Below are 236,434 nucleotides of genomic sequence, written 5' to 3' on the forward strand. Positions count from 1 at the left end.
ACATGAAATAATCCCTCTTCTATGTACATTTTTTTTGCATTACCATTAATAAAGTAGTTTGATTAGATGAGCTACAAAATGCAATGAGCTTGTAATCTTTCCCGTGGAAGGACAACGACCACATATTTAGTGTCGACTGAAATCATACAAGTTTGTGAGGGAGTGTGCTATGCTATCTCTCAAATTGAAGTGAAGTCTTGCACCGTAATATATAAAAGTCTAGATATTTCTTTATTTTCGAATTAATTAAAATTTTATCTTATGATTCAATAACGACAAACAGCGTGTAAAGAATAAATGAAATGATTCATAAAGCGACACACCAGAAAAGGATGAAACTATTTAAAGTTTGGTTTGGATAAGTCTAAACCTAAAGTATGAAAGTAACCTTTGAAACTTTGACACCTATTACAACTCTAGATCTTGTCAAATCCAGAAAAAATTAACAAGATGGGTTCTTGTTTAAGTATATAATCCAAATTCATTGCATGTAAGATTTCTTACCATATACTCTTTTTCATCATCCATCCCCACCTATTCTCTTTCCATACACTCCATTTTTGACTTTTTTACCACCCCACCTACTCTGACTCCGTATTTTCTCCACATTTCCTTTTTCACCATACCTACAGTAGGAAGTGTCATTTCCATGAGGATCACGTGACCTAAGCTTGCTGCTGCCACAACGGAAGCAGGCGCGTGAGACAGGTCTGCACATAAAGGAGCATGGAGCATATAAAGCCATGGATGAGGAGGTTATGGAGGTGAGGTGGGTGGTGGTTACCGAGGGTAAAATCCTAAATTACCTTTTCCAATGAATATTAAATAAATATCCAATTTCATTAAACCTCTGATCACGTAAAGAAGCAGTAGATCTCTAGTCTTTTGGTTGCAGAGGTCTTTTTGGTGCTATCAATGGAAAAGAAGAGAAAAAACAAATAAAAAGGCAAAAGAGTGAGAGAGAGAGAGGGAGAGGGGTCTGTTCTGAGTCTGATCTGTGTAGACTCTATACTTTCTCTTCCTCTGTATTCTTTCTTTCTTATTAAATCCTTCCCACCCCACTAGTTTGTCTCATTGCTTTTTTTTTTCTTTTCATTTGATCCCATGCTCTAAATTCCATCCTCCCCTTTTGTCTTCTCCACTTTTCTCTTTTATCTTCTTCTTCCTTCTTCTTCCTTCTTCTTCCACAACAAAGGTAGAGGCCATAGATTTTGATAATATCAGAAAGAGAAAACAGAGCCTACCCATCTAGTGTGCTTCTTTCTTTTTCTTTTCTTTTTATGTTCTTTTTTGGGTTGAATTGAAAAATGGGTACTGGTTGGAGACGAGCCTTCTGCACTACAATCCCTCGAGATCCAGCAGATCAAACCAGAGTATCAGAGAAGCAGCAGAGAAGCCCAAGCCCAAGTCCCAGAAGCTGTACGAGGCTTGGTTTCTTCTCCAGTGGCAGCAGCAACCCTTCAACTCCGAGATTGCAATCTCACCCGGTGATCTCAACCCAGAGCTCCATTGATGACCATGAAAGCCCCAGGATGCTTGAATGCAAAACCAGTAGTAGCACTCCCAAGAGTACAAGAACTTCCTTTCTCTCCAGCTCAAACCCAACTTCTCCCCGATCCCCTCTCAAGCTCTCCCTCTTCAGAAACAGCTTCAAATTTCGAGTATGCAACTCTCTTAATCTACCCATTTATTTTTATTTGCTACCCAATCGTTTTTTTATATATATTTGTTTGGCTTATTGGGTTATTGAATTTTCGTTTTCTGTGGGGACTTTTGCAGAGCAACTGTGGGATTTGCTTGAACAGCGTGAAGACAGGGCAGGGCACAGCCATATACACAGCAGAGTGTGGTCACGCCTTCCATTTCCCTTGCATAGCTGCTCATGTGCGCGGCCATGACAGCCTCGTCTGCCCAGTCTGCAACTGCACCTGGAAAGACGTCCCTCTCCTCGCCATCCACAAAAACATCAACCAATCCCGAAACGAAGTCGTGGAGCCCACCAAACCCAAACCCAGGGAAGTGGAGAAGAAGATAATAGTGGAGGCCTCTTCACCCAGAGCCTCATCGAAGCCATTGTACGACGACGACGAGTCTCTTTTCTCTCCCACATCTCGGATCATCCCTATACCAGAAGCCGACGATGAAGACGAAGACGAAGACGCCACAGACCCATTCCCCGAAAACGACGACGTCGAGGAGTTCCAGGGCTTTTTCGTCAATCCGAACCCTTCATCTTCCGACGCGCCAACCAACGGCCGAGATATCAGAACCAATAATGTCCAGGTCAGGATTTTACCCGAGTCCGCTTTACTCTCTTCAGGTCGGGGCTTCGACACCTACGTCGTGGCGTTGCGGGTCAAGGCTCCTCCGCCTCCAGTTTTTAACGCTTCGCGTCGTGTTTCGATCGATTTGGTGACGGTGCTCGACGTCAGCGGAAGCATGACCGGCGCGAAGCTCCAGATGCTGAAACGCGCCATGCGTTTGGTCATTTCGTCGCTCGGCTCCAACGACCGGCTTTCGATTGTCGCATTCTCGGCTACGACGAAGCGGCTGCTGTCGTTAAAGAGAATGACGGCTCAAGGTCAACGTTCGGCCAGGAGAATCGTTGACCGGCTTGTGTGCGGTCAGGGGACCAGTGTTGGCGATGCGTTGAGAAAGGCGACTAAAGTGCTTGAAGATCGGAGGGACAGAAATCCGGTTGCCAGTATCATGCTCTTATCGGACGGTCAGGATGAGAGGGTGAAAAATTCAGCCCATCAACGTCAGGGCGCTGGCCACGTGTCGGCTACCCGATTCGCTCATATTGAGATCCCGGTTCATGCTTTCGGGTTCGGTGAAGCCGGCGGCTACAGCCAGGAGCCGGCTGAGGACGCGTTTGCCAAATGCGTTGGGGGAATTTTGAGTGTGGTGGTGCAAGACTTGAGAATTCAGCTCGGCTTCGATTCCGGCTCTGCTCCTGCTGAGATTGCAGCCATCTATTCGTGCAATGGAGGGCCTGTTGTGCACGGTTCAGCTTCCGTGCGGCTCGGCGACTTGTATGCCGAGGAAGAGAGGGAGTTGCTCGTTGAGCTGCGTGTTCCCCGAGCCTTTGCTCGCGGGAGCCACCATGTTATGTCAGTCCGGTGCCTTTATAAAGACCCGGCTAGTCAGGAGATTGTGTATGGGAGAGAGCAGGCGCTTTTAGTACCTCTCGCTGATGCCGTTCGATCAGCTTCCGGTCCAAAGATCGAACGATTAAGAGGTCTTTTTATAACCACACGTGCCGTAGCCGAGTCACGGAGATTGGTTGAGCATAACGACTACTCTAGCGCGCATCATTTGCTTGCATCGGCTCGGGCTTTGCTCCTCAAGTCTAAATCTGCATCGGCTGACGAGCACGTACGCAGCTTGGAAGCTGAGCTGGCGGAGCTGCATTGGAGGAGACAGCATAAGATCATGGAGGAGCAGCAGCAGATGATGATGATGATCCAACGGCGGAAAGGTGGCGGCAGCAGCGAGAGGGAGATAGCCGTGGACGAAAACGGGGAGCCGCTTACGCCGACATCAGCGTGGAGAGCGGCAGAGAAGCTGGCTAAAATGGCTATGATGAAGAAGTCGTTGAATAGAGTCAGCGACTTGCACGGCTTTGAAAATGCTAGGTTTTAATATTTATTTCTAGAGGGAAAATAAAACAGCATTTTTCCTCTTTATTTTTATTTTTTGTAATTTTAAAAATTGGATAATATGGTAGTAGACGGCGCGACCCTCATTGATTGGGTGGATGCTTAAAGCTTTGTGTTTTTGGTTTTGTTGCTTTTCTTTTTCAGTCCTACAAACTCCTTTTTTTTTAATAGACATTTTCATTAGCATGATGAACAAGTAAACACCGACCAATTGTGTAGTAATTTTTATTTTTCTTAATTTTTTCTTCTTTAGGGACAGAAAGGGGCAGAATGATGATAGGGTTGGTTAGCAAAGGGCTGTGAATTAGTGAATAATAAAGTAGGGCAGAATGATGGATTGAAAATGATGAACAAATCATTAACTTTAAATAAAAATCATAGCTTTTCAATATTTCAAGGACAAAATACTTTAGATCCTTCTAGCTTTCTAGGAGACATGATGGTCTTGCACCCTAATTTTCCCTTTTTGTATTTCATCATCAGGGCTCTCTTCTGTCCTCATCAACTCAAACTGAGAAATCGAACGACGCCTCATTCAATAAAAACTTTCCGTTTGAAAAAAGTAGTCTAAAAGTTAGCCCTAGTCATATTTGAAACGACTATCTCTCCGTTTCTCTCTTTGCCTCGTATTCTCTCACCATCCTATGTATGGATGGTGGAAACATGATTTTAATTCTAAACTATTAAAATCATTATTCCCCAAATAATACCCCCTCTCCCTCCCTAGCGATTGACAAAAAAATAAAAAAATAAAAATCACAAATGAATTAATTGCACTAATTGTAAACTAATATATAGATTCAAATCAAAGTGATTAACTTGAATCACTTGTTTGTGCATAATCAACTTCAACAATATCACAAAATCTAATCCCCAACTCTACCCAAAGAGTTCCGACAAAACAAAATACTAATCATAACTCTACCGAATAGAAAACAAGAAAAATTTCAATTTGCCAATTCCAAAACCAATCAACCAAACCAACACTATCAAAAGAAAAACAAAACAAAAAAACCCAAAAAACGAAAGAAAATGCCTGCTAGTTCATGGAGTGGTTGCATATGCTTGCATGCATGCATGTATGCTTTTAAAATTCAAGCCATAATTGAATTTTAGGTCCAACCTAACTTGAGTCTTCTGAGTCATTAGCCCAAGGACGTTTGGTCATTGTCTACTAATATAGCCGAAATAATATCTGACCATGACATTTTGACATCCCAATTGTTTTTTTTTTTTTTTCATTTTAAGGCCACGCATAGAAATACAAGTTGAAAAAGGATTTGCAGTTTAAGGAAGCACTGCATGTGAAACACTCCATGAACTGGAAAGCATTTCACCACCAATGATGATCTTTGATTTCTTTTGATGGAAAACTGAGCAATATTGTTTGGTTTTTTTTTGCATTGCAACCTTGTTTACCATTTGCTTATGCATTGGAAATCCAAGTGTTCAAGCACGATCTTGAAGATCCTTCAAATCGGCTTTCGTCCTGGACTGGTGAAGGAGATTGTTGCAATTGGTTTGGAGTTGTCTGCGACAATTCAACCAGTCAATTCAAAGCAATTTGTTTGAAGACGGTTGGTTCTATCTGAGCTTGGGGACTAGGATTTCTCTTCGGGTTTTGGAGTGTTCTTTCTTGGCACTTTACTATTGAACTTGAGCAGTTATTTCTTATTAATGTGAAGCCATGGATGCTCAGAAAAGTTCAACCTACTTGTATTGTACATATATCATCGCGTAAAACTTCTTTGTTGTTCTATATACTACATATATTATTGCTGTCACAAATGCGAGACAACAAGTTATGAAAAACTTTGATGTGTTTATTAGCAGGTTACAAAAATGATCAATTACAATTTATTCATCTCAAATATGCAAATATCCTTTAATTACAAGAATTAACAGTATTACAGATACAGACGACACACCATAAACAATACGACAATCGTACCAACATGAATAATTTCACCTCATTATTTTGATACAAAGCCGAACAGCCACTTAGGAACATGTGGTAGACATATTTCAGAACTCCCAGATAAGAATCAGGTTAAAGTGTTTTACACCAAAGAATGAATTGGAAGATCCCCAAGCCGGGACCAATACTGTTTATCTATGGAGTTGAAGATTACACCAGAGCGAACACTAAAATGACTGTGAGGATGTTTTCCCCTTATTCAAATTTGAGGAAGTAGATGTGTCATGGAAGAAATTTGACATCGAGCTTACTTCTGGGTTTGTTCCACCTTAGCTCGAATCTTCTGTTCCAAGACCGAAATTTCTGTCTCAAGACTGAACATTCTATTAAGAGCATGCATATTCTCAAGGGTTTCACTCAGAGTTCGGCTATCACTCCCATCGCATCTTAAGTGCTGCATTGGACCATGAAGGAGCTTGTTCACAATACCTCGGCTAAGATCATCGACAGCTCTTCTAGTTTTCTTTGAGATGTCATCACCCATTTTTGATAAACATTTCTCAAGCTCTGCAGCTCTGATTCTTTCAGCATAAGCTCTTAATTTCTTGATGGTAGGGACTGTCTCCAATGAATCCCTCCATGCTTCAAATTGTTTTGATTCTTCAGTAATAATTTCCTGAGCTTCCATTGCTTTCCGGAGGCGATCCTCTTTGTTAGCAGCCACAACCTCCTTAAGGTCATCAACATTGTAAACTCGCACACCATCAACATCAGCGACACATGAGCCCACATTCCTAGGGACAGAAATATCAACAAAAAACCTCGAACCACCAGTCTCTGGACCCACAACAGGAAGGTCCTTTACATCCTCTTTGAAAAATAATGGGGTTTCTGATGCCGTGCTTGTAAAAATCACATCTGCCTCAGCTGCACAGGTAAGCATTTCTTTGAGAGGCTTGTAGATTATCTCAACACCATTCAACTCCTCACGGACTGCAGTCACTCTCTCCTCGGTTCTATTCACAACAACCATCTTTGTGCAACCTTTTGCTACCAAGTGTTTGATCACAAGCTTCCCCATCTTCCCAGCACCAATCACCAACATTCTCGCACTAGCATGTGAGCATGCAGGAAGCTTCATCAAGGCAAGTTCAACAGCAGCAGAGCTTACAGAAACTGCCCCAGCAGCAATGTTAGTCTCAGTTCTAACCCGCTTTCCTACGGTGATTGCATGCTTGAACAGCCCACTAATGTTCCTGCCGAAGCCAACAACTCCTTGCCCAACTTTAACAACTTGTTTCACCTGAGCAAGAATTTGACCTTCTCCCAGGACAAGAGAGTCAAGACCTGCTGATACTTCAAAGAGATGCTGTGTGGCATCTTTATTATAGAGCAAAAACCGGTGCTGGCATAGCTCAGAAACAGGGACCCCACTTGTCTGCAAATAAAAGCAAATAGAATGTTTTAGATCAAGAAATGATCATAATCAATTCAGGATACTTTTTTAATAAGCAGGTGAAAGTAAAGAGCATACAAGGTCAAATGTAAACTACACATGAAAAGAGTGTAATTCTTCTTTCAAAGGAAAAGAAATTAATTGCTCAAATGTAAAATACAATGATTGATCCATGTCACAAAACACATGCAAAAGATTCCCTCATAAGATCCATTACACTATTGTCATTTATACCAGAAACACATTATAAAGAGAAGACGAGTACCTTTGACATCCACTCGGTCACTTCTTTGACACCACGATGCTGAGATAGAGCAACAACATATATCTCCATTCGGTTGCAGGTGCTGAGAACAGCAGCTTCTTCTATATGATTTAAGCCACACAGCTCCCCTATGGCTCGAGGCCATTCTGCTTCTGGGATGGCTAGTTTTTCGCGCATTTCAACAGGTGTTGTGTGAATACTAAGCCCAATGACCACAATGCTGCTTTTTTCCTTTGTATATCCTGAGAAGATTAGTTTTAGAAATTTCAGTCAGACAATAGCATACAAATAATTTCAATATCCAAAAAAACATATGCATTGTTAAACAACCTTGAACTATGAATTCACAAACTGGTGGGTTGCACAAATGTAATTAAACCTAATTTTATGTTCTAGTGAATGCTGGCAACAAATTTGACATGGGGTTTAAAAAGTAAAGATTATCCTCTAAATGCAATCAAACAAGTGTCATAAAAAGCTTCCGAACAGAACCAGGGGTGGGGTAAAAGACAATATATCTCTAACTTATGAATCAGTGGAAGTCATGACACTTGAACCATATCATCAAGTTTACCGTTCAGTTTTTTCCCTACAGGTAATAGACTCATCAATATACACATATGAGATACAAGACCAACTCTGGATGGGAAAGATAGTATCGGCTGTGTTTTCTGTTATACTCTAAATTTCATACCATACAGATACTTGGGCCAAATAGAAAAATCCCAAACTGCACTTTCTTATCCAGCAATTCTAAAACCCAGAAACTCTACGAAAATTCAAACAGATATATTGTGGTTTATATTTATTCACTCATTCAAAAAGTGAAAGTAACTTAAAAATCAAAATGCAATATACAAAATCAATCAGAAAATCCAAACCAACAATTGCAATATGCAATATGCATTGACCAAACCAACAATTGCAAGCAGAAAATCCAATTCCAGCACAAACCCATCAAAGAATCCACCAAAAAGTTCATACATTTAAAAGAAAAACAAATAAAGTAGAAGGTATTAATGGGAAAATAGAAACGTACTATCAGCAGCAGAGGTCTTGAGCTGCTCAAGAGCCGAAATATTGGAAACACTCTGACCGGTCTGGACAGCAGCATCAGAAGCAGCCACTTCGCACCTCACTCCCCTCTGAATCGCAGCCCTTCTGCTCCTGACGGGTCTCAAAGACCCGGACAACGAGCAAGAACCATTGGAGGCCCTCGACGACGTTGTCGCTGCCGACGAAGAAGATTTCAACAACAGAGCCTCCAATTTTGCTCCGGCGAAACTGGTCGACACCGCCATTAACCCAAACGACAGGGCGTTTCCAAAAAAAACCCTCAGAATTGAAGAAGAGAAGAGAATAGAGGAATGGGCTGTGCGCTAATGGGGCTGCTCAATGAAACTGGCCGTTGGGTTTGGTTTTATTTTTATTTTTATTTTTGGGTTTTTGGAAAAAGTGGGAAAAGTTGGAGGGTGTTTTGGTGGGTACGAAAGAATTGACCCCCTCTCGTTCTCTACGAGTCTTTTTGAGACTCTGAGGAGTTGATGACAATTGGGATACGAGTTGGGGATTTGGGGAGGGTGGGGTGTTTGGGATTTCTTTGGGTTCTGATTGGCGGATGGAACACACGTTTTATCCACACTCTCTTCATCTTCCATGGGCCCTACATTGGGATTTGAAAATCATTAGATTTTGATGGCAACAAAAATATATATGTGGTTTTTTTTATATATAATATATATTTTTTGTTGGAAATGGAATGGTTAATTGTGTGGGACAATCCAATGTTATGTTATTAAATGGTTAAAATTGTTCAGTTTTTATTTTTGTAGTCAAATAAGAATTTCACTAGCAACTAAACTTAAAATGCAAAGAAGACACTTCTCTAAATGTAAAGTATTAAGTTGTGATCGTCCCACTGTTTTCTTCAAAATGACATTTTATGAACGGGAAGAGCTTGCATACTATTTTGTTATTCCCAACTAATTACATTTTGTCATGTGAAACAATTATCACGCCTGTAACGTGATTGATTGGGTATAACAAAACAGAACTATATCCGTGTTATCACACATGTTTTGCAGATATATGGTCTAATTCAAAAAAGTTTGATTTTTCCTTTTGCCTCTTTGGTATAACCAAAAGTTAGGCTTATATTGTTCTTAATCGATAAGCACTCTCCCAATGCTACATGGAGACAAGTTCAGTATACTGACAAACTAACTTCTGTGCTAAAACCAAAAATGGGTATCAAACTAAATACGTTCCACTGATTCTTTCACACTGATTTGCATGATGCCCAATTTCAAAAACAATATGAAGAATTTAGCACAGCTAGCCATCCGTTGGATCATATAGTGCTGTGACCAGCACAAGAGAATCCAACGGCCAGGAAGAGGCTAGGGCCACAGCAGGCTGCAGCAAGCATGGAAATAAAACCCTAAAAAAGATGAAAGATATCCAACATACAAGAAAGGGATAAGGTAGGAAGAGGTGGGGTGTGAAGATATGTGAAAGAGATTGGTTTGTGAGATTTCAGGCCTCTGTTTGCCACAACTTTGATTACAAAGTCGTACGTGGAGAACAAATATGCTCACACTTTTGGATATGAAACTTTGTGGTTTTCATAATTTAATCACTACGTGTGACTTTTTCTACCATTCTATCATTTATATGCTCTTTTGTAATATCATGCGATTGCAATTTGGACATGTTTAGCTCTAGCAGCAAAAGAATTTTGATTCTCTTTTTTGGCCTGATATTATATGGATTCTTTGACGAATTTGTACTGCATGGTTATATCTGTAGGGTTTTTAACCCCGATCTTGTCCAGATTTTTACTAAACTCACCATCCTCTTAAGTTTTTTTTAAAAAAAAAAAAAAAAAAGCATTATGGGCTATATCTTTGAGAGAAAAAAATGGAAATTAAAAGACAATAGAAGTTGCAATCACTTATTTTCTTTGTCATAATAACTAGAAAATAGTATGTGCCTGAGAAAGGGGAAAAAAATCGCAAGGGACTTGTAGCTCAATGGTTAAGAGTATTTGCCCGTGTATATGAGGACTTAGGGGTTTGATTCCCCCTCTTCCAATATCACTTGTATCAAAAACAAAAAACAAAATGTGAATAGGTTTTTTGATGTGCACTAGTATATTCAAAAGTCTTTATTCCATCCAAAATTGAGAAAGGAATTTTTTTTATAAAAGTACGATAATCGTGTATTTTGCGTGGACAATAATTCAAAATGAATGCTTTAAATGCGTGTAAAACCCTCTAGCTCTCCCTTTGTTTTTTATTTCAAGTTACTTAACATCGTTGGTCGCGAGTGATTGAACATTGCATTCCGTTGTAGAATATTGATCAACATGACAGAAAAATATTGAGGATTAATAATAAACTAAACAGAACAAAACTAATAAAGTACCAAACCTATGAGCAATATTGCATAGAAGTACTTTAGGAGCAGTATAATGTGAACTGTATTCTTCCAAAGCATGACTTAAAAGATCTAATCCGACAATCTTGCCGTAATGTTTTTGTCAACATAATGAAGAATTAATAGCGTTTTTCCAAATGGGGATAGCCTCTCTGGCTAGCTTGAATTTCTTTTCCGCCATTTGCCTATCTGCATTGTGTTTTACGAAACAAAAAATGCAAGCTAAAACACATGTCCATCAGCTAATCCGACTCGTGCTCCACAGTTCTCATGTTTTTGTCACCAAAATGAAGAAGAGGAAAATCCCTAGCTTGAATTCATCTTCATTCTAGTTTAGAACATGATCTTGGGTGCTTTCCAAGATAACAGTACAACTTGATACAAACTTGGTATCTGTATCTGTATTTTTTAACAACACATTTCAAGAAAAGGAGTTGATTTTAGTGCAAAAGGCTACTTTCCCACCAATAAGGACATTGATTTTGGTGTTAAAAACTCTGCATATCTTCAAAGTGAATACAAAGGCACGCACGATTTTAGAAGTTCTATGCACAATTGGCCAATCTCTCTCCTCCTTAAGAATAGAGAATGAATGTGATTAAGATGGACCACAATATTTTTGGGGTTAAACAATGAAGGGTTCGAGTGTAGAATCTGATCATAACAAGCTTGACCAAAACAGTAGTCATCATCTACCTTTGTCTAGTGCTGCTGAGAGTATATTATTCCACGCTGGAGGAATGGAAACTTTTCATTAGGGTTTAAAACATTTTGCCAATTGGTTTTGAGTTAGATCTTCCAATTTTAACATGAAATCAAAGCCACGTGTTATTCAAGTCTTCTACCTATATGCGTCTAGGTGTGTGATGAACAATTAATCATTTCGTTGTCTACGAATAAAATCATACTAGCATTGCAAGCTATGTTAAGAAGTTTGGCGGTAAAGGACTTGTAGTTCAAGTGGTTATCTATGCACCCAGGATACATTGTTTGGTTTGAACATTAAGTTGGGTTGCCTCAGACCATAAAAAAAGTTGGGTTGCCAAACTCTTGATGAGGCCCCTCGACTATTTGGAGATATCTATATGTTCGCTAAGCCCTTTTTTTTTTTTTTTTTTTTTGGGTAGCCTCTCAATTAGGGATTGGTCCTCCGTAGTAACAAAATAAGAATAGCCCTGTCCCATCCAAACTCTCTGTTGGACTGATGCAAGAACCTAGCCCATTGATAATCTCTGTTTGGATTTGGACCCTGATTTTCAAGAGCCCTTCTCACTTCTGAAAATTAAGACTCAAAAAGAAGAAAAAAAGAAAAGAAAAAGAGATGAGGATGAGCCCAAAACTAGAGCAGCCCTGTGATTATTTGGAAAAACAAGAAAAGAAAAAGGAAACTATAGAGAGTGATCTTGTGATACATCACGGGTAATTCTTTGTCACTTGAAACTTGTGATTAAATCATTAGATGTTAGCATGTGACAGTACAAACAATAAACTCTTATGACTTTTTCCTCTTTATTTTCTTGGAGATAATTGTTTTCTTCTTTTTAATTTGAAAAATTATATATTATTTTTAAAAAACACAAATATATTTGAACATACAAAAGGGTTTCTTTTTCTTATCCAGAATGGATACTTTTTGAAAATCAACATGTCATTTGTGATGCTCTTGGCTTCAATTTTATCTGAGCATGCTTTGTGAAGTTTGTGATGGATGGTGTAAGAATTGTGAACATGTAATTATGTGCTCAACGAAAGTAGTATCTTTTACTACTCAAAACACTATTCATAGATACATTCGTAGTTTTCATTACGACTTTGGTATCAGAGAGGGATAGGCTGGTACCACACCGATACTTACAGACCCTGTAGAAGCCACTTTGACCATATGTGTTGACCATCTGAAACCACCCCACCCAACTCAAGTAAAGGAGCCTTTAGGCTTTAGTGCAATAACTTTGGTCACATTCTATGGTGCTCAATTGGCATATAAATCAAGTATTGAGCAAAGCCCAATTTAGCTGCACAAGATAGAGATGCATCATAATCACGCATGAACAGATACAGGTGTAACAGCGGTTACGTTCTTATCCTTGCTTCAACTGCAACAATAGAAAGCGTGCCACGTTTGTCACAACTTGACCTGCTCGCCCATATCGAAAAGCGTCTCACATTTAATTTCCGTTTTGGAAATTTCTTCCTCTCCCGATTACGATTCTTGCTGACATGTCTTTTTCTTTTAGTTTTATGGGAATCTAAACCATGGTTAAGCAAAACTAACTAAAGTTAATCCATAAAGCTTGAATCCCGGGACTACTCAAAGCCTTTTTATATGGATCATTTTAAAGTCTCTCATATTCTCAAGCTCTCTTTCATCCTCACTTTGACACTTAGAAGCTTTTTCTTGTTGGCTTCTCTCACAATTTCTAGTCCAAGGTCTCTTTCTTTGTTACCATATCCTTCACATATAAAAAGACAAAAAGGGTAAATATTATCTGGTGACGGGTATCAATCTACAGTGTCATTCGCAAATAATTTGATCAATGTTTGGTCAATAAAATTAGGGTTACGATTGATATCCGGTATCAGCCGATCATTGTGTTCGACATAACAACTTGTTTATGATTTGCATTGGTTCATGTGCTAATTAATATGCATGTTTAATATGTGTTATTTGCAGGGACTTGATCAAACATGGCTCAGAACAAGGGAGCAGAAAATGGAAGGTTTAGCTTCACGAGGACAGGAAGCATGGGACGCCAGGGGTTACCGAAGATCCAAACCCACCATGAGGCCACGTCGGAGGTTTGCCACGACGACAGCGGGACGCCGATGAAGGCGAAGACCATCGACGAGCTTCATTCGCTTCAGAAGAAGAAGTCGTCGCAGCCCACCACGCCCATCAACGGGACGCAGGGAGCTTTTGCCGCCATTTCTGAAGAGGACCGCCAGAAGCAGCAGCTGCAGTCGATCAGGTGCGTAGGCGTGCGTGCGTAGTAAGCTAGTATGCTGAGATCGAAACGGTGCGTTTTATTGTTAACGTGGGTGTGGTTGTTTGTGATGTTATAGTGCGTCTTTGGCGTCGCTGACGAGGGAGACGGGGCCCAAGGTGGTGAAGGGGGACCCAGCGACAAAATCGGAGGGCCAGAAGGCGACTCATGTGGAGCATCATCTATACGACGCTTCCCTCTTTGGCGTTAGTGATAGTGCCCTCAAGTTTACCCACATCCTCTACAATCTCTCTCCTGCTGGTAATTTTTTAATTACATGCCATTCATCACAGTAATTTACTATTTTCTTCTAATATTTATAGAGTATTCTAGATTGGTAAGAATAAAAGGAAAAAAAACTGATCCATCAATTTGAAATTTAAAACAATTAGTCAATTTTGCAATAAATTCCACCAATACCAAGTATATCCCAAAACACAAGTCATCACATTTTGATAAAAGAAGGAGAAAAAAGTGACCCAAATTTGTTAAAAAAGGAAAACAATTGACTCAATATCTATGCAAAATTGATGACAAACAATATGTGAAACAAATTCAGCACAATAAATAAGACAATCAAAATATAATACAACCTATAAAGCATATCAAGTTAGGGGTATTTTAAGAATTTGAAAAAATAAAATAACATTTACGCATAAGCATGTTTACTTACGGAGTCATGAATCGGGTAACTTAAGAATTTGGGAATAAGGAACTGAAATTGGATCAACTACTCTCCCTAGTTGATTTGATTTCTAGTTTGAAGGGTATTTAATTACGTATTTTACCATGGAACTCCCCATAATTTTTTATTTCGCATGTGTAAGTAAACCCATGGGAAGTAAGGAATTGGAATTATTCTAATACCCATTACTGATAAGTAAACATACCATAAACTTGCTTAGATATTTTCTTAGTTGGATCCAAGTCATCGAAATTTGCCAAGAAAAAAAATAATACTATGGACTACAGAGTATTGGATGAAAGATAATTTGACAAAACCTCTGTTATTTTACAGAATTGTACGAGCAAGCTATCAAGTACGAGAAAGGTTCGTTTATAACAGCAACTGGTGCCTTGGCCACATTGTCCGGAGCAAAGACTGGTCGTTCACCGAGAGACAAACGAGTGGTGAAAGATGAAGAAACCGAAAATGAGCTCTGGTGGGGAAAGTAAGTGCTTTTCTACTGCTACTGTTACCTTTTTTTGGTGGCCATTATATCCGTGACTTTTGGTCCTTTTTCAGGTAGTGATTTGATTTGATGCCCAGTTGAAAATATGTTCCCTTAAGTTGATTAAGCTATGCATTTTCGTTAATCTTAATTAGGGGCGCACCCAACATTGAAATGGACGAGCACACTTTCTTAGTGAACAGAGAAAGAGCTGTAGATTACTTGAATTCCTTGGACAAGGTACGTACCACATGTTGATATATCTCTCTTCCGTGTGTTGCCGAATTTACTTAGCTTTAAATTTTCACACGTGATTTAGGTCAGTAGGTCAAGACAGTGTGTCCACCCAATACAGCTGAGTTTGGTCATCTTTTCCGCAAATTAGATAATTAACTGGTACACATATTTTAATTAGTTTGCTTAAACAAGGGCCTAAAATCATGAAGCAAACGTGTTAATCAGCTGGCAATGACTGTTTGCAAAGTTTTGCTTGGTGGATGCTTATCCTGTTATCCATTCCTGAATCTAAGGGATATGCACAGGTGTACATGATGATTGATGATTGCTAGAAGAAGAATATGATATCCTCCCACCAACTTTGTTTGCTTTTTCCATGAACTTGACGTGGGCTACATGATATTATAAAGGAAAAGTTGACCAAAGTATTTTTTAAGCCGTAGTGGTTGGTCTGACTATTTTAGTGAACTTTGTGGACATTTTCTTCTCCTTTGTGATAGCGTTCCACTACTGTCATAATAAACTATACATCCTGGTGTGGTACTGGTAAAGTATTTAGATTAATTATTCAGTAAGAGACAACAAGCTATAATCTTGTAAGACCTCCATCGCATTTTAGTAATGTGTGTATAAGAAACTCTTTTTTCCCCCTTATAGTTTAGATTATCGTTTGTATTATTAAAAAAAAAATAAAAATCAACTTGATGGATGAGTGTGAAACTTGGAAATTTTGAATTTTGAATAACTGCAATTCATTTATGCTTTGAGGTACCATATATGTAATGGAAAATATAAACCTGAGAATTAATGAAGGAAATGAAATTGTAGAGAATGATCTTATATATAATGAATCACTTGTGTTTGGATATCAAATTGGAAGACTATTAAATGTAATAGCACAATACCTCATGATAGTTGCAACAGTTAGCCTAACAGTTCAAGTAATGAGCTTTTGTTTCTATTACCCATATAAGAACAATCCTGCCTTTTCTTGCAAGCTAGGAAGCAAAATAAATATTGGATCAAGAATTTTAATAATCTTTTAATAAAAATAAAAAAGAAATTTTGATACTTATCTCTATTTCTTCCAATTTAATCTGTAATGAGTGGTGACCGCTGCTCTGATAATTCTGCAACTCAGGTATATGTGAATGATCAGTTTCTCAACTGGGATCCAGAACACCGAATCAAAGTTCGGATTGTATCTGCAAGAGCTTACCACTCCCTCTTTATGCATAACATGTAAGTAATGAAGCTGATATTCCTGCTTGTATGAGCTTAAACATATTAGGCTCTTAGCTTAGTGTCCAAGCAATAACCGGCTATCACGTGACAGGTGCATCCGCCCTACTCCTGAAGAGCTGTTGGAATTTGGTACTCCGGACTTCACAATCTACAATGCCGGGCAGTTCCCGTGTAACCGTTACACCCACTACATGACTTCCTCCACTAGCGTAGACCTCAATCTTTCTAGGAGGGAAATGGTCATACTTGGCACCCAGTATGCTGGGGAAATGAAGAAAGGCCTGTTCAGTGTCATGCACTATCTCATGCCTAAGCGTCAAATCTTGTCCCTACACTCCGGCTGCAACATGGGGAAAGATGGGGATGTTGCCCTTTTCTTTGGCTTATCAGGTAGAGTTTTATTGCATTTTCAAGGCTGTATGCACCGTGATCAATCGCCAGCCAACCTATTTTGCTTTATTATTTGTTCCAGTTTCTTTTGTATCTTTGCAACTGATGATTCATATGTTTGCCATAGGCACTGGGAAGACGACTCTGTCTACAGATCATAATAGGTATTTAATTGGAGATGATGAGCACTGCTGGAGCAACAATGGTGTGTCAAACATTGAAGGTGGTTGCTATGCCAAGTGCATTGATTTGTCAAAGGACAAGGAGCCAGATATTTGGAATGCTATCAAATTTGGGACTGGTAACACCACTACATAACTGAACTTTCTACTTTGAAAATGAGTGTTAGTTTTTCTGGTTTGTGTCATGATTGAATTGCTATTCGTATTCTTATCAACTACGATTGCATATGTTTGGCAGTTGTGGAGAATGTTGTGTTCGATGAGTATACTCGAGAGGTGGATTACTCCGAAAAATCTGTTACTGGTAAGGTTCCTGCATATTTTTTAATAAACTGATTACTTTTTGTGTTTAAGCAAACTATCATTTAGTAAACTTCGAAAATGTTGTGGTGTTTGTTCGTGGATATTTATTGTAGCAATCCGTAGCACAAGCAACAATAAGTAGATCAGATTTTACAGAAAGAATGACATGAAGCATAATTCACACACAACATTTTTTTCTGTACAACTAATATACATAATCATGTTTTGTTTCTTGCTGATTTTTGTTTTGACCTTGACAAAAATTGTTGCAGAGAACACTCGGGCAGCATATCCTATAGAATACATACCAAATGCGAAAATACCATGTGTTGGCCCCCATCCGAAAAATGTCATCCTTCTGGCATGTGATGCATTTGGTGTGCTCCCACCTGTGAGCAAGTTGAGCTTGGCACAAACTATGTACCATTTCATCAGCGGCTACACTGCTTTGGTACTTATCCAATCTTCTTTCCATTTGAAACATTTACTAGTTGCATGCATTGCGTATTATTGATGGAACTCCCAAATGTAAAAACAGGTGGCTGGAACAGAGGATGGTATTAAGGAGCCGCAAGCTACATTCTCAGCGTGCTTCGGTGCAGCGTTTATAATGATGCATCCCACAAGGTATGCAGCAATGTTGTCTGAAAAGATGCAGAAGCACGGCGCCACTGGATGGCTTGTTAATACAGGCTGGTCTGCAGGAAGGTATGAAATTAATAGAAACAGAAATATACTGATGCTCCTCGATTTTATTTTTATCAATAGGGGAGGTGAGGATTCAAACTTGGGACATCTTCCAATGTTGGAATGAGAAATACCACTAGACTAAGAGCTAGTCGGATGGACTTTGATTATCTAACATTTAGTTTTTCTGCAGGTATGGAACAGGTAACCGTATCAAATTAGCCTATACCAGGAAGATTATTGATGCTATTCACTCGGGGACGCTTTTGAATGCAAGCTACACCAAGACTGAAGTATTTGGTCTGGAGATCCCTACTGAGATTGAGGGTGTGCCTTCAGAAATTCTGGATCCAACAAACACTGTCAGTTCACTCAATTTTATTTGGTTCCTTCTTATTTGATTGCTACTACACATTTTTGGCTGGCATTTAATTTGTATTAACTAGGTTTGAGTGAATTTTTCCAATGGCAGTGGTCAGACAAAAAAGCCTACAAAGACACACTGCTTCAGCTGGGTGGTCTGTTCAAGAAGAACTTTGAGGTATTCTTGAATCACAAGATTGGAAAGGACAACAAGCTCACGGAGGAAATTCTTGCAGCGGGTCCAAATTTTTAATGAAATGAAATATTGGTGAAGGTGAAACAAAATGAAATGAAAGATGAACCTACATATGTGATGTGTAATGATTAAATCTTTCCCGAAGTTTTTATGTATAAATTGCTACAATAATCAGCCAATAACTTCATCACTTTGTGTAAAGAAAGAAAAGTGTCATTAAGTTTTCTCTGTTCTCTTTTGGTCGTGTGTTGAGTACCAAACTGAATGCTACTGAGCACCCTAAACCTCCTTCCCACTTCAACCAGTTTTATTCCAACAAAATTGTTTTTACTTTGAGACTATAAATTTCATGTTGGTATTTGGATATAAGTTGCTGAATAACTAAGAACTTATGTTTATTTTGGGAATTTTGGTATTGAGGGCTAGACTTTTTTGGTTTTAGTACAAGCGATTGGAGAAAAAAGTTTACACAAATATTGGGGTGCCTAGGGTTTCGAACCTCTGTTCACATTGATGGAGGTGAAAAAGCCATCCCCCACCCCACTAACATCAAGGACTATAATAATCTTATGAGTGGCTTGAAGATGGAGGAAAATTGATGTGGACATTTAAACAACTCTCATTTCGAAGAAACCCAAGGTCGTTGGAATTGGAAAGCTCCTAGTTCTTGCAGGGCAATTGTCCCGTGGTCCACAAGAACGCGGGGAGAAGAACAACTGTTGACTTGATTGGACGCCTTAAGAAAATAGCCTATTTTCTCAACCGCAAATAATAGAGCTAATAATATTGAACTGAAAAGGAGGCGAATGAGAAAGAATTATCCTTCAAAAACAAAAACAAAAACAAAAGAATATATGAAAGAGCTAGCATTATTGAAACCCTACCCAAAAACAAAAGAAGATATGAAGCCACTGAGATAGTGATCATTTTGTTGTGGTATCATCTCTGTTGGTTAAACTGTGACTGACTGTTTATCCACACCTGTTGATCTCAAGAGCTGTGTCCATTCACGACTTGCCATGGAAGCTGTGATTGTAGCTCCGCTTCTAGAGGTGCTGTTTGGAAGGCTAACTTCCTCTGTTGCTGGTGAAGTGCAAACTCGCCGAGATTTCAAGAAGGAGATGGAGAAGCTGCGGAACATGTTACCAGTGATTCAAGGCGTGATAGAAGATGCAGAGGAGCAGCAGATGAAAGATAAGAAGGTCAGAGGTTGGCTGGTGAAGCTCAAAGAAGTGGCCTGCGATGCAGACGACCTGTTGGATGAGATTTCCACCCTCCTTCTGCGAAGACTGTTAATGGAAGTGACCAACGGCAACTACAACGACCTGTCTTACAGACTTCGTAATCGACCTTCAAACACCGAGGAGGGGTTTGGTCTCAGACTGAGACAGATTCGACAACGGACAACATATAAGGTAAGGAAGACTACCTTAAAGCTTGCAACAATTCCAGTTCACTTTAAAATGTCGCGTAAGCTGAAGGAGATTCGGGAAAATCTGGAAGATCTCACCAAGCAAATGTCTTGCTTCCAATTCAAACAGTGTTCGCCATATAAGCGGTCAGATACCATGGAGAGACGCGAAACCGGACCCTATGTTGATGAATCTAAGGTTTTTGGCAGAGATGAGGATGTGAAGAAGATTGTTGAGAAGTTGCTGTCAGGAAGTGGTCCTCAAGTTCCAGTAATTCCGATTGTTGGAATTGGAGGCATGGAGAAGACAACACTTGCTCAGTTAGTATACAATGATCCGAGGGTCAGGAGGCATTTTGAACTTGAGATGTGGGTATCCGTCAATGATAATTTCAACTCGAAGAGGATCATCAATCAAATGTTGGATTATGTCACAAAGAGTAGCCATGACAGCTTGCAGATTGGTGTGCTGCAGTCTCAGTTGAGGCAATCATTGGGGGGAAAAAGATACTTACTTGTGCTAGATGATGTGTGGAACCATGATCAAGATGAATGGGATAAACTAATTAATCCATTGAAGGGCACTGCGGATGGAAGTAAAATTATACTTACTACACGGAGCGAGGCAGTCGCAGCAATAACTAGTGCATCTCCCCCTTACCGTTTGGAAGCGCTAAGCAAAGATGATTGTTGGAAATTGTTCAAGCAACTAGCCTTTTCAGAGGGAAAAGAAGATGAATTTCCAAGCTTACTGCCCATTGGTGAACAAATAGTTGACAAGTGCAAAGGTGTACCTTTGGTGGCTAAAACTCTTGGAAGCCTACTGCGCTTAAAAAGACAAGAAACCGAGTGGTCAAATGTGCAAAAGAGTGAGCTGTGGAGTAACAATGGAGGTGAGAACAGAATTTTAACAATCTTACGACTGAGTTACAATCACTTGCCATCGCATCTAAAACCTTGTTTTGCATATTGCTCAGTGTTCCCTAAAAATTACGAGATAAATAAGGAAAAGTTGATCCATCAATGGGTTGCACAAGGCTTAATTGATGATCAAGAGTCTTTCCTGAATATGGAGGACATTGGGAACGAGTATTTTAACAACTTATTGATGATGTCTTTCTTTCAAGGCATAAGAAAATCTGATGACGACGAAGTTATGACAGAGTTTACAATGCATGACCTTATTCATGATCTTGCAAAGTCTGTCTCTGGAGAAGAATTTATGACTCTTGAGCATGACAACGTGCGTTCTAATCTCATAGAAATTCCGTACCTGACAGATGGTTTCTCAAAGATACGCCATGCTTCAGTTGTTTCCAATCCTAGCTCTTGTTTGATCCCCAAAGCCTTGTGTAAAGCAAAGAAACTGCGTACCCTCAATTTGCTGTCACCAAGAGAGGATTCTGAGCAAGTCCTTCCTGCTTTAGTCTCAACTTTTAAGCACCTCAGAGTGCTCAATCTGAGTGGATATGACACTAAAAGACTGCACAGATCGATTGGGGGGTTGATATATTTGAGATATCTTGATCTCTCTTATACTCTCATTGAGACCATGCCAGCAACAATCTGTGATCTCTGCAATTTGCAGACACTGAATCTTTCAAATTGCAGTGAGCTCAGGGAGTTACCAAGGGGTACAGCAAGGTTGATAAGACTGAGACATCTGCATATAGATAATTGTGCAAAACTTGATTACATGCCCCCATCAATCGGAAACTTATGCCAACTTCGGACTTTGCCAGTATTTATTGTTGGTTGCAAAATCGAAGATGACATTATTCAGCTTCTGACACTGAGAAATCTTGAAGGCAACTTAAAAATCACACACCTGGAGAGAGTTCCTATATGTCATGAGATCTCAGGTATTCCGAGGTGGATGTCATCAAGAAACTTCTACTCATTAGAACTGTCATGGGGGTATGTTGATGAGGGTAAGTCAGCTAGTAACACATCCAGCAGACAAAGTCCCAGGCGCAATCCACTTGAAGATGAGAATTTATGCTATTGTTTTGAACCAAACCACTGTATAAGAAATTTGTCCATAAAAGGTTATTCAGGAGAAACCTTTCCCGATTGGATGAAAGGCCTTGAAAATCTCACTCAGGTGAACTTCATTAACTGCAAGAACTGTGAGAGTCTTCCTACGCTTGGGCAACTTCCAGTCCTCAAGATCCTTAACATCCAAGGAATGGAATCCATCGTAAACATTGGTGTTGAGTTCTCAGGTGAAGGTGATAGACCATTCCCGTCACTGAAAGAACTAACACTCAGAGACTTTCCTGCATTGCAAACTTGGAGAAGTAAGGATTCTGTGGATGCATTTACTTGTCTGGACAGATTAATCATCTCAAAATGTCCATTGTTGATAACCATGCCATGGTTTCCTTCTCTTCAAAACTTGGAGCTGCAGAACTGCAACGATAAGGTAGTATGGCCAGCATCAGATCTAAACTCGCTTTCCACTCTCATTATTGACTTCTGTCAAGAGTTATGCTTTCTACCAAAAAGATTGCTGCAGAGCAATTCACGTCTGAAGTCCTTAACACTTACCTCATGTCCCAAGCTTAGCTCTATACCTGAAAATCTAGCAAACCTGACTGCTCTGGAATCGCTGAAAATTGCGTGGTGTGACCAGCTAGATACTTTGCCACATGGATTAAGAAACCTCACGTCACTGAAGAATTTGGAGATCATTGAGTGTCCTAATTTATCCTGTTTGCCAGAAGAAAGCATGGAAGGCTTGTGCTCACTTCGATCATTCTCGATTGAGAATTGTCCAAGCTTAACATCTTTGCCAATGGGGATGAAACACCTCACAGCCCTTGAGAACCTCACAATCATGTATTGTCCTAATATGGTTCATCTGCCAGATAATTTTCAATGCCTCTCAGCACTTAGAAGCATGGCCATTTTAAGCTGTTCGGAGATCGCATCTTTGCCAGAGGGACTGCAACACATCCAGAAATTACAAATCCTGGAAATTCGTGGCTGTCCAAAACTCACGGAATTGCCAGAGCGGGTTGAGCATCTTGTTTCACTTCGGTCTTTGACAATCTCAGAGTGTCCAAATATAAAGTTGTTGCCAAATGGTCTACAACGTCTCACTGCGCTCCAACACCTGTCCATCAGAGACTGCCCTGAGCTTGAGCAGCGTTGCAAGAGAGGAGATGGTGAGGACTGGCAGAAGATATTTCATATCCCATTTATCTATGTTGGATCATCAGCATTGCAGCAGAGGCAAGACATTGCATCGACCTCACAAAATCTTTAGGTAAATAATTTCAAATCCTAATTTAAATGAACCATATCACTAAATAATTGTACTTGAGAATGTTGTTATTAAGAACCTAACAATGTTGTCTTATGTTTTTATATTTTCTTGTGGGTTTTGCATAACTGATGGCTACACAGGAAGACAACTGGCTTGCATCCCCTAACAAGAGAATCAGGAAGAGTGAACATCAAGAAAGAGTTTTCTTCCCAGTAAAGTCTTTTTTTTCTGAAAGACCATGGCATGTGTAATGAAAGAATTTACTTTGATGTAACTGGCTTTGGCTTTCTATGTTAATAAAACTTGATTTGTACAAAAGAAAAATGCTCTTACCTCAGAAGATCTAATTCAGATAAAGACTTGCTGGGTTGTGGTTCATTCTGAAATTGTCACGGTCATCTCAATCTTGTAAATGTGCAAATGAGGGAGGGGTGTAAGAATTATGATGGACAGGCGGTTGCGGTCATCTATGTTCAGTAATGACCAATGGGGTGTTAGTTGGATAGGCCCAAACTTTTGGTGTACTCCCAAGTGGTCTTAGGTTCAAGAGTCCCATAGCATCCATGTGTGTGAGTTTCCCTCCCTCCCCTTCCTAACTAAATATGTGAAGAGAAAGCATCTACTTTTTTAAAAATTTAGTTTTATTTCAATTAATTTTGTAATTTATTCAAAGATTAAAAACTGCGTGTCTTTTAAATGTGAACGAAACCAAAACTTTTCAGACTTTTAAATGTGATCATGTATATTTTTTTAGGCTTAATATCACAAAACGTTCCTAAAGTTTTCGAAACTATCAGATTGCATTCTTATTATTTTTTTGTGTCATTCGTGGTCCTCAAGGTTTGTATGTGTGTTCACAAATGGTCCATGCCGTCAGGTTCCGTAAAAAACTCCATTAGTTTGCTGACACGGCATATATATATCACAAAACATCCATGAGGTTCACACACCTATCACAAATGGTCCTTGCAATTTTTTTTTATTGTTTGGTTTAAAATTCATAAAATTTTAGTTTTCTTTTTTAAATTTTATGAATTTTAAATACACGTGACACTATATTATTGGAGATGTGGGCTCCACATATATGTCACATCAACAAACTAATGGTGTTTAAAAAAAAAAATTTAAATGAAAAAAAGCAACATTTTATGAATTTTAAATTATTTAAAAAAATACATATTGTATTTTAAATACACGTGGCCCTATATTATTGGAGTTGTGGGCTCCACATATATGCCACATGAGCAAAAACTAAGGGAGTTTTTTAAATTTAGAAATGAAAAAGCAAAATCTTAAATGAAAAAACCAAAATTTTATGCACCAAGGTTTTTCATTTTAAAATTTTATGAAGGCTTTATATCAGTAAACCCTAAACCCTTGGTTTTTTTCATTTAAAATGCATACAATTTTGGTTTTTTTCATTTTTAAATTTTGTGAATTTAAATGAAAAACCCAAAATTTTAACGGGGTCTATTTGTGAGCACATATTAACCTTGAGGATCTTGAATGACCAAAAAAAAAAGAAAAAAAAAAAAAAAGAAGGACGCAATTTGATAGTTTCGTGAACCTTAGAGAAATTTTGTGATATAAAGTCTTTTATGAATTTTAAGTTTTAAATTATTTAAATATATATATATATATATATATATATACCACGTCAACAAACTAATAGAGTTTTTTATGGAACCTGATGGTAAGAACCATTTGTGAGCACACATACAAACCTTGAGGAACACAAATGACAAAAAAACCAAAAACAATAATGATGCAATATGATAGTTTAGTAAACCTTAGGTCGTTGTCGTCTAGAACAAGTCCAAATCTTAAAAAAAAAAAAATGAAAGAGAGTTGTTGAGTACCCTAAACCCTACTCAACGAATTTTGACTTGAAAGTCAACCCTTCCCACTTCAACAGCTCTTGCCCTGTACTCAGCAGCTACTAAGAGATTTCCTGTTCAAAGCTGTGACTGATTGTTCAATCACATCTGTGTTTGTTAAACTGTGGAAGGTATCATATGTGTTTGTTAAACATCACATCTGTTGGGAAGGACCCGCCATGGAATCTGTGCTTGTAGCACCACTTCTGGAGCTGCTCTTTGGAAGGCTGACTTCCTCTGTTATTGGTGAACTGCAAATTTGCAGGGATGTTAAGAAGGAGATAGAGAAGCTGCAGCACACCTTACCGGTGATTCAAGCAGTGATGGAGGACGCAGAGGAGCAGCAAATGAAAGATCAGAAGGTGAGGACTTGGCTGGTCAAGCTCAAAGATGTGGCCTATGATGCTAACGACCTGTTGGATGAGATGTTCACTCTCGTGCAAAGAAGACTGATGATGAAACATGGTTTTTACAAACCAGTTGCTGTACCACGCCGAATTAGGAACACGACAGGGTGGTTTGATCTGAAACTGAGAGAGATTCGAGAGCAGACAACATATAAGTTAAGGAAGACTAATTTTAAGCTTGCAACAATTTCAATTCATTTCAAAATGTCGCATAAGCTGAAGGAGATTCGAGAAAGTCTGGATGATCTCACCAAGCAAATGTCTTGTTTCCAATTCAAACAATATTCGCCCTATAAGCGGTCAGATACCATGGAGAGACGTGAAACCGGACCTTATGTTGATGAATCTAAGGTTTTTGGCAGAGAATATGATGTGGAGAAGATTGTTGAGATGTTACTGTCATCCAGTGGTCCTCAAGTCCCAGTAATTCCGATTGTTGGAATTGGAGGCATGGGGAAGACAACGCTTGCTCAGTTAGTCTATAATGATCTCAGGGTCAAGAGGCATTTTGAACTTGAGATGTGGGTATCCGTCAATGACAATTTCAACCCAAAAAGGATCATCAATGAAATGTTGGGTTATGTCACAAAGGATAGTCGTGATTCCTTGCAGATTGGGGTCCTCCAATCTCAAGTGAGGGAATCATTATGGGGGAAAAGACACTTGCTTGCTTGTGCTAGATGATGTGTGGAATGAGGATCAAGATGAATGGGAAAAACTGATGAATCCGTTGAAGGGCACTGCAGATGGAAGTAAAATTATACTGACCACAAGGAGTGAAGCAGTTGCAGCAATTACTAGTGCATTTCCCCCTTATCGTTTGGAAGCGCTAAGCAGAGATGATTGCTGGAATTTGTTTAAGCAACGAGCCTTTGCAGACCGAGGAGAAGAAGAATTTCGGAGCCTATTGACCATTGGTGAACAAATAGTTGACAAGTGCAAAGGTGTACCTTTGGTTGCTAAAATTCTTGGCAGCCTACTGCGCTTTAAAAGAGAAGAAAGTGAGTGGTCAAATGTGCAAAAGAGTGAGATATGGAGTAACAATGGAGGTGAGAACAGAATTTTAACAATCTTACGACTTAGTTACAATCACTTGCCATCGCGTATAAAACCTTGTTTTGCGTATTGCTCAGTGTTCCCTAAAAATTATGAGATTAATAAGGAAAAGTTGATCCATCAATGGATTGCACAAGACTTGATTCGTAAAGAGTCTTTAATGGAACTGGAGGACATTGGGAATGAGTGTTTTAACAACTTATTGATGATGTCTTTCTTTCAAGGCATAAGAAAATCTGATGACGACGAAGTTATGACAGAGTTTAAAATGCATGACCTTATCCATGATCTTGCAAAGTCTGTCTCTGGAGAAGAATTTATGACTATTGGGCATGACAACGTGCATTCTAATCTCATTGAAAGTCTCTACACAACAGATGGTTTCTCAAAGCTACGTCATGCATCGGTTGTTTGCAATCCCAGCTCTTGTTTGATCCCGAGAGCCTTGTGTAAAGCAAAGAAACTGCGTACGCTCAATTTGCTGTCACCAAGAGAGGATTCTGCACAAGTCCCTCCTGCCTTACTCTCAACTTTTAAGCACCTCAGAGTGCTAAATCTGAGTGGATGTGGCACTAAAAGACTGCACAGATCGATTGGTGGGTTGATATATTTGAGATATCTTGATCTCTCTTATACTCTCATTGAGAGCATGCCGGAAACAATCTGTGATCTCTGCAATTTGCAGACACTGAATCTTTCAAGTTGCAGTGAGCTCAGGGAGCTACCAAGTGGTACAGCAAGGTTGATAGGACTGAGACATCTGAATATAGATAATTGTGCAAGACTTGCTTACATGCCCCCATCAATCGGAAAGTTATGCCAACTTCGAACTTTACCAGTGTTTATTGCTGGTTGTGAAATTGAAGATGGCATTTGGCAGCTTCTGAGACTGAATAATCTTCGAGGCAACTTAAAAATCACACACCTGGAGTATGCTCATTTGTATCTGGAGAATCCTATGCGTGCCGTATTCATAGATGATGTTAAGAAGTGGATGGCATCAACAAACTTCTACTCATTGGAACTGTTATGGGGAAATGGTGATGAGGGTAAGTCAGCTAGTTACACATCCAGCAGACAGAGTCCCAGGTGCAATCAAAGAGGTGATGAGGAGCTATTGGATTCTTTTAAACCAAAACCCTCTATAAGAAAGTTGTCCATAAAAGGTTATTCAGGAGCAGCGTTTCCAATTTGGATGAATATGTCTGGCCTTGAAAGTCTCACCCAGGTGAACTTAATTAACTGCAAAAACTGTGAGAGTCTTCCTACACTTGGGCAACTTCCAATCCTCAAGATCCTTAACATCCAAGGAATGGATTCCATCATAAACATCGGTGTTGAGTTCTCAGGTGAAGGTGACCGACCATTCTCGTCACTGAAAGAACTAACCCTCCGAGACTTTCCTGAATTGAAAACTTGGAGCAGTGTGGATTCTGCAGAGGCATTTATTTGCCTGGATAAACTAATCATCACAAAATGTCCATTGTTGATTACCATGCCATGGTTCCCACGTCTCAAATACTTGGAGCTGCAAAAGTGCAACCAATTGATAGTAAGGTCCACGTCCGAGCTAAACACACTCTCCACCCTCGTTATTGACTTCTTTCAGGACTTAATGTTTCTACCAAAAAAATTGTTGCAAAACAATTCTCGTTTGATGTCATTAACAGTTACCTCTTGCCCCAAGCTTGGCTCAGTGCCTGAAAATCTGGCAAACCTCGCTGATCTGAAATCACTGAAAATTGGATGGTGTGACGAACTGAAAACTTTGCCACATGGATTAAAAAGCCTCACTTCACTGGAGAACTTGGATATTATTGAGTGTCCTAGTTTAATCTGTTTGCCAGAGGAAGGCATGGAAGGCCTGTGCTCACTTCGATCATTCTCAATTGAGAATTGTCCCCGCTTAACATCTTTGCCAATGGGGATGAAACACCTCACAGCTCTTGAGAACCTCACAATCATGTATTGTTCAAACCTAGTTCATCTGCCAGATAATTTCCATTGCCTTGTGGAACTTAGAAGCATGACAATTTTAAGCTGTCCAGAGCTCGCATCTCTGCCAGAGGGACTCCAACACCTGAAGAAATTGCAAATCCTGGAACTTCGTAGCTGCCCGAAACTCATGGAGCTGCCCAACTGGGTGGAGCATCTTGTTTCACTTCGATCCTTGGCAATCTCCAACTGTCCAAATATAAAATCGTTACCAGAAGGTTTAGGACGTCTAAGTGCACTGCAACATCTGTCCATCAGAGACTGTCCTGATCTTGAGCACCATTGTGAGAGAGGAAAAGGCGAGGGCTGGGAGAAGATATCTCATGTCCCTTATATCTATGTTGAATCATCGGCATTGCAGCAGAGGCAACACATTGCATCCACGTCACAAAATGCGTCCACGTCACAAAATCCTTAGGTAAGTAATTTCGTAATGCTAATGTAGTTGAATATCATGACTAATAATTATGCTTCAGATGCTGTTATTCAGAATCTAAAAGTGCTTCTTTCTTTTCTTTTATTTTCTTGCAGTTTTGAAGAACTGATGGCTGGTTGTACGTAGCATAAGAAGCCATTTGGGATCATGATCCGACGGAATTGTGAATCGTGATCGAGTCAAAATGGGTCACAGTTAATGTCCATCTTGTAAATTTGCACCTGAGGGTTTTAAGAATCTTGAAGGCCATGCAGTTGAAATATTCTCTGTTCAAATAGTAATGTTTCATTTTTGGGTTGCTATGACTTCTGCAACTCTGCTTGCGACCTGAACCATTGGCCCTGTGTTCTCATGTTTGTTGTTTCGTCTCAAGTCCAGTGCATATTCTACAATATCAGGTACCATTAACCAAAATCTGGCTGGCTGTGTTAGATTAACAAGTTCAATATGTTTCGTTTTTCTGTTTCTTTTATTTTCTATGCCCTTTTAGGGTGGATTATGTTTTTCCTCCTGAATTTCAAGGAAATGGCCATCCATTAATTTCAATTTGTATTTGTTTTCTTAGGAATTATATTTGTTACCATCCATTTTAATCAAGGCTAGCAATCCCCTGATTTCATTTACTTACTGTTCATTGCAGTTTTCCAGCAGGCAATGAATTTGGGTAAACAAGCGTAAAGCATGGTAAAGATGACAGAACAATTGGGTTTGTGGAGAGTTTGTGTTTGTATCTCTTGTAAATTAGGACTGGGCTCTTATTTATGTGTGCTTTGTAATTTGTATCTATTGTGTGTGCTTGCACATTTAATACTTGTAAGAATCAACGTATTCTTATTCTGCTGGCTGCTACTGAATAATTTTTCCCCAAGATTTTAAATCTCTTGTTACAATAGCTGCCAAGTTTTTTGGACTTTGAGAAGAGAAAATAGTACAAATACAAAAGGTTTCGACCCACAAAAAATAAAAAGTACCAAAAGGAATTTAGTTGGTGTTTAGACTAAATTATATACATTCCTTATTTTGAAATAGGAAACATAATGCAATATGGTAGAATTGGGATGTAATTAGGTATGAAATAATTCTTGAAAAGAAAAGGCTTCATTTGAATAATGGGTCTTGCTTCACTATTATTTTCAATATTTCTTTGTGCTTTCTCATCCTTCAGTTACCATTTTTTTTTAGTGTTATGCTTTCTCATTCTTCAGTTACCATTTTGTTAGTGTTTTAACTACTGAATCTACCATCTCACTGAAGCAATAATTTTTCCTACTTTAACAAATGAAAACTGTAGATCAGTGTTGGAATACCCTCAAAATAAGGAATTGGATCAACTAGGATGAGGTAGTTGATCCAATTCCAATTTCCTACTTTCCCTATTTCTAAGTTTCCAGATTCCTACTTACATGTCATAAGCCTTAAAGACTTGCATGAATTAACAACTTCAATGCCTGGAAAGTTTATGCTAACATACTATCGATCCTCCAAATTGAAAATGGTGCGCATTGTTGTGAGTGAACTAAATAAGCCTTTGTCAGAGAAATATTTACAACACAAAAAACTCAAGCTGAACCAGAGCATTTATACCCAAGAAACCAGATCTGGTCACATACACTTCTCAGCTCAATTCATTTGAGCCCACATACAAAATTTGGAGTATAAGAGACATGGAATTCGTCTCTGGATGCAACAAGGTGCAAGCGCGTAATTGATGCCTAACCCGAGCATTATGAGTCACTACTTCAACCATAGAACACAAACAATTTTGAAAGAAAACAAGAAGCACAAGAACATATCAACTGAAAAAAAAAAATGAAAAAAAGAAAGAAAAAAGGTGTGAATTCATATCTTGCAATGTACATGTAAGTATTTCAAAGCTAAAAATGAAAATGGCTTCAAGAGTACGTATGTATTTGATCTCAAAAATGTATTTCTCTGCAGATAAATTATATGCCTCGGTTCCGGTAAATTGCTACTTACTCACCATGACCTGTTGCAATGAATTTAAGTCATGTTGTGCCTAGATAATTACAAATTTCTGAAAAAATGAAGAAAAAAAATCAAAGTGAAGGGCCCTTATTATGCGAAGGAGACTGGATTGATTGACCATATATGAATCTTGATTGACGGAATATCATGAATCATGATTGACGTAAAGAAGACGCGTAAACAGACAAATGGATTTAACACCGAAAAGATACAAATGGAATATCATGAATCGTTGTTGCAAGTCTAAGTCATTGTTGCAAGTTTAGGTCGTTGTTGCAATGAATGGAGCAGCGAAAACAGACAAATGGATTTAACACCGAAAACCCACATTCCCTATGAAAGCTCTTGAAAGCCCCTTCAGATATACCATCTGAAATTGTCCATTCTTCCAAGTAAGTTGCTTTCGTTAAATCCATTTGCCCATTCTTCCTTTCTTACAAGTCTAAGTCGCTGCATTTGGCTACTCGCGAATTTCCTCCCCCGGGGTGCAATCCCAGTCTTTGGCAACTTGTTCTGGCTTCATATATTGGCACTGCAACAAATTATTCAATCATTTCAAGTTTTCAAACTCGGGGGAAAAAAGAAAACGAAAAACACTTGGTAGTTGGAAGGAACTTGTCTGTTTTCTGTGCTCATGGAGAGAAGTCGTTTCCTCTTGTCGATAACGTTGTTGCTGGTACACTACAGTTCTATAGGTATAGTAGGTGCAACACAAACCGACATCACCACAGACCAGTTTGCTCTTCTTGCTCTCAAATCCCATATCACTAGTGACCCTCACAACATCTTGGTCAACTGGTCAACCACCACCTCCGTCTGCAACTGGGTTGGCGTCACTTGTGGTTCTCGCCACCTCAGAGTAGCATCATTGAATCTCTCGTACATGGGTTTCACTGGCACCATTCCACCACACTTAGGCAACCTCTCATTCCTTGTTGCACTAAGCTTCAACAATAACAGCTTCGATGGTGCTTTGCCCTATCAATTGTCTTATTTGCGTCGCTTGAAGTTGATTAGCTTCGGATACAACAATTTTATGGGATCCATTCCATCGTGGTTTGGGTCCTTCCCCAAACTTCAAAGCTTCAATTTGTATGGCAATCAGTTTTCAGGTTCCATACCTATGACTATCTTCAACTTGTCTACACTGCAAGTACTTAATCTAAGGGCTAATCAACTATCAGGTACGTATGTGTCAAGAAGTTATATATACTCTATTGTTGATCTATCATTATATGTTTTAACATATTGTTATTAATCTATAAGCCCGATGTGTTCTTTAGAAAATTAGGCTAATTTTTTCTTCCTTGCAGGTCATCCAATACTAAAAAACTCTCACTTGAATAGATTAGATATTTGGTTTTAAATTTTAAGGGTGGTTGAGTCTATTCATGTTGGTTTTTTGCTATACTCGAAATTTTTTACAAAACTTACATTTCTAAAACTAGGGACTACCTATTGTAGGCTACAAATGATAAAAACTTGTTGGGCGTTGAGGGATAATGACATAGATTGTAAATAATGAATGATATATATATATATATATATATGGGGAATATTTATGAGGTTTTAACATATAGGCCCATTATAACATAACATAGCATTTTATTTTATTTTATTTTATAAAAACGCCCTTCAAATCCAATACTACAGAAAAACTCCACATTGTATCTTCAACTAGTGAAAAAATTGTAACATACTAAGAACCAATTAGAAAGTGACAAGTGACTAGTTGAGGTTTTTTTTTCTTCTCCAAATAGGCACTCTAAGAGTTTTTCTATAAATTATGTAGTTGTCATGGTATTTTTTTCTTCTTATAATTTCATTTATTTAAGGCTTATTATCACAAAACATCCCTGACGTTTGTGAAATTATCACATTGCATCCCTAACGTTTTTTTGTATCATTAATGGTCCCTAACGTTAATATAGGTACTCTTAAATAGTCCTTCTGTCAAAAAAACCGTTAAATCTAGGGTATAATCGTCAAATCAATCCAAAATTATAATTTTTTTTTTCTTCCCTTCTCTCTCTCTCTCTGTTTCTCTTTTTTTTTTTTTTTTTCTCCTCTCTTTCCTCCTCTTTTCTTCTTCTTTTCCTTCGCTGTTTCTTCTTTCTCTCCCTTTTTTTTTTCTTCTTTCCTTCTTTGTTCCTCATTTTTCTTCTTTCCTTCTTTCTCTTTTTTTCTTTTTTCTTTTTTCTCTTTTTTCTTCCTCTTTCCTTCTCTCGGGGTGGTGATTTGGGTGGCTAGAGTGCTGGGTTGGTGGGCTGTGGAATGGGGCAGGGAGAGAGTTGCAGAGAAAGTATATAGAGGGGCAGGGGTATAAGATCCCACGGTGGTGGTTATGGAGGTCGAGGTGGTGGTTTGGGTGGCTAGAGTGGATGGGTTGGTGGGCTGTGGGAGGGGGCAGGGAGAGAGTTGCAGACAGAGTAGAGAGAGGGGCAGGGATATAAGATCCCACGGTGGTGGCTTTGGTGGTTTGGGTGGCTAGAGGAGACAAAGAGAGAGAGAGAGAGAGAGAGAGAGAGAGAGAGAGAGAGAGAGAGAGAAGGGAAGGAAAAAAGAAAGAAAGAAGAACAGTGAGCGGGGCCAGGCGGAGAGAAAGAAGAAAGAAGAAAGAAAAAAAGAGAGAAGGGAAGGAAAAAAATATTATAGTTTTGGATTGATTTGACGATTATACCCTTGGATTTAACGGTTTTTTTGACAGAGGGACTATTTAAGAGTACCTGTATTAACGTTAGGGACCATTAATGATACAAAAAAACATTAGGGATGCAATGTGATAATTTCGCAAACGTCAGGGATGTTTTGTGATAATAAGCCTTTATTTAAATGTATTATGAGTCTTTGTTTGGAATACATAACAGGTGGGATACCAAGAGAAATAGGGAACTTAACAATGCTGAAGGAGATCAACCTTAATTCTAACAATTTCAACGGTATATTTGTAATTTGTTGCATTGCCTTGCCTTGATGTGATCCAGTTATATTGACTCGGATTTTGTTAACATATAAATGTGCATATATCTTAATGATTTTTCAGAAATTCCAAAAGAGATTGGCTTTTTAGATCATGTGGAAGAGTTGTATGTGCAATACAATGCCCTAAAAGGCCCTGTTCCTGTGGTTGTTTTCAACATGTCTTCTTTGACTACGTTGACTCTATATGGAAATAGCTTGAGTGGTGGTCTTCCAGACAATATATGCCAACATCTTCCTAGTCTTCAAAACTTGGATTTGGGTCTCAACCAGTTTGATGGTCCACTTCCATCCAAATTATGGCAATGCAAAAAGCTTCTTATACTATATTTGGAGGAAAACAATTTCAGTGGAAGCATACCAAAAAATATTGGGAACTTAACAATGATGAAGGAGATATACCTTGACAACAACAATTTGACGGGTAATTGATATTTCATTATTTTGATCCAATTATGATTTATCTTTTTTATTTTGGTTGCATAATTTATCATTATTTAACTATTTCATATTTTAGTAAATGAGGGAGATAGTTAATCATGAATATAACAATTTTTTTTTGTCAAAAAGAAGAAGAGGTATAAAGACATGCAAACAAAAACGTGTTTTGATCAAGGGAATATGAAATTTTGTAAATTATGGCCCGATTTCTAAATTTGTTTCAAACACAAATCTTTTTAGTACTTTTACTTTCTTTTTAGAGATTTCCGTGTAAATATTGTCGTATTAATTAATATTATGAATGTGACATTTTATATTAAAGGTCATGAACGAGTAGATAGGGTTAGATTAGATTACATAAATCCATACATAGTGAAATTGTTGTAGACTAATACTAGTGCTAAGGCCACAAAGTTTAAACATGCAACGGTTGTGACATTGTGGCAGGAACTATACCAGATGAGATAAGCGATCTTCAAAATTTAGAGTCTTTTGCAGTTGGTGATAATAATCTGAATGGCCTCATCCCATCCTCAATCTTCAATATCTCCACGATAAGAGTAATGTTGCTTAGTCGGAATCAGCTATCGGGTAGCCTCCCAGCAAACATAGGCCTTGGGCTTCCAAACCTACAACAGCTTTATATAGCAGCAAATGACCTCAGCGGAGAAATCCCCAACCTCTCCAATGCTTCTACGCTCAGCAAGATAGATTTGAACAACAACTCATTTACAGGGTTTATTCCAAGGACGCTTTGTGCCTTAAAAAACCTTCAGAGTCTTCACTTAGGCCGGAATAATTTGACGATTCAAATCACTTCGACTCCAGAAGCAAGCATTCTCTCTTGTTTGGCTAATCTTAGAAATTTGACAAAACTATCCTTGCGAGATAATCCGTTAAATGCCAGACTTGACGATTCCTTTCGGAATTGCTCTACATCGTCGCTTCAATATATTAATTTATTAAATTGCAGCATGAGGGGTAACATTCCCATTGGTATTGGCAACTTTAGCAACTTGTTAACCTTATCCCTGAGGTACAATCAATTGAGTGGCTCAATTCCAACTGCAGTGGGAAGACTTGGGAATCTCCAAGGTCTGTTTTTTTCTGGTAACAAGTTGCGAGGGTACATCCCATATCAACTTTGTCAATTAGAAAACCTAGCTTACTTATATTTGGGTAGTAATCAACTCTCGGGTTCTATACCTTCTTGCTTGGGAAATCTATCCACATCTCTAAGAACTCTATCACTGGAGTCCAATTCGTTGAGTTCCACAATACCATCTACTCTTTGGAGACTTGCCTATATCTTGCATGTAAACATATCATCCAATTCTCTAATTGGACCTCTCTCGCAAGATATTGCAGAGTTGAAAGTTGTGGTAGATGTAGATTTATCAAATAACCATTTATCTGGTGTTATACCAAGCACCATTGGGGGTCTTTGGGATTTGGTTATTCTATCCTTGGCAAATAATAATTTGGAAGGCCTTATTCCAAGTTCATTTCACGACTTGGTAAGCCTCGAACACTTGGATTTATCCAGAAACAATCTGGCTGGAGTGATTCCAAGGTCTTTAGAAGCTCTCTTACATCTCAAGTATCTGGATTTGTCTTTCAACAGGCTCCAAGGAGAAATTCCAACAGGTGGACCATTCCAAAACTTTTCCGCTCAATCATTTGTCTCAAACAGGGCACTCTGTGGTGCAGCCAGACTCCATGTTCCACCATGCAAAAATAGTACAATTGAACCAAATTGGAGGAAAGCTAAATATATCATCCCAGTGATCGTATCAGTAATTTTCTTTGTGGCCTCCATATCTATCTTTGTAATACGCAGGAAAAGGAATGTGGAAGTTGCTGGAGAGGCTACCTCGTTGCCTCAACTTCTTTGGAGAAGAATTTCATACCTAGAACTTCTAAGGGCCACAAATGGATTTAACGAAAATAACTTACTTGGAAGTGGGGGTTTTGGGTCAGTATATAAAGGGACACTTTCAGATGGAATAGATGTTGCAGGAAAGGTTTTCAATTTACAGCTAGAAGGGGCTTTTAGGAGTTTTGACAGGGAATGTGAAATGCTAAGTAATATTCGTCATCGAAACCTTATCAAAATCATCAGTTGTTGCAGTGAAATTGATTTCAAAGCCTTGGTATTGAACTACATGCCTAATGGGAGCCTGGACAATTGGTTGTATTCTCAAAACTACTCTTGTTTGAATATCTTACAGAGGTTGAATATAATGATAGACGTTGCATCTGCACTGGAATACCTACACCATGGTTATTCAATACCTATTGTGCACTGTGATATGAAGCCAAGCAATATACTACTAGATGATGATATGGTTGCTCATGTTGCTGATTTTGGAATTGCAAAACTTTTGGGTGGAGGAGATTCTGTTACCCAAACCATGACCCTGGCCACAGTTGGGTATATAGCTCCAGGTATGTACTTGCTAGTTTAATATCTTTCAGTTTTATACATTTTGTCCTTAATTATGAAGAACTTAACTCATAATTTTCATTTCATCATACACATGAACATAAGTATAATTCATGTTGCAGAGTATGGAATGGAAGGAATAGTTTCAACAAGAGGGGATGTGTACAGTTTCGGAATTGTAGTGATGGAAACATTCACAAGAAGAAAGCCAACAGATGAGATGTTTGGTGATGAAATGAATATAAAGCAATGGATTGCAAACTCACTATTGTTAACAGATGCAATGATAGATGAAGTTATGGATGGCAATTTGCTTGGGAGTGGGACAGAGCAGGAAGATGATGATCATGTGAGGAAGAGGGATTGCTTATCATCCATTATGAGATTAGCTCTTGCTTGTTGTGCAAACTCACCAGAAGAGAGGATAAGTATGAAGGAAGCTGTAGCCACACTAAACAAAATCAAGATGAAGTTTCTGAAGGATGCTGCTGCAGGAGGAGGTGTGATGTTAAACCATCCTCTTGCTCAGCGCTTCAATTAATGGATCTTATGACTTAAATATAAGCTAAGACATAGTGGGATTATTGGTGTTTGTCGTGGTGGCTGTGGCCACACTTTTTTCCACCTACTTTAACTATGTATCTCATCTAACTTAATTGAATTAAGTCAATCATGAATAATAGTTAATCGTGAATATAACAGATTGACTTGCCTAATAAACGTTATATCTTAGTCAATATGTTCTCTCAAAAAAGTTAACAAAAGTAAGAAGAAGAAAAGAAAAAAAAGTATAAAGACATCCAAACTCAAACGTGTTTTGCTCAAGGGAATATGACATTTTTATTTTCTGTTTAGATATTTCCGTGTAAATATTGTTGTATGAATTAATATTATGAGTGTTACATTTTATACTAAAAGTCATGAACGAGTACATAAGGCTGGCTAGATTAGATTACATAAATCCATATATATTGAAATTGTTGTACACTAATAATGCTTAGGCCACAAAGTCAAACATGCAAGGATTGTGAAATTGTGACAGACACTATATTAGATGAGATATTTGATTTTCAAAATTTAGAGTTTTTTTTGTAGTCTGATAATAATCTGAATGGCATCATCCCATCCTCAATCTTTAATATCTCCACAATAAGGGCTCGTTTGAGAGTGATTCTGCAAAAGTCAATAATCACTTTCATGGAAAATCACTTCTCCAAATAATCACTTTAAGGCTCCCTTTGGGATTTCTTTTTTTCACCAAAACCTGCTTCACTTTAAAGTTAAGCAGTTTAAGATGTTTGATAAAAATAAAATATCTCGATTATTTTAAATTCCCAAAATACCATCATTAATTTTTAAAAATGACACCACCTCCACCTCCACATTCAACTCTACCACCTCTACCACCACCTTCACCACCACAGCCACCGCCACTACCACCACCACCACCGCCACCGCCACTACCACATCCTCAACTTCCACCACTGCCACCTCCACTTCCACAACCGCCACCCCCACCACCACCACTACTACAACCACTACCTCCACCACCATGCTGCCACCACCTCCACCTCCACACCCGCCATCCCCACCACCACAACTACTACCACCACCACCACCACCTCCTTCACCACCACATTCACTTCCATCTCTTTCGCCACCACCATTACCGCCACATACTTAGGGCATAACACTTTCAACATCATGGCTATTTGAGTCATTATTCATAGTTACAATAGTTCTATATTAAAATTTACAAAACGATTTTGACACTACTTTTTGTACTAACAATACTTTAAAAGAATTGTTTACCAAACATGGATCAACTTTACTTTACAACTAATTATTTTTAAAGCACAATAGAAGCAACTTTTTATTTATTTATTAATAAGTGACAACAATCTCAAACTAGCCCTAAGTGATTTGAAGTGATTTTATGGAGAAGCACATAGGAGATGCTTCTTTTCCAATGTCAATAATATAAATACATTCTGGGCAGGTTTGTAAAAAAATAAAAAAAATTAAATTTTGGGCTCATGCCCAAATCGGAACCGAACAGGTTCGGATTGGTTCGGATTTATGTATGAATTTTTAGCAAAGCCGGTCCAACCCGAACTGGTCCTCATTTTCGGTCCACGTTCCAATCTTTTAAGAAAACCGGTCCAAACTGGACCGTGCCCACCGCTACTTATGGCTCAACACTTATTTTCCGTCATCGAGGTTTACTCTTACAGTGTCAATATTACATTGAACTAAGATTCAGCTGATGATGCAGCATCATCTTTGTGCTTAACCATACCAGAATCCACAAGAATGGGAATCTCTGCTGCAAGCCATGGTGCAAGACCCAAACATAGTGCATGTGCTATACCAAACCTCGGACTGCATAACATAAGAACGATCATAAGAACTACTAGCCGATAACCCCAAAAAAAGCTATTAAGAAAGATGTAAAAATGTCATGGTGTTTGCTTGCTTTAATACTTTCCAGAAGTGAATAGAGTAAGTAACTTGTATGACATTAAAGGAAGACTGAAATTTCTAGGTAAGCAACTACCATGTGAATGCCATGAAATGTAAAAGTTCTATAGATCAATGTTTTTCATTTTACTTCAAATTGAAAAACAACAAGAAACTATGTTGTGATAGTTGTGCACCAATGTATCTTAACCAATTACTTTCCTTCCACAGAACAAAATACAAATACCATTCTTCCACGACGCGAAGCTAGGCAAATAGAGTTGTTACGAAATCGAAACACCTACATTACTTTCACAAAAAGAGACTAATGTATTGAATTATTCAAATTTTGCATTTTGTTTGTTCAGTTACGTCATATCTGCTCAAACCAATTAAGCGCCGAGTTCACAAAGCCAGAAAATTATCAGACTTTCGCTCACACCGGATTTTGAAATCTCTTCTAAACCCAAATACTACAAAAAGTATACAATCTCCAAAACCACTTTCCTTTCTTTTCCTACTATTTCTCGGCGACCAAACAGATCAAAAGATCACAATTATTTAACATACAAAATTTAAAAACAACTAAATAATAGCAAAATTACCAGTTCTTGGCCCAAAGCGGCTTGAAATGCACTGTCAAGCAGATCTTCCCCCCTCTATACATCTGAACCAACCCACCATCAATTGACCAAAAAATCATAATTCAGAACCAGAGAAAAAAAAATAAAAGAAAGGAGGAAAGGGCAAAATGGGAAAATCAGAAAAAGGGCCGACCTTTTGGGTCTTGCCGTCGAGCTCAGGGAGCTCAAGCTCAGGTGCGGTGGCTGGGTAGGTGACGGGGATATCGAACTGGAGATCGAACTCGTACTTGAGGAGGTTGTGGACGTACCAGCACTTTCCGGTCCAACGTGTCCCCTCCGGATTGGCCGCGGAGATTCGGAACCAATCGTTGTCGTTGGACTTGTTCATCTGGGTGTAGGCGATCAAAGCCTTGTACTCCTCCTTCAGCCTCTGCGTCCATGCCGCCCCATCTCTCGGCCCGGCCTTCGTCGTCAACAGTGGGATCTGGGTTAGCGTCGACTTCGTGTTCGGGTCCCAACCCTCCATTTTTATTCCTTTTTTTCTCACAAACAAAACCCTAACCCCAAATTTAATCTCCTTTCTCTTTGTGCCCGTTAAAAAGCTGGCTTCTTTATGTTTTTCAGGAAAAGGGTTCAGTGATTTGTCAATGAACTGAAACTGAGGGTATAATCGACATTTTACTCTAAAATTAATTCAAAATTTCTTTTCTTTGTTGTCAATTAAAATTCTTCCAAAAGAAAAATGTAATAAAAAGTCCTAAAAAAGGTAGGGGTGGGCATGGTCCGTTTCAGTCTGATTTATCTCTTAAAATAAAAAATTACACATTGTATGATTCGGTTTGGTTTTCATGTATAAGGGAACTGAACCAATCCGAACTGGTACAGATTTAGTTCAATTGGCTCAATTTTCAATTTGGGTAGATGAGATGCTATGAAGAGATGATGACTACAAGCCATCGATTTGTCGAATCAGGCGAGATGTGAAGAAGAGAGAAAGAGGTGAAAAAGAGATGTAGCCTTAATTTTTATCTAGTGTGTCTTGTGGGAGTGGAAAAAGAAAGATAGAGAAAAGGAGGTGTTTCTGGCGAGCATGGGAGGGTTGCCGCCAACGGGGTTGGGGTGGCTGACTAGGTTGGGTGGGTGAGGGAGCTTTAGTTGAATTAATTTAATACTAATTTCATAAAGATGAGAATATGTTGGAATTAATAATTAAATTAGTATTTTAGGAATAATGGTGGGTGGAAAGATAGGATTGTGTTTTTTAAAATTTACATAGTGGGTGGAAAGATAAGGCGGATGGAAAAATATAACAAGTGAGTGGAAATAACAGCATTCTTTACAACTTTGTATGTTTACGAGTATTTTTACCCTCCGTTTGGATGAGGGAATTAAAATAACTCAAAATTTAGCTAAAAGTTGGGAATTTAAGAGAAGAAATTGACAATTCCTTTATTTGGCAACTTAAGCGCTGAATTTCTTAAATGACGCGAGGAAAAAATTGTGGAAATTGGGGCTTCAAATTCCCAAGTTTAATTTCGACCAAAATATGCAACATATTTCTATAGTGCCATTTACAAAATTCGACGTACATAAATCCAAACACTGAAATCTGCAATTGCCAAAAATTGAAATGATGGAAATCTAAATTCCGTCATTTTAGAATTCTATGTAATTTTCAATTCCTTCATCCAAACGGAGGGTTAAATGAACATAATAGAAGTAAAAATAATACATTATATATTACAAGTGACAAATAATATCAACAATACAAAAAAATAATACGCATTCCTAATTCCAATAAAATGCAACTAATAGAGTTATATCTATCTATATATATAAAGGTAGACGCCTCAAATGGTAAAATATTCAAAAATTCAAAAAATGTAAGAGTTTTTCTATTTAAACTCCGCACTTCTCTTTGTTCACCCTATATTATAAGTTCGCTTCAACTTCTAATTCAAATTTTCACAATTTCTAAGAAAACCCCATTATCTTCCCAAACTATCCCTAAATACACACCCAACAAAATTAAAAAATTAAAAAACTCATCAACTCACACCCCGCTATCTTGCCCTTCATCACTCTAAGTTCATCTCAATCACACATTACTTAAAGAGATAAAAACACTATTGTCAAACTCAATTGACGACCTACAAGCCACTATTTACATACCTTATTTAGGGTTTATGAAGGGAGTGTAATAGGTTCCTTAGATTTTTAAATAAAAAAAAAAGTAATTTGGAAATAGAGTGTAGAGGAGTTTATGTTTTTGTGTAATATGAAGAGTGGTTGGGTGTGTGTATAGATGTATTAGGATTAAGTATTAAGTTGGATGATTTTTTTGTCTTTTTACATAATAATAAAACTTAAAGCTTAATGATTTAAGTATTGGGGTGAACAAAGAAAAGTGTGGGGTTTAAATAGAAAAACTCGAAATGTAATTGATTAACTAAAGTGTTAATGACTTATTATGAGGGTAAAATAGTAAAATGTTTATTATTTAAATAATTTTTAAAAAACAAAACAAAACACAGAACCCACTAAGGATTCCAAGAAAAAAAAGAGTTTTTCCATTTAAACTCCACACTTTTCTTTGTTCACCCCAATACTTAAATTATTATGCTCTTAAGTTTTATTATTGTGTAAAAAAACAAAAAAAGTTATCCAACTTAATACTTAACCCTAATGCATCTATACACACACCCCACACCCCCCCCCCCCCCCCACCACTCTTCATATTAAGTTTTAGAAAAACAGAAACTCCTCTACACTCTATTGCCAGATTACTCCTATTTCAATCCAAGAAACCTACTACATTCTCATCTTCTCTTCACAAACCCTAAAATACGGCAAATCATAATAAATAAATAAAACATAAATAATAATAATAATAATAATCATAGTCATAATCAAAGAAACAAAACTGGAGGGGAAAAAAAAAACCAGACCTTGACTGCAAAGCAAAGAAACAATGCTTGCCTAAGCCTTTGATTGATATATAATATGGAAATTGCCATATGGGTTTGCTTTGCTGAACAAGTAAATATTTTTTTTTTATAAAAATTATAATAATAGAATAATACTACTACACATTTGACAACAACGTTTTTATCTTTTTAAGTAATGTGAGGTTGAGGTGAACTTAGAGTGGTGAGGGGCAAGATAGCGAGGTGTGAGGTTGATGAGTTTTTTGTTGTTTGTTTGTTTTTTCTTTTCTGGGTTTGTATTTAGGGGTTGTTTGGAAAGATAGTGGAGTTTTCTTAGAATGTGTGAAAATTTAAATTAGAAGCTAGAGTAAACTTAGAATATAGGGTGAACAAAGAGGAGTGTAGGGTTTTAATAGAAAAACTAAAAAAAAAAACCACTAAGGATGTGGTAGTTACCTCCAGTTCTCCACCTTTTTTTTAATGGATTGAGAGCATGTCCACCCATAAGGGCTAAGTCTAGGGCAAGGGCAAGCAAGGGCTGCCACTATTCACGTGAATAGTGTCAGCCTTGCCATTTGTGGTTCCACCCATGAGGGCTAAGTCTAGGGCAAGTCTAAGGCAAGAAAGGAAAAAAATATTATGCAACAAAATATAAACAATTTAGAAAGTGAATAAAATTGTTATGTATTTATAGGGAAAGCATCTATAATTTTTTGGTATTTTAAAAAAAAAATTGAAATTTTTTTGGATTTTTTAAATATTTCGTGACGTCAGCGCTGACATCACAGCCCTCGGGCTGAAGCCCAGGCGAAACTTGCCCTTGGGCTTGCCCGGGCTGGTGGGACCCACGCCAAACCAGGCTGCAGCGCTGGAGCTGCCTTGGGCTTGCGAGGGGGGCCTTTTGCCCGGTTCTGTTGCTGCGCTGGAGATGCTCTGAAAGGTTGTATGTATTATTTCAAGGGAAATGCTAAAGACACCAAATTTGGATCCCAAATAATGTGACATATGCACATCATCACTTTTAAATTAACATAATTTCAAACATATATTTAGGAGTCATTAATTTATTTTTGGAAAAGGAAATAAATCATTTTATTTAATTAACCAAAGGTCCCAATTTCCCAAAGAATCAGTACCCCAGTTTCCCACCACCACCTAACCTCCATTGTGCCGCCACGCTGCACCACCATAGAGCTCCAACTCCTACACAATCACAAGTCATATTTCTTCATATTTTAGCCGCATCCCTATATTTTTCCCAAACACAACACAACTATATGATCTTTAAGCCTCATATCCTTTCCAATTAAGAGGAGATGAAGATCCGGAAGAGCTTTGGCATCATTATTGTAATTGAAGGAAATCAAATGCGTTTAGGCCAACACATTTGTTGCAAACACATGGGCTATAGGAAACAATGGTGGGATATTATGGGTTTGATCCAGACTTTGTTAATTGAATCAAACATTTTTTTTTTTATAAAATAAAAGAAATTAACTACTCTTAAATACTCCAAAATTGAATATGCCCTATAAAAGTTTCAATAGACAAATTGTATCCATTTCTCCACCTTTATTTATATATTTTTCATTTGTTTTATTAATTAAAACTGAAAACATAAAACACATTTCTGGAAAGAAAAAAAATATATAAAACACATAAAGATTAAAAGATATATAATGAAAAAGTATATTGACAACTAAAGAAAAGGCCAGTTTGACGCGCACGCCAAGAGACCAATAGCATTAATTGGAGATTAGAAAGTACATCAATGAAACTTATAGCCGCATCTCGAGAAACAAGTAATTTCTGTTGGGTCTTGATTTTCTTTTTTAAAATCATTAGGATTGTATTGGTTGAAACTTCTATTTATTTTAGTAGGAGTTTTATATCTTTATTTCCTTCAGAGCAAATACTTTTTCCTCCACAAGGGATCCTTATGTCTTCCCTATGGGATCACCTTTTTTTCTTTATCAGAGCGTCCCTTATGTGGCCCTTTGAACCACCTATTTAAAATTGGACCACTAAAAAAAAAAAAAAAAGAGTCTAGATTTGTTTTTATACAAAAATATGAGTTTGAGTTATTTTCTATTCTTTATAGGCTTTATACATATATGTGTCCTTGTTGATTCATTTGATAGGCAAAACCGTGATTACATGCATTGGACAGGTGAAAGTCTTCACCCTTTCAATAATTTTTTATATTTACTTTGTTACTATTTTTAACTTTTGGTTTAGGCATAAGAAATTGCCAATAAGAAATATATTTTTTAGTTTTACTACTTTTTTTTCCCTTTTGGTATACCATTATAGGCAGTGCACATGAAGTCATTGCACAAGAAATTGTAGAGATAATTAATTATCAGCCATTTTATTATCTTAGTAGTTTAAATTACAGACTAAGGTGAGAATGTCCATGCTAGTGGGGAATAACTCAGTTGGTTGAGCTCTTCCACCTCCACCCACTCGAAACCCCAAAACATGATTATTTGTGTAAATCCCCAACCCAATTGCGAGTACTAAAACAAAAAGGGTGAGGACGTCCATCTAGAAGAATCATTACATATAGGAAAATGTTCTTTTGCGTGTATATTTAGGTATAATGATATAATATTATTTAAAGAACTACGCAGATTTCAAAGCTAACACCACCTTCTAAATGTATATAATATGTATACTATTATAACTGATGTAAGTTTTAGTGGGTATACTATAAGCATGCCCATAACTTCAATATCATTTTGACGTTCATATAAAAATTACATTAAATCCCATATCATTTCCATCGAAATGTTTTGCTCAAGACGATAATGTTTTTCTTCATGCAGCCTTTGGAGCTTCTCTTGTGGGGTATGACTGTTTTAATCAGAAAAAATTTCCGGCAAATGGAACTTACGACGTTAACTTGATTCAGTTACTAATACGGTTGTCTAAATTGCCTCCCATCACAGCATATCAAACTAGCTTTGTTATCAATTCATATACGGGTTAACACAGTGTTGGGCTACAATTTGGCATGAGAGCTATATGCAAAAGGCCGACATCCTTGTACAAGTTGTATCATAGGAGCAGGCCTACAGCTTCGCAAATACTGCCCTACCAATAAAGGAGCTATAATTTGGTACGAAAATGGTCTTGTAAAAGTTTCAAATAAACATTTCTTTGGTAAAATTGATATGTATAACGGGGTTTATGTGTTGAATCCCAAATTTGTTGATACTCCATTGTTGTTTATAATCAAAAAGTTCATGACTTGATAAAGCAATTATGTTCTCTAACTTGTGGTTTTCCATTGTTGTATGCTTAATTGGTGGTGCGACTCAATGTACTCGAGATCTCTCCGAAAAAAACTTGCAAGAAGTGACTTGGTATGGCAATGACGGAACTTCTAAATCAAAGTTGTGGAAGAATAGGTGGGGGTGCTTATTTTGGAACTTGTTATGTCAGATTCGAACTGTATGCGTTTATTTATAGCAAGAGTTAAACCATATTTAGCTACATTTATCAAACCAAGAAGAGTAGGAGTTCTCAAATATTGTAATGCTCTTTAATTGCATAATTACTTCATTTATCCACCACCCTCATTAATTACAAATTGATGGTGCAGAATTATTGGTTGGCCAGAAATCTTGGTTTATGCATGAGGCTCTCTATTCTTGCTTATTTTTCATGTGGAAAAGAATAAACTCCAACAACCAATAATTTCTTCACAATCACAACCCTAGTTAGTAAAATACCGAACGAAAAAAGTACGAATAAAATACTTGCGTGTTTCAGTCGCAAAATTTTGGCAAGATACAACTGGAAAGTTTGGCCGCTATATAATATAGATATATATATATATATATATATATCAATAATATGTAAAAAATACATAGATAGTACATGAATTTTATCTGTATTATTCAAAATTTTGTAAAAAATACATGTATTAAACATGAAAAATACATACGTAAGTATATAATACATGTACTGTATGTTTGCTTTTAAAAAATGTGTATTTTACCTAGTCTTTAAGACGTATATGAAAAATGAAAGTACTATTAAAAGTACATACATACGTATATAATACAAGTATTAAACGGAAAAATGCTAACTAGGATCACAACTACATAAAGCACAATTACCTGCTAATCATCTGTCCCATACTTTTGCATAGGTGAAATATGTGTATTAATTTTTCCTATATCAATTTTTGTTTCCATTTTGTATTGTAACAGCCCGTGAAGTTCGAGTGGCTGATTAGAAAGAAAATTTAGTTCGGGTGCTAATTGCACAAAAGTGGAAAAGTGTGCCACTTGTGCAATTTTTCCCAAAAAATAACAGTAACAGCTAAAAACGCTACACATCCAGAAGGTGGTTAGCTTTGCAAAATAAATAAATGAACAAGCAAACCAAGCATCATGCATGTTCCTCTCTTACAAGCATGCTTTGCTCGTTCACATATATTTACTTGAATAAATGAGTAAAAAAACAAGTGCATTCTGTCATCCAATTTATTGGGTAACCAAACAAAAATCTAAACTACAAAATTTGGTGCAGCCAGAGAGTAATTAGTGAAATCACATGAGAACTCCTTCAACATTAGTCAGGGCTTTCTTTGCAAGCTTAAACTTATCCTTGAGGGCTTTATTGGTTTCCACAATATACTTGACGAAAAACTCAATCCCATGTCGAAGACTTTCGAGCTCCGGGGAAACAGCTACACGAGTGAATATATTCCAAATTAGGCTATCAGGATACTCAAAGATGGCCTCAAAAAGCATCCGGAAATGCATTATCCTTTTTGCTGTTAGCTGCTTGATGTCGGCTAGATCTACTGTCTTCAGCACTGCAAGGGAGAGAGTGAAAGAGGATACCATCTCTGCTACAAACTTTGCTAGGTGCATTGACCTAGTAAGCTGCATTGACTCCAGATCTTTGAAATGGTCCCAAAGGCAAAACTGTGGAGGAATAACAGATACAGGAAATATTAGAAGATGAAAGTTAAAAAACACAAGAAATTTTCAGAATTTTATAAATAATAGAAGGCTAATATTTAATCTGGATTCTGCATTTTACATTAAAATCAATCTAAGGTCTAAATAAAAAGTTTTCACTAAGCATTTACTGTAAGGACATATCCGCAATTTTGGTTCCTAATGAAAAAGAGTGAGACACGAGGCTTGAACTCTCCTTTCCCTTAGTGGACCACTCTAGAACTTTAGCGCCCACATGTGCGTTTTTGCTATTTGCAAAACATAAAATCTTAAGTAATGCAGCTCTACATATCAACAACTTCAATGCTTCAATCATCGATACGTTTCTAAACTCAAATAAAAACTCATAAATGGTGACAAGAAACAGAAATAAAATGGCAATGCAACTTGAACTAACCATCAAATAATTTACGCACGACAATTACATATTAGCCACAAAAGGGCTCACAAATCATGCAGAGAGTGACTCCTGTTAGACAAGTAAAGAGGAGAACTCAGAAAGCAAAAGCATTAAACTAATCTTATTTACAATTCTCATTGACAAATATTCTTTCCATGATTACGCTTTTATTTTGTTATAATTTTTAATTGGATAGAAGTAATAGCAATACAACCCTTCTACAGAAAGTATAGAGATGATGCTTGTCAACAGTGCCATTTAATTTAATTGGATTTAGAGGTTACAATTTTTATAGCCTCTACAAAAATGCACCGATAATGAACCAAATGCATTCCAGTCAATACTGAGAACCTGCCTAAGAAGCTACTTCTGATTTGCAAGCCAATACAGAAAAATAGAAGATAACAATATCCCAATTTTTCATGACATACAAAAGACTGAAAGTAGCCTTGTAAGTAATGTGAACTACCACAGACATGAGCTTCCCTAGCATTGATTAAATATCCAAAAAAGGTATGGTCCATTCAAGTGCGCCGTATGAGCTAAACCAATTGGAATTTTGAAGTACAAATTTATGGGAACAATTATTGTGCACTTTTACCAAATCCAAAGTACAATTTTTTTTGCATTATCACTTTTACGTTCACATTTTCATTGGTTACCACAATGTCCTAGGAAATAAACTATACACTATGAGCTAAACCCATTGGAATCTTGAATTTAGACACACTACAACCAAACTACAAAAAGTTTGAAAACTACATCTTGAACTCATTTATTCGGATGTTATTCTCTTGTAACAGGCAGCAGAAAAAATAATCCAGTTTCTTATCTTTCATATTTTACTTATGAAAGTTAGATGTGGAGCCCACATGCAAGGCTGGATTGCCCATGTTAACAGTTGTGAAAGTTTGTCTCACACAGTTTAGAGTTAAATCAGTTCTTACACAAATTCCGTATTTTGATCAGCTCTTTAAACTTCAGTTCTCTTCCCTTGGCTCCCCAAATAAAACCTTCATCGTCACATAGTTTCCACAACCTTTCCCCTCAAAGGTTGCTTTCCACTGCTACCAGAAGGTCCCAACAACAACATGTTTTTTTATTTATAAAACAAGTCCCTTTTGCTCCTTAGATAAAGTTTTCTTCTACGACCCAGACCCCTCAACAATACGTTATAAGGTTCTCAATCCGCACTACATCAGTTTCTTGACAAGCAATATTCAAAACTCACCCTTGCAAGGTCAATACCACAAGCAGGCTAAGTGACATACAGACTACAGATGATAGAACCTAAGTAATTGGTCACATAAAGACCACATATAATAGAACACAAATTACGAATACTTGGCATGGCAATCAAATTGTGATAGGCTTACGAATAAGTCAGAATTACTAAACAGGAGCGCTATCAATTTCCTTCTACCTCTTCCTTATTCCCAATTATATGCCATCTTAACTGTGAAATGGACAGAAAAAACACCTGTAAAGTGAACTTGTGATTTTTGTCATGCTCACAGAATTTGGAAGCCAGGGTGGTGTAATACTTGTTAAACACTTTCTCCTGCAAACAGCACTCCACAATAACTCGCATGATCTCTCTGTCCTGTACATAGAACATAGAAAAATTAATTTTTCAAAACAATAGAAGATGACAGAAAAAAAGAGAGTATATAAATAACCAAATCAGATGGCACCCACCTGCTTCCCTTGCAAATCTAATCTTAGAAGCTTCTCAAATGCATCAATATAATCCTCCCCACTCATAATTATACAAAAGATTGCCTTTCTGGCATCAGTGTTCATTCTCTGTTCAGCAGCAAGCTGCAGCATTTTCTGGGCTTCAAGAACCTCTTTGTCTATTGTGTTGGCAACCTCTTCAACGTTGTCTGTTGATGAGGCCATATCCCCAGATAACCACCATTGGCCCTTCTTATCAGAATCAAGAAGTTTGCTCCATTTGAGCCCTCGTATTAAAATGTCTTCTACCCTCAACTGAAAACAAAATTATCGAATGTAAAGACAATGAAACCTTGTGAAAGCCACAAAAATGTCTAACACAAATGTTTGTTCAGTGTCTAACAAACAAAATTATGGCACTTATATCTCTCTCACTAGGACATGGCTACCATAGTTTTTTCTTATCATGAGAGCATTAGCTCTGCACTACTTCAGGTCATCTAGGCATGCTTATCAAAGTTTTGGCGTTTTGATTGGGCCAAGAAAAGTCATCAACCGTAGCCCGGAATGTTTTTTATCAAGTTCATGGTCTTTGCTCTAACCTTTTCCTAATGAAATTATAGTAAGCTTTGCATATATGATAAAAGGATGCATAATTGGTTTTACATTTTCAACATTCCTCACGAATATCCAGGGCTGAGAGAGAGAAAGAGAGAGAGGCAACAACCAAAGCAGATAAGGGAAACCTCATAATAGCTTTCCTCATCCTAATATCTCAGCAATTAGTAATTAATACTGTCTCATATTTCTCTAAATTACCGGAATCACATGAAAGACAAAGGTGCCAGCTAAAAGTTTCTTTGTTTTGAACCATGGGCATAAGAATAAATTTAACCTTTACCAGGATGGAAAGGGGTGGGAGACTCAGTTGGGCTTGGCAATAACCCTTACATCACTTAATATAACTACTCTGCTTTTGCATTTTTTGCACATTTTCTCTCCATTGGCTATTCATATAATTAAACTACCTTTTTTATACAACTAAACATACATTCTCTAATTTGAGTGTTAGAACAACTTAAAAGATATAGATGGGCTAAGTGTGGTGCAGATTGAATCACAGGAATACACAGGTAGAACAATTACCAATCGTCAAGTAGATATTACCAACCTAACTCACATAGTTCATTAGCTTGTAGGGTGTAAAGAAGGGCAGGTAAGTCCAACGTTTATTGGTAAAAGAAAGGAAAGGTTACATCAAAACTAAATTAGGTAAAATATTGGTTGGCATCAGGAGAACATTTGCTGCCAGAATGATCACATAGCACAAGACATAGACAAACTAGTATAATGTATCAAAAGACTAGGTTAAGGTTAGTTGAAAAAGGGGATTAGGTTTTAAGTTTACAATAACCTGGTTTAGAGTGAAATTGTCATAACCAGCAACTAACTAGACCATAAGAATCCTAATGACCCTAACACCGAATTTGGATTATACCTCTAAATTGTTTAATTAGTGCTTGTTTGGCACAGCTTATCAAAGGGTGCTTTTTGTGGAAATATAATTTCTTTTGTTTGTTTTTTGTGTGTGTTTCTTTAAGCTGTTTGTTTGCACTGGAAAATCTGCCTTTTCCATCCCCATGGAAGCTGGAAAATGGGTTTTTGGAGAAGAACCAATTTGCAGCTTTTCCAGGAACAGCTTATGTTGAATCATTTTAACGAATCAATATTAGCCTTCTAATTTTAACTAAACTTCTTATACCCTTTTGTATAGCCAATAACAGAGTTCTTTGGTTTTGGTGATACGGGCAGCTTCTGGGTATCACTTCTTAAAAACGCTCAACTGACACAAACACTTTTCCTGAAAAAGCTCTACTACCATAGCTATGCCAGAATACTTTGTTTCTAAACTAGCTTAAACTTGCAGTTTGTAAACTTTGTATCAACAAAGGTGGAGCATTTGACCCTCTCTCCACACGGCACTTAATTTTGATAGAAGCCTCTTCAGCCTATGTGTACAATATAATTTGATCAGTTTAAAAAATCACCAGATCACATTTTGCACAACAATCCCAAGCTAAAATAAAGAAGCAACAGTAAAGAAAACGTAAATGAAATTAAAACCTTTTGTAGCCATTTCTTTATTCTGGTATGCTGTGCAGTATCTTCTTTAGACCTTTTTTTGTTGTTCTTGATGTCACATATAGTTTCAAGCATGAATTCCATCTGCGAGTATCATATTAGAATTGTCAGATTTTGATGCAAAGAGTTAGAACAGTTCTCACAGTAAAGATGTATAGCTTACTCTTTTGCTGTTAGTATTATCCTGGTTATCTCCACAGGAGGCTTTTAGCTCATTCACTCTATTCTGAACACTTTGAATAAAATTTTTCATTGCAAGAGGATCATCAGCCCTTATTTTCATTCCACAGCCTGTTTGATTAATGACAATTCCTGTTAGAAATTATTTGTAATTTCACGAGCCTTAATGACGTTTCAAATTAATTTGAGAGTACAGTAGATAATGCTTCTGCAAAAGAATACTAAAAACATGAACAGAGACAGACAAAATGCAGAAACACAGCATGATAGAAATATGAAGTTATATTTTCATATATGAATGCAGCCTTAACATGCAACTCTTTGCCAAGAAGTTAATAACACTATGCCACATCCGCGGCTTGTTGTTGTCAGCAATGAAAGTTAACATGTCCAAGTCAAAATGTAAAAAAAATTATGGACGCCAAGGCCTCATACATAGATGACGGTAGAAATTCAAAAAGGCTTACATTGTAAAACTGTCAAGATTGTAGAGACATCAACCTCCGTTAACTGCTTGCTCAAAACAATCAGAAAGTCATATATCAATTCACTGAAAAGCATCACCACAAGAACAGCAATTAGAAAAGGGGTTTCCATCCCAGGAAACATTGTAACATATACTCATTGAAACAGAACTCTGGAGAAAAATGTAATTTACTAATCAAAGAACAAGTCTTTAATAGGGTAGCTCCAGTAAGAGATTTAGCTTCTAGAATTATTGCAAATATTTCTCCCCTTTTTTACTATCAATACCCAAGCATATAACTGTGTCATGCTATATTGACAGTTAATCCCTTAGATTCATGTAAATAGAAGCCACTTTTTAGTTGTACTGTGATGTAATGCACAGCCAAGTTTGAAACCTAGCTGGAAATGATGAGTGATTGTAAAGGAACTTAAGAACTAGACTACAATTATCGATGCTAATGTCAAGATCGACTCCTTTTCAATCAAAGCAAACATATTATTAGGCATTAGAAAGGTTTAGTGAGTGAAACTAACCTGCCAAAATTTATAAACTCAAATAAAGATCACTGTAATAAATGTTTGAGATAAATGTGGCCTACCTTGAGCAAACTCCAAATATGCATAAATGAGAAAGTAAAAGAGTAACATTTCTCAAGGAAATATTGTCTTCTTTGTGGTATTCATCCTAAAACAGAAAACCAGATGTATAACTTTAAATCAAAAGCTTTTGAAAAAATTGATCATTAGACTTGAAGAAGTTATTGACCCACATCAAAAGTTTTCGCAAGTGAAGCCATAAGCTTTGCACTGAAGTCAATTCCTACTGAACAGGCCATGCCTGCAACAAGAGCTGCAAAAACAGCAGCATATCTTCACAACAAAAACGCGTAAACAAGTCAATACAAGGACGAATTGAAACACTAATATATATATATTTTAATAGAAAAAAGGATTAGCTTTATAGCCAATTATGATGGGAAAAATTTAGTGATCTGATCAAAACATAAACAATCATCTTCAAATTTACAAGGAACAGTATATCATGTACAATAGCAATGGACAGCTATAATCTGTTTGACTTTTGATATGTGAAAATCTAAAAGCTCTGATCAATAAACTAAAATGAAATATGCTGTCTCCATAAAGATAACTTGCTGTGCTCCATGTTAGGCGAAATGGGAAGGGAAAACTAACTGATTCTCCTATAGTTAGAATTTATCTACTAAAATTCTTCCGACAGTAAAAGAAAAGCTTTCAACAAAAAGGAGAAATACTAATAACTTACATAAATGGATACAACAGTACCTCTTGAGAAAGAAGGATTCAAAAAAATTATTTGAGGGATACCATAAAATGGGAAAGTTTATTTATTGATCTATCTTTCATATCTGACTGCCTTCGCAGGAAAGCCAATAGCCAAAGTTCTTCAATGATTCATTGGGGATGATATATTTCCTCCTAGGAATTTCTATAATCTCTATTAACCATTACAGCCCCAAAGTAAATTTTAGATCCTGTTGTGAACACAGGAAGAGACAAACATGCAGATCAACTTAAGTCCTCGTTCCCAAAACTTATGCAAGACATACACGAAATCTATTTCAATGACAACAAAATTTTCATTTAAAGACCGACATATATTACACCGGAAAACACATTGGCAAGAGGAGATTGTATAATGCTGTTCAACAAATCCAATTCCAAGCCACACAATGAAACTACGAATCTCCATGCAGCAGGCTGCACTTGAAGATACTAGTATGATAGTATCAAGCTTTAGTAAGTTCATGTGACCCAACCATGAGGGAAAAAAGATAAGCATGAAATAGAACAATTAAAACTTAACTGTTCATTTCCACGAGGACCGCCAGCACAAGATGCTAAAAGCTCCTCACTGAACATCTGAGATGCGATGCCGCGAGGAAGGGAACGGAATATAGCAGACAGGTCTCCTGTAATAGATTCCACGTTAGATTCAGACAGCCTATTCAGAAGACCTCGCACTCGTCTACGGATCTGACTATGCTCTTCTGGCTCATTGCCTGCACGAGACCTTAAGTGAGGAGCAACATATTTTTCAGGTGCCTTCACAGGAGCCCTTTCTAATGCCATCTCTGTAGCACATGACTTCATTTTCTTAGATACATCAAAAGTCATGTCACTGGCTTCTTCTGTCTCCTCCAGCAACTTTCTCTTCTTATGTTTCTTCCTCAATGATATCTTGGAAGAAACATCTTCAGATTCCACCTCCACACCATCAGTTACTGCCACCTCAGGAACTTCAACCGTTAAGTCACTAGGTAGCTCATTTTCTAGCCTGTCCTTCAATGACTTATCCTTTTTACATTTCTTGCCTGAAGAGCTACTCTTAGATTGTTTGGCAGGTAATGCCTCAACATATGTCGCTTCTTTTTCCCCTAAGGAATCAACAGCTGAGATCCCTTCAAACAACACATTAAGACCAAAATCCTCACCCTTCAATTTTCCATCCTTCACTTTGAGTTTCTTAGCAAGTTTCCTTTCTAATTCCAAATCCTCCTCCCCCCTATTCCTATCTATGTCAAGATACTTTTCAAAATTCGTTTTTGGGGTTCTCTTTGACCCCTTTTCTTCTTTAACCGCCTTCGATACTTTATGATCCTTCTGTTCCGGAGACTCTGATCTAGCTTTAACTTCTGTTTCCTCAGCTGTATGCCCATCTTTTGTTTTCTCTACAGTTTTTGACTTGACAAAAATAGCTTTATCCTTTTGAATTTTCTGCACACATTAAATTCACATTAAATTTATATAAAAAAGTCCCAAAACTTAAGGTTTCAACGGGAAAAAGTTTTGACAACATAGCATCAAAACAACAATCTTTACAACTAAAAAAACACATCCATAAGAAAAATTTGCTGCCAAAGAAAATAGAAGAAAAAAAGAGCATATTTTTGCTGCTACACTGTACCTTATGTTGGAGCCACGACTCATGGTTTCTTGCATTCTTCGACAAGCGAGCTTCTTTTCGCTTTTCTCGTCTCGACTTCTCTGTTAAATATGCATCAATTATTTTTTTTTTTCTCCATCTTCCTCAAACACTCAAACCATAGGCAAAGAACACAAACGAAAACGCACGAGGAATGTATTAAAACAATAACGACAAAGATGAAACTTACCCATACTTCCTCACTGAATTTCCTCAACAAACTGACTGCCAGTTAAGATTTCAGCCTCCAAGCACGCGTCGATGCGAGGCGGCAGCAAATCTCCGGAGGCCTTCGCGCTGTTTGCACGCTTAACGTTCGCGCAGTGAGGCGCCGCTTTCTATCTCTGTGAGGCCCAGCTGCGCGAGAAGAAGAAGAAGAAGAAGATGAGAGCCCGCGTGTTTTATCTATTTATTTATATTTTTAATTTTCTTTTTTATTATAGGTTCTCAATGAAACGACGTCGTATGATTTGCTAGGCTTCTCTATTTCATTTAAGTTGAAACGCACCGTCTTGAGGAGCAAACCCCTTTTTCTATCCCTTCCCTTCCCCTCTCTCGCCCTCTCGTTCAAAATCGGTATCAGAGTTCTGCCATTGTTGATGAGGTAGGAGTTGCAGAGTGGCTTAGCCATTAGCCATAGTCGATTAGGTCACAAATTTGGGTTTGTTTGTAGAGTGGAGGCTGTAAGTTTTCTCTGTCTATCTCTCTCTCTCTACCCCAACCCCGCCAAAACCCCCTCTCCCCCTTTTCAAAACCCTAAGACGCCATATTGATTTACCACCGGCTTCAAGTCTAACCAGTCGTCACCTAAGAATGGCCGGAGCAGCTCCCAGCGATCAAGCTCTCTCTCTCCTCGCCACGGTCAACAATCATGGCGATTTGGCCGTCAAGCTCTCGTCTTTAAAGCAGGCCAAAGATATCTTATTATCCATCCATCCATCTGTGGCTGCCGAGCTCTTCCCCTACCTGATCGAGCTCCAGTCCTCCCCCGAAACCCTTGTCCGGTTATCTCTCATCGAGTGAGTTCTTGAAACCCTATATTCTACAACGTGCAAGTGCAATTCGATTGATTGCGAAAGCATGTTATAGTTGCTTTTGATTTTGTAGGCCTTTTTTTGCTTGAATCGTATGGAATTTAAAGTTTTATCCTGTTGAACTTGGTTTCGTAGGTGACCTTCTGCAGATACAATTATATGTATAGGAGTTTTTGGTGTGCGAGTTCAGTGAAATTAAAGTTTGGATCTTTATTTTGTTAATGCGCTCAATTATACCAAAATTTGATAGACCTCTTTCTTTTTAAGGAGGAATCTTAGTTTGTCTTTTGTTACTCTTGATGAATATAGACTTATGCAAAGTATATTTATTCTGATGCTAACTAGTCGTCTTTCCAACAGAAGCGTTGGTCATATAACTCAGAAGAAATAGACTAGAACTGTTACCTCCATTGCACCATGATTATTTTTGTGGGTTTATGCCTCTGATTATGCTATTAAAGCTTGTTGCATGCGTACTTGATTGTCATATATGTAAGGGCTAGAATTTATTTTTTGAGGTCAAGCTTAATTATAATCTATTATTCTTTGTGGCTGGCAGGGTCGTTGAGGAGATTGGATTGAAAGCAATGGAGGAATCTTCTGTACTAATGTCTGTCTTATTGGAATTTTTGAAGGACAGTGACTCTATTGTTGCACGGCAATCTATAGTTAGTGGAACAAATTTCTTTGTTAGTGTCTTGGAGGAGATGACATTGCAGGTCTCCTCTCTCTCTCTGTCTGTTTGTCCATCTCCGTACACACGCATCTCATACATGTGCGCACAAATTTGAAGGCGTATACAAACATAGAACATGCAATGACATATGCACTTTTTTTTTTGGAGGTCAACAGACTCAACAGCTCATATGCAGATATTAGCCAAAAAAAAAAGAAAAGAAAAGAAAGGATAAACACGTATGTACTTAACATGTTTTATTGAAGATGGTTGTAATACTGAACAAGTGCGTTTTGATTAATCTTTTTATAAGTTTTTTTTTATTTTGCAATTTCCCTCCTAATTTCTCTTGATAATTAGAAGAAAAGTATTCCACTTTCCATAAACATAATGAGAGCAAAGGGCTTCCTCCTTCTAGATAATGATGCTCAGCACTCATAAAGGTTCGAGTTAATACCAGACAAGAGATAGACCTTCCACAGAGCAAGCCTCTTTTGAAATAACGCAATTCATTTTTACCAGAATAAATATAACGAAATATTTTTCCCCAGATTTTGTGCATTCTTTTAGAAGAAAAAGAAATGTTCATGTTTGCTAGTACCTTCTAGCTAAATGCTAGAGGTCAAAAGTAATCTGTAACGTACTAAGCGTATTTTTATATGTTCAAATACTTATCTGATGGAAGCTTTGTATATTTCTTAGTCTAGTTTAATTTGCAGTTCGCTCTTCTTTTTTGAACCATATTCTAAATTTTTTGAATGCTTATGGGTCTTAATTAGTTTCACCGGCGAGGTAAAATCGAGATATGGCTTGAAGAACTTTGGTCATGGATGGCCAAGTTTAAGGATGCGGTTTTCACTATTGCATTAGAGGTAGGTGGTAACTTCCTTATGTTTGTCTGCATATTCTGAAATGTAATGTACAAAATCTCCTCTGTATCCTTCACATATCCATGCTTGAATAATAAAAGAAACCATTGTTCAGTATGCTCATATCATCATATGTGTCTCTAAATAGAATTAACCTATATGATACTTCTATTTGACTCCTACTGTAGAAGAAACCTTCAAAAGGAGAACACTGCTATAGATTCTTTAAGTACTGGAAATTTTATTTACGTGTTTGGAATTAATATTCATATGGAACAAGAAAATTTAGATTATTTGTTAAAGTTTCTTATTCTTATTCTCTTTTAATTATATGGTGGTAGTGTGGATCATGAGAAGGAATGGGCGTGCTGTTTTAAGAGATGTTTTAGTGGTTTTTTATGGAAAGGACATCATGCATAAAATTTAGTCCTCATGAATTGGTGCATCAAGATGTTAGATTAGTTCTGAATTCTAGTCTGCACTGCTGGAGAGGACATGTGACTGTGCTGGGGTCCAAGATGGAGGATGCCTTAGAATTGGTGGATTTAAATTTCTACTTCTTCCCCTTTGTTAAAGCATGCCTATTTGCTTACCCAGTTTATCATTTAGGGGGATAATATTCGTTGATCTCACGAAAGATCTGGCTTTTACTACAATAGACATCTATGATTTCGTTTCTGTTTGAATTTTTGTGGTCTTTGCTCTGTGAATTTAGTAGTAGGAATTATGTGTTTGAAATTTAAATTCAATTGTGCCTCGACTTGCATTTCCATTTCATTCCTTTATCGGTGGCGGCTAAAGAAAGTATAACATTTGTATTTTGAATCCAGTAAACTTTTTGCTATATATTTTTCTAACCTGAAATTTGCTTTAATTTGATTTTGTAGCCTGGTTCTGTAGGGACGAAGTTGCTTGCATTGAAATTCTTGGAAACATATGTTTTGCTATTCACTTCTGACGCCAATGGCTCTGAAAAACCTGTTGTAGAAGGTACTGCATTCCAACTTTGATGGCCTTTTTCTTTTCTTTTCTCAAATAAATTGAACATGAAACAGTCTTACTGTCTCACCAGAAGAACGGTCTTACTGAGATGGTGTAGTGTAGGTTTTAGGAAGTTGCATTGTCTTTTACCTAATGCCTTTTTCAGTCTAATGGAATTTGAGCTTTCATGTATTTTGAAGTTTGGTTTGGGTGTTAATTTGGTTGTGTAGATACAACAGCAAGTAACAGGGCTTTTAATATTTCGTGGCTGGTTGGTGGACACCCTATTCTTGACCCATATATACTCATGTCAGAAGCAAATAGGACTCTTGGCATTCTATTAAATTTGTTGCGGTCGGCTGGTAGCCTCCCTGGTTGCGTGACAATTGCCATTGTAAATTGGTGAGTGCTCACTTGCTGGTAGTAAGTTCTTTGTTGATTTTGTTTATTGCTCTGTATTTTGTGTGATTACATAATATTCTCATAATTGGGAAATTTGTTTCTCTCTTCTATGATTTCTTATCATGGACGTGGATCTTTAAAGGGAAAAATACATGGGAAATAAGTAGAATGAAACATGTCCTATAAAAAATAGGATAAAATTTATGGCATCTAAAGATTGTGGACATTGAGTGCAGTGTTTGGACTGATTTTGCATTTGACCTGTTATATTCTTTTGGTAGCCAAATCTCATATTCTTAATCAGCAAGGTAGGAATAAATTAACATTCGGATATCGAAACCTTCATCCTAAGCGGTAATTACCACAGTAACACAAGAGAGCTGTGGGTTTGCGTTAGTTTTCATTTTCTGTAGATTTCCCTTGCAAATCGAGAATGAAAAGCTTGTACTATCTTTCGTTCTGGATACATGTTTATGGAGTACATATTATCTGAATACAACTTAAATTTACAATGTTTTTGTATACCTATTGGTGGCGGGTCACTGAATGTATGGATCAGGCATATATTGTTTTAACACAATAAGATTTGGATGATGAAAAGGAAGACGAATGCATACACGCATGCATATAAGTTTTTCAAATATAGTTACCATTATGACTGTATGCATCTATTTTCAAGCATGCTTGCAGTTCTTATATCCGAAACAAAACTAAAACAGAATCATATAAAACACATGTGCTTGTTCCGTCAAATGGCACACTTTGGTTATCATTGTAGCCTTCATTCCCCCACCCCCCATCTCTTTTGTGTCCAAAATTCATCCTTCCATGCAAAGAGGTGACTAGTCACTAGAAGTTGCAACATGAATGTATTTGGTTGTAATTCAAAGTGATGCTATCATGTTTCTTCACCATTACTGATTCCGTTAAATATCTTCAGATGAACGAAGACCTTAAATATTTAACACATAGACGGTATACTCTTTGTCATCAATTTAACCATCTTTAAATTTATGGAGGGATCACTGAATCTTGGGAACAGCTTTAGTACAAGTTCAACTGCTTGTTTGTGATATTATTGCAGCATGCTGACCAGCTCTCTTATGAGGAGGTAATGGCATTGGACACTGCTGCATTGGTGGTTCAGATAATGGGAGTTACAGGGCTAGACATGTTTAACTGCAATTTTTTTGGGTACTTTGGAGCAACATTGGTCAGTGATAAGATTGGATAACTGATGGATAAAATGATCATCTCTTGTGCTGAGGGAAACATGGTGGTCAAGCAACGCAGTTTATGTTTGTAAACTGTTAGAGAGACCATTTACTTTACCATTGTTTTAAGTTTCTAGGCTGTATGCACATACAGCTAATAATGTGTGAGCTATTTGAAAAATGTATTGATTATTTTATAACAGCTGGTACACATTTAACACATTTAATAATCCAAATTTCTTTTTAACCTTATTCAATATGTTTTTTGTTTGTTCTCCATCTCACATATTGAGTTCTTTGTAACACTGGTTTATATACATGGAGTTATATGCATGCACATTATGTTACTTAGAGTATTGCAAATAAAAATTGTTGTAATATCCCATGTTTCTGTAAATATAGGTGATGTGGACCTGGTTCCTTAAGATTGAAACGTCGGCCTAGACCATCAAATTAGACTTGAAACTTGAAATGATTTTATTAACAGTTCTAATACCAATATATTTCATATGTGAAGACTGAAAGGGGCAAACAGCAGAGATTATTCACTTATTGCTTGTTAATTTCATTGTGCTGAGGGTTATGGATTCGAGCAATTTAGAGATGCAGTTCAGAGAAGTTGAGTGAGTTGTTGACTCACAGTAATGCCTATTAGTTACAATCAATAAAATGCCTCTGAAGTTGAGTGGAGACATTGGATGTTGGCATTTCATATGAGTTTCAGTTATATTGAAAAGGAAAAATAATCCAATGTAGGAAAGATTTTCATCATCATTATCCTGGTAACCATAATTTTCTATATCATGTCTTTGTCAACCAAGCTTTAGCCTCAACAGTTGATTGTTTTCATTCATTTTCATGAAGTCTATTCTAATCATCTTAGTACCTTGGACATGAATCACAAAGATGAGAATTATGTTATGTTTCTGTTTCCATGCTATATAGTGGAATTCCTTGAACCATCAAAAGATAAAAACTTTGGAAAAATCCAAGAATGTATTTGATGACAGGATTTGCTCTTGGAAGCATGTATGACGAAAAATTTGTTAGACTTAGGTGTGATATCGTGTTGTCATCTTGTCTGGGAAGTGAGGTGCTAATAATGTTGGTGTTTTGGATATATGACAGCTTGAAACGTGTTCTTATCACACGTAAAAGAGATCTGATTCAGGACAATGAGAAAGTTTAAACAAACTTGTATATCTCATACAAGGGAGTATTAAGAAAATATGCAAACAAACTGGTGTTTGTGGATGGTCTAAAAGTCTTTTAACATAGAAATGTGAGAATTTATGTCAGGTTGATGTGGAATAACAGCCTTTCGCTGCAGAATTTTTGCTTCATGAAAATTTCTCTTCTTGGATGCTGTGTAAATGTAGGAAGCAACACCTTTGTTGGTACATATAGTGATCTGGAGATACTGTTTTTCTTCACCTTCTTACAAGTTACAACACAGCATTAAAGAGAGATTGCATTTGTGCTACTTGTTTTATCTAATGATGTGTAGTATTATTGTGTGGTACTTGGTTTCAGTGTATGGTTTTATGGACATCACACCATGTTAATAACGTCGATTGCAACGTCATCAAAATATATAGAGATATTATCATCAGATATTTATATGATGAATTGTTCTATGTGGATGTATATTTCCGTTTTGGTTAGAATCAGAATACGTTTGTTTGCTAATCTACCAGTAGTGTAGCTGTTAATTTGGAAACTGGATGGTGGTACTGCTGTATTGTAGCCTTTATGTCTGTGCCAGACTTTGTTCCTGAAGACTCAGTTGTGAATATGAGTCTTCATTTATCTGCTAATTGTTTACTTAGATTTAGGTGGATGAGTTAAGCTGAGGCTGTTGTCAGCTCGAGACCACGATTCCTTACAACTTGTGGCCAAGGTGGTTGCGACTGAAGTTGTGATGGTAGTGGTGGTTGGTATTGGTGATGCATTATGATGCATAGTAATCAATCTTTCCTTTCATATGTGACTTGCTCTAATTTCTTTTTGGGCCACTCCAAGTCTCCTTTTAGGTTAGCCAACACTAGGTGTGCAGCTAAGGGGTTCCACTTAGTGAGAGTTGTGTCTGCTTGCCCTTGTTTGTCGTGCTGCTTGTCCTAGTTAAGCTATCGTTTCTTCAATTAGGATTGTTGTATAAATTTTCCAATGCTTGTCATTACTTCAATGGGTGTGCTTGATGTATAAACTTAATTAATTACATTGACCTCTGATGCCGTAACGATGATTTCTAAATGAAGTGAAAAGAGTAGAGATTTAGGGTTTTTTTTTTGGGTCATGGAGTAGAGATTTAGTTAATCTCAGTTATTTATACTTGTTTTTGCTTGTTCCAGAAAAGGTTCATGAAGTATTATGCTGCAGTCGATCAATGTTAAAGGCCAAAATTTATATGGTCTAAGAATCTTAATCATGATACATTTTGTTCTATTTTACCCTCTCATCCGTAATCATGGAGGTGTGTATCTACGCTAGTATATGTACCCATTTCATGTCCACGACTTTTCTTATTTGCTTAGTTAGTAGGGCTATATATCCCTGAGTTTCCAAGGAGATGCTTTCTTGGTTTCATAAAGTGGCCCGGAGCTTTTGGTATTATGTATGCTTTTCACCCATAAGTTACCTGAACCTGTCTTTTGGAGTCCTTTGCCAAACTAACAAGAGGAAATGATATCAAAAGTATGGTAAGAAGGATATAACTGGGATACCTGCATAGAAAGCAAAATGAATAATGAGTGGAATGCCCAATTGCATAGTTAGCATTTAAACTAAGTTTATGAACATCCATATGTTAGATTGTTGAAGACAAAAGTAGAATCTAAACTTTCGTTCTCGGTATCTGTGCTTTAGAGGTATCATCCTTTTGGTTAATCCTGGATGGAAAAATCTTGTGTATTATTTTTATCTAGAACCTAACTTAATTACATGGCTTAATGGTGGGTACTCAAATGTGTGGTTGATAAGTTATTCGGTTGCATGTTCCTCATTGTTCCGTTGCAGTTTTTTTCCTAGCATTTCCTTCATTTCCTTCTCCGTAGTTCTTAATTTACTCTGGCAAGCATTTACAAAGTCTTCTTGTCTGCTGTGATTCCCTCACATTTAGCTTTCAGATTGTTAGATGATGCATTTTGCTTCTGGTAGATGTATGCATGACCCTCATGCTATGAGAGATGAAATTTTTGTCTTCAATTGTTTGCATTAATCTAATTGCCGCAGGGAACTGAGGTTTTATTTATATGTATAAAGACAAAAAATAGACAACGTATTTAACCTGCTTAAGACATTTTAGAAGCAATGCCTTGGTTGAACAAAGTCATCTATGTAGGTTGTAAGCAAACAAGTAGAATCAAGACATATGGTTCAATAGAGTCAGCAAGGACGTGATGGAACACTGGAAGTTACTAGATATACAGGAAAAAATGTCTATTGACATCTTAAGTGTGTAGAGGATTCTATGATATCTGGTTTGTTATCAAGTTGTGAAGAATAGGTGCACTACTTTCTCTCAACCTTGTGGACCTCACTCTGGTGACATCAGAGTATCTTGCTCTTGATGATTGTCCACCACACTATAGATGCATTCAGAAAGCAAGAAAATGCATCTTTTGCCTCTTATTTCCTTCACAATCTGGTTTTGCCTTGTTTTCTTTCCCCCACTACTGCAGCTTTTCATTCCTTGTTCAATCATCTCCTCTCTCTCTCTCTCTCTCTGTTTCCGTATGCACATGGTTGAGATAATTCGTAGTGCTTTTGTAAAGACTCCTTCTGGGTTAGCTTTGCTAATCTTCATGTTCATTTCCTGGAAGTGGTTAGTTTTTCTGGTGATAGCATTCATTTGTTACTCAAAAAAATTTTGTTTTCTAATTTGTTAGCATGTCTAGCTATTTGTGCAAGCTCAAACCTTCTTTTCTTCTGCTTGTGGTGACCTATGTATAATGCGTGTATATTACATATATATTTAATATATATATATATAAAACATAATATACAAACATGTATATATTTTTCTGAAACCTGACCTTTAGTTGCGTTTTGCTATTTAGCTTTCATGTCTAGATATGCTTAAAGTGTCACTTTTCTTCTTACTTCTTATTAGTAAGTGCTTTTCCTCTAAAATGTTTCTTCTGCATGACAGTCTTGCAGCCATAGCAAGGAAGAGGCCGGTTCACTACAATACCATTCTTTCTGCACTATTAGATTTTGATCCAAAGTTTGAGATAGTGAAAGGACACCATGCTGCCAGCATCCAGTATTCTTTAAGAACTGCATTCTTGGGATTCCTTAGGTGCACTAACCCAGTCATTGTAGAGGTAAAAGTTTTTATAATTTCTTAATGTTTTGTATGTTTTTGTGGTTATTACCAGTCATCAGTGTAATTGCGTCCCTTCAGATCCTTCTTTCTCCATGGAATTTTTATTCCTGGATTGTGTGATTTAACCAGACGAATTACTGCAGGCTTACAATTTATGGAGTATTTGATTCTTTTAGCTCTGCATTTGTGTATCATGTAGCCTATAGATCATGCAGCAAAGAATTAGTTTCAGTTGATTGATATGGCTTCTTTGTTTTTCTTTTTGTAAGAAACCATAATTTTATCAAGAAAACCAGAAAGCCCTAAACCCTAAACCAGAAAGCCCGACTCGGTATTCTTAAAAACAAAGTAGTGAAATTAGAACCAAGTCACAAATCGGTGAACAAGAGATCCACCAAATGTACAACAACCATAGCCATACAACTAAGACACTTCCCTACCACGTTTCACATGAAAAACTATATCTCTAGGATACTACTGCTTTCCAATCCAAATGTGTTAAATAAAAGATAAACTCCCTAAACTCTGAAGACGTAGATGCCCAAAACCAATTACGATCTCATAACTGATCATCTCATGACCCCATCACCCAAAACTTATAAAAAAAACCATTGAAAAGTTTGTTTTGGTTGGGTAAGAAGAGATAACACGACCAAGCATAGGGAGGATAACATAATTTTTTAGCCTAGTATTTTATCCTGGCCCACTTTCATTCTCTCCAACCCCAAAAGGGGAGAGATTTGGAGAGAAATGAGAATTAGGAGTTTGTTTTTTGATACTCTAAAAATATCTCTAATTTACGTTTCCTCCATTTTGTTATATCCATCTAAGCTAAAGTGAGATAAATTATTGATCTCCTCTCTTATTTTCTTACACATAGTTTCTCTTCTTTTTATATCATAGATTATCTCTTCTAACTAGAGTTTCAAAACAAATTGTAAAGGTGAATTTCGTTTTTCTTTCATTTGGGGCCTATTTAACAGGTGATATTGATATTGTCTTAAATTTTTTAGTCATCATGTCACAATAAAGCCAAAATCATATCTTGATATCAGATCAAAACTTCCCTTAATTTCATGTTTTCTTTTTCCTTGGAAGTGGATCTTTTGCAATCTTGAAAGGTAATTTTTGCACAGGACGAGAATGGCATGGATATGGTCACATTCTGTTAAAAAAAGATAAAGTGCAAAAGTATTAAAGTATTTGTATTTTCCATCTGGTCTGATGCATGACAAGTTCATCCCTGTTACATTTTCAGTCAAGAGATAGACTGCTTAGAGCTCTACGAGCTATGAATGCTGGTGATGCGGCTGATCAAGTGATCCGTCAAGTTGAAAAAATGTTAAGAAATGCTGAGCGTGTTTCACGTGATGCTCGGTTGGGCAAGGTAAAATAATTTCATCTTGCAAAGCTTATTATTTATTCTTCACATATAGAATCCAATCACTGATATTAATTTTATTTTTTCATTGCCTCATTGAAATTCCTATAATCAGGATGATCAACAATCAAGCCAGTTGCCTGTTTCAGGGGACCTGTTAAAGCGAAGACTTACTCCTCTGGATACTGAGGAGGCATCTAATAATCATGAGATGCCTTCCAAGCGAATTCGTTATGGTCCTGACTCCTCTTCGACTTTGCCAGTTCAGATGAATGCTTCTGGGCGGGACACCACTTCTGTCAATGGAGTATCCTCTGACCTTCCTGTATTAGATGGTGAGTTGACCCCTGTGGAGCAAATGATTGCTGTAATCGGTGCTTTGCTTGGTGAGGGAGAAAGAGGTGGTGAATCACTTGAAATTCTTATTTCAAATATCCATCCCGATCTGTTGGCTGATATTGTTATAACTAATATGAGGCACTTGCCTAAGATACCCCCACCCTTGACAAGGCTCGGGAATTTTCCAGTTCCACGGCAGATAGGTTCTTTAAGTAGTTCGGCACAAGTTGTTGCAGGCTCCCCAACATCTTCTGTGCAGTCTCCAGTTCTCACTGAACAAGTTCCTTTCTCTTCAGCAACTGTAACCAGTTTAACAGTTTCTGATGCGTCCAATGTGAATAGTCTTCCCACTGATTCCAAGCGAGATCCGCGAAGGGTAAACTTCAATAAATCTCAAGTGTTCATTTGCTTGTATCTGCTACTACGAATTATTCAGTTTACAAGAATTTTAGGATTTTAAATACTTTAAATTAATCTCAGTTGCATTTTCAGGATCCTCGTCGCTTGGATCCACGAAGTGCAGCAGCTTCTGCTGGACTGGCATCCACACCCATGGAGGATACTACTGCTATGCAGTCTGACTTTGATGGCTCAATGTCTTTAAATAAGCTTAATCCGCTCCCCAATGTGACCTCTGTCGAAACTCCTTTTGCAACTCCCATGCCCCAAACGGAAAGTGATGAAAAGACTTTTGATAGCCAATTGGTTTCTGGAAGTGGCCAACTAACTCCTAAGGAGGAGGTTCTGGATGGACCTGTTGAAATTGACCCTGTTTCGAAGGTCGGTTTATCCTCTGATCTCATAGATTCTCCCGTGCAAACAGTTGATGAGGACCTGATTGCAACGAAGCTTTCAGATATTGAAGGGAAAGATGAGGATGAGGACCTTGATACCTCATCCTTTTTAGAATCTGATCAGCATTCTCCAGTTCTTTCAAACACATCTGCATCTGAAGATACTTATCAAGATTTGCCTCAGCTTCCCATTTATGTTGAGCTGACCCAAGAACAGGAACGAAGCGTGGGAAAATTAGCAATTGAACGAATTATTGAGTCATACAAGTATTTGCATGGTGCAGATTACAGTCAGATGCGCTTGGCATTACTTGCTCGATTGGTTGCTCAGGTAGGGATCACTCTTATGATTGTTTGAACTCAAATGAAAATTGGTAATTGTTTTCTTCTCAGAGTAGATTAAATTAATATAAGTGTTGAGTGATGAGTTCTTAGCATTACTGCCTTACATTTTTTGTCTCAATATGAGTGGCTTCGATATTAAAATAAGCACCCACATAAATTTCTTTTCAAGTATTGTCCTAAAACTATTCAACTTCCTGTAACTCTTAAGCCAGTAGACAATGCACTGGAAGATCATCCAAAATTTTCTTTGAACTCTTGCAGCATCAGTTCACCAAGATCTACTCCCTAATTATTGGTTTTTGTTTTTGAATTATTGAATTATCATGTGCAGAATTCTGTTTTTTTTTTGTTTGTCACCTTTAGCATATTCAGAATTATCTGTAAATGTTTTAATCTCACAGATTGATGCGGATGATGAAATTGTTGTACTGCTGCATAAGCATATCCTTGTGGATTACCAACAGCAAAAGGTATCTATTGCTTGAAATTGCAGGTTCTCTTGTTTGTTTTCCCAGATACTTTCTTGAAGTTTTTTCTCTGGGTAAGACCTGGATGATAGCTGTCATTGTGGGCTAGATATATGGTATTTGAGATAGTGTGGTAAATTATTTTTAGTAAGTCTAAGTAGTTAGTGATATAATGATGAAAGCGAGCTTTATGTTGGTTCGTTGATTTGAAAAAAGAAGAGTTGGTTTTTCAAATTATTCCTGTTGTTAGTCCATCTCATATTGTCTTGGGTGCACAAGAATTTTTTCAAGGATTATGCTTTTGAACTAGGTATGTCTGTATCACTATTTTCAACAGCAGACCATTTTCAACCGATTGTAGATACTGATCTTCAGTCACTTTGGTAAAAACAGATTAACTCTTGCTGTTGTGTTGTGGTGGATTTGGTGTCCACTGATTGTACTGGTTTATTACTATCAAAATTCTCGGTTCTGTTAAACAAAACAGATTAACACTAAACAGCTTAGTTTATTATTTAATGTTATTCAGTCTGATTTGTAAGAATTGATTTCAGGGCCATGAGCTAGTATTGCATGTCTTGTACCATCTGCATGCTTTGACGATGTCTGATTCAGTTGAAAACTGTTCATTTGCTACTGCTGTATATGAAAAGTTCCTCTTGGAAGTGGTAGGCACCTGCTTTTCTGTTTGCACCTTGTTTTTATTTTTGTTTCTGTAAGAAGTGGATATATTACGTCTCTCAATGCAGGCTAAGTCTTTGCTGGAGTCCTTTCCAGCCTCAGACAAGTCGTTTAGTAGACTTCTTGGTGAAGTTCCAATTCTGCCCGACTCAACTTTGAAACTATTAGATGATCTATGCAATTCTGATGTTATTGATAAACATGGAAAAGATATTCGTGACGTTGAGCGTGTCACTCAGGGCCTTGGTGCTGTTTGGAGTTTAATTTTGGGGAGGCCACATTATCGACAAAGCTGCTTAGACATCACTTTGAAGGTAACTTGGGCTGAACTTTTAACAATCAAATTTATTAAATACTTTGATCTATCTGTAGGTAATGGTGATCTGTTGTTGTATATGGTTCTCTCTAACATACAAGGCAATATAGAAATGCTAAGAATCTCCAAAAAGAACTTCATTTTTGTTGATCCAGGCGTTGAGGAGGAGATGAATTATCATTAACTGACTAAGGCATTGTTCTGCATGTTTGCATGAATGGATGTTTAATGGCTATCAAATAAATTTTATGAATCAGATCAAGCATTTCTTGCATTCACAGGGTTATAATATCATTGTGAGGACTTTAATAAAAGTGAACAGGCTAGATTGTCTGTAGAGCTGACAGTGTTGGATGTTTAACAATTTAGCATTCTGCCTAGGAACGTTTAAAGAGGACACATTGTGCACTACAAAGTTGGGTGTAACTGTGTAAGAGTGATTTATATTTCACATTGAATAACATAGGTAAAAGTGATATTTGCTAGCCTGCTGCTTTGTAAAACCAGCAATGGTAATATTTCAAGGTTCTAGCTAGCCTGCTTGCAGTGTTGAGGGTTATACCAGAGATTAGGGAGTTACGATTGATTCCTGCATTAATCATAAGCAGGGAGCTGGTATGGGTACACGACCAATTTTCATTGTGGATCCTTGTCCACTAAAAGATATGCAAAAACAGTGAGATACTTGGATCCAAAAAATATTTTTTTCTCCGTAGGGTCCTGTAGAAGAACCAAGAAACGTTTTACAATAAGGTTCTTTGGAGTGTTGTAATTTTGAGATTAATTCTTACATGGATGTACTACACAAGCTTAATGCATAAATGAGTAAAATTTTCACAGTAATAGGAAATTAGGCAGTCTTGCTTTTAGTCTTATGTAGATGTACCTGTCTGTTGTGTGGAAACTATTTCTAGTTATAGTCTGCTTCTTGTGCTATTTAATACATAACTCAAATCTGTGTTTCTTTCATTTTTAAAAATGCATAACCCAAACAAATATTTCCTGATGGCAGTGTGCTGTTCATTCACAAGATGAGATCAGAGCCAAAGCTATCCGGCTGGTATGGGATATTACTGTCCAATAGAATCCCCAAGTCTTGCTAATATACTGATTTCAAGATGTTGGCAGGGCTCCCTTTTTCAATTAAATTGTAGTCCGTCTTGCAAAGCAAGAATTGTAGTCAGTTCTTTTTCTGATACATGGTCTTTTGTTTGTGTTCTATAGGTGGCAAACAAACTTTACCAGTTGAGTTACATATCAGAAATAATTGAGAAATTTGCTACAAATATGTTGCTGTCTGCTGTTGAACAATCTCCATCTGGTACAGAGCATTCACAATCGGGGCCCACTGGGCAAAGAGCAGAACGGATGGTATGCATCTTTCAGTTGCTGTTACTATTTCCTTTCTTGTCCATGCAATTGCAACCAACCATGAGAATCTTGCATGGTGAAAGTTTTGCATTTGAAAGTCCTTTGATGTTCTAAGCTTAAATCTTTTATGATTTTGACAGCTGATATGCCGAAATTTCTGAGTTGTCTTCTCTCAAATTCTATGGCTTTGTTTTCTAATACTAATGGCATCTTTATAACTCATTTGTATGGCATTCTTGACATAATAACTTCTGCAGGGTCTTCTCCTGATTATACTTGTTAGTTGATGGCTGGCTGCTTTTATTATCTCTTTAGTTTATGGGGATTCCCTTACTAAATGTCTACCTTTTAAGTTACCATTTTGAATTAGTTGAGATTAGCATCTAAGGTATTTTATGGGGGATAGCTTCTGCATTTAACATCTACTTTAATCTCATCTCTTCCTCCTTCACAATCATTTTCAGCTCGAAAGCCAAGAAACATCTATTAGTGATTTTGAAGTTTCAGAGTCCGGAAATTCTGAAAATGATTCCTCAAGAAAGGACCAAGGACTATCAACCATGTCATTTCCTGAAGTTCAACGACTCATTTCTTTGTTTTTTGCTTTATGTACAAAGGTTTGCCTTTGATTTCTCATGACTGGTAATTAATTAGCAACTTGTCATAATTGGTTTTTTTTTTTTTTCAGGCGACACTAACTTAGGTTCTTTTTATTTTATTTTTTATACTTGCAGAAACCTATTCTTATTCAACTTGTATTTAATACTTATGGACATGCCCCGAAAGCTGTAAAGCAGGTGAAACTTTCGTTGATTCTGTTGGCATATATATTTGTAGTAATTGATAGCATGTTAGATGAGTTGATATGTTTTGTCTATTATGGTATCTTTCCATGTAAGCGGACTACTTAATGCATGAACTCTGTGATGGCGCTGCAAACTGTGAGCCACATTTTCTTCCTGTGAGGTTATCATGTAGAAAGAGTGTCTACCATACTGAAATAAGTGTGACAGTCATTCAAACTAAGAACCTGTTATATCAGTGTTTGGACTAGGTTTGTTCTTGTGTTGATCCTCTAAGGTTGTCAATCAATTTTAGGCGAACATCCCATGCCACTAGGGTTAGATAATCAATGTTCAGGTTATACAATCATTGTTCCTGCGCCTGCCCTTCCAATTATTGGGAGCTATACACAATACAGTACTGTCTTGTACTAAATGCAAACCAATATATACTGGGGTGTATTCCTGTGATTTTGGGTTTTCCTTTGCTAAATTTCCTTTTTAGATTTCCAAGTGCTTGCATATTGTACATGAAATTATATCCCATGACAATGTGCCTCATGTGAGAAATGATTTTACATGCTACTGTTTCCTAATCATATGTAATTGCTAATGGCATGCATTTAAATCCTTTGTTTACCTTTGAAATGATGCAGGCTTTTCATCGCCATATTCCCATTCTTATAAGGGCCTTAGGGTCATCTTATTCTGAATTGTTAAATATTATATCTGATCCACCACAAGGAAGTGAGAATCTTTTGATGCTGGTGAGTGCTGTATTTCCTGTTTTATTTCGAGTGTTTTTAATTTTGAAGCTTTTATTTGTTTGTTTTTTCTTGTTAATATGGTTTTGTTTTTATGCATAGATTTGATGCCCACATGTAATGCTTATGGTTTTTTATGTTTCGTTTTGTTTTTTTCTTAATATGGCAAGGTTCTGCAAATATTGACCCAGGAGACATCGCCTTCGTCTGATCTGATAGCCACCGTTAAGCATTTGTATGAAACTAAATTAAAGGTTTTCCAAATAACTAAAGCTTCTTCTTTTGATCAGTAGTTACATCTCTTTTTTATTATCATTTTTATGATTAAACCTCAGTTGGATATTATTGGCTGTAGGATGTCACAATTCTCATTCCAATGCTGTCTGCACTTTCTAAAAATGAGGTTTGTTTTTCCTCCTCTAGTACTCCTCAAATGATATGTAGTGTTCTTGTTTTAACACTGTTCCCAAAAATTAAGCTGTTTCAACTGGGGAACATTTTGTGTTTTAGTATGTTTGTATGGTATGAAACTATCCTAAACCCGAACACAATGGACAACCCTTTAACTTATTGTGTCCAAATATATGCCCAGACTCATTCATTGATTAATGTTTTAACTTTTCTTTTTAACAAAGTATGAAGAAATTACAAAGTAACCAACCAGCACGTGAAGAAAACATTTTAACACCATAGAAACTTATGCATAACACATCACACTACAGAACATGTTACAATAAAGATTAAGCTTTCTCCATCATGTTGTATGCATGCTTAAAAACATAATTCCATTGCGTAATATTAAAAGTTAGTTAAGAAACATGAATTAGATAAAGTAAAAGAAAAACTTTATTAATATGAAAAGTGCTGCATATCATCTTCATTATGATTTCAACCTTAGTATTGCGCTCGTGGCACAAGTGAGAGGAAAATGCATGTTACTAAGATCTGAAGTATAAAAAAAACAGAAACGAATTCCAATTTTGTTTTGATTCATGAGAAGCTAGTTTTATTATTGTGTTATAATGTTCCTTTCTTTAGCATGGTTTATTAGTTCATGAAACGGTATCACACATTTTGTGTTAAATAAAAAAGAGTAACATCAGTACTGATATTGTTTATGCTGTTATGTTAGTTTCATATAGATGTATCCTTATGGCTGTGTAATCATTTAATGGGACCAGGTTTTACCTATATTCCCTCGGCTTGTCGCTCTTCCATTAGAAAAGTTCCAGACAGCACTTGCTCACATACTACAGGTACATGCAGTTTTCAGTGTCTGATTTCACACAAATGCTAATTGCGCAGTGTGTGTGTGTGTTGTGTATTTATATACGCATGTATAACACCTTTTGTTTTTATTAATGTATAACACTGTTTTATGTGTCCTTGATAATGGCATATGGACACATGCAACTATAAAAAAAAATTGATTTCCTTTCACATTTCAGATTTTTTGTTTTTTTTTGTTTTTTTTTTTTTGGGATACATCACATTCAGTTGTTATAAAGGAAAATCAGACTTAAGTTTTTTATCTTATGAATTTGAGATTTGCAAAGGATACAAGGTGTATATAGATATGTAGGATGTTGAGAAATTCTGAAGTAAGGCTATTCAAACAATGGGTAGTTACTAAGGGTTTGACTTTGTGAACTGCTGAAGTACTTGTATGTGTAGTTACTAAGTTTATATCCTATCAATTGCAGGGCTCAGCTCATACAGGTCCAGCTTTAACACCCGCGGAAGTTTTGGTTTCCATCCATGGAATTGTTCCCGAGAAAGATGGTCTCGCACTTAAGAAGGCATGTACTTATTGATTATTTTCCGTTCAATAAACTGTTATAGACAGTTGGATGATCTATGAACTACCACTTATTTGCTTACAATGCGCCATCTGGTCCTATCTTCTATCCAATGTTTCACAAGTAGTTGTGTACCCAAAATTCACATAATATAATGGTTATATTCATTCGGTAGTACGTTTTGATCAATTTGGACGAAAATACAGGCCTTGATCAATTTGAAGTTTCCCACATTCCAACCTTAGGAAAATAGCTCTGCCCAAATATAGGTTTGTGTTGTACTTTATATATTAATCTTCTTTGCAATGTATATCGGGGATGTACTTTTTGTAATAAGTACAACTCGGATGGAATAAAAGCTCAAACAAATTGGAATGGATCGGATTGAGGTTGAACTAATCTTGCGTTTTGCAATTAACTCTGACAAAGGCACATCCCTTCAATTTGTCTTGCCAAGGTGCATCCCACTGGCAGGGTTTAATTTTCTGCCTTGTCAACTCAATAATAAAAATATTATTATTGTGGCACGTATCTCATTGTACTTCTGCACAACTCAATGAAGCCCCCCTTTTTAATTTTTTTATGTACTTTACCTGAGAATACTTTATATCGCCTTTTTTGGTGTCTATGCCATGATTTGGTTGTGATGGTATGGTTGCTCCTTTTGTATCATGCGCCTTGTATCATTATTAACGGTTTTGTATGCTTGTCTTTCTTTGCAGATAACAGATGCTTGCTCAGCTTGTTTCGAGCAACGCACAGTTTTCACACAGCAGGTCTTGGCAAAGGCCCTGAATCAGATGGTATGCATATATCATCTGTCAATATTTGTCCTTCATGTAGTGTTTAGTTAACTGATTTGTTTTTCAGGTTGATCAAACTCCTCTTCCTCTTCTCTTTATGCGGACAGTTATTCAGGCAATTGATGCTTTTCCTTCACTGGTAACTTTCTTTTCTTCATTTTCCTTTTCGTTTTATTCTTTTTCTTTTTCCGTTATTGTCCTGATTTCCATATTTATGTAAATACACGGTTTCATGCCTTTGTTCTATTCAGGTTGATTTTGTAATGGAAATACTTTCCAAACTTGTGAGTAAACAGGTATGTGTACTGGGGGTTAGAATTACCATTATGCATCTGTGTTATTGTGGCTTGTGTGTGATCTTTCAGGTTGATGTGTCAGTACTCGTAATTAGCATGGCTAGGGGACAACTGATATTTTATATGCAATCTTGACTGCAGGTGTGGAGAATGCCAAAACTGTGGGTTGGCTTCTTGAAATGTGCGTCTCAGACACAGCCACATTCTTTCCGTGTATTGTTACAGGTATCACATTGTCTATTTATATGGAGAACTTTCCCTTGCTGTCTATTGGTGATTTTAGTCACAGCTTTCTTTGCCTATTTTTTCCTTGCAGTTACCGCCCCCACAACTTGAAAGTGCTTTGAACAAATATGTGAACCTCAGAGGTCCCCTTGCTGCTTATGCTAGCCAGCCTAGTGTTAAAGCTTCACTCCCTAGGTATTGTGCAATCTGATTGACCACCCACTTTATTCCGCGGAGATTGTTTTGCAATTTTTTTTAGGCTACTATAGATAAAACTTGAAAGAGCATGGTCTATGGTTTTTCATTGAAACCAACCCCTTTGTCTGACATGTCCGGTCTATAAAACTTGTCGGAAGTGAAGTTTGACTATGAAACTGTGAAACATCTGTCTGACTTTAATATTTGCAATTGCTTCAGTGATTCATAATGCATTCGTAGGCTTCTGAGTTATTATTTTGATTGAACAGGTTTATAGTATTTTTCTTCTTGTGAAGAACTTTCTAGACTCTAGAATTTGCTCCCTTTTTTTTCCCGTTTGACTTTAACTGCAGTATTATTCAGGTGTTTACCATAATTGTTGTTCAGTCCGTTCTCTATTTTGCTTTTCCATATACACTGGGGATAGCAGTTTCTTTCTTCTGTTTAAAGCTCATTGCATGTGTTTTGGCAGACCGACACTTGCAATTCTTGGTCTTGCAAATGAAACACATTTACAGCAACCGCATTTGCCATCATCGTTTCACCCTACAGACACGAATTCATCAGTTCATGGAGCAACTCCGACGTGATAAAGAGATTGCATTCGGACTCTGGGAATTGACCAGCTATGTATAGTACAAATTGGGACATCCGATAATTAGAGAGCCATAATTGTCGGAAAGGCCACACACATCGCGGCTTATCACTTGGGGCTGTTGATTGGTAACCTAAGATAAGTTCAGTCCGACTGCAGATGGAAATATCAATTCTTCAGAAATTGCGAGTGATGCAAAAAGGAAAAAAGAACAAAAAAAGAAAGAAAGGAATTGCCATTTCTACTGCTCACCACTCATCTACTGCTCTGTGAAATGTACCATAATTGATTTTTCAAAATTATATGTATTTGTATTTTGTCCTTGTAAATTTTGGTTCCTCCAAGTTCCAATCTAATCTGAGGGCAGGTGTAGTTAACAGTTTTGTTTTGGGTGGTTAGCTGCTGAAAGCAAGGTCTAGCTCATTAACAGGTCCCTGTAAATTATAGTTGAATTTTCCTCGAGCTTTTTAGTTCATATTTCTTTTTATTTCTTTTGTCGTTTCTTTTCCCAATCATAATTATTTCCATAAGACGCGCACTGAAAATGGATTAAGCAATGTAAGGAATGATTTAGCCTCCTCACTAAAAAATTTCACCTTCCTAGCACCACTAATAAGATTAATGTTTTTTGTTTCGAAGAGCGGATAGCTTGCTTAGCCTCTAATCCAAAGCTGATATGGGCTAGCTTGAGTATCCCCTTCCCTTTGTCTCTCTATTTCTCTTTTTTCTCCCTCTTCCCTTCCTCATTGGACCCTCTTGTTGGCTGGCGACCTTGTCATACACACTGGATGTCGGTGATGAGGGAGAGGGATAAAAAAGGGGAGGAGAGAAATGGAGAGGCACCTAATTGCAACCAGGTGGTCTAGGAGAGGCACCTAATTAGAATAAAATAGGTAAGTCAGCCATTGCTCAGTTGGTTGAGTTCTTCTGCCTCCTCCTATGTGCTAGTTTGTACTTTCAAAAAAAAAAAAAAAAACTCAAGTCACAAAAAGTATTCTTTTTACTAATAATACCATTAGAAAGTGGCTATTTAACAGTCGAATTAAAATGAATTAAACCTTGATTTGTTTAATTAATTATTTATTGATTTGCTTCATTATCGCTAATGTATTTATTAAAAAAATTTAATTCAAGAAAAAATTGTGTATTAATCATTTTATCATTAATGCATGCTTAACCATCAATCAAATTTGATCGTTGAAAGAGAACTTTTCCTTTTTCTTAAAGAAAAATAATGCATAGTGCCTGTGTCCGTGTCTATCACACTCAGGACACGACCTGTTTCATGTTTGTCGTAATCGTGTTTGGTTTGCGCTGTATTTATCTTGAATATTTGGCAAATTAAACTCTCATTCAATAACTGTTGTTTCCCTGAATTTTTGAAGTCAAGAACCAACAAAGTAGAGATTTGGCACCATTATTTCACATGGGGTCATTAGCTTCGTTTGACAAACTTAATTTCATTCAAAGAGACCATGTGATTATTATTTTTTTTCAATTGTGAGTGGAATGTATTCGAGATGTTGACTACGTAAGACCCGGACTTGTTCTCGTTCGTAATTTTATTTTTTAAATGACCGGAAGCAAGAAGGTTAGGTTGATTTATTCAACCCATCAACTTCCAAATGATAATTGTGTTCCCATACGAAGTAACAAACAAAATGCTAGAGTTGAATTTAGATCCCAACAGGAAGGAGAATACCAAAAGCAGAAAGGTTTTTACTTGAATATGTGAATCTATTTTAGGACAAGCCCTTTTGCTTGATTGGGTACAATACAAGTATGGGATCCATAATAAACCCAACCCCTACCCTATTTTGGTGGGGTGTACGAACTGAGCTGAATATTAAGCAATTTGAAAAGAACAAAGAAACGATATCAAACACCAAGAAATCTACAACAAAAACGAAATTTCGTTTCTGTAAAAGAATATCATGCAGGAAAAAAAAATCTACAAACAAAAACCGTAAATCTTCTATTTGTTTGTCGTTGCCAGTCGGGTTCTACTAGGCTGCTTAAATGCTTTGATTGTACCAAAATCAAGCAATGATCCATTCAGGGGCAGAGAACCACCAACATGTAATTCGAGAACTGTCACAAAAATGTAATTATATTATATCATTTATTCTACAAGGTTAAATGGTGTTTATGTCAGTAAAGATAAAACTACCATATGAACCTTTTAATTGATTGTGTTTACTGATAATTACTTGCATACATATGGTATAAGGGAGGCTGAGCATGAGGTACATTATTTTCAAATTTCAATTTTGAATTCTAGAGAATCAAAATTTCATACCTTTCTCCCGCTATAGGAATCAAACTTGCACGGTTAGTGAGTTCTATCATTTAATGGGGAGAACAATATCTAGGTTCTTCTGAAGTTGCCAGCCTTTGGGATAAACAAGACTATGAGCTTGCAAATGCAGATGCCAGTTCATTACTTTTGAACAACCAGCTCGCATACCTTCCATTTGTCTTTCATCTTCCACAATTTGTTCTATAAAAGTGGTTTCCTGAAGATAAAAAGGGAGAGCAATGTCAGTGCATGAAAAATACAATACAACATTGCAAATTGAGAAGCAAGAAAAATTAAGATGATATCGCAAATTACTCAAACAAATGGGATGATATGACCCGTACTTGGAAACCCTCCTTCACTGTGTCTAATTGTCGAATTGGAACATAAGTGGGGCGGTGCCATCTCTTTGGATCCCACAATATTGTGCTATTAAATGCAAATCCGGACATATCAACATGAAACCTACGGAGTCTCTTGCTTTTCTCATTGGTGTGCCATCCAATTACTTGGCTCCCATTGCATACTGGACCTTCTAATATAGCCTTGTTTTTGCTTTGTGCTAACATAGCAACTGGCCAAGTTCCGAAACGGCTTCAAAACAGATCAAAGCATGAATTAGCTGTAGAGTTTTTTCTTTATTTTTTCAAAAGGCAGGCAGGACAGCATAAATTCATCAAGATTGAAGTTGGCATTTGTAACATTCTGCAAACACGTTCAGACACTAATGGTGCTCATGAAAACCAATATGTGACGGTTTCTCAAAGAGACAGAAGTAACTCAGTAATTGTTGTTGTATTTACTCTCTTTTGAACAGAATGGTTCAAAGAGGCAACTCTCTTTACTTTTCCCATCTTTCAACCAAGGCGGGCTTAGAGAAAATTTGTGGGCTTTCTTTACTCGCCTATTAAAATCATGTGATATACAAAACTACATTCACATCTCTCAAGCTAAACAATTTTTTTTATGAACCAGGGGGAAGAACCCCAAACAAACAACAACCTACTCAAGCTAAACAATTTAATTTAGTGAAAGAGATCAAAATATGGTACAAGAAGGATAAGAAGGAAAAAAAAGGCAGGGGCTTGGATAAAAATCATAAAATTGACCAAAGCAAGAAGACACAATCATAAAAATCCACTACCTAAACGATCATAGTACTGGTAAATTGTACATGTTCGTTTGTAGATATGAAGAAATGTGGGAAGCAATATGAAATCTACCAACTAAAGCAAATTCTAACAAAATGAAGTTTAGTGAAGGGCTTTAGCACCAGCTACGCATTCTTCAGTACAAAAATATTCGAACCAGAGCTGCAAGAAAGCCACGAAATAGAAAGAAAAAAAAGACCCAAGTAGCTCCAATTGCTAAAATTGCAATAACAGACCAATTTAACGGAAAAACCAAGAAAACCACCAATTCCAAAACAAGCAAGTGAAGCAAACACAAACACCAACAGAAGCAAAAGTGATTAAAATGAGTGAAATGAGCTCAATTTAGAAGATATCTACCTAATGTCTCTCAAGCGATCAAACAAGTCGAGCGAGTATATATTGTCATCATCAGCAAAGTACACAATGCCATCAAGTGTATGCCTTTCAATGTGCTCCAACGCCGTGTTCCTCTGATACACGCCTCGGTCCTTCGCGCTCGTCGAGTTGTTGCCACACACCAAATGCCTATACATCACGCTGCTCTTCCTCAAAATCTCGGCGGTCTCAAACGACGCCGCTTTGTTCTCTACCACAATCCAAAGCAGCGGCGGAGGTACAAGCCTCAGCAGCTGCCCCAACCTGTTCAAGAAATAGGCCTGCAGCGCGCGGTTGTACGTCGGTGTCACAATAATCAGCTGCTTCCTCGGCACCAACTCCCCTCTACTCTCCACCACGCCGAGGCTCACGTCGACGACGAGATCCTCCCTCCGTTTTACGACGCGATCCGTGTTGTCGTTGTCGAACTGCACATTAACGTGCGAAGGCTTGATGTCGAAATTGAAGCTCCGGCCTCGAATCTCGTCATCGTCGTCCACGTGGCCGAACGGCAACAGACCGAGCAAAATCCCTAGGAAGAAGAAGAGCAAGCACCTGTAGAACACTCGACGCCATTGCTGGCCTTTGCGATTAGGTCGGTGGAAAAGAGCTCCGGCGACGAAGCGCCGGATGGTGACGGTGAAGGCGAGAATCGCCGACGGAAAAGGCGGTGAATATCTGGAGCTGGACAGAAGCTTCGGCGACGGCGATTGCACCGAAAATGGAGACCCGACGCCGTTCACATACGGCCGGTCTCTGAACGCCGGCGATAGAGTTCGCCGGATCGACGCCATTGATCGATCTCCGACAAAAAACCCTCAGAGGCGTAACATGGTCGAAATCCAAATCCCTCTCCCAAATCCACTAAATCAGATTCAAAACTCCAAAATATTAAAAAATAATAAAGAGAAAATTAGAGAGAAAAAAAGAGTTTGGGGAAAATGAAGTCGGGTCGGGCTTGGAAATGGAAATGGTAATCGGGTCTGGTGCGGTGGACTGAGAAGATTGTAGCGACAGTGGAATTTGTAGGCTTTTTTAAAAAAAATGCAGAAACAGAGGGGTGTGTGGGTTTGGTGAAGCACTTTGAGGAGCAGCGGCGGAGGTTGGGTTTGGGTGGGTCTTTTTTACCGAAGACGGGTTTGTGTGTTGGCGCGTTTTGATTGGCGGAGGAGGGAGGAGTTCCGTTTCTTTATTTTAAGCTACGTGTGGTGCCGCCATTGAGGAGTCAACACGTGCCCAGCTGTGGTCAAAGGTGTACGCACTTGTGTAAAATACCTTTTATCTGAAATGTTGTCGGGGAGAGGGTGTAATGATGTGGTAATTATTGCGTATGTTTGGGTTCCAATTTTACCATGGGAATTTTCTTTCCTTGGAAGGTGATTTGAGAGCTTCCTTAGAGAAAACTACACGTTCGATTTCTTAATTTGAGAGCTTCATTAGAAGCCAAAGCCAGACAGAGCAAAGCATAATCATCAATACCAGTATCAAATGGTATACCACTCAATTCCTTCCCATACCCAAGTATCCGGTGCAATCTCCTTTCCACCAGGAGTCCAACACCCAAACTCTGTGAAAATCAAATCTTGGCTTCTCCTCCAACAATGTAACCCCTAATCCTCAGGAAAATAGAAAGCCAAAGCTATGAGATAGATCTAACCAAATCAGAGAAGATCCAACACACAACCAAGGTAGAATTCTGAGTCGTGGGCAATGGCGGACCCAGGAATATTTACAAGGTTTGGCTTTTTTTTTTTTTTTTTTTTTTTCTGGCTGGGATCAATTATATACCATATTTTTAAACAAATATATATATATATATCAAAAGCAAAGACGGATCGAACTTTATAACGAGCATTCATATCTGGCATATCACTGTCATGATTTTTGCAAAATGATTCCATATTCTCTAAAAAAATAGATGAAATGTGCAATAGTGAAGTGAAAGGAGAGCATATAATTCCCTTTTGCCTCCTTATCAAGTTCAATGAGATGAAAATAAAGAGTTTTGGTAGCAGAGAGAAAAGAGAACGGAGAAGCCAAGCTGACTTTAATTCCTTCCTAATTGAAATTTCCAACATTTCTTTTGTATTAAATATCTCATGTTGTGCAAAGGACCCATTAGTGTAGTGGTTTGAAGTATTTACTTCCTCAGGCAAGGTCCTGGGTTCGAGTCCTAGTATCCATGTAGTGTGTATAAGTTTAGTATATTATTGCCCCTCTCAATAGGAAAGGTCCTCCAAAAAAAAAAATCACATGTTGTGTTTTATTATTTTATTAGGTTAGAGAGAGATACAAAATGAATGTGCTAATATTAAAACAAGAAAAGACATATACGCGTGGGCTAATAGCCTAATATTTATTGTAGTAGAAATATCCTTACAAAATTTACACCAATTTAGAAATTTTGGCCTAGGCTAAAGCGCACATTAGCCTACACATAGGTCCGTCCTTGGGTATGGGGAAAGAGGATATTCACATAAACCCAAAAAACCCTAGAAAACTGGGGTTAGATTAACCATGCCAACAACATGGAAGAACAAAAAATTGGAAGGAAAAAGCTCTCCACAACATAACCAGCGAGGGGGGAGGGGAGGAGAGGAGCCCGGGAATCAACCAATTCCTTATTTGTTTGAAGAGATATGGGGGAAGACCCCCAAATCCAGAAAGAAAACCATTGGGTTGAAGGGTTTTCTGGGTTTTGGAGGGATAAGAGGGTTCGAGAGAAATACGGAAGCTTATCATTTCATTGGCTCTCTCTTATTCTCACTTCTCGCTTTCTCTTTGTACTTGGTGAGGGTGTCATATATGGATTATAGATGTGGACCTTCATATTAGCCACATGATTTATCTGAATAGTAACTTCACTTAAGTTTAATGAAATAATGATGTGACTAATATAATAGTCCACATAAGGGGTCTATATATGGCACCTCTCACTATAGAATTTTGCTTTGAGGGAATATGACTATCAAAATCTAATTTTATTGTCCATCAAGCTCCCAACTGAAAAATGGGTTTGGCCGAAGTTCACACAAGCCCATTCCAGCTTTAGCATCTAAAATTCTTGACCCATAAGCATAACCCATACTTTCAAGTTACGGGTGTGCTAAACGGCCACTGGGCTTGTGAGTATCCTTATTTCACATACAAATTTCATAAACTTCTATCCCACTATTCTTCAACACAATGAATTCTCTTCCTGCAAAGTTATTTCGTTCATGCCTGTGTGAGTAGGTATGAGTGCAACCATGCTACCAAATCAAGAATTTTAAGAGATGGGAACTTATAACTTCGATCCTAAAACAATTATCTGACACCTAGGGTAAGAGTTCAATTATCACCCACTCTCTTGTCCCAAAGAAAAAGGCTGACAGAGGGAGAGGAGGAAGAAGGAGGCACACCCAAAGAAAAAGGCTAACAGAGGGAGAGGAGGAAGAAGAATAAAAGTCCCTTGTGAACCATTCCCAGATATGAGTTCCCACACATAAACTATTTTTGGCTAATTCCCTCATTCCAATTATTAATTGGCATGAAGCATTTGTTGTTGTCATTTAGCAAGTGTTTGCAACTTTATTTGCTCCTATACCCCTTGAAAAGTCAGAATGAGCATCTTTTTGTACTGTTTTTGGCTAATTTCCCTCATTCCAATTCTATAATTGGCAGTACAAATGCCCAACCATATGCCCTTGTTCCTCACATAAACAAACAAAACTGTGATTTTCAAAATGCATGAGATGATCGTATACATATTCCTCTTGTTATTCAACCGTGACCAACTGATCGTACAGATATTTATGTTCTTGGCTTCTACCATTCAAACTCTCTCAATTTTGCTTACACCACTTCCAATGGGGTATGCTTCCGTGTGAAAATAGCCAAGACTAATTCACGTTCCAGGCTCAACTCCATGTCATTTTCTAACTTGTGCATGCCCAACATTGTTAGCGTTTTTGAACAAATAATATATATGACTAAGGTTTGTGCTTTGACTCATGCACTAATAAAAGCTAGGGTTTGAACACAGCAAACCCTCTCCCAAAAGAATTACAAAGAACATTTTTTAAACTACTCTTTGCCTCCACTCCATAGAGTTCATAGCTTCTTGGACTTCTTTCCCACCTCCCCCCTCTCACTTCCCGATTAGTCGTTGTTCAATCAAGAATAACGTACCAATTTTAATTGGAGGAGAGACCCAACTAACCCTAATAGTCAAACCGCAAAAACATTAACATAAATGGGTCAAAAACAAATGTCAACCCCACTATTAAGTTGGGGAGAGAGAGTGGCATCTATTATTTGCTTCCCTTTCATTTCAGATATCAAAGATACTTTCCAATCTTGAAGCATTATGGGGCATTTGGTTCAGCTGCTTTTTGTAGCCCCCTATCATCCACGTGTTGTGCATCAAAGACACAGTGATGTTGTGTGTCCTCCCATTCATGCGTTTTTATATTTATATATATATATTTAGAAAGGAAAAATAAATGGGAAAAGAAAAAAGAGGTTTGTAGTATTTGATTACTTGTTCACATTTTGATCAATATTTTTATTTATTTTTGGTAATATTCCATCGAGTTTGGTGGTTGGAATTGTACTAGATTGTAGTTAAGTTCAAACGAATTTTTAGAGTCTTATTATTCAAGAAGGGACTTATAAGATATAATATGTTAAACTGTTTTCTTCAATTCCCTCGTGTAAATTGAAATAATCAAAACTCAAACCAATACGATCCACCAAACTTGACTTTATTACGGCCTAATCGGGAAAAGTGGGAAAGAGAAGTGCGTGGCTCATCATCTTCTATCACAACTAAACTTCTTATCACCGTTTTATAAATTGACTTGATATTATAAAATGGTGTGCTATAGTGAGAAACACAAAGTGGGCCAACAAAGACCAACTACTTTTGGGAGTTTATTGAAACATTCCAAGATGATGGGTCGGTTCTTATCTGGAGAAACTGAAAACATAATCATCTATAAGTGACAAAGGAGAAAGAGCCTCCACACCCACCCCTTATTTTATTTTCAAACTTCCATAGTCCTGTAGCTCACGTTGCCCTACAAATGACTGTTTGTTCCCTTTGAGTGCACCATGCCCCACTATAAAATAAAAAACCCTACAACGTGTAGGCCCCTTAGTGGATGTTTTAGTGAAAATAATAATAGATAATGTATAAATAAAAAAAGAGGTAAAAGAGAGAGAGAGAGAGAGAGAGAGAGAGAGAGTTAAAATGGTCCATGCAGAGCAGAGCACCATGCAGGGGACCCCTATGGAAAATCCATTACGGCACTGCAGTCTGTTCTTGAAAGAAACACGATTGGCATCTTTGAATGTTGCACGATCGAAGTTTTTTGGATTTTTATATATTGAGTAGGGTGCTTCTGGTCAGCACGGCAATGCTATATATTATGGTATAGTCTGTCGAAAGCTATATAGGGTTTTTGCTTGTGGGTACAGCAAGAGAGTGGGGAGTGCACGGGTGGAGCTCCCATGGCTTTTCCCTTTATGCATTATATAATTTTTCACTTTCAAATATATATATATGTAGATTTTCTCCTATGGGACGCTATTACCATACTGAATGTCATGTATTTTCTACTACTTCTCTTTGTTTTCTTTCTTATTTACAATAATGTCCGCATGATAATAACGTTCGGACGTCTACATGGTTATATATATATATCCATTTCATGAACATGAAAATCTATACAGATATCACCTCCTACTAATGTACAATTAGGGGTTAAGTAATGAAATACTTAAGCTATACATATATACATTTGAATGCATTTATGCTTGTGTATGTGGTTTTTTTCTTTCCTTCTTCTTTCGTATATGTGTCCATTAAGAAATGAGGATTCGAACATCAGATATAAGTATAAATGCTTTTAACTACTAAAGTTATAAGCCCCCGCTATAAGATTGCACATATGGAGAGATATTATAAAGAGACGATGAAATACACAAGAGACTAGGAAGAATTGTAAAGTACTAAAACTAAAGACCAAAAGAGGCCATTATGTAAGTGATAGAGTATAGGATGATCCATGAGAGTATTTCCACCCATTTGTCATGGCAAAAGGGAAGGGGAGGCAAGGGTTGTTACTATTCACATGAATAGTGCCTGCCTTAGCAATTTTTTTGTTAGTTTTCCACCCATTGTCATGGCAACCCAAGAACAACCACTATTCACATGAGATATAAGGAGAGAAATTTGTATAGAGTTTTGGTGTGGGAAGTGACGAATATGGCTAGATATTTATAATATAAAAAAAAATTCTAAATTTTTTTGTTTTATGATTTTTTTTTTAAAGTTTTTATTATTTAAATTGGTTGCTGATATCACAATGACATCAACATTAAGTCATCTTGTCCAGGCAGTAGCCCAGGCAAGTCTTGCCTTGGGTCTTGTTCGGGCTGGTGGAACTCAACGCTCAACGCTTGCCTTGGCAAGCCTTGGTCGCTGGAAACGGGATTTGGGGCCTAGGGGGCTTCTTGCTCGGGCTAGGCCCTCCCGCTGGAACTGCTCTAAGGCATTATGTGTCTTTGACAAACAAATACTTTTTTTTTTGGTCAATGACAAACTAGTACTTAATTAGTTCTTTTTTTTTGTGTTGTATATCTTTGACAAGTGGTAGTTCTTTGTTGGATGTTTGGATATTGGGCTCCACTCAGTTGTGTCTACATCGAGCATGCTTCGAAGGGTACAAGTTTTGTGTCAGCCCAATTATATGTCATGTAATGGTTTCAGTCGTAAAGGTATTAGAGTATATGGATACCATGAATATAATGTTTAGAGTCGTCTAATTATACTCCAGCAAATAGATGACTACAAAATTGTATTTTATAAACGCTGATAAAGGTTCTTATAAAATTTATATTATTTCTATATTGTTGGTTCATTCTCTAATGGTCATCAATGGCGGACCTGCACCTCCTCTCGCCGGAAAAGTTATTGAAGAAGCTGGAAATTGCCCCTCAGCTGGTGTGCCAAGCCTGGGCAAGAGGCTCTCCGTATTTTTATTTTTCTGATTTGGCTATTTGTATTTGTATGATCAGTAGCAAATTTAAGCAAGAAGACGTTGTGCGACGTACGACTCGAGGTATGATTAATTATGATTAATTTGTTTAATTGATAATTTGATATGTATTTTGATTAGATTAATTGGTATTGGTTTTGGTTAGATTATGAGCATTTGAAATATAATTTTTTAGAGCTTTTAATCTTTTAAATATTGCACTTCCGCTGAAAAATTTCTAAATCAACTATTAATGATCACTATTAAAAACACGAGAATAAACCACTATATTGCCCCATGTTCATTAACAACAAAGGGCACATATTTAAAGTGGCCACAATGAAATGAATATGAATGAGTCACGAATCACGTTATTGTGTCAATTAGTAGGAAATAGAGGTTTTTTAGTCAATATTAATCCCCATTTTATCACTCCTTATATGTTTGTCTTCCTCAATCCATCTATTTATCACAAAGATGTAAATTGCGAACTCATTTACAAACAAATTAAACACTTGAGCATAGTGGTTTTCTAACCAGAATTAAGGGTAAAACCCATGTAATAAAGTACAAGCCAGTAATTTTACTCTAACAAAAAAAGATGGAGCGAAAATTAAAAAACGAAGACAATGACATTGACAACGAATGCAAGTACAGGGTAAAAGTTGCTGCGGCTACAAAGCCAATGGATAAGAATTAGGCCATAGCTTGGTCAGAATTCTACTGTAAATCACGACTTTCGGGATGTTTTTTTTTTGTTTTTCCAGATGGAGGCATAAACAGAGGGGTCGGTGGGTCACCCTCATCGATGGAGATGTACAAAATGTACACCCTTTTGATATAATTTGTCTGTTTAGGGCATTTTGGCCTACAAGGAAAAAAGAAAAGAAAAAAAGGGGAATAAATCTTTATGAGTTGGTGTTTGACACAAATTAAAGCCATTCTTTTGCATGCCTTTCTTTCTTTGCCTAGAGCAGAAAAGGTCCTCATTCTCTCAATACCTGTTATGATAAAAGCGTTCATCCCATTTCATCTAGTGGCCACTGCCCCAGTAAAGCCTTTAATTTCCCTTCACTTATGCCACCAACGCCCCTCTCTCTCTCTCTCTCTCTCTCTCTCTCTCTCTCTCTCTGGGAGGGTGGTTTTTGATAAGACACTTATGTTCTTAATTTGCCACATTAATCCTTGTTTACCAACTTTTTTTTGTTGCTTCTTGTTGAATTAATTCCTTTGGTGCAATGCAATGAAAACCCTACCACTAATTCATTGGGGCGGTTTGTTTTTGCCATGTTTCTTATTAGTCATTTTCTTAATCCATGGAAAATTGTTCTTTTGGCACATAATGTGATGCCATTGGCAACTTAACTTAACAAAAGTAGTCTGAGATGCCCGACACGTGTCGAATTGTCAACGGTCTCCATAAAATAAATACATATTATATATTTAGGATATGTACGTGGCCTGAATTTGTTCGATTCCAATTTCCTTTTCCACCATGATGGGTTGGACAATGATGGTTTTGATTGATATATCCCAGCAATATATTTGTAAGGAGATTCCCTTGCAAAAAGAATTCCATTTCTAAAAGGCTTAAAAGATGAGGAACACCATGCATGCTTTGATTGAAGATAATATATGTTTAAGGAAAGCACAACTATATAAAATAAATACAAAACAAATGCCAAAAACCCACTTATGTTTTTCTACAATGATATTGTACTTAATGTGGGTGAAAACTTTGTTGAGCTACATTTACAAAATGAGGCTTTATTTTTATTTAATTTTTTACATAAGCGGTCTGAGATTCTTCTTAATCACTTAAATTACAAGCATTTTCCATTTTATAAACGAGGCTTAGAAAACTCTAAGGTCAAGCAGTGAGGTGTCTGCTAAGTGTGTAAAGAAAACCCTAATAATATAGGCCCTTTGACAAGTGACACTAAAGCGAGGTGGAATGCCTCTGCTTTTTTAGGTCAATGACATACTATCCAATAGCTAGCCATTAATTGAAGGAAAATACTTTCTTCCTTACCAGATAAATAGGAACTCTTACATTCCTGTCAATAACAGTGCGATATGTGTGTATAAATTTTTCTTTTTATATTTTTGTATATGTGTCAAACTGTGATTATGTTACCTACTCATAATTTTTTTGAATCATGTTTAATGTGAATTCAAAACTAGTCTATAGATAATGGACCTAGGCTTACCTGAGCTGCTCTTAGGATGATCTAAATTCTTTTATTCATGATATTACTCGGACATCCAGGTGACTAACTATGATTTTGACAAATGTGTGATTTTAATTAGGCATATTATTTTTTATGATAAATTATTATGTGCGACGGTGATATTTAGTCAACACAAATAATAACATTTGTGCTGAGTCAGGAATTCATCATTTACAATTTGAGGTTTATATACAGATAAATTTTACAAGTCTTACTGTCATCAAATGCTGTCTCGACTTAGAAAGAATTCAGACTTACTTTCAAGTTCTTATTCATTGTAAATGCGAGTCAAATTGAACACGACTCAATTATTTTATTAGGTGTGTTAAGGTTGATTAGTTTTGACATAAATACAAAATAAAATAACAAAAACAAGCATGATCATCGGTCAACGAGGCTCAAACACAGACCAATTGAGAAAATAGGAATAAATTAAAGGATTTTTATCACAAAGTGGTCCTTGAAACTTTTAAAAGTCATCATTTTAGTTTGTAAACTTATAAATCAATTAATGTGATCTTTTATCTTTTGGTCTACACATTAATTTGGTTTCTATTATCGCATTCTGACAAAACTTTTGATAAAATTGGTCACATGTGTTATTATGTGATCCCAACTTTAAAGAGATATTGTCTCCATTTAAGGCTTCACATTTGGGGTCCCATCAACGAGAGCATATAGCCTTGTTGAGTAAAATATGTGAGCTTTATTTTGTGTCTTGTCTTGGGTACTCCCCCCCCTCTTTTTAAAGTTGATTAAGGACTATATTGATTAATTTGAAAGTTAAAGAACTCAAATCTGGACTTGTAAAAAATTTAAAGACCATTCGTGATAAAAATCCTAAATTAAATATTATTGCATTATTGTTTGTATATTCTAAAATTTTATGATTGATTTAATGCCCTTGGATTGGAACCCATCTAATCTTTCCTCCTTTTCTTTCTAAATATATATATGTATTAAAAAAACATAAAAATATACAATTGAAATGTCAGAAGTGGGATTTGAACCCACGCCCTCGTTAGAGGACCAGAACTTGAGTCTGGCGCCTTAGACCACTCGGCCATCCTGACTAGGTCATGTTTGTGATAATCTGCGCATCCTTTGGTACAAGTACCAAGTGGTTGGGAACAGAGAAACATAAATTCTACTTTGGTTTTTTATGGGAGCATTTTTGCTCACTACTTTAACCCAAAGTGTATCCTCACTACCATTCTCAATATTCGACACATGTCTATTGACATAACCATGGTTACATAAATACAAAGTAAAGAGTTAATTATTGTTATGTCAAGGGACATGTGTCAAGTGTTGAGAAGGATGATGATGGTATATTGATCGGTTCATAATTGTATATCATTTTGTACCCTTCTAGCTTATGATTTGGTTATGTTTTTGAGTTAAACTTGTGCTTTTAATCCTTTTTGTGTTTATCTTTCAGTTCATTGAGCTTTAGGTAATAATGATGGCTTTAGAGAGCATAATTCATGCAATTCAAGCATGTTAAGGCCTAATTTGGATGAATGGATGAAGAGCTTAAAGACAAACTCATTTTGGCTACAGCCCCCTGCCAGTCCAGTTTCGTAGGTCATATTGCAAGCTTTGTTTCAGCAACCTACATAGCTCGGATGAGGCCACATTCTTCATGAAAGTTGTTCCAATGGGTGTGTAATATAACATATCCAAAATTCAGCCCCATTGGATAAATATGGAGTCTGTTACCTAGCAAATACAGAGCCATGCTCAGGATGGATTTTATCAGCGCGCAAAATGAGTTAGCAATTTGTTTTGGCCTTAACTTCCTCCTCCGACCTTGGATTGGCCCAAATGATATATGGCTGGAAAGAAGACATTCTGAACTTCAAGTTTGAGTGCTTAAAGTCTTAATTTGCTTAAGGGAAGCCCAATTCGTAAGCCCTTGAAGTTGCTGGTCATGCTGACCTCAGGATGAGCTATTATTTCTGGTTGGAAGCTTGGTCATGGTGACATGAAGATGAGCTAGGGCTGCTGGTGGGATTTATTAGTGAAGTGCATCAACCATTTCAGATTTTATAATGGAAGTGTTGTATGCATTAGTGAAGTGCATCAACCATTTCAGATTTTATAAAACAAGTGTTGTATGCATTAGCCATACTTAATTCAGATTTTCAGCTTCCTTAGGCCTATATATAGTGAGGTTTCCCAAGCTTGTAAACACACCCCAAGGGGGGGAGCTCTCAAACACTTCTCTAGAGCTCCCTTCCCTTCTCTCCCTCAAATTCTCTTAGTTTCCTTTGTAGTTCTCAATTGTTGTAATAAGATCATTCTACTAAATTTTCTTCTCCAAATCTCTCAAACACTTCTCCCATCTCTAAAGTTCTCCAAACACTTCTCCTCCCTTCTCCAAATTTCCCAAACACATTTCCCTTCTCTTCCAAAAGTCTCCATGTCTCAAACACTTCACAAACACCTTTCTCTCCACTCCCTAAGTTCCCAAAGTCTCCAAGTTCACAAACATTCTCCATGTTCTCCAAACACTTTCTCAAACAACTCTCTACTTCTACTTTCTTCTCCAAAAAGCCTCCATGTCCTCAAACACTTTTCCCAAACACTTCTCCTTTCTTCCTCAAAGTTCTCTTAGTCTCTCTTTAATGTTTTCTTAGTTGTAATTTATTTTTCTTGTATTGTACATTCTTTCTTAAGTATTCAAGTTTGATAAGTTTCCAAGTTTCAATTATGGTTTTTGTTCTTATTCATTATGCTTATAAGTTAATATGCTAGTTTGAATGATTGATCACCATTTAGGCTTGCATGTTAGCTATCTTGGTTTGAATTAAGAGTAGACACCATGCTTTAATTCGAATTGAACTATGAATAGGAAGAGTATGTATGGACATTCGACAACAGGGATTAGATACATGCTTGGTTGTTTAAATTGTTCTTCTATGCTTAATGGGTTCCTAATGCTTAATTTTAGGTTAGACAACAAATGATCAAATTAGGGAATTAGGAACACAAGGTTATGACCACACACCATGGCTTAATCATACTTTAGCTAGAATCAATCCATTAATCTAATTGAACTTGGGAACTTATCTACTTGAGTTAGTTATTTTCTTTCTTCCTTGTTTTATTTATTTCCTTTCTTTTTCATTTCTGTTTTGTGTAGGGAAAATGAATTGGATCATTCAATCACCAATCCTCGTGGGATCGACCTCGCACTTACATATGCTATACTACCAAACGGCTCGTGCACTTGCGAGTATCACAAGTTGAGGATGCAACTGAATCCATTTTGGTGCAGCTGAAATCCACACAACAAGTTTTTGGCGCCGTTGCCGGGGATTGGCAACATAGTTTGGTTCTATTTCTTTTCCCTACTTGTTTTATTTTTATTTTTCATTTTCATGTTTTTCTAGACAATTTCAAGTTTTAAAGTTAATGACGTTAATGGACAAGTTGTGTTTGTAGTCCAACAGAAAAGGACAATTGCCCAACAAGCAAGAGAACTGGGTTTAAGTCCCAGCTTACACAACCCATTGGTGCTTGTTGCTTTGAAGCATGGAATTGGATGTGTGTTGATTTTCCTTTTCATTTTAGTTTTTATTTCCTAATCCTTTTAATTCCATTTCAAGTTTGTGTGTTTGTTTTAGCAATTTATGATAGCTTAATAAAAATGGAGAGAGATGGCAACCTCAATCATAAGAATGGGTAGTGTGGAGCAATGGGAGAAGTCGCGACCTCCAAGTGCATCACATTCGACCTAATCGCTTCAAGGGGGAGCATTTCAATCCTTTCTCTTCTTTGAATTATGTTTATTTCCGTCATTGTTTTTACCTTTTGGTTCGCGTTGAGTTCTTTGTTTTTCTGTGCTGAATCCAACCATATAAAGAACGTAAAATTTGGACTTACGGTTGGAAAGTTATAGCCTAAAAACTGAACACAGGTCGAAGCTGAAAAACAGAGAAACGAATCTGTCCAAATGGTGATAAACGGGTGATAGAAAGTGCTGTTTGTGTTTTTCTTTGGTTTATTGGTTTGTTTCTTTTAGTACAACAATTTATGTTGTTTGTTTGAATTTGTTTAGGGTACTTAGTTCATTTTCGTTTATGGTTTGTTGTTCCATTTTATCTTAATTTGTTTTTATTTCTTATCTTAAAAATTTTAAAATAAAAAAAAAAAAGATTTTTCATATGAGCCGACTTATGGTAACCTCAGTGAGCACTTCCGTTAATACAGTGTCTAGGAGTTCTTTAGGCGACACCTTCGGTGTCTAAGAAGTTTGGGTTTTAAGCGGGACCATTGTGACCCCTCCAACCTTCCCGGATCCCCTGGCTGTGTTTTCTGAGGCCCTTAACTGGTCATCCGTGAGTTGCTTGTATATTGTGTGTTTTTTTAAATTAAGTTTTCTTTATTTTCTTTGTTTTCTTTTCTGTTGAGTCTTTGTTTTTGTTTTGTTTCTGTTTTTGTTTTTGTTTTGTTATGTTAGTTTATTTATTTATTTACGTGGTATGGTTAGTTAGTTTATTTCTGAGTGTTAAAACAATTTTTTTTTTTTATTTCAAACATTGCATAAAAACAAAAAACAAAAAAAAAAAAACAAAAAGAAAACAAAAGAAAACAAAAATAAAAACAATTAAAAATAAAAACAACTTCTTCATCTTCATCTTCATCTTCATGGCATGCCTCTGTTTTCTCTTACTTGCAGAATCTGCAGCAGCTCAACATGGTCCTCATTTTTTCTCTGCAGTGCTTCCACGTGCTGATTGGCACAATAGAGCCGCTTCTGCAAGTCTGCCACCATAGCCTTCAAGGAAGCTATTTCCTCGCTCATTGCGGCACACTCCCGTGTTCTCGCCAGCAATCGCATGCCCAAATTGGTAGCCGAGACCGCATGGAGTACAGTTAAATTATGGGACTCCTCCACCGCTGCCTTGTCAGACCTCTGTGCCACATGCAGATGATCTGTCGGTGTGAGCTTGTTACCAATCATGCCTCCCAGCAGCGCTGCTCTGTTCGGCATTGCCTCAGAAAAGTTCGGTATTATCTCAGCAAAGTTTGAGGCCGTACCGTGATGATATGTAGAGTTTGGAAAGACAGTGTTTGGAGGAGCCCTTGTCTGGGCATTCGGTGGTGCAAGTGAGAGCTCAAGGTTGAGATCATCAAGGTGAGTGCATGAGGATGCCATTTGTTTTGCTTCTGAATTTTTTGATGTTTTTCCTTGAGTTTGCAGGAAGAAATGCTGGGTATCATCCGCTTGCAGAGGTGTGGTTTAAATAGACATACGCTGATGAGAGAAAGCCAACACCATTTCGGATTTCCCGGGCATGCTCGACCTAATCGCTTCAAGGGGGAGCACCTTTACTTTCACTTTACTTTTCTTTTTTCCGTGTTTTCTGGTGTTTTATGTTTTTGCCTGTTACTTTCATTTTCTAGAGCTTTGTGTTTTTGCTTTTTCCTTTCGGCTGTCATCTTTATTTTATTTTAGTTAGGGAACTGTGCTTTCTTTTCCGTTTGTCGTCTTTATTTGATTTAAGTTTGGGAAGTGTGCTTTCATTTCCGTTTTCTTTTTTTTTCTTTTTTTTTTCTTCTGCAACTTTACTATTTTATTTTCAAAACAAAATAACGAAAATACAAAAACAACAAAATAAAATAAAAACAACAATAATGCAGTAGGAAATCATTTCTTCTCGGTGCTTGGTGTCTCGACCATTGGAGCTTTGAGTTTGGCCTTCTGGCTGTCCTCTTCCGGGGCTTCACGCACAGCTTCTTGGGGCTCATCACTTGAGCTCCCAAAGATCGCAATCTTAGCTTGAGCGTAACTACTCTCGCGATCTGCTTGTTTGCGTTTACCCGGTCTGTCTAGGTCTTCCAGCTGTTTTCGCATGTCGCGAGAGTACAACTCTACCATCTTTGATAGGTTTCTATTTTCGTCCCGCAATACTTCTAGCTGGTGTCGATTCACCTCCACTATCCTTGACCTCTCCCTTTTCAAGCTTTTTATAGCAGTCTGACACTCCTCAACCATACTTCGCTCCGCCGCCAACTGACCTTTCAGCACCTCTACCTCATGGGACTTCGCAAGTAGGCGATGACCCAAACTTGCGACTGTTGCCGTACTCTGCACGCTCAGTGCCAGGGCATCGCTCACGACCCGGTTGTCATCCCTTGTCCCCAGAACACGTATATCTTTAGGAGTCACCAGATTTCTGCCCACTCCAATGGCAACATCGTTGTCCAGGAGTATTGAGTCAGTTACTGTCACAGGCCCCCGTGCGGAAGCAAAGTAGGGCATCCATACTGGTGCCGCTGCTTGGCCTCGTGTCTGAGTCGGTGGAGCTAGGTTGAGATCCAACGAAAATGGGTAGTTAGAGGCCATTTGATTTCTCACTCTCTTTTCTTCTTTCTTTCTTTTCTCTTTTGTGTGTTTCTGAGTTTGCGTTTTTTTTTTTCACCCTTTCTTATAGACTTAGTCTTTGACAAACCCTAGCCATTACAGCATCTGAGCATTTTCTGAATCTCCAGCATTCCTTGAGTCCCACAACCTTCTCGCCTTCCAACCATACCCAACTCATTTATCACGACGTGTCTTTTCTGAACGAACGCGTTCAGTAAAGTCTTCGCGCCTTTCCATGAGCCCGTAATTTTTGCTTGTGGAATCTGCGGCGCCTCTATGCGTCGACACGTGTCTCGCCCTGTCTGTTGGTCCCTTACACTGAACCGAGACATCATGACCCATGTTAAAATCCCGCTCTTTGTGTTGCTAATCACGGTTCGATAGTTTGTTTTTACAAAACTAAATAATAATAAAAAGCCGGAAATGAAAACAAATTGTGGGTCGGGTTTCACTTTAGTTTGGGTTTCAAAGTGGGTTAAATTCACCGTGGTTTGTGTTTCAAAATTGTGGGCTTTGGGCTTCAAAATTTTTTTGGGTTTCGGAATTGTGTGATTAGGGTTTACTGTTTCATTTTTTTTGTTTGTTTGTTTGGTTGTGTTGTAATTTTTATTTTATAATTATTTTGTTTTTGTTTTCTTTTGTGATTTTGTGATTTTTTTTTAATTTGCTTTAATACCTTTCATTTGTTGTTATGACATTGTTTGTGGCTAATTTTTAAACATTGAGGACAATGCTCATTTCTAGGTTTGGGGGTATTGGAGTTTAGCAAGTAAACTTGGTTTTTCTTTAAAAAAAAATTTTAAAAAAAATTTAAATTTCTTTCTTGTTTTGAATCTTGTTTTGTTTAGTCACTTTCCGAACACATTTGATGAGATTGTGATAAATGTTGCATGACTTAAATAAAAAATTGAATTTTATTTATTATTTATTTTTTTCCTTGTAAATTTTTATTGTAAAAAATAATAATTAATTAATTAATTAATTTGGCATCGTTCTAGCATGACATGTTCGAAACCTTCTTTGCACTTGCCATTTGTTTCATAATTTTCCAATTAAAGGATTTGCATGACCCAAAGAATTGTATCAAGCATAAATTAGACTTATATAACCATATAAAGTGAGCTTTTGAGCCTTGTACTTCAATTCATGAGTGTTATACACATACTCTTATTTTCTTGTCATCAAAGTTGTTGTTTGATCTCATTATTCATTGATTTGGTTGATCACTTAAAAGTCATTCATTCTTATGCAATTTGACTTCATGACATTTTAAGAAGTGATATTAAGGCCTTCTTTGGATCGTTTGTGCCTTTCAAGCTAACCTTATGCATGCTTAAGCATGATTTTCCATTGTTTACCATTTTGAGCCTACATGTAAACCTTTTCTTTCATTTTACCAATTATATTTCCTCGCCTTAGCCCGAAAAACAAATATTTACCTTTCTAAGGAATTCATGAGCTCTAATTTGGATGTGTTTTTCAAGCTAAGTTTGGGAAGGGATATTACATCAAAAAAAAAATAATAATAATAAAAAAAAAATTCACACAATTGGTGAAAGAAAAGAGAAAGTTGTGATTAAGTGGTGGTTGAATGAAATTTCATTTTTGGGTTTCATTTTTGGGCCTTCTAAATAAATTGGTGTTTGTTCAATTCAAGGAAAGGAGTATGAATAATTGTAAATGAAGGTATAAGGAGTTTTGATCGTGTAAAAGAAAAAATCTAATCGTGATGATTCGAAGTCTTGTAAACAATTGTTTTATGCTCTTATATTTTGAGTTTCTTGGACTTTGTTTTATCCATACCCTTCATTTCTTACTCACCTTACACCCTTGGCCCCATTACAACCTATGCTAAAGACCTAAATTGATCTTAAATGTCATGTGGTTGAATTGCATTTATTTTTCTACTTTTAAGTGTTTGGCATCCTTCTTGAGATCATATTAATGCAAGTTCTTCATCTTTCTATTGCGAGTTAAGTCCCTTATGGTTTAACTCTAATCTCATGTTTATAACTGAGTGTTGCATTGTAGCCCTCTTCCGAGTGATTCATTTGTGAGAGGACAATTTTGGTGAGATTTGAAGTTGAATTTGTGCTTTGTATGATTTTTGAAATTATGTGAAAACTAAGATTGGGGAATTTGTTGCATTTGGCTATCACACTACCACACTTTGAGCATATTATGTTTTGAACTTTGCCGCTTTGTGAATAATGTCCAAAATTGAGCTTTTATTGTTAAAAACTTTTGAGTCATGTGCATGAGTCATTTCTCTTCAGAAAATGTTCGGAAAGATTGTTTTGAGTTCTTTTTATTTTTTTAATTGTTTTTTTTTTTTGTTTTATTTTTTTTGTTTTTGTTAATGTATTTATGTTTGTTTTTGTTTTTGGTTTTGCTTAAGGACTAACAAATCTAATAAGTTTTCTAACCATTTTGTTTTGTAGAGTTAGAAAAACGTTTGTGGGTATCGTATCTGTTAAACCCTCAGGAGACACAACTCCTCCTACTAGGGATGCCTAGAGGTTTAAAGGCTTGTTGCATTCGCTCAATGCAATCGAGTTACCTACGAAAGTGGTCTAGTTAACTTCTTGTTTTGTTTTTAACTTTGTTTTGTGTTGTTTTGCTCGAGGACTAGCAAAATCTAGGTTTGGGGGTATTTGATCGGTTCATAATTGTATATCATTTTGTACCCTTCTAGCTTATGATTTGGTTATGTTTTTGAGTTAAACTTGTGCTTTTAATCCTTTTTGTGTTTATCTTTCAGTTCATTGAGCTTTAGGTAATAATGATGGCTTTAGAGAGCATAATTCATGCAATTCAAGCATGTTAAGGCCTAATTTGGATGAATGGATGAAGAGCTTAAAGACAAACTCATTTTGGCTACAGCCCCCTGCCAGTCCAGTTTCGTAGGTCATATTGCAAGCTTTGTTTCAGCAACCTACATAGCTCGGATGAGGCCACATTCTTCATGAAAGTTGTTCCAATGGGTGTGTAATATAACATATCCAAAATTCAGCCCCATTGGATAAATATGGAGTCTGTTACCTAGCAAATACAGAGCCATGCTCAGGATGGATTTTATCAGCGCGCAAAATGAGTTAGCAATTTGTTTTGGCCTTAACTTCCTCCTCCGACCTTGGATTGGCCCAAATGATATATGGCTGGAAAGAAGACATTCTGAACTTCAAGTTTGAGTGCTTAAAGTCTTAATTTGCTTAAGGGAAGCCCAATTCGTAAGCCCTTGAAGTTGCTGGTCATGCTGACCTCAGGATGAGCTATTATTTCTGGTTGGAAGCTTGGTCATGGTGACATGAAGATGAGCTAGGGCTGCTGGTGGGATTTATTAGTGAAGTGCATCAACCATTTCAGATTTTATAATGGAAGTGTTGTATGCATTAGTGAAGTGCATCAACCATTTCAGATTTTATAAAACAAGTGTTGTATGCATTAGCCATACTTAATTCAGATTTTCAGCTTCCTTAGGCCTATATATAGTGAGGTTTCCCAAGCTTGTAAACACACCCCAAGGGGGGGAGCTCTCAAACACTTCTCTAGAGCTCCCTTCCCTTCTCTCCCTCAAATTCTCTTAGTTTCCTTTGTAGTTCTCAATTGTTGTAATAAGATCATTCTACTAAATTTTCTTCTCCAAATCTCTCAAACACTTCTCCCATCTCTAAAGTTCTCCAAACACTTCTCCTCCCTTCTCCAAATTTCCCAAACACATTTCCCTTCTCTTCCAAAAGTCTCCATGTCTCAAACACTTCACAAACACCTTTCTCTCCACTCCCTAAGTTCCCAAAGTCTCCAAGTTCACAAACATTCTCCATGTTCTCCAAACACTTTCTCAAACAACTCTCTACTTCTACTTTCTTCTCCAAAAAGCCTCCATGTCCTCAAACACTTTTCCCAAACACTTCTCCTTTCTTCCTCAAAGTTCTCTTAGTCTCTCTTTAATGTTTTCTTAGTTGTAATTTATTTTTCTTGTATTGTACATTCTTTCTTAAGTATTCAAGTTTGATAAGTTTCCAAGTTTCAATTATGGTTTTTGTTCTTATTCATTATGCTTATAAGTTAATATGCTAGTTTGAATGATTGATCACCATTTAGGCTTGCATGTTAGCTATCTTGGTTTGAATTAAGAGTAGACACCATGCTTTAATTCGAATTGAACTATGAATAGGAAGAGTATGTATGGACATTCGACAACAGGGATTAGATACATGCTTGGTTGTTTAAATTGTTCTTCTATGCTTAATGGGTTCCTAATGCTTAATTTTAGGTTAGACAACAAATGATCAAATTAGGGAATTAGGAACACAAGGTTATGACCACACACCATGGCTTAATCATACTTTAGCTAGAATCAATCCATTAATCTAATTGAACTTGGGAACTTATCTACTTGAGTTAGTTATTTTCTTTCTTCCTTGTTTTATTTATTTCCTTTCTTTTTCATTTCTGTTTTGTGTAGGGAAAATGAATTGGATCATTCAATCACCAATCCTCGTGGGATCGACCTCGCACTTACATATGCTATACTACCAAACGGCTCGTGCACTTGCGAGTATCACAAGTTGAGGATGCAACTGAATCCATTTTGGTGCAGCTGAAATCCACACAACATATATCTTGGATTAAAGTGACGAGCAAAAATATACCCCGTTTTGTATTGCTATCAGTTTTTATTTTTTCTTTGAATTTACTTGAACAAATGAAAATGACACAATCAGCATATTTTTAAGGAGTATCAAGTTCCACCAAATCAAACGTCATGGATGATCAATACTTATTTTGTCCAAATTTGATCTGTTTTTGGTCATTACTTTCCATTATTTTGATGCATGTTGCTCCAACTATTTCATCATGTTAGGTTTAAATAAACCATGCATTGTGGTTGCCAAATATAAATATAAAAGTAGACTTTACCAAGTTAAATCATGTCGGTATCTTCCCCAAAAAGAGGAAAATAATAAGTTTAATTTTGTGGGTATCTGAGCAAAGATGCACGTACTGAAAATGAAGTTTCAGAATGACCTAAAAGATTATATTTTTTTTAATAAAGAAAAAGACAGAATATGATTTTCCAGCTTGCAACACAACCTGTAATTGCAACCCAATTTGGGGGTTATTAATTCCCACTACGAAATCTAAGAAATATATATAATATATATACGTACTGCTATTATAATTTATATATATATATATATACCACCCATTATAAAGACAATTGCTTGCCACAAAATGCATGATGTTCGTGGAGTAATACTAGGATGGCTAGATAGATAGAGAAGTTTATTCTATAGATACAAGATAAGAGGAAAGCTGATGATGAGAGATGGCTTCATGCACTAGCTGCTGGAAATTGCCATACCAAAAACCTAAAAGAGCACAGACAAAAAGAAAACAAATACTTTTTATGGCCTTATGTGCGCCACTTAAAATCATTAGCAAATTGGGATGTTGTTGGAAGGGATCGTTGCTGGAAGCTTTGTTCATGGTTCATAGTTTAGTGTTTAGGACAAAAAAGAATAAAAGTGCTCATAGATCGTAAAAGCGCTTTCTAGTATGTACTTTCTTCAGGAAGTACTTTCAAGTGTTTTATAGTAAAAAAAGTTCTCAACATTTTATAGTAAAAAAAAACGCTTATGAACAAAAGTGCTTCTTATAAAAGTAATCTCAAATGAGTTCTACAATCGATTTTGATTTGAAGAAGCTCATTTCTTGGATTCTAATCCCAATTAATCATTAGCAAATGGGGTTTTCCCTTCCCTACATTGTCCTCACATGATCTCTCCCTTGTCTTTGTGTGCATGTTTCTATGTAGAAGACATGAATTACATTATGGAAATCAATAACTGGAATTGTTCTTAATCCATAATGTTTGTTTCCAAGCTTGTTTGATTTTTGTTTTTATTTTTTGAAAAGCAGATGGAAGGAAGGTAGCTAGGCAGGATTATGATGGGTTGTGGGGGAAGGGGAGTGGGAAACTGGTAATGCAGAGCCACTGTATCAAATTTTTGTCATCTGAGAAGTAGACAGAGGCAATAATAGCTGGATTTTGTTTCTTCAATTAGAATCTGGGCCCCCCCCACACCCCAATCCAATGCACCTCATACTTCTCTACTACCAATTATTGTCATCATTTTACATCTCTCTCTCTCTCTCTCTCTCTCTCTCTCTCTCTCTCTCTTCTTATGCTAAGGTTTTTGTTTCCTTGTCCACTTGGTGTATTTGCTTCATGATGATTGAGTTTTTGGCATAAACAATGATGTTATAAGCAAAGTGTGCGGAGTTACAATCACTTATGATAGAGAGTGTTTTAAATTGAAAATAGAAAAAAACAAACAAACAAACAAACCAACAAACAAAGAAGCAAAAAATATATAAAAGATTTAGATGCATGCATGAAAAAGGTTTTTGCATGTTCTAAAAATGATCTGAAGCAGACTGTAACAAGAGAAAATGAATTATGAGATCAGATTACTGTAAATTTAATTTAATCCTTTTTGAAAGATTCTAATATTTTAAGAGCCTGCTTATGTTTTGTTTAAAAGAAAAAGTATACCAATAAATCTCCTTTTTTTTAAAAAAAATAAAATGGTAAAGTGAATATATAATTCAAATACAATTTTTCAAAAGCCTTTAGGAGTTTGTGACTTTGGAAATGAAAATTAATTTCAAGTTATTTCTTCTTCTTAGAAAATGAATATTCTATACTTCCATGTTTTCTTAAAGGTAATATTATTAGATGTGAACTTCAACCCATGAAGATGCCCAAGATCTTTTCAACTATTATGTAACAGTTTCATTTTCCAATGTGGGATAAACTCTCAATGCATAAAATAAACAAGACATGTTTAGATATTCTGCTATTATATTTTCTGTGTTCATTTATATATGTAGTATGTTTATATTTAATTAGAACTCTCTAAACAACTATATTTTGGTAAATGAAGTATAGAATCTGCATAGGAAAAATATAAGTAATAATGAGTGTGAAAGATGCTAATTTCCCTTTTTAGGCAGCAAAGTTTTTGCCTTATTGGGAATACACCAAGAAGAAAGGTGCAAAGATCCTCTTTGCTGCGGCTCAGGAACAACCGACAACCAAACCATTTTCTCTCTCTCTCTCTCTCTCTCTCTCTCTCTCTCTCATCACTCTCAAAACATGCATGACCAACAAAAGGAAAACTAATTTAAATATTTTTACTCTACATAGTACAATGTTTAATACAACTCAGAAAAAAGAAAACTAGAACAAGAAAAAAGAAAAGGGAATAAAAAGGGCTAGAATATATAATAAGAGAGAAAATAAAAGAAGATTCAGTGGTGTGGGATTAATGGAACTCTGATAAATTAATTTTCACATCAAGTTCCTCAAGAGGGGAATACAAAAATGGTGAAACTAGTGTGACTTAAATTAGCTCTGATGATGAATGCACAGTAATATACTGTTAATTTTTAGCAGATGATCTCATATGATCAGAGGGTCAGTTTCAAGTGGCTCTGATGACTTCACAACCTCATCATCATCATCTTCAACCTGCAGCTTCTTGCTGGGTTCCTTAGAATTTTTAGACCCTGGTGGTGAAGAAGATATTGGTAATATTGGAGGAGTTGTAGAACTAGAAGCAGAAGCTTGGGTGAGCTCTCTTGCTCTTTTCACTTGAGCATTCCAATCTGTTGTGCAAAGAACATAAAACATGAGCAAGGCACAAGAGCCTTGAGCTGCAAGCAATCCAAGCCAGAGCCCTGCAAACCCCATTTTGACCACAAACCCCATGAGCATGGCCACAGGCATGCCAACCAAGTAGAAAGACCCCAAATTGATGTTGGCTCCAATGGTAGGCCTAGCACTTCCCCTCAAAACACCACAGCCTGTGGTTTGTGGGCAGTTCCCGAGCTCACAAAGCCCTGCTATTGGCAATGCAATGGCGGTGAGCTCGAGGATTTCAGGGTCGCTGGTGAAGAACCTCCCCCATTGGTGCCTCATGAGTGTTGTGAACAACATGGCTAACAGGCCTAAGGCCAACGCGCAAGCGAGAGAGACAATCGTGGAAATGCGGGCTTTTGCAGGTCGATTCGCCCCCAATTCATTCCCAACTCTTGTGGAGACGCCAAGGCTTAGAGATGATGGAAACACATAGACAAGAGCAGTGGTTTGGATTAGTATCCCCATTGAAGCAATGGTGGCTTTCGGGTTGGCTAGTAGCCCACACAGCATTATCATGAACTCGTACCACCACCATTCCAGGCAAACAGAGATGCAAGTTGGAATTGCCAGAGCTAGCAAAGAAGACCAGCCTCGGATGCAATCGGTGCTTGGGCAAACCCAGGAGTCCTTATAAACATTGGAGAAATATGTGAAGGAAGAGAGCAAGATGAAGAGGTTGAGATTAGTCCAAACCATGGCTATGGCAACCCCTGAAATCCCCATGTTGAATTTGACCACAAGGAGGAAATTTAGAGGGACATGAAGGACAACAGAGATGGCTGAACAGTAAGTCAATGGTAATGTGATGTTTTGGGTGCGCAGATAAATTCTTAGGGGGTGAAGAAGTGAGAGAAAGAAGAGGTCAGGAATGGAGAAGAGAATGAAAGTATGAGCCACGGATGAAATCTCTTCATCTTGGCCACACCAAAGGAGGACTCTTTTCATGTTAAGCCACATGAAGGAGATGGGAATGGAGGTCGAGAGTAAGAGAAGGACAGTTCTTTGAAGGGTTAGGCCAAGAAGCTTCATTTGCTTGGCTCCATAAGCTTGTCCACAGATGGGTTCCATTCCCATGGCAAGGCCTGAGATGACAGAGTAACCAGTGATGTTGGCAAACCCAATTGAGAGAGAGCCACCAGCAAGCTCAAGCTCACCAAGATAGCCAAGGAAAAGCATGGAGATCATGGCTCTTGAGTACAAAAGCAGACCTGTGATGGTGGTTGGACCAGAGATCTTCCCTATGGCCTTGATTTCTTGTAAAGCCTAAAAATGAAGCAAAAAAGAAAGCAAAGATGATGTTAAATTTAAAACATGAGCTCTATTATTAAATTATTGTTACTGTTTTAAAAATGATTTGTTCTGTATCATGAAAATGATTGTTGGATTTTTGTTTTTATGTACCTCAGAAAGAGTAGGCCATCTATGAAGCTCTTGATCATCATCATCAGCTGCAGGGTGGAGGTCCATGGTTTTGTTGGAGTTCATGATGAACTGGGTTTTGTTGGAAGAGAGAAATGAGGAGGGAGAAGAGGGCTTTGGGTTGCACATGATATCTTGCAAAGCGGATTAAGTTTGGATAGAGAATGTAATGAGGAAGTGAGAAAAATTAGGACCTCTGTTTTGTCTTCTTTTTTTTGGCTTTGGCTTTGTGCCTGCTGCAGTGTGTGTGTGGGGTTTTTGTTTTTGTTGGGACGATTTGAATGTGGGAAGGGTAGGGTGAGGAGGGTTTTATACATGGAGGGAACTGGGCAGCACTCTTTCTTGTAGGAACGTGTCAAGATATCCAAGAGAGAGAACACTCAAGGGAAAAGTGTCATCCCCAAAAATGCTTTCATTTGAAGGATTCAAGCCAAAAAGATAAAAAGGAAAAAGGAAATGCTCATGGGGAGGTTTTGGGGGGGGGCCGACTTTCCATTCATTTCACCCTCCCTCTCTCTCTCTCTCTCTCTCTCTCTCTCTCTCTCTCTCTCTCTCCAGTATTAGGTTTAGTCACTTCATTTTATGTTCTTATAATTGTACGAAAGTTTAGATTTGAGTGGAGGAACTTAAAAAAATGAGGCAAGTGAAAACCCATAAAGGTGATTGGAGATATTGGTATTTATTTTTAACCGCCATACAAAAATATAATGATTTTGGTTTGATGATAATAGTGGCCCATTTTGGCACTTTCTCAATAGTGGGTTTAACTTCATACATAGTTTAACTTTCTTGCTTAAGTGGATAATCTTGTTTAAACCCCCCATCTTAATTTGGGGTCTGGTTTTCTACACCAAGAAAGTACAAACAAGTTTATCTTTTTAGAATGCCGAGTGGAAGAAACTGGTCAAGAAATTTGCTGAAGGCCCTTTGTTTGCTTGAGAAATGACAAGAGCCTATAAGTTGGTTTTGTGTATTGTTTTTCTTCGCAAATGGGTAACAACCGTTAGCTAACTTGTGGGCAGGAAACATGTTTGCATGTTTGAGCTTTTTGGCCATGCATTTTCCAACTTGGTGCAAAGTGCAAAACCCATGTAACCAAAACCCACTCTGAGCACTACTCTTTGCTGTCTTCTTCAACCCACTTCATGAACAACACCAAAGACATCACTAGCTAGTGACTAGTTAACTCCATTTGAGAGGTACCAAAACTCATGCAAATCCTCTTTTTAGTGTTTCTTTCTAGGCCTCTCCTACTTGTAGTAGCTATAAAGGAGGAATGAAAGTGAGGCATGGTTTTTTAGGTAAATCTAAATTGCTATTGCTATTATAATATAACTAGTGGTGGAGTTTTGTATCTCTTGAAAGTGGCTTTGAAACTATGATCCGTTTAGAGATTTGTTAAGATCCTAAACGCATATAAAAATACTTTAGTAATAAAATTAAAAAGAAAAAAAAAATGACATGGGCATTGCCAAGTTGGCTAGAGCGGTTGTGCTCTCCACTCTGCGAGTTCGAATCCCCCTTTTTGTTGTTAAATTAGTTTAAAGTAGATTATTGCTTGTATAAAAAAAATTTGGAAGAAAACAGAAACCAGTCATTTTTTGATGTGTGGTTCTTTTTTAGGTCATAAATTTGAAAGAAAACAGAAACCAGTCATTTGATATGTGATATCTGGATGCAGAGATGTTGATCAAACTTTTTTCGTGCACTCAAAACCCAAGCCATCTAGAAAGATGAGGTTGCTGGTTTAGGACGTAACAAGAAGAAATAGAGAGATTTCTAAAGGGCCAAAGGTATCTCCCACCAATAAGATTGAGAGCACCAAATAAAATTTTTGCCTAGATAGCTGGTACATGGGGGCTTTAACCTAATTAACTAAACAAGTGGTTTGTGGGTATTGGTTAATGGGTAGGGTTCTGTCCAAGTGAGGAAAATGTGGCAAATCTAATGCACCTTTTTAGCATTTTGATTATTTAAAAAAAGGAAAAGGGTTTCATTGAATTGTTTATGTGTTTGATGGGTAGGTGTTTTGTCATGGAATGGGACCACTGAGAAGGGATTTGAATGGGATGATGACACAAACAGTAGGAGATGGCTGTGTGGAGAAGAGGCAGATGGGAGAAAGGGAACACTTAGAGACAATTACGTGCTCCACTTACAACCATTTAATTTGTATCCTTTTCCCACAACAGAGAGAGAGCGCTTTGGCTCTTTCTTTTCTGCTCTGTGTTTCTGTTTCTGCTTCTGTTTGCTGCTCTCTGCCCTCTGCCCTCTGCCTGCTACCACCAGCCCAAACAAGCAGTGAATCAGAGAGCAAGTTCAACCTTTTCCCTCCCTCTCCCTCCATTTGAGAGAGAGAGAAAGAGAGAGAGAGGCATCAGATTTCATTTGTTTCCATGCATTTTTAGATTTTATTACTTCCCTGAAACCCATAACCCGCCCATGTCAGATTCCATGTGTACCCAAGCAACAAAACCAATGGACCAAAATGAGTGCCAAAAAAAAGACAAAAACTCAAATCAAAATCCAAAATCCAAAAATCCATAGAGCTTCATTTACAGAACCAATCATACATAAAAACTAATATTATTTTTTTTACATTATGGTTTTTGTCATATTCTTCTGTCACACATTTAAAATGACTCACGGGTCATTTTCTTTTTTGGGTTGCATTATTTATGCACGAATGGTTGTTTATAGACAAATGGCCATTGCAACCATCTTTATCCAAATGCTAAAAAATCCCATTTCGAATTTTAGCATCTTAAATGGGAAAGTGGGTCTCCTAAAAATGCAAATTCCACCAGTTTTGCAGCAATAAGAATTGGTAGTGACAAGTTTGTACCGTCATCAATCAAACACAGTTTGCACCAACTTGTGCTTATAGTGGGGCTACAGCAAGCAAGACCCAGAATTTTTATATACAAATACCAATGCAAGTTTGGGATGAGGATTTTTGTAATGACAGGACCTGTTAGGATTTGACATTAATAAAGATTATATTCCTCTAAAAATCGAACAAATTCACTGATTCTATCCCTCTCATCAAAAGCTTCTCTCTTTCCGTTCCTGGAAAAGTCTGATATGCTTAAATCTCATCTATAGCAGAAATGCAAGTAACATCATCTATAGTGAAAGTTGTGCCATATGTTTATGTGTGTGCTTAGTTTTTTATGAGCAAAAACCCACTATGCTTTCCAATTAGATTCTGCAGACATTCCTCAACCTAGTCCAATGATCTTACTAATATGCTAGTATGGGAACAGAATTCTCTCCCTTTTTCCACCCATGCCTCCATTTGCTGTAATATAGCTAAAACAGAGACAATACGTCGTTGAAGATTTAGAAATATAGCCACTCAACTCACATCGAGCCGCAATGCTTATGCTCCCTTGAGGCACCACTCGAACCTCCTTCGAATGGTTGTAATTCTAAAAGACACAGAAAAAAAAAGGGGCTAAATTTAACATGTCCAAAAGTTGGCTAGATTTCAAAAAAATTCCTGTGTACCCAAGAGACGGATATTTTTATTCTTTTTTTCAAACACTTCTCAGAGGCCCGATTAGAAAACATTGCATGGGAACACTCAAAGCAAACAAGTTCCATAGATACTGATAAAAGCAATGAAGGCAAGAATTTATTCCAAGGTTCGGATACAAAGTAGAAAAGAAACTTAAATTATAATAATAAATAATAATAAAAAATAATAAAAAAACAGAACAGAATAAACATAAACCCATCAAAGGAATGACCCAATCTTTCCAACAAAAAATTAAAAAATCAGAGAATAAAAAGACATATCTCTATCAAGGTTTCAATCAGTACAATTCACATATTCACTGTTGGCCACCAAGAACATTTCTCCATATTCATACAACAAATTCATGCATAAAAACGCATGAGATTCCAATACCTCATAATCAAACCACCATCGCACAATCAACTTTGCCTAGAAAGAGAATTATGATATTTTCATGAGGAATAATTCTCAAACAGCGGAAACATATCTTTGGTTGGTAGGGAACTAGTCTAGGAGCAATTTCGGAATCTACAGCTGAGGCTTCACCTACTTTTCCATGGCAATTTGCCACAATCCAGCAGATGGGACTGATTTTCATTGAAGAAATTCTCCACTAATTGTTGATAACGTGTCTCATCAGGCACTAGTGACAGAACTATTACACCAATGTACTTGCCAGCGTCTGCGAAAGATTATCGCTTTATGACTAACTTGTTTCTCATCACACTTCTAAAAACGAGAGGTCTAACATCACCCATTGTAAATGGACTCCCAATGTCTAAACAAAATTATGATTCTGACATAGGGATTTCATCAAGTGCTCAGCAGGAGACGGTCCTCAATTTCAAATAGGAATTATATATATTGTAGAAGCTCTGATGTACAATTTGCTGAATGGAAGCACTTCAAGTGGAAGTTGAGCTCAACATCCATATTATCTCTGCCAGGACTTTCAATTATTTGAATATCTAAACGGAAAAACGGAAAGCAACAAATTTCCAGGACAAAACAAAACTCAACTAAGTGACTATATTAATCAATAGCATCAAAACATCTATTTAGAATTTTTTATTACTTATTGAGATTTTACCATCTTTTGGACAGAAAAGTTTAGCAGATAGAAGATACAACAAAATACCTCATGTGAAAGCTCTGGACTTCTGAGGAGCAGACCGCGGAATAGCCAAGATGGCCAGCAGCCCTGCGGCTAAGGCTGCAACTGCTGCCACGACAAAGGCTGGAGAGTTTCCACCACCAAATAGCTGATCCCATGGTCCACTTCCCAGGGATACCACCACCTGTTCACAAAAACCAAATATCCATGACCAAAATTGGTTTTACAAAAGATAATAGATGTAATTTTATATGAACCATATTGCCAAATGACTTGTTATTCACAAAGAACTGCAAGGGAGTTCAATCCAGTGGTATTGACTTAATAAAAAAACAACTAAACAATTGAGTAATTGATCAAATAAGGGAAAGTCTTGAAAAAAAAAAAGGAATGAACAAATCAGATTCTTTTCAACGCATGCTCTTCAGCTCAGGCTTCAATGCTTGCATAAGGCACTAACCCATACCAGAACCATCACATCCTTGTAGCAGTATGAGGGGTTTCGGGCAGAGGGGTTTCGTTTCGTGGGTGGTGCAGTTCAGAAAGATTTGCTCCCAAAATGTCTTAGTGATGCAGGACGCGTAGGACCTAAATTTATTAGTTTCCTAATGTATTTGTTAGTTTCCTAGATTCTCTAGTTTTCCAATTTCTAGTAGGATTTCTGCTTTTCCAGATTTCCATATTTCTAGTTTTAAGTTTCCTATTTTATTTGGGTTGGGATTTATGTTTACGCAATGGATTTTTATCCTATTGTTTCTAGGTTTTAGTTTGCTATAAATACCCCCATGAAGTTCTTTAAAATTCAGATTTGAATGTTGAGTAAACATTTTCTAGAACTCTCTGATTTCTGCACTTTCTTTTGTCCCTTCGATCTATATTTTCTTCTCCTCGATCTCTGATATTCTTCTTGTTCTACTGTTCTGCCCTTTCTTTTGTCTTTTCGATCTATATTTTCTTCTCCTCGATCTCTTATATTCTTCTCTGTTCTATTGTTTAAGTGCTTAATCTAATACCTACGGGCTGTACTACATCACATAGTAGACAACAATTCCAACAATGTTTCACACAATAGTACAATGTAAGGGTGCAGAGTTTCAAAGTGATATTCCATGGATATGTTCATGAAATATTGTTGCTTTTTTTTCAGAGTTAAAGAGGCTTGAGTTTGAATATTCAATTCTTAAACAGAAAAGATCCAACAGAACTTCAATGTAATGGTGATACAAAATTTCACCAATACCTAGGCTCAAACCAACGCACACATTTGGAATGTTTTGTTGCCGGACAGTATGGAAAATTATGCAGATTTTCAATCTGAACTATTTGTCAGGAAACATAGAATGCTAACATCTGGCAAGAGAACAGTACCCTATATGCATTTACGCACATATATAAGTGTATATATACACACACACACATAGAAGGTAGTGCTACGGGGAGAGGAAGAGCAACTATAACATAGGTACCAATGCTTAGGAAAGATATCATAACATATGACTTAAATGAAAGTGCAGCCAATGACAGGAAAGGACGGGGATTAGGATTCATATAGCTGACCCCAAATAGTTGGGACAATACTCAGTTGTCAACATATGTGCATGTATCTCTTAATTTTGGGTTGATGACTGTAGAAGTGTAAAATAACCTCATAACATTACGTATTTCATGTTCATATAGTACCCGCACAGAAGCATGTGCATGTATTGCTGAAAGGAAAAAGGAGTGTCCCTACCTGTGGGATTACTATTGCCAGATTCAGTACACCCATTGATAACCCTGCAAGAACCAAGCATCAATTTAAGAAGTCCAACTAAAAATACAATGAAAATTTTGTAACCACACCAACTTCTGTTACAGAAATGCCCACCTTGGCCAAGTCCCAAAGACTCGATACGAGAAGAAATCAAGGCGTACGGAACACTGTATGTGATCTGCAAAAAATATTCAGGCAATGTAAATTGGATTCATAAACTGAGTCCACACACAAAGCATAGTCAGTCCCATAATCATTGTGCAGTGAAAAGGACATTCTCTAAGCATTATATACTTCCAATGCTCCCAAAAAGTTCAACCAAAACAAAAAAACAAAAAACAAAAAAAAAACCAAAGGGGACCTTTTCTTAAACAAAAATTTCTTGCTCGATAGGTCAAATGAATGAAGATCAAGCCTTATTTGTCTGATTTAAATCCTTGATATTTTTTTACTCTTAACTAACAATAATAAAATAAACATTATTCTTTTTCTCACCATTAGTCTGCTCACTAAAGTTCGTAAACATGGATTAAATATACTTCCAACTGTTTTTCCCACAAGTTATTTTATAGTAGCAAAGAAAAAGGATGCTCCCCTCTTAAAGGGTCTACTTCCCATGTTCCTCACATATCATTCTCATTCCTCCCCTGTAAAACTTTAACCGTGTATGCCTTCTAATAGCTAATCAAACATTGCCAAACAGGCATGCATTGCATTCAACGAGCTAAGTAAGCTTACCGCCAATGGAACACCAAGAATTGCAAAAACAACCAGTGCAGCTATCACAATGCCATCTGGAGGTGAATCACGGCCCACAATGCCAATACCCTTGTTCACATATGTAATAACAAGCATTGCAAGAAAGCAAAGAGTCATGAGGAAGTTTGAAATCCCCCACACGAAACCAGCCCCCCATTTCCTGCAAAGCTTCTCCATAAGCACCGAAGTTATACCAAGAACAACCGAGTTCAACATCAGACCAAGAGCACCCATTCTAACACCTGTACTATAATTTACCCCTTCATTTGGCTTGCCACCATAAATCTCTCGACCCATCCAATCAGTATCAAAGAGAAGAAATGGAAACCACCCGATCCAGTTTAGAGCAATAACAAGTAGGATTATCCATATAGACCCTGAGAAATATCTAAAAGTCCCAAAAAGCTCCCAGAGAAAAGCTTCTTCAGCATGGCTCGACTGTCCTGGCCCTTCCTCAGAAAAGGGTGTAGTACTGTTGCTTGAACTCGGAGGTAATTCCTGAGCTGCTGATATGCTTACACACGTAGTAATTGCAATGAAGGCAATGTCGATCAAGAAAGCAGACTTGAGATTTGCACAGTTAATATTGCATGCAGGAGTAATTGAAAATGGAAAAACCTTGTACAAGTAACTGAATGATCCAGTTGCATAGCCAAGAACATTACCAACCGCCATAAACAGAGAGAAATAAGCGTTTGCCACTCGAGTTCTTCGATAATCCTTTGCTAACAAAAGAGAAAATATGAAAAAGATAAGTGTTATTGGTTGTTAATTTTGAAAGTCCGATCTTTCTGCACATTAAGTTTGCAGGTTGCTAATTAATGTTCCTCAAAAGAATCAAGCATGATCCATGCATCAATAATCTCTAGTTGTTCCTTTCATTGTGATTATCACATAGAGAATGTTAGATAGCAATTTATCAATAAATCTCTATTCGCGTAGGCATTATCCATTCTGTGAAATCAAATAATGGTGGTCTACTTTCTGGGGTACAAACAAAGGTAATCAGGACATGGTTTCTTTGCAGCAATTTGGAATTCATTAATTACAGACTCCTGCCTTCATAGTCTTTTGGGAATTATGACCTTGGCTAGTAATCAAAATTCTAGCCTTTGCAGACATAGTCTCTACTTAATAGTTGTCGTGGGGTCTGTTCATCTAGTGCATAGGCGAATAGAAATACAATTGTGACCATTATTATTATGTATTCTATTAAAATATGCATACTAAATTAGTCTCTACTTAATAGTTGTTGTGGGGGTCTGTTCATCTAGCGCATAGGCGAATAGAAATACAATTGTGACCATTATTATTATGTATTCTATTAAAATATGCATACTAAATACTACACCCTAAGGCTTATAGCTACCCTATGGACATAATACAACCTAAAAAATCCATAAGCATTAGTGGATCTTGAGTTCTAATTTGCACAGCCAGATCAAAATCTCAGGCTTGCTATAGCACACAGAGCTTAATGTATTCACATTAACTTTTAAGAACAGGTCCAATAAAAAACAAAATTACTCAAATGAATAAGATGATTTATGCATAATGAAGAACCATTTAATATTACTACTGGATCTCAATGAGATACATGATTGCTTCTCATTTTTCACCACAAGATATAATTTATGAGTTTTCAACGGCATTTTTCACAAAATATTAATTTGTAGTTAACAATCATGCAAAATATAACAGCCACAAATTTCTTTAAAATTCTTTCTCAAATTTACTATAAGTTGACTAAACAAGAACGATAAATATAAAAATTGAAGTTCCTAAAATTACAAGAACGAGAAAGAAAAAGAGAAAAATACTCAAATTGAAGGATCGTACCAGTGAGATCAGCGAGGAGAGCTCTGCAAGGACCCTGAGTCACATTATTGGCCACGTCCAGAATCCAAAACCCGAACACGAAGACGCCGATGGCTCTGGGCCTGACTCCGCCGCCTCGGTCGCCGAGCAAGTACCCGATATCGGCGGAGTATCCGATGGTGAGAACGGCGACGGCGATGCAGGCAGCTCCGACGACGATGAAGGGCCGCCGGCGACCGAAGCGGCTGTTGCACCGGTCGCTCATGTGGCCCACCAGGGGCTGGACCACGAGGCCCGATAAGGGCCCACACAACCATATGATGCTGGCCCAAGCGTGAGGGATTCCGAGCTCTTGAACGTAGGGGGTCAGGAGCGAGAGCTGTAGAGCCCACCCGAATTGAATTCCGCATGCAACCGACGCGACCCGGAGGAGCTGCCGGAGCGGGACTCGGGTTCGGACCGCGGGTCGGGTCCTGGCTCGGTGCCGGTCTGCTTCTGGTGCTGGCATGCTGGCCCCTCTCTCTATTTCTCTATGTAGAGCTCTGGAACTTTCTCTATCTAGAACAGTAATCGGAGTTTCTCTCTCTAGAAATGATTGTGGTGAAGAGGAGAGAGAAGGTGGCGGTTTTCTTTGGCCGCGGGAACGTCAGGTGTAAAGTCAGTTGGGAAGGTGGAGTGTGGGGTGAGAGGGAAGAGAAGTGGAGAGACGGAAATGCCCTTGCTTTTTTGTTGAATTTATGAAAATGCCATGGATGTGGATATAAGCCGGGAACCTGATGGCAAATTATGCTTGGATGGAAGTGAGGACAAATTGTCGGTTTGGACAATTGCAATTTGAAGATATCATGCGAGTATTTCTGTGAAATAAACCACAAAACGACACGAGGTTTCAAATTGGAAACCTTTTTAAAAAAATATTAATATAAAAACGTTACAGATGCATATTATTGAGATTAATTCGTCGTTATTGATGTTTCGCTTTGTTGCGTAAATAATAGTATAGACATAGATAATACTAAATGCATCAAGAATTATTCAAAATCTTAATTACGAAATTGGGGACAAATAAAATGACATATCTTAACAAGGCATTTGTAGTTTAAGTGGTTAATAAGAGCATTTATTTGTGCATGTGAGGTCCTATGTTCAATTTTCCTCTCATTCAATATCGCTTGTATTAAAAAAATGACATATCTTAATAAAGAATAAATAAGTTCCATAATTGAAACAAATAAGAACAAATGAAAGAGTCATATAGATATAATTGAGACAAAATTATAAAACTTTTATATGACGCATTTAGTATTAGTATTGCTCTTTGAAAATTGGGTAGGCAACAAACAACTCAAAACTCACAACCGCATATGGTTAAGATATGTGTTTATGAAGAAACTGGATAAACACGGTGCTAATATACCTGTCTTTGAATAGAGGGTTTGGGGGTGGGGTGTTAAAGGATATTTAAAAAATTTTAAAAAAAATTCTTTTTTTAAAAAAGGTGCATTTATACTTATTGGACAAGTGCTTTGTCGGATACTTTGTCTGATATAAAAATCATAGGAGTTCTATTATTACACAGAGAGAGAGAGAGAGAGTAGGCACAAAAATCCTAGGACCAGGCCACCTATTTTAATTCGGAGACAGAGAGAGAGAGAATGTGTGTGTGTGTGGGGTTAACTGGGTAGGCACAAAAATCCTAGGACCAGGCCACCTATTTTAATTCAATGATATGCTATTTAAATACACATCTGAATAGACCTTGTGACTACCAGATGTTGACAGCATCGACAATTTGCTCATAATACTGGAAAGTGAGAGGTAGGAATTTTGAACTCTTCTTCTTCATGCAAGGCCACACAACAAATTTTCACATGTGTTTGATCTCAAAGTTATATTGGATGGGATGGGAAAGATTTACACAAGGGTAAAAGTTTGTTTGACTATAATTTTACCGCTATAGTTCGGTTCTATTTTGACTTAGATCCTTATAACTTAAAAACTAACGAAGAAGGTGATTCAAACTCAGGTGCTAAGCATAAATGAGATTTGTTTGTGACTGTCAAGATTGGGATCAAAAGCATAAATGTGAATTATCTAATCATGATGTTTTCTGTGTACCCATGTTCACAAACAGTTCAGACATTCCCAGTATCCAGAAAAAAGATGCTGGTATAATATTCTTCAGCACAAGAAAACACAGTACAAGTGCTGTATTTTTGCTACATAATTGAGTTGGGTGGATAAAATACCTACTTCCAAGTTCCAAATTGTAATCAAGCATTTCTTCCTTCTGGCAATGTAATCTAACAAAAGATTAACACAGAATACCCTGCTTGATCGAGATTTTCCCCTACATTTCAGTTTGCAAGTCACTACAATTCAACATTTACAAGAACACAGTGATACTGATACATCATTTCTAATTGTTAAAATGATTACAAGCACAACACAATTAACATAAAGAAAAATCCCTCTAAGCAGATGCATTGCACAATTTGTTTCCTCACAAATTTTTACTGCAAAGATTGCTGAATTTTTTTTTTTAAAAAAATGTGTTTCTTTGAAGATGCTAGAAATGAAACCACAGATAAACATAATGACCAACTTCTATAAAACCTCCCAGGAAAAATTCCATTGAAAACTGCATAGCCTGAACGTGTGTGCTAAAACACCAAGCATTCATCCCATTCATATTGGTATGCACTGAAACCTAGGACATGACTTAAATGATGTATAATGTTAGGTAAATGGGATTTTATATAATTAGCAAGAAAGTATAAAGGACTTTTAATGAAATTTTGGTAAAGTTGCACTTGTAAAAACAATTCTTATATCCATTTTCACATTCCCCTCCAAATGCATCTGCCACCACAGATACTTTGATAATATATATATATCTAAAGTTCAAACAACTAAAATAATAACCAAATAACTGGACTAAATGCATGTAAAACACTTAAACAGTTTCGTACAAAGCTTTTCCATGAACAGAAAAATTTAGAATAATTCCCAGACCACTAGGGTCTGATTTTTTCTCTTGCAAACCAGCTTCAAGAAACTAGGCTCTATATTTTCACTCTGTTCTCTAGCTTGTTGGGCCATAATTTCATCACTGCAACTTAAGGGCATGATGTTGAAAAAGAATGCATTCATGCAATCCCTGAAAGACAGTTCTTTGTTCTTCTTTTTCAATCAACTTCTCCCTTAAACCATCAGGAAGGCAAGCCAATACGCTTGGGCCATAATTTCATCACTACACAACCTAAGGGCATGATGTTGAAAAAGAATGCATTCATGCAATCCCTGAAAGACAGTTCTTTGTTCTTCTTTTTCAATCAACTTCTCCCTTAAACCATCAGGAAGGCAAGCCAATACGCTTGGGCCATAATTTCATCACTATACAACCTAAGGGCATGATGTTGAAACAGAATGCATTCACACATTCCCCGAAACCCAGTTCTTTGTTATTCTTTTTCAATCTTCTCCCTTAAACCATCAGGAAGCCAAGTCAATGCACTTCATGTGGATGAGATACACCAGACTAGGGAAAAAGGAAAATCAAATAATTAACATAAATATATAGCAATTTCAAATAATATCAAGATTTCAGTAAGTGAGAGAGATCAGTATAATCAAAACTTTTCATCTTTATTTGGTATTTTAACTAAATCAAAATCATTGGCCGAAAAATGAAGGTTCACTTCAAAACAAAATCATCAGACAGACAGGAAAATTCAAATGCCTGTTTCACAGAGCATAGTCTACAAGTAACACAATACATACGGTTTCCGAATACAACAGAGCTGAACTCTCATGAAGAACACTGAACCACTAGCCATTTTCGTGAGAGAAAGGACACTGAAAAATTATCAAGAACACCACTCCCTGGCATTCTGGAACATCCGCAACCATGGACTAGGGCCTTTCTTGTCCACATTCCACTGCTTGGGATACCAAGGAAATTGCCACATTAAGAAGCAACGCTCTGGATGAGGCATCATGGCAAGATGCCTTCCATCAGGAGAACAAATAGCTGCAACTCCCAAAGGAGAGCCATTGAGGTTAAAAGGGTAAAGTTCTGTCTCATTACCATCATCGTCACAATATCTTACTGGTGCCAACTTTGAATGAAGCATACGATCAAGAACACCATCATCAGGGAAATATGCTCTTCCCTCACCATGGGCAGCCCACACACCCAATGTACTGCCCTCCATTCCTCTGAACATTATAGCCGGTGAGTCCTTTATTGTCACACTGGTGAATCGGCATTCAAATCGTCCCGACTCATTGTGAATGAACCTCGGTTGTGAAGGGTCCCCGCCACCACCAAGCACACCTCCAATCTGAGGACCCGGAACCCACCCCAAAAGAGCCATAAGCTGGCATCCATTGCAAACACCAAGACTGAAAGTGTCTGGGCGCTTGTAGAACTCCTGAAATTGATTTAGAAGGGGCTGATTAAATCGAATTGATGCAGACCAACCTTTTGCAGAATCAAGCACATCAGCATAGCTAAAACCTCCAACAAACACAATTCCGCGGAATTCATCAAGTGATATGACTCCATTAAGAAGGTCTGACATTGTGATATCCCACGGTTCAAAACCAGATGCATAAAATGCCGCGGCCATTTCTCTGTCGCCATTGCTGCCTTCTTCTCGAATTACAGCCACTTTTGGTTTGCAAACTATGGTCATATACTTTTCATCTGTGAAAGAAGGAGTGAAAGACAATCCCCATGAAGGCTCATGCCTATCTTTCAACCCTTCTTTCTCTGAATCCACACAAGAAGCCAATCTTTGAAACTTTTCCAGCTGAAAACTAGTTTCCTCCCACAGGTCCCTTAGGAAAGAAGTACTCTCATTCAAACGAGTTACTCCATCAACTTTTAACTCTATTGAGGGTGTGGCAGTTACTTTTCCAATGATCTCAGCAGAAATACTATCACTCTTTAACTTTTCCATGACGAGATCCAAGTTTCTCTTGCTGACCTCAATAATCAGACCAAGTTCTTCAGCAAAAAGTGTTTGGAAGAGGCCCTTCCCATGTGAATTTAAGTCAAAGATAATGCCACGGTTCCCAGAAAATGCCATTTCAAGGGCACAGACCAGTAGCCCACCATCACTGATATCATGGCCAGCAGAGATCAGTTCATCATCTAGAAGGACCTGAACTCCCTCAAAAACCCTCTTAAGATAAGGAACATCCTCAAGGTCAGGACAGTCATTTCCAATTTGGTCAAAAGCTTGAGCAAGAGCAGACCCACCTAATCGCCGCTTTCCCTTTGCCAAATCAATGTGAAGCAACACACCATCATCTCCAAGCTTCAAATCAGGGGTTACTGTTTTTGTTATGTCAGGACAAGTGCAATAAACACTGATTACAAGATTTCCAGGAGCCTTAACAACCTCACCTGCAACATGGGCTGCCATCGAAAGACTATCCTTTCCCCCATCAATAGCAATACCAAGTTTGATCATAGCATCTGAAAGAGCTGTAGCAGCATCATACATAGCTGCACCTTCTCCATCAAGCTTGGCTGCATACATCCAATTCCCACTTGCTTTAACATCGGATAGAGAAGTGACCTTTGCCCAAACAAGATTTGTGAGTGCTTCTCCAACAGACAATCTCGCCATTGCTTTTGGATCCAGCAAACCTTTGATTGGCTGCTCTCCAATAGCACATGCACCTCCAGTCAAGTCAGTAAAAGTCTGAGAGATTACTGCAACATCAGAGAGAGGAATTTGCAGGGGCCCAACAGTTTGCTGCTGCGCTACAAGACCTGTAACACACCTGTCTACTTTTGATGTCAAGAAGCGCTTTGAACAGACAGATGGAAGTCTCAATACCCTACTAAGCGAATCCATCACAGTGATTCCTGGAGCAATATCAAGTGACTCTCTTGAATCAGTCATCCGGTGGAATTCAAAGGTTTTTTGTGGCATATCACCAAGTACTTTCTCAAGCTCCAAATCGACGGCAAGAGGAGGGGGAGGGAGTCCACTTGAATGGCATCTTTGAATAGCGAAGCTATCAATTAAAACAATACGCCCCTCGCCATTTATACTTCCAATAACAGCCATCGAAACCCTCTCTCTTTCACATATTGATTGCAAAAGATCGCGGCTTTCAGGCTTCACCAAGATTGCATCTTGCTCCTGATATTCTGCACCCCATATCTCCAAAACAGACATTGTGTGATCACCAACTACAATTGCCCGGATATCAATCTGACCACCCTTCGGATAAATGATTTCCTTAACAACATTGCAGTTTCCACCAGCTCCCTGATCATGAATGCTAATGATTGGATTATTCTCCCCCATCTCTATGCAGGAACGAACCACACGATACAATTTTTGAGCCATCTCCGCATCTCCACGCTGTACAGCATTAAAATCAAGCTCAGCATCATTTTGACCACTAACCATGCTTGATGCAGCCCCACCACCCATTCCAATACGATAAGCAGGGCCTCCAATCTTTACTACCAACATGCCAATGTCTGGCTCTCCTTTTGATATATGGGTGTGATCAATCTGCCCAATGCCTCCACTAAACATGATTGGCTTCAACCATTCTCGTCTGTCCCCACTTGGGAGTCTCATTCCAAAAGTTCTAGTGTAGCCCTGAATCAAGGGCTCACCAAATTTGTTACCATAGTCTGATGCACCATTGCTAGCATCTATTAGGATCTGTAGAGGTGAAGCCAAATTCGATGGATATGCAAAAGATGAATCTTCCCAAGGTGCATAAGATCCCTCCATATTGAGATTCCCAACACAATAACCAGCTGTAGCTGCTACAACATAAGAACCCCTTCCAGTTGCATGGGTGTCCCTGATTCGACCTCCAGCACCCGTCTCTGCACCAGGGTAAGGTGCTACAGCACATGGGAAATTATGGGTCTCGGCAGTAAATAAAATATCAAGCTCACGATTAGCTATGTTCAACGGACTTGTTGAACCGGGCTGAACTGGTCTCATTTGCTTCACAAGAAAGCCCTTTATTGCACTTGAGTTATCCTTGAACCCAATCACAGAATTGTTTGGATTTGCTTGCAGAGTGCTCTTCACAATTTGCATTAGAGTTCTATCCATTGGTTGTCCATCTATAATAATTTTACCAGTAAAAAACCAATGCCTGCTATGCTCACTATTGGATTGTGCAATATCAAACAGTTCAACTGTTGTCGGATTCCGCTTGATATCCTCCCTGAACAGCCTAGTGTAGTATTGGAGATCTTGCTCATCAAATGCCAAACCCATTTCCTGATTAATCTCCTCCAATGCCTTTCTACCTCTCTCCATGACAGGTATACAACGAACTTCTTCCGGAACCACACTCGTTTCAAAGGAAGTGAGCTTCTGGGTATAAACACACTCAGTCATCCGATCATGCACCATTGCAGCAAACTCATTAACTTGATGATCAGGCAATGTACCTTTGCTAAACAACAAGTACCGCCTCGACCGTTCCAAACGAGTCACCTCTGACAACCCACATGCTTTACAAATTGACACAGCATTAGAAGACCAAGCTGTCGTAAATGACAACCGAGGCCCAACCTCAACGATCACTGAAGTTAACCCTTCCTGCTTTTTCTTTTCAAGAAAGCTCTCGGCCCCCAAATTCTCAGGCTCATAAGTCTCCTGAAGAAGCCACTTAAGAACCGAAAGCTTTTCACTAGAAAGCTGCAAATCAAGCCCAATGTTGAAACACTGCTCAGTTTTCAAACCAACTATCTGATTCGAAATTTTTGTCTGAACTGTCTTGAGAAGCTCGGATTTTGCACTCTCCTGAATCAGTGGGACACGATAAAAATGAATAACTTCCGAAGCAGGCCTCTCAATCAAGCTTGATTGCTCATCTTTCGACACGCTTACACCACCAGAAATAACAGCTCTGGGCTTTTGTCTACCACGACAACTCAATAACACACTCTTTTTACCAAAACCCAGTGCTGAACTGCGACCCTGAAGCTTGCCCCAAAGGACATGGCTTCTTTGTTTCACAGAATTTCTATGCAAAAACAGGCTTTGCCTATTGGTACCCTGAAATGAATATTTTTCAACAAAAAAAAAGAAATTTTTCAAAAAAGTTACTTTCAATGAAGAGTTTTCATATGATGTTACAATTTTATAGGAACCAAACAAGGATAATGAAGATTACGAACCTGTAAGAACTCAGCAGCCGTTATTTCCCGAACACCAGCCATCTCCTCGACCTTTAAGGAACTGAAAAGAAATAAGAAACTATCAAACGCATTGATTAACAATATTGAGACGCCAGGAAGTGAAAGAATTAAGTTCAAATTGGAAGAAGACAATAAACACGAAAAAAAAATTGCAAAAAATTTCTTACCTTGGAGATGAAGTTGCAGGAAATCGAAGAATAAGGAAGATCAGGGTTAGCGAGAGAGAGAAAGATTTCGGAAGATTTGGGAGAAGGTGGCGTGAAGGAGAATAGGGCTGAGAGACCCCAGAGTAGAGTCCACGGATATTTTGGTAGAAGAGGCGAGGCTGCTTTCAGCCTTGAGCTTGAGAGTTCAGTTCAGTCAAAAGAAAATTAAAAGGGTTTGATTAATTAAACGGCGCCACTGGGATGAGAAGTACAGTGGGAACCCGCAGACTTTGCATTAGGTCAGTTTGGTTAGCGGATGAACTTCTTATCAATGAAATTGAAAATGGAAAATGTTTATTTCCGTGTTTGGAATGAACTTTTTTAGGAACGAGATTGGATATGGAAGATGTTCATTATCGTGTTTAGACTGAAAAATGAGGGCTAGGAAATGCCAATTCCTCTCAATAATTTTTTTTTTTTTCAAAGGCCACTTCCTCTCATTTCTGTGTTTGGTTTGTAAACCATTAGATTAGCCATTAGGAATGAAAAATTATTGAGCTTTTCAATAATACCCTTTATTTTTCTATTTAAAATCAATAATGAAAAGTGATATTTGAAAATTAGAATATGTGGAATTTAGTCCCCAAAAAAGTGCATTAAATGAATTATGGCTTCGTTCTAAATTAAGGATTTAATTTTTCCAACATAGTTTCGTAGGTTTCCCGGCATAATTTAGGGTTCCTTAATTTAGAGATTTGTTTTTAGTGAGTAAAAATCAAAGATTCTTAGCCTAATTTAGGGTTTGTTCAAGGTTCACTTTAAAATTGGGGCATTGTTTCAAATTAAGGTTTTGTTTTTTCCCAAATTGAACTGGAGCATTGATTTAAATTAAGGACTTGGTTTTTCTAAGTTAAATTCATAGGTTCATGACCTAATTTAGGGCAGGTAGTTAATTTATTTCGTGCATCATTGCACCATATGGTTGGTGGGATAACATGTCTTGACGGGCTCAATAGGCACACAACATGCGGCCAACAACGGCAAGAAACCAAAAACTCTTCTCTAATTTCTTATCAATGTAAGTGCATCAAAGGTTCTTTGACTCACTCACACCACACCAATTTGCTCAAAGGCTCACTTGTCTTTTGTTCTTATATCTTCAGCGTCACTTCAACAAAATTCCGGATTTGTCTATATTTTTCAAGTCATCCTTCAAAGGTTATTCGTGGAAAAAAATAATTCAAAGTCGAAAGTTGTTTCAGTAATCTAAAAGGAATATTCCATTTTAGACAGTGAATGTCGTATATATTCCGTCATTGAGAACGTGCTTGATTCCTTACCCAAAAAGGAAACAAAGAAGATAGCAGCAACAGCCGAAATAAGTTGGTTACGGACCATCCTCTTTGATTCCTTCAACGCCACCAAAAACCATATCTACAACGACAATGTCGGTTGTGGGCCCCACACGAATACAAAACCAGAAAAATCATCGAAACAAAACCGAGCAAATTTGGAGCAACTTGAATGTCTCCCACGTTGCCAAATACGTGTCTCTGTGACTGCCTGACCCCTCTTCCCCTCCCCCTCTGTTTTCCACAGTGCCACACTACCACACTTTCATGTCGTCTTCCAATCCAAGGCATCCTTCACCACGAAGCAACTGCATTGCCTAAGCCTTCAAAGGCACAATATCTATATACACACACTGAGAAGAGGGATCTCTCATAAGAACACACCTTTCTCAATTATCTCAACAAAAAAATATCACTTGAATATCCGTTTTATACCTTTTCAACACAGTAAGTCCAAAACCCATAAGCCCAAAATGAATTTTATATAATTATTCATTTCCTCTTCCCAAGAAAATCACCTAAATAAACAGATGCCATCCCATTCCCTTCTTCTTTTCAAGTCACTCTGGTTGGCTCTGCTTCGCTTATTGTCTATCCCCTCAAGGACATGGCTGCTGCTGCTGCTAATCCAGCAAGAGAGCGGTTCATCGCGTTTCTTGGGGGCTGGTTGGAGCGTCAGCAAACCTTCCTAGATCAGCTCCTTCGTTTGGTGGATTTACCTAGCTCAGAGAACAAGGCCCACCAACAGAGGCAATTGATCGAACAAGTTCTGTGCCACTACCAACAATACTTCGCAGAGAAGGCCCTGACCGCGGAGGAGGACGTTTTCGTGCTGTTCTCTCCGCCGTGGCTGAGCTCGTTCGAGCGGACCATGCTCTGGCTTGCTGGGTTCAAGCCCTCATTGGTGCTGCGCATGGTGGACAGCTCGGTGGAGGACTTGACGGCGGAGCAGACGCGGGAGATGGAGGCGGTGAAGGGCAAGACGAGGCGGGCGGAGAGGGAGCTGTCGGAGACAATGGCGAGGATACAGGAGAGCGTGGCGGCGCCGCCGATTCTAGCGCTGGCGAGAAGGGTGGGTAGGCTGATGGATGGCGAGATTTCGTCGCTGGATTTGGCAATGGAGACGCTGAAGACGGCGATGCTGGGGGTTTTCGAGAGCGCCGACGGGCTTCGCGGGTCGACGGTGAGGAAGGTGGTGGAGGTCTTGAGCCCCGAGCAGACCGTGAAGGTTTTGGCGGCAGTTGCTCAGTTTCAACTCGGAATTAGAAGGTGGGGGTTGAAGAGAGATTCTCAGCAGCAGCAGAGCTAACGTGGGCATTTTGGCATTTGGATGGATCATATCATCAAAGCTTTAAATAATTTCTTTGTATTTGGGGCCTTGATTGAGTTTGAGAAATGGTAAATTGTGTTTTAGGCCCAAGTGGCCTTTTTCTCTTTTCCTTTCGTTTTTTATTTGCTTTTTTCTTCTTTTGTTTTCTACTTCCCTGAATAAGTAGATTTAGTTCCTCTAGGGGTGTTTTGCAAAACATCATCTGTTGGGATTTTAAGTGACATGTTATGTTGTTACACGTTATTTTCAAGGCCGAAATGTTACGTTGTTAGACGTTAACTTTAAGTTAATTTTAAGTTAACTTCAAGTCAGAAATATTATTTTATAGAAGCTAACTTCAAATTTGGTATTTAGCTTGAGCCGAGCGTGAGCTTGAGTAATATTATTAGAGTTGAGTTTGAGAACTTTGGTATTTGGCTTAACTCGACTCATTTACCTTTAAATTTGACATGTTATGTTATCAAATGTTAAATTTATAGTTGAATAAATGAAATCATGGCTAGTATCGAACTCCAATGGGGTTTTCTTTCCTCCAATATAACCAAAATGAAATTGTAGTAATTTCTTTAAAAGATAAACAAAACAGGCCACTCTCTTGAAAAATGAACGTGTTTCAAAATGACAATTTGCCGAAATCTCCTTGTTGCAGGAATTATATAATAGTATGGTCCTAGATATGTCAACAACACAAAAAGTATGATCTTAGAAATACAATGTTGGGTTTATATTTCATTTAATACCAGTGCGATGAGAGTATATTGAGGGGTTCAATTTAACCGTCAAATGTTGAGGAATTTATTGATCGAACAGAAATTCAAAATCCCCTCATTATAATCCCTCAACATAATCTCTCATTATATAATCTCAATGCTCTGCCTGAGCACGATGAGAATTTCGAAGTCAGGAACCCAAGTAGTTTTGGACACTAGCTTAGCCCATCATGTATAGCAGAGATTTAAGTTAGGCGAGGTCTGTGAAAATATCTCCCTTCATACAAAAATAGTCAATGCATCCATTTTTGTGTGGTCTCCAGATGAGCTATTCAATATGATCTGCGGATGCTGAAATGTGGCTTGTAACTTGTAAGTGGAACCCAAATGGTGATAGCCCAATGTCGTCCGGGCTACCTTAGCTTATAGCTTATGCCAACTTTCAGGCTGAGTGGGCGTTGCACTAAAGTCCAAACATATGTATGAAATTCTATTATCACTATCGACCAAATGCAAATGCAAATGTGAGTTAGGTATAATGAGTCAATTCGCTTGCATCCTAATAAAGGGTTGTATTCTAATAAAAATAAAAAACTATGATAAAGGGTTGTCCATTGTAATTATATAATTTTAATAAACTATGATAAAGTTAACCATTATGTTGAGCTCAAGCATGGCTTATTGTCAAGTGGGAAGGGAGATATTGGGGTACACTTGAGTGGTTTCAACGAGGATATGGCTTTCATACTTTGCCTATAGATATGCTCCACCCAGAAGCAATAATCTGTTGTAATGATACAAGCTGCAGACATCGAGTTTTCTTGATAGTTACTTCGCTTTGGAAGTAGGTTAAATTGGACACTGTTTTCTCATTATTTTGAGGGAGCACATTCAAATTTATGTCATTATAGTATCAAATGCTTCATCCATTTTTTGTGTGTAGGGTTAGGCATGGCCATACTGAAGCCTACAAGTGAAAAAGGTCCAAACTCTCTAATTTTATCATTTGCTCTCTAACTCTTTGAAAACGCTCTCAAAGCCTCCATGTGATTGTAACACTATGTTCGTATAGTGAAAAAACTTTAAAACGAGCAACTGACGTAGCCCGATTTAGTAAAGGAAATATTTTTGCTTACCACTTTAACTCAAGGTGTACTCTCATCACACTTAACATGTGTTCATGAGCATAATCATAGTTAACTTTTTGCTTTGTATTTGTGGAACCATGGTTATACCCATGTACACATGTTAAGTGTTAAGAAGGATGGGTGAGGGTACACCTTGAGTTAAAGTTGTGAGCAAAAATATCTCGTGTTCTTGTGTCATTTCCCAATTTTTAACCTCCTTGGAGAAATTTTATACATAACCGTTGATATTTCCATCCTTTTAGGCCATCTCTAGCCATGAGCTATATCCCAAATATAGCCCTAAAATAATGCAAAACCCATCTTCAGTCATGGGCTAAACAAAATTTTGGCTAAATTTGGAGGGTCACATTTGGCCATTTAGCCCTCCAATTGGGCCACATGTAGCCCAGCTTTGGCCTATGTCAAATTTTTGTGGGACCCATGCATTTGCTTTTCAACAGCCAAAAATAAAGTGACGTCAGTTGGACATATATGTATTTTTAAAAGCCTTTTTAAATGCTTCAATTCATGTTGTTTAAGACAAAAGTATAAAATATTATTGGTCATGACCGTTGAGGTCAGACCATTGCAACCCTTCTTCCTTTATTATTTATTATTTTTTTATTTTTTTTAAAGCTTATGTGGTCATTTTTTTAAACTGTTTTCAAGTGTTATTAAAAAAAAATTATAAAAAATTATTGGTTATGACTGTTGGAGGTCAGACCATTGAAACCCATCTAATTTTTATTTATTTTTAGTTTCCCTTCTTCTTTTAGTTTCCTTTTTGTTTTTTAGTTTCGTTTGTTCTTATCAACGTATACGTGTCATATATGGAATATTGTCTCTAAATAGTAGTTTAATTAAATTAAACAATATATAGTTGTGGAATGTATGAGTATTGTATCATAATTTTTCTCAAAATAATAAAATATGAAGGACCCTAAAATATAGCCATGCATGGCTGGAGATGGAAAAATTTAGCCATGTACTATTTTTTTTTAAATTAATATTTTGGAGGGCTAAATTTATATCCTCCTAAACCCTAAATTGAAGAAAAAGAAAGAAAGAAAAAACTGTTCCATTCCCCAGATAAAAAGAACTTGAGGTAGAGCTTGAAAAGGCCATATCAAACTGTGTAAGGTTTAGTATCAAACATGTAGTGAAAAGAGGAAAAAGCCAAACAAATTTTTGGGAAAAGTTGGTCAAAAAGCTTGGATTGAGTGGGTTAGTATGTGGAAATGTGACTGGTGGTGTAGTGGGGAAAGCAAAGTGATGTTTGCTTTAGGATCATCATGTCTGTATATATGAGCAATGACACAGCATGCACTAGTGTGACACTTTCTAGTTCACATACTTTGTGCCTGCAAAAGAAGTCATGATACCCGACAAAAAGCCAAAGTCAATTACTTGGACCAGCTCCACTAGGAGACACATCTTCTGCAGATCGTATTAATTGGGGGAGAGGAAGCAGACTGTAGGTGTTCGACGGGATGATCATTCAAGTAATGAACAGTTGGCGTTGAATGTACTCGTTGATTAAAAAAAAAAAAAAAAAAAGGCTAATGGAGTCTAACCTAAGTGTGAAAAACGATTTTCATTTGCAAATCAATGGTCTCGGGATTAGGATCGAACATCAATAAGACATCAACAGTGTGTGTGAGAAAAGCCCCACCGTCTCCTAACTTTGACAAAAAGAGAAAACTGTCGGAAGGGATGGAAAAGATATTTGCATGATGGAAGGAGAGTGGAAAATGTGGCATGGGCAATGGTCTTCTGAGTAGACTAGAGTCCATTCATGTCTCTATGAAAAGACAAAGCTCATAATTATTGGTTGGATCTCCCAGCAGGGCAATCTACTTGGTTGTTTCTGTTTCATTTTCCCTTTTTTATTTCCTGTAATATTAAGGGCTTCAGCAGGAAATGTAAGGGTGATTACATCAAATGATCTATTCTAATGAATGATAAACTTTCTTCAACTTTCGTTATAATGTAATTATATTTTCTTTCAAATGAGTAGTTGGTTAGGTACGAAAATGAGTATGGAGCGAGGGAAGAGCAAATGGTTTAGGCTTTTAAGCATGGACGAGGGAAGAGCAAATGGTTTAGGCTGACAGCGAAAAGTGTTCCAAAAGTATCAACATATACTTTTCTTCCATAGAAAATTTGGTTTTTCTTTTTGGGTCAATGAAATTTGGATTAGGTTCGAAAATGAGTCTTCTTTTCTCTCTCTCTCTCTTGGTGTATTGCAATGGCACAAAAACAATATTTTAGTAGTAAAAAAAAAACCCCATAGAAACAAATATGTTTGATAACTTGACAATTAAATATGTGGAAACTAAATATAATGTGTAGAACTAACAATTTTTCTTGAGATTCATATTTAGATTAAATTACTCTTGTCCAGAGCATAATGTAATGGTAATGCTCAACACTAATTACGGGTGGTGCAAACAACATGCCAAGGATCATGTAGTACCATTTGGATTTGAAATGACTATATGTTCAATGAGTCATTTGAAATCCGCTCTGTTTTCTTAATTTCAAATCCAAATATACTATATCTAGTTATTTCAAATACATTCAATATTTTTCTTTAGTAAATTTAGCTTTGTTGCCAAATTCAAATCCTCTTTTTGAAATACCTCCATCTAAACAGAAGTTTTGAGTCTGATTATGCTAACAAAATATAGTGAAATTAATCGTAGTTTATTAGAAAACCTAATTTGGTATGTAGAGCCATCTGTTTTACCCAATAATATAGATCACCAAACATCATCCGTGGGTTTGTTAAATAGCTTAGATTTTTATCATTTGGTTTTTCGTGTTTCTATGATTGATCATCTTCTTTACGACCAACTGAACTACAAACTCTTTACGACTTCTTTTAATTAAGAAAGAAAAAGGAAGAAAACATAGTGGAATGCACGAGAGGTGAGTGAACCATATCATATGCAACCCATTGTTTTGTCTTCAATTATTAACCAAGGACTTGACAGAAATTGGTTGCAAGATCCATTGGCATTTTCTTATCAGCATAGCCCACAAGATTAGGTTATTATAAATATATAAATTATAATGCCACCTTATAAAATCGTCATCAATGTGCAAGGATTTTGTCTTTGTGTCCAGTCAAGTCATCCCCATGGCCCTTTTTAAATTGGTCATCACTTTTAGCCTTTAGCTTTTGTTCTTTTTCTCTTTTTATGTATTATAAGTTATAATTTACATGTTAATTATTTGTCTCTCTTATATACTGATCAAAGGGGCATAATAAATTACATATATAAAACGTTGATTACCTGGACTTGATTCGATTCCTGTGAGAATATTATCCAGAGCGGCATAAATAATACTAAAGTGGATTGAAGTTTGGTGATGAGGTAATTTTCATGAAGTCATCGTTTCTCTTCTAGATGGAATTATTTCTTTTTTTTAGGTGAGACCCAAGGGTATCCACCGCCGACAGCAGTGACTAATCCCTTTCGCCGCGGGAAGATGGAATTATTTCTTTAATCCATAAATAAGCCATATAAAAAAAAAATATCGTGAATTAATTTCACAAGCTCTCAAAAACTCTTTTTCAGAAGTCAGTGTTTGTAGATTTAAACCATATATATACTATGATTATAACGTTTGTAAGAAGAGAACGGTGTCCAATAACTGATAAATTATCTTAAGAAAAGTTAGATTAGCTCCAAAAGGAGATGGGAGGACTAAATCTAAAAGGTCACTCTTCTTTCTATTATGTGTGTAATATGAAAATAATATGTTTGTATGTGTATAATATACGAATAACACGTTAGTAGACGTATAATCTATTTTCATGAAAATATAAAATCTATTTTCAAACTTCTATAAAACTTTGGTCATAAAAACAAAATTACACACATTGGATTCTCTTTTCATTATCTTTACTTCAAATGCTAACCGTAAAGACTAAACGTGGTCCTTTACATAAAGAAGCAAGCACAATATCATAAAGGGAGTGCCGAGATTTTCCAAGAATATCAGTTGACTAATTTTCTTTAATCTTTTGAAATTTGTTTGTCTGCTTATTTTCAGCCTAGAATCTCAATTATGCATAATGCATGGTAATATATTGTACGCAATTGACACCTTGTCTTATTTCATAAATGAATTTACGATTTCAACTCATTTGAATTCCATGAGTTTTTCTCTCTCTCTTTTTTTTCTTTTTTCTGAAGGGTCATCATCAATCATGTTCCACAAGTTGGGTGGTAATTGGGGAGATGATCAGCTAGTTTACTCAGTGTTGAGAGTATTTGAACTACATTAAAAAGTTAAAGAACCTAGCATGCAGTGGCGGATCTAGCCATGTATTGGGTAGGTAGCTGTCTACTCGAAAAATTTCAAAAAAATAAAGTATGTATGCAGCTCCCTAAGCCCAAGACCCTAGAGGCATATGAGAGAGAGAGAGAGAGAGAGAGAGAGAGAGAGAGAGAGAGAGAGAGAGAGAGAGAGAGAGAGAGAGAGAGAGAGAGAGAGAGAGAGAGAGAGAGAGAGAGAGAGAGAGAGAGAGAGAGAGAGAGAGAGAGAGAGAGAGAGAGAGTTTAGTTAGTAAATTTTACCTACTCAACTTTCGAATCCTGAAACCACCACTGCTAGCATGACATGAGTCTAATTAGTTTTGATTTTAGGTAAAATATCAACTTCCTTCACTTGGTACTGATTTGATTGTACGTGAAAGAAAGCAACATGCGTTAACAAAAAGAAAAAAAACAAGAAGAAGCAAAAACTGGAAATTTTTTGTCGCTCTCCACTCCTTATTAACATGCATATGTTGGTTCGCATTAATTCATGCATCTGGCTTTCTTTATTTCTTTTCATTTTTTTGTTTTTATCGGACTCTCAAATTATAGAAATAGGATTATTGTTGCGTCATGTGTGATCGGTTGTATACACCCACCCAGGGCCGGCCCTGGGGGTAGGCAAGAAGGGCCTTGGCCATGGGCCTCCAATTAAGGGGGCCCCAAAAATTTTTATATTATATATATATTTTATTGTCCAACTAAAAATTAAATTTTAAAAAAAAAAAAACAGAAAGTCAGCGTTGTAATTGAACGAGGAAGGCTCTTCCTCTTCCCATTCAGAAACTCTTTGTTTCCTACGCCACACAGCCAGCCAAGAGCAACAGCCCCTTTCCTAATTATTTCTCCATGGAGCTCTATTTAATCCATCGATCTCTTAATAATCCACCATTATATTTTTCTCTGTTATTCCCATCTCCCTTCAATCCATTATCCATATCCTTTATTTTCAGTTTCTATCATCTTTCTCATATCAGATTCATATTATAACCCTAAGTTTCAATCTCACCCAAAAAGCTCACAAATTGTCTTTGAGATTGATGGTGACCAAGAGGGGAGGAGCATGAGAAACTGAAAAGGTAATCAGATTTATAATTTTTTCTTTATATTTGTTCCTACCCAGCAAACTATTGTTTCAATTCAATTTCCAATAGGAACAAAACACAGAGAGATATAGAGTGGTAATCAGATTATTGTTCATATTTTATTCTTGTCTAACTTATTTTTTGTCTCTACGAAACTCCGCAAAGGATAATTATAGATTCATATTGGCACTCTAATTTGACTTTTCTAGATATCAAGCCGCTAACTTACAGCATACAGCTAGCTCACTTAATTTGGATTTGTTTTTAAGGCAAAACATCATCTGCCTGGTGGAGATAATCTCCCAAGTCTCCTTATATAAGTCGCTATAAAACTGCACAATGACATCTACTAAACTTTTCTTAACAAAAGCTTGCATATATCTTATCATTGCAGATGTACATGAATCAGGTGGAGGTACGGAGTGGAGTTTCTCAAAGTGCTAGAAGATCAAGGATTTTTCAGTGTTTTATTGTACTTTTAATGTTACAGTTTTTACTTTTTTGATTGTAAATGGTGCAGAGGAAATCAAGCAGCCATTTGATAAAGGGAAAGCTTCAGATATTTGCACATTGTAATGGGATGGATCTCTTATTGGCTGCCTGTTTGGGAGGAAGAAGGCTACAGGAAGATTTTGTACCCATTCAAATTTGCTGCAACCATTTCATGTGTTGTTTTTAAAGCTGATTTTGCTAAACTCATGTGATGAAGCTTGAAGCCAGAAGCTAATCTTAAGGGAAAGGGTTTAGTATTTTGAACAAACACTTAGTTTTAATGTATCTTGACATGTTCCCATTATTGGTTGTTGGAATGTTGGTTTGTAAATTTTTAATTTCCTTCATGATATTAAATACGCAATCAGAGTTTTTTTTTTTATATGGAGATATGGCTACACTCTACATAAAATCATTTTATTTGTTGTTTTTTTTTACAATTTCATATATACTAAGGGAAGGGGCCTCATTTAGTTTATTGCCTAGGGCCACCGAAAAGTCAGGGCCGGCCCTGCACCCACCTCTTTAGCGAGTTTTTATCATAAATAGCCAAAATTTACCCCTTACATGTATAAATGTCCGTTTTTATGAAAACTTTCAAATATAACAAAAAATGCAATTAAAAATACTTAAATGCCCTTAAATTTAAAACCGAGATAAAACCTGAAAAACAAAACCAGTTCTTCATTTTCAGTGTTCTCCTTCTTCGTTTGGTTGCTACTTTTTTTTAAAGTGTTTCTTCGTTTCTTTAACATGATTGGAACTAGGAATTGAAATATACATCAGTTTAGACGTTTTTGATGGCTTGATGGGGTGGTATAGTGCCAGATACTTGATAATATTGCTAACAGCTGCAGCCTCTTCTCTGCTAAACTTTCTCATATAACCAACCTGTTAGAGTTAAGCTGAGATTAGTTAGTAATTAGTTAAGGCTGTTTGTAAGGCCATGTGCTATCATGTGAAGTGGTTAGAAAGTCATAAAAGCTAGTGCTTAATCAGTAAGCAAAAGCTAAGAATATATAAGCTGTTCAGATTTATTGAGAAATATACAGAAGCTTTGATTTCTTTCTTCTATTGATCTCTCTGTTCTCTCTCTTCCCTTCCTTTATTCCGTTCTTGGATAATCAAACCTTCATCTTAACACCAACTCCCCAACCACTCATCAATCTAAGCTTCTTCCTTGCCCAACTTATTTAATCTTATTTGTAGAGAGAAATCCAACCAACAAAAAAATTGTAAAGATAATCAATTTTTACTGGTGAGAAGAAAAAAATTTGAACAAATGTGCAGAAGAAAGAGTTTATATATTTTTTTGGTAACAGAAGAAAGAGTTTTGACTTTTTTAGGTGTACGAGGATTTTAATTTTGAGGGCATTTTAGTCTATTTAAATGAGATTTTTGCTATATTTGAAAGTTTTTATAAAAAATTGACATTTATGAATTCATAGGATAAATTTTGGCTATTTATAATAAAAACTCCTCTTTAGCCACGTAATAAAAATAATAGGCTCATAAATGTATACAACTGGTAATAGGGCATATTTTGTCGAATATAAGGCACATAGTAAAAATTCTTCTTAATTAAATCTAAAACCTCTTGTTGTTAGTTAAGTTAATTTGCTCTAACAAACTAACTCTTCCCCTTCTAGTTTGGGGAGAAAATTGCATCCATAAATCTCATTCTAATTTAATTTTGAATTTTCTCACTTGCGAATCGGACCGCTTGCCGACACTAATTGTTTGGGGTCTAATAAAACACCTCTTGAAACGTCTATATCCCATCACGAATTATGAAACAAAATGTTTAGAAAGTATCATAGATATTAGAAGCTGCATAAGTTCTGATTCAATATATAATATAACAAAAAGGCTTTTAACTTCTTTTAAATTACAAAACTGTCATTGATTTCTTAAAACAAACTCAACCCCAAACCTCATAAAAAAGCCCAAAACACTCAATAGGCCATCAAAGTAACTTAATAATCAAAATTAAATTCAATAGGGTCAGCTGTCATTTTTTGAAATTTTTTTTTTGGTTTGTTTATAGGAATTAAATTGTGTAAAGGTTATTTATAATTTTAGTGCTAAGAATGGGTATATGACTAAATATCTCTTTTCTTTCTTTAATCTTTTGAAATTTGTTTGTCTGCTTATTTTCAGCCTAGAATCTCAATTATGCATGATGCATAATGCATGGTAAATGAATTTACACCTTGTCTTATTTCATAAATGAATTTACGATTTCAACTCATTTGAATTCCATGAGTTTTTCTCTCTCTTTTTTTTTCTTTTCTTTGAAGGGTCATCAATCATGTTCCACAAGGTGTGTGGTAATTGGGGAGATGATCAGCTAGTTTATTCAGTGTTGAGAGTATTTGTACGACATTAAAAAGTTAAAGAACCTAGCATGTAGTGGCAGATCTAGCCATGTATTGGGTAGGCAGCTGTCTACTCGAAAAATTTCAGGAAATAAAGTATGTATGCAGCTCCCTAAGCCCAAGACCCTAGAGGCATATGAGAGAGAGAGAGAGAGTTTAGTATGTAAATTTTGCCTACTCAACTTTTGAATTCTGGAACCACCACTACTAGCATGAGTCTATAATTAGTTTTCATTTGAGGTAAAACCTCAACTTCCTTCATTCGGTATTGATTTGATTGTACGTGAAAGAAAGCAACACGTGTTAACAAAAAGGAAAAAAAAAGAAAGAAGCAAAAATTGGAAATTCTTGCTGTCTATGGAAATTTTTTGTCGCTCGAAAATACATATGTTGGTTCGCATTAATTCATGCATCTGACTTTCTTGATTTCTTTTCATTTTTTTGGTTTTTATCGGACTGTCAGATTATAGAAATAGGATTGTTACGTCATGTGTGATCGGTTGTATATACCCACCTCTTTAGCCACGTAATAAAAATAATAAGCTCATAAATAAATGTATGCAAGTGGTAATAGGGCATATTTTGTCGACTATAAAACACATCTTGAAACGTCTATATCCCATCCCAATTATGAAACAAAATGTTGAAAATTATATCACAAGGGTGTGGATCAAAATTAACAAACAAATGTTTCCCTGTTTCATTGGGATGTTTGAATTGTCGAGGACAAAAAGAGAAAGTTCCAATCACTTGGACTCCATGCAAAAGTCCACCTCTCTGCAAACACTTCTTCGACTACTAACCACTACAAAACCAAACATTATTTTCTTGGGATTGATGACCCAAAATTCCACAAAAAATTCCAAAATTCTCTGGCAAAACAAGGAAAAATTATCCCACTATAATTATTAGTTATCGCAATCATTACAGAATCATAGTAAATTAATTTTGTCAAATTCTTCCAGAAGGTGGGTCCCGCGTGTCCCCTTTAGAAACAGGGACTCAGTGCATTGAATCTTCCTTGATGTCTGATCAAATATATAATATAAAAACATCCTCCTCAGTGTCCTCACCATTCATTTTTGTCTGGCTCTTAAAGGTCATGGAACGTGCTTCGTGGCGCGCATGCGATTGGGATTGGCACACGTGTGACTTTAACGTTATCCACGTTTTTATTAGTGAACGGCTTTGTGGTGTGAGCGATTGCTATAAGTCAACAAGGGCGGCTTCACGCTGCCGTGCTGAACCCATATTCCTACTCTTTTTGATAAGATAGTCGCCGTCTTAAAGAAAAAGAATATTTTTTAGTAAGTCAAGTCAAGTGACTAATTAATATTATTCTGGCCAAAACAAAAGTGACTAATTATTATTAACTCTAATTAAGAACAAGGAAAATATAACTCTAAATTATGTGTCGGTCAGTTCCTCTTCAGCTTTGCATGTTTTTATTGCAAAAACTATATTATAGAAAAGCATTGGGTCCAGCTGTGTGGTGGGTCTTCAGTTAGTTGGTGGTTATCTAATATATAAACGATGATGACGATATTGTGATGAGATCGATATCTAGTTGTGGCAAATGAGATCGATATCTAGTTGTGACTAACCTCATTTCGGTTGTGCATTTTTATTGTGAATGTATTGAATTGTCGTAAAAATATTTTGAAAACATTCTACTATTTGTCAAAAGAAAAAAGTCCACAATTGAACTTATTAAACTTTTGTTTGAAATATATGAAGGATTATTAAAATGTTAAGTTAAATTGTATTTCTCTTTTTAATATTGAAAATTTTATGAAGTTCGAATTATTCATCTCCTACTAATAGAAAAAGAGGTTTTATATCCTGAATTTTTTTAAAGTTCTCATTTTAGTCCTCAGAATTTCTAATCAATAAATGTGGTCCTTAACCCTTTTGTCCGCATATCAATTTGGTCATGTCATCACATTACATCAAAACCTTCAGTGGAATTGGTCATGTGTCCAACTTTAAACGGATAATCTTAAGATAAAATTTCTAAACAAAAAATATAAAGAAGCTTTGATAGCAATTTGTCTCGTATGAATAAAGAGTTAAAAATTATTGAGAGATTTCATATCCATATTTGATATGCAAAACTTATTGAAATTTGTTACATTTCATATGAAAATGGAGAGATCGTCCTCCACTGAAATCACATTAACCTCTGCACGTCATGTGTGTCGCAGCCGTTTGATTCTGTAAAAAATTATGTTAATTTGCTAATGTGGCATGCATGTGAGGCTCACAAGCACTCAAATCACGCCACTGAACATTGAGGATTTACCTTTTTTTAAAAAAAATTTATAACAAAACACAAAAAGAAACTCCACGATGACTCGATGGTTTCGACTCGACAACCAGAGGAGCAGGTAGCGTTGCCATCAATTACTACGATTTGGATAAGTTTAAGTTCAAGGAGTTATAACAAAACACAAGAAGAAACTTCACGATGACTCGATGGTTCCGATTCGACGACAATTTGGTCTGGTAGGCGAAGAAGTAGGTAGCATTGCCGTCAATTACTACGATTTTGGATAAGTTCAAGGTCTGAGTCCCTCCAAGATAACAAAAAAGCTGATTGCAAGTACAACCCCATTAGAACTGATTGAGTCACAACTCATCTCATCGATTAATTTTCATGTGGTTGCAACATCAAGTAACATGTCACGTAATATTACCAATATACTCAATTATGTGTATATATATAATATATTAATAATGCATATATAGTAAATTAGTCATCCATTACGTGATTATAATTTAAAGTGAATTAGTATACCACATCAGCAAGCCATATAATGAATATAGCCATGTATTGGGTAGGCAGCCGCCTACCTGAACAGAAAAATAAAATATGTATGCAGCTCCCTAAATCCAAGACCTTAGAGGCATATGCATGATGAGGAGAGAGAGAGAGAGTTTAGTATGTAAATTTTGCTTATCCGAATTTGAATTCTGAAACCGCCACTATAACATTAAAGTATGCAATATGTCTTCTCACTTATTCATGTTGCTAATAGTCACAGGTGTATACATTGAATATGTGCAAACTAAGTCACAACATGGAGAGAGAGAGAGAAGAGAGAGAGAGAGAGAGAGAGAGAGAGAGAGAGAGAGAGAGAGAGAGAGAGAGAGAGAGAGTTTAGTAGTTGTAAATTTTGTCTACCTGACTTTCGAATTCTAAAACCGCCATTGCACTTTCTCACTAATCTCATGTTGCTAATGATCATAGTGTATACATTGAATAGATGCAAACTAAGTCACAACATGCACACAGGGGAGAGAGAGAGAGAGAGAGAGAGAGAGAGAGAGAGAGTTTAGTATGTAAAATTTTGTCTACCTGACTTTCGAAATTCTAAAACCGGCCATTGCACTTCTCACTGATCTCATGTTGCTAATGGTCATAGGTGTATACATTGAATAGATGCAAACTAAGTCACAACATGCAGAGAGAGAGAGAGAGAGAGAGAGAGAGAGAGAGAGAGAGAGAGAGAGAGAGAGAGAGAGAGAGAGAGAGAGAGAGAGAGAGAGAGAGAGAGAGAGAGAGAGAGAGAGAGAGAGAGAGAGAGAGAGAGAGAGAGAGAGAGAGAGAGTTTAGTATGTAAATTTTGCGTACCTGACTTTCAAATTCTACAACCGCCACTGCATATGACATTAAAGTATGCAATATCTCTTCTCACTGATCTCATGTTGCTAATGATCATAGGTGTATACATTGAATAGGTGCAAACTAAGTCACAACATGCACACAGAGAGAGAGAGAGAGAGAGAGAGTTTAGTATGTAAATTTTGTCTACCTGACTTTCGAATTCTGAAACCGCCACTGCATATAACATTAAAGTATGCAATATCTCCTCACGGATCTCATGTTGCTAACAGTCATAGGTGTATACATTGAATATGTGCAAACTAAGTCACAACATGCCAAGACTCATCAAAATGCCTCCTTTTCTTATTACTTGCAATGATGCTTTCAATCCTCATTCCCTTGCCAACACAAATTTTCCTCTTCCTATTTTCTTCTTTTTCTTCTTTTGCTCTGTTTTGCAAGTCTAGATGATTTTCTGCGGTCTTGTTTTAAGTCAAATGTACATGACCTACATACCTTGGTGGCTGCTAGTTCTCAGTTTCTTCCGATCTTCAACAACTGCAAGTGGGCCACAACCTCCACACAACTCATACGGCTCGTGAAGAAGTGGGAGAACAAAGGCAAATAGTGGTGAAGATACACAAGATCTTCCTTTCCAACCATTTTCATATAAACTAAAAAAAGCTTAAGCTTGAGACAAAAATTAAAAAGTACAAATATTGTTAATAATTAAGAAGTGGAAAACAAAAAAGAAAAAGAAAAAAAGAAGCTGAAAACAAAGATACAGCTACTAGAATGACAAGGGTACCTTAAAACGGTGCGGTTTGTCAATGGATTTTTGTGTTTATGGCCACGCCATATATTCAATACTGCAGTTGAAACTAACACCAACAAAACCATAAATACATATTATATACTAATGAAAAAGAATTTCGGTTGTTAAATCGAAGCTCATTCGGATTTTTCAAAGCGTTTTTCGTTTTCCATCGCATTCTTTAGTTTCGAACTCGAAATTAATTCGAAATTTCTTTGAACCTACAGATTGAAAGAGCTTCGATTTTATAATCTAATCCTCTGTTCATAAATTTTAGAATTTCCAATTTAGAAGGTTCCTAGAAATAATAAGTAAAATGTAAAATCGACAAGTGGGCAATAATTATGAGCACCCAATATCTTATAGTTTAAAATGGTACATTCTTAGAGTCTCCCTTCAAAAGTTCCCTCTTCGAAGCTCCATTCCCAAAAGTCTATCCTCCCGTCAACCCCCAGACATGTCGTCATTAACAAACCGGGAAAACCATCTCTGCCTCTACCTCCTCTTTCTCTTCTGCCTTCTCTCCGACACGAAGGCTGCCGCTGTGGACGAGCTTCAAATTCTCTTGAAACTCAAATCCACATTCCAAAACTCAAACACCAACAGCAGCATATTCAGCACATGGAACTCCTCCAATCCCCTGTGCAGTTTCAGCGGAATTGTCTGCAATGAAAACAATTCAGTTCGAGAAATCGAGCTTTCGAATCAGAACCTTTCTGGGTTTCTTGCGCTGGACGAAATATGCCAGCTCGAATCCTTGGAAAAACTAGCTTTGGGATTCAACTCTTTGAATGGCACAATCAAGGAGGACTTGAACAACTGCTCAAAATTGAAGTACTTGGATTTGGGAAACAATTTGTTCACAGGATCGTTCCCTGAGATATCATCCTTGTCCGAATTACAACATCTTTATCTGAACCAAAGCGGAATTTCGGGTACTTTTCCATGGAAATCATTGAACAACATGACGGGTCTGATTCGGTTGAGCTTGGGAGACAACCCTTTTGATCAAAGCCTCTTCCCAAGCGAAATCTTCAACCTCAAGAATCTCACCTGGCTTTACTTGACAAATTGTAGCCTCCAAGGACCAATTCCGAAGAGTATCGGGAACCTCACAGAGCTTATCAACTTGGAGTTATCTGATAACAGAATGGTGGGAGAAATTCCGTCCGAGATTGGCAATCTCACCAAGCTCTGGCAGCTGGAGCTATACCGCAACCAATTGAACGGAACGCTTCCTTTCGGGCTAAGAAACCTCATAAACCTCGAGAATTTTGATGCCTCGGAGAACTTACTCGAAGGCGATTTGTCAGAGCTGGGATTCTTGAAGAACATAGTTTCTTTGCAACTGTATAGTAACAGTTTATCTGGAGAAGTGCCAGCTGAGTTCGGCGAGTTCAAGAAGCTTGTGAACCTCTCTTTGTACACAAACAAGCTGACAGGTACTTTGCCTCAGAAACTAGGCTCCTGGTCTAATGTTGACTTCATTGATGTTTCTGAGAATTTCTTGACGGGAACTATTCCACCTGATATGTGCAAGATGGGGACGATGAGGGGCCTTTTATTCCTGCAGAACAAGTTCACAGGCGAAATTCCTCAAAATTACGCCAAGTGTTCTACGTTGAAGAGGTTCAGAGTCAACAACAACTCGCTCTCTGGTGTTGTTCCTGCTGGGATTTGGGGCTTGCCGAATGCGGAAATAATTGACCTTACTTCGAATCAGTTTGAAGGTATGATTACTTCTGATATCAAAAGCGCTAAGATGCTTGCCCAGTTGTTCGTCAGTTACAATCGATTATCTGGAGAATTGCCAGATGAGATTTCCGAAGCAACATCTTTGGTGTCCATTGTTTTGAATAACAATCGATTTTCGGGTAAAATTCCGGGGACTATTGGAGATATGAAGCATCTGGGTACTCTGTACTTGCAGAGCAACATGTTCTCCGCTTCAATACCCAAGTCTTTAGGAAGCTGTCTTTTCCTGAGTGACTTGAACATAGCCAACAACTTGCTTTCTGGCAACATCCCATCATCTTTAGGCTCTCTTCCAACCTTGAACTCTCTGAATTTATCACAAAACCAACTTTCTGGTCAAATCCCTGAAAGCTTAGCATCTTTAAGGTTGAGCATTCTTGATCTATCCCAGAACAGACTCACCGGTGCCATACCAGACACTCTGTCGATTGCAGCCTACAACGGTAGCTTTTCTGGTAACCCCGGTCTCTGCAGCATGAACATCAACTCCTTCCCTAGGTGTTCATCTAGTTCGGGCATGTCCAAGGATGTCCGCACATTGATTATTTGCTTCTCAGTAGGCTCAGCAATCTTGCTTGTGTCCCTCACATGTTTCTTGTTCTTAAAGAAGAGCGAAAAGGATGACGACCGTTCATTAAAGGAAGAATCTTGGGACCTAAAGTCATTCCATGTGTTGAGCTTCACTGAGGGTGAGATTCTTGATTCCATTACGCAAGAGAATCTAATTGGAAAAGGGGGTTCCGGAAATGTTTACAGAGTTGTACTTGCTAATGGTAAGGAACTCGCTGTAAAACACATATGGAACACCGATCCAAGTGGCAAGAAAAAGTTCAAGAGCACAACTCCAATGCTCGCTAAACGTGGTGGAAAGTCGAAAGAATTTGATGCTGAGGTGGAGACCTTGAGCTCAATTAGGCATGTGAACGTGGTGAAGCTGTATTGCAGCATTACAAGTGAGGACTCAAGCTTGTTGGTGTATGAGTACATGCCGAATGGAAGCTTGTGGGATCGGCTTCATATGTGCCAAAAGATGAAGCTTGATTGGGAGACAAGGTATGAGATCGCAGTGGGAGCAGCCAAAGGGTTGGAGTATCTGCATCATGGCTTGGAGAGGCTGGTGATTCACAGAGATGTCAAGTCTAGTAACATTTTATTAGATGAGTTTTTGAAGCCTAGGATTGCTGATTTTGGGCTTGCCAAGATTGTTCAGGCTAGTGCAGGCAAGGACTCTACCCATGTGGTTGCTGGAACGCATGGCTACATTGCTCCTGGTAATTAATGAAATTCTCTCATTTTATTTTAATTCTGTAATTTTGAGTTATTTTATTTTATTTTATTGTGCTAATGTAATTGTTAATTACGCAGAATATGGATACACCTACAAAGTGAATGAGAAGAGTGATGTGTATAGCTTCGGAGTGGTGTTAATGGAGCTAGTGACCGGGAAAAGGCCGATTGAGCCAGAGTTTGGGGAGAACAAGGACATAGTGAGCTGGGTATGCAGCATGCTCAAGAGTAGAGAGAGCATATTAAGTATGGTGGACTCATATCTTCCAGAGGTCTACAAGGAAGAGGCTATCAAGGTGTTGAGAATTGCAATTCTATGCACAGCTAGGCTTCCTGAGCTAAGACCTTCCATGAGAAGTGTGGTTCAAATGCTAGAGGAGGCTCATGAGACATTTAAATTGATGGGAATTGTTATCAGCAAAGATGGCACTGCTTATAATAAGAAAATGGAAGTACTGAAGGGTACAGAGAAGTGAAATTAATCAAGAATCAGGCTTCGAAAATCGGTCGAAGCACCTCGATTATCTCCACGTAACCTAAAGCTTAACGTGGAATTATTGTGTAATATATGAGAGCTGAGATTGCTTGTAACATATAAGCTAGAGCCTGCAGATCATTATATTTACATATTTATGTTTGTAAGTTTCTGGATGTAAAATAGTTGCAGGCAGGGCTCCATTTTGTAACATATGTAGAATATATCTACTAGTTAGTCCTTAGCTCCCTTCAGGGGTTGAGTTTCATTGAAAGGAGATCTACTGTTTATTTTAGTCTCTTATTATTGTTAATTTTTGGGTACGCAAAATAACCAAACAATAGAAAGAGACACGGAAAGGGAAAATTCAATTGGAATATTTGCTTTTTGAGGTTGGTTAGAGTGTGTATAAGTGGCTTCTCAGATGGTTTATGGGTCTCTCATTTTAGAAATGGATGCTCAAGAAGTGATTAGATATTTGAATGCTTCAGAGGAATGCATGGATTCCGATGGTACACTGATAGCAGAAGCGCAAACATATCTAAGGCTTTTTCCTTCTGTGATTTGTCAATATGCCTCTCGCAATTGTAATAACGTAGCACATTGCCAGGCTAAGAGAGCGTTGTTATTTTCAGGTTTAGATTGAAGAGGGGGCCTCCGTGGCTGTCCAACGTGTTACTCTCTGATGATGGTTGTCCCTTCTGTTTTCCAAAACCTGCTGCAGGTTGGACTAGTTTTCAAATCACCTGTTCCCCAACCTACATTAGATTCACAGGTTCTAATTGTTTCTAGGTGTTGTTGCTTGATCCTTCATATGTATATGCTTCTTTGTTTCTTTTGCTTCCTACCCTTTTGATGCACTTAACAGTAGTGTTTTCGTTTGGTTGATTCTGGTGTGGTCTTTTGTTTTGTTTGTCCTCGCTTGATGCCTGCGTTTTTCCTGGTTTTGTAGTTCCAGTCTCTATTTTGTCTTGTTTCCTATGCTTTTTGAGGTTTTACTATGTTCCTTTATCTTATTTGATCTGCTTGCTTTTCTTTCTTCAGATTTTTCTAGGTTAGTTAGATTCTGACTTATTCGTGGTTTTGGTGTCTGTTTTAGTTCAGGTTTGTCTTTCCTCTGTTCTCAGTCAGTTTTTATTGTTCTTTTAAGTTTTGTTTTTTATTGTGCTTTAATTCAGGCTTTGTTCTCTTTATTTCTCTTGTCAGTCTCTTTGTTTTTCATCATCGAGGTTTCCTTTTGGCCTGCTGTTTGTTCGTTTTCCTTCTGCTGTTTTTGAGGTGTTAGTTTAGTTTCCTTTTCTGTTCTTGTGTATTTTCTTTTCTTTCGTTTTTTTTACCTCTGTCATGGTTTTACTGTTAGTTTTTGGTTATCTTCTTTTTTGGTACTTTTTAGGTTTCTGTTTGCTCTTACTTAATTTAATTTCCCTTTACTTGTTTTGTCAGGGTTTAGTTTTAGTTTTTGTCCTGTTGTGTTGTGTTCTTCTGGATTGCTTTAGGTATGTTCCTCTGTTTTTGGAGACCCTTGCAGGTTGCCAGGTTTGTATATGATGCTCTGATGCAGGAGCATAGGGGTGGATCAAGATAGATATTTACCATTTAATTAGTTATTTCATGATATATTGTTATTTTCTTATTTAGATAGTTTTAGGATATCTTTTATTATTTATGTGTGATTTTATAATTAATTAGTTTACTTTTGGACCAAGTAGCCTTGGTGCCCAAGTCTTGTAAAGCCTATAAATAAGGCTAAGGTAATAGTTGTAGGGAAGTTTATGTTGATGATTAATGAAATAGTTGTAGGGTGTTCAAAGCAATTGATGGGGATCGAGAGATCTTGATCCACCCCTATGCTCCTGCATCATGCTCTCTTCTACTTCTCTTTAGTTTTTGTTCCAATTTATTTGGTTCCTTGTCTTCATTCAGTTTGGTTTCTTGGTTGGGGTTCAACTCTTTTTGTATTGTGCTGGGTTGGTTCTTGCCAATTTTCCTTTTCTTCTCTTCCCTTACTGTCTCTATGTGTTCCCTTTATTATTAGTTTTGTTTCTTTCTTTATTCATTATTTTACTTTCTTCTTGTTTAAGAAGTTTATAAAGTTCTAGCAGACTGCATCAAGGAGAAGAGTAAAGAAACTACAAGCAATTCCTCAAAACTTCAATCAGATCATACCAAACAACAAGAAAGCCGTAGATGACTCGAACAAAAGATCGAGGTAAAAAACTGAATAGTACACTCTTCCACAGCCAAAATTACAAATCTGAATCACTTTTAGTCTGGGACTTCTTCAGCAAAGTTCATGGTAACCAGTAACAGAAACTGTCAGCAAAATATAAAGAAAAGAAACACGCTAAAAAACTTAGTTGAAGTCCCTTGTTCTTTGTGTTCCCCTTTTGAGGTTGAGGAATCAGCCAGTCTTATGATTATGCAGACTATTGATCCAAGTAGTTTCGAAGCTGTGACATGTGAAGCAAAAGTTCATCCCTGCTCCTTTACCCCCCTTCATTTTGTCACACTTGGTGAAGAAGACAAAAGTTATCAGTAGCTAAAAGCAGAAGGAGCAGAAAATCATGGGCATATTATGAAGAGCAGTGTACATTGTTACGACCAAGCCAATTAGCGCAGTCTAGGTCGATCTTCTGAGGTAGAACACTAGCATCAACTAGAAGTAGCAAAAAGAAACCTTTAGTGAATGCAGACCAATCCATTCGAGCAGCTTCTGGAGCTTTAGCAAACCTACAAACAAAGAAAATCAACAGACATAGAAAAGTTGAACAAAAAAAAGGAAAAAGAAAAAGAGAATAGAAGGCTAACAATAACCAATATTGAAATAACATGATTTATTCCTCATTGACACTGCAGCACATACTGAAGCTTCAAAAGAACGACAACCAGAATATGGCGCGTGCCACCTCACTGTGCTCTTGACAGATCATTCAAAGATCTTATCTAAAGCACAATATAAGGTCTCCAAGTCAATGTTAACATGAATTATGCCTAAATTTGTTAGGGTAGATAAGGATCAGCAGAGGCTCAAGCACCATGGTCAAACACTAATGGCAGAAATAGGTGCTTCTTTTATGGGTAAAAAATCTCCATTCTATAGAAAGATCATCACAAGTATGCAGATTAGCCATCCATATTAGATAAATAAGTAGCGACAACACTTAAAATATGATGTCATAAGACATGGATATTCAACATTTGTTATAAGTCAATCACCAAAGCCTCAATCACGACGAATACTTGGGATCCTAGAGAGAGTTGGTTGGTCATACAGAGAGCTGCAGTCTAAAGGAAGTAGCAGGCCTTGAAATGCATGTCACATGAGATGCTAGACAACAGTATATGAGTGAAAAATTAGCTTTATGTGCTACTGTGTCATCCCATACTAATACTTACAGTCTTGATTAATTCACTGACAGGGAAAATTGGCTTGAATCCGCTCTTTCGAAACAAAACAAGAGAAAAATTATTGCATTCCATGAAAGAGCTCAAACCGGACTGATTTAGAGAATCTACTTCCAACAAAGTTGGAGACTTTCTGCAGCGATATTGATAATTTCCCTATGTGCAACTAGTTCCAAACATTCACAAATGGAGATGAGGGCCTTACCCATAACCACGCAAATCCACAAAGTACCAACTTTTATTCACCAACAAATGATTGATAAGCTGTCTTCCCTACACAAAATTACATAAAACTAAGCAAACCCCAGAAACTAAAACACATAAAATTAGCCTTTGTGAGAATCAAGCCCATTCATCCCCCAGCCCAGAATCCACTCTTTGGATTTTTTTTTCAAGTGCACACTTTCATGAGAACCGTAACAAAATATTCAACGCAATCTCTCGCAATTTGGCATGTGTCAAATTGTGATTTACAATAACTAGAAATGCACTGTCCTATCTATCAATATCGCTTCATATTCCATCCTATAGAAAACGATTGAATTGCAACAAAAAAGAGAGAGAGAGATTTTTGACTATATCAAAAGCAGACTTTATATTCTATCTTAAAAGATAAGGATTTTGAGGAATATTTTACTTAATCTAGTGGGACGCGGCCTGCCGCAGCATGAAATGCGTGTGGCCATTTGCAGGCCCTCGATCACAGCTTTGATTATCAATTGCTTGCTTCTATTAATCTAGCCAATCAAACACGAGCACCTGGCATCGTTCCTCTGAAGTGCTTGTCAATTTGTCACCAAAAAAGACAAAGCATGTGTCTCCAATGTTTTTTCAGCAATGGCCTTGCTATTTTGCGCTCATGATTCAGGCGCATGTTAGCCTCCACCAAAAGGAAAAGTGCGTGGGTCTCTAAAAGCAAAAGCAGCTTGTAAGGCATTTCCAACTAAGATTTGTTGAAATTCCAAACTGCTATGGCTTTTCAAGAGTGGGGGTATCTAAGTATCTTTGCTTTGCGCTTCATCATTGAGCACTCTTATGATCCTCCTATCCAACAAGAGATTCCCTTCAATGATTCACAAGGGTTGTTGGAGAAGCCTATTGGGCTTTTTTCTTAGTGACCCATTGAGTTGATTATGCTACAATCTACATGTTTATCCAAATAATTAAGTGAAGTGGTGAGATTTTAGTTGGTAAGATCATATTTTGAAGAAAGAAATATGAGAATGAGTTCAGGTCTACATATGGCTCCGTTCCTATTACTGCACATAACCCTACTTTCGTCTTCATATATTTAAACTCTTCGAAATTCTTTCATCTGACTTGACTGTTGCGAAGTTCTTGATAGATACAGCATTGGTGTCTCATTGACAACTAGCTAGACGCTTTTTGTGTTCTTGGTAAGGATTAGATGGATAATCCGCAATTATGGTGATTTTCTGTGACCACCAAAACAACATCTCTAGTATCTGAAGGGAACCTCATTTAAGATTTCATAAAATGAGTGCTGAATTGTGTCACAAATCAAATGGTTTGTATTGCTTTTGGATGTTTACCATTTTGTAAGTGGATACAAAAATAAGCCAACAATCGACATTACCATTTCATCATTTGTTTTCCTGTATTTTAAGTTTATTAAAAGATTCATCGTGATAATGGTCATCTAGTCATGGTAAAGGGGCCATGGCAGCACCCAACTTAGGCAACATGTGCCTTAGAAGGGAGGTGAATTTTTTTAAAAAATTTTGGTTTGTTTTGTGCGAGTAGAATCATGTTATGTTTACAAAATGAATAGGGCAACTAATGAGGTCATGTTCATATTAGAGTCGTTGGGAAGAGATTTGTTTTCTCTAATATCTAGTCAAAAGACTTTCAAAATGGATCACGTCAAATTTTTGGACGAAAAAATAAACAGAGTTAAACTATAAGTGACACATTGTAATAAAATTTTAATTGAAGTGAAAAAATTGACTAATTTATTTCAAATTGCAAGTAAGCTATAACCCAGGTGATATTAGTGTAAATTTTTCCTCTTTATAGATCAAAGAAGTAAAATAAATGAATAAAAAGTTGTTGTAAAGGGTTCTTGAATTCCAAAGAAAAGGAGGACTTGCGATGTAAACCCATCAGATTTAAAGTAGTAATAGAAGTCTCCGCAATGAATGATCCTATGTGGATCTTGTAAAACAAACTACAATGCTGCCTTTACCTACTTTTTGGTGTGAATTCCATGTTAAAAAATATAAAATTCCATATCGGAAACTTGACTAAATAAATTACAACTTATAATAAGTGGTTCCACTCCTAATAACACCAAGGTCTTTTCTGATAAAACTTCACACATACTGGGCTTTGTAGGTGGTTAAGTTGGAAACAATTTCAGTGTTGCTAGTAGCGGGACTCCGACCTAGACCCAGACCGGCCACACCTTGACTCAAACTATACTATGAATAAACAGACCCAGATGATTAACTCCGATGTAAACATGGCTCCATATGTGACCCGTCTCTCTGAAATCTAACATTCCCCATAACACAATTTTATAATGGATGTAATTCCCAACCTATACACCTCCATCCAATTAGGAATTTTAGGGATTATTGTACTATCTTTGCCACTAAACCAAAAGCTCCAAAACTAGGATACTGATCATAAACAAATTCACAAGTAAAATTCTTCACCCCTTGAAAACATATAGAATATGCCACCATTTAGATATTGATTGGCCTAAATGTTCACCGAAAAAAGGTTTGTTTGCCATTATATGCTGCTTTTGTTCTTCTTCTTATCTTCCAACAACTGTTTCATTGCCTTAATTACTAAGCCACATGTTGAGAAAAGACTGTTGGATAAAAATTATGTCTCTCAACCAATTGGGGAGTAAATCAAGTTTACAAAACAACAGCACTAGTTTACAAGGGGACAAAAAAAAACTACCACCCAATAGGCTTATAAATTCTAAAATCTTCTGCAAACTGTAGGAAATCACAATACAGCAGAAAAGCACCCAAAATACCAAAGATGCTGAAAACCAACTAGCAGAGGCAGACCAGGATGCTTAAACAGTAAATTAGTGTTATTAGCACTTATGGACTGCATTAGATATAATTAGTAGATAATTTTTTTAATTTGACTAGCTTCATTCTGAAGTTTTTTGTATATCAACATATTTTAGTGGAAATATTTTTTTTAAAGAATTATTCCCATAAGATATATAATATATTCTGTAACAATACATACTCCAGACTCCCAAGTACTAAATTGTCTATCAGCACATTTTTTTATACAAGAGACTCAATTCCATTCAATTATGGAGATGGCTAGTACTTTGATTCAATGGCCATTCTATACACCTAAGTTCTTCACAATATAACTCTAAGAAGTGAGCAGCACAACTAGAGTGATATATTGTTAATCGGTGAGATTCCTAATTTACTCCTAAGATCCACAGAAAAATTGACGGAAGTGACGGAAAAAACTAAACATGGGACACATGGTCGAATTGAAGGATTACGAGAACTAAAAATTGAGTTGAGGGGCTAAAATGTAACTCGTGGATAAATTTAAGAACCATGACAAAAAAAAAAGCAACAAAAGAAAAATAACAAAAAATGAAAAACACATGGCCATACAGTGGAAAAGTTTCTGCAGACATGGTTCTCAGCTGAAGATAAACCCTAACAGTATCAATAAGTCAATAACCCAAGCACTTGTATCGAAATTCATAAGTTGCATATGCCCTCTACTCTCTAGCAGAAGATACTATTATTGCATTTAGTATTTCTGATTTTTCTACTAGTATAGCAATTAGACCGTATTTTTCCAACGAGTTACGCGTACTCTGTGATCAGTATTTTGGTTATACAAAAATACATAAAATTGGTGCTCCAGCAGTCACAGGCAGCTACAGAAAATTTATATAAATATCATAATCGATCAGGTGTGTCTGTATCTAACTTTGTGAGTGGTATTGGGGGGGTCCTCTTAGAAGAATGAGATTCATGGAGACAAATACAATTTTCTTTTAGTTTTGTCATTGGGCTATCAGTATAAAGTACTTGGCACTGATGTTATTCTCCTACTACGTACATCTAGTGGAGTATAAACATAAAGCCTCTTTATGCAAAGATATGCCATCTCTCTCTCTCTCTCTCTCTCTCTCTCACACATCAGTACTCTGTACTACTGCACAAACCCTCCTTATCATCAAGGCTGCTTGTTTTTGCTGCACCCAATGATCCCCTCAATCATCACATTTATATACTTCTTCTCTTCCTCTCCTCCTTCCCTGCCACAATTACTACCAGTTTTTTAACTACCCTTTATTTCCTTCTCTCTCTTTTTCCTCTGTCCATCTTTGATCTCTTCAAATATGGCTTCTCCTAATCATCTCACCTACTGCCTTTCTCTGTCCCTTATAATATACTTGGTTTTTCATTCTTCCCAAGCCATGATCAGCACCACCAACACTAACCAGTCTCAGTTTTTTGTGCTCATGATAAAGTCTCTTTCAGATAATTCAGGCAATTCCTTGTCCGATTGGGATATCACAGGAGGAAAACCTTACTGTAACTTCTCTGGTGTCACCTGCAACAATGAAGGGTATGTTGTCGAGATGGATATCTCCGGTAGGTCACTCTCCGGCCACTTTCCTGCAGACATCTGCTCTTACCTGCCTGAGTTGCGCGTTATTCGTCTTGGTCGTAACAATCTCCAGGGTGACTTTCTGGATAGCATCACCAACTGCTCAGTCCTGGAAGAGCTTAGCATGGATCACTTGTTCCTCAGCCAAACGCTTCCAGATTTTTCACGCTTGAAATTTCTAAGGATACTTGACCTGTCTTACAACTTGTTCAAAGGCAAATTCCCCATGTCAGTATTCAATCTTACCAACCTTGAGTTGCTCAACTTCAATGAGAATGGAGCTTTCAACTTATGGCAACTACCGGAGGATATTCACAGGCTGACAAAGCTCAAATCTATGGTCTTGACAACATGCATGTTGCAAGGAAAGATCCCAGCATCAATAGGAAACATGACTTCTCTTGTTGATCTTGAATTGAGTGGAAATTTCCTGGGGGGTCAAATTCCTGCAGAGATTGGTTTGCTCAAGAATTTGAAACAATTAGAGCTTTACTACAACCAATTTGGTGGAACTATTCCTGAGGAGCTTGGAAATCTCACAGAGCTCATAGACATGGACATGTCCGTCAATAAGTTGACAGGAAAGATCCCAGAATCTATTTGTCGCCTTCCCAAGCTCGAAGTTCTGCAACTCTACAACAACACCCTTTCGGGTGAAATCCCAAGTGCGATTGCAGACTCGAAAACACTGAGCATGTTATCACTTTACGACAATTCTTTGACTGGTGAAGTTCCAAGAAATCTGGGGAAGTTATCGCCTATGATTGTCCTAGACTTGTCAGAGAACCGACTTTCTGGTCCATTGCCGACAGAGGTTTGCAAGGGAGGTAAGTTGCTCTACTTTCTAATGCTGGAGAATATGTTTTCTGGAGAGATACCAGAGAGTTATTCAGAATGCCAGTCTCTTCTTCGATTTCGACTTAGCTATAATAGTTTGGAGGGTCCAATACCTGCAGGACTTCTTAGTCTTCCCCATGTTTCAATCTTTGATTTGGGTTACAACAATTTGAGTGGTCAGATTGCTGATACAATTGGAAGGGCTAGAAATTTGTCAGAACTGTTTATACAGAGCAACAGAATTTCAGGTGTTCTACCCCCTGGAATCTCTGGAGCAATCAGTCTAGTGAAGATTGATCTCAGTAATAATCTTCTTTCTGGTCCAATTCCTTCTGAAATTGGCAATTTAAAGAAGCTAAATTTACTGATGTTGCAAGGCAACAAGCTCAACTCTTCCATTCCGGATTCGCTTTCTTCACTAAAATCTCTCAATGTTCTTGATCTCTCCAACAACCTCTTGACTGGGAATATCCCAGACAGTCTCAGTGAGTTGTTACCAAACTCTATCAACTTCTCAAACAATAAGCTTTCCGGTCCAATTCCTCTCTCATTGATTAAAGGAGGGTTGGTGGAAAGCTTTTCTGGGAACCCAGGTCTCTGTGTTTCAGTCTATGCTAATTCATCAGATCAAAATAAGTTCCCCACATGTCCACAATCTTTCACCAAAAAGAAACTAAACTCTTTCTGGGTAATTACAGTTTCAATAGTCATCATCCTCATTGGAGCTCTGCTGTTTCTAAAGCGCCGGTTTGGAAAAGAAAGAGCAGAGGTGGAACATGATGAAACCTTGTCCTCATCATTCTTCTCATATGATGTAAAAAGCTTTCATCGAATCAGCTTCGACCACCGTGAGGTCATTGAAGCCATGGTTGATAAGAACATAGTAGGCCATGGAGGTTCTGGGACAGTATACAAGATTGAGTTGAGCAGTGGGGATGTGATTGCAGTTAAGAGGCTGTGGAGTAGGAAAGCAAAAGATTCTGCAGAAGATCAGTTGTTTATAAACAAGGAGTTGAAAACTGAGGTCGAGACTCTGGGAAGTATAAGGCACAAAAACATTGTCAAACTGTACTGCTACTTCTCAAGTTTGGACTGCAACCTTTTGGTTTATGAGTATATGCCAAACGGTAACCTTTGGGATGCCCTTCACAAAGGTTGGATCCATTTGGATTGGCCTACCCGCCACCAGATTGCACTCGGGATTGCACAGGGTTTGGCATACCTCCACCATGATCTGATGCCTCCAATTATTCACAGAGATATTAAGTCTACCAATATCCTGCTTGATGTCAATTACCAACCCAAGGTTGCAGATTTTGGCATAGCCAAGGTTTTACAAGCAAGAGGAGGGAAAGATTCCACAACCACTGTTATTGCTGGGACATATGGTTACTTAGCTCCAGGTAATTTTTCTGCCCCAACTTACATTCACAGTTACATGACAATTTTTATGATATAATAAACGCTTTTTTATATGTTACCGTCTGCATTAAATTTTGATTTTGGTGATTTTTCTGTAGCCAACTTTTTATGGCTGGTTCAAGTTGTTGCTTTTTTAAAGCTAAGAAAGTACTATATCATGATATCTTGATTTACTTTTAGTAAGCTGTGCTTTGACGCAAGGCAATCTGAAAGACATAAACAAAAAAGTAGTTCCTAAAATCAACAGTGTCCTATTATAGTGTCACTCAGCCTTTTGGCTTAATTTACTCATTTCTCCAAATCAGTTTTGGATAGATTACATAGAATGTTTCACTAAATTTAATTGATGTCTGTGACAGAATATGCATATTCATCCAAAGCAACAACCAAGTGTGATGTCTACAGTTTTGGGGTAGTCTTAATGGAACTGATAACTGGGAAGAAGCCAGTGGAGGCAGAGTTTGGAGAGAATAAGAACATCATATTCTGGGTTTCAAACAAAGTGGACACTAAAGAAGGAGCCATGGAGGTTCTAGACAAGCGATTATCAGAGTCATTCAAAGAGGAGATGATCCAAGTTCTTCGCATTGCGGTTCGATGTACCTACAAGGCTCCTTCTCTGCGCCCAACCATGAAGGAGGTGGTTCAGTTGTTGATTGAAGCAGACCCTTGCAGATTTGATTCATGCAAGTCATCAAAGACTAAAGAATCATCAAATGTGACAAAAATCAAGAGCCCATATGATTTATGATCTGCATGAAGAGTTTGCTTGGGTCCCAAGTCCCAGGTTAAGTAATATATTATAGTATATGATCAGATAACTATGGTCCCTCTCAAACTTATTAGGGGACTGGTCATAAAGATAACTAATTACTGTCTTAGTTTTCATGAGGGTGGCTTGTAGATTCTCTGTCTCACTCTCTTTATCTTCTCTCTTTTTTCCTTATTTTGTGTTTTGTATTTTTGCTCTGTAAGGATTTGAGGAATTTAGTCACTATAACTGCTTTACAGTAAAGCTCAGCATCCATATCTCAGACCAACAAATGAAATCGTTCTCTAGCTTTTGTACATTTTGTTTTTTCCTCTTTATCTTTTTTGCTCTTTTCCTATTAGAGTGGGGGGAAAAAGGCACATATATTAGTGAGGAGTGGAAGCTTATGAATTGTGAGAGCCTTCTTTATGCATGAAAAAGTAGGTTCCTGATTCTGAATTTAAAGGTAAAGAGGCATACATGATTCTTGTGTGGAGGGGCCACCTGAGTTAGCTATCCATTGGATAGAAAAAAGCACCTGATTGATAACTGAGCATCTGTGACAGAGGAGAAAGCAGTAAATCTAATTTTTTCACCTGCTGTTTCCTTGTTTTGTTTTTCTACATGAATTTTATTGATTTTTGTTGGAATGGAGGAGGTGTGTGCATGTTAAAGCATCAAGCTTGTTTCACCATAGATAGTGAGCCATAAAACCTCCACTCAAAAGGTGGAAAAATCTTTAATGATTAAAGGTATTCTAAATGTGACTTGGGATTATTCCATTTCTTCCAAGTTCATTTCATCTAAATATTCTATCACTAGCTAGTTTTCTGCTGCTCTATAGCTTAGCTATAGCATGTTATAGACAACATCATGTTCAACTCAAAATTGATCATTTTCCTCTAAAAGGCCAAGGAAAGATCTCCAGTACTAACTTGCGCTAAATAGGAACATAATCTAATGAATTATGATTAATCTATGTCATAATAGAGAAAGATGAAACTGTCAATCTAGCTGCCACAAAACGTTGGCAGAAGTAGCAATTCAAATGGTAGAAAAATCCGAATACACATATCTTATACAATAAATGAACAGTCTCATAACACTTGAGTCATGTCATAGAAACATTGAGATAGAAAAGCGGTCGGCCATTTGGTGCATACAAGAGTCATTTGGGAAAGACAAGTTGTGACAAGCATATAAATATATCATGATTCATGGCAACATGTGCATGTGTTTTCAATGCAACCGTGTGAGCAAAGCACACACTTGCAAGGTCTTTCTGTGTCCAACTTTGTGAGTGGGGTGCGGGGTCCTCTTAGCAGAATAAGATTCATGGAGACAAAATATTTATCTTTTGGCATGGTGGAGAGGCCATGGAGGAAAAAAGCTAGAAGCTTTGAACAGTTTAAAGAGAATGGTTCTTGAATGAAAAGACAGGAGTATCAAAGGCAATGCAAAGCTGTAATATATAAGAAGCTTCATTCTATAAGGACAAATGTGTCCTCCACAAGTACAAGAGGGCAAATCAGCAAAGCAGGAAACAAATTCTGAGCTGATTTGGTCATTACCACAAACACCTTATGGTCATTCTTATCAACTATCATCATTGACTTCTTTCCAAATTCCAAAGCTGTTTTTATGTTCTTACCTTGATTCCAAAAAGGAGCTAATGATAATTAACTTTTAACTGCATACATGGTTCTAGAAAACAAAGCTGTCAATGTTTTATTTGAAAACTTTACCTCATTGTAGGGCAAAGGATTGCTTATTTGAAGCCACTCCACTGCCTGAAATCACAAAATAATAAATTAGTGGTTATTGTTGGCTAACAAGGACATTCACAAACAATAGAAATAATACACAAATGAAACAATTATTACTATCTCCACAAAGGAAGCACTGATTATGCAAGTAAGTAAGTGCTAATGTAATAAGTGAGAGGCATGATGCAAGAGCAGTGATGCACCAAAATAATGGTGGTTAATTTAATTGGGTTGAAACTTGAAAATCATACCAAAGGAGAACTTTTACATGCATTCCACTTCACACTAACATACTGAATCTGAGTAGTGCCTCTAGGACATGATCTTTAAGAGAAAAATAAATAAAATAAAAACTAGAGTAGAAAAAAATAGTAAGGCAATTAAAAAACTTGACACTGGCAACAAGCACTATAATTTTTTTTAATTTTTTATAAGTCTAAGAAAAGAGAGACGTACTCATATTTTAGGGGGTTAAAATGTTGAGGCCTGGGGTTATGTGGCAATGTCTGTGAAGTGCTGCCCACTAAAGTTATATCCCATTCTAAATACAACAGAAGGTTTTTATTTTTACTTTTTGTTTTTATCAACACTTGAAGTTAATTATTTAATCAACATTCAAGGCCTTATACTCCACTTTTCCTTAAAGAAAATAAAAATCAATGAAAATAAAAAGGCTTCATCTCTATTTCCTTTTTCTTTTTTATCAACACGAGATAAATTTGAACTTAAGATCACTTTCAACATTAAAAGAAAAAATTATTATTAAACTAAACGCTAATTGGTGTAAGATGCATCATGGCAAAGAAAAGGGGGACAAAGTAAAAAATAAAAACAAGAACTGTTGGATTCCATAAGCAGGCACACTGAGTGAGTAGGGGAAAAAGTTACGAGAGTTTCTTTCTATCATTGATCTCTTGTTTGCACAATTTGGAGGAGAGCTATGGGTGATGAGTCCAAGCCCAAAGTTGCCACTTGATACCCATCCCAACGTCAGTTACGATATTTTGGGCCACCCCAAGTTTGTAACTGGCTTGTGTCCTCCAGGGTTTCCAGCAAGAGAAAGACCCACAAAGAAACCAGAAAAATGTGGTATGGATATTCTTTTTCATTAAGAAAATTGGGTACAACAATAGAAAACTTGTCACCAAGATGCATTTTATTTCCGACACAGGCTAGTACCCTCGGAAAAAGTCTCTGTGGACGTTGGAAATATACTTTTATTTGGCACCAACTATATATAACTTTAAATTGAAAATGGTCACCGTTACTTCATTGAATGTGTCTAAGACTTAATTCACTGAACCATCTTCTTTCCCTTCTTCATTGTCCTTACAAGTGAACCGTCACAATCACTTGATTCCTAGTTAATATCTCATTTCTATGGAAAAACTACACAATTTCCGAGATGTGTATACTAATAGAAAGAAAAATGTTATATGTATATTATATGAATTAATTATATCATATGATGGTGTTACGATGATGCACAAAAATTTCTTGACTAAACTGAAGAAAACTGTAAAACAAACGCTAGTTATGGTTGATTATAACTTTTTCTTATGAAATAGATAACAAACAAACACTAGTATAATTTCAAAAATTGTTGGTCTAAATGTGGATTAGCCAGGCATTGCATATTTGATATGCAATGATGGTGAACTTTTTCCCATTCATTATTGTTTTTACCTAACAAGAAATGTCAAGAAAACAAAACAAACAAGATTACAAAAGAATGGGGTGGCAGAGTCTCTTTGTCGGGCTGTATGTCGTAATTCTATTACACTATTTTAAATTCTCAAGCCGTTGGAGTTTCTCAAAACGGGATGCCCCTCTTCATGGTAGATTTGGATTTGGAGAAATGCAGAGATGGTTTGGGGTTTCTTTCGTTAAAATATTTAATGTATCCTTTTATTGAATTCAATTTCAACGCATAAGTCCCGTTAGGTCACAACAAACTTTTTGGCGAAATTAGGGAAAATGTAGGTTTTCTCGAGCTTGAGACCACTAGTCTGTAGGACAAAGCGGACTTGATTTATTTTTATTTGTTGATGACCCCAGCCAGACAAGGCACTGGACGGCTGTGGCCGGTGTTCCTACTAACATTTATTAACATTTAAACATTTAATCAATTGCTCCCAGCTACCACCTTTTTATATGACAACTTCACATTAAATATCTATATTTGAAACAAACAGAAATCAGAAATGTAAAAAGTAAAAACAGATCAAATGGCATGTTTGGGACAACAATTCTGTGGGGCTTATGAGCTCTGACTTGTGCTTTGGGTTGGCCCACGGGTCTTGCCGGTTTCAGATGCTGAAAGGAGAAATACATCAAAATCAGAAAAGATGGTGGGGACTTTTTGGAGTTGGACAGGTTTTGATTTTCAATTTCATGCGGGTTCTAAAAGCTACAATGCCAGATATTACTTTAAAACAAATATATATATCAAAATACTAAATTTCAATACATAAAATCTAACAATAGAGTAAAGCCAAATAGAGCAATACTGTTCCAGTAAAAATATAATTCCAATAAGAAAACAAATGCAATCAGCCAAACAGAGCAATACAAGCACAATTAATAAAAACCAATATGCGTGTACTTGTCCCACATCGCCCAAGTAAAGGCTGGAGGGTTGAGGTGGGCATGTATAAATACAAAAGGACGAGCATTTGCAAACATACTTACCTGGACAGGGTCTATGGGCGATCAAGAAGGCTCATGTCCTAGGTTGGTGACCTCCATTGCACTTAGGAGGGGTGCCTGCCTATGGTCTCCTCAAGTAGGAGAGCCAATGTCATAATTTGTTGCTGTGGGGGCTTGCGTTCGCGCAGCCCCTGTCCAAATTTTAGTGCAATGCCAATCTTACAGCCAATTGTTATTTTTTTTGGTCAATAAGAAATTTTCATACACACTGCTAACAAATAAGTCTTTTAAGTTTTGCCCATAAGTATAATTTGATGATTCCAAATGATTCATTTTTTTTTTCTCTCTTCAAATATTATCAGTAATATAAAACTTAGCTCAATACAAAAATTGATTAGACATATAAGCAAATAAATAGAAGAATAAAATGATTTCATAGAATACCAAATCGTGAAATAAAATTGTAAAGTTGACCAAAAGATTAATTTGTGATTATGGCGCCATAAAGACAGAAGAGTATGTGCCAATGGGGTAATAGGTATAGCTCAATTGATTGAGCTTTTTTTCCACCTTCACCTATGTGGGCAGAGGTTCGAAATTCCCACGCACTTAATGAATATTTGTGTAAATCCCCCTCCTCGAATCGCTTGAATTTGTTTCTCTAAATTAGGATGAAATTTAAGTATTTAAAAAAAATAAACAAAAATGATATATTGCATTTAAAATTTAGGCACAAAGACCGCATACGGAGGATCCGCAAAGGATTAATTCAAATACATAGGAGTCTACCGACAACGTGAGGAACACAAAGTGGCCTCTACTCATATAGCCACAAAGAATCAAAGAAATTCCGATATAAACGTCTTCTTTTAAACATCACTAAGAAAAAAGCTAAAAAGGAAAAGTTTGATCAGCTTCATCAAGTCAATTTATGAAATGTGGAAATGGTAGATGAAAATGAACATAAAAGGCGAAGAGTGCTTGTGATTCAAGTACGCTGCTACGATTATAAATACCAAATTAAAGGATTTTCCTTGCCGACACACGCACAGAAGATGAGTACAAGAAAGATTGATTGTGGACGGTTTGTGACCACTACATTTATCCAATTCATTTTGTTCATATTGTAAAAGATATTGGATTTTGCTCACAAACATATGACTCAAATATAATAATTGATGCTTATACTAGACAAAAATATCAACATCGCCTAGCAAGTAGCTGCATTCGTATTTCTTCAATCAAGTTAATGTTAACTTTTGTCCTTGCTCAAGTGACGAAACTAGGGTCGAGAAATGAGTTAGTATTAAGTTAGGTTAATGTTCGATTCCCTTTCATTGTAATAAAAAAAAGGCGTAAACAAACTTAATTTTTGCTGATAATTTTGCACCTTTTGGCTTGAACATGGATTTGAGATGCACTATTAACAAAGCTAAAACCAACTTTAGCTAAGTGATTAAGGTTATTATTCATGTAATATTTCGTCAATAAACTTAGAGGTTTTTCTTTTCAACTTTCTGGTGGATTTCATTCTTTCAATAAGGCTATCGTGAACTCCAATCATGATCTTGATATTTCTTATTTTCATAAAGGTATTATAATAGTAGAAAATTGAAAGAGATTTTCATTCTTATTAATGCACAAATGAAAATTTTGAATGGGAATGAAGTATTTTCCTCGGTTACCATTTCTAAACACGACAACAAGAGTATTTCAGTCTCATCTAGAAATGAACATGGGCATTATATTCTCATAAAAACTATTATGGAAACCAAAAGGACCATATTTTAATCTTTCTTTTCTAAAACTTACATTAAACTAAAAACCTGCACTTTTTCTTTTCATATAATAAATACATATATTGTATTCACTAGTTTTTGTTTTATTTTGTTTTTATCATAACATTGCATTAACTAAATTGAAAAATTTGCTAGTCATAAATAATTAAAGTAGCAAATAAACTTTTTTCAAATTGCCACACATAGGTCAACAAACATCAATTTAAAAAATTTGATTTGCTACTACTTAAGACGTGAAAATGAAATAATTGTTTCCTCGAATAAGAACACTCACAAATTAAGATACAAAGCATAATAGAGTGCACCTGTCCAAACTCCACCAAAAGATGAAATTACTACATCATATTCATAATCATGGTGATAATTATAGGAAAAAAATAACAACCTCCAAAATCCAAATAGAGGGATGTCAAGGTGACAGTTCAAACTCTCTATAGTAATTGTTGTGCCCAGCATATATGAGTGGCTGAGTGGCTGAGTGGCTGAGTGGCATGGCATTCATTGTTTGCTGGGTCAGTGTGGTTGGCTGAGTGTCCTACACTTCATCTCCTCCCATTATAATTTTATTAACTAAGACAAAATTCATGGAACAATTTTTAATATTGCCAGAAACAAAAGGAACAGAGTTTAAATAACATAAATGTTTTTAACTGCAACATTTATAGCATCTTCATCTTAGTCATTAATTTTGTTTTCATTGCTAGCATCTTCCAATTATATCAAGCATGACAATTTGGTCATTTTATCAAATTCCTTCAATATGATCATCACTTTGAGAGAAAACTGATAGAATTAGGAATTTCTTAAAAATTAAGTTGATTTGTAATAAAAGAAAGAGTTTGAATTTTTAAGAGTGCCCCCTCTTACTTAAATTCATGGCTCCGTCACTGATAATGTAACAAGCTTGTATATGAATTGACACTTCTATCTTTCAAATAAACGGCTATATTGATATAAATTTGACGGAATGACTAAATTACTACACTTGACACTTGAAAAATGAAGAAATAAAAAATTGAATAAGAAAATCAAAATGAAACTCGAATACAAATTAGGGACTTAGAGCATCCGCAATGGGCTCCCTAAACCACCTCTTTAGACAAATTTTAGGGAGGAATTGTAAAAATGCAACTCCAACCATGCTCCTATCCATCTCCTAAAATAGGGAGTCCTCTAGGAGCTCCTAAATCTGAGGAGAGAGGAAGTACTCCTAGTGGCTCCCTATAATTTAATGCTGCCTTATTTAATGAGTATTTCAAACCTTTATTTAATGCTAACTATTTTTTGTTTTATTTTTTAATAGAGATGGACCAATCAAAAAAGAGTTATAGCATTTATGACTCTCCAAATTATGGAGTATGGTTGGAGTTGAAATTTTTTAAAGAGCTCCTAAAATAGCTTTCTTATATTTTAAACTAAATTTTAGCTAAAAAATAGAGAACATCATTTCGGATGCTCTTAGCATTTGATAACCCAATAAAAAACCAAACCTGGATCTAGAATGACATAGGGTCTTCAATTGCAATTTTATAACAAGGTGCATTTATAGCCTTTGGATGTAATAAATGCCAATCCGCAAACAACTTTTAGTACACGGAATCAGACATTCTACATCAATGAAAAGTCAGAAGGACACGACGGCGACATCGAAGCAGCACGTCCTTCTGTAACTAATTTTTAATATATTTTTTATTTTTGGATTGCCTCCTGTAACTCTAAAAGTTTATTTCTGTTATAAAAATATGAAATTTATTTATTTAGTTAAAATTTAGCTAAAAATATATAAAAGATATTTTAGGATTTTATTAATGATAAGTGATGAACAAGTATAAAATTGGGTTATGACCTAGAGGATTACTTAATAGTATCTCTACACCAATGGGAGTTATTAGTTGTCGGCTAACTAAGTAGCCTACCGTCTCAATTGCAAGCGGGAAAAAGAACTTGGCCTCAAATAAAGCAACCCTCATCCCCCTAGGATCACATCCGTAAAACTACCTGTTACAATCCTCAAACAAAAAATCTGAAATAAAATATGGTGGTTCTTCAAACCAAGATAAAAAAAAGCACCAATATGAAGAGCAAAAATGTGCAATACGATAGGGCACCTCGTTGGCAGTGCGACGAATGTGGGTATATCTACAGGACCAATAAAAGATTTGTCTGTGGATGTACTTGGAATAGTTATCTCGAAAGTAATATTACTCAAACCCCTTTCCTCCGCCAGCAAAATACCTTCCCCATGCAGCCAAAGCCTCAATATGTGATGCTGAACACACATTTTCAACATGAACAACCTTGCCCGCTACAAAATCTCTTTGTGCATACAATTCTGATCCCACCTGCAATTTCTATCAAACTACCATATGGTGACATATCCTCTCTTTCAAGAAAATAAATTTCTAATATCTTCTTACAAGTTAATCCTTGAATTCCTTTTTCCTCAACTATATAACCTTCAAAAATTTCTTAAAGACTTTTCCAGAATTTCCAACAATTCAAAAATATCTTGGAATTAATCCGGGTTATGTCCGAACCAAACTTGACCAGAGTTTGGCTGGTTTTGGCCCACACCTAATTAATATCAGCAGTATCATCTTTTCTTTAACAACCAATCTTTCTTTGGGTTAACTTTTATCGTATCATCAGAGACACTATTTATTATTTGTATCAGCAAGTTTATTATCTTTAGACTGAACTTTTTCGTATTATCATACATTATTCATTACTATACTTTTGTCGTATATTATCATACACTATTCATTATTCATATAAACAAATTTATCATCTTTGGAATCGCGTTCAATAATAGTCGATCTTTCTTATCGTATTATCATACAAAACAAGAAGTTTATCATCTTTAGACTCGCGTTGATTAATAGTTAATTTATCGTTAGACTACTAATTTTTTGTCGTATTATCATACATTAATTATTATTCGTATAAACGTGCGCATTATTATGTCATTCGTATAAGCATGTGACGCGTTATTATATCGTTTAGAATCCTGCCATTCGATGTAATAACCATTCAACAACCCATCATTCAATGTGTTATTGTGTCATTCAGCACCCTATCATTTGACGCATTATTGTGTCATTCGGCACCCCCGACCTTTGGCAAGTTATGATGACCTTCGAAACTTTGCCCTTCAGTAGTTTACGTCAAGATACTGGGATCAGCAGGTATAGAGAACTGGCTTAAAAACTCCGTACCGAAGCACATGCAAGTTCCGCCCTCCAATATCCTTCTTACCTAGGGACTTGGGGTACTGGAGATGATGCACTATACGACTTAGAAGAAGGCTAGTGTGTTGCCCGGTCAGTGGACTGAAGATTACAAGTCCTCAACTAAGAAGTACTGTCACATCCCGAGATCGGCTCCACCGTAGCACGATATTGTCTGCTTTGGGCCCCCTTCTCTGCCCCTCACGATTTTGTTTCTGGGAACTAACGAGCAACTTCCCAGTGGGTCACCCATCCTGGGATTGCTCTAGTCCCAACTCACTTAACTTCAGAGTTCTCATGACTCCAAAGCCAGTGAGCTCTCAAAAGGCCTCGTGGTAGATGGAGGCGGGCATGTACATATAAGGCACATCACCCCCTCTCCGTTGGTCGATGTGGGATGTTACAATCCACCCTCCTTAGGGGCCTGACGTCGTCGTCGGCACACTCGCATCACACGGCAGAGTGGCTCTGATACCAAATTATCACATCCCGGGATCGGCTCTGCTGTAATATGATATTGTCCGCTTTGGGCCCCCCTCTCTGCCCTCACGGTTTTGTTTCTGGGAACTCACGAGCAACTTCTTAGTGGGTCACCCATCCTGGGATTGCTCTAGCCCCAACTCGCTTAACTTTGGAGTTCTCATGACTCTAAAGCCAGTGAGCTCCCAAAAGGCCTCGTGGTAGATGGAGGCGGCCATGTACATATAAGACACATCACCCCCTCTCCGTTGATCGATGTGGGATGTTACAAGTACCTACTTACTCGAGAACTTGGGAGACTCATGTTTATACCATATCTAACCAAGCAACTCTAAGCAAGGCAAAGAGTCTCACATTGGAATATTACAAGACGTGATGACTCCTCTCACTTATAAAAGGAGACCACTCTCCACTCAGAGAATGACCATGTCTCTTCATCTCTTTATCTTTAGGTCCTACCCTTTGTACAATGCAAATACACATTATTATAATGAGAATATACTTCTCTGTGGACGTAGCACATTTATTAAGGGTGAACCACGTATATCTGTCTTCTATATATTTATTTACTTGCTTCTGTCATTATTTGCCTAAAGCAATCACTTTCCTCCTCAAGGTATACACTTGCTAAAGGCCCTAGCCTTCACACACCATTCATCACACATCATATCTCTAAGTTGGGCTCAATCTTGACCGTCCATTTTTTCGCATCAACATAATATTACAAGAAGCAAGAACTCCCCTTCACCTATAAAAGGAGACCACTCTCCACTGAGAGAAGGGTCTTGTATGTTCTTCCCCTTATCTTTGGGTCATACCCATTGTTCTAGTGAGAATATACTTTTCCATGAACGTAGCCCATTTATTAAAGGTGAACCACACATATATGTTTTTTTTGTATATTTACTTACTTTCCTTCTGTCATTACTTGCCTTCTTAAGGCCTAAGGCTTCGCACACTTGCTAAAGGCCGAAGCCTTCACACATCATCCATCACATCTCACATCTCTAAGTTGGATTTAATCTTGGTCATCCATTTTTGAGCATCAACAATTCATATCAACAAATTTATCATATTTGGACTTGTGTTCAATAATAGTTGATCTATTTTTGAATTGAATTTTTGTTGTATTATCACAAAAAACAAGAAGTTTATCATCTTTAGACTCGCGTTGATTAATAGTTAATCTATCCTTAAACTATCGAGTTTTTATCATATTATCATACACTATTTGTATAAAACAGATTTATCATATTTGAATTCGTGTTAATTAATAGTCAATTTTTATTTCAATCGAGTTTTTGTTGTATCATCGTACACTAATCACTATCGTATTAGCATGTTTATCATCTTTGGATTCACGTTACCCACTGCCCTACCTATCTCATGGCTAAATTCGTGCAAATCATGTTTATCATCTAGATTCGTGATTAATTTAGAGAGTCGTTATTGACACTCCAAAAAAATGATTTGCACTTTGCACTTGGGCAACGAGAGGAAAAATACTCCCATTCTTCCTATATAAGGGCATTTTCACCGCAGCCCCCCAGCTCGAGCAAGGGGGGCTAGGGCCAAGAAGCAGTTTCTAAAGGTACAAAACAGCCCAGGCAAGGTGTAGGCTCCACAAACCCTGGCAGGCCCAAAGGCAAGAACAACCTGAGCTGTTGCCTTAGGGCTGTGACGTTATTGATGACATCATCAACAATTTTTATATATAAAAAAATAGAAAAAAAAAACCAAATTCTTCACTTCCAACCACCAAAACTCTATATAAATTCCTCTCCTCATATCTCATGTGAATAGTGATTGCCATGACAATGGGTGGAAAACCAACAAAAAAATTGTTAGGGCAAGCATTATTCATGTAAAAATGCTCCCCTTACCTTTTACTATGGCAAATGGGTGAAAATGCTCTAAGTATGAATTCCTACATTCTTGTCAATGACAATATAACGTGTACAAAGATTTTTCTTTTTTTATATTTTTGATAAATTATTTTTGTCCATGTGTTAAACCATGATTTACTGGAAGGATGAGTATCTTCTTCCAAGAAAAAAAGGCAAGCAATATTCTCATTGAAATTGAATTTGTGTTAATTAATAACCAATCTTCCTATAGGTTAAAATTTATCATTTCGTGTTAAAAATTATCTTATCACATTAAAAAAATAAAATGTAAAAGATAGAAGAAAAGAAGACAAAAGGGTGAGCGTTTGTAAGGAGAAAAGAAACGAAGAGAAAGTTGAAAATGGCACTTCACCGGCCTCCCCAAATCCAAAAAGCGTAATGCCTGCCAAAACATAAAAACTACCTCCCCCGAACCAATAAAATTTGCCATTATAGACCAACAAGAACCCACCCTTCTCTTTCCATCTCCACCTCTCTCTCTCCCCTTCAAAACCCCATAACAAAAGCAAGACCAACAACCCAGAATAGCTTTTATAAAAGACTGAGAGAGGGAGAGAGAGAGGTGTCTGTGCTTGGCTTTTACCCATTTTCCTGTTCTGCAATGGCGGTGGAAGACAGGTCCTTCCCTTTGTCTCCCACTCTGTGCAGTGACCTTGAGGTACCTTCTCATCATGCTTTTGTGTTTCGAGGGACGTTTTCGTGCATTCACAGACTGAAAGCACTACAATGTAGCTCGTTCTCTCTGTAAAAAGGAGAAAAATCCAACCTTTATTGGTTGGAAAAAGGCAAACAGGATGGAGCCAGGCAAATTTCATATATATAATATTTATTTTCTCTAAAAAAAAGCTAAAGGCAAAAAATTTCATACCCTCTTATTTATTTTTGTGGGTTTTTTTTTCTTTATGGGGATTTTTTTTTTCTATGGGAAGTGAAAGGTTCTTGAAATTCTAGAGGCGGAGGAGGAGCATACGGTTCGTCATCGATCATGGGTATTTGTTACCACACACTCAAATGTCAAGAAGAAGACAGTGGGGGAAGCATGTTGATGACTATGACTTTCATGGTTGTTGGTCATAATGATGTGATGATGAAGTTGTATGTTATATTTCCCCAAATTTTCCATACACTGAGTTGATTTTATATATAAAAAAATAGCGGTATAGTTCTTAACTTCTTCTATATGTGACTTGCCCTGTTGTGCTAGTTTCTTTTTTACCATATTAGTCTCTCTTTATTTTACATTTTATTTGCTCAACAATCATATGAAAAATTATTGAATGTCTGTTGCTTGTTGAAGTGAATAAGGGCTTTCATGATGGAAGACTGCCTCTTGAGAATGAAACTGTTCCATTTTGCCTCTAGTAGCCTTAGAAATTATTGCATATGTTTTCATTGACCATTTGAGTTGGTTATCTTTCCTTTTCACTGGTCTATTAACAGATGGGTGGAAGTGGAAAAAGTAGAACCACTTCATTCAATGTGTTGCATATATGTCTCTGGGCATTTGGGCCTGATTCTTTTACCATTGTGTAGTCTTCCTAAGCTAGTAATTAGTTTCTGGCATTTTGTGTTCAACATATGTTGGAAAAGAGGTTAATCGATCGAGCAGGTCCAGCCTATATTGCAACTTCTTGTTGATCTACCCTGGACAATTTCTTGTCACTGAATCTCATTCAGCTTGTAAGAGTGTTTTCCTTTTATTCCCACATCAGGAGTATAATCTTATCTTTGAGGTCTGGTGCAGAAAAGTGAAAATCCTCAACATTTTAACTCTTTTTCCCCCTTCTATTGGCTCAATGTTGCCCATCCTCGAGGGTGTGGTTATGAGTTGAACCTTTCTTTCTAATGGATAGAAGGGGTAAGTAAATCATGTCGAAATAACAATCAGAATTTTGTTTGTCATTCTCTGTTTTAGTTGCAGTGTCTTCTCTGTTTTGAATCTTGCTTAGCGATTTCAGATTGTCAACTGTGTATACTGTTGTTTGTTAGTAAAAGAAAATTGTCTTTTGCCTTTGGATTTGCTAAACTTTGCTGTCTCCCTCATGTCTATTCATTAGACAAAGCAGCTTCAACACTTGTTCCCAACTCTCGAACCAATTCCACTCATGGCATGACTGAACTTTTACCAGAGTCATACTTAAATTCTCTCCTTGTTTGACAGGCAGTTTGCTGAAGGTCATCTGTATATTCTCGATTGCGGATACATTCCGTTGTATCTTTTATTTACTTTCCTTTCCTTTAGAATGCAGGAATTATCATAATCCTTTTCCAGTTTACCAACTGAAATTGTCTTCTCAGATAATTCAGTATAAAGATTAAGTAGTGAGTCAATTTCTGTGAAGCTTTATGCAATTCACCTCCCAAACATTACTAACATGTTTAGTTTCTGTCTAAGCTTCATCAATAAGAGCATATCATGAAGCATTTGCAACTTCTACTCATAAAGGTTATGCATGTACTCTAGTTTACCTACCAAAATCTGTCACAGTGGTAAGAACTATCACTTTGTGACTTGATATGGAACTTCGCAGTCAAGAAATTTATATTTTGTTTTTCCTTCTTAGCCGTTCCCACATTATTTCACGTAGCCATCATCTGTTTGATACATCCATCATCTCACTATGGCTCTATTGTCTTGAAGCCTGGCCTGTAGACTATTGGGATAATTTAGAAGAAGAATAGAGTATAAATGTACTTAGTACGGCCATATGTTTGATTGGGTACGTTTTGTTTGGTTGTTTGATTATTTATAGGGTTGGATACCATTTACATGCATAGGACATACATATTCTCTGGAGAAGGCGGCAAACAAGACAAGATGCCTGACCTTGGCCTGCTTAGGAAGTTGAGATCCTGTAAAGATGGATACAATATATCTTTTTGCTAACTAAATAAGCAAGTTACTGCTTTCTGCTTTCTTTCAACCCAATTTGATCTTAAGTGAAATTAGCAGGCTCCGATCAGCCAGCAGCAGGGTCTTTTGCCGGAATTGGTTGTTGAAATCAATGGAGCATGTATTGTTTGTTTGCTTCTTGCATGTTTTGGTGTCTGGATGATGTTCTGGTTTGCAACATTTGATATTATAAATTAAAAAAACTATTTTCATGTTCTGGAATTGAGCCGACGAGCCAAAGGGGGAGGGAGGGTGGTTTTCCAAACACACACTATTAAGGTGTCATGGGTGTTCAAATCTGAGATCACTGGTATGTAATTCAAGGCCTTTATTCATTGAACTAGACCTCGTTGACGTGTAGGAAAAAGGTTAAGATAGGTTAAATCAACTGTTGGATTTCATTCCATTGTAACAAAAAACAAACAAAGAGAAAAACAAAAACCTGGTCACTCAAAAAAACAAAAAAAACTGGTCTGTTATGATTTTTGTTCAGCCCAGCATGTAGGTGAGAGCATTGCCATTGGGCCTCAAGATTTTTCAGGTTAGGTTTGGATATTTTTAAGCATAATGATAGAAACGGATGAGCCCCTGTCTGTTGGTGGCCCAACTGCTCACCTACTTAATTAACGTTTTACCCTACAAATAAATTAAAAATTAATATTAGCTTCAATTATAGTTTTCGGGAAGTACTACTTGCTCTACAGGGGTTGCTTTCAGTTTTAAATCTACAAAAAAGCTCAAGGGTTTTAGAACAAAAAAAAAAACAAACCTATATTTAAGGTTGAATTTTAAGATTAAAAATTCTCTATTAAACTTTCCAAACAACTTTAGCAATATGTGTTCCAGTTTAAGGGTGCAAGTGTGGGTCAATGGGGTTTAAGCCCAGGACCTTGATTTGCAAATCAAAGGTCTCATGTTTGAATCCCTACGACGTCTTTGTAATTTGAACAATCTTCGACTTTAGTCTCATAATTTTCTTATTTTTACAATTTTAGAACCACTCGTTAACTTCGTTAAAATTGAAGATAGTAATTTGAAGAAAGATGGGACAACATGTGCATTTCTCGTGTGTAGATCGTTGCCTTTCATGTGTGTTGATTTTATAAGAAAGCATGTCTTAACGAGTGAGTTGAACTTGAAACCCTAATTGGAAAGTAATGGATTTTCCTGGGTAAATTCTTGGTGAATTTGAATGTCATTTTGAGTACACTCTCACACATCGTACTTGAAATGTCAAAAATGCCCATGCAACTGTTGTCACATTACGTTTTCATTCAATTTTAATTGGATTAATGAATGTGACTAAAATTGTAAAAGTATGCACACTACATGACTAAAATTGACCGAACTAAAGTGAGAAATTGCTCAAACTATAGAAAACAAAAGCATAAAACAGCCATATATAAATTCTTCCTTTTTACAGTCTACTATTTTTTATTTTTTACTATGAAAAGAGGAAACAAACAAAATAAAATATTTGATCATTTTTTACAAAGTTAAAATCACTGCTATTAAAAGAATTATGGTACTCCTGTTGATAAATTCATTCTCATGAAAATAAACTTACTGAATCAAGATCGAAAATATTCTTCCAGGCTATTTGTCTCGTTTAAATTCACTATCTAATAGCATATACATTTGTTGAAAGAACATTACCTAGATTAAGGTTAGGGATGACATTACTTAAACTAAAAGAGTTCGAGTTAACCAACCAAATTAGAATTAAGACATGAGTAACGGAAAAATAGACAGATTTAACGGAAAAGACCAGTAGTGTAACATAAAATCTAATTTAAGGACGACAACAACTATATTTTTTTTAAAAAAAAAAGTTAGAGTAATTTGCGCTCCATTCCAAACCAGCCAAATAAAGATATATTATTTGCTGGGGTAGAGTGCATCATGCTGGTAGCACAAGACAATCCAACCTGACGCTACCCCACTTGGCCACCACTCATTTCCCTATTTTAAAATATATTATTATTATTATTATTATTTTCGGTTTTCTTTTTTGCCAGATCTAAATTTGAATTCTTTTGGGAGAAAATATCTAAATTTGAAATTTAAACGGTCTAGTAGTTAAGGGCCAGCCGGGTGTCCAATGATTCAGCTCCTCTCTCTCCTCAGAGCTGGCAAACCCTAATTTTAACCTCAGCCACCTCAGCCTCCGGTCAACTAACCCCAATTAGATTTTCTCCCTTTAAAAACCACAAGCCTCAGCCCTGAATCTCGTACAACCCAACCCAAAACGAAGGCGTCTTGGTAAACGCCGCCTCTCCTCCTTCTTCCTCCTCTTCTCAACATCCTTTCATTTCCAAAACCCTAACCCTAACCTCAGCGAAAATGAGAGAGTGCATTTCAATCCACATCGGTCAAGCCGGTATCCAAGTGGGCAACGCCTGCTGGGAGCTCTACTGCCTCGAGCACGGCATTGGCCCCGATGGCCAGATGCCCAGCGACAAGACCGTCGGCCGCGGCGACGACGCCTTCAACACCTTCTTCTCCGAGACCGGCGCTGGCAAGCACGTCCCTCGCGCCATCTTCGTCGATCTGGAGCCCACCGTCATCGACGAGGTCCGCACCGGCACCTACCGCCAGCTCTTCCACCCCGAGCAGCTCATCTCCGGCAAGGAGGACGCAGCCAACAACTTCGCCCGCGGCCACTACACCATCGGCAAGGAGATCGTCGATCTCTGCCTGGACCGCATCAGGAAGCTCGCTGATAACTGTACCGGGCTTCAGGGGTTCTTGGTCTTCAATGCCGTTGGTGGCGGTACCGGGTCGGGTCTCGGGTCGTTGCTTCTGGAGCGGCTTTCGGTCGATTATGGAAAGAAATCCAAGTTGGGTTTCACTGTGTACCCTTCTCCTCAGGTTTCTACTTCTGTTGTGGAGCCTTACAACAGTGTTCTCTCTACCCATTCTCTGCTTGAGCACACCGATGTGTCTGTGTTGCTCGACAATGAGGCCATCTACGACATCTGCCGGAGGTCTCTTGATATCGAGCGTCCCACGTACACCAATCTCAATCGCCTTGTCTCTCAGGTAACTTATCAAACACCTTTGGTGCATTAACTTCTGGTTGATTGTATTTTACCAAATACCTTATGTGCATCGCTACTGATTCTGATTTGTTTGGATCTGACGACTGATGGGTTGTTGATTTTTGTTGCTTTGCAGGTGATTTCTTCTCTGACGGCCTCTTTGAGGTTCGATGGAGCTCTGAATGTGGACGTGACTGAGTTCCAGACCAACCTGGTTCCTTACCCCAGGATCCATTTCATGCTTTCATCTTATGCTCCGGTGATCTCTGCTGAGAAGGCGTATCATGAGCAGCTCTCGGTGGCTGAGATCACCAACAGCGCATTTGAGCCGGCTTCTATGATGGCCAAGTGTGATCCCCGCCATGGCAAGTACATGGCGTGCTGTTTGATGTACCGAGGTGATGTGGTGCCCAAGGATGTGAATGCAGCGGTGGCCACCATCAAGACCAAGAGGACAATCCAGTTTGTGGACTGGTGCCCTACTGGGTTCAAGTGTGGTATCAATTACCAGCCACCCACTGTTGTTCCAGGCGGTGACCTTGCCAAGGTGCAGAGGGCTGTTTGCATGATCTCCAACTCCACCAGTGTCGCCGAGGTGTTTTCTCGCATTGATCACAAGTTTGACTTGATGTATGCCAAGCGTGCTTTCGTGCATTGGTATGTGGGTGAGGGCATGGAGGAAGGAGAGTTCTCGGAGGCTCGTGAGGATCTTGCTGCTCTGGAGAAGGATTACGAGGAGGTTGGCGCTGAGTCTGCTGAGGGAGATGATGGCGATGAAGGAGATGACTACTGAGAGTCTTGAGCTTCATGCCTTTATGTGTTTTGGTATTTCTATGTTTTTGTATTGAATGCTGTTTGTGGCTGGTGTATGTGAGCTATGCATCTTCATAGCACAGACTTCTCTATGTTTTAAGTATATGGTTTTATTTTCTATGTTAGTTTGGTTTTATTTGCTGCTGCTTCTGCAATCTATCTTATATTAATAATGCTTATTGGGTTAAGGTATTCTTAATTTAACTCAGAATAAGAAATTATGTATGGAAAACTAAGCATCAGTCCCAAACTTGGCCTTTGTATTATTCACATAATTAGGGCAAGAGGACTATAATCTGAAACGACTAGATCTGAAGCATTAAGTTTTCATTTTGAGTTCTTCCCATGGAGAAAAACTTAGTTGCAACGGGATAACACTGTTTTGCTTTTTCGGACCAATAATGCAGCATGAAAGTGTTTGTGTGCTACCCGTTTCATGGAAGCCTCTCTCCTCTCCATGGTGCAATTTGAAGCATTCCATACCAGTGCTTGACTAAAGACACCTAATCTCAAAATATTGGTTTTATTTGCTGCTGCTTCTGCAATCCAATATATCATTATGAATGGAGAAAGTTAAAAGAACATGGGAAAGAAGAATGAATATGATGAGATCAACTACTTCCTACTAATCAATCTTGTTTTATTTGCTTCTGCTTCTAATCAATTTTGGTTTTATTTGCTGCTGCTGCTTCTATCAATTTTGGCTTTATTTGCTGCTGCTTCTACAATCCACATAATATTTTTTGTTCCGTGTGTTAGTATAGTAAACACATGGTAAATCATGAATTGGAATGGTTCCATTATATATGTATCATTCCATGCAAGTAAACAAGTTATTGGAACTTTGGTAATTCAACCCAAGATAAGCATCATATTTGAAAAGCTAAACAAGGACGGGATATTATTCATTCATTGGGGAGAAAAGGGTTGTGACAGCATCGAGTTTCATTTACCAACACCAAAATGATGAAAGGATTAGAATCATCGGTTTTTTTTTATACAAGGCAATCTGAAGCATCCCATCCCAGCGTTAAACCATATCCTAAATGAAATCTTAGAGACGTCCTAATTTTTCAACTAGGTGGTTCTCTATTTCAAGTCTCTTCTTCGCCATCAACCCGTACTTTGGAACTAGATGTGTATCCGGAGTTGCTACAAGTTTGCTCTTGAGAGACGTATTCTCTACCTTCTTCTCATACAAGCATTTGAAGGGCACAAAACTTCCTTCGTTGTGGCATAGCCAACCATGAGCAGCCCTCAATGCAGCTCCTAGAGAAGCTGAATCTATAAAGGAGACAAAAAGGAAAGAAAGAATAAGTTGCAGTGATCTCTCCATCAAGCAAAGTTCAATCTTGTAAAACAAGGAAAGTATCAAGACCAGTGTCCATTTGACTTGGGAGATCAACTTTTTTGAGTATCCTAGATTCAGATGCATAGATATTTGATGCAAAGCTTACCTGGTCTTTCAACTGTGTAGACCTCACATCCAAAAACACAAGCTGCTATGCCCAGGATGGAGTGATTTACTGACGCACCCCCTGTGGCTATTAATCGTTTTGGAGGAGAAGGCATTCCAAATCTTTCTGCATGACCTCGCATTGACACAAACGGGCCCTCTATTACTGCCCGAACCTGCAAATTTGTAAATTAGTCTTTCTTAGGAAGAGCTCACGTAGGATATCCTCTGACTATGTGAACAATTTCGATTTTAAAGTACAAACCTCAGAAGTACCATCAAATTCCTTCTCCACTTCACGTTCATTCACGCCCTCCAAAGTTTCACCATTAAAATTTTCCAGAACATAGCGGTGAAAACCAACTAGAAGCATAAACTAGAGCTTATCATGTGCTGCTTAATTTTATGATTGAATTTATAAAATTAAATAGAAAAAAAGGCAGATGGATATCCAAGCATTATAGAAACCCCAAAATAACATCTTCTTAAACAAAAAACAAAAACAAGAAAAGGAAGGCTAACATGCAAAGACTCAAAGAAGCAACAATGTATTGTTAAAGCTCCCGGGCAGCACACAATCCATTTGATTATTTACCTCTGCATCAGCCTAATTGATGCCCAAAGCAAATAAATAGATCAGAAACAACTATTTAGGTTAAAACCTTAGTTTGTCCAATTACAATTTGGCTGGAAACTGCCACATGCCATAACAAGTATTGTTGATCGAAAACCAACCCAGAAAAAAGGGCAATTCAACAGGAGATACCAAATCCGGACTAACCTCAGTCACTAAGTGAGAAAGAGAATACAAGTATAAATGGAGCAAATAATTAAGAAAGAATCCAACCTGGAAGGGGGGGAAGAATTTCATGCTCCTTGTAGTAGAAACCCAACTTTCCACCTATAGCAGAAACCACAATATGAAATAGAGAACAGATGACAATAATTCCTATAAGAAAGTAGTTAATTATTTATTTCCGTTTGGCTGGAAAGAAAGAAAGTAGTTCAGACAAGACACATACTGACCATTTAGAGGCAATGTAGACAAAAGCTGTTGAGCGAATTTTTCCCAACTGCTTTCCGTATAGCGATTGCGAACATCTAAAATGAAGTTTGAGGTCATACTAGGAAACTAGAAGATATATCTCAATTAGAATTGTAGGAATATGCATCAACACATGGTTGTACCTTCACGAGTTAGAGACCCATTCTTGTAGCACAACATTACCATGTACCCTTTTGTGTCAACAGGATTAGGGAAAACATGTCCTTCCAATCTAGGTTGAGGATCATCAGTAATCCCAATGACCTGAGCAACAGGTAAAAGTGGATGAGAACAAGTGAGAATCCAGAGAAATATTAGCTTGTATAGTATTTTATATAGGAAAAACAATTGGGATTCTGGTCTTGACTCCTGTAACATGCAATATGAAGATTAAACTGAATACCTCTAAAGAAAGGTATCATTGCCCTACACTCTACAAGATAATGCAATTGGCATTTTAATGGATATTTGGTAAAAACAGGGAGGAGGGGAAGGGAGGAAGGAGGGAGAAAATGTAATCAAATGCTACAAAAAATGAAAACTAAAAACTAAAAGAAATTTCAAATAGTTTTTCTTTTTAAGTTTTTGTTTCATATATTTTCCTTCATTTCTCCATCCTTTCTCCACCCTCTCTTCATTCTCTCCCTCCTTTCTCCCATATGTTCGTCTCTATCTTTAGCTAAGATAATGTAAAGAAACACATCCTCTCTTCATTTTCCTTCTACATTTTAATTTTTAATTTTTTAAATTCTATCTATTTTCATATGTTTCATATTCCTATCTCTCTCATTTCGATCCTCTCACCATTCTCTTAATTGGAAAAAGAGAACAGAAAACAATAACGTTAAAAAAGATGACTCTACGAATTTCTGTTTCAACTTACAGTGTCACTTGTGCCAAGACTGATTGCTAGATCCCCCGGGGTACTTAGGGTTAAACCTGCAGGTCCAAAATGCTTCCAGCTCAGAAGTTATTAAAAAACAGAGGAAAAACAAAAAAATATTATTATGAAAGGATAAAATACAACAGCCAATAGCAGAGCTATAAAGGAATAAAAGAGATTTCACCAGTGCATCAGCAACTTAGAAATATCAGCAACTTATGATTATGAAATAAGAAAATCAGGAACCTGCCACACTGTTGGGGTTGTCTCCTGACCACTGAATAACCAAACAATTCTTGTTGAAGCGAAATCTGAAAAGAGATTTAAAATTTCTTATCTGTTAAAGAAATATTTTTGAAACAGTAAGTTCAACAGTGGGTGCAGACGAAAATTGAGACCACAGTATCGTATTTCTATTCAATACAAAAAAATTTCGATTTGTTTTCTTCCTTTTTGATAAGTAGACCTTGCATATTACAGATTAAGTGAGTTTCGAAGAGGGAGAAGTCATATTATGCAGGTTTCTTAGTACCATGCAAATGTTTTGGCAAATAGAAAACACAATAGAGAAAAAAAGATACTACCAATATTTCGAAAAAATATTAGAATGTAGCATATCATAACAGTACAAGAGTTCTTATAAAAAATAAATGAAAACCACTGTGCAAAACAACAGTTGTTTATGCCCCTGTTTCAAAGGTCCAAGGTATTTCTCAATAATCCTATCCCTTTAGCCCATTTGGTTCACTTATTTATGAATTTAGACGTCAATCTATTTCAGACTTACATTGACATTTTTTGTTTTGTGGTGGACTGAATTTATTTCAATATCAACACATTACAGTTAAATGTATATTACCCCCCAAAGATTCATATCTACATCTTCTGATGTAAACTTAATGCACCAAAATCAATGAAGGATAAAAATTCTAATACATCATATAGATGAGCAATGTCAAGAGAATGCTAAAAGACACAAACCCCATTTACCCCCACCCACCCAAACAAACAATACAATATAATTGAAATTAACTGCCACTGACCTGTCCACGAAATAGGGAGCAATGTTGCCAGCGACAGCATGGGCAGGGGCTATCTTTCCAAGTTTTCCCTCCAGACCAGGGGCAGTGGCCTTCAATAAACATGAAGCACCAAGAAAATGAATCAAATTGGAAACAGTAAACTGATTATGAGACACTGAGGATACACTTCATAAAGTGGCGAAGAAATTTAACATGAATCAGATACATAACTAACCAGGAAGAATTACTCGTAAAATACAACAAACCTCTAAAAGTATAGTAGACCAGGCCCTTTTCTTTAAATCCATCAAGTTCATCCCTGCACCGTCAGATTCATCAATACAAGCATATTCCCCTATGAGAAGAGACGCCATAAAAGAACTAACAAGGGAGATCCTCTCAGTGTTGTTGTAAGCTTCGGGATGTGTCTCGAATATCTTCTTAATCTGTGGGCCTGTAAATCTTTCATAACCACGTGAACCCGTAAGTTGGGATAACTCTAATGCTCCACCAACAGCCTTCTCTAACTCTCTACATTGTGCTGTGGTGCTGCTGTCCATCCATACCGGAGATTCATTTACAGAAAAGGCATCATTAAACTGATCCACTAATGCCTTCTTGGGGTCCAATGTTGATAATATCGAAGAACTGCCCTTCTTCCAATAGACACTACCGTGTTGCTGTCCACTGCCAGAAACAGCAGCAATTTTCCCAATATCCAAATTTGAGTTGGCAAGTTTATTAAGTACGAGATCTAGAGCTTCCACCCACATCAAGGTGGGTGAAACAATTCTACCATTAACTGAGTGGTCTCGGTAAACTCCATCTTTGGTTTTGTAATGGGGCAAATCAGTGTCAAATTGGACAAGCTCTGTAGTTAAAATGTTGAGATTGGAGTCTAGCACAGTTGCCTTCAGAGACCTTGAAGTAGAATCCAAAATAAATTAATAAGTAAAAATCAAGTTTTATCCAATTCAGATTACAGAAAATTGATTCCCATATGCAATTTAACTTCTCATGAACAATGATAAACTTGAGAAAACTGAAGTAAAAAGATATGAAGAAAGAAAGAATCCCAATTAACTTCACTGTTTATGGAATTCAACAATACAATTAGAACCCCCAACCATAAACAAGCCAAAGTGTGACCTTGAAGAAGAACCAGAAATACATTAATAAAGAAAAATCAAGTTTTACCCAATTCAGATTACAGACAATCGATACTCATATGCAATTTACTCTCATGGATAATGATAAATTTGAGAAAACTGAACTAAAAAGATGTGAAGAAACAGAGATTCCCATGTAATGCAATAGAACAATGAGAACCCACAACCATAATCATACCAAGTTGTGAATTTGAGATGTGGGCAATTCTGATCTTGTGAGCAGCATCAAAGAACGAAATCAAACCAGAGAGAAAGAGTGAGGGATTGGTAACTTACTGAGTAGAGCTGTCAAATCCAAGAAAATAAGAATCCTTAGGGAGTGAGAAATCTGCCATTGGAGCAAGCCAAACCAACTCTGATTGATCCTACTCTGTTTTCAACAACGCGACCAGTCCACAGTGAAATTGACGAAAATTGGAAGCCTGCCTTGCTTATACCGCAAATGTGCTGCTGACGATTGAAACGGAAATTGGTTAGTATTAAGATTGTATTGAATTCAAAGAGTGGATTTTGGATAAGGATGAAAATGGATTTTCATGGATTTGGGAAGGAATTAATGTGAGCGACAAATGGATTTGATTTGCTGACAGAAATCCAGGTAATCAAAACAACGAGTTTGGATGATCACTCAAACGGGATATTAGGAAGTGGATATTGAACGATTATGGTTGAAGAATTGGGTAACGAACCACATACTATTTATTACTACCATCCTTTATTTGTGGAACAAAAATTAGAGGAAAGTTTGCCAAAATGTAGTTAAATTATCACTTGACTACCCAAATTTATTTCTCAAAAAAAAAAAATAATCCTCATTTTAACCAATCATTCTATCATCATCCTTGTATTCATCCAATCTGTAAATTATATTATTCATTCATCATTCTTTTAGATAGAAGCTTATAATTGATTTTAGCCTGTTAAGAATCACTCCCAAATGAATTCGACATTAGAAATTGTGGAGGAATGCTAGTTTGACATATTGTGCTTATAATACTGGACCAATTTTATTCCAATACATAAAATTATCAATCAGCAAGCCTAGCCAAGGGGTGAGTTTTTTTTTTAATTTTATTTTATTTATAATTAGTGATACAAGGCATTGGAGATGGGGGCACTTTACCAGGGATTCGAACGGGTGACCAAGAGGGAGAAAGGGGAAGGACCTCACCACTGAGGTAAAGCCTTGGTCTTTTTCGGCTTTTGTTACAAAAGACAACATAAGTACAAACTAAAAGCATAGCTGGAAAAACTACCCAGATGTGTTTCTCCTCCAACTCATGCCCCCATGGCAGCCAAAAGATATTCCTCCAATGTTCTTATGTAGAGAACTTGAAATTTGTTTAATAATATAAGAATCAATAATTGCTCCAACCTTAAACCACATCTGCTAATCTCCAAGACCAAGACTAAGCCTAAACCTAAGGTTTTCTGAGATCTGTCCAACAGTCCAAGGAACTCAAGCTCCACAGCTCGTGAGGTTAGTCACCTAAATCACAGTTTTTCAGTTTGTAATTCCTATCATCCGATATTGTATTGTTTCCCTTCTCAGTTTTCATTTGTGTTTTGCATAAAAAATAAATAAACAGATGGCAGAAATTATTTTGGGAGTTATTGGTCCCGTAATGCAACTTGGTCAGTGGTTATGGAGTCCAGCAAAGCGTGGATTGGGTTACATGGTTCATTACAAGAGAAACACAGAGTCTCTCAACCTTCAAATTGAAAAGCTTCAAGTAATAAAAAATGATAATCAAAATTTAGTTGATGCGTTTCAACTAAATGGAGAAGAAGTCAAGCCTGAGATTAAAAAGTGGGTTGAAGATGCGAATAAGGCCATAGCAGATGCTGCACAATTAACTGGTGAAGTTGCAGCAAGTAAAAATTGCATTAGCGGGATGTGCCCGGATTTGAGATGGCGTTACAATTTAGGAAAGAAAGCAATGAAGGAGAAATAAGTAGTGAACAAGCTACTAGAAAAGGGAGATTTTCAAACAATTTCTGTTCAAGTTCCACATTCCATTGAAATTGAGTCCACAATGTCAACTGGTCATTTTCAAGCATTTGGATCAACAAGAAAAGCCATGGATCAAGTAATGACAGCGTTGAAAGATGATAAGGTCACTGTGATTGGGGTCCGTGGAATGGGAGGTGTAGGCAAAACAACCATGGTGGAACAGGTTGGTGCACAAGCCCGTAAAGATGGATCTTTAATCATGTGATTATGGCTGTCTTTAGCCAAAACCCCAACTTGGTAGATTGAAGGAGAGGATACTAAGGGGAAACAAGACCCTTATAATCTTGGATGACATTTGGAATGCATCACAAACTTTGACTAGCATTGGAATTCACAGCCCCATTGAACTGCAAGGATGCAATTCCAAAGTCCTGCTCACCACAAGGAGATTGAATATCTGTCACGTGATGAAGAGCCATGTAAAAGTACATCTTGATGTCCTTTTTGTAGAAGATTCTTGGAACTTGTTTACGAAGGAAGCAGGAAGGTCTTTTGACTCAAGGACTTCTTATGATGTAGCGAGAAAGGTAGATAGGGAATGTGCTGGTCTTCCAATTGCATTGATAGTAGTCGCAAAGGCACTTGGAGATAAAGACTTTGATGAGTGGAAATAAGCAGCTCGACGACTAGAGATGTCCCAGCCTGCCAACCTTGAAGACGACGGAGATGTGTTCAAATGTATAAAGTTAAGCTATGACTACTTGAAAAGCGAGGATGCCAAGTCATGCTTCTTGCTTTGCTCCCTTTTCCCTGAAGATAGTAATATCCGCATACAAGACTTGTTTAGTTACGGATTCGGGTTGGGATTGTTTCGAGATGGCAAGACATTGGAAGGAGCTAGAGCCAGAGCAAGTTCAGTGATCAAGTACCTTAAAGTTTCCAGCTTGCTTTTGGACTGGGAAAGCGAAGAATATATGAGAATGTATGACGTCATACAAGATATGGGATATGTGAGAATGTATGACGTCATACAAGATATGGCCATATTAATTGCATTATCAGAACAAGGCCATCGGTTTTTGGTACAAGCTGGTTGGAAATTAAATGTCTGGCCAAATGATACAGATGAAGGCTGCTTTGCAATCTCGCTAAGGGATAACCGTATAAGCAAGCTTCCGGATGAGTTGGTATGCCAAAAACTTCAAATTTTACTTCTAAATCATAATCGTGCAGTAGAGGAGATCCCATAAGCTTTTTTCCAGAGTCTGAATGCATTAAGGGTCTTAGACCTTACGGACACTTCTATTTCAATACTACCCTCATCGTTCAATTTCCTAATAAACCTCCAAACATTGCATCTAGATGGATGTCGGTACTTAAAGGACATTTCTGTACTCGGAAAACTAAAGAAACTTGAGATTCTTAGTATGAGATCCTCTAGTTTTAAAAAAATTCTAGAAGAAATAGGGAACTTGGCCAATCTGAGGTCGTTGGATTTGAGTTGGAATTCAGAGATAAACATAATTCCATCGAAAGTGATATCTAGGTTGTCTAGGTTAGAGGAACTAGTCATGGAAGGTAGTTTTGGAGACTAGGGGGGTAAAGTTGAAGGGGCAGAGGAAAGAATCAATGATGGCTTCAATGAGTTCACTTGCTTGTCGTACTTAAACATTTTGTTTGTTTGAATTTGTAATGTAGAATGCATTCCTAAAGATGTTGGGTTCCTTCCAAATTGGGAAAAATTCTTCATATGTATCAAGAGGGAATCAGTCTCGATGGGTCATTTTACGCATTCAGATTGTCCAAGACGATTGGTCCTCGAGACAACAATCGATACATTGCCGAGTTGGTTTAACAGTGTGGTGATCGAGAGAACAGAGGAAATAATTTATAGCGAGTGCAGGGGATTAAATAACTTTCTTGTGGAATATGCCACGGATAGATTACATGGATTGATTTATCTTTGTGTTGAACAGTGCAATCACATGCCAAGTTTGATGAATACAACCACAACATTGGTTCCAAATAGACCTGTATTGGAGAAGTTGGAAGAGTTGTATGTCAATAGGTTAAATGACTTAAAAGAGTTATGTGTTGGTGACTTACCGCATGGATCTCTAGGTATTGGATCCTTTGCAGCCTGTCTATAGGTATTGGGTGTAGCTGGGATGGAAGAAATAGAAGTGGTAACAGTGGAGGGAAGAGGATGGGAGGTGGCAGATCGCATCTTAGGCTTGAAAATACCACTTTTAGCCTGGTTTGCATTGGATGAGTATTAATAGGGGGTTGTGGAAATGAAAGAGGAGAATGAGAAGGAGGAGGAGGATTAGGATTAGAAGGAGGAGGAGGAGAAGGAGGAGGAGAAGGATGAGGAGGAGGAGGAGGACGAGAAGTAGGAGGAAGAGGAGGAAGAGGACGACGAGAAGTAGGAGGAGGAGGAGGAGGAGGAGGATCAGAAATATTAACACAAGCTGGAATTGAAGGAGAACTAGCAAAAGAGGAGGAAGGAAATGGGATGGTGGAAGAGGAAGAAGTTGTTTTGAAAGGAAAAACAGTTTCATGAAAACGAACATGCCTAGAGATATAAATCTTATGAGTGATAGGATCGAGACAACGATAGCCCTTATGATTTAAGCTATAACCAAGAAATACACAGGGTATACTTTTGAAGTCCAGTTTATGAACAGAATACGGTTGTAACCAAGGATAACAAAGACAACAAAAAATCTTAAGAAATGAAAAATCAGGGGAATGATGGAACAACTTTTGAAAAGAAGACATGTGACCAAGATGAATAGAGGGAAATCTATTCAAAAGATAAACGGATGTAAGAAAAACATCAAACCAATAAACCAATGATACGTCGGAATGAGCAATTAAAGTTCTGCCAAGTTCAACAATAGACCGATGTTTTCGTTCTGCCACACCATTCTGCTATGGTGTGTAAGGGCAGCTAAATTGATGGAGAATTCCATGTTTAGAAATATATTGGGTAAACACAGCACTTGTAAATTCACCCCCGTCATCAGATCAAATTTTTTTCATTTTAGAACCAAGAAGGTTTTCAACATGAGTCTTAAAGATAACAAACACAAGGGAAAATTCAGATTTTGTAGATAAAGGGTAAATCCATGTATATTTAGAAAGTTAGCTATGAATAACAACCCATAACTAACATCTAACAACATAGTTAAGCTAAACATGACAAGTGTGATCATCTGAGCCTTGTTGATCGACATGTGATTTTCTGTGTGTAGGTTCAGAGTTGTTAGTATGAACTTGTATTGATGGTTGAGACATACTTGTAACACTCTCCAACCCCTTTTAGCCCTAGATCTCACTTCAATCTTCAACCTTTTAATTGGATTTTCATCCTCTTTCACCCCCTTGCTCCTCATCCCCTAGATCTCCCCCACTCTCACCCATATCACGTGCTCTACTGCACTCCTTCCTCACTTGTTCCCACCTCAATCCAAGCTTGCAGCTATTCATACTCTACATGCGTGTTCGAGTCTTAATCGGAAGATTGGTAGGGTTTCAACTCGGGTGCTCGCACCACCCCCTTCCACGAATTGGTTCTTGTTGGTTCTGCTGGCTACGGGCTGGTTTTGGCCTTCGGTTTGTTTTGATGTATGGCTGCTGTTCCCTTGGACGCGATTTTGGGTACAATGGGTGCGAAGTGCGTCGCAGTGGAGTTCGTTTTTGGGGTTTCTTTGGTTTTATGTTTTTCCAATTTTAAGGCTTTGTTCTAGTGGATTTAGGGTTGTTGTTTGTTGTGTTGGAGTGGAAGTTTGTTCTTTTGTTTTGGCCCTGGTGTGTTGAAAGAAGCAGTAAACAAGCTACTAGAAAATGGAGATTTTCAAACAATTTCTATTCAAGTTCCACATCCCATTGAAATTGAGTTCACAATGTCAACTGATGGTTTTGAAGAATTTGGATCAACAAGAAAAGCCATGGATCAAGTCATGACAGCGCTGAAAGATGATAAGGTCACTGTGATTGGGGTCTATGGAATGGGAGGTGTAGGCAAAACAACCATGGTGAAACTGGTTAGTGCACAAGCCCGTATAGATGGACTCTTTGATCATGTGATTATGGCTGTCTTTAGCCAAAACCCCGACTCGATGAAGATTCAAGGCCAACTTTTAGATATGTTGGGCTTGAAATTGCAGGAGGAAACAGAATTGGGAAGAGCAGTTAAATTGAAGTAGAGGATACTAAGGGGAAACAGGACCCTTATAATCTTGGATGACATTTGGAATGCATCACAAACTTTGACTAGCACTGGAATTCCCAGCCCCATTGAACTGCAACGATGCAATTCCAAAGTCCTACTCACCACAAGGAGATTGAATGTCTGTCACGTGATGAAGAGCCATGTAAAAGTACATCTCGATGTCCTTTCTGTAGAAGATTCTTGGAACTTGTTTACGAAGGAAGCAGGAAGGTCTTTTGACTCAAGGACTTCCTATTATGATGTAGCGAGAAAGGTAGCTGGGGAATGTGCAGGTCTTCCAATTGCATTGATAGCAGTCACAAGGGCACTTGGAGATAAAGACTTTGATGAGTGGAAAGAAGCAGCTCGACGACTGGAGATGTCCCAGCCTGCCAACCTTGAAGACGATGAAGATGTGTTCAAATGTATAAAGTTAAGGTATGACTACTTGAAAAGCGAAGATGCCAAATCATGCTTCTTGCTTTGCTCCCTTTTCCCCGAAGATAGTAGTTTCCCCATACAAGACTTGTTTAGTTACGGGTTTGGGTATGGATTGTTTCGAGATGGAAAGACATTGGAAGGAGCCAGAGCCAAAGCACGTTCAGTGATCAAGTACCTTAAAGCTTCCAGCTTTCTTTTGGACGGGGAAAGCGAAGAATATGTGAGAATGCATGACGTCATACGAGATATGTCCATATTAATTGCATCATCAGAACATGGCCATCGGTTTTTGGTAAAAGCCAGTTGGAAATTAAGTGTCTGGCCAAATGATACAGATGAAGGCTGTTCTGTAATCTCGCTAAAGAATAACCGTATAAGCAAGCTTCCTGATGAGTTGGTATGCCCAAAACTCCAAATTTTACTTCTAAATCATAATCATACAGAGATCCCAGAAGCTTTTTTCCAGAGTCTGAATGCATTACGGGTCTTAGACCTTACCCTAACTATTATTTCAATACTACCATCATCGTTCAATTTCCTAATAAACCTCCAAACATTGCATCTAGATGGATGTTGGTTCTTAAAGGACATTTCTGTACTCGGAAAACTAAAGAAACTTGAGATTCTTAGTCTGAGATAGTCTAGTTTTAAAAAAATTCCATAATAAATAGGAAACTTGGCTAATATGAGGTTGTTGGATTTGAGTTGGAATTCAAAGATAAACATAATTCCATCGAAAGTGATATCTAGGTTGTCTAGGTTAGAGGAACTAGTCATGGAAGGTAGTTTTGGAGACTGGGGGGGTAAAGTTGAAGGGGCAGGGGAAAGAATTAATGCTGGCTTCGTTGAGTTAACTTGCTTGTCGTACTTAAACATTTGGTTTGTTCGAATTTGTGATGTAGAATGCATTCCTAAAGATGTTGAGTTCCTTCCAAATTGGGAAAAATTCTTCAAATGTGTCAAGAGGGGATCAGTCTTGACGAATAGTTATAATAGTTTTAGTCATTTAGATTGTTCAAGACTATTGATCCCCGAGAGAACAATCGATACCTTGCCGAGTTGGTTTAAAAGTGTGGTGATCGAGAGAACAAAGAAAATATTTCATAGCGAGTGCAGGGGATTAAATAACTTTCTTGTGGATTATGCCACAGAGAGATTACATGGATTGATTTCTCTTCAAGTCGAACAATGCAATCACATGCCAAGTTTGATGAATACAACCACAACATTGGTTCCAAAGAGACATGTGTTTGAGAAGTTGGAAGAGTTGTATATCAATAGGTTGAATGACTTAAAAGAGTTATGTGTTGGTGACTTACCGCATGGATCTCTAGGCAATCTCAAGTTATTAAAGGTGAAAGGTTGTAAAGCCTTGGAGGGCACACTTCTTCAACCGAATTTGTGGCAGAGACTTCAAAATCTGGAAGTACTTAATGTTAAAGAAATGTCTCGTATGGAATATGTGTTTGAGTATGAAGGGCTAAAACAAGAACATGTTGCATTTACAAATAGGAGAGATATGACGTTGGCATATCTTGGAGAACTAAAAAGCATATGGAATGGCCTTGCTCATTATGCAATCTTCCGTAATTGTAAGGTTTTAACAATATCTAAGTGTAGGAAATTGATGACCACTTTCATAACAGGCGCATCTCACTGTTTTATGCAACTGGAACTGGAAGAGCTACGGGTAGATGATTACTCTAGTTTGGAGACAATTATTAGAGCAAGAGAGGGAACATTGGAGGAAAAGATCATTTTTCCGCAACTGAGATACATATCTTAGCGGAGTCTTCCATAATTGAAAAGCTTATATAGTGGTGGAAGTGGTGGTTTGATAAATACAACCACAACATTGGTTCCAAAAAGACTTGTGTTGGAAGAGTTGTAAGTCAATGTTAAAAGAGATATGTGTTGGTAACTTACCGCATGGATCACTAGGTAGTCTCAAGTTATTGGAGGTGAAAAGTTGTAAAGCCTTGGAGGGCGCACTTCTTTAACCGAATTTGTGGCAGAAACTTCAAAATCTGGAAGTACTTGATATTCAAGGAATGTCTCGTATGAAATATGTGTTTGAGTATGAAGGGCTAAAACAAGAACATGTTGCTTTTACAAATAGGAGAGATATGACGTTGGCATATCTTGGAGAACTAAAAAGCATATGGAATGGCCCTGCTCATTATGCAATCTTCCCTAATCTTAAGGTTTTGACAGTATCTGAGTGTAGGAAATTGATGACCGTTTTTACAACAGACGCATCTTACTGTCTTATGCAACGGGAACTGGAAGAGCTACGAGTATATGATTGCTCTAGTTTGGAGACAATTATTGGAGCAAGCGAGGGAACATTTGAGGACATGATCATTTTTCCGCAACTGAGATACATATCTTTGCGGAGTCTTCCATAATTGAAAAGCTTTTATAGTGGTGGAAGTGGTGGTTTGATGAATACAACCACAACATTGGTTCCAAATAGACCTGTGTTGGAGAAGTTGGAAGAGTTGTATGTCAATAGGTTGAATAACTTAAAAGAGTTATGTGTTGGTGACTTACTGCATGGATCTCTAGGAAGTCTCGAGTTATTGGAGGTGAAATGTTGTAAAGCCTTGGAGGGCGCACTTCTTCAACCGAATTTGTGGCAGAAACTTCAAAATCTGGAAGTACTTGATATTCAAGGAATGTCTCGTATGGAATATGCGTTTGAGTCTGAAGGACTAAAACAAGAACATGTTTCTTTTAGAAATTGGAGAGAGATAACATTGGCGTATCTTGGAGAACTAAAAAGCATATGGAATGGCTCGGCTCAATATGAAATCTTCCACAATCTTAAGGTTTTCACAGTATTTGAGTGTAAGAAATTGACGACCATTTTCACAACAGACGCATCTCACTGTCTTATGCAACTGGAACTGTAAGAGCTACGGGTAGATGATTGCTCTTGTCTGGAGACAATTATTGGAGCAAGCGAGGGAACATTGGAGGACAATATCATTTTTCCGTAACTGAGATACGTATCTTTGCGGAGTCTTCCATAATTGAAAAGCTTTTATAGTGGTGGAAGTGGTGGTTTGATGAATACAACCACAATATTGGTTCCAAATAGACCTGTGTTGGAGAAGTTAGAAGAGTTGTATGTCAATAGGTTGAATGACTTAAAAGAGTTATGTGTTGGTGACTTAATGCATGGATCTCTAGGCAGTCTCAAGTTATTTGAGGTGAAAGGTTGTAAACCCTTGGAGGGCGCACTTCTTCAACCGAATTTGTGGCAGAAATTTCAAAATCTGGAAGTAATTGAAATTTAAGGAATGTCTCGTATGGAATATGTGTTTGAGTCTGAAGGGCTAAAACAAGAACATGTTGCTTTTAGAAATTGGAGAGAGATGACGTTGGCATATCTTGGAGAGCTAAAAAGCATATAGAATGGCCTTGCTCATTATGCAACCTTCCATAATCTTAAGGTTTTGACAGTATCTGAGTGTAGGAAATTGATGACCATTTTCACAACAGACGCATCTCACTGTCTTATGCAACTGAAACTGGAATAGCTACGAGTTGATGATTGCTCTAGTTTGGAGACAATTTTTAGAGCAAGCGAGGGAACATTGAAGGACAAGATCATTTTTCCGCAACTGAGATACATATCTTTGCGGAGTCTTCCATAATTGAAAAGCTTTTATAGTGGTGGAAGTGGTGGTTTGATGAATACAACCACAACATTGGTTCCAAATAGACCTATGTTGGAAGAGTTGTATGTCAATGTTAAAAGTGTTATGTGTTGGTGACTTACCGCATGGATCTCTAGGCAGTCTCAAGTTATTAGAGGTGAAAGGTTGTAAAGCCTTGGATGGCGCACTTCTTCATTCGAATTTGTGGCAGAAACTTCAAAATCTAGAAGTCTTCATATTCAAGGAATGTCTCGTATGAAATATGTGTTTGAGTCTGAATGACTAAAATAAGAACATTTTGCTTTTAGAAATTGGAGAGAGATGACATTGGCGTATCTTGGAGAACTAAAAAGCATATGGAATGACCCGGCTCAATATGCAATCTTCCATAATCTTAAGGTTTTGACAGTATCTGAGTGTAGGAAATTGATGACCATTTTCACAATAGACCCATCTCACTGTCTTATGCAACTTGAACTGGAAGAGCTACAGGTAGATGATTGCTCTAGTTTGGAGACAATTATTGGAGCAAGCGAGGAAATATTGGAGGACAAGATCATTTTTCCGCAACTGAGATACATATCTTTGCGGAGTCTTCCATAATTGAAAGTGGAAGTGATGGTTTGATGAATACAACCACAACATTGGTTTCAACTGGACCTATGTTGTAAGAGTTGTATGTCAATGTTAAATGAGTTACGTGTTTGTGACTTACCGCATGGATCTCTAGGCAGTCTCAAGTTATTGGAGGTGAAAGGTTGTAAAGCCTTGGAGGGCGCACTTCTTCAACCGAATTTGTGGCAGAAACTTCAAAATCTAGAAGTACTTAATATTCAAGGAATGTCTCGTATGGAATATTTGTTTGAGTCTGAAGGGCTAAAACAAGAACATGTTGCTTTTTTAAATTGGAGAGAGATGACGTTGGCTTATCTTGGAGAACTAAAAAGCATATGGAATGGCCCGGCTCATTATGCAATCTTCCATAATCTTAAGGTTTTAACAGTATATGAGCGTAGGAAATTGATGACCACTTTCATAACAGACACATCTCACTGTCTTATGCAACCGGAACTGGAAGAGCTACGAGTAGATAATTACTCTAGTTTGGAGACAATTATTAGAGCAAGCGAGGGAGCATTAGAGGACAAGATCATTTTTCCACAACTGAGATGCATATCTTTGTGGAGGCTTCCAGAATTGGAAAGCTTTTATAGTGATGGAAGTGGTGGTGTTGAGTGCCCTTCATTGGAACACTTGCATGTGCATGAGTGCCATAGCCCGATTTCAATCTCTGCTTCTGACTTCCATAGCCAGAAGCAAGGCCAAGTACATACTACTTTCCGGTGAAAAGGTACGTGTTTTCTTCTTTAATCTCTACTCAATCGAAACGGGGATTTTGCGTGAAGTAATCTGTATTTAAAAAGTTCATCCAACTCTCCTGTTTAATTCAACTTCTTGTAGAAAGTATTACGAGACTAATTGACAAATACCCGAGGTATTCTCGTCGATCAACTTCTCTAGCTAGTGGCATACTATTTTAGGTGCACTCGCAAGTTCGATAAAGACTGCCTAGCAACCAAACAAGTGCAAAAAAAATTGAAGAAGATCCGCCAAGTTCCAGACCACACATATCATGGCATTCATATACTTTTGAGTTTTTATATTTGACTTTTGTATGAAATTTTTTTGGTCAATTACATCTTTGCACTTGTTTGATTTGGATCAATTACATCTTTGCATGTGTTTGATTTGTGATACAAGTTGTTACTATTGGTACGACTACCATCTAACTATTTTTCACTTTTAAATTAACAAAATTTCAAACATGTATTTAGGAGTCATTAATTTCTTTTTTTAAAAAGGACAGAAATTATTATTATTTTAATTAATCAAAGGTCCCAAACGACGAGTACCGCTGTATCCCCCCGCCACCTAACCTCCCCTGCTCTGCCGCGCTGCACAATCATAAGTCATACTACCTTCCCTATATTTTCCCCAATCCAACCACAAACATAGTCTAGTGTTTACGCCTCATATCCTTTGATGCCCTAATGTAAATGAGGGGCAGATGAAGATCTGGAAGGGCTTTGGCTTTATCATTGTAATTGAAGGAATTTAAATGTTTTTAGGCCAACTCATCTATTGCAAAAACATAGGCTACATAAAGAATGGAAATTGAAGGGAATATGGCCACACACAAAAAAAAGTGATATGGTTGGGTTCTCAACCATTCAATGAAACACTCAAATGAGCAAACCAAAGCAAGCTATGGACTTGGAGCTAAATCAAATTCAGTTATTAAACATGCCCTTAGTGATTCATATTGTCCAAGACTATTGGTCCTCGACACAACAATCAATACCTTGCCGAGTTGGTTTAACAGTGTGGTGATCGAGAGAGCCGAGAAAATAATCTACAGTGAGTGCGGGGGATTAATTAACTTTCTTACGGAATATGTCACGGAGAGATTACATGAATTGATTTCTCTTAGTGTCAAACAATGCAATCAGATGCCAAGTTTGATGAATACAACCACAACATTGGTTCTAAATAGACATAAATAGGGTGCTTTTAGAAAATGGAGAAAGATGAAATTGGCCTATCTTCATAAACTAAAAAGCATATGGAATGGCCCTGCTCAATATGCAATCTTCCATAACTTCAAATTTTGAGTGTGCAATACTGTTGGAAATTGAAGAGCATCTTCACAACAGACGTATCTCAGTATCTTTTGCAATTGGAAAAGCTATGGGTAGTTGGTTGTTTTGGTTTGGAGACAGTTATTGGACCAAGCGAGGGAACATTGAAGGACAAGATTTTTTTCCGCAATTGAGATACATATCATTTCTGGGGTCTTCCAGAATTGAAAAACTTTTATAGTGGTTGAACTGGTGGTGTTGAGTGCCCTTCATTGGAACACTTGTATGTGAACCAGTGCTCCCAATTTTTAATCTCTACTTGTGACTTCCATAGCCAGAAGCAAGTCCACAGAAATAGCACGTGTTTTCTTCTTCAATTATTCTACTCAAAGGGCATTTCTTCTCTTCTTGGTCTCCTGAATGATTCAAATATCCCAACCACCCAAGGGATATATTCTGATCGATGAACAAATATAAGGAAGTTCATTGTCTTCTGATTAGGAATATTAATCTTGCAATAATAAACTCAAACAAGTGCCAAAAATTTGAAGATGATCAGCCTATGTTCCAGACCACATATCATGGCATTCATTCATGCACGACATGCTCAAAGCTAGCTCACCTTTGAGTTTTTATATTTGACTTTTCTGCAACATTTCGACGTATTAATGTCCCCAAAAGTAGAGTACAACTATAGGGATGGAGGGGGTAAATTGTCCCATAAGGCCTGAGTAACATTTATAATGTTATAAATGTATAATACTACATATAATATTATATATTTGAGGCCTCAAAAGTATACTATAGGCAATTGACAAAAAGATAAAACTGTAATCAAATTCTTATTACTACACGCCTAAACTCTGCAAGGTTCATTTTTCCCATCTCAACTGTACTTAAAATACAAGATCCTTGTGACAGGAACTTGATCAAAAGCATAATCACATAATCTAACTAGCCTAGAAAATGGAAAATGTATGGTCCACAAGGAACCTTGCTTGTATACTAAATATTATGTATGGTCCACAAGGCTCGTGGAATACCCTAGAAACTTCACATTCAGCTAAACAAAGGCACAACTTCTACCCGTAAAATGAGTTCTAAGCTGATAATTTACAATAGCCGATTTCTTCAAGCATTTGACATGGTGCCACATATTCAACACTCTACCTCCTAAAACCGTCCTCAGTTGTCTTTGATTGGAGGGAAGGAGATAATCAGATAACGACAGGGTAGAGAAGAAGCTGCATTGCCAGAAACAGCAGTTACCGAAAAAGGTCTGGGAAAGACCACATGATGAATCTTGCAAAAGTGTCGGACTCCAAAAACTCAATATGAGCAGCCCTTCCAATGAAGGTGTTCAGGTTCTTTCCATACGAAGAGGTATCAAAGTTGATGTCACAGCGCATGAACACTCGATTCTCAGAGTGAGGGGCCCGTATCTGGTCCAAGCAATCATTCAGCATTTCCATAAAAACTTTGCCCTTCTTTGACAAGTCCCATGAAGCAGCCTGGCACATATCTATTCTAGCAGAATGGTAGGGAACATAACCATCCTGCAAAACATAATTAATGATGGTTGAAGCAACCACCAATATCATGAGAACAATTTTTTTCTTAAACAGTATAAAAAGTTTAGTGAGATTTTGGTTTTCCATTGGGCACAAATAAATCATTGCAAATTTCTTAGACATTGACAATTGTAAATCTGAAAAGTAGTGTTCAATAAAAGTGCTGCTATCAGACATCAAAATAGATAAAGAAATGAAAGAGCTGTTATGAGTTCCTCCCTGGCAAACATTGAATCTTTGGAGTAATGCCTTGTGTCTTAGTAATGTAGACTATGCTCATCATCCAAAAAAGGAAGATTTCACCATTACAAATGTGAAAATCTCACACAACTATTAAACATTGGAAACACAGAAGGAACCAGAAAGAAGGTTTTAAAGGTAGCGGCTCACATGAACGAGTTCTGAGCAGCTTGAGTTTTTAATTATTTTAGCAGTTGGATCAAAGTCAATGGGTGTGGAAGTATGGCAAAAAATTCAGGTGGTTTATTTAATTTATTGGATTCTTAAGCACAGGTGCTCAAACACAGTAGTTGATGCGAGCAATTATGAAGGTCCATGGACTTATCAATTGCATTTCTTACATTACAATCAATGGCAAACAGCAGAGAGATGCAACGAAAACAAAGTCTCTAGCATAAGTTTAATATTTTTATTAAATAATCTTGGTTACAAAACCCCCAGGGAAGTGATCAAGATACCTGTGGTGAAGATAACAGGATTATATGCTTGAAATTCTCAAGTGTCTTCTTCTGCAAAAAGAATTGATTTAGAACCTCAGCAATTAAACAGATGACATTGGCCACAGTTCTTTCTTAAAGCTCGTCAATATTTTTGTAAAGAATGTCATATTTGCCTTCAATTAACAGAAAATTATGGAATACACAAAACTATTATTGACATATAGTGCAAACAAAAAGCCAGATTAATATCATGATTTTATTTATTTTCCCAAGATCATCAACAGTTATGAGGCAACAGCTTGATGGCTGAGTACAAGTTGTTAAAAGGGAAAAACAGAAAGATGTATCTGGTAATAGAATTCTCAGTACCTTACAGAGCTGGTAAAAGAACGTATTTTGAAGGTCTGGATCATCCGTGAAAGTAAGCTGATGAATACACTGCGTGTTCTTAAGCTTCTTCAAAAGCCACAGCCCGGAGTTAAACAAAGAGTTTGAACTGTATAGATACCCCAAGTGTGGGCCGGATATAGAAAGATATATGTGCAGGTATCTTAGGAATGGCTCCATAATGCTATCTGCAAAAACCATGCCTAATATCAACACCAACTGCATATAATGGGAAAACATGATGTCTAAATGTTTAATACCTGTTAGCGCCGTTCTTATGATCACATTCCCAATAGAATGTCCCACAAAGCTAAGCTTAATATCAGCTATGCTTCCAGATCTTGAAACTTTATCCATTTTCTTCTTAAGGAAAGAAACTACTTCCTGGGCCAACCTTTGTCCCATTTCTCTGAAGTCACCAGATGTTTTGTCTTCATTTGCCTCTGACATTAGAAACTCTACCTTGGGATCTATCAAAAGCCATTGATTCCGAATAAGCCGTAAATCCAGGTGATGCCCCTGTAGTGTGAGAGTTGTATTAAGTACATTTCAGTGCGTAGCACAAATCAATAGACTTATGTAGCTGTTCATCAACTACACCAGTATAAGTTCTATACTCGCAGCATAAAACATGAATGGCCACCAAATGAATATTATAATCCATAAATTACAAACGTTTGACTCACTTTAGGGAGCAAAACACACAATGACTAGCACAACCAAAACACTTTTGTGAGCATCACATATACAGTTTTTCGAACCTTAATAAACATAAGTTATTACAAATAGCTGGCAAGTTTTAACCAAAGGTCAAATGGAAACCCCGACAAACTAAGTTCAAAATGTTAATAAACTTTTTTTTAAAATAATAAAAATAAAAAGTTATGTTGTGGCAACTTTTTACACAATGAAAACATTGGAAGGGGGCAAGGAAAGAACAGAGGAAACAATGAAATGTTAAGAATTTAAGAGGAAGCTGTAAGAGAACAAAACTAGCCTGAAAGCCATGCACAAAGACAACGATCTTTAAAACCCGGCCTTTCTTTGGTGAGCTATAGCTGGATCTCTTGTTTACGGATTCAGAGCCAGATCCACTGAGTAAGCCAGGAGAGTTTATCACGTCCAAATTTCTCAAGTAAGAATTTTCACTAGTAGTACGCCTAGGCGCATTCAAGACACGCTCCACAATGACAATAGGAATGCTTGATGGATCTCCAAATATATGCATGTCTTGAATTGACCGATTGTTAATCTGCAGAGAAAACTCCAATTTACAAAAAAATTCAACGGAAGAGACAATACAACTCTCCATCTGAAAGCAAAAGCCCACCTTCATTTGTGCAATACTTCGTCGATGAAGCTCAGCACGGGTAGCAGCAGTCTGGGCAGGCTGTACATAACACAAGTAAGATCCATAAAACATGCATTGAAAATCTAAATTTGCTGATAACTGAACTGTACATAGGGAACACTGAACAAACCCTTGACATTGCTTAAAACATGTTGGGGAAATTTCTTTCGTCAAGTTACAAATCATGTGGTATGAATACTTAGAACACTTACATCATCAGTTAATTTCCACATAGTTGAAACTCTTCTATGGCCCGCACTGTGGGAAGACTCATCACCCCCACCATTGATAAAATGATGAGGCATCTCAACCTTAGAGTAAACCATCCATATTGACCATTCAGCTTTTCTATCCTTAGCCCATGTGTCACGCAAGTATTCCAGTACCTTTGTTTTGTTAAACCTGTAATGAATAAATATCACCATACAAACGAGTACAGATGATCTGGAAATTAGATCAGAGGAGCGAGTCTTTTATTTTTTGTGGATACAAATAGGAGGTTAATCCAATCACATTGGAAGAGGTCCCGATCATTTTTTAACAGACTATTGATAGGTTATTGACAATAACATGACGTTGCTATTGCATACCAGCATATTTTTTAAAAGGGGCATCCTCTCTAGAAGCACCCTCATAGTGGGAGCCCTTCTAGAGACAATGCCTGTTTCAGTAGTACTTACATTTATATATATATATATATATATATATTCCTCAACGGTGGAAGTCTACAATCAGGACCATCATTGAGTATAGCATCATTTTAATTTATTTAAAAAACATAAAAGGACACAATAACAATATCAAATAAAAACAAACCTGTGGAAGTTTAAAAAAGTGTTCCATAAATATAAAACTTGATCGCCCAAAGAATGAAAATAATTCAGTAAGACGCCCCTTGATAAGGGGCGCAGCAATTCACCACTTCCAAATTCTGACGTGCCATTTACTTTCTGTTCAAAAACAGATAAAGTTAAGTGAAAACACTAAGCTTAAACCATAGAAATTTCGAAATAAGGATAAGAACATTATGCTGCATGAATTAAGTAAGGACCTCAAGACCATTGTGTGGCTTGCCTTGTCCTGAAACTTTGGCATCTGCTGCAACCAAATTTTCTTGCAGGAAAGAATCAAACTTTGTGTCATCCATTTTAGATATAAAATCAGTCAAATCAATTGCTTGGTCAATAGCCTTGCTGAGTTTCTGGAGCTCTTCAAGTAGTATGTCGCGAGCAGCTAACAATGATTTAACAAGCATGATGTCATTCACACCTGCAGCAGCCACTTGTACTGATGCCTAGTCAATCACAAATTGTCAAGTGTAAGTACATGATAGAACAGCCTCTGAAGAGAAGTAGCAAACAAAACATAAATAATAGATTAAGGATACTTGAAACCTTTTATATACATATTAAGAACATTGATGCTAGCAATAAGCCCAGATACAAGTCAGAGTTCAAACTTCAAAAGCATCGCAAATTTTGAAACTTTATATTTTTAATTTCAAATCCATTGTTTATAACACCCATCTATGTTTTAGATATGCTCAGTAGCCTTCCCTTTCAATGCATTTCTCAATGTAAATTTAAACTTTCAAGTTTTTCAGGGACTCAAAAACAATGCTTTGGTTTAAGGGAACTGATACATCCCAATGAAACCTCAGTTATCTTTCTAAAATACAATGTTTTCAAAAGCAAGGTATAGAGGTGAGGCGTTTTATGTCTTGCAAGGCGCGTCGTAAGCCTTTCAGCATTAAGATGCAAGCCTTTAGTATTGAATTATTATCTAATATCAAAAGTATAAAATAATCAAAACAAAGTATTAATTGTCATTCAAGAATAATAATTAGCACAGCTGGGGGTGAGGAACTTTCTTCCTCTCATGCAACTTCTTGCTATTTATTATCATCATGATTACCCTACCATGTTTCTAATTCTAGTGCTTGTACACTTGGTTCAAATAGATAACAAATCCTAGAACAATATGCTAGGAAGGTAGTCACATATAGGAAATAACTAACAACCCGGTACGGTGAGCTTACTACAAGCTGGGGGTGTGGACCCCAAACTTCTTTGCACTGAAATAAAGATAAGAAAGGTTAAAGAGAGGTATGGAGGTGGTGTAAACTAGAGGTCGAGGTGGAGTAAACTGGGCTGGTTTCATTGGGAAATCAAATTAAAGCCTGCCATTTTCTTTTTTAAACACACACACACACACCAAAACCAAAACGACACCATTCATCTCAATTTTCTTTCCTCCAGCAACTCTGCCAGCTTAGTGTCGCTTCTTCTGCATCGCATACGCCTGTCATACCCATATAGCACTTACGTATTAGTGCTTCCCAGATCACGCAGTCCAAATAAAGTAGCTATACCAGATTAGTCGGCTTTGCGCAGTGAAATTGTTTAGTCCTTTTGCGTCACGCAAAAACTCATTAGCCGCTGTTCTTACCAATATGCCATTTCTATGTGGGTCCCTGATCTCGCATGAAGCAATTTCCAAGGATTGTTTATGACATTTATATAATAGACATCCCCGAGGATATTCCTAATAAAAAAAGCCCTAAGCATATTGAATCAATTATGGAAACATAATCTTGACTCTACTACATAGTCAATTCCCTAAACTACAATGCATATACAAAAAGCACATGCGTGTGCATACATATGCCCAATGTATGTCCTGTTATTATGCGAAAGGCCCTTGGAAAGCGCAACAGGGAATTGATGGAAAACATGTATTTTCATGAAGAAGTATGTGTGTGTGTGTGTGTGTGTGTGTGTGTGAGAGAGAGAGAGAGAGAGAGAGAGAGAGAGAGAGAAGCAAAGATGACAACCAACACACAGGAATACACTGTTGAACAAGATCAAAGATTCAAATGTGAATAATGTCAAGCCTCACAAGGGCCAGAAAAAAGATCTAGCAGAATTTAATGCGTAACAACATACTTGATTTGACCCAGAAAGACCTTCTCCACCAACATCTTCAGCAATGGACGAATCACTGAAATAAATCAAATCCTGAGTTAATTTTGCAAAAAAAGTGTGCACAGAATTAGTTTTCAATACCATAAGAAGACTAATTTCCACAAAATGGAGTGCCAAACTACTTTATAGACTAGAATATGTGACAAACCTGGGTACCTTCGATGGGAGCGTGTAAGAGACAGCTTTCAGTAGACTGATGTGTACTGTAACATCAACAAGCACCGCATGGAATACATCAAAATGGACAGGGCAATAAGAATGCAATCCCAGAAGAGCTTTAGGAGGAATTCGGAATTCATGGACAGCTGCAGGGCTAGCATCCAAAGAAGCCTGCAAGTCAGACCTGCAATTTATGCAACATAATAACTGACTCTAGTTTCAATTTGCAAACTTAAACGTGTGTATGAAAATATGAATCATCTCAACTCACCTATTTCCTAATATGGGGGCATGCAGAAGCTCGAACTTCAAAATAACAGCAGATGAGGAGAGACCCTGAAAAGTACATACCCTATTAACATGAATACATTATATAAACACTACATTCTACTTGGACAAAATAACAAATATAAATCGCCAAATTATAGCACATACTTAACCACAAAGATTTCCTTGGAAAGTAATTTAATTTCTTTTGCAAAACAGGATTTTTTATTTTTTATTTTTAACGAGCTTGACCTTCTGGCCTCTTAGGTTTTAAGAATGCAAATTCTCATCAACTATTCTGACGTCATCAAGGCAGCAAGCAGAAAGTTTGGGCATGTAGCTAATGGGACCTTTCACAATTCAGAGAAAAAAAACAAAGAGCCAAAAAAAAAAGGCTAGCCAAAAATAAATGTTGTCATGAATGTCGTAGGCAACCCAGACAACAAACATGTTATGAGGGCCAATAACATCTTCAATAAATTCCATATAGACAGTTAGATGCTTAGCATGTCACATGTGCGTGAGGACAGAGGCACAGAGAGACAGAGAGAGACAGAGACAGAGTGAGACAGAGAGAGCGAGATTATTACCTCATATCTCGCTAGAGATAGATTGAATGATATCATGATTGATAAAAAGATATCCTGCCTTGCATATTTGATACGAAAGGGCTGTGTTGAGAAGCTGTTATCTGTATCATCAATCCTCCATACTCCATATACATCATCAGAACCCAGATCAGGAGCTGCCAGTCAAACAGTTTAATTATCTCTACGCCCTTGCCTCTTAGTTTATGAAAATAGCATCACTTAAATGGGACAAGCTTATTAAATCTTTATTTAACTGAAGCAAAACATATCTCTATGCCCAAATAACAAAAGTATAAAAACCAGTTAACCATGTATATACTAAAAACATGAGGATAGCTAGGTTGATCTGTTGACAAAAATAGCTGGACCCAGGTAGGTCATGTAAAGTTTTTACTCTACACTTTCAATCATTTTGAATATTAACCAAAGAAAGAGAAACAATAAAACAAGCAATGAAAACCTGGCTCTTAAAATTTTGTTTTTTCAAAATAATATCACTTCTCTTAAACAACGACCAACTTGTAATAAATTGATAAAAGTTCAAAAGGACAATTTATTGACCCATGAATACATACTTAAAAACAACCCTCATTGCATCATAACAAGGTAAGATTTGTACAGTTATACTGCATTGCAAAATTCGGGGTTAACTGATAAGAAACTTAGCAAAAGCTCTCGTACCAACAGACCCACTGACCAAATTTATATACTTCTGACTCTGAAAATCAGTTTGTTTCAAACTATATGCTTACAAGCAATGTACTTAACATATACTTACGATTTTATTTTTGACTAAATAGTAATCAATATTTTTATATCATTTTGCTCTATAGAAGAAAAAATAACAACTCCAACAAAAGTCAGTACCTTCATATTGAACAACTCTTGCTGGAGTCCCCACAGAAGTATATTCACTGTCCTCCCATCTCATGGTAATTTTAATTTGGTACCATCTATAAAATAAAATAAATTGAAGAATACCCACAAATTTAACTTTAAAAAAGCAAGCACGAACAAGTTCAAAATAACAATTGAAAGAAATGCACATAAATATACCCCTGCTGGAAAAGGTCAAGATTGTGAAATCTGTGAATGTAAATAGCAATCTCTTGAACAGAATCCAACATAGCCACCGGCTTAACTTCAGCCGGGGGAGGCTTGGCATCTGGCAACCTCTTTGACGATGGAGATTTATAGTTTAGACCCACAAGCCATCCTAAATGCCGAAACATATGGAATCAAAATCCACGAAATTTGCATCCCTTCGCTTCAAATTCAAACCAAACACGGTGCCAATCAAAGCTCTCAGCTTGCCGTCTTAATCCTCATGTATCAACCATTTCCGAAGCTTGATTTCATTGAGAAATGGCACGATTGTTTTGCCGACCACAACAATGTGTCAGTGTTCGCGTGTAGGCAAGTTCACTCTGCGATTTCTAACCCTAGAATTGGCAATCTCGAAATGCTGATTTGCTGGCAGCTAGGGTTCGTAGCATTTGGGATTTTCAACGTTTGTAGTCAGAGAAGGAAAGAAAAACATCACGGACCTTTACAACGTGCATTCCGCTAATTTTGTTTATGCGTTTTTACAATTTTCTCCTTAGCGACTATGCCTTCGGTTCTTTTTAATTGGTTGGGAATGTAACTCTACTAATTTTATTTTTTTTTAACATATGCTGTATACAAAGTAATTACAAAGAAACCATAAGATGTGGTGTGGTGGTAGCTCACCTCATTCCTTAACCATGAGGTTGGGGGTTCGATCCCCGCCCATGGGAATGGAGCGCATTTTGTGGCCAGCCGTTTACTTCAATTGGGAGAGCTCCCGCGGCGAAAGGGATTAGTCACTACTGTCGGCGGTGGATACCCTTGGGTCTCACCTAAAAAAAAAAAAAAAAAAGTAATTACAAAGAAGATTCTCTTGTGATCTTTAAACTAAAAAAGTGAAATTTTATATGATACAAAACTTGATAAGGAAAATTACTAATCCAAATACAAAGAATGTTGCAAATGATGACTTAAATTAGCTAATTGATCAGCTACCATATTTGTTTCTCAAAAATTATGTGAAATTCAAACTTCTAAAAATTGTTGTAGACGAAGTCAAAGATCTTGAATGATTTATTTCACTTTCTAGGATATTACACCTTAACTTGTCAACATATGAACAATTTTGCAATCGAAAACGAGTAGTCCACTGAAGAGAAGTGAAATCAATAGGAAATTAACCAACTAAAAGAGCAATGTTTTGTGAATTACAAATAACAAAACTTGTAGAAGCTTGACCAACCATCAAAATTAATTTACCATAATTTTCTTTGGGGGACTCCATCCATAACATTTCGCATTCCCATTTTTCTATTTTTTAAGACCAAGTTTATTTGTTTGCCAATAATTAATTATATAAGATTTAATATGTTAAACCACATTTTGAATTTCTCCCCTTTTATTCTAAAAATGAATCGATTTTGTTTACCCCAAATCTTCCAACAAGTTGTAAACAAAAATTATAAAGAAAAAGGAGAAAGTTGATTCCAATTGGAGCAAATCAAATTAACTATATCATTATTAGGATGAGGAGGTTAAGTGAAACTTAATAATATTGGTAATATCCAAAACTTAAAAGGGGGTTTCTCACAATTGATAGTCTAAACTACAAGCGGGTTTCACACACACACACACACACATTATCAAGGTATTATAAGGGTTCGAACCTGAGACCACTGATATGAAAGTCACTACCTTTTTTCTAATGAATTAGACCCCGTTAACGTCTATTGTTGATTTAAGTATTCTTTTTTTACGTCGAGGCACATTAGTTGAAAAGTAAGTTATTGATTTATGAAAATTCGCTTTGATCAGAGGTGGATTGAAATTGAGATGAAAGATTTTTAATCATACAAGAAGTCTTTTCTTTTTTTCTTTTTTTGTGAGAAATTCTAGGATTACATTAATAATTTAGCCAAAAAAGCCACTAACCACAAAATGTCAATACAAACTAGTCACAAATGGCCATTACAATAATGGAGCGGTCTAACATCAAAATGAAGACAATCTGATGCGCCTCTATTAATGATCATGTAGGATCAAAGAAACTTTAGCATAGGCATCCCAGCTAAGATTGCAAACTCAAAATAATAAAAAAGAAATAAAGCTTGAAAGAACTAAGCCATAACAATACAAATAAAACTCTCACAAATGAGAGATGAAAAGCTCTCACAAAGAAGAGGTAAAAAACTCTCACAAAATGAGATGTGAAAACTACACAGCGAACCCGAAGAGTCTTTGTGACTTATTCCAAACATAAAGAAACCGCAAAAAGGATGGTGGTGGAGATCCGACGTTGAAACACATGTGAAGATCAAACACCGAGACGCAACCGCCTGTGATAGTTGGAGGAAAATCATAACAAAACGAAGACAAATAAGGAAAAACTTTTGTCTTTGAAAAGAAAGAGAGAAAATAGGTAGAAAGAGAATAGGGGAGATGGAAGATGTGAGGAAAAGCAGTGACTTCCTCTCCCCTCAAAGTGAAAACGGCTCTAAAAGTGTTTTTTGATAGAAAGAGGGCTAAGATTTTTTTAGATCATACAAGGAGCAATTTCAATTTGCTGAGTAAAAACTAAACCATCATCAACAAAAATTGAACTAAACAAAGATTTGGCAATGTCTCCTTTCCTAGAGCCCAAAAAGGCCCAAGGCCCAATTTTGACAAATAATTATTATTTTTCAACTATCCAAAGCCGAACCCATAACTTGGGTCCAAAGTATATATATGGCAATCTTTTGCTCTCAATGTGGGATATTTGCTTTCGAACTCCAACATAGCGCGGATGTGAAATACGCTTTCTTAAGTCGTGACAAATAACATCATATCCGAGATCCTAGACTCCATTCCCCTTACTTATAAAAGGAGGAAAAATTAGACAAAATTGAAATGCTTCTAACATAGAAGCTGCACAAACTATGCAGGCTAGTTCTCGCATTCCCATTAGCTTACAAACTTTCTTCTGGTAACGCTTTAGAATAGATGTGGAAGCAAATATTTGAGGAAAATCACTCCCACAATAGGCATCACAACCTAATTGCTAACTTCACTAGCTATGCGCAAATTATGCATTCTTTGTGTGTGGGAGGAGAATTTAGCCAAAGTACACGAAGGCCTACATGTTCTATATTTCTTTCTGAAATAATCAATAACTATCTCAAATGAAAGTGACCTTGGCCTTGCACTAGATTGGCATTTTGGTGACATAAAGTGGATGTGAATGCAAACGTACATTATTCCAAAATGAGAAAGGAAGGTGCCAATGTGATCCCTAAAAGTTCCCCAAAAAAATAAAAAATTCAAAATTAATTAGAAAATAAATTAAAGTAAAAATAGTGGAAAGCTCTACGCGCAAGAATATAATGGCGCTGTCTCTAGTGTAACTTTTGTTCGATCATGCATGGACCATAAAAGCATTTGACATCAAATATTGGTCACAATTTGTTTGAGAGGGACTTGGACTATTCTCTCTCTCTCTCACTCATTCTCTTCTTGGTCCATTTCAAGATGCGTCTTAAGCTCTTAGGCCCCGTTTGGTTCACGGAATGGATTTGAGCGGAAATCAATTCTCATGTCATTTCCCAAGGAATGGGAATGAAAGATTCCTTTCCCACGTTTGGTAATGTTGGGAAAGTAACTGGGAGATTTCACTTTGTTTCCTTTCCCATGTTTGTTTTGAGTAGGAATGGAAAACAAAGTTTGTATAATTTTCCAATTATACCCATATTAAATCAAATAAAAAAAGAATGCATTTAATGATACGTTGTAATTATAAATTGTTCATAGGGACAAAATAGTCATGAAAATTGTGCATTGAATGTTGGCTCATTTTCCCAAACTTTCCCATGAGGAGAGAAAACAAAACCCAAGTTAAGAGGAGGGTTTCACTTTCCCCCCTACTTTCCCATGTGCTAGGAAACCATTTCTTATGCCTGGACTTACCAAACATGGGAAAACAATTGAATTCCCATTCCCAAGCCTCCTTTCTCATGAACCAAACGGGACCTTAACTTAATCGTGTAACATTTATTCTCTTTTTGTCCATTCATTCTGCAACTAAGATCCATATTATACATCACCATTAAGACCACTTTGGTCTAAGTTTTAGGTCAAGGAAATGTTTTTGTTAACTAACAGAATAGGACGTTGATTTGTTTGTTTAACAAACAGGTAAACACTTATCCTAATTGAATTGACCGTTTCATTAAATGTACACTAGTGAAGTACAATATAGAAAAACTATGCAATATAGTCAACCTAAGCGAATAGATTTTATTTTATTTTCCAGAGAAAAGCAATAGATCACATATATAATTCATAATTCATACCTAAAAGTTGTCAGTTACAAGAACTAATACAAATACAAATAACCACATATTATTAATACAATACGGAAGCATAATAAACACAAAGGATTAATCCAAATACGGAAAAGTTCACCACCAATAGCAAGCGCACAAGGTGTACCTCCTCATAGCCACACAGTGCCTAAGAAATTCGGCAAAAAAACCGCAAGCCATAGAAAAAACAAACATATACATCAGCGCACCAAACTACAACTGCGATTACAACCTTTTAACACTCACAAGTAGAAAATACAAACATAAACTATAAACACACAACAAACTTAGAAAGAGTGGACACGGATGGATTTATTCAAGGAATTAACAACATGATTTAAACTTGTGAAAATGGTTCACTGACTTAGTTAATAGGTTATCACCATCTTCACATGATTTTAACAACATAAGCTAATCGAAATTGACAGAAACAAAAGACACATGGCCCTTGCCGACAGACTCATTGGCTAACTGACTTTAGTCACACACTTTTGTAAAGCTTGTGAAAATGGTGCAATTGATCCTTAGACTAAGTAGTGTAGTGTCCCTCATAACATAATTTCTCTTTCAGTGCACCCCTTGGACTAATTTCCTCCCACCGCCCCCGCTGGAGGTTCATTGTCTAAAGACAGATGTAAAGAGAACTGAGTCAAATTTTGTGAGCTGATGAAATTCAAAAGGATGAGGAACAATACCGTAAACTGGGGTCAAGGATTGCTTGGAGTGTCCATGAGCATGCATAGCTGTTTTTTCTTCTGTCTGCCCACCACCTATCTCTTCCATTCACACTAATACACTATACTTTTGAAGTGACGAGCTCATTTTGTCCTCATGTTTCTGATTTTATGCCTGACATTAAGCCTCAATTTGCTATTAAAATGCTGCAGTAGAAGGCATACTACTTTTGTTCTTTTATGTGGACATTATAATACTTAAGTTTGCTATAAATCAGTGCTCCAAAATTAATGGAAACTTGTATCTTCATGAATTATAATACTTTTGCAATAATGCAAAAGCATAATGATATTTTAGTGCTTTGTTTTTCAGTCTAGATATTATAGTACTCAGTTGTGTTATTCATCAATGCTCCAAAAGTTAATGATAGCTTCTACCATGGTGAAAAAATATCTCCGAAGCACACGACAATGGATGCGGTTGGTTTCGATCTCTCTCTTTCTTTTTTCTATTTTTTAAATCAATGAGGTAAGGATTATAATTTAATACATTATCTATATGATTGATATATGGGATTGGCTTGGCTTCAGAATCATGTTTGTTGGGAAAAAAGATCAAGAAAGGCACTTTCTACCATTCTCATATTTGGTTTGTGCACCATTAAAAATGGAAAGTTGTGCACCAAGACATGAATGAATGGTACGGAAGAACATGAATGGTATGAGAAAAAGTCATTTATATTAAGTTGTTTACTAAAATCAACACATGAATGGAATTAATTGTAAAATTGTAATGTTATTTTTGGAAGCCAATAAGGAAGAACATGAATGGGAATCAGACTAACTACCCCTCCTAATTGATTTCATTCATGATTTTAAAGGTATGTGATAATGTATTTTAAGGTGGGACCCACCTCATTCCTTATAAGTTAATAAACGTGGGGAAATCAGGAATTGAAATTATTTCCTTGCTTTCCGTACCCATTACTACTAGTAAGTAAACATGTGAGGGTTTCAAATTTGAGTCCTAAACAAATTCCAAAGAGATATTTATGGTTGCATACAGGATACAAACTAATTGTGACTTCTTTTAGTTTTAACATTAATTTTTTGAAAATAATTAATTGACAAACTAAGGACCCAATAACCATTTAATTGATATATTTCATTTTTTGTTTTCAAAATCTCCCTTTAATAAATAAATAAAATAAAAAAACTTGTAAGTGTTTCCTTTTTTCCCCCTCATTTCTCATTCATCAATTTTATATCGTCGCACAACATTGCGCTCCAGTTACCAAAACTCGGTATTTGGGACCCCCTGACTTGGACTTGACCACTCGACTCTTGCTTTCAGCCAGGGACCAATTCCGAGCCTCGGGACCTTCAAATCTAAAATTCACCAAAAACTCATCCTAACTCCAAAATATTCACTGAAAAATATTGTGTACTCTTTGTAACATGCACTTTCATTATATCTCCCTTTTAAAAAAAATATAAAAAATAAAAAAAAAACCTTGTAAGTGTTCCTTTTTTTCCCCTCATTTCTCATTCATCAATTTTATATCGTTGCACAACATTGCGCTCCAGTTACCAAAACTCGGTATTTGGGACCCCTTGACTTGGACCCGACCACTTGACTCTTGCTTTTAGCTGGGGACCAAGTCCGAGCCTCGGGACCTTCAAATCTAAAATTCACCAAAAACTCATCCTAACTCCAAAATATTTACTGAAAAATATTGTGTACTCTATATGTAACTTGCACTTTCATTATATTCCAAAAAATTCCAAATTCCAAATTCCACATAAAATCAGACTCAGTTACCAAACAACTTTTAAACATTTTTCTGTTTTTTAAAAACTAAAATTTGCTATCGAACAAGTTTCTTGTTTTCAATTTTTTTTAAAATGAAAAATGAAAACTATAAACTAAAAATTAAAACTTTCACAAATCTAAAACTCAAATATGAATTGGCAGACCAAAAGGCATAACATACCAAATTTTCCTAAGAAAATAATAGAAAAATTGAATTGGCTTAATGGGTAATTCCTTAATTCTTTCTTCGCTGCCCACTTAAATTAGAAAATTTATTGAATTTTTGGGACAATTGAACAACTTGGGTTTCTAGAATCCCATTTGGCAGAGGCTCGGAATCCAACTAAGGAATCCCGGCAGCTCTTGCTGTAGTAGAAGGCAGCTGATCTAGCCAAACATGCCGAGAGGGAATCTAATGACCAATAGCCGCCAACGCATCTGCTATGAAATTTGCTTTCATGAAAAATATTGTTGAAGGTAATGACTTGGAAGCAAGGAATGAGGGCTAGCTCTTACCAAACTACCCAAATTATTTTAGATGACTTGAAAGGACCAAAATAGAAACTATATTAGAGGGGTTGAGACGCAATCTTGACATAGTCCAAAACATGATTATTTAAATAAATTAAAAAATTAAAAACAACATAGTAGTGGTTTAGTTGGCCTTAAACGACAATTATGTTTTAGCTACACATCACATAATATTTTCCTATATATGTGTACATGGTATACTACCTGTACCTGGCATGAATTACAAGTTCATCCAAATTATAATACTAGCACAATTGTTTATATATATATATGTCTTACCCTAAATGATGAACCTTAAACTCAACAATGATATTAATGATTGTACACATTGTTACAAATATGCGTAAGTTCACAATACTACATTGTTAATTATGTGCACTTTTTTAAAGGAAAAAGTTTACAAAGAAAATCCACGATACATTTTACAACCATACAAATCAAAATTTTCTCTACAACCAATATTCACATGAAAATTATAAAACAAATATAATAGTGTTAGTAGAAGAATGACCCTTATTGGCAAGTAAACATACTACCATATATTAGTTTCACGGTAAATATGTTGAATAGAGATCTGAATCTTGGAATCTCCTTAACCTTCGTTGTAGACGCATATGAGATGCCCATAATACTGGGTGTCCTAGATTCAAAGCTTGAGTTTATGTGCATTAGATAAACGCAATCATTTTTCTTTCAAATTTACTATTGGATAAACCCCAACGAGCTTTTTTAAGAGACGTTGGAAATGGGAAGGTTATTACAAGTTGACAAGATTTGGATTGTTACGAGATAAGTCCTTATAATTCTTATATTTTAGATATAAATTTATCTATTTTTAAACTATTTTAGACATAGATTTGGATTTTCCTCCGACCATCATAGGCGGCTACGTCTTGGTGTCGAATTTTTGCTAAAAATATGAATATAGGTTTTGAATATGTTAGGTTCTTTTATTCTTCTCCATAAGGAGGTATATATAAGAGTTTACATGAGTGCTTTACAAGGAATTAGATAGATTAGGAAAGTATCTCCTAATTATACAATGATTTGACAACTATATAAAATAGGAAAGTAAATCCCTTAATTAATCAAGGAAATAAATCTATAAAATAGGAAAATAAATCTCATTGATTAATTAGGAGACTCACTTCAACACTCCTCCTCAAGTTGGTACATATACGTCACAAATGCCCAACTTGGTAAGTGAGTCATGAAATTCGTAGAACCCGAGTTGATAATCCATGCGGATTTTTTGAGAGGACGTATGAAAAGGGGAACCTTTGGCGGTGTTGATAGAAGCACAAGTCCGGGTAGCTGGTTCAGCAGGATTGACCGCATGCTTCTGTGAGTCTGCAATAAGGGAGAATCGTAGGGATTCCTGACATCGCAGCGGAAGTAAGATGTGATATGAGAATATGAGGGATTTTGATTGGAGGAATTTGATTTGAGGAATTTGATGTATGAATTTGATGTAGGAATTGGATTTGAGAGGTATGTGTATAAGATTTGAGGGTATGGGAATTTGATTTGAGGAATTTGATGTATGAATTGGATTTGAGAGGTATGTGTATAAGATTTGAGGAATTTGGATTTGAATATGAGAAATTTGAGATAAGGCATTTGAGGACTTTAGATCTGAGGGATTTGGATTTGGGGAAAAATATGAGGAATTTGATTTAGGGTTTTGGATTTGAATATGAGAAATTTGAGATAAGGCATTTGAGGACTTTAGATTTGAGGGATTTGGATTTGGGAGAAATATGAGAAATTTGATATGAGGAGTTTAAAGAACATAGAAACCCTGTGAACACGGCTAAGGACACAGAAACCTTGTGAACACGGCTAAGGACACAGAAACTTCTCTTCAATCCTCTTCTCTCTCTGAAGAGAAGGTTATGTCGGAGTCAAGAAAGAGGCAAAATCTCCATGAGAAAGAGAAACAGATCATTTTTCATTCCCCCTCCCCCCTTGAAGAGGAAGGGAGGAGAAATTTTGATATGAGAATTTAGAGACAACCGAGGATCGATTGCTCTGATACCATGCTAAAATATGAATATGGGTTTTGAATATGTTAGGTCCTTTAATTCTTCTCCATAAGGAGGTATATATAAGAGTTTACATGAGTGCTTTACAAGGAATTAGATACAGTAAAGGATTAGGAAAGTATCTCATAATTATACAATGATTTGACAATTATATAAAATAGGAAAGTAAATCCCTTAATTAATCAAGGAAATAAATCTCCTTGATTAATTAGGAGACTCACTTCAACAATTTTCACATGCGTTTCGGCTACATATCTCTATCACCATCCATTTTGCGGTTCTTTATGTTTGGAATAAGTTACAGAGACTTGTTGGGTTCTCTGTGTGGTTTTCACCTCTCATTTTGTGAGAACTATTCACCTCTCCTTTTATGAGAGCTTTTCACCTCTCTTTTGTGAGAGTTTTTCATCTTTCCTTTGTGAGAGCTTTTCATCTCTCCCTTGTGAGAGCTTTTCATCTCTCCCTTGTGAGAGCTTTTCATCTTTCCTTTGTGAAAGCTTTATTTATATTATTATAGCTTGTTTTTTTCAAGCTTCATCTCTTTTTGATTATTCTGAGGTTGCAATCTTAGTTGGGATGCCTATATTGGAATTTATTTGATCATGTGTGATCATTAGTGGAGTCGCACCAGATTGTCTTAACTTTGATGTTAGATCACTCCGTTTTTGTAATGACCCTTTGTGGCCAATAACTTTTTTGGCTAAATTATGAATACAATCCTAGAATTTCTCAACAAAAAAAACTATTATCAAAAACCCAAATTTGAATATAGGTTAATAGTTGTCCTAATATTACAAAATATTTACACACTGTGGCATCTACCTTACTTGTCAAATCCCTTATGTTTAGCATTTATATTTAATTCTTTTTAATTAGTCACCTATTTAATATTGAAACGTTTTGACTAAAAAGAAATCAATGAATACCTAAATAATAATGTAATACATACCTAATTAGTCACCTATGTAATATTATAGCTAAACAATGATAATATGTACCTACATACAAATTAAGCTTTTTGTCTAAAAGAATATTGATTAGGTAATTGTCTATTGGAAAATTATGGTGATACATGCAAAAAATAATTTACCTACATATCATGTTTTGGAAATCAACCTCATAATTAAAATATAATAGGTATATGGAAATCAGCCTCATAATTAAAACAAATAATTAATTATAGACAAAAATTATGGAGGGAATCACCACAATAAATTGGGGAATGAAAAATTAAAACTCCACCACATAGCACAATGAATTGTAAATAGGGTTATTTTGGGAATCTAAAAATTATAATAACCCAGATATTAAGCTTAATAAGGTAACTTGATCAGTTAGATCCTAGTCATAGATTTTTACTTATAAAAATTGAATTTTATTAATAAGAACAAAACATTAGGAATTACAAATAAGGAAAATTCAATTTAAAAGGGATAAACCAAATTTACTATAAAATTATTACACTTTGGCACTTATTGGTCACTCAAGGTCGGCAACAAGATTGTTGACCTAATATGTCATCCTTATCGGCATTAATGGTTATAATTGTAAGACCCGTGTCTTGGGGAAACAAGAACGGTGAGCAATCCCACATCGCTCGGGGAGGGAAAGGTGAAGTGCTTAAATGTGTGGGCACTTCTCTTCCTAGCACGAGGCCTTTTGGGAGCTCACTGGCTTCGGATTCTTAGGAACTCTGAAGTTAAGCAAGTTGGGGGCTAGAGTAATCTCAGGATGGGTGACCCACTGGGAAGTTGCTCGTGAGCTCCCAAAAACAAAACCGTGAGGGCAGAGAGGGGGGCCCAAAGCGGACAATATCGTGCTAAAGGAGTCGAGTCGTGACAATAATACCTACAAAATCCCACGCATACATTTTGTTTCTTATAATTAATATATATGGAGTCTGAAGACGTCATTTTCTTTGCATATCTGCCAGATAAATACCATTTGTGCATTCGGTACTAGCAAAAATATAAAACAATCAATGTTTGAAGTACAACATATCCAGAAAACCCTAATCTTCTTTCTCCTAAAAAAAATACTCTAGAGCTGTTTTTACTTTGAAGGGGGGAGGAAGCCATTGTTTTTCCTCCCCTCTCCTGCCTTCCTCCATTTTTAGAGATAGAAGGTTTACCATTTTTGTCTTATTTTTTGTTATGATTTTCCTCCACTCATCACATGTGGATGTGTCTCAGAATCGGATCTCCATCACCATCTTTTTTGCAATTTTTTCATGTTTGAAATAAGTCGCAAAGACTCTTTGAGTTTTCTATGTAGTTTTCACATCTTATTTTGTAAGAGTTTTTCACCTCTCCTTTGTGAGAGCTTTTCACCTCTCATTTGTGAGAGTTTTTTTTATTTGTATTGTTATGGCTTGGTTCTTTCAAGTTTTATCTTTTTTTGGTTGTTCTGAGTTTGCATTCTTAGCTGAGATGCCTATGTCAGAGTATCTTTGATCTTGTGTGATCGTTAATGGAGAAGCCTCATATTGTCTTAATTTTGATGTTAGATTGCTCCGTTATTGTAATGACCTTTTGTGGCTAGTTTGTATTGGCCCTTCATGACTAGTGGCTTTTTTAGCTGAATTATGAATGCAATAGAATTTCTCCACACAAAAAAAAGTACAACATATCCATCGATGAGATTTATTTTATGCTTGAAAGGGATAATGTTGTGCGGATGAACTAGATTTTCAATATACTATGAAATTTAGGTCCAATTAATACTTTGCTCTTCATAGATGTGGGTCAGACCAATTGGCTAGGGCAGTGTCCGTTCCTTGCACCGAAGTTCGAATCTTCCTTCTTGTAGATCAGATCAGATCAATTTTTTTTGTTGAGAAATTTTGGGATTGCATTCATAATTCAGCCAAAAAAACCACTAGCCACGAAGAGCCAATACAAACTAGCCACAAAGGGCCATTACAATAACGGAGTGATCTAACATCAAAATTAAGACAATATGGGGCTCATCCACTAATGATCACGTAAGATCAAAGAAACTCTGACATAAGCATTCTAATTAAGAGTGCAAACTTAGAACAACCAAAAATAGATAAAGCTTGAAAAAACCAAGTCATAACAATACAAATAAAATTCTCACAAAGGAGAGGTGGAAAGCTCTCACGAAGGAGAGTTGAAAAACTCTAACCATGAGATGTGGTGTGGTGGTAGCTCACCTCATTCCTTAACCATGTGGTTGGGGGTTCGATCCCCGCCCATGGGAATGGAGCGCCAGGGCCGGCCCAGAGGGGTGGGCAAGGAGGGCGACGGCCATGGGCCTCCAATTTTTGGGGCCCCAAATTTTTATATATATTAAGTAGTAATAAAGTGTTATATTAATTAAAAATTTTAAAAAAAACATAAAGAAAACAAATTGAGCCAAAAGAGAGACCATTGAATAAACAATCCTCATCTGTCTCCCACTCCATCCTCATCTGTTTCCCACGCCATCCTCATCCTCATCTGTCTCCCCTTTTGTGCATTATTTTTATCTTTTGTTCATCCTCATCTGTCTCCCATCCCACGCATGCCTTCTTTTATCTTTTGTTCTTTTTTCTGCCCAACGGCTTCTTTTAAAACTCAAGATTTCTCAAATAATTCTCTCCCAAACACCTCTCATCTCAACTATCAAATCCGTCCGTCAGCCCTGTTCACAGATCCAAAGCATCAACTTCCTAAGCTCAAATCGAAATTCTCCCTCTATCAAACTTGTTCCTCTTCATCTCTACTATAACATGTCAAAAAATTAGCCCAATCGAAGAAATTTAGACACCTGAAATGCAGTTTCAGTGTAAGTATGTCATCTCTGCTCTGCTCTGCTCCCTTATTTATTTTGTTAGATATTGAATTGTATGTTTTTATATTTTTCAGATGTGCAATATAGATCAATTGAAATGAAGGCTCTGCAAGATTGAAGAGGTTTAAAACAACTTAAGCATAAACCAGGTTGTATTATTATTTTTTATTGCTTAAATTTAGTTTTTTTTCATTTGCTGGTTGGTTGGTTTGGTTGTGTTTCGTTGCTTTGCTGGTTGTGTTTGGTGTGGTGTGTGTTTATTTTGTTCATTTGTTGTCTGTCACTTTCTAGATTTCAGAGTTGCAGTAACAAAAATGGTTAGGAAACATGAATCTGGAAGTCAAAAAAGAAATAAAATGAGAAAAATAGAAAAAATGATTCAAACTCAAAAAGGAGCTCTTGATAAGTTTTTTAAAACTAGTTCTTCAATTGAAGATCCATCTGATGAATTAGTTAATGAATCACAACAACCAATTAGTCAGGAAGAAGATATGATAGAAAATGAAGAGGTTGATGCCCTGATAGAAAAGGAAGAACAAATAATTCATGCTTTGAATATCCATGATCCAAGAGTTTGGGATAACATTGATAACAAAACAAAGGATATTTTAATAGAAAAGGGTCCTGTAAGAGAAAGTAATCTCCAGTTTCCTGTTGATGGGCTCTCTAGGCATTTTTCATATTCTTATTATACAAGAAAGTTATCAAATGGGGAGGGTCAAGATAGAAAATGGCTAGTGTACTCAAAAGATGTGGACAAAGTATATTGTTTTTGTTGTAAGTTATTTAAATCTGTGAAAATTAGAAGTTTGTTGGCAAATGAAGGGCTTAATGACTGGAAACGTTTAAGTGAGAGGCTTAAACAACATGAAACTAGCAGTGAGCATATCAATAACATGAGAACTTGGATTGACATGCAAATTAGATTGAAAAAGAATGAAACAATTGATAAAGAGCTACAAGTGCAAATTAAAAAAGAGAAGGAACATTGGAAATTTGTTTTAGTAAGAATAATTTCTGTTGTGAGATGTCTTGCTAAAAGAAATTTAGCTTTTCGTGGAGAGAATGAGAAAATTTACCAAGATAACAATGGTAACTTTTTGGGGCTGCTTGAATTAATTGCAGAATTTGATTTGGTATTGCAAGAGCATTTTAGACGTATTCAAAATAATGAGATTCATCATCACTATCTTAGTCATAAAATTCAAAATGAGTTTATTGGTATGTTAGGCTCCAAGGTTAGAAGTGCTATCATTGAAAAAATCAAAGAGGCAAAATATTTTTCTGTAATACTTGATTGTACTCCAGATGTAAGTAACTATGAGCAAATGACTTTAATAATTCGATGTGTAGATGTATCAAATGCTCCCATAAAGGTAGAAGAATATTTTTTAGAGTTCTTGAAAGTGGATGATACATCTGGATGTGGACTTTTTAATGAGTTACAAGCTGTATTAAAGTGTCTTAAACTTGATATTAATAATGTAAGGGGCCAAGGTTATGACAATGGAGCTAACATGAAAGGGAAAAACAATGGTGTGCAAACAAGGTTTCTAAAAATAAATCCTAGGGCATTTTATATGCCATGTGCTTGTCATTATCTTAATTTAACAGTTTGTGATATGGCAAACTCTTGTGTTAAAGCTGTGTCATTTTTTGGTGTTGTGCAACGTATGTATACTCTATTTGCTAGTTCTACAAAGAGGTGGAAATTTTTTCAAGATCATGTCCATGGATTAACTCTTAAACCATTGTCAACAACAAGATGGGAAAGTCATATTAATAGTGTTAAAGCCATAATAACCCAAACTGATGATATAAGAGAAGCACTATTTGAATTGTCTAGGGTTAGTGAAGATGCAAAAACAAAGAGTGAAGCTGAATCTTTAGCTACACATGAACTTGAAAATTTTGAATTTTTGTTGGGCATGAGTATATGGCATAACATTTTGAAAAAAATTGACTTGGTTAGCCAAAAATTGCAATATGGAGATATGCAAATTGATGTTGCAATAAAACATTTGAAGGGGCTGGTCTCTTATTTTGTAGACTATAGGGAACATGGGTTCACATTGGCCCTACTTTCTGCTAAAGAGATTGCATCAAAGATGGAAATTGACCCTGTATTTCCTGAAAAACGTCAAAGTCGAAGAAAAAAACAATTTGATGAAAATGACCATAAAGAGACATTTCAATCTGCTGAAGAATCTTTTAGGGTGAATTATTTTCTTGTTGTAGTTGATGCTGCAATTTCTTCTTTGAGGAGTAGATTTGAACAATTAGAAATATTTGAAGGCATTTTTGGTTTTTTGTTTGATCCTAAGAGTTTACTTCAAATGAATTGTATTAGATTGCGTGAATGTTGTAGAAATCTTGAAGTTGCTTTAACACATAATAATGAATCTGATATTAATGCTGATGATTTGTTTTCTGAATTGGAAGTGTTACAAATGTATTTACCGAAAGAGACAAAGACAGCCATTGAAGTTCTTGATTTTGTAAAAGTTGTGGATTGTTTTCCAAATGTCTCAATTGCTTATAGAATTATACTGACTTTGCCAGTAACTGTGGCATCTGCAGAAAGAAGTTTTTCAAAATTAAAATTAATAAAATCTTATTTGCGATCAACTATGTCACAAGAAAGGTTAAATGGATTGGCAATCTTATGTATTGAAAAGAATATGTTGGAAAATATTGATTTTGAAGAGGTTATTGATGATTTTGCTTCTCAAAATGCTAGAAGATCAAGAATTTTTCAATGAAGATCAAGAAGATCAAGAATTTTGAAGAGGTTGTAGATGATGAAGTGGAAGTCAAAGGAGCTTTTTGTGTACAATTGAGCCACTTGAGAACTAAGCCCTATGGAAGAGCCACTTAAAAACTTTTGTTTTGTTTTGCTGAAATTTTAGGAGCTCTATGCCCCTAAATATGATTTTTGTTGTTTATGAATCATATACTTTTGGTTTTTTTTTTGTTGGTTGAATGAAATTATTCTATTTAAGCAGTGGGATTTTGCTTCATATTCATAAAAAGAAAAAGGAATGAGCAAATTTTTTTTAAAAAATTATATACTAAGGGCCTCGTTTAATTTTTGGCCATGGGCCACCAAAATGTCAGGGCCGGCCCTGTGGAGCGCATTTCGTGGCCAGCTGTTTACCTCCTTTGGAGAGCTCCCGCGGCGAAAGGGATTAGTCACTGCTGCCGGCGGTGGACACCCTTGGATCTCATCCAAAAAAACTCTCACAAAAAGAGAGGTGAAAACCACACAGAAAACCTAAAGAGTCTATGCGACTTATTCCAAACATATGAAGAAACCGCAAAAAGGATGGTGGTAGAGATCTAATACCGAAACGCATATGGAAATTCAACGTTGAGACGTATCCGCCCGTGATGAGTGGAGGAAAATCATTACAAAACGAAGACAAATAGGGGAAACCTTATGTCTCTGAAGATTCTGGAAAAGAGGAGAAGGAAAAAGGGGAAAAGGGAGGAAGAGAGAGGGGAGAGGGAAGGAAGAACATTGACTTCCTCCCCCTCAAAATGAAAATGGTTGTAGAGTGTTTTTTGGGAGAGAAGGGACTAGGGTTTTCGTCTTAGATATCAGGTTAGACTCTAATTTCCAGTATTGCCATACGTACTTTGCTCTGCAATTAGCGATATCTACGAGAATATGGCATTCTGAAAAGTCGAAGGAGAAATTTTAAAAAATTTCATAATTGATTGTGAGAACAAAGACGTGTGTTTTAAAATGTCATCCATTCCAAAAAAGCATATACGGCTGACGAGGAAACTTCCGTTTAGCACCTGTTTCCCCGATAAAGAGTGGTTCCTTTAGAAAAAGTACAATGTTGTTTACCTCATGCACCAACAATAATGGAAAAAAAATGCACATTCTCTGCTAATGGTCTTCCAAGGATGGATGAAAATGAGAATCCACTTTCCACACAATGCTAATTCTTTATTAACATATATTTGACCAACCAACTAAATGAAAAGAAAAGAGAATCGATGGATAAATCAATATCTACCTTTCCAAACCTTCATACCTGACATTAATCAAGATATATTCTCATTGCCCACGTATAAGTTATCAAATGTTTTTTTTATATCATTTATCATATATCAATCTAAATAATTATTTAAGGGTATGTTTAATATTGCCCCTTTTTTTAACAAAGCGATATCAGACGAGGGGATTCAAACACTGAATCTCGAATTCCCCTTTTTAAAATAGCCACTTATAAGGTAGAGAGATCATAATCAACTGCTCTTAATTACTCGAGCGCTACACCGTTACATGCTTGATAGTGTTTTTAGAATAACTAAAAGTGTTTGTAAAATTAAAAGAACAATACTTTATATAAGCACCTACTAGAACATCGAAATGCTTTTTAAGAAATCACTGGAATTTTAGTATTAAAAAAAAATTGTGCTTCTAACAAAAGCACTTCTTCCAAAAGTGTTTATGAACGGTAATTCCTACCGGAACACTCCCGAACAAGTCCTACGTCCTAATTTGAGAAATTTTTCATTTGATGTATTGTCCAACTTGACAAATCTGATACGTTAATAATTCATCATCAATCCCAAGTTCTAACTTATTGCTTCAATTTGTGGGCCAGATAGATTGATAACCTATTAGAAGATAGATATATGATGAGAGCAGTCGGCAGCCCCAGGCCATGGCAGCATTTGATATAATCATAACAATTCAATGGAGGTAAATGAAATACAAATACAAAACCAGAAAAGGAAAGCATGTGCAAATAACATTCCGTGTTATTTTCAAAGTGTTGATGGAGAATGGTGGACTCTCCGAGACCAACCCAAGTCGCTCAAGAGGGACCGCCAAAGCACAAGTGTGGAGATAATAGACTATTATTGTGCATAATGTACAGAAGGAGAAAGAGACAGAGAGATTTTCACTCACTACTTTCAAAATCCACAATCAATGGAAGCCATTAAAACTCTCTCTCCAAATGGATGGATCAAATCCAAAAACACCACCCAGGGTGGGGGCCTAGGGTTCCCAAAATACCCAATTAAGCCTACCACCATCGATGGTGCATATAAAGCACATTAAACCCTACCAATAATTCCAACCCAACGAACCATTAGCTATGGCTTAGGCTCCCAAGCCTATTATTATAGCCATTTATGTGTTTTTTAAAATTAATTTTTTAAGTAGTATCTTGTTCATAAATGGCTCAGTTTCCCTGCCCTACCGTTTTGACTACACATACTTTGCACAAGTCTTTGGTTTTGACTTTGGTCCTCACCCTACATTTTACCCCCCAATCACCTTTTTTATGCCCCACCACCCCCCTCCTTTTTCACTGATTTAAATATTATCTCCTCCCCACCCATCTCTTTCTATAACCCCAAGCACCAAACCCTTTTAAGTGGTGAAGTACCATTTCTCTCTAGTTGCCTAAAACCAAACTCAGAGAAAAAACAGGAGAGAGAGAGAGAGAGAGAGAGAAAGATGACAGGGCAGTTTCAGAAGAGTAGCATGTACATGGAACACAACCCAGCAATTGTTGAAAACGGAGATTTTCGCAAGAATCTGGACGACGACGGTCGTCCCAAAAGAACTGGTAAGAAAGCAACACTGTTGTTTATGAGATATGAACTCAGAATCTCGTCCGACTTCTTGATATGAAATATATATTTATGTTCTTGTTTATAAGATATTAAGACTTGAACTCAGAAACTCGTCCGAATGACTTTGGTTTGTGAACTTGTGAAGGGACATGGGTGACTGCCAGTGCACATATCATAACGGCTGTGATTGGATCAGGGGTGCTATCTCTGGCATGGGCCATAGCTCAGCTAGGTTGGGTTGCAGGGCCAGCTGTTCTCATGGCCTTCTCTTTCATCACCTACTTCACCTCCACCCTCCTTGCCGACTGTTACAGGTCCCCGGACCCTGTCCACGGCAAGAGAAACTACACCTACATGGATGTTGTACGAGCCAATCTAGGTAGCATTATCCTGTCGTATAATTATTATAATTTATTATTTTGGAAATTGTGGAAGGTTTTTTTTTTTGGGAAGGTTGGTGTGAATTAATGGTCACGTAATCTGGGGTTTTTGTTTGGTTTTGTGCAGGAGGCAGAAAAGTGCAGCTTTGTGGGTTGGCTCAGTATGGAAATCTCATTGGTGTTACTATCGGTTACACAATTACTGCCTCCATCAGTATGGTGTAAGCAGCGGCACCTATCTGCAACATAATGACTTTCCCTTTTTGACTCAGTGTTTTCATGATAGGGAAATTCTGTTTCTATATTTAAATTTTTCTTATAAAAACTAGATTCCCTGTATTTGTTTATCATATTTATTCACTAAACGATGTGTCAATAACATGTTTTTACATCAAATTACGTCTTAGTATACATATTTATTTCGTAATTTACTCGTCAAATGATATCTTACTATACATATCTGGATCTTATTTGTTAATAATAAATACATATATCAGTAATATATTTGTTCACTAAATGACGTGTCAGTATATATATCTATCTTGTAATTTACTCGTCAAATGATGTGTCAATATAATAAAAAGAATAAATATTCTTTTGTATTTAAATAATACAGTCACTTTCAGTGTGTTTCTTTATTATTATTTGTTTTTTGTTGGGTGATTTTATAGCTTTAACGTTTTTTGTAAACTTTCATGCAGGGCGGTGAAGCGGTCGAATTGTTTTCATAAACATGGACATCATGTGAAGTGTCGCACATCAAATAACCCATTTATGATCATCTTTGCTTGCATCCAAATCTTGCTCAGCCAAATCCCAAACTTCCATAAGCTCTCATGGCTCTCAATCCTCGCAGCCGTCATGTCCTTTGCCTATTCTTCCATAGGCCTAGGCCTCTCCGTGGCCAAAGTTATAGGTAATTAAATTGCAACTTAAATTATTGAGATGATGATTTTGTATAGGTTCCAAAGAACTTTGTCTATCTGGTTTCAATAATTTGTGGCTAATATAGAAGGTAGGCTGATGGATTGATAAATTATTTTATGGACAATGAAGCTGGACCACATGCAAGGACAACCTTAACTGGAGCTACAGTTGGGATAGATGTGTCAGCCTCGGAGAAAGTTTGGAAGACATTCCAAGCCATTGGAGACATTGCCTTTGCTTATGCTTATTCTACCGTGCTTGTGGAAATACAGGCAACTCTCTTACCTAATATTTACCTTAATCTTCTTATTAATATATTAAGCTATGTCTATATATGTATGCCACACATATATTTACCTTAATCTTCTCATATTATCGGGACGGTAAAAGGGTCACATGATAATATATTATATTAACATATTCTAAATATGAGTGAACGAGACATGGTTGGTACTTCACTCTTTTAAGAATATCCACTTATATTATAATATGTAAACAATTTATACCGCGGGACTGTATCATAAATAATATTATAAGTCACATCAACTTTCATATTATGTGATGAGTGTTCATGTTCAAAATGTGTGTGTACAGCCTTCATAATATAAAAAGAAAACTTACTTTATGTAACTTGAAAAGGCCATTAGCCCCTATCTTCTTCTTCTTTTCAGATTGAATCAAACCCTATATTTTAGAAAAAGGGAAGAAAAAAAAACATGAAAACCCATTAGACCTAGCTACTCAAGGGCTCATAAAACTCATCCTGCCTAGGCAATTCTTGTGTTGCCTAAAGGGCAAAGCAAACAAACAAAACAATAAAAACACGAGGCCTGCTAGGGCGTATGTATGTGTCTTCTATATAGGAGGGGTTCACATGCATGCAGCATGTTTATTTTGTCTTCAACACAAAATCTGAACATAATATTTTGGCTCCATATCCAAACCTGCTGCAACTTTAATATGTGTGCCTTATTAAATGTTAAATGTCGGCATGACATAGCTTGCTAGTTTTCGAAGCAATAGCGTGTCGCATATATATTATAGAGCTTATATAAAAAAATATAAACGAACAAATTATTGCAGCACAAAACAAAGAGGTAGGTTCTAAAATCTTTAATTTGTTAGATTTCATGAGAGTTCATAAAATAATGTGTTCACATAGACGTATTGAAAGTTAATCTAAGAAAATAAGAAACTTACTTGTGTTGAACTTAGAAGGATCATGATAGGGTTTTGTGTATGAGTCGAAAAGTAGGTTGAAATTTCATACCTTGATTTCAACCTCATCTCAACTCATATCTTGACTCGATCTCGATTACGATACGGTCTTACCTAGTTCAAAGCATATTAGTTTTTGAATTTTTTACCTTAGTTTACCCAGAAAAAAAAAATGTAGATGTGGATGCCCATGTTCTTATACTGTCGCGATAAGAACCTAAAAAAGTAAAGAAGTGATTGGGAAGGGAAGTGGTCCGATAGAACTCGACTCTTCCATTATAACAAAAAGACAAATATAGTAAAAGTTTCACAAAATTTTGTTTTCAAATCACGAATAGGGAATATATTGTCAAAGCTTACATTCTAGTAAAAAAAATAAAGATAAAAATTAATTTCACAAATCCCATTAGGTTTTTTTTTCCCCTTAATTTCGATTGAGAAGTGAAAGCATGTTTTTTAAGTGTTTATTTTTCATTTCATTTGTTATATATATATATATATTAATTATACTATTTTACCGAACAGCCCCCTTAAGAAAGATTCTTAGAGGACCATCAAAGGTGGACCGCAAAAGCAAAATTCGGGGCACCGAATAAGTTGGCCTTTAAAAAAACAATTCTTTCTACTTTTCTTGTCGTCCATCCTTTTTCTTCTTATCATGCAACTATTGGCAGGTCATTGTCAGATCTTTCTTCTATGAATAATCTCAGAGTTGTCCCTTTATCAGTCAGGAACTCGGCATCTTAAAGTTGGACATGAATTCTAAACCAGAGAAAAAAAAAAGTATTTTTAAAAAAGATTGAACATCATGTCTTCTTTTGTTTTGTTTCTTTTCTTTTTTTATTTGATTGGTTTTGGTATGATAGGAATGTTTTCGTGGAGAACGGGTCATATTTTATAAAACATTATAATGAACATATACCAATCAGTAGGGTATAGCTTAGGTGGTTGAGCTTTTTCACTTTTATTCACATATGCTGAGGTTCGAAAGCCTCAAGCATCCAAATATTCGCTTCTACTAAAGAAAAATTGTGTGAGAGTTGTTAATATGTACTTATTGTATTAACTATGACTTAATAGAAATCACTGCTTCTAGGAATTAAGATAAGCCATAATTAACCAGGACTAGTAATTGCAGGACACATTGAAATCACCCCCGGCAGAGAACAAAGCCATGAAGAGGGCAACTAGTATCGGCATTGCAACCACCACAGTGTTCTATGTTCTTTGTGGGTGTGTTGGCTATGCAGCATTTGGGAACGATGCACCTGGAAATTTCCTCACCGGTTTCGGATTCTATGAACCCTTTTGGTTAGTTGATCTTGCCAACATCTGCATCGCCATTCACCTAATCGGCGCCTACCAGGTAATTTAGCCTTCATTTTATTAGAGGCACGCACACCTTATAAATTTGACATATTGTAAGTCAACGCTAAATAGTACAAATAACATATAATCTTTATTTTTATACTGATACGAGCAAATGCATGATGATTGGTGATCAGGTCTTCTGCCAGCCCATATTCGGGTTTGTCGAAAGCCAGTGCGCCAAACGCTGGCCCGAAAGCAAGTTCATAAACAGCGAGCACGCCGTGAACCTTCCGTTTCATGGGGCATACTGTTTCAACTCCTTCAGATTGGTGTGGAGGACTGCATATGTGGTGATGACAGCAATCTTAGCCATGTTGTTCCCCTTCTTTAACGACTTCTTGGGTTTGCTTGGAGCAGCCTCCTTCTGGCCATTGACAGTCTACTTCCCAATAGAGATGTACATTGCAAGGACTAAAATGCCCAGGTTCTCCTTCACATGGACTTGGATGAAGATTTTGAGCTGGGTTTGCTTGGTAATATCACTTGTTTCAGCTGCTGCAGCAATTCAAGGTCTCGCAACAGATGTCAAGAAGTACAAGCCCTTCCAAACTGAGCAATAGTAGTGCTTTACTATATATAGCTTTTAATATAGGGTTTGAGTAGTGTGTGATTAGTTAACTTATTTCCCAAAAACCCTAGTCTTCTTAAGTTTGTATTGTTAAATTCCTCCTAAAGTTTGAAGCTATCAAACTGGGTCAATGTTACAATGTAATTTCTCAACAAACGAAAAAGGAAATGAATATAAGAAGAAAATAAAAATCCAAAAGAAAGAGAAGGTGGAAGAGAGATAGATGCATATAGAAACCTACCTACTCGAGAACTGACGATTACAAATTTACAACAACAGTATACATAGATTCCACCAGCAGCAACTTGGTTGGTGTACTATCTTGTCAACACAGAAATACCACGTTTTGTCTGGCCCAACCTGGAGTTGTGGCAGCGCCAGCCTAAGGCACCTAAGTCGAGAGTGGAATAAAAAGTCTGCAAGTTCCATAATGATCCCCATATAATACAAGATACTAATCTGTGAAGCATTAACCATTCCGAATAATATGTCACTCCAACAGTCGTATGGTATTCCTCACTATTCAGTATTTACATTGCTACAATGGGGATAGCTTATATGGTGCGGCCGTTAGTGAGAGGACCTATGTCGCAAACAAAAATAATAAGCAGCCAGCCCAATAACTGAAGAACGGCCCACCACATAATACCACATACGGAAAGGCTAGAATGAGGAGCTAATTTGAGGACATATGGTGGTATACCATAACCGAAGTTTCTAAAACAAGTCTGTCAAATATGAACAACACATATGACCAATAAAAGAGTATACCATATTAGTCACACACATCCCAAAATGCCACTGATATACCAACAGGTTACTCAGGTATAATGAACAAACAATATAGATTAGTGTAACAAGCGATAACCCACACTCAACTTACATGTTTACTTATCACGAATGAAGGAAGCCATGAATCGAGGAACTTATTAATAGGTGAATTAAGGAATTGGAATCAAATCAATTACTCTCTCTAGTTTATCCCGTTCCCAATTTTGAAGGTATGATTACGAATTTTGAAATGGAATCCGCGTAATTTTTGTTTTATTTTTATGTGTTCAGTAAATATAGGGGAAGTGAAGATTTGGAATAATTGCAATAGTCATTCCAGATAAATAAATAAACAACCTCTTTGTATAAATAAACCAACAACCTTGTGCATGTCCAACAATTTTAACACAAGAAAATAAATTAGCAAAACATGAAAACAAACTCAAAACTCCCACTAATTCTCTATTAAGATTGCGGATTACCTTAAAAAAGATGGTTAATAGTTGTGGATGAAAGTTTTCGCGAAACTAGACATCTATGTCATTAAGATAAATGTTGCAGATAAAGCTTGACATCTATGTTACAAAAGTTTTTTTTTGCGAGTGATCTATCAATGGCTTTGGTTCCTTATCATTGCTTCCGCCCTGGACATTTACTTCAAGACACAATAACGATGTTTGCCAAATCTTATTGAAAGGGATTGTTCATATTCAAGCATGTACTAGAAAATAAATAGCAAAAGCTTCTTTGTGCGACAAATGAATGGAAGACCAAGTTGTAATGGGTTTTGAATTTTTTTTTCTTTCCTTCTGAAAAAATGGTGGGGGAGGGGGATATAAAAGTTTCACTCATGCACAGATACACAAAACAGGTTAGAATGTGATATTAGAACTTCCTCGCAATTTACTACAACCTCATTGTCCCATATTTGGTATATGGAAGGCAATCTTTTCTAAAACTTTCAGGGGCACCAAAAGGGATCCTTCTAACATAAATCAAGAAGAGTCATCAGTCTCACTCATCACAAATGCTTGAATAAGACTCTGCGCAGCATGAGTTTGTTCAGGTGTTCCAGATATTATGATCACAGTTTCAAGTGCTCCGGGCTTAGGCTCCGTAATGGTAACTTTTGCATCCGAAATCTGGAACAGTGTTGGTCATGTTAGAAGTGATAATGCTATGTGTCAAAGCATGTTGTTACTAACAGAAATTGTAGAAACATTGAACATAATCAAAATATATGTTATATACATACACTTCCAACAAAATTATGAATTTGATTTTATCAAGCAAGCAAAACCAACACACACATGCTCTTTCTTTGGTAGCCTTCATAGAACAAGATATTCTCTTTTAAGCAAACTAACTAGGAACCAACAAAATATGAGCTCTATCCATATCACACCTTTAAATACTTTCAATGAAGCTCGCTGAAAAATGCAATGGCGCCCAAACAAGGCAAAAGATGAAAATATATGAACAGATGCAAATAGAGAGAAAGAGAGAATTGGGAACAGGCACCAAACACAGTAAACCAAGGATCGGATTTTATGTTTTTTTTTTCTTTTAACTGGCAAATTGTAAAACAGCTCAATTTATTTCTTTTTCCTCTGATGCATTAGACAGCTCCTATAAACAACTGGGTGAATATGATCATAGCAGCTCCAGCCCTAAGCATAACTGGACTGCAATAACACCTCAAGCAGAGGTATTAACTTGTATGAACTTGCATTATTAAAGAAAAAAAATTACTAATAAACAAAAGGTTATGGAGACATTTCATTAGAGTTTAATTATGTCATTTGGGATTTCATATTTTATTTAAATATTGGTAATTTGTATTACATTAGATTTGAGAGTTTGATTCTTATTACTATTATGGTTTCCCAACTTTCTTTTTGGATTTAGAGCTCTATCGTATAAATAGGCCTTAATGTAACATAGGAATGAAACTCGAACATAATTATTTGAGTATATTGAAACCCCAGCCTCCCCTTTTCTATTTTCTCTCGTTTCTTTCTCAAAGTCACTTCCCTTGTTTCTCCATTTCTCTATCTATTCTATGACACTGTCTTGGTTCTACATCAGCTACACTATCATGACAATTAATTTCTTCATGCCCATTCTAGATAGACTATGAACCCAAAGCATTCCCCACTAACATGATGAAAAGGCAATTTTTATGGAATTAGGAGAAATGGCGAAGGACGATTATGAGCTAACTTCAATCACGTGCGCGCAAAACTTAGCTGAGCAGACATACACTACCACATGCTTACAGGATTCATAGCCATTAACTTTATTTTATAACTAAAAAGCAAAGCATGCTCATTTTTATCATTCCATTTCGAAGTATCCCCACAGCCCTTTATTTAATATATGTTATTCTCCATGGTTCTTTTATGTCAATGTCGTAACATCAAGAATGTACCTGACGTATTTGCTTCAAGCATTCACCATCTTCTCCATTTATTACAGGAACAAGGGAACTAGGGACAACAACTTCAACAGTGGTGTTCGTTATTATAGCTGGCTGGCTTCCTCCAAATCCTGGAATTCTTCTTTGTGGAGCAAAGTTCGGCAAGCCTAGTGGACCACCACCCTCAAGATGTCCCTGTGGATCAGTTCAGGATAGAAAAGTAAATCAGCAACATAAATCAACTGTCCTTTTCTGTTTTTTCTTCTCTTTAGTACATAGAGGTTGTTGTGCAATTTGCTTCTTCAATATCAGTTTTCTTATACTCAAACTATGCACAATTTGCTTCGCCCATTTCAAATTATCATACAGTTCACATCATTTTTCCACACATAATTAACAAGGTCATCTCAAGAAACAACAAACATATGATGCAAAACTTTGAAGCAACAGAGATAATTTTCAACAAAAATTAAAAAATGTGGGAAAAGATAAATAACTGTAGAGTAAAACGGCCATACAACAACTAAATACCTGAGGACCCCAAGGTCTTCTTTCAGATAAATGCGGGGGGCCACCTAACCTATGAATATTGTGCATAAAAGGAGCACGGTCATCATGGGGATGAAAAACACCATGTGGAGGAGGGCCACGAACAGCATCAAACTTGTGAAATGGCATGCCTAAATTAGAATGCATTCCTGGAGGTGAGAGGTCCCTCCTCATATATGATTGAAACGGAGGTTGATCCAAATACGCGGGATTTGGAGGATAATTTATAGAAGGAAATGCATCACGGAAATAGTGATGCCGCAACCTAGTGGTGATCTGGAGAAGAGCATCTTTAACGGCTTCGAATTCTCCATTTATCTGTCAGAAAAGGAACATTGCAGCAACAAGCACAGTGAGTAAAAATGTTAAGATTGCTAAATATGGCACAATGAAGAACACTTACATACAAGCAAAGATAGTACACCAACTGGCATATTAATAGAAACATTAAAAAATCCACATAAAGTTCACCATAATTAAACCCAGAACACGAAAGCAGCAACTTCACATTATGATACCCCAGATAGAGATACGTCCAACCTCTTGAAACTCAAAGAACCGTGCATGCACTAAGGAATACGCACCTGAACAAGTTCTTCATCATCTGGAGCACATTTTGGAATTTGATCCTTCCCCATTATACGGATATGCGCCCGAGATAACTTTCTCATTTCGGCAATGATGGCACCACCCTTGCCAAGGAGACAACCAATTTGATTAGAGGAAACAAGAAGCCTCGCCATCATGGATTGTTCCTTGCTATTAGGTGCAGCCCTGAATATTCTACTCTGGACACGAAGAACGGCATCTTGGACAGGTGATATCCTATCATCTGGGTGCTGCAATAGTTAACTTGTTAAACAGCTTATCTTGTGTTTGTGAGTACGTGTGTGTCTCTTTATGTCTTTGTGTGTCCAAGAAGAAGAAAATGTTAAAACCATACCGCAGGACCAGATACAATAATAAGACGGTCCTCTGAGTCAGGCACGCCTTCCATAACTTTGATTTCACAGCCTGTTTCTTGTTTAAGTGTCTTTATTATGGATCCTCCTTTTCCAATTACACCTCCTACTCTCTCTTCATGGCACAATAAGCGGAAAGTTAGGACTTCCTGTGAAGGCTTCATCCTACCACTTCCATGGAATTTGGGTATTAGTGGATGAGCAGCAGGATGTGAATCTGCAACGTCACCAAGCTGATCACTATATGGTGCTCCTTGAGAACGGTTGGGTGGGGGATATACTTCTGGTCTAGGAAGAGATTGACCAATTGAATGAGATGATGGCCCTGAAGTGTTGGACAGGGAAGAGTCACTATCGCGAGGTGGATTCTCCAAAAGCTGCTGAGAAACAGATTCAAGAGCTTTCCTAACTGCATCAACTTCCCCTGTAATCTGCAGCAGAATTATGATATATGATGTCCGTACAGAACTTTATGCATCAAAATCATCAACATAAAAAACATGAACCAAATCCTACAGTGATGCACAATTATTGCCAAGCTCCAAGACAGCATTTTTCAATATTTCTTTTTTAGTTGTTCCCTTAGGTATTCCAAGGCCACTAGGCATGGACAGCAAAACAACGACACCCAATGCTAAAATATTTCATCTGCAATGTTTAATTGCTTATGAATTTTGACAGCCATGCTGATTATATCAAATGCCCAGTAGTAGAAACCCAGTAGTTATTCATATCATCACTGAAATATGAGCTATTTTCATGGGTATGGATGATAGTATAAATAACAATAGTGTCATTCAATGTTACCTGAACTAGTTCATCGGAAGCTGTTGCACATAGTGGAAGTTTATCTCTAGGAAGGATCCGGATTTGTGCCCCACTTTCAGATGACATTTGTTTGACCACACTACCACCCTTTCCCAAAAGGCATCCCACTTGAGTCGAAAGGACTAGTAATCTACAAACAAATGTCAAAGACTTGTCACTTTGTTCATCCCCTCCATCAGTCTCTGTTTCCCCTTCAATTATTCTCTCAAACACAAGTTGCAGAGCTTTCTGCACAGACGGACTTAGGTTGTCAGATTTTGAATCTTCATTAGGAACAGATTCCTTATTTTCATCATTCTCTTTTGAATCCTTAGTATCATCATGCTTTTCATCCACATTTTCCCCTTCAACGCCATCCTCCATGCTATGCTCAGTATCAACATCATTATCTCTATCAGAATCCACAATAATAACTCTTTCGTCACATCCGGGGACAGTTTCCTCAACTCTGACCTTTACAAGAGTCTCTTGACAAATTTGTGATATAAAAGAGCCACCATCACCGGTGATACTATCAAGTTTGGACACAGGGCACAGTACCCTGAAAACAGCATTGCCAGAGGAGAGTTTAGAAGATTGATTTTCAGACTTTTGCAGCTTCCCTTTCCCATTTGTCTCTGTAGGGTTCTCATCATGTGGTCTCTTTGAAGGCGTTAATGGAGCTGACATTTCTACCCTAAATTATGGCAGACCTGTGGCACTGTAATTTTCACATAATCCCAATAAAGAAAATCATATATATGTAATCACTATGTAAAGCAGTAACTATCAGAAATCCAAACAAAAGGAAAATCTACAATGGAAACTTTGAACGTTAAAGATGTAGAGCTCTAAGATGTGTCCCAGTTATTACATTGCTAATGGGCGATGCCCAAGAACACTGTAAACCTACATTAACTTATCCAGTTGCAAACACTTTACCAACAAAAGATACAAAGCTAGCAGACACTACATAAACCCTAAAATTCCTGTTTGGCAGCTGGGAAAATGTAGATATTATAAAGTACACTAATTTGCCCCAAATTGCAAAACTTGAGCTCTGCCCCAAATTGCAGAGAAATTGAATTTTGCCCCAAATACATGAATTTGTGTTTTCTTTCATTGAAAAAAGAAGAAGCAAAAGGGACAAGAAAACATGAGCAGGTAATTAAGAAAGTGAAACACTCACCCAGTTGTGGAAGATTCGAAAGAAGCAGAGTTTCAGTTTGGGTTGAAACAGCACTTGTTCAACTCAGGGGACATTGTTTGCTTCTTCTACCAATCAAGGGAGTGTTTTGCTTTTGGGAAGCCGAAAGTTCGAAATCCCTAATGAAGCAAACCTGATTGGTTTTTTCCTCTGGTTAAGGAACACCCGGTCCAGTAGAATTCTTGTTGTAGAGTGTTACCCTGAAAGCCCAACATAAGCAAAAGCTTCGGCCTTATAGCTTGCCCAAATATTTCAAGGAACTGTTAACCTAATACTCCTACTTGGTTTTTTTTTAAACCATTTTTCTTTTATGGACGACAGGAGAGGAGATTCGAATTGTGTATCTCTTCTAAATTCCAAGAGAAAAAATATTTCTAGATTTTAAATCAATAATATAATAATTTTCTCCTCGTACTAATTATATGTCAAGATTTGATAAAACAATCATTGTAGACCCATGACCCTCGTAAAATTGGTTACCTAAAGTAAATACATATACCTGGAAAACTTATCATTGTAGACCCATTAGGACATGAGTACTAATTAAGCCATCTTTCTAATGTAACATAGAAAGTCATGTCTTATCAGGATAAGAGTACTTTCGGACAACCGTCTTGTTTTCAATTAAATTAACCGCTTAAGATAACATGTTCATTTGTGAAGAAATTTTATCACCGTTAAGATAAGGAAAGTTGAGACACAGTCATGAAGCTTATTATGGTTTAGTTCGTGTTATGGTCAAAAAGACATTCTACGTTTTCCTCAAATGTGAAGGAAATATGAAACGCCATTTCTCCTGTATGACACTATATATATGGCAAGCTGGAACTTAGTTTATAATTTTTTTATTTTAATAATTGATAAAGGATATTGTTTTACATATTTGTATATCAAAAATGAAGTACGGCGTGTGTCCCCTTGTGGTCGGTTTCCTAGTGCCACAAAGAGATTTCCAAAAAGCCAATCCATTTCCCAACGGCAGAAGGATTTCCTAGCGCCAAAGGGATTGTGTGCTGCACTATAAAATGGTCCAACGAATCTCGTCGAAATCAAAATTCCAACGCATTCTCTTATTCTCTCTCTCTCTCCATCTAATTTATTCTCTCTCTTCATTTAATTTATTTTCTTTGGGCCGAAGCAAACAAAAACACAAGCCGCAAACCCAAACCGCCTTCAAGGGTCATTTAGGTAATTTCAGGCTCCCCCAAATTCCACGCATAAAAGCTTTTGGCCGACGTACAAACCCCTGATTCTACGAGTTTTCTTGACTTCTGTGAGTCATTTCGATTTCGATCAAGCTCGAAGCTCTAGAATCCATGGCTGCCAACGCCGTAACACAGAAGAAGCTCGTCCATTCGGTCACCGTTAGGGTTCCGACCCAGACGCATTCGTCTTCGTCGTCTTCTTCAGCGAGCCGTAGAAGTGCCTGCAGTCGCGGGTCGGGTTGTTGCTCCGTGCGCAATCGGATCCACTACCCGTCCAATTTCAAGCGGAGCGCGGCTCCGGCTCGGGTCATGTTCTTCCAGAACGGGTCCTGGAACGACTTGCCGGATCACGCCATTGAAATTCTGCGTTCGGGTTTCGTGGAGCGCAAGGCGGTGGTCAGCGTTGAAATTGAGGGGTCAACGTTCTTGTTTGACTTCATGCGGATGTTGCAGATTGATTCGGGAACTGGAGCTCAGAGATCGATTGCTTGGATTGACGAAAACGGCAAGTGTTTTTTCCCTGTGGCGTTTGTTTGCGAGGATTTGAAGGACGGGTCCGATAGTCTGGATAGTCCGAATAGAAGTATCGATAATCGGGTCGTGGTCCCGGGTCGGGTTTTGGGTAAGAGAAAGACAGATGAGGTCGATGAAGACGAAGTGACCTCGTCGATACGGCAGCGTATTGTGGACAAGAGTTCACCGTGGCCAAATATGAAGTTGTTGAAAGAAGGAGAAAAGCCTTACGCAGTTGGGAGCCAGGTGTTTCTCGCAGGGATGAGAAGGGTTGATCCAGCGGCTGCTGTGACTTCAATTCATCAGTGTGTTAGAACTGGGCCGTTGGATAGGGCTCGCTACGAAGTCTTTCAAAAGCAAGTTGAAATTACCAAGGTGGCTCGGGGCGTGGCCAATGTGGTTCATGCTTGGTACGGCGCTTCGGCTAGCGAAATAAGAGGCATTTTGACACATGGTTTTGGCGGGCCTAGCAAGGTTTCTGGGCCTCAGTCTCGTGGTGTTGGTCTATACCTGTCACATTTATCAGCACCTCACCTAAGGTAATTATGCGTCTCATTTGGGTTTTTTATGTTGATATTTTGATGGATGAAATTTGTGTCCATGTAAGTGAATATGTGCTTAATACGGGTTTTCCAATTATTGATGTTTTAATGGGTTGAATTGTGTAGTGCTGGGCGGTCGGACCCGGATGATAATGGCGAAAAACATGCTATTTTGTGCCGGGTTATATTAGGCAATGTTGAAAAAGTTGAGGCAGGGTCTCAACAATGCCACCCTTCCAGTGCGGAATTCGATACGGGTGTAGATGATCTTAGGAATCCTAAGTGGTATGTGGTATGGTCCACCAATATGAATAGACATGTTCTTCCTGATTGTGTTGTGAGCTACAGATCATCTGTTCGTGTGCCAGGTATGTATGATTCCTTTTTTGTTTGTTTTAATTTTATTTTGTTATTTTCCTTTCATTTATGGAAACTGGTTTCGTGTTGTGGATCTATCAGCTCAAATGGGAAGACTTTGCTCTATTGACGCATTGGTTTCGAGGGTTCAGAAATACCTTACTCCTTCTAAAGTTGAGGAACTGTCCTCTCTGGTGTGTGACTTGAAGGCAAGTAACCTTCTTTTCACTGGTTGAAAATTATTCATATTGTCTATTCCTCTGAAGATATGGACAAGAAAACTTAATCTAAGAGTCAATTGTTTTGGCACCTTGATGCAGGTTGGAAAGCTTGCAAAAAGTGATTTTGTAAAACAGTTTCGATCAGTTACTGGGGACCAATTGAAGCCATCTGTTATTCGGGAATTGCGTGGCTAGAAGCAAGGTTCTTCTTAGATTTCGTATAGAAATGTGTTGTCGTGGTCTATACAATTGATAGAACCATGTATGATCTTTCCTTAGAAATCATTTTAGGATTAGGGTGAAAATGTTAGTATTTTTTTTTGGGGGTCACCTTATCATATATGTAGCAAATGTGCTTCCAGTTTAGTCATAACAAAAAAAGCGTTGTTCATTGTTTGTTAATAATGAAGTTCCGGTTATGTAATTGAATGAAGGGTGTTCCTACATCTTTTGTACCTAGTAGCTACCCCTTTAGCTATGAAACTGGCATCTGAGGTTGAGATTGGTTTTGCTATATCCAAAAGGTTGTACGGAATTTTAAACATTCTCGAGTATGAGACTTGTTGCTCCTGTGTTTGTGGATGCTTGTACTCATGTGCATGTATTGATGCTCCTGTGTTTGTGGATGCTTGTGCTCATGTGCATGTATTTGTGCGGTGAGCGTTGTCTGAACTGAGGACATTGCTAAAAAAATTGTTAAGTTAATTCAAAATGTCATCTGCCTGTGAAATTCCTTTTCATTGAAGTGGATAAGGTTAATAATTTAAAGAGGCTTGTGTGTGTGCGCGCGCGCATCACATGCGTTCTAAATTGTAACAACTGGGTGTTAAAGAATTTCAGGAACATGTGTTCTATCACTACTACAAAGTAGATTATTAAAAGAGTTGGACCATGGACTTTTATGTCAACATCAATTTTACATGGGTCGCTATTTACAGCTCTTGTTGATTCTGTATTAGAATCCCTGTGTTTTGGTATTAAGTTTGCACACACTGAGTTGGAGTCGATTCGAGACTTTGATTAAGAGGATGTGGGGTTAATTGGAATCTGATACAGGTTTGAAAGTAATGTTCAAGTAACTCATAAAGCAGATCAGAAGGTCAAATGTAAAATTGTTTATAAGGGAAGGCTTAAGCACTGGAAATAAGATACACTGAATTTTTTATTTTTTATTTTTTTTTACTATTAACATATACTGTTTGTGGCATGCACGTGGATCTGTTATGATGGCTTAAGTGGAAATTTGCTTTTAAGGAGAAAATATTTCATGAAAACTCAGTGTCTGTTCAGTTCTTCGGTTGCTTGACATGGATGGCTGAAAGTTTATGAGAGTAAATAGCATCTAAGATCTCTGATTGCAAAGTTGATGAACTTGTGTGCACTGGAGCTTCTGTAGGCTTTCCCCAGAAAAAGGTACAAGCATATTCATCTGAACTTAAAATTGAAATGCAGTAATGACTTTTGAGGTCTTCTATTCCTTTGGATGATTGAACTACGTTTCAGGCAGTGATGTAAAAGGTAAATATTTATGAAGATTTTTGTTTTTGTGCTAAATGCCATTGTGCCTTATTAGTTATAAAAAGAACTCCAGAGAATCCCATGAGTAGGCCCTGAATAAGAACTATCAAATTCTAATTATGAGCTATAGAAATCTAGTGGCTTAAATAGTTGACACTACTTCCAACTGTTCTCATGTAACATATGATAATTTGCCTTTGTGACTGTTGATTCTTTCTGAAAAGGAGCTTATACAGTTAAGCCTAACCCCCTAGTGTAATGCGGGATATTTTACTCACGAAGAAAAATTATGGAGGCTACTTGAGGTGAAATAAGGAGAAAATTCAGATTTTAGGCTCTTTGTGTGTGTGTGTTTGTGTGAGCTTTTTTTGTGTTGGTGGTGGAAAAATATGAGTTCTAAGCGCATATAGCAAGGATATGATTATTTTACTTGTTCTCCTTATCCTCTCCCTCCCCCTAGTCTACTGCTCCATTTACTCTTTTGTAGGACATAAGCATGCATTCTTTTATGTAAGTGTATTTGTCTGAAGTGTCTTAGATATCAGCACATGCTAATTATATTTGTCTAAAGAATGAAAACTCATGAGGAGAAGTTAAAGCACCAGTTGGATAACATTCCTGTTTTTTGTTTTTAATGTTTTGAGATGAACGAGAAAAAGATAAAAGGGATGAAAGAGGTAAATTTGGAGAGCAGATGGAATTACAACTAAACTTAAAAATCATTTACAGCTGTTTTTGTTTTAATTGTAAAAACCATAATGTATTTTATTCATTGCTCCTGCACCTCGCTCATCTCTTTTCTTTTTTTTTGGGTATTTGGTTTTAATTGTATAGGTCATTTTTTTTAATCAGTGAATTGGTTATTGAGCTATCAAACAGTTGGATTAGGCGCCAAGTTTAGTTGGTTCAGTATGTAGTTGTACAATTGGGCTGTAATTGGTGTGATTTGTAAGATTGTTTTGGAATTAATTCAATAGTACATTCATACAGAGTTTAGGGTTTGGTTTGAACGGGGTTCTATCAATTGGTATCAGAGCCAGGTTTCACTTCGCAATCCAATTCCTAAAAAGGAACGACTATAGGCTGGATTTAATTGCCATTGAATAAAATATATACTTGTTATTGACCGTGCAAAAGTCTCTTAGACTGTGCAAGGATATCTTGAGGGGAATGCTCTGCTTTGTAACTCACATGTGACCTTGTTTTCCTTACAAGTCTAATACACTTATTTTACGTTTGGGCCTTGAGTCCCTAGAGTTGGTGGGTTTGAGAGGCCACAAAAGGGTTCCAAAAGTACTATAATTGAAAGCTGTATTGCTTTATGTGTCTCTACCATTTGTTGCTGCTGCTGATATACCTTGAAGTTTTCATGTGCAGGATGAGATTATTGAAGTTGCGTGAGGTATGCTTAATCGGCTAATACTAGTTTTGAATGGCATTTGACTTAGGCTTCTACCAGGCATTGTTGGAAAATCCAGTTAGTTTTTGCATTTGTTAACTTTTTTACTTCTCTTGTGTTTGCTCTGCCTATCTTTTGTCTAGAGATAGTTTTAATATCTCAGGATTTTTCCTTTAACTGGCTATGCAATCTTAGGGTATGGCTTTCTTGGGTTGTAGTACTCTGCTATCCTAGCCTGGTCATGATGTTTCACTACTAGTGGTAGCTCTATAGGAAATCCAGGCCCAGTCAGAGCAGAGTGCCTGGTTTGCATGCTCAAAGAGATAGGGCTGGAGAACATGGCAGGGGTTTGGCGTAAGCACATAGACAAGGTATGGCTCCATTGGATTGGTTCTGCAACAGTGAAACTACCCTTGTTGGGGCACTTTGCAGATTGCTGAGCTCTGCTGTATCCATGCTTTGGATGAAGGCAACATTTGCTCCTGTGGTTTGGCTAATCTTCGTCTTGGTAACAGTTTTTGTATCCTCTGTCTTAGCTGCTACCTGGGGTTTTAGTGCCATTTGTTTTCCCTTGACAATCCATTCTTCATGAAACGTGTGTAGACGCACTGGCATGTAGACAGGTGTTGCATAGTTTTGGTGCATCAATAAATGGGC

The 236,434-nt window shown here is 37.1% G+C and overlaps 24 protein-coding genes, 2 non-coding genes and 1 pseudogene across 39 annotated transcripts; 16 read left to right on the forward strand and 11 right to left on the reverse strand.

Annotated features, from left to right (window-relative positions):
* Positions 1 to 771: 771 nt before the first annotated feature.
* Positions 772 to 3,848, forward strand: LOC110772045 (Zinc finger (C3HC4-type RING finger) family protein). Its single transcript, XM_088247548.1, has 2 exons — positions 772 to 1,661; positions 1,780 to 3,848. The coding sequence occupies exons 1-2, from the start codon at positions 1,308 to 1,310 to the stop codon at positions 3,643 to 3,645; spliced, it is 2,220 nt and encodes a 739-aa protein (XP_088103674.1). The 5' UTR covers positions 772 to 1,307; the 3' UTR covers positions 3,646 to 3,848.
* A 1,657-nt stretch (positions 3,849 to 5,505) lies between these two features.
* Positions 5,506 to 8,894, reverse strand: LOC110772078 (glutamyl-tRNA reductase 1, chloroplastic). The gene is made up of 3 exons (XM_021976457.2): positions 8,341 to 8,894; positions 7,302 to 7,543; positions 5,506 to 7,018 (listed from the first exon to the last, which is right to left on the reverse strand). Exons 1-3 carry the CDS (start codon positions 8,600 to 8,602, stop codon positions 5,888 to 5,890), a joined length of 1,635 nt encoding a protein of 544 aa, XP_021832149.1. The 5' UTR covers positions 8,603 to 8,894; the 3' UTR covers positions 5,506 to 5,887.
* Positions 8,895 to 13,014: 4,120 nt separating this feature from the next.
* On the forward strand, positions 13,015 to 18,736 carry LOC110772055 (phosphoenolpyruvate carboxykinase (ATP)-like). The gene is made up of 13 exons (XM_021976430.2): positions 13,015 to 13,169; positions 13,414 to 13,708; positions 13,803 to 13,984; positions 14,742 to 14,895; positions 15,051 to 15,135; positions 16,274 to 16,374; positions 16,469 to 16,767; positions 16,895 to 17,068; positions 17,188 to 17,253; positions 17,525 to 17,703; positions 17,791 to 17,960; positions 18,133 to 18,301; positions 18,412 to 18,736. Exons 2-13 carry the CDS (start codon positions 13,428 to 13,430, stop codon positions 18,553 to 18,555), a joined length of 2,004 nt encoding a protein of 667 aa, XP_021832122.2. The 5' UTR covers positions 13,015 to 13,169; positions 13,414 to 13,427; the 3' UTR covers positions 18,556 to 18,736.
* A 149-nt stretch (positions 18,737 to 18,885) lies between these two features.
* LOC110772054 (putative disease resistance protein RGA3) lies at positions 18,886 to 23,773 on the forward strand. 2 transcript variants are annotated; one of them, XM_021976428.2, is made up of 3 exons: positions 18,886 to 19,913; positions 20,040 to 23,180; positions 23,321 to 23,773. In XM_021976428.2, exons 1-2 carry the CDS (start codon positions 19,518 to 19,520, stop codon positions 23,178 to 23,180), a joined length of 3,537 nt encoding a protein of 1,178 aa, XP_021832120.2. In that variant the 5' UTR covers positions 18,886 to 19,517; the 3' UTR covers positions 23,321 to 23,773. The 2 variants fall into 2 exon arrangements, with proteins under 2 accessions (XP_021832120.2, XP_021832116.2); XM_021976424.2 differs by having other exon boundaries at positions 18,886 to 23,180; positions 23,321 to 23,772.
* A 1,293-nt stretch (positions 23,774 to 25,066) lies between these two features.
* On the forward strand, positions 25,067 to 26,148 carry LOC148298082 (putative disease resistance protein RGA4). Its single transcript, XM_088246411.1, has one exon. It carries the CDS (start codon positions 25,237 to 25,239, stop codon positions 26,146 to 26,148), a length of 912 nt encoding a protein of 303 aa, XP_088102537.1. The 5' UTR covers positions 25,067 to 25,236.
* Positions 26,074 to 29,819, forward strand: LOC110772032 (putative disease resistance protein RGA3). Of its 3 annotated transcripts, none has more exons than XM_021976406.2 (3): positions 26,074 to 28,933; positions 29,047 to 29,349; positions 29,592 to 29,819. In XM_021976406.2, exon 1 carries the CDS (start codon positions 26,186 to 26,188, stop codon positions 28,931 to 28,933), a length of 2,748 nt encoding a protein of 915 aa, XP_021832098.2. In that variant the 5' UTR covers positions 26,074 to 26,185; the 3' UTR covers positions 29,047 to 29,349; positions 29,592 to 29,819. The 3 variants fall into 3 exon arrangements, with proteins under 3 accessions (XP_021832098.2, XP_088102536.1, XP_088102535.1); XM_088246410.1 differs by having other exon boundaries at positions 26,157 to 28,933; positions 29,600 to 29,819; XM_088246409.1 differs by having other exon boundaries at positions 26,157 to 28,933; positions 29,603 to 29,819.
* A 1,456-nt stretch (positions 29,820 to 31,275) lies between these two features.
* Positions 31,276 to 37,474, forward strand: LOC110772046 (uncharacterized). 2 transcript variants are annotated; one of them, XM_088246413.1, is made up of 6 exons: positions 31,276 to 32,125; positions 33,489 to 33,516; positions 33,759 to 33,876; positions 33,981 to 34,340; positions 34,805 to 36,805; positions 36,926 to 37,474. In XM_088246413.1, exons 1-6 carry the CDS (start codon positions 31,572 to 31,574, stop codon positions 37,342 to 37,344), a joined length of 3,480 nt encoding a protein of 1,159 aa, XP_088102539.1. In that variant the 5' UTR covers positions 31,276 to 31,571; the 3' UTR covers positions 37,345 to 37,474. The 2 variants fall into 2 exon arrangements, with proteins under 2 accessions (XP_088102539.1, XP_088102538.1); XM_088246412.1 differs by lacking the exon at positions 33,489 to 33,516 and having other exon boundaries at positions 31,555 to 32,121; positions 33,805 to 33,876.
* Positions 37,475 to 38,646: 1,172 nt separating this feature from the next.
* On the reverse strand, positions 38,647 to 40,466 carry LOC110772108 (ubiquitin-fold modifier-conjugating enzyme). Its single transcript, XM_021976507.2, has 3 exons — positions 40,041 to 40,466; positions 39,869 to 39,930; positions 38,647 to 39,185 (listed from the first exon to the last, which is right to left on the reverse strand). The coding sequence occupies exons 1-3, from the start codon at positions 40,371 to 40,373 to the stop codon at positions 39,056 to 39,058; spliced, it is 525 nt and encodes a 174-aa protein (XP_021832199.1). The 5' UTR covers positions 40,374 to 40,466; the 3' UTR covers positions 38,647 to 39,055.
* Positions 40,467 to 47,152: 6,686 nt separating this feature from the next.
* Positions 47,153 to 55,969, reverse strand: LOC110772069 (MIF4G domain-containing protein / MA3 domain-containing protein). Of its 2 annotated transcripts, XM_021976445.2 has the most exons (11): positions 55,776 to 55,969; positions 55,568 to 55,647; positions 54,467 to 55,377; positions 53,391 to 53,490; positions 53,220 to 53,305; positions 52,620 to 52,702; positions 52,136 to 52,263; positions 51,955 to 52,056; positions 49,852 to 50,145; positions 49,634 to 49,756; positions 47,153 to 47,717 (listed from the first exon to the last, which is right to left on the reverse strand). In XM_021976445.2, the coding sequence occupies exons 1-11, from the start codon at positions 55,777 to 55,779 to the stop codon at positions 47,337 to 47,339; spliced, it is 2,292 nt and encodes a 763-aa protein (XP_021832137.1). In that variant the 5' UTR covers positions 55,780 to 55,969; the 3' UTR covers positions 47,153 to 47,336. The 2 variants fall into 2 exon arrangements, with proteins under 2 accessions (XP_021832137.1, XP_021832139.1); XM_021976447.2 differs by lacking the exons at positions 53,220 to 53,305; positions 53,391 to 53,490.
* A 142-nt stretch (positions 55,970 to 56,111) lies between these two features.
* LOC110772068 (symplekin) lies at positions 56,112 to 76,735 on the forward strand. Of its 2 annotated transcripts, XM_021976444.2 has the most exons (27): positions 56,112 to 56,604; positions 57,179 to 57,338; positions 58,075 to 58,167; positions 59,052 to 59,154; positions 59,376 to 59,547; positions 64,912 to 65,086; positions 66,347 to 66,475; positions 66,585 to 67,184; positions 67,301 to 67,933; positions 68,349 to 68,417; positions 68,969 to 69,082; positions 69,164 to 69,409; positions 70,424 to 70,471; positions 70,636 to 70,782; positions 71,247 to 71,399; positions 71,517 to 71,579; positions 72,221 to 72,331; positions 72,499 to 72,582; positions 72,684 to 72,731; positions 73,510 to 73,584; positions 74,032 to 74,127; positions 74,850 to 74,930; positions 74,998 to 75,069; positions 75,182 to 75,226; positions 75,368 to 75,451; positions 75,543 to 75,646; positions 76,122 to 76,735. In XM_021976444.2, exons 1-27 carry the CDS (start codon positions 56,399 to 56,401, stop codon positions 76,237 to 76,239), a joined length of 4,029 nt encoding a protein of 1,342 aa, XP_021832136.1. In that variant the 5' UTR covers positions 56,112 to 56,398; the 3' UTR covers positions 76,240 to 76,735. The 2 variants fall into 2 exon arrangements, with proteins under 2 accessions (XP_021832136.1, XP_088102942.1); XM_088246816.1 differs by lacking the exons at positions 74,850 to 74,930; positions 74,998 to 75,069; positions 75,182 to 75,226; ... (1 more) ...; positions 75,543 to 75,646; positions 76,122 to 76,735 and having other exon boundaries at positions 72,499 to 72,563; positions 74,032 to 74,128.
* Positions 76,736 to 77,943: 1,208 nt separating this feature from the next.
* On the reverse strand, positions 77,944 to 81,247 carry IRX9-L (Nucleotide-diphospho-sugar transferases superfamily protein). 2 transcript variants are annotated; one of them, XM_021976448.2, is made up of 4 exons: positions 80,055 to 81,245; positions 78,888 to 79,137; positions 78,544 to 78,760; positions 77,944 to 78,335 (listed from the first exon to the last, which is right to left on the reverse strand). In XM_021976448.2, the coding sequence occupies exons 1-3, from the start codon at positions 80,864 to 80,866 to the stop codon at positions 78,590 to 78,592; spliced, it is 1,233 nt and encodes a 410-aa protein (XP_021832140.2). In that variant the 5' UTR covers positions 80,867 to 81,245; the 3' UTR covers positions 77,944 to 78,335; positions 78,544 to 78,589. The 2 variants fall into 2 exon arrangements, with proteins under 2 accessions (XP_021832140.2, XP_088103402.1); XM_088247276.1 differs by lacking the exon at positions 77,944 to 78,335 and having other exon boundaries at positions 78,597 to 78,760; positions 78,859 to 79,137; positions 80,055 to 81,247.
* A 9,067-nt stretch (positions 81,248 to 90,314) lies between these two features.
* TRNAL-CAA (transfer RNA leucine (anticodon CAA)) lies at positions 90,315 to 90,398 on the reverse strand. Its single transcript has one exon. It is a non-coding gene; the product is annotated as a tRNA-Leu (tRNA).
* Positions 90,399 to 102,871: 12,473 nt separating this feature from the next.
* On the reverse strand, positions 102,872 to 105,235 carry ZF14 (MATE efflux family protein). The gene is made up of 2 exons (XM_021976438.2): positions 104,814 to 105,235; positions 102,872 to 104,675 (listed from the first exon to the last, which is right to left on the reverse strand). The coding sequence occupies exons 1-2, from the start codon at positions 104,958 to 104,960 to the stop codon at positions 103,173 to 103,175; spliced, it is 1,650 nt and encodes a 549-aa protein (XP_021832130.1). The 5' UTR covers positions 104,961 to 105,235; the 3' UTR covers positions 102,872 to 103,172.
* Positions 105,236 to 107,864: 2,629 nt separating this feature from the next.
* On the reverse strand, positions 107,865 to 114,582 carry SUT4 (sucrose transporter 4). Of its 3 annotated transcripts, none has more exons than XM_021976479.2 (6): positions 113,817 to 114,582; positions 111,957 to 112,702; positions 111,333 to 111,396; positions 111,198 to 111,241; positions 109,490 to 109,649; positions 107,865 to 108,262 (listed from the first exon to the last, which is right to left on the reverse strand). In XM_021976479.2, exons 1-5 carry the CDS (start codon positions 114,301 to 114,303, stop codon positions 109,491 to 109,493), a joined length of 1,500 nt encoding a protein of 499 aa, XP_021832171.2. In that variant the 5' UTR covers positions 114,304 to 114,582; the 3' UTR covers positions 107,865 to 108,262; position 109,490. The 3 variants fall into 3 exon arrangements, with proteins under 3 accessions (XP_021832171.2, XP_021832170.2, XP_021832169.2); XM_021976478.2 differs by lacking the exon at positions 107,865 to 108,262 and adding an exon at positions 108,612 to 109,319; XM_021976477.2 differs by lacking the exon at positions 107,865 to 108,262 and adding an exon at positions 108,612 to 109,291 and having other exon boundaries at positions 113,817 to 114,580.
* A 2,842-nt stretch (positions 114,583 to 117,424) lies between these two features.
* On the reverse strand, positions 117,425 to 122,577 carry LOC110772072 (putative phosphoribosylformylglycinamidine synthase, chloroplastic/mitochondrial). The gene is made up of 3 exons (XM_021976451.2): positions 122,166 to 122,577; positions 121,978 to 122,038; positions 117,425 to 121,855 (listed from the first exon to the last, which is right to left on the reverse strand). The coding sequence occupies exons 2-3, from the start codon at positions 122,017 to 122,019 to the stop codon at positions 117,665 to 117,667; spliced, it is 4,233 nt and encodes a 1,410-aa protein (XP_021832143.2). The 5' UTR covers positions 122,020 to 122,038; positions 122,166 to 122,577; the 3' UTR covers positions 117,425 to 117,664.
* Positions 122,578 to 123,655: 1,078 nt separating this feature from the next.
* On the forward strand, positions 123,656 to 124,936 carry LOC110772098 (protein RESPONSE TO ABA AND SALT 1-like). Its single transcript, XM_021976492.2, has one exon. It carries the CDS (start codon positions 124,104 to 124,106, stop codon positions 124,803 to 124,805), a length of 702 nt encoding a protein of 233 aa, XP_021832184.2. The 5' UTR covers positions 123,656 to 124,103; the 3' UTR covers positions 124,806 to 124,936.
* A 14,797-nt stretch (positions 124,937 to 139,733) lies between these two features.
* On the forward strand, positions 139,734 to 143,179 carry LOC110772111 (Leucine-rich receptor-like protein kinase family protein). The gene is made up of 2 exons (XM_021976511.2): positions 139,734 to 142,393; positions 142,488 to 143,179. Exons 1-2 carry the CDS (start codon positions 139,825 to 139,827, stop codon positions 142,883 to 142,885), a joined length of 2,967 nt encoding a protein of 988 aa, XP_021832203.1. The 5' UTR covers positions 139,734 to 139,824; the 3' UTR covers positions 142,886 to 143,179.
* Positions 143,180 to 150,422: 7,243 nt separating this feature from the next.
* On the forward strand, positions 150,423 to 154,405 carry XIP1 (Leucine-rich repeat transmembrane protein kinase family protein). The gene is made up of 2 exons (XM_021976498.2): positions 150,423 to 153,170; positions 153,549 to 154,405. Exons 1-2 carry the CDS (start codon positions 150,659 to 150,661, stop codon positions 153,938 to 153,940), a joined length of 2,904 nt encoding a protein of 967 aa, XP_021832190.1. The 5' UTR covers positions 150,423 to 150,658; the 3' UTR covers positions 153,941 to 154,405.
* Positions 154,406 to 158,389: 3,984 nt separating this feature from the next.
* LOC148298083 (U1 spliceosomal RNA) lies at positions 158,390 to 158,550 on the forward strand. The gene has a single exon (XR_015833271.1). It is a non-coding gene; the product is annotated as a U1 spliceosomal RNA (small nuclear RNA).
* Positions 158,551 to 170,781: 12,231 nt separating this feature from the next.
* Positions 170,782 to 172,640, forward strand: LOC110772074 (tubulin alpha-1 chain). The gene is made up of 2 exons (XM_021976453.2): positions 170,782 to 171,703; positions 171,839 to 172,640. Exons 1-2 carry the CDS (start codon positions 171,005 to 171,007, stop codon positions 172,493 to 172,495), a joined length of 1,356 nt encoding a protein of 451 aa, XP_021832145.1. The 5' UTR covers positions 170,782 to 171,004; the 3' UTR covers positions 172,496 to 172,640.
* Positions 172,641 to 173,389: 749 nt separating this feature from the next.
* Positions 173,390 to 178,859, reverse strand: XK-2 (xylulose kinase-2). Its single transcript, XM_021976452.2, has 11 exons — positions 178,367 to 178,859; positions 177,188 to 177,842; positions 176,943 to 177,031; positions 176,146 to 176,210; positions 175,900 to 175,955; positions 175,160 to 175,280; positions 174,998 to 175,072; positions 174,819 to 174,872; positions 174,237 to 174,334; positions 173,973 to 174,147; positions 173,390 to 173,799 (listed from the first exon to the last, which is right to left on the reverse strand). The coding sequence occupies exons 1-11, from the start codon at positions 178,423 to 178,425 to the stop codon at positions 173,570 to 173,572; spliced, it is 1,677 nt and encodes a 558-aa protein (XP_021832144.1). The 5' UTR covers positions 178,426 to 178,859; the 3' UTR covers positions 173,390 to 173,569.
* An 820-nt stretch (positions 178,860 to 179,679) lies between these two features.
* LOC110772048 (uncharacterized) lies at positions 179,680 to 191,472 on the forward strand (annotated as a pseudogene).
* Positions 191,473 to 191,816: 344 nt separating this feature from the next.
* LOC110772071 (uncharacterized) lies at positions 191,817 to 200,547 on the reverse strand. 2 transcript variants are annotated; one of them, XM_088246645.1, is made up of 15 exons: positions 200,051 to 200,547; positions 199,862 to 199,947; positions 198,995 to 199,149; positions 198,409 to 198,473; positions 198,127 to 198,291; positions 197,940 to 197,994; positions 196,046 to 196,288; positions 195,811 to 195,944; positions 195,207 to 195,396; positions 194,974 to 195,033; positions 194,648 to 194,895; positions 193,904 to 194,169; positions 193,626 to 193,831; positions 193,275 to 193,325; positions 191,817 to 192,561 (listed from the first exon to the last, which is right to left on the reverse strand). In XM_088246645.1, exons 1-15 carry the CDS (start codon positions 200,224 to 200,226, stop codon positions 192,271 to 192,273), a joined length of 2,391 nt encoding a protein of 796 aa, XP_088102771.1. In that variant the 5' UTR covers positions 200,227 to 200,547; the 3' UTR covers positions 191,817 to 192,270. The 2 variants fall into 2 exon arrangements, with proteins under 2 accessions (XP_088102771.1, XP_088102770.1); XM_088246644.1 differs by having other exon boundaries at positions 198,127 to 198,321.
* A 12,253-nt stretch (positions 200,548 to 212,800) lies between these two features.
* Positions 212,801 to 216,142, forward strand: LOC110772049 (uncharacterized). Of its 2 annotated transcripts, none has more exons than XM_088252956.1 (2): positions 212,801 to 213,237; positions 213,314 to 216,142. In XM_088252956.1, the coding sequence occupies exon 2, from the start codon at positions 213,554 to 213,556 to the stop codon at positions 215,999 to 216,001; it is 2,448 nt and encodes an 815-aa protein (XP_088109082.1). In that variant the 5' UTR covers positions 212,801 to 213,237; positions 213,314 to 213,553; the 3' UTR covers positions 216,002 to 216,142. The 2 variants fall into 2 exon arrangements, with proteins under 2 accessions (XP_088109082.1, XP_088109079.1); XM_088252953.1 differs by having other exon boundaries at positions 212,801 to 213,233.
* A 2,455-nt stretch (positions 216,143 to 218,597) lies between these two features.
* On the forward strand, positions 218,598 to 223,451 carry AAP6 (amino acid permease 6). Its single transcript, XM_021976506.2, has 7 exons — positions 218,598 to 218,836; positions 218,989 to 219,222; positions 219,351 to 219,444; positions 219,925 to 220,139; positions 220,280 to 220,422; positions 222,507 to 222,734; positions 222,874 to 223,451. Exons 1-7 carry the CDS (start codon positions 218,725 to 218,727, stop codon positions 223,297 to 223,299), a joined length of 1,452 nt encoding a protein of 483 aa, XP_021832198.1. The 5' UTR covers positions 218,598 to 218,724; the 3' UTR covers positions 223,300 to 223,451.
* Positions 223,452 to 224,729: 1,278 nt separating this feature from the next.
* Positions 224,730 to 230,238, reverse strand: LOC110772086 (RNA-binding KH domain-containing protein RCF3). 3 transcript variants are annotated; one of them, XM_021976472.2, is made up of 7 exons: positions 230,005 to 230,238; positions 228,816 to 229,512; positions 227,990 to 228,439; positions 227,631 to 227,885; positions 227,029 to 227,364; positions 226,510 to 226,692; positions 224,730 to 225,220 (listed from the first exon to the last, which is right to left on the reverse strand). In XM_021976472.2, exons 2-7 carry the CDS (start codon positions 229,503 to 229,505, stop codon positions 225,074 to 225,076), a joined length of 2,061 nt encoding a protein of 686 aa, XP_021832164.1. In that variant the 5' UTR covers positions 229,506 to 229,512; positions 230,005 to 230,238; the 3' UTR covers positions 224,730 to 225,073. The 3 variants fall into 3 exon arrangements, with proteins under 3 accessions (XP_021832164.1, XP_021832163.1, XP_021832162.1); XM_021976471.2 differs by having other exon boundaries at positions 228,816 to 229,528; XM_021976470.2 differs by having other exon boundaries at positions 228,816 to 229,536; positions 230,005 to 230,237.
* Positions 230,239 to 231,162: 924 nt separating this feature from the next.
* Positions 231,163 to 233,454, forward strand: LOC110772076 (putative inactive poly [ADP-ribose] polymerase SRO3). The gene is made up of 4 exons (XM_021976456.2): positions 231,163 to 232,279; positions 232,409 to 232,650; positions 232,742 to 232,848; positions 232,960 to 233,454. Exons 1-4 carry the CDS (start codon positions 231,339 to 231,341, stop codon positions 233,053 to 233,055), a joined length of 1,386 nt encoding a protein of 461 aa, XP_021832148.1. The 5' UTR covers positions 231,163 to 231,338; the 3' UTR covers positions 233,056 to 233,454.
* Positions 233,455 to 236,434: the final 2,980 nt, after the last annotated feature.

This window comes from Prunus avium, chromosome 1 (genome assembly GCF_965620075.1).
Source record: "Prunus avium chromosome 1, drPruAviu1.hap1.1, whole genome shotgun sequence".
In the NCBI taxonomy this organism is placed as follows: Eukaryota; Viridiplantae; Streptophyta; class Magnoliopsida; order Rosales; family Rosaceae; genus Prunus; species Prunus avium.

Coding starts and splice junctions, on each gene's coding strand:
- XK-2 (XM_021976452.2), bottom strand. CDS start 178,425: ATGGCAGATTTCTCACTCCCTAAGGATTCTTATTTTCTTGGATTTGAC. Junction 177,843..178,366: donor GGATTTGACAGCTCTACTCA/GTAAGTTACCAA, acceptor TTCTACTTCAAG/GTCTCTGAAGGCAACTGTGC. Junction 176,211..176,942: donor GCTCCCTATTTCGTGGACAG/GTCAGTGGCAGT, acceptor ATCTCTTTTCAG/ATTTCGCTTCAACAAGAATT.
- LOC110772111 (XM_021976511.2), top strand. CDS start 139,825: ATGTCGTCATTAACAAACCGGGAAAACCATCTCTGCCTCTACCTCCTC. Junction 142,394..142,487: donor GCATGGCTACATTGCTCCTG/GTAATTAATGAA, acceptor TTAATTACGCAG/AATATGGATACACCTACAAA.
- LOC110772108 (XM_021976507.2), bottom strand. CDS start 40,373: ATGGAGGGTTGGGACCCGAACACGAAGTCGACGCTAACCCAGATCCCA. Junction 39,931..40,040: donor TCGACGGCAAGACCCAAAAG/GTCGGCCCTTTT, acceptor GGGTTGGTTCAG/ATGTATAGAGGGGGGAAGAT. Junction 39,186..39,868: donor CCGCTTTGGGCCAAGAACTG/GTAATTTTGCTA, acceptor TATGTTATGCAG/TCCGAGGTTTGGTATAGCAC.
- LOC110772054 (XM_021976424.2), top strand. CDS start 19,518: ATGGAAGCTGTGATTGTAGCTCCGCTTCTAGAGGTGCTGTTTGGAAGG.
- LOC110772049 (XM_088252956.1), top strand. CDS start 213,554: ATGGTTAGGAAACATGAATCTGGAAGTCAAAAAAGAAATAAAATGAGA.
- LOC148298082 (XM_088246411.1), top strand. CDS start 25,237: ATGGAATCTGTGCTTGTAGCACCACTTCTGGAGCTGCTCTTTGGAAGG.
- LOC110772098 (XM_021976492.2), top strand. CDS start 124,104: ATGGCTGCTGCTGCTGCTAATCCAGCAAGAGAGCGGTTCATCGCGTTT.
- AAP6 (XM_021976506.2), top strand. CDS start 218,725: ATGACAGGGCAGTTTCAGAAGAGTAGCATGTACATGGAACACAACCCA. Junction 219,445..219,924: donor ACTGCCTCCATCAGTATGGT/GTAAGCAGCGGC, acceptor ACTTTCATGCAG/GGCGGTGAAGCGGTCGAATT. Junction 220,140..220,279: donor CTCCGTGGCCAAAGTTATAG/GTAATTAAATTG, acceptor TGGACAATGAAG/CTGGACCACATGCAAGGACA.
- ZF14 (XM_021976438.2), bottom strand. CDS start 104,960: ATGTGCAACCCAAAGCCCTCTTCTCCCTCCTCATTTCTCTCTTCCAAC. Junction 104,676..104,813: donor GATGGCCTACTCTTTCTGAG/GTACATAAAAAC, acceptor CTTCATTTTTAG/GCTTTACAAGAAATCAAGGC.
- LOC110772046 (XM_088246413.1), top strand. CDS start 31,572: ATGGAGAGAAGTCGTTTCCTCTTGTCGATAACGTTGTTGCTGGTACAC. Junction 33,877..33,980: donor TAATTCTAACAATTTCAACG/GTATATTTGTAA, acceptor ATGATTTTTCAG/AAATTCCAAAAGAGATTGGC. Junction 36,806..36,925: donor AGTTGGGTATATAGCTCCAG/GTATGTACTTGC, acceptor TTCATGTTGCAG/AGTATGGAATGGAAGGAATA.
- XIP1 (XM_021976498.2), top strand. CDS start 150,659: ATGGCTTCTCCTAATCATCTCACCTACTGCCTTTCTCTGTCCCTTATA. Junction 153,171..153,548: donor ATATGGTTACTTAGCTCCAG/GTAATTTTTCTG, acceptor TGTCTGTGACAG/AATATGCATATTCATCCAAA.
- LOC110772078 (XM_021976457.2), bottom strand. CDS start 8,602: ATGGCGGTGTCGACCAGTTTCGCCGGAGCAAAATTGGAGGCTCTGTTG. Junction 7,544..8,340: donor CAAGACCTCTGCTGCTGATA/GTACGTTTCTAT, acceptor TAATCTTCTCAG/GATATACAAAGGAAAAAAGC. Junction 7,019..7,301: donor TGACCGAGTGGATGTCAAAG/GTACTCGTCTTC, acceptor TTTTATTTGCAG/ACAAGTGGGGTCCCTGTTTC.
- LOC110772068 (XM_021976444.2), top strand. CDS start 56,399: ATGGCCGGAGCAGCTCCCAGCGATCAAGCTCTCTCTCTCCTCGCCACG. Junction 59,548..64,911: donor ACAATTGCCATTGTAAATTG/GTGAGTGCTCAC, acceptor TCTGCATGACAG/TCTTGCAGCCATAGCAAGGA. Junction 75,070..75,181: donor TTGATGCTTTTCCTTCACTG/GTAACTTTCTTT, acceptor TGTTCTATTCAG/GTTGATTTTGTAATGGAAAT.
- LOC110772045 (XM_088247548.1), top strand. CDS start 1,308: ATGGGTACTGGTTGGAGACGAGCCTTCTGCACTACAATCCCTCGAGAT. Junction 1,662..1,779: donor GAAACAGCTTCAAATTTCGA/GTATGCAACTCT, acceptor GGACTTTTGCAG/AGCAACTGTGGGATTTGCTT.
- IRX9-L (XM_021976448.2), bottom strand. CDS start 80,866: ATGGCGTCGATCCGGCGAACTCTATCGCCGGCGTTCAGAGACCGGCCG. Junction 79,138..80,054: donor GATCGCTTGAGAGACATTAG/GTAGATATCTTC, acceptor TCTGTTTTGAAG/CCGTTTCGGAACTTGGCCAG. Junction 78,761..78,887: donor CAGTGAAGGAGGGTTTCCAA/GTACGGGTCATA, acceptor TTTTATCTTCAG/GAAACCACTTTTATAGAACA.
- SUT4 (XM_021976479.2), bottom strand. CDS start 114,303: ATGCCAGCACCAGAAGCAGACCGGCACCGAGCCAGGACCCGACCCGCG. Junction 111,397..111,956: donor TTCTTGGTGTTCCATTGGCG/GTAAGCTTACTT, acceptor TATTTTTTGCAG/ATCACATACAGTGTTCCGTA. Junction 109,650..111,197: donor TGGCAATAGTAATCCCACAG/GTAGGGACACTC, acceptor TTTTGTGAACAG/GTGGTGGTATCCCTGGGAAG.
- LOC110772076 (XM_021976456.2), top strand. CDS start 231,339: ATGGCTGCCAACGCCGTAACACAGAAGAAGCTCGTCCATTCGGTCACC. Junction 232,280..232,408: donor TTATCAGCACCTCACCTAAG/GTAATTATGCGT, acceptor TGAATTGTGTAG/TGCTGGGCGGTCGGACCCGG. Junction 232,849..232,959: donor CTCTGGTGTGTGACTTGAAG/GCAAGTAACCTT, acceptor ACCTTGATGCAG/GTTGGAAAGCTTGCAAAAAG.
- LOC110772055 (XM_021976430.2), top strand. CDS start 13,428: ATGGCTCAGAACAAGGGAGCAGAAAATGGAAGGTTTAGCTTCACGAGG. Junction 15,136..16,273: donor ACTTGAATTCCTTGGACAAG/GTACGTACCACA, acceptor TCTGCAACTCAG/GTATATGTGAATGATCAGTT. Junction 17,961..18,132: donor ACAGGCTGGTCTGCAGGAAG/GTATGAAATTAA, acceptor GTTTTTCTGCAG/GTATGGAACAGGTAACCGTA.
- LOC110772086 (XM_021976472.2), bottom strand. CDS start 229,505: ATGTCAGCTCCATTAACGCCTTCAAAGAGACCACATGATGAGAACCCT. Junction 228,440..228,815: donor CTTCCGATGAACTAGTTCAG/GTAACATTGAAT, acceptor ATTCTGCTGCAG/ATTACAGGGGAAGTTGATGC. Junction 225,221..226,509: donor GCTTGAAGCAAATACGTCAG/GTACATTCTTGA, acceptor ACACTGTTCCAG/ATTTCGGATGCAAAAGTTAC.
- LOC110772072 (XM_021976451.2), bottom strand. CDS start 122,019: ATGGCTGGTGTTCGGGAAATAACGGCTGCTGAGTTCTTACAG. Junction 121,856..121,977: donor CGGCTGCTGAGTTCTTACAG/GTTCGTAATCTT, acceptor TATTCATTTCAG/GGTACCAATAGGCAAAGCCT.
- LOC110772032 (XM_021976406.2), top strand. CDS start 26,186: ATGAATCCGTTGAAGGGCACTGCAGATGGAAGTAAAATTATACTGACC.
- LOC110772074 (XM_021976453.2), top strand. CDS start 171,005: ATGAGAGAGTGCATTTCAATCCACATCGGTCAAGCCGGTATCCAAGTG. Junction 171,704..171,838: donor TCAATCGCCTTGTCTCTCAG/GTAACTTATCAA, acceptor GTTGCTTTGCAG/GTGATTTCTTCTCTGACGGC.
- LOC110772071 (XM_088246644.1), bottom strand. CDS start 200,226: ATGTTTCGGCATTTAGGATGGCTTGTGGGTCTAAACTATAAATCTCCA. Junction 198,474..198,994: donor TATCTCTAGCGAGATATGAG/GTAATAATCTCG, acceptor TGTACTTTTCAG/GGTCTCTCCTCATCTGCTGT. Junction 196,289..197,939: donor GTCTTTCTGGGTCAAATCAA/GTATGTTGTTAC, acceptor GTGATTGACTAG/GCATCAGTACAAGTGGCTGC.
- LOC110772069 (XM_021976445.2), bottom strand. Junction 52,264..52,619: donor AATCTTGACAGTTTTACAAT/GTAAGCCTTTTT, acceptor TTAATCAAACAG/GCTGTGGAATGAAAATAAGG. Junction 49,757..49,851: donor TAGATTTGCAAGGGAAGCAG/GTGGGTGCCATC, acceptor TTCTATGTACAG/GACAGAGAGATCATGCGAGT.